This window comes from Coturnix japonica, chromosome 4 (assembly GCF_001577835.2).
Source record: "Coturnix japonica isolate 7356 chromosome 4, Coturnix japonica 2.1, whole genome shotgun sequence".
Lineage (NCBI taxonomy): Eukaryota > Metazoa > Chordata > Aves > Galliformes > Phasianidae > Coturnix > Coturnix japonica.
Window position 1 is genome coordinate 45,508,462 of NC_029519.1, and position 269,235 is coordinate 45,777,696.

The 269,235-nt window shown below is 42.0% G+C and overlaps 1 protein-coding gene and 1 long non-coding RNA gene across 19 annotated transcripts in view; both read right to left on the reverse strand.

The window, feature by feature from the left end:
- LOC107313333 overlaps positions 1-16,057 on the reverse strand; it is a 17,291-nt gene extending 1,234 nt beyond the window's left edge. The window contains exons 1-4 of one of the 2 annotated variants that reach the window (XR_004306927.1): positions 14,767-16,057; positions 5,060-5,197; positions 2,174-3,118; positions 1,353-1,466 (exon numbers count right to left, since the gene is read on the reverse strand). This is a non-coding gene — a long non-coding RNA (uncharacterized LOC107313333). Of the gene's footprint in view, positions 1,467-2,173; positions 3,119-5,059; positions 5,198-14,766 lie in introns of both variants that reach the window. The other variant, XR_004306926.1, reaches the window with a different exon arrangement.
- Positions 16,058-21,201: 5,144 nt separating this feature from the next.
- EPHA5 (EPH receptor A5) lies at positions 21,202-218,767 on the reverse strand. 17 transcript variants are annotated; one of them, XM_015861733.2, is made up of 18 exons: positions 218,558-218,766; positions 204,628-204,692; positions 178,351-179,014; positions 116,560-116,715; positions 109,836-110,171; positions 77,853-77,977; positions 74,687-74,846; positions 70,631-70,733; positions 60,812-60,877; positions 54,290-54,357; positions 52,424-52,549; positions 51,116-51,301; positions 45,513-45,574; positions 44,503-44,712; positions 42,398-42,547; positions 37,544-37,737; positions 34,395-34,550; positions 21,202-25,600 (listed from the first exon to the last, which is right to left on the reverse strand). In XM_015861733.2, the coding sequence occupies exons 1-18, from the start codon at positions 218,664-218,666 to the stop codon at positions 25,495-25,497; spliced, it is 3,042 nt and encodes a 1,013-aa protein (XP_015717219.1). In that variant the 5' UTR covers positions 218,667-218,766; the 3' UTR covers positions 21,202-25,494. The 17 variants fall into 17 exon arrangements, with proteins under 17 accessions (XP_015717219.1, XP_015717218.1, XP_015717224.1 ...); XM_015861732.2 differs by having other exon boundaries at positions 70,631-70,736; XM_015861729.2 differs by lacking the exon at positions 21,202-25,600 and adding an exon at positions 27,561-30,253 and having other exon boundaries at positions 218,558-218,767.
- Positions 218,768-269,235: the final 50,468 nt, after the last annotated feature.

Consider the following 269,235-nt stretch of genomic DNA (forward strand, 5'->3'; position numbering starts at 1 on the left):
ACTTAGTACTCTGAAACTCAGAACAAGGTTCTGTTCAAGCTCCATGTTAGAAGCATAAATTTCCTTTGCTCTCTGAATGGCTTGGGACAACCTTTGAGGGAAAGCACCATAGGAATGTGAATGACAATAAAGAAATGAAGATGATGCATGAAAGTGGAGGAGAAAAACACTGCAAATGATGTCAGGTCCTTATGAATAACTGATTCATCTTCTCATTGGGTTACAGTGGAGATGGACAGGAGAAGGCAGAAAGAAGTAATCTGCCATAGAATGCTACTTAATAGAAAAATAGCTAAAGCAAAGAGATTATATATAAACATAATTGTGAAATATAATCTGATTCCCATCAGCTTTATGCAGTATTTTGTCTTGTGCATGTAAAGGTGAGTAACAACAAGAGGACAAGTACATTTTTAAAGATTACATTTTTCAAATGCTCTTCTTCTTAGTCCTAACTTAACATGACCAACAAGGGATGTTAATTTGCCTGTCCTTTCCTCCACATTTCTTCTATTTATCTGGTCTGTGTTTTGTTTGTGTCTAGAAAATGTTAGAGAAATCCAGCTGTACTAGTCACCCTTTGTTGTCACAGCTGCCAGCAGAAGCCTTTATACTTTATTTTTTTTTTAATTTGAACTGTATGTGTGGTAGAATAATATTACTCAGTGAGAATCACATCCTTTTATTCTGCCATTCAGCAACTAAGCCTAGAGTTTACATGGTGCTGATTGCTTTGCTCACAAGATATAATACCTCATGCCTCTGTCACTGGTATTGGTTTTAGCAGGGTAAGGATTTATTTTTTATGCTGTCACAATCCAGCCCTTTATTTGGAAACATAGCCTGTTTCATGACTAGAGACAAAAAAATCTGAAGCTATGATCTTGACTTGTGTAAATCACTGAGATTCAGAAGTTTTTAATGATGCCAGACCTGCTTACACGAGAATCTGACCTCCAATTTTTAGTTGATTTCAAACTGCCTTTGGCAACTCTCTGGTACAAAAAGAAACATTAAACAAGAGATCTGTCATAGCACTGTATCTTCCAATGTCAAATACAGCAGTGAAATTGAGAAGGGGATCCTGAGTTTTGAGTTTCAGAAAAGGAAATTTTCTAAGCTATTAAGATGACTTTTTTTTTAAATCTTTCAAAACAGAGAAAGTACTATTAAATCATAAATGTAGTTTCAAAGCAACTGGGTAAGTTGGTTGATTTTTCCCCACTTGTACTACCTTCCCTTTTTCCTGCATTCCCATGTCATAGTCAGGATTTATCTCATTTAGCTTAGAAGATTCTCGCAGTGTGGGAGTGTGACATTTGCACCCAAGTGTGCTGCCCTCCAAGCTGTACCTCCACATACTGGATTTGAGCAAGATCTTCTGTGGCATCTCCATATTTCGGATTTTTACCAGCATTAGTACTGAAGGGCTGGTTATTGTCTCCATGATGGGCCCATTCTCAAACCTGTAAAGAAAGGCCAACCATCTGTAAGCAACATTTTGCTTTTGTTTCAGAGCAACCCAGCACTGGTAAAAGCAGGCCGAATAAGGATCATAGGGTAGTATTTGTGGTTTATTTGTAAAACAAGCAAGGTATGCAGTCTGCATTCTGATATCTGGGGAGAATGAGGTGACTACTTAATACCGGAGTTCTCAAGAATTATGTCCTTACTGTCAGGCTGTGTCCTGTAGAAACAGGGTATGACCACATCTTATTAGGACAGTTATACACCCAGAAGTAACTTCAAGCAGCTGGAGATATGAATATCTTGCTATGAAGACTGATTGTTTGTTTGTTTGTTTTTTGGGAGGGAACAGAATTAGGACAGCTGACTTAAACTGGCCATAGGGATATTCCATACCATGTGGCATCATGCAGAAGTAATTTTGAAGTGGATGCTGGTTCATCTCTTCCCTTCTGCTGGTGGGTGTTTGGGGGGGAATAGCCAGGCACTGGTTGGTTGGTGGTGAGCAATTGCTTGTGCATCACTTGTTACATACATTTATATATACATATATATAGTTATAACTATTATCCTTTATCTTAGTTTTATCTCAACTCACAAGTTCTACTTCCCCCCAGCACTCTCCCCCATCCCACTAGGAAGGGGAAGAGTAAGTGAGGAACTGCTTTATACTTGCCACATGCCAGGTTAAACCACAACAATGTACCTGTTCATTGCAGGGGAGCTGGACTAGATGGCCTTTAAGGATCCAACTCAAACGATTCTGTGATTCTATAATCCCCTGCAGAACAAAGAATGATCAAGGCAGTTAGAGCTATGTCTAAAAAAAAGCCAAATAATGAATTCATTTTGCAAAACTGTAATCGAGATGATGAGGAAAATAAACTGTTATGTGTGAGGAACAGGACTGCGCTTTTTTGTTGCCATTTTGATTGGCACATAAAGGAGATAGGAAGATGCTTGTTCACAGATGAAGATACGTACATTCCCTGGAGCAGCCACATTTATTTCATATTTACCCTACCTTCTTATATATCTGCTCTGCAGGACTAGACAGCAGGGAATCATATGCCTCCAATTGAAAGAAAGGGAAAATAATTGCTAGTCATCCTTATCTGCTATTGTTGGTATCATCTTGTAGAAGATATTAGTAGCACTAGATAAGACTGAAAAATATTCTGAGTCTGAAAATGGAAAAAGGCAGTTGAGAAAACTACAGTAGGAAACTTTTGCCAGACACAGTCTTCCTGTTCTTGAAGGTCAGTGGACATGAGATGTTGCAGAAAATGTGAGAAGATCTCTTATGCCACAATTCTTAGCTGAGGCAAATAAATTTACTGACTGCTGCCACATTAGGAAGACTGGTGTTTTATGAAGCTTAGGAACACACAAATAGATAGACACACACACACAGAGATGTAAAGTACCAAGGAAACTTGACTTATCGCCTGGGGTCCAAGAGATAAAGTGGGGAAGTGGGCCAGTCCCTGTCTGGGCAGGGCAGCCAGCTGTTCTACACATGTCCTTTCATAGCTACTTACTGGGGACGAGGTGCACAACCACCAGAGAGCCTCACCAAAAGCTTTCAAATGTTCTGGAATCCCTCGGTGTGCAGATGCAGGGGAGATGCCGCCCTGAGGTCAGACTCTGACTAGAAGCAGAACAAAAGCAGCAATTGAAAGCAGCGGTAGCTCAGCACAGTCTGCAGAATGAGCTGCATGATGCTTTTGAGAGTGATCACAAATTATAGTTAAGAGTTGACAGCTTGTTGCAGGAGGTGGTGAATGACCATGGCAGCCCAGCTAGGGAACAGAATATAGCTAAAAGGGAATTAGCTTGCCACTACCCAATAGAGGAAAAGCAAGGGGGAAAAAAAAGATAGGATGAAATCTCCTTTACAGTTTCACATTATTTAGAGCTTCTGGTTTGTCATTTGTCTGTACAATACTTAGAACAAAAGAGAGTGGTGGCATTCAGAGCAGGATCCATAAGTTTTAAAGGCAATAGAGAATTAGATTTTCTGTACCTGCTAGAAGTATGAGTGAAAACAATTCAGTACTAAGCTGGATATCTTATAACTTTTACATGCTATGCCAGTTTTCAAAGACTTAAACACAGAAGTCTTCTTGGTAAGCAAACAATTTCTAGAGGTTTTCTGAAAGACATTCATCTAGGTCATACAGCCTTATTTTTGACATCTGTGATTTCCAGAAGTGCAGCATCTAAATACATATGTTGGCATTTGTTAGCTGATGGAATGTTGGAGCACACATGTTAGTATGTTTCTTTCTCATATTTTTCTTCCTTTTGTTGTCAGTGGACCACATCAACCTCTTGGGTAATAGTTGGGGTAGATTCAGTAATAATCTTAGCATCAGCTGGGAATGCAGTTTACAGTATAAAATTAGATCCTCACTTGTATCTGTCCTTGCATTCTTGTTTCTGAAACTGGGATGAAGTGAACTGTTCTTGGTAGTGTGTCTTGTTCTTTCTGAGATTGTCCAACCACAGAAAGCAGATGTAAAGGAAGATGTAGAAAATGAACAGTGTAATCTAGGTTTGTGGGACCAGTTCTGGATAAAGACAGCATAAGGACAGATATTTTAGAGTTGTACTACACTTGGTTGACCAATCAGTTTCAGCGTTTCTATTCATACACTCTAATTTGAGTTTACAGGAATGGAGCATCTCTATTCTAATAACAATTAACACCTGGAATTTTTACATAGGTTTTATAAATTTAAGAAGACGTAGAAGAGAGCCAATGCATCTCCTGGTGGGTAAGTGTCTTGGATCACTAGAATGGCTCTACAGCCTCCATGAGTGATTTACAGATAAAGGAACTACATGGCTATAACCAGCACCTATATAAAAATGAGCTACTGTTTGGCTTTGATTCTGCCTCCTATACTGAAGAATTGGTGCCTCATGCTGCAGAACTAGTGCATTAGGCTTAGTCCACTGAAAATTGCCTCACACTTCTGCTAGCAAAGGAATTCATTAGGAGCCAGACTCTGCCTGTTACTTCTGTTTGGGAGCATCTTCCTGCTGGAGGAAGACTCAATGAAACAAGCAGGGCCACTCAAGGTATTGACAGTAATACTAACAACCTTTTTAAAGCCTGGGTCAGCAACAGAGACAAATCCTGTAGCACTCAGAACTAAGACAATTTTGGGAAAACATGTAGCTTCTTTCTACTCTCTGTCTTGTTTTGCAGTAATCATGTGCATCAGAAAGGAGGCATGATTGGCACTTCACAACTGGTTTTCAAACCAGTGTATTTTCTCAGCAGTACTAGGAGAGATTCTCCTTCTTCAAACAAGGATTACAGCCTATTCTGCTGGAGACAGGGCATATCCATTCTTCTTCTAACATAGGATATTATTTTGAGCTTTATAAAACCTTTTTTTTTTTTTTTTTTACTAGACTCAAAGTCCAGGGAGAACAAAGTATAGAGACCTTATAGCATAACTAAAGGTAGACTATGACTGTGTTCTGCACACAAAGAAGTGAAATTGCTTCTGACAGGTTCAAAGCAATACCAGGCAAAAGTATGTCTATAATGACATACAGAAAGAAGAGTCAAACTCACCAAAACAGTGAAGAGGATCTCTGGTGATGCAGCACCCCCTCAGAAAACCACAGGTTCAAGAGATGCTCTCTCTTTAGTAGCTGGCCCTTATATGAGCCCAGAATAGCTCCACCCTGGGGTTTACCCCCTTCTGGTCACCTGGGGAGTACAGGCACAACCAATTTATCTGTGTTCCCTGGGCTCACCACACCCCTTCACCAGGTGCACAATCACCAGTTCAAGCCGCGACCTAACAGTTCTCCAACAGGCTGTTCAGCAAATTCTGTTAAAAAACAGAAGTTTTTTTGGGAAAACCAGTTTTCTAATTTGGTTCAAATGGTTGGAGTTAATAGGGGTAATTCTGAAAGTGTTGAGATATTATTCTGGCAGTTCTAGAGTAATATTATTACTTTGTAGTGGATAGAGCAAGATGTCAGTTCACCTGACTCAATTTTATCAATGCAAATGCAGCATCACGCTCTTCCCCCACCTGAGCTCCACATCAGCACTCAGTTCTCTGGTATAAAATACATCTAAGTGAAAACATCTGCTACAGCCACCCTAGTCTTGACATGCAAAAAGGAAGATATTAAAAGGCTAAATTTGAGACTCTTGCTTACTCTGTACAAATTGATTTATTCCAAGTTATTCCAGTAAAATAAATGTAAGAGTCAGAAAGTAACTTCTCAATGAACAGCCACAACCAAATCTTACTTTTTGTGTGTTTTTATTTTAGAAGTGTACTGTGAGAAATTGAAATGGAGTAGAATAAAGTGGAAATAATAATAAAAGATTTGGAAAGAGGATCTTTCTTGAATTTTTTTTTCCCTCATTTAGATAAAATACCGCTAATATTAATGAAATACAGTTGTTACTTAGCTGTTCAGTTGTATGACTCATAGCAGTGCTTTGTAAAGCACAGTCTGAAATAGAAAGCCATTAGCAAACAGTTTACAAAAGACTAAGGAAAAAAAGGGAAAGAAGTGAAATCTATCTTTTTAGCAAGTCCTGAAACATGTCCTATAGGCTACAGTGCAAATATTTCAAACGTGTAAAGAGTAGGATGGCGTTTCCCGAAGTTAAAGGGAAAAAAGAAATAGCCATCATGGCAATCAAGCTGCAACACATGGGTTTTCATCACTTTGATTTACAGTAGAAGGCTAAGGCTTATTTACTAGAAGTTTGAATCAAAATTTGGAACCTTTGTGCACCTTAATGATGCTTTGCCTCTCACAGAGGAGTAAGACTTGTATTTCTCAACAATGCCCACTGTTCTGTTTATTACAGAACTGATGCCTGAACTAGAAGTTAAAAGGAGCCTAAAACAGATGTCCTGGTTTCAGCTGGGATCTCATTCTATATCCTGTTATTAAACCAATTGTTAAAGAGCTTTAATAGCTAACTTTAAAAAAAAAACAAAACCTTCATAGGTCCTCTGCTTATTGTTACCAGACTTGCACTGATACACAGATCGAAAGATTCATCACTGATGGTAAGCATCATAACATATAGTTTCATTGTTGGTCCGTTATCAAGGACACGGAAGAGATCTTTGGTCTGAGCTAGTCATGCTGTTCTTAATGCCAAAGGAGGTTCCTTTTCCTGAGAATTAATTTTGTAACTTTGGCAAAAAGCAATTTCTTTAAACCATTTTGTGAAGTTTCTTTTATTTCTTCAGCTTTTTTAAGACATCCATATCCTTTTTTCCATCAAAAGTTTCTCTCCTGAGCAGAACAGAAACTGAAAAAGAACAGAGGAGAGCCACAAAAATGATACAAGTGATGGAACACCTACCTTGCAAGGACAGGCTCAGAGAGATGGGGCAGTTCAGTCTGGAGAAGAGATGGCTCTGGGGAGACTTGAGCAGCCTTCCACTATTTAAAGGGGGGGCTATAAGAAAGAAAGAGACAGACTCTTTAGCAGGGTCTGTTGTGATAGAACAAGGGGAAATGGTTTCACACTCAGAGAGGGGAGATTTAGATTGGTTATAAAGGTAACATTTTTTACGATAAGGATAGTGATGCACTGGAATGAATTGCCCAAGAGGTGGTAGAAGCCCCTTCCCCAGAGAAATTCAAGGCTGGATGGGGCTCTGAGCAACCTGATGTAGCTGCTTGTTTACACTTCCCAGGTTGGATACTAGGGGTAATCGAATGAAACTTCAGCACAGGAAGTTCCACATGAACGCGTGCAAGAACTTCTTTATGATGAGGGTGACAGAGCACTGGAACAGGCTGCCCAAGGAGGTGTTGGAGTCTCCTTCTCTGGAGATATTCAAGACCCAACTGGACGCCTACCTGTGCGACATGGTGTAGAGAGCCTGCTTTGGCAGGGGGGTTGGACTCGACAATCTCTAGAGGTCCCTTCCAACCTCTACAATTCTGTGATTCTGTGGATGTGGGAGAGAACTGGAAAAGTAAAAGTGTAAGAACCCGAGGGTTTAGATAAAGTCAGTTTACTAGATAAAGCAAAAGCCACGTACACAAGAAAAGTAAAACTATGAATTGATTCACTGCTTCCCAACAGCAGACAGATGTTCAGCCCCTTCCAGGAAAGCAGGGCACATCATGCATAAGTTTCTTGGAAAAACAAACATCATCACTCAGAACATCCCTCTCTTCCTTTATCTTTCATAACTAATGCCATATGGTATAAAACATCTCTTTTGTCAGTCTGGGTCACCTGTGTCCCCTCCCAGCTTCTTGAGTACCTCCAGCTCCTTGCTGGCAAGACAGCACAAGAAGCAGAAAAAGCCCTTGGCTGTGTGTAAGCGCTGCTCTGTAACAACTAAGAAACAAGTGTGTTATCACCACTATTTTAATCAAAGATCCAAGGTCCTCTATAAAAACAATTAATTCCATCGCAGCCAAAATCACAACATCCTTACCTGAGCCTAAGCATTTCCAGTATAGGCTGGAGCAGGGCAGGAGTTGCTCTAACATATACTCTGTGTTATCACTAACCATCTGAGAACAGGTGAAGGAATGCAACTGGGAATTGGATAAGCTGTCACTTACCTGCAAGCAGAGTAACAGAAGCACACAGCTGTGCTCCCAGCATGCAGGAAACTAAAACCAGAAGAGTAGTAGAACTACACAGGTGCTAAACATCAGCATTATTTGAGGAGTGGTAATGGGAGATGTCTTCAGCTGTTGTCAAAGGAATCCAACACTGTCCACCTCCAGAAAAGCAGCAGCCATGTACCTCAAGGTAGTGGGCTTTTCAAAAGGCCAGTGTTATTTTTTCAGAGTGAATTGGATTAATGATGTTTAGAATTAGGTCATTGACTGCCTAGGGAAATGTACCTTAACCTTTGATAACCCTCATTCTGGGAAGTAAATGTCAATTAGGGCTTATTTAAAGGTGGCTGACCTTTTTAACCTGCACTACAGTACGGAAGATGCAATTGATCTATGGAGAACCTAGGGAAATGTGCTTTGTTTACTTGGAGAAAAAGATTGCAGAGAAATTAACCCTTTTGTTTTCCAAGACTCACATGCCACTGTAAAGCTCAATCAAAAGCTGACTAGACTTTTCTAAGTCATTAGGAAAATCAATAATTGGCATCTTCAGAAGATTGCTAGAATCTAGTTAGGATATGAAACAAAATTTTTTTCTTGAGTTCTTCAGCAGTTTCATTTCTTCATTACACTCACTATTTCCAGTGAGAATTCAAGCATTCATTAGTCTTCTTGCTTTCTATGGAAGCTAAGCATCTTGAGAGTCATAGAACCATAGAACAGCTTGGGTTGGAAGGGACATTAAAGCCCGTTCAGTTCCAACCCCTGCTGTGCACAGGGTTGCCGTCCTCTGGATCAGGCTGCCCAGGGCCCCATGCAGTCTTACTGTGAACAACTCCAGGGATGAGGCATCCGCAGCATCTCTGGGCAACCTGTTCTAGTGCTTCACCGCCCTCTGAGTGAACAACTTCCTGCTAACATCTAATCCATGACTGTCCAAACTTACGTCTTGCCTGGGCTGCATAGAGTAAACAGGAAGTGCCTTGGGTCCCACATAAAATCAATAACAAATATAATGTATTTAGGTAACAAGCTGATTTTTTATGTTTTTGTTTTATGCAACAAAAACATAAAACTAGTGGGATTTTTTTACCTTGTATTTCTGAAACAAATGCATCTGTCTGGTTTGGTGACAGTGGCTGCCATTCTTAGTGAGTTCTCAAGGTGTTCATCAGAGATTTTTGATGAAATATTACTCTTCCTGTGCTTCATCCTTGACAATAATTGTTCACAAATGTACATACTGCCAAAAAGTGATGACATGAATAAGGTGTGACTGTGAAGTGAGGGATATTTTTCTCTGGTAAGAGTGAGTTTGATACAGAGATATGACAAAATCGTTCTATGAGTTGGAGGCCTGATTGCAACTCTATATATTCCATGGGAAAATGTTCAAGTAATATATCTACACTGACTGAAAATGGAGTCATGATTGTCATGAGTACACACACAAATATATATATATATTGAAATCTCGAAGCCTATTCTCAAATTTATTTATCAAAATGGAAAATACGACTGCATATTTTTTCACAGGACTGTGTTAAGCCAATGTATCAAAATACACAAAATTATCTGCCATAACATGAGCTTGCTGCAATTTGAAACAACACAGATAGGGTGATTTTCACCTGAAGATGTATGTTTAACTCATTTAAATGAGTGGTCAAATCCACCAGAAATGCTAAATCTGTGAGTCATTTTTAATCTTCACATTCTGGAACAAATTTTCCTTTTGATTCCATAAAGAACTTGATATCACTTTACAAATCAAAAAGGATTTCCAGCATTTTACCGTGACTTATCCACCTTCCTTCCAAAAAGTAAATAATGACTCTATAATCAACATCCATACTTTTAAGGAACTCCTGGAATTGGTGATGATTCAGTCCCTTGGACTTTATGAAATTCACAGCTTTGATGATGATTTGCATGATATTATCCATCTTTAAAGCTTTTGCACACAGATGCTCTTGCTACCTGATGTGGTGATATTTTGTCAACCATGAGTTACCATTGGTAACTGCATCATCTTCTATTAATTTTCCAAGTACTTCTTTTTTGCCAATTATCACTGGGGCACCACCAGTAGCTACACCAGGCATGCTGTCAAAGGATAAAGAAAATCACTTTAATGTTGTTTTTATTGCTTCATACAAATCAAGAGATTTAGTTTTGTCTTTCAATGGCACCAAAGAAGCCATTTCTTCAGTGACATTATATTTGTTATCAATACCTCTAATGAAAATGGCAAATTGAGCCATATCTGTAACGTCAGCACTTTCATCTATCTCTAAAGCACAGAACTGCAAATCAGCAGCTTTGCCCTCCAAATTTCTTTTGATAGATGTTCCTGTTTCTTCAGTTCTAACAGAGTCCACTTGAGACTCTGGCAATGACTCAGGCAAAGAAACTTGCTGAGTACCCCAGCCTTCTCCATGTCTACTGCAGCTATTTCTCCCTTCTCATTTGTTGGAGAGGAAGTTTCAGAGTAGTTATGTTTTCCTTGTCTTTTCTCTTCTGACCAATGTCCCTGTAAAATGCCTTTTTTTATATCCCATGCAAAGTTTAGTTCCATCTGCCCCTTGGCTTTCCTGATCCCATCCAAGCACCATATAGGATCATCTAAGCAGCTTATATACCTAAGCTTAGGTGAGAAGAGTTGAATGTTTCACTAAAGACTGCTGTGCAATTGTGGACTGAAGAGAAATTATACTGGAGACACTTCTATGCAGTGCAGTGATAGATATGTTCTTGAGAACTTGATATAAAAAAACCATAACCCGTAAGTTCCTAGCACTCCTTTGAACCATCCTTAGGGTGAAACAAGGACAAAGCTTCTTTTATCACTTCTCATTATTAATTCATTAAGATCTCTTAATGCCGGTGGTATGACATTTCAGTCTCTGTGTATCAAGCATGAGTTATTGTAGCCTCAGGAGCTGTTTTCTGCCAGTCTTTGCAGCTATAGTAAATGTTTCCTGTAGGTCAGCTCTGTGATAATATCTTACACCCTTTAGCCCTCATTAATGTATTTGGCAAGGAATGTTTTTCACTTCATTGTATTCTAAAGATTCCTTCTGACTTTAACTCTGTAATCAGACAGTGGAGAAGGAAGGTGCCTCAGAACAGAGTGAAAGATGCAGATAAAAAGTTTCCTTTTAACACATAACCATATTCAATAAAAATCATAAGAAAAGAATTATAAGAAATAGAAGGTAGAAGTAAGACATATTGTTTTGCAAAGTACTGCAGAATTATTTCCCAGAAATAATTTTCCTGCAAATAATTCTGGGAATTAGATAAATTGACTTGTCTAAACCTGACATCTGTCTCCTCCACTTGGGTACCACAATGAGCATTCATTCCCTTTGCCACCAGCTTGAAATTTGGCTGAGTATATTCTTTCATCTACCCCTACCACTGTACCATCTGAGACCTTCAGAGCCATGAGGACTTTTTTCACTGCAAGCCTATTCTGAGCTTGGGAAGGCCTATGAGCTGACTTTTTTTTCCCCCAGATGTTGTACTGAAGCGTGACGGTGAAGTAACAAGCAGATGGAGAGCAGTGGAGTCCTTTTGGTCTGAGTGGAGCTTTGCTGATAAATCAGGGCTGTGAATCCCAAGTTTGTGAATTTTTAAGAGTACCTTAAGTCCCAAGTGGATCAGCTTTACTGCATGGTTTGTTTGTGAAACAAAATAACACAAAATGGGATGATTTCTCCATTGGTCTAAAGGTGCTCTCACTGAGAATTCACGTCTGCACTGCTTTATTCCCTGTGCTGGGAGCACCTTCTGCACTGGGGCTGTTTCTCTTGCAGCTTTCTCACTCCTCTCTCCCAACTGCTCAGGGGCTGTGGACTCCTTGCTAACAAGTGGACAGATCCCAGGGACTTTTGGCAGGGGAATGCTTATTATTTTCTAGATAAAGCCCTTCTCCTACAGGGCAGAAGTGAAAAGGAAGCCCCTCTCTGTGGAAAGGCACACTGGGGAATGCTGAGCTCCAGACAGCCTCTTCACAATTGAACTCAGTTCAGGGGAAAGAGACCCTCTTTATGTTTCCCCAAGGGGTGGGTGATCAGGAAGCCCTGTGAAGGTGCTCTGTGCTTCTCCTGGCAGCTCAAGTGGCCCAATCATTATGGGTTCTTTCCTTCCCACACAGCTTTAGGTGGTTTTAGCCTGTTCATCCTCTTCCATCTCTTGTAGAGCCTCTATTACCTCCTGGGGACCTTGAAAAGACTTCAGATGGTCAACCCCAATGACAAACTTTGTACCATAGCTGCTGCAGTGCCACCACAAGGTAAAGGGAGCTTGCATCTGTGCCACTGGCCCAGGGCAGGGCAAGGTAATGCCAGGCAGGGCACTGATTTGATAATCCCTGTTTTATATGCTGAATTACTGGTGCCTGAAGGGTCAGAATGTGCAGAGGTGGCCATTCTCTGCTGTACTCAGCTGTTGCAGAGAAGCTGGTAGGAGGTGTCTTCATGACACAGTGAACAGCTTTTCTGGGTTGCAGGAGCAAGAGGAGCTTCGCTTCTTGGCTTTCAACCTGTATGTGGCCCTGGCCTTCTCTGCCAAAGGAATGATCATGCTCTTCAGCAAAGAAGTGAGGGAGATGTGGGTCAGCATCTTCCTGCATCTCTGGGACCCCAGAGTGACAGTTTGCAGTGTGCTAGCCCCCATAATTTATCTGCAAACCCACAGAAAGGTGCAGGACTCTGGCTGAGCTGTTCGGCTGCCTCAAACACTCAGGCATGTGCATGCCTGTAACTCTTGCTTGTTTCCCGTGGTCTGTGCGTTAGTGTACGATATGCTCTAATCTTCTCTGCTGAAAATCACACAACTCATCTGGCACGACATTGTGATGCACACAAAATAGTCAGATGCATCTTGTGTTGCAAGTAGTCTGAGGACACTCATTGGTCTAGGCTGCTGTTCTAGCCACCCTCCCATAAGCAGGAAGATACCTGAGGCATCTCCTGGGTTGGATCTGCCCCCAGCTGCGGTGGCTGCACAACTACCTGTGACCTGTATCCTCAGTGAAGAGAGAAACGGGGTGGAAACAGCCACAGTCACTGCCATGTGGTTGAGAGGTGACTGAAGCCTGTGCAGTCAGCATTGCAATGATGCAAGAAGAGGGGGCAAAGAGGGCTCGAGGTTACAAAGCCTTCTTAATATTCAGGAGCATTGCAGGGACTGCTCTGACGTGAATGCAAATGCCAGTAATGCTTCCTCCTCTTCCAGAGCTGACATTTACCGAGCAGAGCTCTCTTCTTTGACCTCTCTCTGTAAACATTGACATTGCATTCACATGGATAATAGATTTCTGTCTGTTTTACCACAGCTGAATGTTTCCACCGGGAATGTTATTGCTTCTTATGGCTGGAAATGCACCTGCACCAGCTGTGAGGCTAAGCATAAAGCCCATGCCAGCCTAAATCCCCAAGTCTCTTAACAGACCGCAGCTGCCTCATTGCCATGAAGCCTCCATTCATCTTGAGATGGCAGGAAAGAAATATTGTCCCAACATTTCCCCTTCTGAGGGAAAAATAATAATAATAATAATAAATTAATTAAAACACACACACACACACAAAAAAAAACCAAAAAACCAAAAAAACAAAAAAACCCCCACCACATTTGCCTGCTTTCCTCTTAAATCACTTCCTCCCTCAGAAGAATGCAGTTCCAAGGCAAGTATCCAGTCTGAAGACAAGCCTTGTCCAGCACCTGGGTATACAACCCATGCTTTCCTCTAAACAGCACTATGGTGGTACCTGAGTGAGCTAGTGCCCCAGGGGAGGAACAGCCTGGGTTGTCCCTTGCCCTGTGATGCTGGTGTGGGGGCACTGCTCCATTTCTTCAATATATCAACATTCCCTTATGGCCAGACTATATCCTCCAAGGGGAATAATCAATGACAACAAACATCCAATTCTAAGACACCTGTCATGCATTTGGGCAGCAGACATGAGGCAAACTGGAATTTCCTCCATTTGGAAAAGTGAACAACAGCATTTGGACCAAATCTGAAGTTTGTCACTTATTATTTTGCATATGAATAGGAATTCAGGCTTTCATCCCTAGTGAGACCATCATTATATGCATTACCAGACAGCTGGTCTTTAGAAAAAGAGGCAAGTAGAAACAAAATAGATGTTTATTCTGTACTTAGGCAAATTCACAGAAGGGGAATCATCTCCCATTCTCATTGCTGCAAACACTTAGCTCTCTATAGGCTCTTTGCACAGCAAATGCATTCACTCATCAAGGCATATTGAGTATCTGCTTATTACCGCAAGTTCAGATCCCTTTCTGCTTCTCTCAGATGTGTTCCAAGCCTTACGAGGCCTGCCAGTTCAAATGGAGAAGGGATTAATTTCCCTTCTCCCCTGCCCCCTTTTAAAGAAAGGCAAAAATTCATCCATTTTTCATCACGTTTCTTGCTGGTGGCCATGCAGGCAGTTAATTGAAATGTATTTGGACATGGCTGTCCAGCAGCCCTCTGACCCACACCGTGACAAAAGGCAATAAGAAAATGAGCAAGCAGTAGTGCCAGCTTTCCTGAAATCCTCTGCAGACAGGCCCATGTGCACAGCCCTTCTGTCATGCTCACTCCCTGACATGTATATGTGTATGTATACATACAAACATATCTATGTACATAAATGTATATATACATACAAACACACATATATATAAACTCACAAATCTACACAGGTGAGAGTCCTCAGTGTGGCAGGCCTGGAAAGATTACGTTGCTTTCTGTTACTCAGGGAAGACCAAGATCACGTTTCTGGAGTTCCAGTTTGATTCAGTGTGGGATCTCCGTTCTGTTGTGCACTTTTACAGCCTCTCCCCATGCTGCCAGTTGTTCCTTCCTGCTGCGGGGGGAGGCTTCAGTGCTGTACTGTAAACATTGCCAGGGAATATAAAAAGGGAACAAATTCAGCCTCATAAAAATAATGTTTCAATATATAATATTTACTGCCTTGTCTTTTAAATATCAGATCGGTTACAGTTGATTCATAGAGCCACTGCACTGACGAACAAAGCCAGATGCCCCGAGGTTTCCTGAAATGAGTTTTCTTTGCAAAGAATTTATTTTGCTCGTCACGCCGCAGTGAGCAAACAAAACCACCCAGCATCCCCAGGATTGATTTCTCTCTGCACTGACTCCCATGGGCCAGTGTCCCCCATAGAAGGGCCAATTCGTTTCCAACATGCTGCTGGGGGTGTTAGCTGGGAAACCCTCCAGTCTGGGCCATGCCGCACCCTTTTGCTGGGTACTATGTGGGACACCTTGTTGCATGGGCTCACAGCACCCATGGGGCAGCTTGGGGCACCCTGCAAGGGTTGCTGAATACCAGAGAGCATCCTCATGCATTCCTGGGCATCCTTCCATCCTGGCCACGTGCAGGAGTCATTGTGCTTCTTTCCAGCCTGCCCAAAGCATCAAGCCATCCGCAAAATAATCACATTGCTTTACAGTTTTGCCAAGGGTCAGTTTCAAACAGGGCTAAAATCAAACCTACCAGTCTGCACAGGCTGAGGGTAACCACAAAACTGTTTGTGATGCAATTCTGGATTTGTTGGCTCATACGGAGCAGCCACTTGATCAGTGGGATGTTTGCATAGCATAAAAATAATCTCCTGGAACTGCTCTGCTTGTAGCACAGTTCCTATATGCATCCTTTCCATATTTCTGGTAGAAAAATTGACTCCTCCCCACCTTGAATAGGCAAATAATGTCGGCACAAAAGGAGATTACACTGGGATAACAATCCTCTGCCATCTCCAGAGAGCAGATGCCCGTACAATGCCGCTGCTAATGGACACATTTCAATTCGACTCTGGCTCGGCGCACTCTTGCATTCAGCACACGGAGCCGGAGAGCCAGCTGTGACACCACGCATGGGGGGCACTGGGTGGCAGCACTGCTCCCCTCTACCAGTCGAAGCAGCCAGGGCACCTGGCGTTTTGTCTGCAAGAAAAATTGGACTTTTGCCTATTTTTTCTTTTTTCTTTTTTTTTTCTTTTCTTCTTCTGGTAATGTTCCCAGAGAAGCCAGGATGCTGCTTGTGGTGCCAGCACCCACAGGCAAAATGTAGGTGCCTCAAAGGGGGAACCATTCAGCTGGCAAAGACATGGGCACTCAGGGTGGGGAAAATGACTGAGCTTCCTGAGATGCCCGATGAATACAAGCAAATATAAAACATGCATAAAGATGGAACAACATTCTGGAAATGGGTCAGTGGGTAGGAGGGGCACCGGGGAGGTCTTGTTCTCTCCCACTCCCACTAAGTTCACGTGCTGTTCTTCAACAGGTCTGCATGTTCTTCACAAGATAGAGATTGGTTCAGAGGAATGCTACCTGTCAAGGCTCACTCCTCCACCTGCTCCTTATCTCCTTAATGTGGCCATCTCCTTTTACTCTTCTACCGAGTGTTTAGGACATTAACTCTTCTGCTTCTCAGTCTCTCACGCGCAGGACTGATATTTTTGGATGTACCTTTTGGGTTTGGAGCTGAAGGTTTGCTGTAAGAAATGCCAAGTCAAAAGGTGATGGAGGGTGGCCATGCCCTTGCCAGCTGCGGGGCCCAACCCTTGGTGTGCATGAAATGTCAGCCCCAGCTCACATCCAGCCTGGCTTGTTGGTTATTTCCATGGAGATCACCAGAGCGCAAATGATGAACCAGCAGGAGGAAGGGCTCTTTTGCATCCTGGTGCCTGCTGTGTCTAAATTCTGTCTCTTAATGCATTCTCTTGCTGTAATTTATTTCTCCATTACATTTCTGACCTGGGCCCCAGCTTTGCAGCTATCACTGTCAGCCTTTTGCCCCTCTAATTATGCTAACAACAGCACCTGAATGCTAATTTGCCATCTCTGCGTTTTGCCTCTGAGTGACAAAGAAACCATCTGATCTCAGTGCATATTAGGGAGGCGCCTGAGGGCTTTGCTCCTTAATGAACACTACTGCCATCGTGGCTGCTTTCCCATCGTGGTGTTGGTGAGCTCTGAATTTGTTGGAGAAGTTCTTTCCATTAGCCCTAAAGCCAGAGACTGCAAATGTTGCCTATTTGTGGGGGGGAACATCTCATGACATTCTTCAGAATAACCTTTTTTTGTCATTCTTTTCTTTGCTGCCTTCCCCACTATTTCTGCTGGCTCTCTCAGGTTTCCTTACCCTCCCTCCCTTTGGCTCCAGCATCATTTTTCAGTGCTGATATACAGGAGAGGTTGTTCCCTTTCTCCCTTTCTTCTTCTTCTTCTTCTTTTTTTTTTTTTTTTTGAAAGGAAGGATCATTTTTACCTTGCATGCCCTTTCATTCAGCAGCTCCATACACTGTATTTCTCAAGGAGTAAATGATTAAACTTTGGAGCTCAAAGTTTCATGTTTAAATGTCAAGCTTGGAACACATCATCTCAGAAGAAAAATCAATAGGATTTCAATTTTCTTGTAATAAATACGGCCTTTATTGGTAGCAAAACAAGAAAATGTCTGTCAACCCATATCACAGTTTTGTTCCCCCTCCCTTATGCAACAGATATATCAGAGAAGTGATTTTCAGTCTCAAATCTCAGTCTCCGCCTGCCATTATTTTGGGGAGGAAAGCAGCCAAGCTCTTATTAGAAAGTTACTTCCCACCTGTTCTCTGCCTGATTATCACATGAAGGGTGTGTGGGCTCCTTCAGCAGGTGCAAAGTGGGCTTTTGCCTTCTATATCCTCTCCTGAAAATCTCTCCAACATTGTCAGCTGACCTAAATCTCCTCCAGCTTTGCATACAACCACCCCGGTTTACCCCCAAAATGTTCCCCTTTCCTTTTTTCTCTCTATCTTCTTTTTTATAGTCAAACAGTCCCCAGGAGAAATAAGTCATCTTCAGGGACACAAATGCATCTGGCACCTACTTATTGGGAAGCTGAAGGAATTTTGTGGTCAAACTCCCTGTTGGCTCTGCTAATAGATTCCAGAAGGGGCACATCAGTGTAGTAAAGCATCTTTTTCACTTTATTTCAGCAATCATGAAAGTTCAACCTGGACAAGGAAAAGATTTTCTGAAAGATGGAAGAGGAAAAAAACAAAAACCAACAAAAATCAGGGAGAGAAAAGAGAGAAATGCTGTTCAGGCAGAATCTGCAGCTACTGAAATCCAGTGGGTCGTGAGGGACATGACCAAAGAACTCCAACTGGAAGTCCTGTCACAGAGGTAATGGGTATCTTTGGGGAGCACTGTGCCACTCATTTCCCCATGGCTTCCCTCAAAGCCCCTACAGCATGAAATACACACACAGTGATGGCTTCAGTGGGAGAAAGTAGGCACCTAAAAGATTCTTTGCACTAAAAAAGCCCCTTTCCTTTCCAAGCCATCTCAATTCACAGCCAGAGACCTCTAAGTGGCCTCCTACATGTGGCTGAACCGAAAGAGGAGCCCTGACTGCCTCCTGGGATCTTGCAGCATGAGCAAGCACTGTTGAGCCTTTGCATGCCCTGAATGCAGCGGCTCCCTTTGGCTTTAAGCATCATTTTACTACTGTGTTGCAATTCGTGTTTGCTTACAGGGGTGCAAAATGAGTGACCAGCAGCTTTCACCAAGAGAGGGAAAAGCCTTTTTCTAGCCATGTGCTCTGGCTCCTGCTTACTCCCTGGTACCGGTATCAGATTGCTCTCCCATTTTCATGTAGATGAGATCTGGCCTCTGGCAGTGGATGTGTTATTAAAAATGCACGCTTGGAAACACACGTGCACCTAATTAGCAGAATGCCATGAGTGCCAGCATAGCGTGAAGCACCAGGAAGGGTGGTGTGCACCACATAAATGCTATTGAAATAGCTTTGGGTTTACAAAGAGCTATTGCAGTTCTTCCCTACTTGCAGAAAGGCACTGTGCTCTCTCCACCCCAAATAACCTCCTCAGCTTACAGAAAAGCAATGTAAATTCCTTTCTTCTTTGTGGCTGCCAAGAGAAATTGCCCACCTTCTCTTTGCAATGGCCATTCACATACCTGAGAGCCCCCACCTCTCACCCCTTATTTCTTTAGGCCCCTGCCCTTTTGTCATCTTCCTCTGCAGAGGCTGTTTTCAGGCAGTGGGTGAGATGCAGTCAGCCTCCTTAGCCTGGTAGAGATCCCTTTCTGCCTCCTCAGTTAGATTTACCATTCAAAACTCAGCATTTGCTACATTACTCATGTAACCCCTAGTGTGGGGTCGGCTGACACCTCTGTGACAGTCACCCTACATCCGTGCACAGCCCTTCCCTCCCAGTTTCTCCTCATTTGTGTGCCATTTCATTTCTCTGATCCCTTGATGCTATTTTGTTTTCTGCATGGCCCGTCAGCGGCATGATAAACTGATTGTGCAATAGTTTGTCCTAGCATCTCCCCAGATACCACGCTGCACCTGAAGAATTGCAGATGAGCAGCCTCTTCCCTCCTACCCATCCATTCTTACAAGCAGGTACTACGTGTGCCCTTCCCCAGTCCTCAGGGTCCAGCTCCATCCTCACGTCGGTGAAGATGAATCACCTTGGGTTCAGGCTGTGCTGTTTGGCTGCTTCTTAATGCACTCAGGGGTGACTTTCATCAGGCCCTGTTGACTTGAATAAATCTCCCTCATTCCTTCATCACTTTTCCCCTTATTCCAGCCTGCTCTCTATTCCCTTTTTTTGTTTAAGTATCTGGTCACAGTTTATGCATTGCATGCTATTTATGCATTTCAGCCCATGAAAAATACATGAAGAGTCCCTTGCTCACTTTCCCCATGGCCTCATAAATCTTGCATTGCTTTCTGCACAATGGCTTGTCTTCACGGGGTGATGGGGAGCAGCCTCCCTGCTGCTCTTGCCCTGGGGCTGGGGCACCCTCTGGGCATGTCAGCGCTATACGCTTGGATCTTGCTGGGCCTGCAGGGAGGGGGATTAATAACCCTCTGGCCCTGCTTTTGGATAGGAAATAAGAGGAAGAAAGTCTTGCAGAAATTGCATAATTCCTTAATTGTCAATGAAAACTGAGCATTCCAGAAGATGTAGATCTCTACAACTACCTGAATGGAGGTTGAAGTGAGGTAGAGGCAGATTCTTCTTCCAAGACAAAAGATAAAGGTCTCAAGTTGAGCCAGGGGGGAGGTTCAGCTTCAGTACTAAGATTCCACCACCATCCCTGGAGTTGTTTAAGAAACACAGAGATGTGGCATTGACAGATATAGCTAGTGGGCATGGTGGAGGTGGTTGGCAGACTGGATGATCTTAGAGGTCTTTTCCAACCTTAGTGATTCTATGGCTTTGCAGACAGATTTCATCCTTAGAAGCAAGGCTTGGTAGCAGTAGTGAGTTTTGTCCATTCACCATTCATTTGAGAATCTCCTACTTGCTCATGTTCGCAGAACTGAATTTGTTGAAATGGGGACAAGAAGTTGTTCTCATGGATGCATCTTCATGGGGGTACCATCCCTATTTCTACAGCAGCTGAAATCAGGAACCTATCAAAACAAAGCCATGTTAAACACACTTGTTCCTCAAAATCTTTGTCTGCCTTATTTCCTTTTTAAATGTAAGCTGCTAGAGGTGGTGAGCAGTTTTATTTTCCCCAAGAGTGCCCAGCCTTGACTGCTTGAAGCCTCCCCATCACCTGCCAAGCTATTTTGCTTTTAGCCTCTTTAAAGAAGTTTCCTATACCTGTGTGTTCCTCTTAGGAGCCCGTCTCAGCCTAGGTGGGCTGGACTACTTAAGAAAACACTGCATTAGGTCGAGACCGACATTTCATCTGGGTTGCTGACAGCATCAGTTTGTTAAAACAACTGACCTGGTGCTCCTTTTAGTATACAAAGTGTTGCTCCCCTGCCATCCCAGCCTACCGCGCCATTTGCCGCCATGAATACCAGGCTTCGGAAGCATCACCCACATCACCCACTGTCTGCTGTGGTTTTCCTACGAGGCCAGGAGAAACCCCACACAGCTCCTGTCCTCCAGCTGTGGTTACCTTGCAGGAGCCAGAAGCTGACAGTTCTCAAGGCCTTCCTTGAGTCCGCCACTGCCTCTGTTGCCTCATTTCCAAGCTGTTCTTCACTGCTGCAAGAGGGAGGAGAACCCAGAGCTTCGTGGCAGGCTCACAAACGGCGTGTGTGATCCACAACTGGATGGAGCCATTTTTCAAAGATTTTTTATTTTTATGAAAAAATATATAAAATTTCATATCTTACACTACTAAAAACATGTACACAAACAAAATGCACAGAGAGCATCCAAGGAGGGGAAAAAGGAGGGGATAAATACAGTGACACTATGGTCTCCTATGAGTTGAAACGGTGATGCAAAGAGCTGAGACAAATGCTGCAGCACCAGTAGCACTGGATATACAAACTCCTGACCTACCCGGCCTAAGGAATTGCAACAAACATTAATAAAGGATCAGAAACTACGTGCTACTCTTAGACTGCTATTGATGTATCACACACGCCTTAATGACTAATTACAAGACTACAGCAGTCCAAGGAGTCACAATTTCTTGACCACGGGGAATTCTACATTTTTATATTCAATACTGAATAGACAACTTATTTATTTATTTTTTACCTTTGCTTTTTGTTCTTCTTGCTGTTAATACGTAGAAGGAATTAAGAAGAAAGAACACATAAAAATTACTTTAAAAAAATCATCTTCCTTTTTAAGGTTAGGTAATTCAGCCAAATGATAAATAAACAATTAATTGGAGGTCAGTCTAAACAAGCCTTGCTTGGGGAGACTTCCTTCTCCAGAGATGAAAAACTGTTTTGAAAAGAGCCTCTTCACCTCGTAAGCCCTTTGAATACCTCCTTACAATTAGCAGCAAAACGTACTGGAAATAACTATTCATTGTAACAACAGCAGCACCAGCGAGTTGAAAAAGCAAACTGCTTTGACTTACCATAGGCAGGAAATCCACCTACAGCTCCAATTTCACTGATTAATGAAAACCACTGCCTTGTCGTGGTGTCCAAGTCCAGCACACAACTGGCAAGGTCAGCTAACTACCATCCTTATCTCCCCCTGTGCTTACAAAGAGCATAACCAAACAAAATACTACTGCCATCTCCTACTGCACACCTATATATACAATCATCCATTCACAATGTCTGATTTCGGGCTATACATTTTCATTTGCCACTCCTTTCGAAGGCAAGTTTTTCTACTTGTGCTTCGTGCTGCCCCGGCTCAGCAGGTGAAAACAGTGGCAGCCCAGCCAAGCCCACAGGCAGAAAGTTTCAAAGGGGTGCTGCCAGATCCCACCCTCAAGCCCTTCAAAAACACCATGTTAGAAAGGGAGCTTTACTTTACAACCCTAAATCTGCATAAGAGGCCCGAATAAATGGTCCGGTTGCCTCATAAGACTGAGTACTTGCAGCTCTCGGTGGTAGCTCCGTTATCAGAACTCTGGAATTTGTGCATGAATGTAGAAGCTGTAACTTTTGGACCATATTTGTTAAAACGTCTTTATTTTTCAGTTCAGAGACAAAGCCTATAGTAAAGAGATCTGTAGCATGAACAGCTCTTGAAATAAATATAAAAGATCATGTATTTATTTATTCAGAAAACTGAGAGTAGGTGCCCTATTTACAGATGCAGTCTGTTCTAAGAACAGTTCATTTTCCATGGGTCCCTCTGAAGAGTATTCTGAAGATTGCTCCACTCCAGTATCAGGCAGCTACTACAGTGTCTCAGGAACATCATTCTCACCTCCATGCGGTGCACCCAGCAGCACTGTGTGTGCCTTTAAAACCCCACAAACGGCGATGGGATTTTCTTGTAGAAGTACACAAAAAAGAACAAACCCAAATCCTTAAACAGAGCCAGCAGTTAATGAACAACCAAAGAAAATAGGCAGAAAGGCTAAGTGCTGAAATTTGCAACTAAAATCTCCCTCGGTGCAGCTGATGGATGCATGTGGAAACCGAACGATACTTCCCAAGGAAACGAGTTGTTCTTTCTGTCTTCCTACGGGTTATTTTACAAAGTGCTACAGGCAGAGAGGCACAAATAATCCCAAGACAGCTCTGCTGACAGCCCTAATAATGTTATTTATTATTTGACAAATCTCTGCTATGTGCCGAAATTGTTATGTCTTGATTCCTTCTCCCCCAGCTTTTGTGGCCTGGTGGCTGACAAAATGAAGCAACAGGATGAGAAATCACACAATCAAGGTTTGTCAGACCTTCCCCTTCTGCCTGGCTGTGTCTCAGTGCACAACTCAGCTCTGTCCCATTTCTTGTGCTGCCAGGCAAGCTCGATGGTCCTATGAGCAGCGAGAGCTGAGGCAGCAGGGTGAGGGGGGCAAGCATGTGCTCCTGCCCTTCCATGCACCTGTTTCTCTCTGCTCTTTTAGACTTTGCCTGTGACTCAGAAAAACAGCAGTTATGAGAGGAGAAATGGACATCACTGAGCATGCAGGCTGTTTCAAAATGGACACATTTTGCAGCAAGAAGCCCTGTGGAAAGCAAGCCTTGCTCCTGAGAAAGAAAAAAAAAACACCACAACAAACCCTCTCCTCCTATACCTTTTCCCACCCCTTTTCTTTAGAAACTGTTAGATTAAATCTCATCAAAGGGGTTTGAGGAAGTTGAAGAAAGACCTTTAAAACCAGCTGAATTGGCGTTCAACACATGGTTTTGCAAGGGGAGAAGGAAAATGGTTGCCTTTTGGCATTAGGTGAGGTGCTCAGGCTCTACTCTGCAGTGCCAGGGGACAAGGGGAAACACAGTAAGTCAATACGTCGATGTTATTATCAAGGAAGATGCTATCCAACACCTCCAAGGAAGCAATATATCTACAGTAAACACTTGCCATCTGCCGAGCAATTCTTTAATCCTTATCTTTACCAAAGCTTCACAAAACAACCTATGAATACTGAATTAACTGCGCTGATTACTCCCACCTACAGCTAAAGGAGAACAGCCCCAAATTATTTCTTGGTGAGATTTCAAGGACTCAATATCTTACTGTGGCCTTTAGGTCCCCCTGAAAACATCATCTTCAAATTGCAGTGTGCACACTGACCCCCAGTTACAACCAAGTGCTGACATACAGTGTCAGATTCAGACAGATCATCTTTACCATGGGGTGCCAACGCCATCACTATATTGGGCTGCTCTCTCTTTTATGCTCCTCTCTGTGCCCTGCCCCACAGTGGCCAGGTCTGTACCCATTTCTGTAAGATGAATCAGTGTTTTGCAGCTGACTTGCCCAACCTTCCCTACGTTGGTTCTCCTGGGCCAGGAAGGGTGCAGGTTCACAGCAAGGAAAGCAAGGGAGCAGGTCAAAGGCTACCTTGTGACAGTACCGGGTTTAAACACTGGTGCAGATACATTCCGTGGGCATCTTCTCTTTCCAGGAAGGGGCACACCAGGTGCAAGTTATGAAACGCACAAAGAAAACAGATGCCGCAACGCTGCTGACGGATGATGAAGGCTGGATGTTTTAACTCCCATTTTACTTTTCCTCTTCGGGATATCCCCAGCCCACAATGGAGAATGGTGTTCTTTATTTAAGCAGACTCCTTCCACCTCATATATATAATCAAAACACCTGAAAGCTTTATATGTTGCTCAAACCAAACAGCAGCAATAATACAAAGCACAGTGGTTAACACAAAAGGAAGACAAAATGAAGCAAAAGAGGAAAAAAGAGCAAAACATTGAGAAAGCCCCGATCTTGTACCTGATGTGTAGCAAACTGTACAGTATATACATCATAACGTATTATCCTCACAGAAGAGCAAACTAAAAGAACTTTGTAACACAGAGAGAAAAAAAATATACACCCTGTATTGTATTTGCCACTGAGCAAGCAACATGTTTATACACTAGTCTCTATAACTTAACGCTGTGTAACAGCATCTTTTAAATTTACAAAACAAAATATCTATCCAGAAATAATCTAATCATATTGCTCTTCAATACACTTCTGTAGACAAGTAAGACTTGAAGTAAACTTCAGTAAACCGCAGCTTGTGTGAGCCCACAAATGGCTGCAAAACTTCTCTAGTCAAGTAAGTCCTTGGAAGTATTAACACGCGCTGCTGCTGTAATTCAGTATATAAAGGTGCTATATATATATATACGCATATATATATATATATATATATCCCACGTATAGACAACATGTGGTGGGAAGGCTTGCTGTTGTCATCGCTGAAGCGCAAGAAATTGGTTAACTTCATGTACAGTAGATCCATTTCCATGTTCCATGCATGTTACATTTACTTCATGAAAATGAGGACACAAATAGGAAGAAAATGAAAACTTCAGTCAAACACTGCTTTATAAATGCTGTGGCAGAAGCCAGCGTCCTTCAGTTACAGAAACCACTGAATTTCCCTTTTTTTCTTCTTTAGTCAAAATATATCTCAGAGCTAGTATACAAAGTGCAGGACCGACCACTTGAGGAAGTGACTTATAAACCGAGTTACAATGGCACCATCCCATTCACCAACTGGACCTTCATCTCTTGAAGGCTGTTCATTATCTTCTTCTGGTGACCAACAAGTGTCACTCCCAGCCGCCTCAAATCCCTGTGGGAGAAAGCAGATGTTGGTTCCAGGGGTCGTTCAGGCACATGCCATCACACACACTACGCATCGCACATGTCGATGCTGCTGCCAGTGCCAACCTCTTACCACCTGTGGCTCCTGAAGCCCTTTATATAAGGAGGCACATTTAATTTTCCCTATTTTTTCAAATGGCTAACAGCATCTCAGAGAGATGACATGACTTCATTTGACCAAGATCACCTTGCTGACTAAGGGGAATAGCTTGACAGCAAAGTGTTAGCACTGGCTTTGGCAAAGGACTCCACTACATGTGTCAAGTCCTATTCCAAGAGAAAACCTGCGTAAGAAAATGTGTGTTGCAGTTTCCTCTTCTCCTGGGAGAGACTGGTATTTGATCTTGGATATGAGCAGCGAGGAGTAAGGTCAATCCATGCTTCCTTCCTCTTTGGATGAGACTAAGCCAAAGATACACAAACCACAGTCCTAAAGCCTGCTCCTAGAGAGAGCTGAATGGCAAAAGCCACAAACACAGCTACCACTGTTACGGCTTCCTAAAGTCAACAGGAATTTGTAGCAGCTCCCTTCTGGGACTTTGCAAATCTTGCTGTAAACCCAGGCTTGACTATTTTGACTATTCTGAAAGATAAAGGCATTTGTGTTGAGTCTGTCTAGTAGGGGTGCCATTACAAGAAAGGTGTAACACACGATTGGGAAGAACAGTTGTCTTCTCAGAAATGTAGCCTTCTAAAATGTAGGTATCTAGATGAAGCTAATGACCAAGTTTCTGTGAGAACTGTGAGAGAAGCACCTCCATGAGATGATTTATCCCATTCAAAGTGTGGGATGAGTTGCTCCCTGGAGATATTACAGCAGGATCTTGGGTGATTAGATTTAATGACAGCTAAAAGCCAGGTGGGGTGCCTCCCACACAGTTGGTTATGGCTGTGCAATTATACTGATTTCATTAAAGAGTGAAAATTGATAACAAGGAAATTGAAGGAGTGACATTTGGAAGAATGATCAAGACAGGTGCCTGTATGTTTCCAACATGAGACACAGATTGTTAGGGAAGCAGTTTGACTTAGAGGAGACGTGATACTTCATCTGAAGACTTCCACCACAGAAATATGAGCTCCTTGTTTTCTACCTCCCAGCTGGACTGAATATAAGATGTTTTCAAAGAAGGGCTCTACTGTTTTGCCAATAAAGATGTGAATCCCAGTGCTGCTGACATTAATTTGTGGAGAGTATGCAGAAACTCGCAAGCCACTTAGGAGAAGGCTCTCCACTGAAAGCTAGTGGGACATAAGATCACCAGACACTCAGAACTGCAGCTCCCTGGTACCACCTGCTGTTCCCAGGAGCCCAGCTGCCACCTGAGACACACTGGAAAAACTGGCCCACAGTGCACAGGTGACTGTAGGTGGATGCATGCGATGAACACCAGAAAGCTATTACGTAATACACAAGAGCTAACCATCAAGGTGTCTCTCTGCAGATATATATTCTGGGCAGAAACTCCTGTGTAAACACAACCATCCACGTCCAAAAATTACACAGACGAACACTTCAGAAAAACACTGTTTCTAATAAAAAGCAATCCCAAGTGAAGTTTGATGTGTTAACACAAAAACCAAGTTGAAGCCAAAAGCTAGATCTGTTCTCCATAGGATTATCACACTTTTCAGCCTTTTGATTTGGAAAATCCCAGATTTTCTGCTCGAGGCTAAACACTACATTCCATCATCACACCCTTTTTCAGTGAAGCATCTCTCTGATGCGTACCGGAAATCACAACACAATGGGTGTGGAGTATCAGAGGTCCATGAGACACATCAGCACACTCCTTACCTGGAAGAAAAGGCTGCAGCATCTACAAAGGTGTCTAACTTCTCGGGGGGGACATACTTTCATTTCTACCTCCACTGAATTGCAAAACTAGTTCAGCAAGCAAGCTTAATAATGAAGGAAAATGTAGTAATACTATTGTTCCATGCAATTTATTTTATGTACACAGCACAGTTGGAAGTTCACACCAAAGATCAAAAAAAAAAACAGTATAGGACCAGATTTTTAGAAGAGCCAACATCCATCTTCCCCCCTGCTGAATGCTGCTCTGCTGGTGCTCTTTGAAAGTTCAGCTATTTTTTTCCAGGTATCTAAAAGTGCAAACTGAGCTCTTTTGAAAATCCAGCACCACACATTTCACATATGTACTGTTTCTGGTAATATCTCTCTGCTCTTGCATGTTATGCAGAAAAGCCAGCCTGAAACTATCAGCAAGGCAATGTATGTATTTGCATTTCATACACAGCTCAGTCAGTCTAGTAAGAAAAGGTCCATGCTCTCTGTATGCAGTAGCAGGCATCCTCATCAAAAGGATCCAAGCACCATTTTCAGGTTTTCAGGGTACTCACTACAGAGCCTTTTTTCCCCATAGCATCCAGCATAACCCAATATCCTTGAGCGGTGCCTCATTGATTTAAGAGAGGCACAGACAGAGAGAAGAAAAACGAGTTTCTAGTTTCAATCCATTAGTTGCTCACCAGGGGATCTAGTCTATTTTTTTGACTATTGAATACTTCTGAATGCGGAGCCATTGGCCAAAAGTGTGGAGACTCCTCAGAGAGGGGAAAAAACTGCTGTGTGGTCTTTTACTTCTGCAAAGACTGACCAAAAGCCTAATCCACACAACAGCTCCTGAGCCAGATGCTCACCTAATAGAAAACTGTCAGCTTTATTCAAAAGCTACCTTGCACTTTGCAAAGCCAGAAACAAAACTTTTGAGGGGAAAAATAAATAAATACATAAATAAAGCCTCAAGAATGCAGGAGCTTTAATTCCCTTTTTCAAGTGCGACTTGCACCATGTTGCAGCCTCCCATACATCCAGCATCAAAGCACTGGGCTTAAAGCAGAGGAAGACAGAAGCCAATTTTAAACAACTAGGTAACAAAACAGCCAGTTTGGGGACAAAATAGATCTCTGTGCTGAAGTGCTGCAACACAATTGTCCTAAAAATTCAGTCCAGAGCTTGTTGTTTCATTTTACCACAGTTAATTGGCAATTTCACTGGGCTCAGCTTCCCAGAGAAGTATGGAAGCATATCCACACGGGCTCTGCAAATGTCTGGGGGATGACAGGAAACATGCAATTCCCTGCAACAAAAGGCACATCTGAGACCTTGCAAATGGCACTTGCAGTCAGCATCCAGGCTACACCTTGCCATGCAAGTGACTCTACCCCAGGTGCTGGGTTTGTGTGTGCTGATGTGGCAGCAGCATGGGCATTTCTTGAGGCTGTGAAAATAAGTGTGCCCAATGTGTCATATGAAGCAGGTTTCCCTCTTCTGGGATAAGTCCCCCCTTCTCATTTCTTTCTTTCACGTAACGTGGAAAACAGAAATGTACAGGAATTGAAATCACATGCTGACACAGTACTACGAGGGCAACTTAAGTTAACCAGAAAGCCAAGGAAATAAAGGGGAAAATAGGTGTCGGCCCATTCCAAACAGCCTGTAAGCAGCTGCACACTTGCCATGCTCTTACCATGGCCTTACATGAAAGCCCAGCTGCAGTGTGCCAGTGACAATACAGTACTCCCTTAAGTGCAATCAATATCCTCCATTTGAGATAGTTGAATTCATGGTCTCCACGTTGTAAGAAATATATTTAAAACATTTTATTTACAAATAGAACTACTTATACACCATGGACCAATTTGTCAAACACAGTGTAGACTAGGACTGGATTGCCACATAAAATACAACACTCCTCACCACTCCATTACTCATGCAAGCAAATGGGCCAGTTTCCTGAAATATCTCCATGGCTGGAAGCCATCAGCCTACCAGAGATTACTTTGCATTTCATCTCCCACCCCAGCCATATTGCAGCACTCTTCTTCACACGGTGCAGTTCTACACTGGCCCATGCAGACTGACACTACTCACAGAGTTAGCTGTCAGTTTGAAAGAGGAGAAAGAATTACCTCAAAGACCTTTAGAAGACACTAGGGAGAGAGGAGTCCACTTGCAAGGGACCTTTGCACGAGATTAGGATCTTTCTTCTTTTAAGAGTTCATCTGCTCTTATTTGTTACTCCCATCCTGTTTCATTATGACGTGAGAATGGGTTTGCTAACAAGCATATGCAGTACCACTATCCAGAACTGAGATTTTAGGTTAAGAATAAGCATCTAGAGCAGGTGAACTCTTAAATGTTCTTCATCCAGTATAACTTTAAATAAATAATTTATTTTATTTTATAAGAAAAAAAATACAATGCAAAGCAACACATCACATATTATTACAAATATTCAGAGTTCTTCATCTAATAACAAACAACAGGGTGTCCTGAGATTCGGTGAGTACAGATCTTTCAAAAGGTGTAAGTATGCAGTCCACATTTTGTTAGTAACTGGTCCAGTCAAGTATCAGACTGAAACTCATGTCATGGATCTATCTATTCTTGAGTATTGTCCTGGTAAAGTTATTCTTGCAGTGGATTGAAAGAGCTCCAGACACACTCAAAGTCACTAGGTGGTCCACAAGCTTAAAGAGCAGGTCTGGTCCACTGGAAAGGTTTCCTTCAAGTCTGATATCCAGTTGGAAAGAGGGGGTGGAGGGTGAGGCTCCACTTTTCACAAGGTGATTCGTCCCTTTGCAAGAATTAGAGCTAAATGTAGAAATCACTCTTTGTTTGAAAACAAACATTTTCAGGTCTTTGCTTAAGCAAGCAGAGCTCAGGACTTGGGGCGATATTATTCACCATTTTTAGCTTTTAAAAGCTTTATCTTCAGTAATTTGTCACTGGCACTACTCTTTTCTGTAACAAATGCATTAAGCATTACTTTGAATGGAAGCAAGGTGGTAACTGGGATTTTGATTTGCCAGCTAGGAGGGATTTTCAAAGAGTGCTGAATATCTACTGTCTCAAACAGGTCCCCTAAAGAGGACACAAGCTGATCGCCCACAGACACCAGTCCTGTCAGAATGCTACGGCCATCCCCTCTCTCACAGCACTAGTAGCTTTAACCAGGAGATTTTAGGAATTCTTTACATTCCTCGTATTTTTTCAGTGTTTTCTGGGGGGTGATTAACCAGTTCTCCTTTCTCCACCTAATTTCCATGTATTTCCTAAGTGGTTTCAATTTGGGGAATATCATTTTGGAAGGTATTTGAAGGCAACCTCTTAAATTGTAAAGCATCTTTTACTTATGTCATTTGGGGAAAGAAAGCTAGTTGCAAATGTTCACATCTTCTTTTCACCTGATCCCCCCAAGTCCCAGCTCTGGAATATATTGAACAGTTGCCTCTATTAAAACAAAACAAAACAAAACAAAACAAAAACCAAAATAAAAAGGAACATTTAGACTGAATTCTCATTTGCAGAGCACAAAATGTTTTGTTGTTTCCTCTTACAGGGAGAAAAATTAAAACCTCCAGAAGCAACAAAACCCCAAATATATTAACCTTTAAAGGACTTCGCTTGTTCCAATGTTTATTTCTTCTCCATAGCATCTCTGCAGAACACATGAAACTTTCATCTGAGCCCCCACAGAAACCAACATTTCTCTCCCTTACTTTGTTGATTTCAAAGGCAACCTGCCAGTTTCCATCAGAGTACACGATTAAGCTCTTCAGTATGGGACAGCGTTCTTCTGATGCCCCTGAAGTTTAAGGTAGTTTCTCCTTTTTTAATGGCTGAGAGTCAGGTCTTCTGCCTTTTTTTTACTATGTCTGAGAGTAATCACAGAGGTCTTGATTTGGATGGCTCGTTAGCTTTTAATGAACCTTCCACAGTTTTCCCCTACATAGATTCTAATGGGGTCAAGACCTCTTCACTAAGCCATAACTGCAATGCAAAGCTGCGTGATGTGTTCAAGAAGCAAGCCTGACTTACGCATCTCAAGGCAGCTGGGGGTAGGGAGGGATATTACTCACTAGCATGGATAACTAGCTAACTGGAGCCAACTCTGAAAACTTGATATAATTACCTTGAAATCAGCAGAACTTATCTGTATTTGCCAGGCAGGAATCTGATGGAGTTATGTAGTGCAGCGATGTATTCAGCTTTTTTTGTACAAGGTGAGGTGCAGCTGCACATGAAAAGAGCTTCCCACGCCATTTTAAGAGCCAAAATAGTAGTTTACGCATGTTCTTCACAGTATGATCAGATAAGGTGGTGATGGCCACACCAACCATCTCGGGCTTTGTTTTCAGCCTTATGAGAATGAACAAATCCAGGCTAAACACTGGGGACCCAATGATGCCTTCCTTGTATTACCTAGCATTAAACTAGCCAGAATACAGCCAGCAGGTGTATACCTGTGGGATACACCTTCATGGACAGTTTTGTTTCCCATAAGACTGCTTCATGCAGCACCTCATCTAGTACGTGAGGTTGGAGCTTTTCAACTTCTTGCCTTTTTCATTTTCAAGAGAAGTGATTCAATGAAATGCAAGACGGATTAATAAGATGCCTACTTTCATCTTCAAAAAAATCCCCCAAGGCTCCCAGACATCAGTTCTTCTGCATCACTCTACCACTGTAAAAGTTGGAAGAAAGCTGAAGCTCAGAACACGTCATTTTCACTGGGGATCAATAAGGGACCAGAGCAGAATGATGTCTGTGCTACAGAGAATATCCTGGGACCCTGTGGAGGTGGGTGAGATGTGGTTTGCAGCTGGTGAGGTTCTGAACATCTCTGACAGCTATAACGCTACTTAAAACAACTTGCCTTTTTTGGCTAGAACTATACAGAAAATGAATTTCTTGACTCCCTGTCAATCTGAAAAACCATTCTGAAATACCTCCGGGGCAGCCTGAAAAGACTTACGGGGGTTACTTTTGAAATGTTTGAAATACCAAACAGTAAATAAAAAGGAATGTTTACGTTTTAAAGTCAAATTAAACAGATCATTTCACAATCTGAAGTACTACATCCAAGAAGAAGGTATGAATCTGGCACAGCTGCAATAGTCCTTTCTATTATTTATCAATCACAGATGTGCAACCCAGGAAATGTCATATCACAATGCACTGCACTTTAAGTGATCTGGGGGAGATACAGTCACTTCCAGAAGGTGAGGCTAGCAATAGTTTTGTCGGTGTGCTAAGAAGAGGGATGCTAAGTCTGTATAAAGCTACACAGGTAGCAAAAATACGCATTGATTTGGAGTTGTACTCAACATTTTCTCTGATGAAACCAAAGCCTTTCACTTTTGATCTGAGCGTTTCTTTTGGAACACTTGTAATTACAGTTTTAAAGAGGAACAAACGGGAAGTTTTTGTGAAACTTAATTTTGTTCTTTGATATAACTAATTCAGCCAAACAGCAAGAAGCCTATGATGTATTTCAGCCATTCTACTAGGACTTCCTTTGATTCTAAGATTAAGGTGTCACATAAGTGAAGAATGCTCCCCTTTTCTCTTATGTTACTGTCTCTTCCTATCCTCATCATCCATCCCCTGGCTAGAATCACCTGTCTGCCTTGGCAATGGACCTCCTCCTTGGTCAAAGTGTGTACACCAGTCCAAATGAAATACCAAATGCATGTAAGAGTCTCAGGAACCCAAAAATGGAACTAAGAAGAAATGTAAGCACCCTGGTTCCTTAGACAGTCTCTAGAACAGACTTTGTTTCTCAGTTGGGGGTTCATGCAAATACCTGAAATTAGGCTGGATTAGTCCAGAAGGGACAAATACTGGTCAAGTGGATGAAGTAAACAAAATCAGAGAAAGTGCAGACGCTCTTGCACTCCATCCACACACGACTTGTCCTCTTAAGCTGAAACTAAACTGTATGAGGGTGTTACCAACCTGCAACACGTGCAAAGGAACTCTCACGCTGAAGGGTGAGCTCCACAGCAAGCCCTGTGGCAGACAGGAAAAATGCTGTGGTTCTGTAGGGCAATAGTATTTTTTGTGTTTTATTCCTAATCCTCTGCACTGATTCTGGCAGTGCACTGTTGATCTGCACGTGGTCAGAGAAGTCACTACCTCTTCCAAAGAAGCACCAAACATGGAGCATAATCTATGCCATTTTGCCCCAATGTCTGCAACAACCTAAGCTCAAGTTAAGGCAGGCTCTGGGGCAAGACTGAGTACATGTCAGGAAGAAACTACAAACAGTTACACAAACAAGACCAGCAATTAAAGGTGAAGCACAGCAAACCAGCAGCCTCGAGGCATTTATCAAATCATTTCAGTGCTGTCACCCTGACCTCAGATATATCCAGGTGCAAAAACCAAGAGCACACACAGGAGGAAGAGTCCTAGCCAGGGAGCCTGTCCCCTAGAGCCGTTAGTTTGTTGATGGTATTCAGTTGGCATCGGCTGTACCTACTCCTATTTCTATTAGAGTAATGTTGAAAATTATTTCCATGCATTACTAGGCTCAACTCTGCAGTTAGCTATGTCTGGATCAACTCTTCAAGCAGCTAATGCAGTGTAATGCTCTCATAGGAACCTCTATCTCCTATACATTTACTAGCATGCTTATTTTTTTATTATTTGTTGATAATCCTGACTAATAAACCGCTGCTATGATGAGAGGACAGCTTGTCAATTATTCAGACTCAAGCATTAATTTCTGTGAGTAAAGATGCCAAAGTACTGGCTGCCAGCATAGTGACGGTAAGTTTTAGTCTTGTCTGCACTTGTTATCATCAATACAGATGCTAAAAGAGAAACTGATGACTGCAAACAAAGGCAAACTGCTCCCTTTCTGCAGTTTCCTCCCTATATATTTTTGAAGCTTGTTTCCCTCCCCAGCTGCAATAGAAGAGGTGAAAATGATCTGGAAACTACTCACTCTAGGGTCACCTGAGCCACAGAATCCATCGAACTGTATCCATTCTCCATGAAAATCTCGGTGTATCGGCCCATTTTGATGGCTTCCAGCCACTCTCCCACTGACCTGTAGGCACCGCTCCCCACTGGACTGTGTTCTACCAACAAATTTGATACTCTAAAGACAAAAGGAGAGACAGAGAAGCAAAAAAAATCAGTATCAAGATGCACCCAACGTGACAAAATTGCTCTTCTGTGGCATTTTAAGTAATTGCTGCATCCCAATTCATCCTTTGCAGCTGTACTTTTTCTGACCCAATGGAAGTTGCTGACTTTACCCTGGAAGTGCAGTGCAACTTAAATAAGAGGGAGAGAACCATATGCTTATTGAGCAGCTCCGTGTGAGATTTCCCAAAGTTTTCAGTTTTATCTCAGTTTTCAGGAAGAATAGCGTAAAAGCTTTCAAAACTACCAACCATCATAGCAGAACAAAAAGATCATGTAGAATCAGTTAGGCAAGGCTTCACAATGTATCATCCACACTGTTTCACTTGTAACCTCACCTGCTTTTGAGTTGCTGCCATTGCTGCTGCACACTGCAAGTGGGAAGTGTCTGCTTCGACAGAGGAGCAGATTAGTGTCCATCCCCGTTACCTCTCACACACAAGCAGGCTCCTTTTCTACAACACTCTCCCTGTCACTCTTACTTCAAGGTCTTCAGTTTCACTCTTCCTGCTCTGTTTTCCTCCTCTTTCTTTAAAGCTCATAATTAACTTAAAACAACCCAGAGACTGGAAACTGAAACCCAAATTACATTTCCCAGCAGCAGCCATCAGAGGCAGGCTGTTGTTAACACTTCAAGGGCTGCTCCCGCAGAGTCAGGCCAGGATTTTGCATGCAGGCAGCATCCAGGAAGCCCTGCAGAGAGCAGCAATGCTCCAACCATGCCTCAGCCTCCTGGCGAGGCTCACGTTTAGTCCTGAAACCAGAGTGAGATTCCTGGCTCCTGTAGCCTCGCTCAGACTTCCGTGCAGCAACTGCTACCTGCTTGGTTATGTCATGCACAGAAAAAGCATTTCAGGCAAATAACAACCCTTCCCCACAGTAAAACCTGGTACAAGTAACCTGTGTTTTGAGCAGGGCCATGAATGATGAGCAGAGCACGAAGAGACTTGTCCAAGGTCATCCAGGAAACCAACCAGATTTCTCCCGTTTTGTAAACCAAGACACACAGCTAACATAAGCCTTGCATAAAGATTAGTACCCACAGGTAAAAACATTTGCTAGGCCAGCCTCTGACTGTGAGAATTATGCTTGAAAGATTTTCAACTCGAAGGAGAGCTGAGATTTTATATTGTTATAGCACTTCAGGAATCTTCATATATTTTATGATCACATTAGTATTATTTGTTTATTTAATAGCAATGCTGAAGGGTCCAATAAAATGTGAATACTTGCAGTACCAAGAGCATAATGGCTTCCCATAACATTTTATACACATGAGGAATTCAAAACTCCTAAGTAATCATAATGAGAAGTGGATTTTTAACACTAATGTCAGGAGGCACCTACTGATATGCATGCACTGTAATGTAGAGAGTGACTTCCTCCCTTATTTGCATTAATGAGAATTTCCATAAAGAATACATTACATATATTAAAAAAAATCCTTTACAGCTGCTGTACTTCGAAATTATGATTCATTTGGAATTACTATGGTCTGGTCATGGCAATCTATGATTATAGAAACAGCCCCAAAGCCTGCCTGTTCACATACTCCATCCACACAGAATATACCCACAGCACCTTTAAAAAGAAGTTGGGAACTGCAAGGGCCTGTCAATGGCATAAAATATCAGCAAAGTGTTTAACAGCCCACGGAGATGGTTTACTGCCTGTTTTAATCATTTCTAGCCTAGCAGGTTGATATAACAGTACATATAGTCATCTAACAGGCCTTGGAAATTACTGTTCTCAACTGAGAATAAAAGAGAAACATCACATTTTGTGCTACCATAAACATGTTCCCGCAGATTTGCCAGGGCTAACATTACAACTGATCACTAATAAGAGTCATTCTTCAATTTCTTCCTCATATGACTCAATGATGCATGTGAAATAGCCGAAACAAACAGAGCTATTCTGTATTTAAAGATGAAACTATGTAAAGTTTTCATGTTTCTTCCCTTCCAGTGCATTAGATGTTACGCACTGGGACATGCCGTCCCTTTTATTTTATCTTTTTACTTTAGTCCTCTGACAATAAGCTTTTCTGATGGGCCTCTTCCAGCATTAATAAGGGAACTCCATAGCCATCAATCAGGGAAGCAGCAATGATTTATATACATCACTCCTGCATGAACGTGTGAGAGACTGAGTGATTAGCAACACAGATGGTGCAGAAGTAATACATGTGCGCTTACAATGAAATCTAGTATGGTGCAGAGACCACTACCAAAACTCACTAAAAACTATTAACCTCTCTGCTTTTTCTCAAGTGGAGCTTTATTTCTTGATTCAGACTTCCCTTATTTGTAGCGGTGCAGCTATTGAAATTCATGCTGAATTGCAGACTGGCTGCTTGGTTCACTTAACATGGTTTTAGCAAATTGCTCGTGCACGACTCTTTGGGAACCACAGAGATCCCCTCACAATTACAAGAACTGTTGGAACTGGAGGTGGCAGCCAGCACACCTGGGAATGCTTGTGGGAAGGTGCACTTAGACATCTATGAGCTTTGTACATCCTAAGTTTTCCCAAGAGACTTCCTCATTCGCATTACAAAGATAAAGTCAACAGGCAGATAATTTGTGCAGTGTTTACTATCTACTTCACAGACTTGATCTTGCTCTCCCTCACCCTCACCTTGGGGTAGAGTGTAGGTAGCTTTATCATAGACCTATAAATACTGCTGAAACTGCAGTTTCTGAAAGGCAGGCCACAGTAATTTTCTTTGCTGGAGTAGTGCTACATTTATAGAGTTAGTGAATTGCTGACTGGCCTGCCAATTTAAACAGAAAAAGTTGGGTTTGGGAAAACTCTCCTGGACATAATGAAGCTGGAGGAACATCCACCTGCAGATGCATGTAGGCTAAAGAGTAATTCAGCACCATGGGTGGGTATCCAGACAAGAATCTTTCTTTGAGAAATGGCTCTGGCCTGATTTTGTACCTGCTCGATGCATTAACCAACGTCTTCAAGCTGCTTGGGTTACGGATGAGCTTGTCCAACATGCTGACAATTTCGTCAAACTTGGGCCTGCTGTTGCGGTCTTTCTGCCAGCAGTCAAGCATCAGCTGGTGAAGAGCAGCTGGGCAGTCCATGGGAGGTGGCAGGCGATAGCCTTCCTCCACGGCTTTAATTACCTATGGGAAGTAAAACACAAAGCTGATGGGTTGCTTTTCTTCCTCTTACCTTTTTCCCTAAATGTGAATCAGTTTAAATAGAGAACTCTGGGTCTAGCAATATGCTCACACACAACCATTCCCCCCAGCCTCTGCATACAGGAGACAAATCAAGTAAACTCCATTATCTTTCACTGCTTCTATGTATGGCATAGGTTGAATGATTGATTTTAGTCACTGCAGAACGAGTCCAGAAATCCAACGTAACCAGAGGGTCAGATCTCAGGTTGCACTTGTTCAAAGCTCAGCCGAGGTCTGTAGGTCACACCAGAAGACTCCTAGAGACTGTTCTTGTCTGCCAACAGCAGCCTATGGGGCTTTCTGGCATTGTCTTGGAGTACTGTGATTTTGTTTATTCAGATGTTGGCTTCTTTTTAAATGAAAAGGCATGTGCTCAACCACAGATTTGTATTACAGTAATAAAAGCCTGACTGTATTTCAAAAGAGACTTTGAATGCTAATTGATGGATGGATTCAAGGCAGAGGCAGAACAACCATCTCATATATCATTCAATACTGTCTGGGTTTAGTCGTTTCATACTGCGTCCATGTTTCTGCCAGGAATTTAAAATGTCAGCCTAAGAGTATGTAAATTAAAAACAGGGGGAGTTTGTTGCACTGATTTCAAATACAAACCATCTATGGTTCTATATCCAAAACAAGTGGCAAGCACATGTGTTGCCTGCACTCTGGAAAGGCAGAAATGAACAAATGAGGGCAGAATTGAATAAAGCAACTTGTTTTCCCTCATTCTGGACAGACTTACAGTAGGGTTCCTAGTCCAGCAGTTCCCATTTTGAACTGTTAACAGCATTCAGGAGAACACAGCTCTCATTTCAGGCCACAAGGGTCTGCGACCATGTCAGCAGAGTCCTAGCAGCCCATCTTTACACCCTCTACTCCCAAGACTTACTGCCCAACAGAAGTTGGAAGCAGCTATTGCTGATGGTGAATACTGTGTAATACCACAATGCTTCACTGCTTGACTCCAAGGACTGCCTCAAATGCCGTTCATTCTAGGCACTCTCTCACTTAAGATTTGAAAACATCTTGTGCTTAAAAAGAATGCTCTATGGTTAGCACTGCACTTCTGGAGGCTCCGAAATTTAGGACCGCATGCATCATTTTCAAATCATCCTCCACCATATCGCTTCTTGCCAGGTGGAATAGTCCCAGGAATGAGCAGGGCTGGCTGAGCAGCACTAGCAGAAACCTGGAACCCTCTAAGGACATATGTAGTAGAGAAGAAATGTCCTGAGGCTCTGCAGTCTTCTCAAAGGTTACTGAGCAGTCTGAAGATCTGGTGTGCAACACCTGCAATCCTTCTGTGCTTTGACAGAGGCTTATCTAAGATTTCATCTGTGGGTGGAGCAGTTGCATTGCTCTCCACCCAACCTTTGTCTATGAAGTGATCTTGTCTACTGCTGGACTACTAAAAGCCAATATGGCTTTTGCTCACAGCATCAAACACCAGGCCCACCACACTGCACTGTCTGCATTGTCTATTCTTCACATCATGCACTTCAGCTGGTCCCTGGCCCCAGATTTACAACTGCCCTATAAAAAGTCTCAGTATGGCACAGCCATGAGAACATTATTTGCTGTATTTATAACAATAATGGATTATCTTCCAGCTGTAGCAGAAAGAAAATAGTAGCAGGACAGGTAGCAGACCATCTGGCACCAGCTCAGAATATCTGAACTACATCTGCAATGGGGTTATGCATGCTTTATATTCCTGGCAGTAACATCACAATCAATAGCATTAACTCAATTTACAGGATGTCATTCATTCTGGTGATACAATGTAAATGGTATCAAAATACTGCAAGGACTAGGAGCTGAAGCACGCTCTTGCATCTGAAGGTGCCTTCAGGGTCTGGCTGTAACAGCAGTAAAAGAATTATGTAATAAAGACTAAGTCACTCGAAGCAACTGCAATGCTTAGGAAAAAGAAAGGCAGATTTGCCATTTTGTTCGTGGGTAAGTACAGCTTTTTTAAGACTTGAAGAGCTAAAACTTGCATAGGTAAAGAGACATGTTTGTTCCTTTACCTCCTCTGGAGAAGCACTATTCACTTAAGGATGGGGTGACCACACTAGGGATTTTTGGAAGATGACAACCTGAGATAGTCTATCCCAGTAAACCTAGTAACGTACATAGCTCCCTGTTTTCACAAAGCAACCACTATGATCATTTAACTTACCATCCTAAAACAGGTCACAGAATTCCCCTCAATTCCTGTGCTGAGCCTTCTCTTGTGGTTCAAAACTTATTTTTAGAAAGCCATGCAGTCATCAGCATGACTTTCAAATGTGGTTTGTAGCACTGAAGTTACAACACTGCCTGCCTTGCGGCACTGCAACCCACTACCACAGGGGAAACCAGCCTGGCTGAAACATGGTGAGAACTGTTTTGCTCACTGCTGACTGCGCCTGCATATAATATACTTTAATTATAAAGCACACAAAAAACTTGTGCAATGGAGTCTCAAATTCACGTGAGCAGAGCTCACCAGACCTCCACCCAACGCTACATCTAACACTGATGATTCTTCTGCCAACACAAGCAGGGGAGGAAAGAAGAAAGACAATGGACCTTTAGGGGATGAAAGAAGGAGGGATAAATACAAGGAGAAATATTTTTCTGCCACAGCACTGAATTAAATTTCCTAGGCTGCCACAACTGAGGCATTTACTATCTGCACATGCTACAGGGAGAAAGCAATGCCTGATCAGGAACTGATGTTCATCAACATCTCACCAGTGTTCTGCTTCCTGCTGTTAAAGAAAGCGTTCCATCCCCCAAACTGTCTCTCCCTGGGTGTGAAATTCACCTTATGCCCAGAGGATGGACAAGGTGGTACTTATTTTAATTCAGCAGTTCTGCAAAGTGTATGTGCTGATGGTGTTACTAAGCTGACAAGGGATTCCCCTGGCCACAGAGTGTTATCTCATTGGCACCAGCCTGAACCTCAGGCTGACATTTACTGAACATCTGTACTACACTGGTACATCAGCATTAGATAGTTAAGAGTGCTTAGTGTGACTGAAAAAGCTTGGCTCTAAATTGCTGCATTCTTCATCCAGGGTACAAAAGAAAGCCTCTGTATTTGATTGAGATAAATGCCTGTGTAGACACATGCTGCTTTACCAAATTCCCTACAAACATGACAACAACAGCATCATAGAAGCAGTGGGGCATTCATGCCAAACAACACACTTGTCCCCCTGGCAAGCAGTGCTGTGTGACCATCTCAAAAGCACCGCTTGTTTTCTTGCCCGTGCTGGAGGTGAGCAGTCAGGATGAGACAGCATGACAGGCAGTCACACTCATCGATGGCAGAGGCACACAGACCAACAGAGGAGAAACGGACAGCTCAGCCAGAGCCTCTGCTGCCAGCAAAACAGCAGAATGTCAAAGGGACACTGCTCAAAACGAATAAAAATACATTTATGTAGGGAAAAAAGGATGAAACATGAGGTGTTGTGCTTGTGACTGAGGAAGCTCGTGGCAGAGCAAAACTGTTTGTCCACTGAGCCAGCGGCAGCACTTCCCCAGGCGGAGGGGATGCAAAATCAAAGCAGGAGTGATGAGGAAGGGCTCTTTGCCATATGCAGAATGGCTGCATTTTCCTCCATCACAGAGTTGCTTTGGGGCCTGGCGTGCCGCATGATGCCCCCTACCTCATGCACTAGATGGCATCCTGAGAGACTTCCAGATCTCGTACTTCTCAGGGATGTGAATAGGAAGAAGCAGCCCAGGAAAATCTGGCAAATTCAGGTTTTCTTTTTTTTTTTTTTTTAGCTTTATACAGACGCTTATGGTGAACTTGGGGTACAGAGAAGTCTTGCAGCAAGAACAGGAGATCCTTACACAGTGTGGGACAAGAGCTACCGTAAGGAGGATGACAGTGTCCCCAGGCATGTTTGGGGCTGCATCTCTGAGTGACTGGGAAGTCAGAGCCTTGAGGGGACACTGGAGCCCAGGAGCAAGGCGATGCACCTTAAGCACAAGTAAATGAGAGCTTGCATTAACACAGATTTATAGACTTTCATAATAAGAGAAAGCAAAGGATGAGAGGAAAAAAAAAAGAAAAAGATGCAGAACCATGTCCTCAAGATCAGTGATGCAAGGATGACTTGAGATGCAGCTCTCTGCACTGCCAGTTTGGACTGCTATCACTTGATCAAACTGTATAGCTTTTGTGCAGCAAAACAAGCCCTTACCATGACTCTCTTGAGTTTCTGTTTTACAAGGCAGCAGGGGTTTGAACACACAATTGAAATGCTGCCAGTTATCAGCATCTATCCCCTGGCAGACCTTTGTCATTAAGCAGAGCAGGGACAGGCTCCAGCTCTAACAGCATTAGTGAAGCTCCAGCAGTCTGCCGGGGGAACCAGGCTTGCCTCGGTGCGGACACATTTCCCTCTGCACACAGACTGCTCTGGGCTGCTGTGAAAAACAGAGCATCAAATGGGAGGACTGCTCAGGTCTGACGTGGGGAGCAAAGACATTTTTGCAGCGGCAGACTTCCTCTGTTCCCATCCCACTTCTCTCTTTGTAGAATAAAGACTAAGCCCTCAAGTCCCCCCACATGGCAGCTCCCACACGTGCTTACATCTTGGTTTGTCATTTCCCAGTAAGGTCTCTCTCCATAGGACATCACTTCCCACATCACAATGCCGTAGCTCCACACATCGCTGGCCGACGTGAATTTGCGGAAGGCAATGGCCTCAGGTGCCGTCCATCGGATGGGGATCTTCCCTCCCTGCAACGAGAAGGGAAAAAAAAAAAAACAGATTGCAGAGGAGGGCAGACAGCATGCAAAAGAGGACAAAACAGCACTCCTTAAAGCACTGAGGGATGTTATTTTCTCTCTGGAAAGAGACATCGAATTTTAAAGTAAATCTGTTTGACAGCATGGGGCCCCTTTCCACATTATCTCAGCCCATAAGCATTTGTAGGCTGCCTACTAATTGGCTGTCCTGAAGGTTTGTTGTTTGAATGCTGTTTGAATGCTGGGACATGTATAGGATCAACATCTCAATTATGTTGCACTGGTTGGTAGGGGAATACAGTTCCTCCATTTCTAAGAGCGAGCGGGGGAGGAACAGACAGCTCTGAAGCCAGGGAAGACTTTGATCTAATGAGAGCTTCATGCAAATTGCTGCGGAAGTAATGCCTTTTTTTTCCCCTCAATGCAGTCCCAATCCTGCAGAGAGATCTGCACAGTGGGCACAGAAATCTGTGCATGCAAGACCTGCCTGCCTGGCCTTGGCTGCAGGACTGAAAACGATGTCACCTCTCAAAGATCACTGTGGTTTATCTTTCGTTGCATCTATTTTACAAATACTATTACTCAGGCACAGGGAGAGCTGTCAAATGCTTTTTGGTATCTCCTTTTCCCCTTTTTGATTTTAGGAATCAAACTTCAGACCAACTCTGAGAGAAGGAAGGGGAAGGGGAGTTTGGAAACGCTTTTCTCATTGGGTTTAAAGATTTGTCTCTCTTGATATATATCAAAATATATCTTACTGTGAAGTCCTTTCCTCTCAGTGCTGAGCTACATGTTGGAAAATCTCCCTGAATGTCCCCTAATGCTGTTTGTTATTAGAAAAAGGTAGAATTTGGAACATGTTTAAAAAGCAAATTAGAAAAGGTCCTTCTTCCAATAATTATTTATTCACAGGCTTATCAGTGCGTGCCTTAAGTGAAGGGCCAGATTCTCAGCAGTGCCAATTAGCACAAAGCAGCACGTTGCAGTCGCAGCAGGGCTGGATGAGAGCCCTCCAGCCCGCAGGGAAGCTCTGGTCCAGCAGTGTTCTGAGCCCTGTTGTGGGGTTGGGGCTGCCAAGAGCTGAAATGCCTCTCCCAAATAGCAAAATCTTTACAAGAATAGGGAATGTGACTCAGGATGCTCCCATTACAATACCCATGGAAAAATGTGTTAATAGGTAACACTGAGGGGTGCCAACCTGAAATACTGTTGGAAGCTTTCTCCAGGGCCTGTGGTGGTGGGGTTGGGTGCTGTCCACCTCTCCCTGTGGCATCGGGGCCACGTGGCCTCACACAGGTGAGCTGATGTCCAGAAGGGATGGATCCTACCACAGGCTGGAGCAGCCCTTTCTCAGGTTTTGGAAAATTACCATTGACGGGGAAGGTGGAGAACACATTTCATTAGCAATAGATATTATGTGCTTGCCAGTTTTCAAAGAGTTAAACTGTCCAGGAGACCACGGCCAAGATCTCTGTATGGGTGCCACTCTTGATCCTTCTGACCTTAGATATTCACCAAAGATGGCAGAATACAGCTGGGTGTGCTGTATTCAAAGTTCAAACAAAGTTCATTATTTGACGCTGGTGCCCAGCACAAGACTTCTAAGTAATGAGGCTGCCATTAAGTTCTGCTTTATTTGGCCATTCTCACTTCTAAGGTATAGACTGATCCAATACTGATTAGCTGATAACATCTGGTCAAACACTCATGCCTTGTTTATGGGCTGTGGATTTGTAGAAACCTCTTTGCCGAACAGCCCGAATACCAAAATGTGTCAGGAAGCACATTTTTCATAGGCTCAGCCCATTCAGTATTCATATATGTCGTGTTTGGGGACATGATATAGTAGTGGGTTGTTAGAATTAGGATAGTACGGTTAGGTTGTGGTTGGACTTGATCATCCTGAGTGTATTTTCCAACCTGAGCAATTCCATGATACAACTCACCCTGGTAGTGTACGCTGCTTCAGGATCATCTTCTAGGACTCTGGAGAGACCAAAGTCGGACACCTTGCAGACTAAGTTGCTGTTGATGAGGATATTCCTGGCAGCAAGGTCTCTGTGTACGTAACCCATGTCAGACAGGTACTTCATCCCTGATGCGATGCCTCGCAGCATCCCGACCAGCTGAATGACCGTGAACTGCCCGTCGTTCTTCTGCAAAGGGAAAGAGACATTTGATCAGATGAAAGTCTCTGCACCCTCAGCATTGCATGTGCACAAATAAAAATGCAAAGGCGAGTCTCTAGGGATAAAAAACAGGAAAATTAATAATTCATTACTCTCATGCTCTGACCATGAAGCTTTTCAAAGTTTCATTGTTTGGATAAGCATCTCTAGAGACAAAGCTAAGGAAATGTAGTTCTTTTAACTGGAGATCAAGCAGCGAGCTATTTCCAATGGTGACTGATGAAAAGATTGCTACAGGGAGGGAACATGTATAAAAACACCAGGGCGGACAATCTCTGAATCAGCCGACTGCATGGCACCAAGTTGCTTATAAATCCTACCTGCAAAAGTCCACGTGTCAATATTTGGGGCAGGGGCTCCCCCCATGCTACCACACTGCATTTCTAAACACTTCCTCTGTCTTTTCAAAGAGGTCTCATGAAAAGCTCTGACACTGCCTGGTTTTTGACACTGCCTGGTTTTTGCCACGATGCAGTATGGATGTATCAAGAAGTTTGGCAGGCTAAATGAGTCCTTTCCACACAGCACTCTGCTCTTTAGAACAAACACAACATTCTACAGCTCACTGTTATCTGCTTGTATCAGTGCATGAACCATGTCCTTCATGAGGCTGGATAAATACAGACGAAGCAGATAACAGATACTTCTGCCTCCAGACTGCACTAATGGCTGGACCAGCACCCAGCAAACATTATTGTTGATATTAACCTTCTGCAAAGAACGCAAAGTTAAATCCAGCCCCCCTCGAACAAGTGTCTAAGCATTACCTTTAAAAATGTATCCAGAGAACCATTTTCCATGTATTCCGTTACTATCATTACAGGTTTGCCTGGAAAAGAAAAACAGCAAACAAGTGTTAGAAGCAATGTATTAAAAACAAACAAACAAACAAACACAAAAATAAAGTCTTTTCATAATGCTTCTGGATGTGAGTGTGTAGCCACTCAATAGTAAATCTAAACTGAGGAGCCACTGGATCTGTAGGATGATCACACTTCTTGCCCACATGTACATAGAGACAGGAGGATCAAGGAAGCCAAGAAAAGGTGACCCTAAAAGGTGATGGGGAGCAAATCCTAGAGTGTTTAGATGGCATTTGTGAAAGAGGTTATGAGCTGAACCCTGACAGCCCTACAGCCCTGACAGCTGCCCCAGCAGAGCCAAAATGCACACGGCAATACTATAGCCTCCCCACTCTGAAGTAACTACATGAGCACAACAGGAGCAACCGGAATGATCTGAAGTATCTATCTGAGTGTGATAACCATCAAGGCCAGGAAAGGATGGGATTACACCCTGTGTAATTCAAGAAATCCCATGTGACCATCCCTGTAAATACCTCTGGAAATATGAAAAGGAATATTAATGCTGCAGGACAAAAGCAAATAAGCATAGAGCGAGTGGCAGTGGAAATTAGGAGGTTTCTATGTACAAGAAGAACAAAGCTGTCAATCAGCCCCCCCAGCATGGGACCAGATGCCATTTCTCCAGCTCCACGCTGACCTCCATACAACCCACTCCTGGTGGATATGCTGGGACACCCACTGCTCCCTGGCGCCGGCATGGAGCTCATGCACCCTCCTTTGGTTACATCCCAGAGCAGAGGGCACAGCATGCTGCAGGGCAGACGTTGGGTTAACACCAGCAGCGGGTCTGCATGCAGGGAGGCACCGGCAGCCTGACTGCAATTACAATTTCAGGAAGCTCTTTGCTGTGCCGATTCCTTTTCACCTTCCCTAAATAATAACCAGATCTCTTCCCAAGATGTGTGCTGTATTGATTCGGTGCAGTAGTTAAAAAAAATAAAAAAGGATCAAAACAAAAGTTCTTAACAAAAGGCCTGGCCTCCCATTGTTGACAGGAATAATAATGTTTTTCAAAATCCATTTGATTAATTTTCATGCCCGAGTCATTTTAATGGTAATTATATATATAGTTTTTGCTCAGTTTTTATATCTAATTTCTCGCTAGCTTGCCACAGTGGCATAGCAATAATTAATGTGGTGTGCTCCAGCCCTTGTAAATTCAATGAAATCTTATAAGAACATGTAAATTATTTTTTATTCAAATCAATTTGCATTAGCTAGCATGAAGCACAGACAAAAGAGGAGCTGTCAATTATTCGTAAAGTGCATTATAAGTGTCTTTTGTCGAAACGATCAACGAGAGCTGCCACATGTCATAACATGCACACGGAGGTAAATGCTCCTAAAATCAGTTCATATTCTACCATTAAGACCGATCTTAATCTTCCCACTTTCCCACTACGTTAACCATTTGCCTAATTTACTGTTTAATTATCTACATAATAAAGATAATTGTGAACTTGTCAATCAGAGCTCTTGCCGTTGTGCAGACCCTACCTATGAAGCAAAAGGGACTTGTGCTGCCTCCATTCTTTCAGCTCTTATCACAGCTATTGTCTGAGCTCAGAGCTCACCACAAGTATTATTTTTGAAATGAGAGCTGCACTCTGGGGCCAGGAATAATAATATCGTGTTCCCCAAACACTGCAAGCCCTGTCTTCAAGGATGGCAAACTTCAGTCTATGCAGAGCTCAGTGCACAGAATGGACCCTGTGCTTGAGGAGGAAAATCCCACGTACACACTCTCTTTTTACACTAAAAAAGCATTCTGGGATTGCATGAATGCAGCATGGTGATGTGTGCAGACAGCAGAGCCAGAGAAGGAAGTGCTGATGCTGGTGCCAGGAGAACAGTTGCAGCTGGCCACAAGGATGTGAACCTTCAAATGCACGTTTTCTTCTTCCACAAAAGTTTACCCCTGCTCTCAGCAGCGCAGATTCCCATCATGTTAATCTTCACAAGTTGCTGGGGTTCTTTTAGTTGTTTTGTTTTCAGTGAGGAAAAACAGAGAAGCAGTGAAGTGAAGCTGCTGCTGTTTGACTGTACATGCACTGGCAAGGTGTTTCTCTGCATCACTGATGAGTGATTTAAGGTAAAACCCAGGTTCTTTACGCCACCTATCATACAATCTCCACAGAGAGCATGCTGCCATTTCTGATGTGCCCAGTCTAACGAGTTGCTGCAAAGCAACTGCGGAATGGGGCCCTTATCTCTAATACATAAAGTCCGCACTGCAGCAAGACTGGCATCTTGTCACCTCAATGCCCCTAGGAACCTCCTGCAGGATCCTGCCTCGGGTTTCCATCTGAGAAAATAAAAGAAGATTTCTGCACTTATGTTTCATTATCTGATGGCTGCAGGTTGACACTAATTGTGAAATAAATTACTCCCATATCCAAGAGCATGGAAATAAGGACACAAACAGATTAACTTTTAACCAAAATAAATTAAAAGTAAAGACTGGCCCTTCTAATGTGCCGGTCTGATGCTCTGACAGCAGGAATCCCTCCTGCTGGTGGTTCAGGGCCACGAAATGTGTGCAGATGTCATTCCTACCCATGTACACATTGTCAGAGCAATGAAATGGAATGCTAATGAAAACAGGACTGTTGCCACTGTAACACAGAAATAGCTAAGGGCTTGTCTGCATGGGCACAATGAAGACAATTAATCCAAATTAACTAAAGGTGGGAATTTGAAGTAATTAGTTAAATGGCACTGAGGCTCCGCATGAATATTCTCATTCAGAATTAAGAACAGATTAATTCGGTTTAACTTAATTTACGTCTGAAGTAAATCATGATGCATCAAAGACATTTTACCCTAAAATTCTGAATCTACAATAGGGCAGTGACTCAACTGCTAAGCAGGAAGAGAAGATAAAAAGTACTCAGAGACAGAATTATAGTCTGGGATTCATGGAGTTGTTTTGGTATGTTCAAACTCCATTTGCTCCAAGTCCAATTTAGAAGTGGATCTGCTCCAGCGAGGAGAAAAAGGGTTTCTGACCTGTTCCCGATAAGCTGCCACAGTTCATATGGAAAACTTCAGTCTATTTTGGAAGAGGGACTGGAGAAGAGGTGGGCTGAGTAACTGCTGAGTCTCCCCTCCTCAGGCTGTGTGTAAAGGAGAACAGCTCCAGAAGCACAGATGAAGACCTACTTGAGATACAAGGTGGGGGCAAAGGACCTCAGGAGGGAGACAGCACTCCCAAACACCCATCCTGGCTCTGGGATTATATCTTTGCAAAGGAAACACCTATAGGCACAGACATGAGAGGGCACCGACCAGAACTTAGAGCACTGAGTTCTCCCCTGCAGGGAGCCAACACCTGGATCCATCCTACCTTGGATACCACAACCTCTGGAAACCTGTGAAATGAAGCACCTCTTCCTTCTCTACACCTTTTTTTTTTTTTTTTTTTTTTTGCCTCATCTTTAAGTAAAGCACCCAAAATCCAGAGCAACCAGTAGAACAACACAACAGCCAGATCATATGGTTGCACTCACTGCTGTCCTCAGCTCCCCTCTGCCATTTATTCCCAGCTTCAGTTCTTAGAACAAATCCAGAGCTTAGGCTATAAAGCCCCCAGCACTCCCAGGGCCTTTGAATCTGATGTCTGCTTTAAGCAAAACCTGCTTGCTGGGGAGCCACATCCTCTCTCTAACTGTGAATCCCACCCATCTTCCGAGGCCCTGCCAGCCAGAAAGACTCACAGCCATGTCAGCAGCAGCTTTTATGGCTGTGTGAACATCACTCACTTCCTGCCCAACAGCCCACATCCCTACAGGGCTAGAAATGGACACTTTCTGTCCAGGAAAGACAGATGTGGTGAGGCTCAGCAATGAACCCTTTCATATTCTCCTAACACAATCAAAAGCTCCAGACCTTAACATGCAACCCTTGTCCCACATACAGGCCTCTCCATTTATTTGGTTCTTTTCACTTGAAGCGCTCAGCTGAGCCTATGGGGTCAGACTCTCATATGCTGCTCTGGTGGGCCTCACAATGGGACATGTCCCTCAGATCAGGACACACAGCGAGGACATACCCCTGGGCAGAACTGTTGCACACAGGCTGTGGCTCTGTGAAAGCACACACACTGTTGCCAAATTCATCCCCTGTTTTTCCTTCCCTGCCTTTATAAAATGTCTTTGTAAGAGAAACCTATGTTTGTCTTTTTTTTTTTTTTCTTAAAAGTTTTGGGAAAATACAATTTCAAGACAAGGCTGTTGACTGCAAACTAAAATCGATTCAGAGTATGACATGATGATATGAACAGGAAAGACAGCCAGCATTTGCATCTTCTTTATTGTAGCTCTGAGAGCTACATACAAGAGATGAATCTGGAGAAGATGGCTCTGGTGAGTGATGGTTGGTACTAACAGCAGCCACGTGGCCCCAGATACCAGCATCTCAAAGGCGGTGGCTAAGTTCCAACATTAACATTACCAGTCATGAAGGCAGAAGGGGTTTCCACCATTCATACCTGTAAGACTTGTGTCTCTCAGGCTAGCTACAAACTTCTCCATACACTTGAAATATATTTGTAAATGAAGGAGTTATTACCCACAAAAACAAAAACAAACTTTGATGCAAATAACTTATCCACACTTATTTCTATCTTGAAAATACTGGGCTGAAAAAAAGCAAACTATGAAATGCTAGAGAGAAACCACAGGTCTGTCTGTGGGAGGACATCCATGCACACTCTCACTCCTCCAGATTCTCTCAGGCTTCCAGTAAGAACAGCAATAACACCTCTGTACCCTTCCTGCACTCTGGCACCTCAGATAACTTCCATTCTTGCTCACATCCCCTGTGAGCAATCATGAGATCCCATGGTTACCCTCTGCCAGCACTTTGCTTCAGTGGTTTCTCAAAATATGATAGCTGGAAATCATTTGGTTTGGCTACCCAGACTTTTGATAGCAAAATTATCTACCTTTCCCTGTCAGGGAAATTGCTTTCTATGTTTTAGCATTTCTTTACTCACATTGGAGCTCACATGGTTCCAAAAGTAAAGGAATAAAGGCAAGAATAGGAAGTGAATCTGCTGTAAGCACTGAGAGGACGGCTCAGTGTCCCAGCATTCAAAATGTTCCTGTGTGGCCTCATTTCAAGTAGAGGGTGCAACCAAATTATCTGGAAGGCAGAAGTCATGCAGTACGCTCTGATGGCCCTCAGGCATCCTAAGCTTACTCCTGTACCCACCATCTACTCCATCTGCACATAGACAGGCATATAATCTCCCATTTCATTAACTTTAGACCTTTGAATGGGGATTTTCTCTTAGCCCACGTGTATTACACCTTAGGAGTTAATATTTCTCATCATTTCTGTTCCCAGACCTACTACATGTGAAATTTCAGGCAAAGGGAGTTTGCTGCTTTTAGAGAAATGATGAAGCGTGCACTGAAAATGTGAGTTACCCAGTGTTTCCTCCCCCACCTCTCCCATCAGTCAGCACTCAAAGACATCAGTCTGCAGCCGGCTGCACCTACTTTTTGTGACAACACCTTCCAGGTGGATGATGTTGGGGTGGTCAAACTGCCCCATGATGCTTGCTTCTCCCAGGAAATCCCTTCTCTGTTTTTCCGTGTAGCCAGCTTTCAGAGTTTTGATGGCCACTGGAAACTCGCGTTTTCCCTGCAGTTTCAGTCGTCCACTGCAGACTTCTCCAAATTCACCTTCAGAGGAAATCAGAAAGGATCACAGTATGCCTAAGGAATGCAGAGCACATATCTGTAGGATGCAGCCTATCTTCTATAGAAAGCTAATCAAAAATACCCAGGGCTGTCCTACGTTTGTGAATATGGAAAGTAGAACATCACAGTGATAAACATCACAAACAGCCAGCACAGCACAAGCCATAGACATAAGAAAACTAGGAAGCTGCAAATCTCAGTCTCTTTAGAAAGATAACCAGAGCTGAATGAAACACTCCTGGCAATGGATTTGATCCCACTCTAAAGGTGAGCTGTTCCAGTATGTAATTTTCCGAAATTTAAAGAGCTATGTTCCAAATTCCATTGTTGGTTCTTTTTTTTTTTTCTCACTTCATGATTCTTTTGCCTACTAGATGAAAGACTCCTGTCATATGCTGTATCATTCTCTGTGTAGACAGCTGTAAAACACAAACCAGTTGCTTCTGAACCCTCCTTTGCTAAGTTGAATAGATGGGATGCTGTTGGCCTCTCACAGCAACATACATTTTTATGGACTGAGCACTCTTTCCAATTTTACAACTACCTTTTTTTAGAGGTAGCCTAAATGTTTATTTTTCCTTGTGAACAGTAAATTATCTTTAAAGACACGGTATCAGAGGGTGACAGATATTCCCGCTGTTAGATGTGAATCCAAACACACAGCTTAACTTGAACAGAAATGGAAACTTAGTCTTTTAACCATGGGAATTAAATGCTTTGGACTTGAGTTTGTGCTTGCATTTGTCCTTCCCCCTTTTTAAAAAATATCAGATGAACTTTCAATCTTTATTTTTGCTTTAATCGACAAGGAGAAAAAGATGAAAGTGGTGCAAAAGAATCTGAACATTAAGTGACTAATTTCCCTTAGCATTCACTCAGCTCAGTCCAAACTTGCCTGTTTTTTGCCATTTTTAACACAGTCACTGAAATTCAAAACTACAGTCAATGGCAGATTTGTCCCAGGCCTCTGCTGGAACAAAGGTATGCTCCACATACCTTGCAAAGTGCCTAACAGCACAAATATTTCACAGCCCTTTTCTGGTTTCTAATGTTATAAACATCAGCCCTCCGCACTGCTAGGGGTCACAAAACACATTTCCATACCGGCTCCGATAACTCTTTCAATGGTAATACACGAAGCTTCTATTTCCTTGGCAAACTCGTGGACAGCTTGATTAGGGTCCTCGTAGGTGTGGGGATCAATGTAGGTTCTTACACCAGGCAGTTTAACTGCAAACACAAATTACGGTGTTAACAGCACATGACACAGCAGATGAGGATGACACCCATTCCTACCCCTTGCACTATCTGCCTTGCCAAAAAACATGGCAGCAGGAAAATCTATTCCTACTGTAAAAACGAACAGATAATGCTTTTTGAGTGCACTCCGAGGATGCCCTGTGCTTTGAGACACCATGCAAGTGAGTGTGTTCAGAAAAGACATTTAGTTTACATGTGACAAACACACATCTTCATCATATTTAGGAAAACCCATGACACTGGTCAGCTGGGAAGACGTGCAGTTTAAAGTTCCTCTTGGTGCTGAGCAACGGGCTGGTCCAGGGTGTGGTGCAAACCTGTGCTGTCGGGAGACCTTGCTTAGTGCAGAGGAATGGTTAGAGAGTGCCTGGGTGACCTTGAGCAGGCAGCTCTGCCTCTGCACACTGTAGTGCCTCATCTGTAATTCTCCCCACTGCAAAGGTTTATAAAGGCTTTGAGGTGTTTGACAGCACTGGAACGAGCCCTGTCAGCCAGTTACAACCCAAATGAGCAGCCCTTCTGCAGGAAGGGGACTCCAGGAAGAAGAGTACAAAATGCAGAATGCTGAGGAACAACTTGCAAAGCAAGTCAGATGGATGGCAGTTGATGGAGAGCTGCAATAAGTTATGCCCTACCACTCATATATTAACTAATCAATCAGCCACATTATTTCAGATGGAGTTACTGAAATTTAAATGAACAGAATATTTGCAGTACAAAGCCTGTGGGTTGTACCAGTGTAAATGTAATCAATACCAGGCTTTCTCTACAGGACTCGAGAGGAAAAAAAGTATTTTCATTATCTTTATTATAAGTTTGTTTTGACAATCATTAAGGCTACTCAGATGAAGAAATGCTCATCAGTCTAATAAGACAGCTACATTACACAGTGGCTCTTAATTGATTTGCTTCCTGCTGCCTTCATTACATAGCACTAATGGAAATCTGACTTTTGCTCACAATACATTTGCCTTTTCCACCCCAAATGGCACTTTACTGTTACAAATCCACAGATCCCACAACATTTTATTAAGGAAGGTTTTTCAGATGCTGGCTTTGGAAGTACCAAAGGATTGAGAGTAATTGCAATATGTACTTCTCAGCATTACCATAGAGGCTCATTTATTCAGACTACCTTACAGTCGTTAAAATGGCATTTCTGGAAGCTTCCTAAGAGTAAGAAGTGAACATTAATTCCTCATGTCTTGCAGAGGCATCCAAGGCAAAGAGTAGCCGGGGGCTCAGTCCCCACAGCTACTTGTGGGCTGGCCTGAGTGGAGCAAAGGTTTACAACAAGTATTCTGGACAGACGCACCCAGAGCACAGACTGAGAGCTGTTAAATGCCAGCCAGGCAAAATTAGAAGCATCTTGAGTAACAGTGCGTATCCCAGTGCCATGAAACAAACCAAAATGGCTTTTTAGGCTGATCCACTGCAAACAGCATTCTGTTTGCTCCATCCTGGATAAAGAATGTGCAGGTGTGAGTAGCTGGGCACAAGTTAGAACTGTTCCGACTCTCAAGTCTGCGCTCAGTCCTCCGTGCAGCTTAGAGCAGGGGCAGATGGGGCTTACTGAACAACAGAATTATCTGGATTCTTTTGTGAATTAACAGCAAAATGAGTTCTGAAAAAAAACACCAACCCTCAGTTGTAATTCTCATTACCAGGCAGGGCAGAAAACACATATATCCATGTTGGATCTTTACTCACTGTGGCCATTATGAAAATGCATCTTTTCTTCTTCTGGGTCTTGTTTAGCCTTGCTGTAGCCACACCGCCTGGGAAAAAAACAAAAACAACAAAAAAGAGTGCTTTTGTCTCTGGAATAGCAGAACCTCCCTCATTACCTCAGCTGGGCAAAGCACAAAAACCCAGAGCAGTGACAAATCCAACCTCTCAAGTGGCCGTATCACTGCTGTCCCAGTTTTAGCTCATCAAACTACTTGCAATTTCCCTAATGGGATTCAGGGCCCAAGGCCCGCTGACTTTCAATTGGACTTGTGCTTCTAAATCCCACAGATGCTTCTGAAAACTCCATTCTGCCATACATCTAATTTAGCTATTATTATAAAGAAAAAAGCAAGAACAGGAAGGACAATGGAAGGGGAATGGGATGGAACATTAGAATTGCAGAAATGGGATCTCCTAGTCCACAGAGCTCAAACCCCAGCTTTTGCAGGTACCGTCTTGTATGTGCTGCACTGTCCCTTTACCCACTGCATTTGCACAGAACTGGAACTTTTTTTGGTATTGTAAAAATAGCCTTATGCCAAAATAACATGCAAAATGATAGGGTTAAAACAAATGTCTACCTGTTGGCTCACTGCCTTCCAGGGTTTGCTGCACACTCCTGGCTCTGACTGGGCTTCCTCCACAACTCCTACCTTAACCAGGGGAGCTACCATTCATGCAATCCCTTCTGACCAGCAGCAAGTCAGATGGAGGGCACACAGTCACTGCCTGACCTATCTTATGCCTGCGTTAGCACCAGGCAGTGCAAGGATGCTGCTGGATCCCACAATAGAGTTGTGAGCAGCCATAAGGGAGTCACATCTCCTCCAGAGAACCTTTCTGTCAGTCTGTGGCTGCCTGCCCTGACTCAGCCCTCAGCCTTTGCACTGGTTCTCTATGGGATGCCACCACGCCAGCAGTAAGTGGCTGCTTCAGTGGCATTTCTGAGACCTGCTTCACATCCATAACCACTTTGGAAGCTACAGGGTAACTTCATGGGCAAGGAAAACCATTGTATACACACACATGTATGTATTTTAAAGTATGGGATGAGGTGTGTAGGATTAAGACGTATCTGTCATTGTTTCCAAGGATCCAATATAATAACTGGATAGAGGAACTGAATAATCCTTAAAGCAAATCACATGGACATGAGATACGGGGACATTGCTTGTATGAGTGAAAAACCCACAAGCAACGCTCAGAAGCCAGCCAGCACACAGCTGGACAGCTGGTGTTACACCTCCATCAGAAAGCCTTGGGTTGCCACTTGAAACTGAGAAACTTGGGAGACTTCTCTTTCATGACCCAGGATTTCGGGACAGGGCATGCACATGCTCCAGAATAACTCACAGCAAGGAAGAGTGTATGATTAGCAGAAACAAAACTGCAATTAGGAGGAGGTGGTAATAGGCATCTGCATGAAACATGCCCTCAGCATGAAGTCCTATTACTGTGAACTGCTGCCTGCCTGGTTGCAAGGGGCTGAGCAGCCTTTTGGCTATAGGATTTTGGCACCAGATCTGTGAAATGATTAAAAAAAAAAGCCCGGTAAGGGGATGCAGGACGGGCTGCTAGGCTGGATCTGGCAGCACAGGGCCCCAGAGGGCTGAGGAGGGCAAAGAAATATGAGCTACGTGGTTACTGCCAGGAGGGCAGCAGGGACGTGGGCTTACCTCTACGAAAGGTGCCAAGGTGAGACAGGAAAACACAGAGGCAAGTAGAGGGCAATGGATTGCTACACGATGCAAAAATAAGGGGGGAGAGACAAGCAATGCAGAGGCACAGGCACAAAGATGACAAGGCCTATACACAGGGAGTAATGAGTAAGCAGCCAGGCTATCCATGCAGGGTGCAATTTCAGCAGCAGTGACAGAACCACAGCCAAGCAGAGACCATTGTGCTCCGAATGCAAAACCGATCATAGAAGCAAAGAGCAGCCCAGAGACACAGCTTGTGGGTTATCCCCACTTTGCTCTTGGCAGTGCTCTTCTCCTGCTTCTAGTAGCAGCAGTACCACTTCCCATGCTGAGACCCTCCCAGTAAGGGTCATTTTAAAGGGTATTTTGGTGCTTATGATCCCTGGGGGAAAATGGATTCTCCTCCTTCATTGTGCCGTCCTCCCCTGAAAGCCTAACAACTAAAGACAGAGGTCTCAATATCAATTCCCCCTTCTGGCAACCCCAACGTTTTAGTTCTGCAGGTTGCCAGAAGTTGAATCAGGTTTCTGCAGAACTAAATTTCAGCACTGGGGTGTGCATGTAAAGGAGAGTGTGGTTTTGCGGTGTATATTTAAAAACTCAAAATTCCTCAATTCATCCTTGCTCTACCTAAAGCACGTACACCAACATTGGCTTATATGAAAAACAATAATTTATTTTCTTCATCTTTTTCAAGCAAATGTCCTATTTCTTCTTCAGACTTAGAGCGCTTCATATAAAACATACCTTTCTACCACTACCCTATATCTTGCTCATCAAGAGGGAGGAGACAAAGACAGGGAATGTGTGACTACCAACATACAGGGTTCAAGCACACCATAATGCAAAGCACTGCTGTACCACACAGGGATACATTTAAAGGACCTGTGCAAACAAGTTGGCTTTGGCTGTACCCTCCATAGAACTACCCAGAGAATCAGGCTATACACATCCTGTCCAGGGCTAAACCTCACTTTTTCCATTCTGGACCTTCAGTTGGTTTGGATACCACACAAGAAATAAGTTTTCTGACTTTCTTCCCTACCTAAATCCCACAAAAACATGCTATTTCACATTAGGAGTCCTGATTCAGTAAGTGAATCTAACTAGTAGATAAAATTACATTAAATTCTGGTTTTCTAATATGTTTCTTTGATAGAAAAAGCTCTCATTTTTTTGGGAAAATAATCTGTTTCTGCCTGCATATTCACTCTTAATTCTTATCGTAAAAGCTGCAAGTTTGAAGTCTCCTGATGAAGATTCATTCTCCAACTTATTGTCATTATACAAAACAGATTTCCTTCATCTTTTCTGTATCACATACAGTGAAAGCACAAAGATCCTGACACTGCCTCCCACTGTGCTGGAGACACTCAGCCAAAAAGTTAATGGAATTGAGCAGCACACCTGGATCTCAGCTCATTTACTCCTGTTGTGGATTTGTCCCAGTTTTTATATCTAGAAAACAGATGTCCTCTTTGCACAGCTCTGTGTATTTCAATAAAGGTATCAGAGGAAAAAAGTGAGACTTCAAATATTCTTCAAGCGTCATGTCTTATTTAAAAACTACTTGCAGATTGGCAGGCAGCTCATAAAATATTTATGGAGCAGATTATTAGAGTGAAGTTGTAAAATGATTCCTTATATAGGTTTATAAAATATAAAACGGATAGGTAGAAAGATGAAGAATCCAGCTGGGAAACCAATGCCCTCTGCCTCGCATGATGCCAACCCACGGAGAAGAATCTTTCCAATGTCAAGAGAGGAGGCAGGAAGATGCTTGCTCTCCCTGGACAGACTGGGATGCTTGCATCTGAACGAGCTCTTCAGAATGCCTTTGCTGGGTGGTGTGTGGCTCCTCAGCTGCCTGGGGCACCCACAAAAGCCACATCATGCCAAAGGGAAGGAGTTTCCACATCCCTGTCTTGGGCCACTACTCTGTTCAAAACCCATGCAAAAGAAAGCCAGGGAACTGTCTCTAAAAGCATAAAAGTATCTGGATCTCAGACATTCAAGCCCTGGGTGGTGATATGGCAGTCTTTATGTAATTATTTTTTTTCTTTTTTTTTTTGTTAACAGTAGAATGCTAAAGCACTTCAGCACATGGCCAAAGTATCACTGAAACATGAGGATAACATTTAGAAGTCTTCAGAGTGGAAAGGGACCTCACTTTGCTAGGTGCAGCCAGTACCATAACACAGTCTGTGTCCTGAAGCAGCATGCAAACTGCTGTCCCATTCCTGCAGAGATTTATATGTGTATTCTGTCCCTTACGGACAAGACAAATGAACCCACTGTACTTATCTGAAACAGAGACGAATCCCCACTTGCTTTTCAGGGGTCAGACCTTCACTCAGAAGCATTTCTTTTACTGTAAGTCTACTTCAAAGAGTGCACCCAACCCACCTCAAGCTGTCATTTTACAAGAGTTTTGCAAGGACCCCAAAGTTGTTGTTTACAAGGGGTTAGTTCTCAGTTCAGGCTATTTTTCTAAGATGTTAAAGCAATAAGGCTGCATACGTGTTGCAGGGCAGGACAGTGTTCCATCCAGAGGAACAAACAAACAGGGCTCTGTACATCTGGCCAAGATCCTGCCTCCTCTGCTTGTGTGAAGACAATAGCTAGTAGGGCAGATAGTTTTATGCTAGATAAATGATGCTGATATCAAGGGCCAAAGGCAAAAAGCCTTCCTACAGTGATGCTGGTCCATGCCCAGCATTAACCTTTGCTGCTTGCAAACTGAGAATGTACTTAGTACCACAAAACCAGAGAATATTCAAGGGACTATTGTAAAATGAACATTTTTTCATACTGAAAGTTGTCTCCTATTTTTCTATCCACTTTCCTCCTGCTTTTTTTCATGAGGTATCTGTAATGAGTTACTTCCATTACACTGGACCAAGCTTTCACCACGAGTAATCTGCAGCAAGACACGTAGCTGGGAATGTGACTCATTCAGCTCCTCCTCTACCTACTCTCAAAGACCTATAATTTAGAGAATGAGATTGAAAGAGCAGTAAAAGACTGTGAGATGGTGAGCTACGACCTTCAGTTCAGGTCAAAGACATTGCAGATGACTGGCCCAAGGGGAACCAGGGCAGGTTCCCTTCCTAAGGGCTGCTTCTCAATTTCTCTCCCCCCTCCACTGTGCAGTCCTGCAGCTGACCTCCAACTAATTTGGACACCTTACAAAGGAAGTTCTGCAGTCCCAGTAGTGGTATTTTTTGTCTTTAGTCTTTCCCTGCCTTTGGACTGAATGACTCTTTGCTTTCCTAAATCAGCACATAAACAATTAAACAAGATACTGCTTCCTCCTCTTGCAGGAAGTGATCTCCATAAATCTCTTTAGAAAGGTTGTCATGCCTTCCTATAGCACAGTTGATGACATCCGTGCCTTGAAGTCACTTCTCCCGTTTCCCCTCCCAGAACAGCAGCTTGTCGCCACATTATTCTCTGCAGCTTAGGAAGAAACTTGTGGAGAGTATTTTCCAGGTCAGCCAACTGTTCCCTGCACATCTCTCTATTCAAAACTGTTCAGTTCATTCCTGTTCTGTTCATGCTCTGTTCCTCTGAGGAGACATTTCCAATACTTCCATTGCAGCCCCTCTCTTCCTGTGGTCCTAGCTGAGGAAATCTGAAGCACAAATCCCAAAAAGGGACCACTTGTGCATTGGTGGCACAGGCATGACAGAAAATAGAAATACCAGGAGGTTTATGGCTGAAAAACACATCAGAACAGCATTTTGCAGTCACACCCTTCAAGCTGAGCAGTTGAGCTTGCTATTGCTGCTCCTAAGCACTCAGTAGTCATGAAAACCAATTTAAAGATACCCCAAAATATTGCACTAAAGGACGCAGAAATGGTCCAATTTGGTGACAGCTATGTTTCACTACCAGAGACCATAAGCCTGCTGACATCATGCAGAGCCTCAGCATCCCCCAGGAAACACAGTAGAACAACTTCACATGTCTCACTCAGCTTTACTGCAAAACCTTCAGAGCTTAACAAGGGAGTAGGGCATCTTGGCACTTCGATGATCTCAAGGAGGTATTCAACAGGGGAGATTTTGCAAGACTCCTAGCAGGCTGAGCTTACAGCTGATTCAGAGATCAAAAACACTTTTCCTTCCAGGGAGCAGCTCAATGCACATCCAGTCAAACCAAGAGAAATTAAACTCACACTTCCTTTGATGAGTTGGAAAAGAGGGGAGAGTATAAAAGAGCAGAAACTGGTGAGGCAGCCTGACAAGAGGTGGTGGCAGAACATGGCAGCATGCAGCACACACACCCAAGCTCCCAGCGCCCGCAGAGATATGCCCAAAGCTGCCAGGACATATCGCTGCAAATTGCACCATGTCATCAGACCAATGACATACAGCTCGTTCCACTGACATGCACATTACATGCCTTTAAATGCCATAACCTGTATATACCCACCTGCCCTTCACCCCTTTTAGGGGACAAATGCCCCACTTTTGGTGACAGAAAGCAGAATTTGATGAATTGTCCAGCACGCATGATGTTAAGCTCTGTTATGACACATAACATCTCCAGTGTGTTGTCTGGATCGATCATGGGATAATGTATCAGATTTTTCCTCTGGGAACCCTGCTCTTGCTGGGGGGAACACACTGCCTTGGGTCATGCTATTTCCAGTTGTTGAGATAGACAAGCTGGATGCAGAGGGCAGATGAGAAAGTGATTTCCAGGGCAATACAAGAAAGGAAGGGAGAGGCAGACTGTGCACAGAAAAATGGAGGTGGGACACAAAATAGGAGCCAGCGCAGGAAGGAACACTGACCATATTAGGCTCGGATAGGCAACAGCACGCAGAGAAGAAGCCCACCCACAGCCATGATCGCAGCAACTGAAAAGCAAACAAAAAGGCCCAGGATAAGGAATAATTCCACTGCCCTGGCAATGCCCAAACACATTAGCAACATTTTTATATGCCCTCCTTCCCGTCTATTTTAATTATTTGGCTCTTAACACTTTGGGCTGCAAGGATTTCATGGCATGGGCTACCTGTGATAAAAATGCCTTGGAAAGATCAGGTAGATCCTAGTCCTGCAAAACAATTAACCACGTGCTTCCCATACCTAAGAACCATCATTACTGTTAATGGGGTCACCCATGTGCTTAAACTTATACCTTGGAGCAGGCAAAGTGACTATTTCCACAAGCATGTGTGCAGTACTCATACTATCACCTTCAAAATACAAAGCAGTAGACGACTGCAAGCCCTGCTTTTGCAGACCGTTATGCACGAGCTCACTCAGTCCTAGTGTTTTGCACGTGCGTTAAGCATCTGCAGGAGCAAAGCCTTATGAGTTGTGTGAGAGCATCCAACCCACATCAAGTCAAAGCATGGTGAGCTGAAAGGCACCGTATGCTCATGGCTCACTTTCAGAGACTGCCAAGCCATTACCTTTATCAGAGTATGTATTTGCCTGGCGTCAGCCTATACTTCAACAACTGCCCTTCAGCCTTGTCAGAGAACGTGCCGTGGACAATATTCAGTTAGTAAGACTATTAAAGTCAAAAAAGGAACATAGGGCAGAAGAAACAACAGGAAGATCTTCAATAGCACACACAGGCACAAGCCCAGCAGTGTAGACAGATAGCCCAGCTAAAGTCAGATGGTGATCTTTTAGTATTTCTCCTATAACCATCACGTGTTCTTGGAAAAATAAAAAATGTGCCATTCTGAGTTTTAAAGTATACCCTACAATGCCTAAACACATTAAAATAACCTATTTAGACAAAATTAACATTCTGCAACTGCAGCATCTTAAATTATGATGCAAAATAACTTCAGGCATGCAATGATTTACAGAATTATATACTGGATTATGTGCTTACTTAAATTAGAACTGGTGAAGAATGTCTCTCTAAGCTCCTTTCACATCAGCACAACAACTTGCCAGCATTTTATAAGCAGAAAATCTTTTTTTTTTTTTTTTTTTTTTAAAAAAAAGCACTATAATTGACAATATTTGGTATTCTCATAATGCCCCACGTTGTGGAGTCATTAATATAGAAGAAGCTCAGCTTTCACTAAATATCTTGATCCAATTTAACCCGGGATGTCCAAGACTCAAAAGCCCCAAAAAGGCCAGAAGGAACCAATGCTTAATTTGTTTTGTGTCAACTCTGCTGTTTCCTGGGTTCGACCACACAAGATCCCAGTGCAGACAAGTCTCTAAAAGATCACTGCAGCTATGATAACTATAACTACTTCCCAGTTAGAATACATTTTAGCATGGAGTCCTTTTCTCCCCTCAGGCATTTTCTAACAGTTGCTGTCACCAGACATTCCCACACTGCTCAGCACAAAAGTGAAGGTTTTTGAAACAACAGTTCAATTAACCTGAAAGCAATGACTTCCATACAGTTAAAAGAGCTCACTAGTTTCTGAAACAAAGAAAACTACCCGAGCACCTCATCAGAAACCGAGCTGCTCTGAAATAAAACCTGCTCCCAGCACTGAACCCAGTATACTTCAAATCTTGCACTCTTCAGAGGCAGAAAAAATGCTCAAGTGCAAGGGAGGTGTGCCTTGATACAACCTTACTCCTGCACTCTGGTCACACAGTGCTGTGGCTGTGTCACTTTGAGTCAAAATACTCTGAAGTATAACATGAGGGAAAATCTAAAGCTATTAGAAACAAACTAAATTGGTTCAGTGAACAACAAAACTCACTTTCCAGTCCCAGGAGCACTTGCAGAGGTAAGTCAATGGAGTACTTAAACCTGACAGCACAAAGCATTCATTACTGCTCATGTTAAAAGGACATCTTGATTTGGCTAAGATAAAGATATGAAAATTCCGAGGGCAACAGAATTGGACATTAAACTCCAGCAAACCCCTCATGCACCGTGCTCTGATGGGCACCCCAGGAGGAGCAACATTTCCTGGTCTGCTCGCACCATGTGGGGATATTTTTAGTTTAGAATCTGAAGATTTGAAAGTAAATGTTTTCCAGACAAGATCAAATGCTGTGACAAGGTAAGAGATCACCATGCAGTGAAACATGTCTGTGCTTCCTCAAGGTTTTAACATCTTTAACCAGCAAGCAGACCTTTATTGGGAAGTGTTCAGACCCAAGGACCTCAAACTACCTGTACATACATATTGTCTCCTCCAGCCTTACTGAACCAACCAGCAAAGCACAAGGAGAGCTTGTGGGGGCTATTCCTCAGCTCCAGCAGATGGCTGGGGTCCCTCAGATTTGCTGAAGGTTAACAGATGATGTTTCTGGAAAACAAGGAACATTATTGAGAGAACACCTGCAGAGTTAAACTCCTTTTCTGTGAAAGAAAGCAGCAGCGTTTACAGGTGTCAGGCTGGCTTTGAATGCTTGGAGCCTTGCTTACTGGGGAATGGCTGCAGATGGTCAGAGACCAGGCTGGGAAACCCAGGCCTGCAACACAGCTCTTAGATCACCGCTGGGAGAGCTGGGTCTGCCAGCATGGCCCAGCTTCTTGGCTCGACCCAACTACCATTTTCAGTGATCCTGGACAGGCAAAACTAACAGTTCTCCAGCTCCAGCAAAGGTGACCCCACTCATGCTCATGTGGTTTGCAAGCCCAAGCGCCCAGAGCATGAACTTTTAATAAACTTGTGCTAGGAGTACTGAACACCCCTGGCACTGTTTCAAATCCTGAGCTATATGTTTTGCTAATGAAATATATAAGATAGGCCCCAACAACTGTGCCTTCAATCAATGTAATTAATTTACCACAGGTCTTCAGATCACCCAGACAGCATTTGGAATTAAACTAAATTTCTAGATGCATCTCAGTGAGACTGCCGTACAGAGCTGAGGCTTAAAAAAGTTATAAGTTGAAGACTTGGAGTCATGATAAATGAAAGCCTCATCTGCTGCTTTTAATAAGTTGCTCTAATGGGATGTTCTTTAGAGGTTTGTGATTAGAAACCACAATATTTGAGGATTTCTGGGAAGATTTTTCTAATCCTTCCTGCAGCCTTGAGCAATGCTCATGATTATTCCCTGCATCTCCAAATCAGAATGCCAGCTCTGCACCAAGCATCTCCACAATCAACGTGCTCGCTTCAGTCACCAGAGAAACATCAATGCTCACTGCCAACTGCAGAGAATATACTTATACTTACCTAGCCCAGACCTATATAACGTTTAAGGAGGCACCTCCTCTTCCTACTGAGTTATTTATAGTTCACATATTAAGGCATGTCTCTTAGTGACAGACAATAACTGAGAATGCAAAAGTCCAAGCAGGCAATATATGCACAATTGCTATGGGAAAAGAGAGCGACACTTCCAGGGAAAGGAAGTACACTTGGAAACATCCCTTGCATTACACTCAGAGGCCACAGAAAGTGCACACACAACCTTTTCAGCAGATAAAAGGCCAAGTGCTGCAACATGATGTGCATCCAGGAGAGATCACACTTCCTACATCTAGTGTCCAAAGGAGAATGGAGTGTTCACATATCCTGTGAAGCAGCGGGACAACAGCCTGATCTTCTTCATCCTCTACCCACTCCACAGCCAAGAGAGACACTGTAAAACTTCAAAACATGCACATACAGGGCTTTCATCAGCATTTGGCAGCAACTTGGAGCTGCCACCACTTGAGTCAAATTGCATTTTCAGCTTGAAAGGCACCCCAGCTCTCTTGCCCAAATGGACAAAGGACTTCCACAATGCCATCAAAAGCATCATCTGGATAAGGAGCTTTTGCTGTACTCTCCCACATTTCTCTGATCAGACAGAGCTCATGCCAATCAGTTTTCTGTTTGTGTTGGTACTTCTGTCATTCCCTCAGCTATTACTGGAATAATTCATACATTCTTGGAGCTTAATTACTGACCAAGCCAAGGTCATCTGAAAGCAGATTAGCTTGGGTCCCTAAGTCCTTCTCTAAACTGCAGCAACTTAGACTGGCTTGCTGTGTGTTTGTACTAACCCCACAGGTGTTCAGAAGGAAAAAGAAATAAGGTATTGGAGCAAGCAAAGTGGCCAAACAGATCAAGGTAGCCCAGAGGCAAGACATTAGATGTAAGGACTATGGGCAGCAGATTTCCACTCCAGCTCTGGGATGGCATCAGCCTGTGGAGAAAGGAAAGGACCCGAGTGCTTCTTTTTTGGAGAGGGATTCTGAGTAACAATGCTGCTAACACTCCTCTCCTGCAAAAGGTGAGAAAAAAGAGCAAAGAAACTCTTAATGTGATGGGGATAGTAAAAATGCTGACCCAAAAGCAGGTGGCACTACACCCTGCCTCCTCTTGGTGGATGGGAATCTTGAATTGGCAAGAGCAATAGTTTCTGCAGCAAAATCCTTCCTGTTTCCAGATGGATTACAGGGGATATTTGGCAACAGGTACTATCAATTAAATGACTACAAATCATGGGAGACAATGTCCTGTAGGAAGAAGGAAGAATAGGCAGGAATGTAGAGATAAAATCCTCTTTAAAGTCACAACTAACAAAAACTGTGACTCACGCCGGAAAAATTCTCTCTATGAAAAATGTTATGTACAACCTGTCTCCTGTTTCCTATGGAAATATTGAAGAAGTGAACTATTTTAAGCCCTGACACATCTTGGAAAAAGACGTGGTGAGTCAGGAGGGGGCTGTGGAAAAATTCATTTTGACCTTCCACATCACAGAAGGCTGCACACGCTGGCTTGGGACCTGCGACATACACCACAGTCCTCTCAACCTCCGTACTCTATGAAAGTCACTTTTTAACAAGATGCACATATTTGTGTCCAGAAACTAGCCCTCTGCCACCACAGGGGCTGATATTTAAAAGTCTAAATCAGCTAAGGTCAAGGATGGATACTCTGGTGCAGAAGCTTCTAATTGCCAATACCCAGGTGGGAAGATTTGTCTTTGCTTTGTCTTTCCAAAGCTAGTTTCTTGCCAGAAGTGTCTTTCTATGTATGCACAGCACAGGGAGATGGGCAATTTTTGCTGCTTCAAATTTATTTCTCTTAAGTTCTATAAAAACCTCTGTCCAGTTCTTTGGGAGATCACTTTCGATTGAAAAGTCAACCACAATGGGTAGCTGGCTATAAATGCAGATGCACAGTACAATTCTTGGTTATTTTGAGCAGCTTTCACAAACATGCTTAGCACTGACCTAATAGCATTCCCATTTTACTCTGTAAAAGCTCATTCCTTTGTTTACTGTTGCAAAGCTCTATTGCCTGGAGGACCACAGGGAGCTGCAGTCTCTGAAGACTGACCCCAATATCCCTTCAGTTTTGTAAACAGCGCCCGAAGGACAACGCAGGGAAAACTGCTCTGGAGCTGTTGGTCTCCCTCCCAGTCTGATGGAAACCTGCTTTGTCTGGGCTGTGCCTCACCTCCTGTCTGGATTTGTAGCATTTGAGGGCTGCACAACAACAGATGCAGCACCTTATTCCCCTTGCAATATGTAGCACGCATCTTAGCTACGGGTGTTGTCTGAAGCAAAAGTCTAACAATTTTAGATAACTATATACTTCAATTAGATACAACAATGCAAGTCGTAATGGATTCAAGCATTGCTAAAAAAGCAAAATTTAGCTCTCCTGTATCTGTAAAATGTATTCTGCTGTTGGGAATAACACATTCCTAAGAAAACAAAGATAGTCACTCTATGTTCTTTAATGTAACACTTGTTTCTGGTTTAATAGATTTTCAATCCACTTTTCTTTTTTTTGCCTAGATGAGCACAGTCTGATTTAGTGAATCTCTTTGATTTGTAGCCCTGATTGTTATATAATTAATATGCCCTTGATGCACAGAGCAGGAGACTTCAACGGTTCCTAGCTATTTTGCTTAGCGGTATTTATGACCTTGGTCAGAGGACGCATTATTTACAGGAAGCGTTTTCTTGAGCATCTGCAAGTACATCAGCTCGGAAATGCAGCTTAATTGTGTAGGGCAAAGCGCATTCAGTTTCAAATTCCCAGGAACCTCCAGCTTCAGAAACAAAGCTCATTTCCACAGATGGACGCTGGCTTGTGGAAATGCCACTGTGACTAACGTTCAGTTGACCTTTGGTTTAGGGCCAGCAGCCAACGGGAAATGCCAAGCTGTTATTTACATTTGTTCAAAAGAAGTGAGAAGCTATAGAGATATTTGAAAGCAAAAAGGGAAGAGGTGTGGAAACTTCTGCCTCCAGGGCCTCTGCAGAAAATAAAAAGCCTGTGGAGCCAGCAAATTCCCGAGGCCTACTGCTAGGAAATTACTTTCTGAATTGCGAGCATGAGGAAGGTTGCTCTCAAGTCCCTACACTCTACTGCCAGTTCCCCAAAGTGCTCTCAGTGCCCTGCCTCCTGAGATGCTTGCTTTTGCCCAGCACGTGGGAGGGCTAGTACAAAGAGATATACCATAAAACATCTTAGAGAGCAATATCCTAATTCTGAGGTGCCTAAGAACTCCCATGGTGCTCAGGAACAGCATGGAGCCAGAGATGAGGTGCTCATTTGCAGTAGTGGCTGGCCTATGTCCTCACTGCAGCAAACTGAGAGGTTTCTCTTGTAGCTTTGCTGTTGGATGGTACCTGCCCTCCCACATTATGCAGAGAAGAGAAAGTGCTTGGACTCTTCACAGCTTGCTTGACATGGAAAGCAGCGTGATTTGAGCTGGAGCAAATCCTGGAGTTCAAAATGTCTGTTTTTCTAAAAGTAATTATAAGAAGGAAATAGAAAAGAAATTTAACTCCCTAGTACTAAGCGCTGGAACACATAACCTCTCTAAAGATAGAGGAAAGTCTTCCAGAAACAAAAACAGGTTAACAGCTTCAGAAAGGGATTATCCTATGACTTGGAATGCATTTATCATCCCTGCAATGTCACAGCATGGGAGTCACTCCACGAATTGTCTTAAAACTGTATCCAAGGCAAAGCTGCATGACTGACACATTTCATTGGCATTTCTGCTTCTTTCATACAGGAGCAAATTTTTTGTTTCGCTTTAATTTCAAATCGGCTGCCAGCTGTCTGGGTTTCTGGGGTTTATTTTTCTGTTTTGAAGAGTTACTCAGCACAGTAGACAGGCTTTAAAATACAAAGGAACTCAAAGTGGCCAAGAACTCCTGCAGTGTTGAAACTAATTTTCTAATGACAGACCAAACTTTGGCACTGGAGGCTCCTCTACCATCTCAAGCAGAGAGACTGGTTTCTTCCCAGTCCAACAGAAGGATTAAAAATCTGAAAATGGACCTAGTTATTCTTTTGTTCCCTGGAGATAGTACAAGGCATGGAGATGTAGTACCTGTAGGTCTGCAATGGCAGTCTCAGGCCAAGGCCTGTGTCAAAGTGGGATGGCAGCTGTTCCAAATTGAGGTTAATCTTCCTTAACCATTTCTTCATCAGGCTCGTTCCCAGGCTGGCCTACCACAAGCCTGCTTTGGTTGGTGCTCCATCCAGGTAACAGAGAAAATGAGTGTAAACCAGTAAACACCTGCAATCCCTGCACTTGCCCCTTCTAGACTCAGCGTGGTACCATGGAGAAGCTCCCAGAAGCCTACAGCTGAGTTTCATGCAGGAAGATTAAGGCAGCAGAGCAGGAGGGGATAAAACTCCAGCCATAGCAGTCAAGGGCTTTACAAATATGTCGAGGGATAAAGAGCGATAAGGAAACACATCCTGGAAAGCCCATCAGGGCAAAGGACAGAAGGCCATAGCTAACTAAAAATGCTGACAAATGGCTCAGTTGCGCAACTTCTTGCTCAGATCTGAGCAGGGTAAGAACAAAAAGGCCAAGCACGAATGCATGTCCTCAACAAAGGGTCCCTACCATGTCTAATGTGTGCCCCGGTGGCGCAGTAGTAGGAATGCCGCCTTGCAACGCCGGGGCCCGGGTGTTTGAATTCCCCCTGTGGTGCAAGTGGTAGAAGTGCTGCTCTGCAGCACAGAGGCTCGAATCCCAGGGGTTGGACTCAATGATCTCTAAGGTCCCTTCCAACCTGCATGAGACTATTACCTATTACCTATTAATGCCTGTGGGAAGAGCCGTAGCCACTAGCTGCCACAGGATACGGCTATAAAGGGACATGTATCCCTCTACCTGAGATTCATGCCTAAAGGCTCCTTTTGCACTTGCAAAGGCTACACCCACAACTTTTCTGCAGTCACACAAATGTCCCTCCTGTCTGTCTAACTGGAACAAGGATCTGACCCAAACCCTCCAGCCTTTAAAGAGGAATATGAACAACAGCTTACAGAGTTTGGAGTCATGTCGTTTTGCCTACAGCTTTTCTGTAGCCACTATGCTGCTGCTTGCTTCTCATGCAAACCAGAGCATTTTTCATATTTTTAAGCCCAACAAGTCTCCCAAAGCAGGTGACAGGAACCTGAATGGCTGAGTTGGAAGTGTTTGTCAGTTTCTGACCTTTACTGGAGAGGAGTCTGACAACCACTTTTACCTGTCAGGACAGGAAATAACTGTGCCTTTCTACAGATGCTATATGACTGGGGACAAAGCTGTTCAGCCTGGCTGGATTTCACTGAGGTGTGATCACTGACAAACACTTCCAATTCCTCTTTGAAACAAGACCCTCAGCTGTTACGTTCAGCATCAGTGCAGCTCCTCTGCCAGTATCTTTTAACTATTACTAACACGATGTCCTGAAACATGTAGTCACCTTGCTAGACCCAAGCTCAAGAAAGCAAGACTGTGAGCTACTTTCAAAGCTGAAGTGTTTATTTTGCACTGAAAACAAATTCAGCATCACCAATAGATACTATGCTGGCAAGGCACTTCAGACTGCTATGCATGAATGATGCTGCACTGTTTGACTGCTGCCATTAAAATAAATGCACTATGTTTTGACAGGTACTGCACTGACTGCGAAGAATACATGTGTAGTATATGAAAAATTGCCTTGTGTGTTGGCTGCTACATAAGTTTAGTGACGCAGTGCAAACTGATCCTGACATAAGCCAGATTTTCCCCCAATACCACAATTCCTTGTTCACCAACAAGTTCCATCAACTCCCATTATAGTTGTCAAAGATTGTATAGTCCAGCCTTTTATCACTTGCCTATGTTTAAGCACATGAGAAGTCTATGAGATTTTTTGATGGCTTAAAGCTGAGCAATTCCCTCCACATGAGGATCTCTCTGCATAACTTATTAGTGCATAGGGAAAATATTAGCATCCTACACATGAAAAATGAAATCCAGACCTGACCAAACTTAGGGCATTCAGCCATTTGGATAGAATTCTTCTCTTTTTCTTCACAAGCGTTTACTGAAGTCACATTTCCTCTGTGAGAAAAGCCTACTGCAAGGTCTGAGTGCAAACATATGGGCTTTAGAATATTTTACCTATTACAACAAGTTCTGCTTATTTTTAAAGTAATAGGAAAACACTCCAGTGAGAATCAAATCTAATAATCAGGGCCAGTCTACACAGAGATGAAAATCATTGAGAAGTGAACTACATCTGTGAGCACACATTCGCGATTCCTGTCTGTCCAAACAGATCAATCAGCCCACCCTCATGCTGCTTTATAGCACTACTGCTTGACAGCTCTGTTCACATGCTGCTCTTGCCTAAATTGTGCTAATCAGCTGGTCAGATAAAAGTTATTAGAGAAGTTGGAGAAGTGTAAATACACAGCTTCTTCTCTTACCTTCCACTGAGAAGGAAACCGATAACAACAGCCAGCAGAATAACTCCCACTGTTACAGACACAACAATTATAGGAATCTGGCTCTGGTCACTGGATGCAGCTACTGCTGAGATGAAAAACAGAAAATGGAGATTAAGGTTAAAATTATAGTCAGCACTTGCATGCGTCTTTCTTGTGAGGCTGTCAATGAGGTTTCAGTCTTACCAGTTCGTTTCTTCTTTTATGGTTTGTGCTTTCCCTCTTTGCTGTCTGTTTCTACTTTGGAAGGGAAATAGGTGGAAAGGAACCAAAACACATACAAAGCCAAGCCAAAACCCAAACTAAATTGCATCTCATCACTGAATTCAGAAACTAAGTGCTAAAACAACTCAGTTTTTGAGAGAGCAAGCTGGAGTTCGTCCTTCCCAGGTCAGCTGCATTGGAAATCACATAGATAAAAGAGAAAATCAAAATAGGCAGAGAAAACATTCTTGGAATGATATTGCTGCAGTTTCTAAATAGGTGATGTGAACAAGATCTGAGACAATTAGCATTATCTGTGCTTCAAGAAGCTATAAACAATTAAATCCTAATTCCTTGTAGCATCTATATCACATGGCCAGAAGGTGCTTGCTGTAAAATAGGAATCTGCTAAGCCACAAACACCGCTTGGTTGTTTTATCTGCTAAGGGAAGTGTAACTGTGCCAGCCCATGCCTTGTAAAAATCCCTCCTGACAAAATGCAGGAGATGAGTCCCATGGTAGAGACACAAGCAGAAAGGTCAGGAAATCTATGTTCAAGAACCAGGTTTTGCCATATGTTAACTATGTTAAGCAAGTAAGTAGATTCTTGAAGCCTGACAAATGGAAATGCTAACAACACCTGTACTGTGCTTATCTGCTTAATACCACAGGGGAAGAGCCCCACCTCTCCCTGAAGCTTTGCACAGTTTCCCAAGCAGAAACCTAAGTCTTCTCACCTTCCTCTCTCCACCACTGGCTACTCAGCTGCACATCCCTGCTCTAGGGTACAGATCTGGCCTCTTCCCTGGCTCACATTTGGCTGTTGTAGGGGTAAAACCTCACTATAGCTGCTGACCAGGCTGGGGAGTGCCTGCCCTGGCGGTAGTCCCAGATGCAACTCCAGCCACTCCAGGGAGAAGCAGAAATTGATTTCTGAGCTGCAGAAGACCTTTAACTGAATGACTGAAATAAAGGGGGTCCTTAACACAGGATTAATTTTATGGAGGCTATAAAATAGCTGAATATAGCCCTATATTAATTGTTAAACGAAAAGAAAGAAGAAAAGGTGAGGCACTGAGCATGCAACGGGTTTCAAGTATCTCTTTATATGGTGCTTGGCTGCAAGTGATGTGGGCTCAGGAACAGTAAATGATTTCAGAACGACTGGCCCAATACATTAAAATTTAATGTTAACAGCTCCAAACCTGTGCCATCATCCAGAGATTTTATTAGCCTCACGAATTTATAGAAGCTCCTTAAGATGATGCTTTATTGCTTTCTTGACAAAATAATTAAAAAGAAAAACATTTAAAGGAGAACATTAAGCTATTACTCTGGAGGTTTTTTGCACAGCTTGAGGGAAGGCAAAGTAAGATACACTTTGCTGTGATATATGGGAGAAGGGGAGCATGAATCTGTAAACCAATCTGGGACCTTGCTGCCATGTGAAGGAGGGGACTTCATTACCTTGCATCTGTGACATGATCCTGCTCCCTCCCGAGTGATCAACTGGACTAATTCACCAATACAGCAGAAAAATAGCTTTGAGCGGTGTTAGTCTGTGGCCAGGTCAGGAGTGAGCTCTGTGGCATTCAGAAAGGGGGGAAGCAGCAAGTGGGCACACCCAGCTACAGCTTCCACCTAAACACAAGCTTCCATTGAAAATTGTAGATCTGGCTTCAACACAGAACTGCACATTCAGGCAAGAGTATGTAAAACAAAGCCAAAGTTTGAAAAAAGAGACAAGTCCAAAAGAAGTTATAGATTTTTTCACCCCGTCCACTTCTCAATGCTTAGATCATGCAGCTGTTAGCAATTGTTGTGATACTTACTCCAAATGTATACAAACAAATTTACAGAAATGCTGTGAACTGGAAACAAAATGTGTTGTTTGGTCCAAACAATTTTGGAAGGTGAGTAGATGCTTCATTCCCCCAACAGTCACTGGAAGGCTTTTGTTTGTGCTGGAATCAAAATTAATTGCTTGGGATCTCCAAAATGTTCTGTTCTGAACTCTAACATCACACTAGGACTTCAGACTGCATTTGCTTTATAAGTGTCTGTTTCTCTGGGATAATGGAACACGGGAAAGCAGTGAAGTGTCTGCTCACTCTTCTGGCACTAAGGATGACTTTGTATAGGGCTTTGGGAAATGAAAAAAATCACCCTTTTTGAGAGGTCTAAAATGTCAAATGGAGCTTCATTTGTGCAAGATACTGAGGCTTACTCTACATTTCACAGTAAGCTTTGATGAATTATCACTATTTTAGGACTAGAATTGCAGGCGATTATGGCAATGGATCAAATGTACATGCATTTAATAAATGATTTCACTAATATTCTGAAATACTATTTGTCGAATTACTCTAAACTAGGAACTTTCCAACTGCTAGCAAACTTTCCTAGTATAAACATGGAATTAATCTTCAGTCTAACATGATTTTGTTGCTACTTACAGGATACGATTAATGCTTAACACAATAAGAAATACATCAAATAGTCCATTTTTATTGCATTACAACTTGCACCATGATGCTATTTGCACTATGTTAGTTCAAGCACTGGCTCCACAGCTGTATCTGTACACATATAGTGATTCCTTTAAACATCTATTATGGCTTCAAAGGTGGCATGCACTGAAATGACAACTTGCTCTCTTTTTCTCAAAGAACTGATGATGAATTTTAAATGAACTGGAATACCAGAAATTGAAGTATTGATGAATTTTAATGTCTACAGAAAACACAGAGCCAATTGGCTCTTTTCCACTGGAATAAATCGAGTATTTGCACTGTAATTTTTCCTCTTCTACACAATTAGTGTAAAAGATTATTAAATGATAGTTGTACAAACCGGAATAGGCATAAAAACTACATATTTTGGAAGTGCATCTTTGACACCTCAGCAAAAATCTGGCAGTCAGGACAAAAAGAGTTCAGCCATGCCTGAACTCATGTGAAAGAATGGCTGGGCATCTGCACACAACCCTCAGCAGCTGGACCCTTGTGCTCTCAGCCCCAGATCTGCTCCAAAACACAGATCCAAGTGATCAGATACACTGAAAGAAAAAACAAATAAATTCAAGCTCCACAAATTTTTAACAGGCTGAGCAAAGTTCTATGCCTGCAATGCACATTTTTATCACTTCTGATCACAAGTCAAATCCCTTGCCTCAAGGCGGTGGCATTGGCAACCATCAGAAGCCATCTTTCAACTTGACAGTAACTTGCACCAGAAGATGTGAATGCTGGCTAAATTCTTTCCCTCACAGAGATGCTCCACTTCAGGAGAAGAATATTTTCCCCCAGACGTAATCAACAGATACTTTATAATAGAGAGCTCACTGTCCTCTGCAGATGGCCACAAAGGGCATGGAGAAGGTTTCAGCCCTTCACCTCCTGCCACCCAGGCCTTTTCCCCCTTGCACAGGTGCTGCATGTTCCTCTCTTCCTATGAGGAGTACAAGAGTGTGGCTGAGAGTATTCTCACCTTCACTTACACACTGGCAAACCAACAGCAACCATTCAACACTAACATCTCTCCCAAATACAGGGCTTTTCTAAGCCAGTTCTAAACTTTTCTAAGGCATTTCTGGAGCATAACAATCTCCTGGAGCCTCAACTCCTGCCCCAACATGTGAAACAAGGCAGTAAGGACAGGTGTGTTAACCCACCCAGTGTACAGTCATGGTGTGCCTGATGCATAATATGGCAGAGGATGAGACCAGAAAGGAGAAGAGCACAAGACCAGCAGAATTCTCTATAAAGATATCAATTGACTCCTTGCTGGTAGCCATTTCAGGGTCATGAACTGACAGTAATTAAAAGGACTTACACACTGGGCTGGTTTCAAACTCAAATCTTCGACTGAAGCCACCGTAGCCAGCAGCCGTCCGGGCTCGGATCTGGAAGACGTATGCTGAGCCTGGTTTCAAGCCATCTGCTGTAATCGTGGTCTCTTTGGATTTGATGATGGTGTAGCTTGTCTCCTGGTCCTTTTCCCAACACCAACAAAAAACACGAGTTCAAACACACAAATACTGGCTCTCATGGAACAGACTTAACATCTCCAACAACAGTGTTACAGAGAATTAATGAAATATGCACTTTTAAGGATCTCTTCCCCTTGAAAAAACCCCCTGAAGGCACTTCCTACAGTACAAAAGGAGAGATCTGATTTTCCCTTGCCTTGCAGCTTTTATAGCCAGTGACTCTAGGAAGTACACGAAGTACTTTCCACCCATAAATAATGACACGCAGGACCAGAACTGGCACTGCAGAGGGGGCAGCCTTCTGTATCTCTGGATGTGCACATCTTAAAAGGCAGTACAGTTGGCACAGAGATGCCTGGGGCAACTAAAAGGTTCAGACTACAAACAAAAATCAGTCCCAAGGCACTGAAAAGTAGAAAACAGCTCCTTTGCCTTAAAGAGGGATTTTGATTTATATCAAATGCTACTTCTCGGTAATGCAATTAGGCCTAAAAGAGAATAATATATTATACATTGTACAACTTTATGCTGGCATTTCTAGACCCACGAATTAGATCTTGGCCAGGAACAGCCAACTAAAACTACAGGAAGACAACTAATTTTGCAGTGTTCTTCTGAAGAAATGAACGTGAAGAAAATTTGCTGAAATAAATCTTAATTTAAATCAGTTTCTAATGTGAAAGAGTTTCAGTTCTTTGATTAAAATTTCACTCAAATGCTTGGTAATTACTCTTAGAATTATTTACTGTAACACATAATCTTGACAAGAGCTCATAAATTAAGGACTACGAATTGGGAAACTGCTTTTTATTCACCATACCCTCTCAAATCTAAATTATTATGAAGTAAACAGGAGTCTGGGGCAATTTCCCACCAAGATTTTTGCATCTCTATTAGGATCTGAACTGATTGTTCTTTTTTCTTTCTCACTTAATGGGCAACTTTCCACAGATAGTAACACATCTGTCTGAGGTCCTGGGAATCTCCAAATGTAGGATCACATATTTTCTCACTGAAGCCTATAGCTAAGCAGGGCTGTATTGGAAGTATTTATGTCTACCTGCCCCCCTTTTTTTTTTCTTGTTAAGGAATGAATTCTCTTAAAGGAATGTGATCTGATGATTCTCCGTTTTCTGAAGCATTCTATATTGATCATTCTCATCCACTGGAAATGAACACTGTGAATTCACTGTTATAAAGGGCTCAAACCCAAGAGAATATAAATGACAGTAACAACAAACAAGAAGGATGAAGGATGACATCCCAAATATAACTGAATGAATAGTTAAAAAGCACTAAGTGAATATTAGTTCACATATTTGCTTTTATGTCAGACCAATTAGATTTTTAATACACTGATGGCTCTGCAAACATTTAAACACTTGAGCTTTCCTACAGAAGACACTAAGCTTTGCTATCAGCCTGAAACAAATAAATCAAGACAGTATAGACTCAGACGGGCTGTAACAATCTCCCCATGAATGACTTGCACTTTAAGAACTATTTACTGAAGCTACCTGTGAATAAATTTTGAATCACAAATACAAGATTCTAAAACCTGATCATTTGTTTGAAAAGAAACTAGACAAAACAAACATATAAATGGACTTTTCTGGCCTTACTTATTTGCTCATCATTAAAGTTTAGAGTCTAATCTTCCTGGGCTACTCCAAGGTAAGGAGACAGTACACCACAACATTCATTCAAAGTCAATAAAAAAGTCTGAAATTCACCAATTCCAGAAAAACCATATCCTGACTCTTCGTGCTTTGTTAGAATCTCCCCGTTTTGCTATAGCAGTTCTGCCAGTACCCCAAGAAATTACATTCAACTGATTTTTTCAAAATATCATATAGAATAATTCAACTGGAAGGAACCATCAAAGATCAGGGAATCCAGCTTCCTGACCACTTCAGAGCTAACAAAAAATTAAAGCATGTTATTGAGGGCATTATCCAAATGCCTCCTGAACACTGACAGGCACGGAGAGCACCAGCCACCTCACCAGGAAGCTTGTTCCAGTGTTTGATCACCCTCATGGTAAAGAAATGTTTCATAAAGCCCAGTCTGTACAGCTCTGTGTCATTCCCACACATCCTAATAAACATGTCAGCCACTCTGCACACAGACCTTTCACACTTCCTCTAACTCTTGCTCTGGAATCTGGTTTCACTCCTCCTTCTCGGTTGGAAAATGAAGGTCACCTCCACCTGTTCTGGTGCCTCTCTACCCTGACTGTAGAAGATTTTTACTTATATCTAACTTAAATCTACCTCTTTTGAGCTTGAAAACATTTTCCCTTATTCTGTCACCACAGACCCTGCTAAAGAGTCTGTCCCCTTCTTTCCTATAGCCCCCCTTTAGATACTTAAAGACTGCTATCACATCACCTTGGTGCCTTCATTTATTGGCATTTCCTTTTAAACTTCACTAATGTTTTTAATAAGAAAAGATGTCACCATTTGAAACAGGGGCAGAGATAGTCAACCTTTGTAGAAAAACTGTTTCTCGTTACACAGAAATCTAGAGTTGGCAAAAAAAAAAAAAAAAAAAAAAAGGCAAGCTTTTAGAAGCCATGATGCCCTTCTTCACAACAGAACAGACAAAGTCTCACTTTAACCCTCCCTCACTTCCTAATACCCTGGACACAAAACCAAGCGAGGAACTGTAATACCAAGTGCAAGGGATAGCCTGATGTTTCTGAGAGGATATATAAGCCTCATCCCCAAACCCTTCTATTTTTAACAACTGAACAGGTTCTACCCTAATGTGATAAGGCTGAGGAGGAATCTGACACAGATTTAATGTATTTGTTCAAGAGAAGCGGCACACTAATGGAAAACAACACCCTCATTTCAAATCTTCCTAATCATTTACTGCAAAATCAATGTGACATTGATTTACGCATAAAACTGCTCCATTCCTTTCCATGACTCAGATAATTATAACCAGAAGAAGAGGACAGGAAAGAGAAGGTACTTGGGATGCTCGGCAATCAGTCCGTCACACCTTTTCAAAATATTTGATTTCGTATTCCAGGATGATGCCGTTGGGTCGATCTGGCTCCTGCCAGGAAAGGGAGATGCTATTTTTAGTTATCTTCCCTTTTTTCACACTACTGACTGGAGAAGGTGCTGCAAGACAGGAGAAAAACAGAACAGACAAAACCATGGTTAGTAAGACAGTCTGCCCCTTCTGAACTCAAACTCATCAGCACGTCATCCTTAGCTACTGCAAATCAGTGGGGCACTCTGGTGGTATTTGGCCATTTTTAACAGCTGGGAATCATGCTGCCTACTGCCACAATTAGAGCAGTAATCATTTACCCCAGGTTAGGGCTTCAGCTGCATGAAGAACTTGTTACAAATGGTGAGCAACCAAGTTGTGCCATTGCTGGCATTTCTGGAAAGCTTTGGATTCCAGTATGTGTTGGTTTAGATAAACCAACAGCTGACAAAATGCAAGGAGAAATGAGATTCAAGAGGATGAGCTTGATCTGAGCAAACCACTTCAGCAGGATCCCAAGAAAGCAGTGGGCTCACACAGATTTTCAGCAGCTGAGGATCTGACTAGCATTGCCCACTTGAGCAAAATAAAGACAGGAACTAATGTTAGTGGCTTGTACCTCAACCTTGTCTTTTCGAGCATTTTTATATTCATCAACCCCACACCTTGTCTATCCAAACACTTTTCCAACTCATCATGGGCCTGTATTACCACAACAGAATTACATGTTGATTACACCTTGCCATCCTTCAGCTGCTTTGCAGATATGCATTTCAGCACATACAGAACACTTTCAGTTATGCAGGCCTCTTAATTTTGCCTTGTGCACTCATTAAAACCAAGGCACCATCCAGCGCCTGTTTCTGGAAGCACTGAACAGGACAGCAGGCCATTATGATCTTTAGAATTCAATTGCTCTCCATAAATATCACCGAGGTGTTGCAGCTTGTATAGTGATGCTAATTCCTTGCAAATGGCAACCATAAGTATTTAAATAGTGATCACCCAGCTGCAATCCCTGCTCACAGTTCAGAAGCTCACACTGCACTTGGGGAAGCCATGGAATACAAACAGCAATACAGCTCTGCTTATTATTATAAGATGCAGCCCTGGAAGGTTATCTGCCCTTCGCAGCAAACATGTGCATGGGAAACAGACTTGCTTCTTTGTTTTCAGTCTGATTCTGCAGAGACTTTTCAAGTTGTGCTGTTTGGGATTTATTATTATTATTTTTTTAAACCAACCCTGCCAGCTCTGTAGGTGAAAGTTGCTGTGGGAAATGCAACCACAAAACCCCAGTTGCTTCATGCCAGAAATGAGGAAAATACAGTCAAATGGAGGAGAAAAAAAAAAAAAAAAAAAAAGAATAAAAAAAGAGTTGGGAAAAATTCACAGAGGAAGAACGAGCAGCTTCCCCTGAGGAAGATCAGCCCATGCCTGGCCAAGAGTTTTGAATCACCCTTTGGACAGGCCAGATCTCAGCAAGGATTGCGCAGGGACTGCGGGGACTGATGGCGAAGTCCCTTGGGGCAATACTGAGAACTGAGTGCAGAGATAAGCAGCAAAGAACACATTTAATCTCCTAGAAGTTATTTGGAAATCACTTCTCCTGAAGACTGGACTGACTGATTTTCATAACCCCTCCCCCCCCCCCCCCCCCCACCAAAAAAATAGAAAAGAAAAAAAAAAGAAAAAAAAAAAAAGCCCCAAACCAATTAAGTAAAATAAAGACAACAAATGAGTTACGTTTGCCAAGTCTGTTTTTCAGCCAAAAAAAGTAGGGGAACTGCTCCAGGCGATTATCCCTGGAAACCCTGAAGGTTAGCAGTGAGCTTTCTTGTTTTAAGCAAGTTCTTGCATCTCAGCCTCTTTTCAATCCCAGTTTTTCTCACTCCTGTTTACTAATCTCTCACTCACTTGGCTCTCAGAGGATACTGAAAGGTGTTGGGCATTTCCATATTGTTTTCTGCTGGAGAGCTGGCATCAGCTGCACAGACATGTTAGCTTCTTAGCAGTGCATATACCACTGTGCTGACAACTGCTCCACTGAGCAAGTAAAAAACACCTTGATTTGAACGATGATCATGTTATTTAGGTAAGCACCACATGGTGCTTTCATCCACAAATGTCACCTTATCCTCCAGCTAACGTCCTTCACAATTTCTTGTACTATGTGAAAGCTAAAACCAACCTAGACTTAACTCCACTAATCTGATATTGGACCTTCCCAAAATTAGTCCAGCTGTCTATACGAGTGTTGTGCAAAAACAGCTGAGTTGTGCGTGTGTGTTCTGTGAGATGTGTTAGCCCAGAGAAGACACAGCAAGCAATGAGCTTGTTAATTAGGATGATCTTCCCACCTCATGTAAAGGAAGTGACACGGTTTTCACACACATCAAAAGTCCCATTTCAGGGTGGGGGTACCAAATAACAGGCATTTCAACTTCAACAGGGGACACCAAGAGCCACATGGAAGCTGCGGGTGATGGAGGCACAAGAGGGCTTGGCAAAATGGGCTTGCAACCCTCCAGGTCTGTTCTCCAATGCCCAGATACTTATAACATCTACCACTGGCTTCCATAGCTGGTGGTAGAATCCACACTCCACTAAGACACAGCTTCCACTTTAAAATGCAGTCTGCTTTGCCATAGGCCTTTGCTTTGCTAGTTAGCAGCTCCATGGACTTAAATCTCTCGCTACATAAGTCTCAAATGCTCAGCTGTGGCTATGCAGAATATTCTACCGGGAAAAGAAGGGAAGATAACAAAATGAGTAACCGAATTCTCAAAGTGAAATAGAAAAGGAGTAACTGTATCCTTTTTGAATCTCCTTCAAAAGAAGCGTTAAAGTGTAACTGTGAGATAAAGGCCAATTAAATAAATTCAATAAATCCCAGTGGTGCTGGGATGATATGGCAACTACTCAGCATCCTCAACACAGGGAAAGTACAATGCTCTGAATCTAGGAAGGAAGGTATAAGTATTTTAGAGTTTTCTTTGTCAAACAAAACGTAATGCAATCTGGGTGACCAGACAAAGCCTGCAATCATTCCATCTTAAAAGCCTGCAACTGGATACTGTGCTATATGATCTCAGGAAAATAAAGGGATTACTTGAAACTTGCTTTTTAAAGGTCACTGCTTCTGCAAGGGCAGCTTCCTTTTAATAGAAAGAAGTCAAGCCACAGAGTAGTTCCATTTGAGTATAACGTTAAAAAAAAACCAAGTTGACGTAAGAGTCAGGATATATAAAGCTGTAATCTCTTATGTTTTTATGCAAACAGACAGAAGTCTTGTTCAAACGTCTGCCTTGATACTACAAAGAGTGGATGTACATAGCAATTGTTTATATGTTGCATTACAAATAATCTGCACATTTGCATTAATTTCAAAGCAAAACATTCAAAATCAAAGAGGGATATTGCATCATTTATGCTTATGTTCACCATTCCTGAGAACAGCCATGCGTGTGATGAAAGCAAACAGAGGATGTAACTAGGTGTGAAATTGGGAATGTACATTTTGCTTTCCAGAGACCAGGATTAATCAGGAAGCAAATAACATCACACAACTGATTTGACAATTTTTAAAATTTCCTTTTCTAACATTTCTTAAGGAGAATAATAAAGGCAAGACTCTGCAGAAGATGCACCCGTAGTTACATCAGAATAACTATAGGAGATGATTTCATGAGGAATAGACCCTTTAGGACATTCTTCCTCGACAACCTTTGATAATGACATTAGCACTGAATTAGCCATCTATGCACCAAACTCAGTATTTACAAAATACTGTTCTGTGTCCCACTAACATCTAATATACAACGATGCTTATGGGAATAAAATGTTAATTATATTTTAAGGGAAACTAATGTTATCAGGTGAATGACCACTGCAGCGAGATAAAACAAATAATCCAGTTTCTACATCTCATGGTCTATCTAATGCTCTCTCCAGCCCAATTATTTTGCCTTGGTATTTTTCACTCTGGCAGAAACAACAGCTAATGGCTCCCCATCTCACCCTTACCTTCACTGAGAGCACGCTTTTCCATTAACTCGTGGGTAAAACCAAGCAAAACCCACCAGCTCACAGCACCCTCGCTACACTATGGATTTTTCATGTCTGTTTTACATGCATTTGCAGTTTCTTTTAACCTGATTACACTCCCTTACATGCAAACATTTGAGGATCTAACACTTCAAACCTCTCATAAGCTCTGGTGTTTCTATATCTGATGCCATGTTTCTTCTGCAGTCTGACAGAAGATTTAAAAGTCAAATGTGCACCTGTGATTAAATCAATACCTTCATTTGTCATCACAGAAACAAATATTTATGTTACCATTAATGCACATGTAAGGCTAGGTTCAATCGAAGAAAATGAAAGCTGTATGCAGCAAAAGAGCAACCACGAGACAAGTAATTGAGGTTCCCCTTCAAAAGTCTGGTTTGATGCAATTTTCACTCAGTTTATAATTAGTAACATTATTCAGTTTTTTCTCAGGGCTTTGGTGACTTTGGAGGAAGGAGTAACACCTGCATTATTCAATTAACCACACTACAGGCATGTGAATCTGCAGAACGCTTCAAAATATGCACACTAATAAAAACACAAATACTCTTTTGAAAAGAAGTGGGAAAAAGGAGGACTTCACTGTACCGTCTTTTTGCATCTCTGTATAGAAACAATATGCTTTTGGAAAAGCTCAAAACCCAACAGCTCCCCAAGGGAACTGCTACTTTGGATATTAGACTTGGGTCAGAACTTGGCATTTAAGTCATAAACTTTTGTGTTCCTTTTGTGTTGTAACTTCTGACATCCAAAGTGAACCACAGTTTTCCCTGTGAGGAAATACAGTAACAGCACCCACCTGGCTACTTAGACAAACAGGACAGATCCCAATTTGCAATTATTTCTAAGCACTTTTGCAAACAGAGTAAAGAAAATGAGAAGTCCTTGGTCTTTGTAAGACTGAACATCATTTCAATCCTACCAGTGATTTTATATGGGATTTCACAGGCCCTATATGCGAGGGCTCTGTTTTTGCCATAGGTTTAATCCAAACAACTTGCAAAATGCAAAGTCAGCCCCGAAACACAATTCAAATACGGAAATCTTCCTCCTGAATGATTTTTCAAGGTATCGCTTGACTAAATAGGGAATTCATGCAGCTTCTTTTCACACTTCAAATATCAAAACAAGAACACAACCTTCAAATTTCCTTCACAATCTTCAAATTTCCTTGACAACAAACATATAGTGTTTATCTACATTTTCTGCCTCCCAAGAACACCACCTGAGGCAAATGCCAGCTTTCTGAACAATTCAGTCTCAGTTACCCACCTCCATTCTGAATACCAAAACCTGAGATGCCATGATGTGTGCCATGAAGTCGCAGAGGTCACGTTGTGTCATGCAGAGAAGTGAACTCTATTCAAGCCCCAGATGGCCATGGGAAAAGGCAGGGCCCCATTTTTGTAATGTGATTCCACAGTAACCCGCAACCAGATTTACCCCATGCAAAAAGGGGGAATCTTCTGGGCGGAAATCATTCCAGCCCCTGAAAGATTAAATGAAGCTCCTTGGGCTTGACAGCAAGACATGACCTAAAGCCTGAGCTGGTCATGGAGTGGAGGTGCTCCCAGACCTCTGTGCCTCCCAGTTGGATGCAGTGTTGGATTTGTGCAATGTGAAAGCCGAGTTGCTGCCCAGTTCTCATTTTGGAGATCACTTTGTCTCTTTGACAAAGCTTTTCTCAGATGATTTCTCTCTATGCTTCTAGTCCTTGTACCTAAGATATTACAAAAGTACCTATGTTACAGGCAAAGAGAGCAGGATGGATGCCGTAGTTTTGCAGGCACTACTAACCTGATGCCTTTAATTGTCAGCAGCCCCGCAACAGAGAAGTGTTCATAGTTAGAAGATACAGAACAGAAAAAAATCCTCCATTTCATGATCACATTAGAGAGATAATACAAGTAATCTGCCTGCAATTTGCATTAGCACAGGGATAAAGGTTAATCTCTTGCTTGTGATCTGTGTAACACTGACTAGATATACCCAGTTGAGACTGAGACTGCAATGAGCCAGTGTTATCTAAGGTTTTTAGATTTTCTGTGCCCAAATATCCTATTTCTTGCTTTAATTCCCCTGCAGCAGAACAACTTGTGCATGCATATACAGGTGCTTGAGAAAGTAAGCAGAGTAGGATAAGACAGAAAAATATATTATACATTATAGATTCATAGAATAATCATTCATAGAATAATCATTCATAGAATAATCTAGTTTGTTCAAGATTTTCAAGATCATCAAGCCCAACCATGAGTTGATCAGCAACCTGATCTAGTGGGTGGCAACTCTGCTTGTATAGCAGGGGTTTGGCACTAGACATTTTTTAAGGTCTCTTCCATCCCAAGCCATTCTATAACTCTGTGATCAACTTATCTACCCATAAAAAACTATTTGCTTCTTGCTACAAATCTGTGTATGAATGCTCGGGCCACGATATGTAGCCAGTCATGTAAACAGTGTTAACAGAACAGACAGCAAGACAGTAGCTATACCACATATACAAAACCACTACTCAAATCCTCATTGTGTTCACTTAAGTAATGAAAATATATCCATAAAATATGTACTGCTATTGAAATTAATTACTGATTATTGGCACTTAGATTGCAAAGACAGTAAAACACACAGCTTTAAAACATTTGCATGCAGCTTTCTCCTACTAATCAAAATATGGCACTAAATATAAAAAAGCAGCACACAACAGCTACTCTTTAAAGGACAGTGGCTGCAGTCAATGCAAGCTTTGCTGTTCACATCAGTGTAACAGGCTATTCAGCTTTCCTTATCGTCAGAGGGAACAGAGCAGATTTAGGGCAGAGCTCACAGCCCAGCTGCTTTTTCCATGCTAACATTTTACTACACTGATTGGCATGAAAGGAGCACTTAGGGACCCGTTCTGGGCTCATGGCTCAGTGGTAATGGGCATGGCACCCATGCAGAACAAAACAGCTTTCTCGCTCTAGTATCCTTGGTTAAGTTTACACCCAGAGACAACACACACATCCCACAGACCAGAGGCTCCTGTGATTTCAGAACTGAAGACAAAACAGTGCCTGAAGGGCCTATCTTCAAGGGAGCTCGACATCCCTACCAAGCCTCTTCTGCAATACAAAAGGCAGCCTGGCTTTTCCCTTACAGAGCCCAAAGATGGCTCCTTACCCAGAGCACACACCAACTCTCTTTGCTGCCTGCAGGCATTTTTCCAAAATCACACTTTTGCATAGAAAAAAAGGAAGCAAATAATGTCTAAAGTTTCTTAATGAAACTAAACCATGACACAGCTACAACACACTGTGATTGTGACAGGATTACTAGCACTGCCTAAGACATCACAGGATTTGGACACTAAATTACAAATCTCTTGGGGTCAGACTTATGTACACACCACCTTCTGTACAAGAGTGAGAATTTTTAATGGAATCTATCATATATCACTGCCACCTCCAAACACTGAATTACCTTGGGTAAGACTGTTAAGAAAGAACAAGAGTTCAAAAAATGAATTGGATTCTTGCCCTTTGCCATCTGTTTACTGAGCAGAATACACATGCTTTCAGTCCCTTACAATCACAGATGCAAGGCATTCTCTTACACAAAAAGTGAAAGCTGTAAAACAAAACTCTGATTTACAAACTTTGTGTAAGTCAAAAATGTACATGCTTTCTTACTGCATTAGCAGCATATGTTAATGAGCACAGTCACCACTGGAAACACGCACTGTTGGAGTATTCAGAAGTTAGAACTCTACTGGCACTTCACTTGTCATGAGAAATTCTCCATTCTGTTGTTCTTTTCAGTTCCTTTGCAATTTCCAAGATGACGTATCACAAACAGTTTTAGAACACTGAATACACTGACCTCAAGGGAGTGAAAGTATTAACTCAGGCTTGATCACTCAACAAGTACATTCAAGGCCTTATCTGGAATTTCAGCTTATGAGAATCTTAAGGATTGACTGGCTATGCAATGAAGGCTACGAAGAGCACGATGTTCTATGACTGTCCAATTTGGTTTGTTGGGTTTTTTTTGCCCCTGAAACCTGAATTTTTGCAAACATCCACATTTTGCAGGGACTCCAAAGCCAGTCAGGCCAAGCAAGACTGGCCATGGCCAAAATTCACCATTTGGAGAACTTATTTCCAACTGCTAGGCTCAGGGCTGATGCTGGTGTAAGTACAAATGAATATATGTCAAGTCCTACAAAGACAGCCCCAAATAGATTGTAATTTGCCTCTTTTTCTGTGTCCAGCCTATAGTGATGATGATTTCTGGTTCAAGGTCATATTCACAACAGGAACTCACCTCGTTACTTTATAAGGCCAGTAGAGCTCCTTGTGCCTGGTATGATGACCTGGAGTGACAGCCGACAGAAAGGCTACATTGAAACCATGCTGAATTGGTGTATCCACCTTCGAACTAATGCTAGATTGGTGTATCCCATGGGGAACCTCTACACACAGGGTACAGATCCACAGGGAGCTGCAATACCTCATCTTTTTTTTTCTTTTTCTAGAGCCTCTAGAAATCAGGATGTTAAGCCCTTCTCAAAGCTGGGGAACAGTTTATGGTTAAGACCAACGTCAGATTCCCTTCATGTCACAGAATAGCTGTAATTTCCCTATATTCCATTAGTGGTTTAGTTGTGAAGCCTTAGAATAAATACTATTGATTCACAACACTTGTTATAAATTCACTCCCAGCAAGGTGATAAGGACTTTAGCTCTGATCCATCAAAGTGCTCTGGGAAAACACTTAACTTTAAGCGCATGAGTACTAACACTGCTGTCAGCACTTTGCTGGATCATAGCCACAGGGCTCAGCATTTTGCAGCAGAATCCTCATTATTGAGTGCATTTATCAGGTTAGCTTCCCGCACACAAAACAGCCCCTCTCCTATCATTAGTAGCCTAATTTCTTATTTGCATTTAAGCAAAAGGTTCCTTTTAAAAATCACAGGTCATTAAAAACAAAACAAAACCATAGCTACTGAATAAAATGCACAAAATGTACATGTTCCTGCTTGCTACCATCAGTCACCTTCTTAATTCCTAGATTGGTTCTTTTTTTCATACAAGTCTTGCTGCATCCTTCTCCCTGCTGCTATGAGACTCTAAATGTGCTAAATTCACCAAAGGCAAGGACCATTTTTAAACTCCGTGGGAAATTTCCTTCTCTGCCAAGCCTGCCACTCTGTATGATACACCAATCAGTCTTGCTGATGAATTCTAATATTAAAGCCAAATTACTGAGCACTCCAGCGGAATCAGGGGCAGCCAAATAAATTCCTTGTGTTTCCACTTGAAGAACAGCTACTGATGAGGTGCAGCAGGTCAGAGGCAAGAATAGAGTAAGTCCTTAACTCCCGTGGTAACATAGTTTTGGACTTCCTGTAGTATTCCTTCTCTGCTATCACAATCCTTCTTCTCCTGTCTTGTATATAAATGCAAGAAAAGCACAAGCTCCACACCTTCGATAGAACCCTGAGCCAGACACAGCTTTGCATAAACATGAACCAGACATTTTCCATAAGCAAGTTACATAAAGAAGAATAAAAGCCTTGAAATTAATAGGTTATGTAAGAACAAAAAACTAGAATAATTAAGTAGTAAAACACCAAAGTGACCGAAGATTTTAAGTTAGAAGGTTTATATACCTCTGATGTACCAATCCACACCCATCCCACCCTTACCCGGCAGGTCTCTGAGCCCTGCCCTGGCTTCAGACTAATGGTGGTTTTCTGAGTCAGGTCAAGTCTATCACTCAGCCCAGTCTATCATTCTTTTTAAAGGAAATGGCAGAGAACAAAATCCAACAGATCTCATTCTGCCTGCCAACCTTGACACCCTGGCCACATCTGGCATTTCAGCATGACCAGGGGTACCTGTTTGCCCTAAAATCTCATGTTCCAAGCACTGAAATGAAGCTAACAAGCAAATTCAGTGTATGTCATATTGTATTACAGGTGCTTGGGAAATAATTCTTGATACTACCAAGGGAAATCTTGGCGCCTCCCACTTCCCAAGAGCTAACTTTTGCAGTGTCTGCAAGAAAATGAAAGGAATAAAACCCACACCAGCTCCTTCTGCTGGAAAGCACTATGCTGCATGGCCTGCCAAATCTGCAACCCCACCAGGTGAGCAGCCGTAGCCACGAATCCTCAGTGGGAGTCCTGCAAGAGATATCTAGCTAGGTTCTTGCTACTCAAGCTAGAATCTATGGCTTCCCAAGAGGAAAGAGCTGATATATCAGATTTTTAGGGAGAAGTGGAAAGTGCTTAATGGATTTGGCAGCTCCCTATTTTGCCACCTTCTGAATGTTCCATGTCAGGAAAAGCACGCTTCATTGTGAGGGAATCCAAGGTGGAATTGGAGGACAAGCAAAAGAAGAGAAAGCATGAGCTATGAGCAGAGACAAAGAAGCAAAACTGCTCAGTCCAGAAGAAAAAGGACTGAAAGAGAACATTAATCTCAAGTAAGTAAAAAAGCAGCTCCCCCTAGAGCAAGACAGCACAGAATTAAATTTAAGACAAGTTTCCAAGGACAAAAATAATGAACCAGAAAAGAAATAATACCACCCCATGAACCTGTGGCATCATTCTTTGAAGGCTTTTAAGTAGATTAGATGAACATATCCTGAGATCTTTCCAGAGAAACAGCCAGGCATCGTAAGGTGAGTGACAAAAATAGCATGGATGTTGAAAGGCAGAAATTTGGGAAGCATGCATTTCATGTCATTTACCAGCCCCCATGTTTGTTCCAGGAGACATAAGGCAAAAATCTGAATTGCTGCAAGTGGTTAGTCATGCAAGGATGGCACCATGATAAACGCATCAGCCCAGAGGAGATAATACCCTGCTTTTTGGCACTGCCAGAGACTTGTAGCATGACCAAGGGTAAGTCATTTCATCTTTCGCTGCTGTTACCTGTGTAACGAAGATAATGATAATTCCTTTATCTATTTTGACTTTAGGTGCAGGAACTAACAATTCAGATGCTGCCAGCACAATCTCTGCTTTGTCCTGCAGGCTCTGCTCTAAGGCAAATAAAGAAAAGAAGGAATACCTGCAAGCATTACTCCTGGCAGCCAGCTTCTTCTATTTAAATCACAAGCAACTTGGCGACACCATGCTGAGCTCAAACGTGGAACAAAAGCCCTACATGAGTGACAAAAAGTAAAATTACAGAGTAATTTGTGTTAAAGGCTTAATTTTCTTAATTTAATAACTCTCCAACTTCTGCCTCCAAGTAGAAGCACTAGTTGAGTGCTTAAAGATGAGCGCTGTGTAAATTGCTTTGCTGAGGTGAAACCGCAGAGATCACAATCAGGCAACACAAAGCACAGGATGAACATCAGTGCTGTGAATGGGATAGGAGCAGCTGTGTATGAAAGCAGGGCTCTTGACTCCCCCACTCTGCAGAGACATTAGCTTCCTGCATGTTACAAGCACAAGCTCTCTTCCGACAAAACATGGCAGGCTTTTTCAGTCCGGTTGGTTTCTGAAGGCGTTGAAAAGGATTTAAAGACAAACTCAAGAATGCTCCAGGAACAGCTTCAAATCAAAGCGCTGTTGATGTAAAAATCCAGTTGCTGACTGCATGGGGACTCTGCTTTGATTTTTCCTACTTTTGCTGACAGGTTATGTCCTAAACACCTCTACTCAGCCATGTCATCACAGACTCCGCAGTTCAGAGCAATGCTCCAGGAACAGGAAAACATTCCAAGCACCTGACTTCAGGATTCTCATGGTCCCAACAGATTTCAAATGCTTTAAATTCTAGCCGTGCATGTGATAAATAAATGGGCCTATCTTTAACTTTCCTCTAGTGTTAGCAAAACTGTGGTCAACAAAACGGCTTCCACCTGTAACACACTTAATGTGATCTATATTAGTTGGCTTGAACTGGTGTCCTCCTGCTGCAGTATTTTTTTCTGCTTTGCTGGATATATCAGATCAAATATTAAGCAAGATATCTGCACATGGAATAGCACAGCAAGGATTTTACTCCTGCTTTGGCTTGCATTTTGGATAGTGCTTCTCTCAAAAGCATTAGAGAAAAAATAAGCCATGAATTCACATTCTAGATCTGTTCACTTCCCAGCTGTGGAATGCCAACTACTGGCTTACTACTTGCAGAAATGGCTAGATAGAAGCTTGTAGGAACCATGTAACCTAATGCTCCAGATTAATCATTTGTGAAGCTGCATTCCCAAATATATCTTGAGGCTTTGATGATCTCTTCTTATCCAGCACTGCCACAAACTCATTATGAAAAGATGAAGGTGAGACAAGTCTCCTTGCATACCAATTCATAGAATATCCCAAGTTGGAAGGGACCCACAAAATTCACATATTCCATCCCCTGGCTCCACACAGCACCACCCAAACCCCAAACTCTATGTCTGAGAGCACTGTACAAGCACTCCTTGACTCAGCAGCTCAGAGTTGTACCCACCACCACTATCAGCCTTTTCATAATTCCCATGTGAACACGATACAGCTCCATGCTGTTCTCTTGGGCCCTGTTGCTGTCACAGAGAGCAGAGGTCAGAGCTGCCCCTCCACTCCCTGTGAGGAGCTGCAGCTGCCATGAGGTCTCCCCTCAGCTTCTCTGCTCTGGGCTGAACAAACCCAGAGACCTCAGCCACTCTTCATACGTCCTGCACTCTACACCTTCAACCAGCCCTTCCTGGGACACTCTCCAATAGTTTAATTCTTTCTTATATTGTGTTGCTCAAACCCACACCCAGAGTTTGAGGTGAGGTCTCACAGCAGAGGGGACAACCTTCCCATAGGGCTGTTCTCCAGCCTCTTGTCCCATAGTCTGTGTTAGACATCCCATCTCTACCACAGAGAAAGTCTCAACTTGAGACAAAAGGCTGAGCCAGAGGAAGGACAGATTCAACCAGGTACAGGCATGAGCTGCGATGTGTAGCCAATGCCTCTTCAGCTCTGAAGCATGTAACTTGTTAGTGACCACTGCAATGAGTTGCTGACCTGCTTTTGGAAATGCTGCAGTCCTATTTTTCAGTCACATCCTCTCAGCTCTGTAATTGCAAAAATCCTGACTGGGAGATTCTCCTTCAGAGATGTTGCTTGTCTCCTTGTCTGATTTGGAGCAGAGGAACAACCCTAAGCAAATGTCCCACTCCTTCCAACACTCATCATCCCTATTCACAGATTCAGAGTGTGGACTAAACTATCCTAAACCTCAGTGAGAAAATATCAATGCTTATACATGCCTGTTTCCATATAAGAAACACAAAAACACTTCCCTTTTTGGTATTATCCTGCACATTTACAATTTTACCTTCACTAACCTTCATACTATAAGTGCTCACTTCATCCACTGGCTGGCTGAAATTGTGCACTGAAGATGCCAGCGCAGATCGTGACAGGATGCAGTGGCTGCTAGTGCATATTGCACAAATATCAGCTGCTGAGAGGCATTTGCCTTTTCCTCCTTCACAGGTCTGTCATGTTGTCAGCTCCCACTTGCTTTTGGAAAAAAACATATTTTACAGGGTTTGGTTTTTTGTTTGTTTGTTTTTTGTTAGTTTTTTTTACCACTGAGGGCTACCCACTTAGATACATGTGGGAATTCATAAAGACTCTTCAGACAGTGTCTTTAGTCATCCACAGGACTGTCATCTCAAGATCAAACATGTCAACTGTTTATCTTCATGGGGCCAGAGCTCAAGATACTTGGACTGAAGGGCGAGAAACTGAGCCCTACTGGTTTATCACTATTCTATATTCTACAGGACACTGCCTATCAGGATGACTCTCATCTCCTTAAATATGCCCTTTATAAATGTGAGTTAACAGTAAATGGCATTAAAAATGTGAATGATGAATGTTATGCATCCAGCAGGATGATTAAATAACGAAGTGTAGATACTGGGATATATTCACTTCTCTGCCTTCTGACACAATAATTGATTAACACTAAGCTATGGCGGAAACAAAACAGAGATTAGCTTCTCTCACAATTCAGCTTCTATTCTCCTTTATTTACTCCTCCTTTTATACAGGGAAAACAATCATTAACTAGTTCTATCTGTTCCTAATTCAGCAGTATTGAAAACCGGATTCAACAATGCAGGTAATTGATCCTATTTTTACAGGACTGCCTTCCAAGCAGTAGCAAGGGTAAAGCATTCAGGTTACTAAAGTCTCTGCAGTGAATGCAAGAATAAAGAAGACTTGGGTTTAAATCAAGATTCAATTACAGTGAAATATTCAAATGTTGCTACTTCCCCTTAAAACTGAGAAGTAACCTTACCTTAAGAGAGCTAACGATAGCCAAGCAGGCTTCTCAAAGAGTAATATTTAAAACAGTTTAGTTAAAACAGTACAGATAATCTGATTTCAACCAGAACTTGTTTTATGTTCACTTATAATGAATTAGCAAGCTTATAGGTAGCAGGTAAAGCAAACTAATCAATTTTAAATCAACATCTCTAAATATTACGGCCAGAAGAAATAATTTAGCCCTTCCACAAAACACCGCTGAGTTTTCATCTTCTTTTCAATCAATAACAATTCATCCCTGGGGGTATATTATCAGACATCACCACACTGTAACTATTGCCCATCTTGCTCTATGCTGTTAATTACAAAAAAACCCCAACATTTATACCTAATAGTGCTGTCTGCTTAGGCTCCATGGACTACCCTCTCATGGGCCTTCTTCTACTGGTGATTAATTTATTAAAGAAAACTAGAAATGTTTTGGGTTTGGTTGTTTTTTGTTTGTTTCTTTATTTGTTTTTCAGTGTTATCATTCATTGAAAATGCTATGTAGCCAGAAAAAAAATCCCATGCAGCCATACAGCTGCTGAACAACTGTTTGCAAGGGCATGTATTACCTCACATGGTACGCAATCGTTTTATTTACTGTGCACCAACCAAAATTACTTAAGCCATTAATGGCTGTCAAACTCCTTGTGTACTACTCTGATAAGAGATTTGTATTGCTTACCTCTTTCTCCTGTTAAATGAAAGGCACTCTGACCGCATAGGCACATCTTACCTTGTATCTCAAGAAAGATATTGCTATCGCCCTTTCATGGTTTCCAGTGGCCACTTAAGGATTGCATCTGCTGCATACATATGGACTGGAAGTTCCTACCTGCATCATTTGGGTGCTGCTTTCATTTTGAAGCTGCTGGAGATAGCTGCTGTCTTATTTTGTTTATTTGGAATATAGCCTTTAAAGCCTGGATGTGACTTTTAAAAGGGCCATTAAATGCCCATACCCTCTCTTGATCATAAATCTTGTCAAACACAGCAGTATATTATTATCTCAGTGATCTAATTCTTAAGATCATCTCCTTACTGTCAAGAGCAGGACGGTCATTATGACAAGCTCTAGGAACCCAAAAATATCTCACTCACTGACCCAATAATAAACCCGATCCTCTCTACTTCATCTTTTCCTCAGTAAGGTACGTCAGATCATATACTATGTCTACATACTAAACGACTTGGCAAAAGGATTCTCAGAAAATTGTGGCAAAGGTCAGCAAGACATTACATTGTTAAAAGAATGAATAACAAGATTATTATACTTTCATGCACTGAAGATCTTGTGTTCTCGGCATCCTGGAGGACAGAAAACCAAAAAAAGACTTTTAGAATAGAAATTCCAAGGCTGACCTCAAACAGAAATGCAAGCTGTGGCTGCACACATTTTCAGAAGAATTAAGTAGGAAGACTCAAATCTACCCAAGTCATCAGGTCAAACCTTACTTTCCTCTACACAAAAGGTTACTCTCATCAGCACCTTCAGAAATAGCTCCTGTGCAACTAAGACTTGAACTTGATTCACCAAGGAATAGGGAAACGTAGTATAATGTAGTCCACTAGACACTGAACTAGCCAAAGTAACAAATGAAACATGCCCCAAAAAACTGCCTGAACCTATGACCAGCTTCAAATTAACATAGAAAAATACAATCATTCCACTTTGGAAGCAATCACTTGCATGGTCTTGAACTGTTCATCAGCCTTTGTTGGGAAGGACTCAGATAACTCTGTGTTCATGTGCTGAGCACTAAAAGGTAGATAAGAAACACGGAGGGGAAAAGAAGAGGACACAAAGGAACTGTTAGGCTCACGGCATAACCCCGACTTCAGTGGAATGCACTGCCACCAGACCCTGCTTGCTTGTGGTCTCTTCCCAGTCCTGCTGTGTGATCTTGGCAAATCCCTCTTGCCACCTGTAAAATCTGTGGGAAGGACATTCATGCTCTTTGCAGAGTATGGTGACATTCACAGTTAGCGTGTTCAGCCTCCTCTTTGGTGGTAGCTTTTCTGTGACAGAAAATATCTCTCCCCCAAGACTCTCATTGTCCATTCCTTCCCAAACACATTTAATTAAAAAGCCCACAGTGCTGCTGAGCTGCTAATGATGATCTTTTATTGAAAAGCCTCCCTTCCTGGCAAGTTGTTTCTGTCTTAGCCTAGCCATGATTTCCAGCCTTATTTCCATAACAAGTTGCTTCTAACTACACATTGGTGGCCTGACAAGAAAACATGCTTATACCCTAACAACAATTTTTCTCACTGAATGCAGCACAGCTCTGTGCCTTCAATTATTTCCTAGGCATGTCTCTTCCACATTCCCTGGAGCCCAAGCACCTCTCCTCCAATGCTGGCACTCAGAAATACCTGCAAGACAGAACTCACACTGAAATGAACCTATTCCCTCCTGTCCCTCACTTTTTTTTCCATTGTGTGTGTGCGGACAAAACACAGTGGTGTATACTGCTGCTGGCAATGAGGAAGCCTCCTGAAAGGCATAAGTATCAAGGGTCTGCAACATGATTGTACCAGGGAAGCATCTGTTGCCTTTCTGAGCTCCTATCACTTGACTGTACAACTGCTTGGATGACAAGAGTGTCTCTCTGACAGGCTCTTAAGTATTCTAAACTAGATTAATCTCTGAGCAGAATGCAGCAAGGCTATAGATGCTTCCTAATGGTTTGAAGTGCCAGCTCCCATGATAAATATACACCTCCTACATGCAATTATGCCTGTTTCTTAATAGCATTAAGATGGCTCCAAGATACTAATTACCAAATAAGAACTCTGTGATTATACTCCATCATACCTTACTCCTGACATAGATTCTTTTAAATAAACAAGGATTATGGTTTGACAGCACCAAATAAAAGGGAGTTTCTCCTTTGATCTGCTTAACTTTGAGTGTGACCATGGTATTACAGAAGAGTAAAAATTCCCATTCACTGGGAAGTACTGACAGGGATTCATTGCAGCCATTTCACCACTCTTAAGAACAGTTGTTAGTCCTTTTACTAATCAGTGGGAGGACTGATGCTATCTGAAGTGAAAGCAATCTCACTAGCCGATTCCTGCTGCTAGAGTTTCACTGTTTGGCATGAACCGTTTGCAGACTTACTTTTACTTAACAAGATTCGAGGTATTCCCCATATCTTACACAACATCATCAGATAAGATAAACCTCCTACCTACATTCGTTGTTGGCATGTTACTGGCAAACACCTTACACTCATAAATAAAAAGTACAGAAATGCTTACTTTCAAGGCACAAGAGAGGGCTATCAGAAGACAGATGTGTCAAAGCTGTCCAAACTCAGAGGTATTACCTTTCCAGCAAACTAAACAGCAAAATCCCCAGCTGCCTTCAATAGGAAGAGAATTAAGCCAGTGTTGAGCAATTTTTAGAGATCTTCTTTCAGTGCTCCCTCCTGACATTAAAATGCATAATCAGACCATTACAGTCACCTGAGAAAGAAGCCACCTGGGTGAGATTATAACCTGGGTAATCCCAAAGAGTGGGAATCTGTAGCATTAAACACAATGTGAAAGGATGCACTAATGATAGCAATATTTTTACACCGTTCATGCAAGCACAGAGACAAATGTTGCAATCTGTCTCTGTCTGCCTTTCTAGAGTGCTGTTTTACGACACAGTTAATGATTTGGCAAAAAGTAATAGCCTTGTAGTGCAGCAATTGCAAATGATCTTTCCCTTGCTTCTTTGAAGATGAATAACGGAAGCCTGCGTTTGACCCCTTTATGAGCATTTTGCTTGTGGTGGGAGGAGGGAGGGAGGAGGAATAAACACCTAAAAATAGAAGTGTGAGAGTGATGCTATGATATACAGCTACCTTGTTTACCATTATCCTTAGCCATAGATTTATCACCTTGCTCTTAAGCTGTACATCTTTCCTTGTTTTTTCTTTTTTCTCTTCCCTTCTAATTGGAACTCAGTCTGCAAAATGTAATTAAAGCTCTCATAAATACCGCCAGCGTGTACCTTTTTTCTTCCAAGTAACTACCAGCATCTTCCAGAAGACCTCATCAACCCCTCACAGAATACAGACTAATATATCTTCACACAGGCCGTTCAGGATTGGGAGGCCAATCTTCCCACCTTCCACATAATTAAAGTCACCCACATTATGCTTTTCCTTTGCCACTCCCTCCCCTTCTAGAAACACATGTATCACCCTGTCATCGGCTCCTTCCTTTCATCTGATTTATTCAGTTTCTAATCACTGAGCAAAATCCAGCGCTTTTACAAAAAGCTGATGCGGTCCTAAGCAGACCTTGGCACGAGGCTTCCTTTTTCTCGCCTCCTCACATCTTATATTAAAAGAAGGTGCTTTTAACTCTCCTCTAAGGGGGATTATTTCCTGCAATCTAGAGAGTTTATTCATGCCTGCAGTGAAAAAAATACCCTTTTCTATTCAGGGTAAATGACTGAGACATTAACAATGAAATTCAATGGTACTTCAAAGACTCCTCTGGGCCCTAAAGGTTGTGAAGGGCTGCCCAGGGACTGAATGAAGACCAGTTAACCGAACAGGTGGCTTCATTTGGCATGTGAAAAATAGCCTCTGCTTCTCTTGGAAAGGAAAACACTCCCAACTGGGCCAAATGCCTGCTACAAAAACGTCTGACCTGAGGCACCTCCGAGGTTTTCAAGCACCCACCAGGCAAACTGACAAAGCAGCTGCTATGTGTAGCCTGAGCACTGCTCCAGGAGACATAGCCCCAGATCTCTCCTTCCTCAGAAGAGACAGGTGACAATTGCGCAACTGACCTTACAGAGCCGATGTTTTAGGATTGACAGTGTGCATCCCATCCCTATGAATACAGCTCTACTCATATGAGGCAGAGCAGCTGTAGCAGCAGACGTGAGCAGATGAGACAGCAATACGGTTCAGATATTTGGATATTCTCCTAAACCACTGGCTGAGCCCCTGAAGCACATGCCTGACCTCAAACATAGGGCCGGGGAGCAATAACTGTGTGACCCCCCCTGGCTGCAGCCTCCCAGTAGAGGACATCCCAACAGCCCTGTGTGAGATGCAGGAGGCAGCCTCAACTCCAGCCCCCGGCAGACACTGTCCCAGGAGCCGGGTTCAAAAGTTAAGAGACAGAGAAAACAGGAGGAGCCGCTGAAACCTTCTCTCAGCTCTCAAGAGGATAAACCAAGTGTCAGTGTCTTTAGCACTTCATTACTGCTATGGCTTGATTTTGTTAAGTGCTTTTTTTGGACCCTCCTCAATGAATAGTTGCCAAGATACTCTAAATACTATTACTGCTAAAGGCCAAATAAAACCAAACCTATTTACTGAAGAGGTAGCAATTGCTGTCCCCCTGGATAGAAAGTCAAAGGGATCAGGATTTTAGTTACACTGAATTTCAATAGCACTGGAATTTGCAAGCACTTGCAATGAACAGACATATTATTAATGGTTCTGTTTTTAGCAGACAAAGCACAGTTCACCATCCAAATGTATTCCAGTCAATACCCTGCACTCAGCCAGGAAGGGCAGCTGGACCTGGATCAAAGATTGTCTTTCCTGGTTGACAGTGTACATGAAGGAAAAAGGAAAGTGTCACTATTGCAGAAAATATTTGGGAACAAATGCATCCCATGCCACACTCTTCCCTCCAAGCCCTTCAGCACTATTAGCTCACCACACTCCAGATGGAAAAACGGGTACTTTGCATATCCTTTCGCAAAGGCAGACCAAGCTACAACCATGTTTGAAGTCTTCTGCATGTGGTGCTGCAGGGAGAAGAAACTTGGCCCAGGGGGGGCTGGGAATCAGCCCCCTTCATGTCACTGCCAGGGAACCAGCTTCTTGCTGCAACTACAACAGCATGAGGTTTTCACTTTAAATGCAGCAGCAATCTTGAAACCATACCATCTAGAAAGCAATTCAGAAAACAAACAAACACCACTGAGCCCATTTTCAGTTGAGCTGCTCCTCGGCTCACCTCCAGTCATCTGTGACTGGAATCTCTTATCTGCTCTTGAAGTCGGCTTTGGCAAACTGGCTAGAAAGCATCTTCAGTGCAGCTCAGGGCTCCAGCAGGCTTCCAGCCCGTGTACGCCCTCTTTTCACACCACACCTTGTGCCTCTGTTTCTCCATCTGCAAAAATGATGCCCGAAGAGCCTCCCTGATGAGAGGTGATGCACAAGTAGCAGGCAACGAGAACCACAAGAGCAATATAGTGACAAGAGACATTCCTTCCCACACATAATGAGCACATGGCACAGACAGGCATCCCCCAAAAATGTATCTGAATCTGCCACTACAAACTGTCACTGGGCCAGACCTGCTGTGTTAAACCTCCCCTGGCCTTTGCTAGAAATGGCATGTGCTGTGTGGATCAGGTTTGGATACAAGAAAGCTGAGCCAACTGGAATTTATTTACTGCACTAATTTGCATAATGACCATGTATTTTCCTTTCATATTTCGTCCCAAATAAAGAAGCAGAAATTGCACAAGCAGAATTTAAAATAGCAGTCATCAGTCAATCACTACTATTAGAGGCTACAGGAACAGTGTGAGGCCAGTATAGATGCACAGTCATTATTTGAGCACAAGAAATACTTCTCAATTACTCGACTACTTCTCGGAGCTCTTTTTGTTTCGTAGAGGTGCTCTGAAGAGGTTGCACATAGCACCTGGGGCCCTACAAAGCTATCTGACTGGCAGAAGTTCCTCCTGAAGCCTCAGCCAACACACAGCAGTGAGTTTAGTGCATCATCTCCACAGAGAGCACAGGGCATTTTGTCCTTCACGCACATCCAGCTTTGCTAGTTGTTGTGTGCAATTTTGGAAAAGGTGAAGATGGGTATGTGCCCTCATGTGCATCCTGCCCAGTCATCCTCCAGCTCCCCTAGACCTCCTTGCAGTAACTGAGTCACACCTGGTACCAAGAGATATACAATAAATTAAATAACCTGGTAATTTCTGCAGCAACGGCCTTCCAGCTTACTGAACTGGGTGAGAGCATCTCTCTGTGGAAACTGCCCTTGCATGGCCAGGCATTTAGAGGCTCACACTGTAAGTCTTTGCCAAGGTCAGCGAGTGATTTCATGCTTAGTGCTACCCTTTGCCTCTGAATGAGGCAGAACCTCAGAGCAGAGTGTTTTGATGATTCAAGGCAGGAACCCACTGCTAGGAGGGCAGAGCCCTGGGGGTGACAGGACAATGGTCACAAAGGCCTATACTCAGTAACAAGCCACACCAATGCAGAACTGTATGACAGTCAACTCAAGGAATACTGCAATTAATAATTTACTTGGCTGAGAAATGGTTTCTCTCCTCAGTTTGAGGCATACTGCAGAAAAGATGGGAAGAAGCTTTGAAGACCCTGAGCTGCACACAGGGTCCTGTAAACCTTTCTGAAGTGAAAGAGAGAAGGGAAACACACTGTTATTGCTACTATCTGATTCAACCTTGTTTCCTTTCATCTCATTTAGGGCACAAAGCAAAGAAGCACACCTTACCTCAGCCACTAATGCCAGTTTAAAAGGAGACATAATTCCAAAGACTTTTTGTTTCAAGGGTACTGTCACAAGGATTTAGGTAACTGCATGTCAAACAAACCTAGCAGAAACAAAGAAAGCACATACAAAAAGTTTCATACGGCAGGGTGCAGAAGCATGGTGGGCGATTTCTATGCATGCCCTCTGGAAGGCAGCGAGCAGGTGCAGGCATTTTCCACCTAATTCTACCAGGTTGCTTTTGAGGCACCTTTGGCTCTCTCTGCCAAACACCCTGCAGTGCTCAGCACTGTGCAGAAATTAAAGCACAGCCTGCTTGGTGCATAGTCCTTGTGGCTCACACTGGAGCTGCCTGGCTTTGGATGTGCAGGGAGAGCAGGAAGCAGAGTTGTGCAGAGCCTCTGGCTGCCATCCAGGATGGCTGACAGAGCTCCAGCACTGTTTCTGCCCTATGACATACTTGTCCACCCTGTGGCTGCCATCCCTGGGATGCCTCCAAACTCAATGGGCATGCAGGTTTGCTTTTGGAAATATGGCCATGTATAAGCTGAGCTCTGGGCCTTTTCCAACCATTTGACCTGTCCTCAGACCATAAATACACAGGGTAGATTTTGCCAGGTGCTTAACATTTTGTGGTTTACTTCCCATCCATTGTCATGAGGCAGTTCTCCCTTAAAGGCTTGTTCAAGCTGAAGCACTTACTCCATGGGGCCAGCATGCTCTGTGCTTCTCACAGAGAAGCACGTTGGCCTGGCTTGCTGCATTGCAGCACAAAAATCCCTCGCCTGGTGCCTGCTCACTGCAGGCCTGGACCAGTACCACTGCAGCACTGGGTGTTGTGCAGCAGTTTGGACAGGGCCTTTTGATCAGACCCCATATTTATAAAATTATCAATCTTGAAGAAGGTGGCAAGTAAATAAATAATGCTGCTTTCCTTCTGGTGATTTCTATTGTACTGATCTAACCAGAAATCCCATTAGTTACTTGCTTTGATCAGAACTATTCCTCCAGGATCAGGAGATGCAGAAAGCATTCCACCATGCCAGCAAATGAGTACATCTGAAGCGTGCTTTAATTAAAGCCTTCAAACCCTGAGCTTTTTGCAGTATTTGCATGTACCTGAACTTTGGCCCAGCTGCTCTCAGGGAAATAGAGTTTATTGTTCAGATGCCTGTCACCTTGGAACTGCTCTCAGCTCTCTCGATAGAGCTCTGCAGCCTCAAAGGAGGAGAGAGTGCAGGTTGGAATAAAGCACAACCAGCCTAGGCACTGCTATTACATTAACCCTTAGCAAGAAATTTCAGTGCTAGAAGTAGCATTTCAGATGTTTTTCCAGCAACAAGCAAGGGGCAATTAGCTTTTGAAGTGTACTGTACCAACAACCACAAAAGGAGATCTGGAAAAATCTTTACGCCCTTGCTGAATTTCACTTCTCCAATAACAAGCAATTCAGGAGAGAAAAGCATTTCAACCTATGCAATGCTGTAAAATCCTGAGCAGGAGGCTGTAATTCATTCACATTGCAAGCTGGAGCTCAGGTTGGATACAGTGAGATCCTTCCTAAGATGCATGAGCCAGCCCGCTCCAGGGGAGGGGGGGCAGACACCAGATGAATCAGCAACAAGAGGAAGCAAACAAGAGGAAAACCCCAGTCATGTGAACAAATAAATAGATAAATTACAACCTGAATATTAAAGTGACCCACCTTGATAAGACATGCTGCAGGATTGGAAGCCCTCTTTGGACGCAGGACCTGCTAGCATGCTGCTGTGTGCTTTCTTACAGCTTCACATTCGTTTGCATTCTTATCATCACTAGAGTTTCACAGGAAAGAAAAGAAGTACTGTGCAGTTGCTACACCGTGAATGGCATTCCTGTACCACAGCTCACTCAGTGCATAAGGACTGAAACTCATATGCTTCCAACTACTCTGACTTCTGCACTGTCATATTTAACTTTTGAGGAAGATTACTATAAAGAGCTTACGTGGTATGTTAAAGATACTGAGGCCAGAGAGCAAATGGGACATCTATTAAATACCTACTAGTCCCCTGCTATTTATTTAGCAGCTCTGAAAATATTTTTACAGTCTTTTTTTTTGGCTATTTTTGAGCCTTGGTATCATAAAAGCACTTTGAGAAATGTCATCTATGCAGGCTGCTAAAATTGTGAAATTACTTTTAGTGCTAAAATCAGAGAATTAACGTATCACACAAAGGAATTATCAGCTTGCAGATGGAGACTAAAGAGCTGAATAGGATCTTATTAGCAGTAAAATTCAGAAGCTGCATTCAAAAAAAAATCTATACATTGATGTCATCTGGGCAGCAAAATCATTTTGGATGCTTTACTTTTGCTCTCTGCCAAGTACTGTGCTCAGCGCAACACAAAGAACTCCTTGGCCCCTAAGACTGCGTTTTAAGGTGATTAGAATTAGATTAATATAAGATTACTTGGTAATTCTTTAAAAGAATGCCAGCAAAATGGGAAATAAAATTTTAAAGCAGCTTTCTCACTCATGCAATATAACATCAAGGGTGCTCTGCAAAAACATGAGCTTCATATGGCTCTGACCTTGTGAAGCTTTCATGCTCAGCTTTTAGTGTGGGAAAAGAATATCTAATTTCAGCACAGGCTGCTCTGTGCTCTTTCAAAACTCCCAGCATTTGAACCTGATGCACTGCTAACAACCCAGACTGGGGATGCCCAGCCTCTGCTATGGCTGCCCAGGTCTAAGGTTTCACTGCTGATGGCTCTGGAGTGTTAGGTGGGAAATAGTGTCAGCCCTGTTGGCTGCAGAACCTCCAGTTGAGTATGTGGCTCTGGGCAGCCTGGTCTAGTGGTTAGCAACCCTGCACATAGCAGGGCGCTTGAAACTAGATGACCATCATGGTCCTTTTCAACCCAGGCCATTCCATGATTCTATGATTTTGGGCAGCTCTCCTTCCCTTATACTCAGCTGTGTGGCACTACTTGGGTGCATCCCACACATGAAGTTTCCTCATGTGTAACCAGGCGTTTGTTTTTTGTAGCTCATGTGACTGTCTCACAAGTGGCATGCTTTGAAGGGAACCCTAACTGCTTTCCTATAAAGATACGCAGTGAGATGAATGAAAAACATATCACATAACATGCAATAAGCAACACTGCCTGAAGTTAATCAGCAGTGTCAAATTTGGGGATTGAGAACTTCAGTGCATTTCTGCCCTTCTTTTAGGGAGAGGGTGGACAACCATTACTTACTATTTTTATTTCCGGCTATATGTAATTCAGTGTCAAGAATGGAATGTCTGTCTGCAGATGCAGGAAAATGTTTTTATTTCTTCTTTTAATGTCCTAATATATCAACAGGATTAGTATACTTTTAAGAATAAAAATAATCTTTGAAATTACTCAGAATTAGGTGGGGTTTTTTTGTTGTTTGTTTGTTTTTAAATTTCAATTAATTCCTTCAATGTTCAGGTATGTGTTTCTCATATTCTAAGTATAATAAAAATGCTTACACCAAACTATGAGAAAGTGGCAATTACCACCTGGGGAGTTACACATAAAGCTATAAAATATTCAATTGATCCATAATTCATTTGGTAGCAGACACCCAGCCATCTGGGCTGAGGTGAACTTGCAACTCTGGAATAGGATAGTGACTGAAAAAGATTTTGCATTCAGAATGAATGCAGCCACTAAAAAACAAAAGCAAAAAAGACAAAAAACAACCCACAGACCTTTTGTGCATCACCGGTTTTCAGGCTTTACTTTGCTCTAACTACCTACAATTGCTATAACTACATGCAACCATGCTTCAAAGATAAAGTAAATTCAATGAAGGACAGCCTGGTTGTCACAAAACTGCCACTGATTGCCTCTGCTGGTGTTACGTGCACTTATCTTCTTACACTATTTAGGTTTCTACCTACATAAAATACTTGATGGATAGCATACAGGATAGGATTCCACAAATGAAATTATTTTCCTTGCTCAATCACTCGCTGTAAGCTTGATACATAGCAAAACAGCAAAGCTCCCCAGTGGGCTTGAGATTCAGCTGGAGATAAAAAGTCGAAGAGCATAAAAGGCAGACTTCTCAAGAACACCCAGACTTTGAAGCCATAGTGGGCATTTTTTCCCACTGCAATCAGTGGGAAAAACTCCAGCAATTTCAAGAGATGAAGCAAGGGCTGGGCTGAGAACCACTCAAAATTTCTCTGCGGACTTAACTGCCATATGAAAGGATGGATGGAAGATCCTTCCTCTCAGAGAATAAAGCCCGAACACCTGTTTTCCAACACAGAAACCCTCCCAACAAGGCAGAAGGTGGTCTCCAAGGCAGTACCCATTATGCTTCTATTTATTAAAATATCCCTGTATCAGTCCATAGTGGTTTGCAAGACAACGTTTTGCTTTCAGGAGTGTGCAATTTAAGTTAAATGGCGAGTTCTTAATACCTGCGTTAATACAGTGGAAGCTAGTGCAGCATCTCTAAATGACAGTGATTTCCAAATAAGCGTCTAATTGCAAGTCTTAAACCTTCTATTTTTGCCACTAAAAGCTCATCTCTGACCAACATGAATTTAAAGCACAGCTTAAACTATCAGACATACCAAATTCATATTGAATTGCCTGCAGCTGCTAAAATTTTCTTGGAGTTCATAAAATGATTAGACAAATTCATGGAAGAAAAATCCATTAAGGGCTATAAAGTACAAAGAGAGTCTCCCAAGAGGTTTGGGAGCACACTATGGAAACATTAGTGTGCCTTGTGCTCACACCTTCTTTATGGCATCCACTGTCCAGAAGATGATGCAGCTCAATGGATCGAGTACTGTTACAACTGACATTTACAGCTGAGCTCTGCTCAGCAGCCTGGCTGTGGAAAAGGACTTTCAGAGAAATAAGCATGCATTTAAGCTTTTGCAGGCCCTAGGCTTTAAGTTCTGGTTACAAAGCAGAGTTGCAAAATGAGTCTTGCTTCCTGTGTGAGACAGTCACATACAATATGCTGCACTTACTGGAAAATCCTCTTGGAAATGTTTTGTTTTTCCTAAAGAAAATAAGCAAGCTGCTCCCCTCTGCGGGACAAACCAAGCAAGCTGGTGAGACATGCAATTTGTCAGAATGAGACCCTGAACCTTATAGGTGTTGAACTGGACCTTTCCCAAAGGCAATTTCAGAGAACACAGCTTCCCAGTGCATTGAGTACTGCCATCTACTTGCCTCATTTTCTGGTATGTTCTTCTCAGGGTGTGAGGAGCTGCAGTCTGACTCTTTCAAGAGCATGCAGTTGTTGACCTAAGATTGTAACAAACCCTACACTGTAGGTTTCCTTTTCCAAACTGCACCTTGCTGCTTTTCAAAGGCTCGTTCATCCTGAGTGCTAAGGAAAATCTCTTCTCTTTTGCTCCTTGCAACTGCAGTGTCACAGTCTGCATAGTCAGAGTGAGGGTCATGGCTCTCAGTGCACCTCTCTGCTCCTGACAGCTTTCTAGCTGCTCCAAGCATTTACCATTTTCTTTTGGTCAAGGAAGAACCTGGCACGGCTTCCCAGGCAGCAGCATGGGTTGTCAGGTCCCGTCCTCCAACATCTTTGCTTAAAGATCACTGCAGCACCACAGGACACAACTTGTATCTCTGTTTTGGCCTCAGGCATGCAGGTTTCTTGAAGCATTAGACACACAAACTCCTCCAAGCACATCCAGACCTTTCTTCCCCCTTTTCCCCAAAAGGCGTGAAAATACCATACAGGTCACAGAGTTGGACTGAATGCTGATTTCCAGCTTTTGAAGTAGAAAACAGGGGCTTATCTGAAAACACACACACACAGAAAAAAGGTCTTCAAATATAAAGTGTCCATGGCATGTGAGGAATCAGCAAAAGAACTGCCCCAATCCTGGGCCCCCCACCTCTTGCCCATGTCCAGCATGGATGATGCTAGAAATGAAAGGCAAAAAAACCTGCTCCGCTGTTTAGGTTGGCTACAACTGGTTTTAAGCCCAGAAGGGTTTTTAATGCTGTGCCTTCCCACTGTGTGTGTGGATGATGATACAATGGGCAAACAGGCAACCATGAATCACAACCACTTGCTCCCTACAGGGCCATTACAAGATACACATCCCTGAGCGAGAATTCATGGTAGGTGCCTTCTGTGCACAGGGCAGATAAGATGAAAGACCTCAGGGGAGATGCACATCTTTGTCTAGAATGATAGCATTACTTAATCACCCAGCTTGGTGAAATCTCTAAGAATAAACATCATACATTGTCATGTGAAAAGCCAACTTCAGTATTAGCAGCACCGGCAGACTGCTCTCTGGAAATAGTGTAGAAATGGTCATTAGGTGGCAATTTCAAAAAGATAAGAATTTGAGTAAAACCACCAACATGAAAAGGAAGGCTAACTTAATCCTGTTGTTGCCAGTTATGAATTATTCACTGGGTTCCAGCCCATGTGCATGAGGCACACTTTCTAATGCATTCAGACCACATTACAGATGGCTCCGTGCCATCTGTGCCGAGAACTCCCATGTGTGCTTATTTTACAGCTGTCCCAGTGGGGACAACCATGCTCTGGCCAATCCACAAAAGGTTTCTTGACTCTTGAATCCAAGAAATGCCCTCTACTTGCACTATCAGAAATAGATGGTCTAACTGCATGGCGGGCAGGGACAGAGTACTTAGACCTGAGGAGGGACCTGCACCAGATATTTAGGAGGTGTGGGAAGAGAAAGGAGAGGCATAAAGAGGAAGGTCCTCTTTTTTGCCTCCTGCAGCTTTGAGGTGTCATGGTGGAGGCCAGTGCAGTTTCCACCTTTCCTGACTGGCTGCATTGTTCAACCATTCCAGATCCATGAAGGTATCTAGTAGAAAACACCTGCAAACTCACAGAGAAATAACAGAGGCTTGGGGATTAGCAAGGAAAAGCAGGTTGTGACAGGGGAATCACTACTCGGATGGAGGACACTGAATCCAATATAGACTGATCCCATCCCAGATACCATCACATCCCTGGGGAAGTGTGCTCATCTGCCTCATTTGTGCATAAAGATTATTTCTCTCTTACTTCTAAACTTGATTTCAAAAGTTTGGAGGAAAATTACATCAGACTGTGAATGCCAGACTGACTGCCAGTGCCAGTTCTTTTTATCGTTATTTCAAATTGGGGACAGAAGGAAGGGGAACAAATTAGTTTGGAGAGGAACACATTTTCCTCAGGAAGCAATCCCTTCAAGAACCCAAATCAGACACAGTTTCTACTGCCAAAAGCTCCCATGCATTGAAGACACAGCACAGCCAACATCCTGCTGCTTGCACATTCTCTGCAGTCCTGAAATTAGCATGTTTTTTCTTGGTGGCCAAAGCCAAAACAGCAAAATAAATCCTGGCATTTCCCTACAGAACTGGGTTAGTGTCTACCAGCCAGCAGGCCTCAAACAGCTAGACCTAACCCATGGCAGAAATGTTTTCATTTTCCACAGCATGCAGTTCTTGTTCTCCTATTGCTGCAGTTGGCCCTGTAACACTACCTGTTCTTTAGTGACTTTCTACTTAATCATACCAGCCTTCATAGAAATGTAATCACACAGGCAGAAAATCTGTGTGAGAGAAAGAATGGGTCCACAGAGCAGCATCTCTTGGTGCTGGTTTCCTGTGGAGATGAGGCTGCTGAGACCCTGCTGAAGCCCCATGTGCTGTGCCTGCTTTGATTTGAGAGAACAGCTAAAGATGAGGCTCTTTCAGAGATATCTAGCACCTCTGGTTATGGCCAACCATAGACCACTCCGCCTGCACACCTCCATTACTAACACCAAAGGACATTTTTCAGAGGAACCTATATAAAACAGATAGCCACTTTCCACACTTGCATATAATTTGCCCAATCCTTGTCTATAGCCGCTTTGTTTCTGGCACAAAGTGACTGTCATCCCAGGGAGTGCCCAGAGAGCAGAGAGCAAGGAAGATTATTGAGAAACATGTTTGATGCACAAATTGTACAGCTCAAACAAACAAGCCTGGCTTCTTTTTATAATGAACTGGGTGGGACCAGCTCCAGCAACAACAAAATCCCCTACACAATCTCTGTGGATGATGGGTGGACTCTGCAAGCACCTCCTATTGACTCAAACACAAGAGTATACAGATGCCATTTGAATGCTACGCAGCTCATTAAACACTTGTGGCTTGATCCATTAGTACTACTCCTGCCTATGTCTCCCCTAGTTGCATTGCACCTCTGCAAGGGTAGCACAGAGACTAAACCAGAAGCTAAACTTACCCACTGTCTTTAACAGGAGTTGTATTTATCACATGAAACCAACAGGTCTACAGTTTCCTAAAATTGATCTTCCAGTACAAAGCTGTGGGCAATACCTGTGCAAGGGAGGCTTGAGACACAAGAAGCCAGCTATGCAGATAAATCTAGCTGCAACTATCAGGAATTTGGCACGTAACTCAGAACAGAGCCATGTCCTCCCAGACAGAAGTGGTCAGCAATGTAACATCTTCTCTCATAAAGCTACATTTACAGAGGGTTATGTGCATTTAATTCCATATATCAGGGAAAAAGTAACACCAGCAATGAAATGCTAATACAAGCCCACTAACAAGAAAATACTTTTTTTTTTTTTTTTTTTTTTTTTTTTCCAGCAGTAGTTACTGGCAGCAACCTTCCCAGTAGGAGGACAACAGTAAACAGCATTAGGACCAAGATTCCCACTGATCTGCACTAAACAGGTGCCTCCAACAGGTGTCATACTGCCATCCACTGAAGCTCCTCTGGAAGATTCCTTGCTATATCCATTAGCAGTAAGCAGTAACCCCAGCACGCCTTTATCTGCTCTCCCTGAAATATATCTGAACAATTTGTCCAACATTTTGACAATTCAGTCTAATTATCTGGGCAGGTATCTGAGAAAGTCCAATACAATCACATTCTCACTGCTGGCAGCCAAGCCCACACATGTATACCTGAGCAGCAGGAATGAAATGCAGTCCTGCTCCAGCTAACTCGTTTCTGCTTCACAGTGAGGATCTGCCAATCTCCATCTAGCTGTTACTCTGCATATCACACCACATTTCCTGGCTAAATCTTTGTAAGAAGAAGGCAAGCACTGGCTCCTCTGATCAGGCAGCACAGTCTAAAAGGTCTCAAATTCTACTAATTCAGGCTCCTTGGTGGGGTCCACAGCAGGCAAGTGCCACTGGGGGCCTTAATTTAAGTAGCGGGAAGCAAAATAAGTAGGCAGTAGGAAAGAACTTAAAACACAGAGCATACAAGAGACTAAAAGAGAATGGAAATGTATGTGTATGGGCAGGTTCTCTGGGTCTTAGAGAAGTTATGTGATGTGCCTGATGTGTTGATGTGCACAGAAAAAGTAATAATGTTTTTCTCTCCGATCACACCTCCAAATGACAAGTGACAATGTCAACTCCACGCCTGCCTGTGTTCAAGGCACAGGGCTCTGAAGCACCAAAGCAGCTTGCCCCAAACACAGCAGTTTTTTTCTCTCTCTAGGCTTCCAAAGGGATGGCAGGCAAATCTGAGCTCTAGACAAAGGAACAAACCGATATATTAGATCTGTCTGCACAGTACAAAGCCAATGACACAGTATGCAATGACATCTCAGTCCTACCTCATTGGAGATGCAGTGACACTGCACTGTATGTCACAATGCAGGAGAGGAACTGATTTTCCTAAAGTCGCTCAAGACTATTTTCTTAGGGTAAGCATAAAGTTTGGTTGTTTTAGGCCACTGACATGTGGAGTCAAAATGAACTCTTAGGGATTGCCCTTTCCCGACAAGAGAGGTAATTATATTCCCTCTGTTTTAGTGAGCAGATACATAGAACTGCAAAGTGGTGGGAACTCCAAGTTGCTACGTAGTATAACAGAAAAAAGCCACAGATGCTAAATGTGTCCTGCTGAAAGTAAACACGATGAAGACTACGGTATAGCCTGCAAGACACAACCACCCCACCACCCAACATATTCAAAAGGTCCACAGTCCAGCCCTACATGTGGGGGATTTCCACCCATTTCAAGCAGAAGCCCTCAATGGGTCTGACTGGCTCAGGCTCCCACCCCGGACATTTTCCCAGGTTGAAGATCCACTTACCTGCCTGGTTTGTGGTTACATTTACAGACACAAACTGTCGGGCTCCAGGGTTCTGGTCGGACACTCCATTCACTGCCTCAATTTCAAAGGTATAGTTTGTATGAGCAAGCAGATCCACCATCATGACAGAGGTGTTTTTCAGGCCGGTTTGCTGGGGGAGGTACCTGACATGACTGCCACATGCCTCGCACAGACCTGAGTGTGAGTTGCACTTCTTGCATGCAATATAATAAGACACATCTTTCCTTCCACCAGTATCAGCAGGGGGAATCCATTCCAGAAAGACACTAGTCTCGTTAACATTTGAGATGGCACTCCGGGGAGCAGAGGGGGGTCCTGGTTTGCAAAGTGAGAAAAACACATGGTAAAAACAGTATTATCAGTCATCCTGCTCTCTACTACTCTTTGGTTGAAAAGAGATGCTGTGTTGCTCGTGTGCCAAAAAGCACACAGACACTTTGCAGCAACAGCTAAAGAAGACAGAAGATGGGGATTCAAGCTTTCCCACCTTACCTTAAGGGGTTTGTGTTGGGACACAGCCATCTCTAAGTGAGGGCAAGACACGGGTCTGGCTCAAAAATAATAAGGACAGCACATTTCATACTGGGGCATTGCACCTGGTATTCTCTTTGTCCTGCTTGCTAAGGGAGCTGCAAATCTTTGCTCTGTCCAAGTCAATTTTGCCTTACCTGGGAGGCAAGGTTCCCCATTCTTGCCCCAGTGCCCCTGTGTTACTAGCCTTAAAAAAGCCTTAAAAAAGATACATACTGGTGTATTCCCACTACTCTGTCAATTCAGACACTGAATTCTATCCATCCACCCACCTCTGCCAATTAGCTCTTTGGCAACAGTAAAACCTAGGTCTGGGCATCCAAATCATACCTAAGCAAGCCACTCTATGTACCTCAAAGCAGATGGTAATCTACACAGGCCACTGGAAACACAGCCATATCTTGGCTACTCAACAGCAGCCTTCGTGGTCCCTGCCAAGCTCTCAGCACTAGCACGGTTGGTTAGTCACACTGTGCTTGCTTATTTTGCCAAGCCTCCACACTCAGTATATGTCAGTATGGCACTGGCAATGCTATCTAAGGAGGAACAGCTGTTGTGGAACTATCAGAGCTCCTGCAGATGTGGTCTGGTTTTCCTTCATCCTGCTGGGAGAGGCTGTGGCTGGGCAAAGAAAGCTGCATTACATGCTCAGGTCGCAATTTCCAAAAGTAGTTCCCAATTCAGCAGGTGGCTGTGCTGCCCATCTGAAGACATCCTCAATACCACTTACATGCTGAAGGTGCTGACATGCACCTTTCCAAAAGTCAGAGGCAACTGACAGTGTGCATTATCAACAGTTAGTCCTGCAACCCCTGGCACTGCTCTGTAGGTGTCTCCCAGTGAGATGAGCAGGACAGCCCAGGCAGGTCTCTCAGCTCAGAGGCCACAGCCAACTTGAAATGCTCACACTTCACCCAATCTAACCATCTGGCAAGGAAAAGGGATACAGTGCCCAGAAAATATTTTGAGAAACTTTTTGTTTTAATAGACTTGGAGATGAAGGGCAAGCTGACGATACGCCCTAAAGACAATGTGAAAGGATAGCAAGAATCTCATGCAAGAGACTAGCATGGAGAAACTGATCAAAGAAATGAGGGACGGGTTTTAGTGGCAGCATTACCAGAAGCTATAGAGCTAAGACTGGGATTTTTCCAAGAAGGCAGACAACTGAAGGCAACAGCCTCCTGCACAATTTGAATGAAGTCATCAAAACCCATGAGCGACTCCTTGAAAAGAGCCTGTCAGCTGGTTTTATCAGCCAGAAACCCATACAAATTTAACAGCCTGTCTTAGTCTGTCGTCTTCTAGTTTTGTCGTGATGATTGAATTCAATTTGTTATTTAAAACGGGAAATGTTGCAAAAACAAAGCTACCTTCGGTTTTTCACTATTTTCCCTCCCTATTCCCCTTTTTAAGTCTATAAATTGGTAGCGCTTATGAAACGCTGCAATGATCTCAACTCAAGCTATTCTGATTCAACAAGAAACTCAATGCCAGAGGGAAATAAATATTCCTGATTTATTTATTTATTTATTTCCATCTGAGAAAAAGAGTCAAAGACCAAAGCTAGGTTAGTTAAGGAAATGGCAGCTCAGCTTTGTCAGAGATACACTGCATTTTCTGACCTATGCATGAAAACTGTTTGCTTATGTGGAAAGTAAGCAGGTTGCTAGCTTTGGTCCATATCCCTTTGGGTAGGGCTGGAAGGAGATCACCTCCCAGGGAGATGGATGCGGTGAGGAGATGCAGTGAGTGCCCTGGCTGCCAGCTATCTGTGCACACTGAATTAAAGCTGAGGGCCTACTTGCTGCCATGGCCCAGGTGAAGCACGGACTCAGGTCTGAGGAGCAGAAGCTTAACAGCAGACATGCCAGCAACTCCCAGTGAAGCCAGGATGTTCCTCTGTAAGAGGACCACAACAACAGCTTCACATTGCTATAAATGGGGAAGAAGTACCCCCTCCCTGGGCAAAAGGCAGCTGAGGGAGCTGATGCGTACTGGTGGCAGAGCTGGTCCTGCCCAGGCTGAGCATTTCTACAAGTCGCCTCTTGCCAGTAGCACCACGGGGGGACAGTGCTGGTTAGCTAATGACACCGCAGGACAGCAGCAGGCAGAACTATTTTCTGGCCTCTCATCCTCATACTGATATAATGGGAGCTATGAAATCCATCTCAAGAGCTGTGTGGAGTTATATCCACTGCACTCAGGGTTTTTTTTACTGGTTAAATTGGCCGATCTTTCCTTCTGCTGGATGAATGCACTTTCACTGCTACCAGTACTCTAAGAGAAAAATAAAAGAACTCAGACACAATCCCCCCCCCCAAAAAAAAAACCCAACCCACAAAAAACATTTACTGGACAACATGCCTTTAACAGGGGATAAATAATCACTTTTGTAAAGGCAGCGGAAGTTTGTACTTGCTTTGCACAGAAGAGTCAACTGCTCTTCTTGATGACTTAAAAACACACTTTGAAGCTAGTGGGAATGGGTAACCTGTAAAATTAGCATTCTCAGAGGGGCTCTCAGAAAGGTCTTTAGCTGTCTGCACATATCTAACAGGACCTGCCTGAAGAATCCTGAAGCTGCACATGAGTAAAGCTTTGGAAAATCTCAGCTGGGAGAACAAACCAGTGTTTTAGCTTCTGAAAAGGCGGGGCCCTAGATCTGTTAAGAAGCTCTGTTTTCATTTATAACTTCCCTTCGTTGAAGAAGAACATATTCGTTTTTGCCTTTTTTTTTTCTTTTAATTTGTTGAAGATATGATTTTCCTTGATGGCCAGCTAACCTGTTGTTTGCTGATATGCATACTTTTAAAAAATAACTCGAGAGAGAAATTTCCCCTAAGACACAAATATGTATTTTATATACATATGTGTGTGTACACAGAGTTAACCATATCCTTTGAGAACAGAATGTTACACCAAACACTACAAAAACATCAGTGCATCCCATAAATCACACTCCTCCTTCTATGTTTTTTGTGCCATTCACCTTCACTCATACTTTCTCTGTATACTTTGAACTACAATAGGATTAATCATCAGAGATGGGAGAGGGGAAAATGAGTGCAAAATTGTATGTTTTCATTTTAAACTGTTCTTCTGCAAGAACTGAATTTAGGACTACTTATCAAGAAGAAATCGAGCTCAAAAACTTTGTGGGAGATACATATAACAATACTAAGAATTCTCAAAAGCCTGTCAGGACCAAATATTTTTTGTTTGATGGTAACATCTCTTTTGGACCGCATCACAGCTCTATAAATTTAAAAACTGCCAAGCATTACTTATAAAACATGCTTAAGGAACTGGTATGTATTGGTGTTGCGTCCCCTACCTTATGCTTATCTGAACAGTTGACAGTGGTCTAGCAGTTTTCTTTTGCAATGGTGGTAGTGGGGGAGAGACTCTTGGTATCTTGAATGCAAAAGGCATTAACTTTAAATTAAGAAAATGTGATTTTATAGCTACACCAACTGGCATGGGGACCTTGCAGGTGTAGAGCTGGAAACAAACATTGATGTGTTCTCTAAAATTAACTAGATTTCAAGTTGAGGGAATTCTATGAATATTATTAACTTCTGCTGTAATAAATAATAGAAACATTCACAAAACTTAACAGTGTTTTCCTGTCCATCATGACTTCAGTCCGTCTTGCTTGTGTTTCAGTTCATGACAATCCTGCAAATCTTTACAGGATTGGGTTCAAAATGTTAGTGTTCCTACCTACTCTTTACTATCCCTGTCAAAATTTACTTTGTCTGCAACTGAGCTGGGGTAATGCACAGGCTCTCCTTACCACCTCTAGCACAGACACAGCTGGATTAGCACAAAATCCCAAGAAAAAATGTGTAGGACAAGGGAGGGTGACTTAGCACACAGACAGGGCTCAGATGATGCACTCAGCTTTTGGGAGTAGTAAGTATAAATCTCACCAGAGATGCTTCAATACCTTATACTAATGTACCAGTTCACTCTATATGTGGCATAACAGCATCCTCTCAAAGAGTGGGCTAGAAAAGCTAAGCAGTGCCTGGGTCAGCATTAAAACTCTCATTTGCCTCAGAAGCACTCGGTATCCTGCCAAGTCACATCCAAATACAGCTTCACACACCACTGCCTGGACTTTAAACAAGCTTATAGTAAGCTTTCAAAATAATCAATCAAAAATGAAACAATAAAACCCTCAAACAGCAACAAACAAACAAAATCCCAAACTAATCATCAATAACAAAAAACAAACTACCAACAACAAAATAAAACCCAAGTAAACAAAATAAGTAAAAGGAATACCAACCCTACACTATTTATGGCATCATAAATTACAGTCTTTACTTACAGGATTCAGACTGTGCCAGAAACCTCTATGCTCAGGTCATGGGCTTCCATAAATCTCTTCTTCAGGGTTGGTTGCTTCTTCTCTGTGCTAACTCACCAACAGGACTGTGTGGCATTACTCTGCATTGGCTTTGGTTTTGTCTGCTGAAAAGAAGCTGCTTTTGTGTGCCTTTTCAGAGTTCTCCTCTCTTCCCATTTCCCAGTAGCACCAATACTGGTCTTTTCTCTCATTTATCAAAGTTTTTAAAGACATGTTTCAAGGTTAAAATAGCCATCAGGGAGTCCTGTTCTCAGCTTCTCATGCTGTAGCCCATCCTAGCCACCACTTTGATGGTACAGTACTGGCCACTGTCACACTGCCTGAGGCTGTCTTCTTCCCTGTAGCACAACTTCAACAGCCATGTGCTTCAAGTTCCTTAACTGGTAAAAGGTAAATATTGAGATCAACGGCCTTGTTTCTCCTGTGTTTCCTCTGCCAAGTGACTAATCCAGGTGGGAAGAGATCTGCTGAGAGCAGGCAGTCCTCCTATGTGAAGAGACTCTCCAATGGGAAGAGCCTTTTTCCTTCTCTTTTTTGAAGTGCCAATTTAAGAAGCTAGAAAAGACAGCTTTATTCAACAGGATGAAGGCACAGTAAGTGCCACATCCAACCCCAGTTTTCATGTCTGTCTCTGCAGTTCTTTGCTCTCTGCTCTTTTCCATTCTGCTTATAAATCTCTCCTCAACCCTGCAGGGAGGACAGCCAGGAGAAAAGCCCTGTGACACGATGCACACTAATGTGCCACTGACACAACTTTAAGGGGATCTAGCATCTATTCAGCTGTGAACTTCCCATTCCTGGAAAGGATGATGCAAAAGAAACAGGATGGAAGTCATCTCTATATCATTCCCAGGTGGCTCTGAGCAAGCATGTGAACTGAACTTACACATTTGCTTTTTACCTATTCCTGATGTCCCCTGGAAGCTCTGCCTGCTCCTACCCCAGTAATTCAGCTCCTCTTCAGTCCCTTCTAATCACTTTTGCTTGCAAAATTACCTTTGGATCCTGACAGACCTGGACCCACAAAAACCCATGGCCTGTGCAATACACAGGGATACTAGGTGGGGGTACAGAAACTGATGCCCTACGTACTTAAAATACAAAACAAACAGAACAACCAGCCTTCAAGCTATAGATGAAAGAATAAGTGGACAAGGGTAAAACTAGTGATTCTGATTTCACCAATTCAACTACTCCTAACACCCCAATTTGCTTGTTATACAACCCTCCCCACAACAGGAGATAAGCTCTTTGATTTTTTTTATACTGGTTTGGAGAAGGATTTTCTCCTTGCAAGTTTTGAGACAACCTTGAAGAATAACAATCTCCAGGTAGCTTGGAAAGGCAAGGCTCTCTCCCTCACTATCTACTGAAAATGAGTTGAGAAATGATGCTAAGAAGGCCCATATATACTCCACTTATAGCTAGAGCAGACAATAACTACCCATAGTTTCCTACACACATGTGCCTGACCCAGGTACCCGTGCACACACTTGAGTGCAGTGCTGTTGGCTGAGAACATCTTTGGATGCTTGAAGAGCAAACTGCAAGAGATGGAGCTTCTGTTTGTTACTTAAGTGCCCCTCAAGCTAAACAGCAGCTTTCCAAATGAAAGGCCTGAGTCTCCTCATGTAACTGGAGGTATGATGGACAAAGCTAGTGACATTAAGACTGTGTCAGACTAGCTCAGACTGAAGCCCAGAGCCTGTAAAAGCACATTAGGATCATAATGTCTAGTCACAGTACAGGAATAGCTCAAAAGGATTAAAAACAACCCTATAAGCACATGCTTACTTGTACAGGCCATTGTAGGTGGGTCTGATTCCCTCCTAAAATAGTGCTCTTCACACAGGCAAGATGTGGATGCTTCATCAAGCGTGTAGCTGTGAGGGGGACATTTGCTGCAGGATGGACTGTGGGGTGAAGCTTTGAAGAACCCAGGTCTGCATACTGTAAAAAGAAGAACCACAGACTAAGCTCTCCCATCATAAAATTAGTGTCTTCACATTTCCTTTTAAAAACACGTCTTCAGCTACAAAGAAAACAGACAAACACTCACAAGCTATTTGGTTTGTATATTTCAAAACAAGTCTACTCCACCAGTGTACAAGCATCCTTAAATACCTGCGTGAAAAGAGAATGAGAATCTGTTGACTGTATTTCCCCCCTAGCATCTGCCTTCGCTGAGTATTTATTTTCTGTGTTGAATGCATGAGGTAACATCTTTTCTTTCTGCTTTAGAAAACATTATTGAGTTTGGGACTTTCTTCATTCAGTTTTAGAAAAGCACGTAAAATACATCTTGTGGTTTTTGTTTAAGACGTTCTATACCCAGAAATCAATGTCTCGGTAAACAGTAACAATACAGTGGTGGAGGGGATCTTGAGATCGAAAGCTTTAAGACATTGTGATAAGGCTACTTCCCTAGGGCTTCTTACTCTGAAAACCTATGATGAATTTTAAAGTACTCTATATAAGACAGATTGCTCTGGGTATAGCCTGAATCAAGCATGCTTGCCATGCAGGGTGCTCCTTCTGGCTCCAATATATATGCACGATAAAGCACAAAGGCTCTATATAAGAAATTCTTGTGTTCTCACAAATGTAATATATTGGTTAAGGGTAGCTTGGTTTTTTCTTTATTTTTATTTCTTTTATCAGAATTTGAACTCAGTACAGTAATACTTTGTTTCCAAGCTTGTGGAACAAGCACTGTTTCACCTAAGCAATGATGTCTGCATTCATTCACCTTTGTGTGCATGCAGCACAAGCAGTGACAATCACAGGTTTCCGTGTTTCCACCTTGCCTTTAGAAAAAAGCCAAGTGGACCTGTAATCATATAGTTGGTATGCAGAACTACAAGCCCACAGTTAGCATGAAGAAAAACAAAGCACAGATAAAACCTGTGCAAAACCTGATTTGCTGGTCACCTCAAAAAGCAAAGATATGTAAACACGTTGCCTGACTCCAAAAAGCTGCCACATTTTTCCCTTCAGAGATGCTCTTATGTCCAGTATAGTATCAATGATGGACAAGCCTTGCCATAAAGACTTAATGAAGTTACCTGGAAATCCCAGAACCTTTCCATCTGCACTCAAACGTCCCCAGCTGAAAAGAAAACGAGCTCACAGCAGAAGCATTTATATTAGCCCACCATCAATGTCCCAGTCAAACACAGCATGAAGGTCATGCACTAAAAACTCAGCCAAAAGATGTGATGACTGAGTTCAACTTTCCTGCAGATTAAGTGTAATTTTTTTTATCATTAATCCCTTTTTCTTTGAAGGACCAAGTAGGACAACTGGCGCTAAAGTTGACTCTGCTTCCTGTAGTACCAGAGAAACTCTCTTGACATCTTCCCTTTTACATCACAAACTTTTTCACCGAAGGTGAGACTCTTGCACACCAACCCATATCAAAAACATACGGTATTTTATTTGGTATGGCAGCTATTCTGATATCAGCTCTCTACAATACAGGGAAAAAATCCCTTGGAATCAACCAGCAAGTGTTTGCTGATGGAGGCCACCCATGCAGCAAAAGGGATGGCAATCCAGGAGCAAACCATACACCTCCACAGGCTCCACCTCCAGTTTTGCCTGGACCTTGCAAGCAATTTCCAAAATTGCTCAGCATTCAATTATTTTTCCATATTTAGGCTGCGAGTACTGGAGCACACAGTCCTCATCTTGCATCCAAGCATGGAGCACAGTGAACATACCTATGGCCAAACTTATTCTAGATAATTGCTAATGGGGTTGCCGCAAGCTGCCCTGATATCTGATGGCACATCCCTCAGTTTCTAACACTTTATTTACTTCACAGCTATCTTCAGATGCTGCCCTATCTGTACAGCAGGAATTGTTACAAATTCTCTGGAGGGTCTTCAGGTAGAGGAGACCATGACATGGCTCCTTGCTAGCCTCTGATTTGTATTTCAAAGACAGATCAAAACTCACTTGCATACCCAGACAACAGAGATAGCAAAATGAAAACACAAACAAACACAAAGTATAAAGAGTGCAGCCCACGTCTAGTGTGTACTCGAAGTAATTAGCCTTCAGAAAAGGACTTGAATTTATCTCATTATGACCCATCAAGACAGACAGAAAATCATTAAATCATTATGGCACGAGAGTTTACTGTGCTTCTATTGTGTGCAAAGCAGCCAATGCAACGTAAATCAGTTTTCCTCGACATATTTTCAACGAGGTGCAGTTTGTTAACGACGGTATGATACATAGCTCAGCTTGAAGGGAATGTTTTGTTTTCATGAGTAAATGTACTGCCAACAGATTCACAACACCAATAACCCTTCTTTTTAATGAGGGATGTGAAATGAAACTAAATCAGACCAATTTTTGTGTCATCTGAAGCTCCCCTGGGCCAGACAGGTCCCTCCTCTGCCCAAGACAGGTCCCTCTGTCATGATAGCGTGAGGAGCACAGTCCTGGACAAGCTCAACAGCCAAAAAGCAAGGGCTAGCATATTATTTTTCTGCCTTTGCTGGCAAACAGTTGGATATTTATCCCTGTTCACTGTGGGACAGTTGGACTAAGTAGTCTTCAGAGGTCTCTTCCAACTCTAAGGATTCTATGATTCTATGATTTTGTGATCTGGATTTCCAGCAAAACAGAGCCATAAGCAGCCTGTGCCTTATAAGCATATACCTTGGGTTTTAGTCTGTTGTCCTACCGTTCCTCTTCTGACAGTCAACCTTAAAATCTTCTCATGAAGTATACATGATTTTATTTAAAATTACATGGGAGTCTGGAGATTAATTTCTAATTAAATCCTATTTTAGTCTTATATTTTTATCTCAGTATTTCTAATTCAATGGTTCTTCAAAGGATATGTAGAATTAGCACAGTAGAGCCGTTCATTTAATGGTATTATCTCTCTTTGAAAGAGGGTGGAAAAAGGCGGAGAAATAAGATGAGCCTAAGATTCCTCATAATCTGCTGCAAGCCAGCTGAACAGAAATGAAATGGTTATAAGTTGTCAATGACACCTACTTCTTTCTTTCTAATATTAAAACTGATAACTCCTTAACTGATTAACAGCCACTGATGTGTGAAAACAGTCTTTAAATGAAATTAGTTGCTGGAAAAAAAAAAAAAAAAAGAGTATTTTTAGATAGAGAAAATATGCCATAAGCAACCTGCGGGTGTTAGGGAGGATGTGTTTCTGTTAGCAGCACATCCATTACCAGCAAATTAGTTTCACTTTTTTATTTTCAGTAGCAACCACAAAAAGTCACAGGCACAGAGCTTTAGCAGCCGTGCAGCCTCTTGATGCCAGTGCTTTGGGCCAGGCTGGCACAAGATCACTGCAGTGAGTGATGGCAGCCAGAGCTTCTCAGGACAACACCAGCACAATCTGATCCCTCCAGCTGGCAGTCAGATTAGAACCTGGCTTCGTATCTTATAGATGGGATCCCCCAAGAGCCACACTACTAGGACATTAGGTCTTATAATGCATGTAAACAAAGGAGGAATCATTGGGACTCTTACAATATAAATTGGCCTCCTCAAATGCCGTGCTGAACTTTCATGTGCTCTATCAGTACTAAAGACAGAGAGCACCAGTGAGTGGAAAAAGTAGGCAGAACAAGCCAGTAACATCAAATAGCTGTGACTACTTGAGGTTATTTTCTGCAAGCCTTACCATCAAATGATTTGTAGCCACAGCTCTGTAACCATACCCGAACTTCAGCTGAAGGCTGCATCCACTGCACAGACCTCCTCCCTGGCTACGATGCACACTGGCCCAGGCAGCACCCAGCAAGTTGCACAGGCATGTGTGCTGGGAATAAGGACCTCCTCTCAGCCTCCCCACCTGACCAAGAACCAAACCCATGTACATAGCCACAGCAGTAAAAGCATCCATCATCTGCAACGCAGGAAGCACTTGGCTATCATGACATCAAATTAATATTGGTCTGAATCTAGACCTTGTCCCCGTGGAGAGAAGAGCCAGGGAGCATGACCTTATAAAGCCTTGAAAGCCCAGGGGAGATGAGAAAGGTCCAACCTTTCACACTCTTGTAATTCTGGGAGGATAAGCCTGGAGTACTTAAATGCTTAGTATCAGCAATGCAACCTTTTGTATATCCCAGAAAATAAAGCTCAAATAGGAATTACACCATCTTCCTTGCAGAGTACCAAATTAGTCTCCACAGTAATCAGAAACTACAAATATAGCTCATAAGGTAGCGTTGCTAATCCATAAAGCTAAGGAATGAAAACAAAAATTAATGAGGATAAGAACATCTACTCTAGACAGAACACAGGTTATCCAACTGAAACCTGCTTCCTTCCCAGACTACATCTTGCCCAGGAGCAAACCACAGACTATTTTTGTTCCTCCTTCTCATGCTTTAGACTGATTAGCCTTTTCAAACTGCAAACTTCTTCAGGCAGGGACTGTCAAATTACCACGGCTTTTAGGAGCAACCACAGCATAAACACGCAGAAAACTCTGCCCCATGGATATATCTGAGCTCTGTAATCCACACCAAGCTGCCTCTCAGATGAAACCCAAGTAGGATGTGTTATGTGTATTCAGCAGAAAGGAGAGCAGCTCTGTAGCTCATCAACTCTGCCTTCATTAGCACATCACTCCAGCGCAGGGAATATGCCTTGTGAGTTGAAGGATTTGAGCAAAAACAAGCTACAAATAAACTAACCCCTGTTCTAGTCTCTGGAGCTGCCATGCCTTGAAGCGCTTGCACCAAGAAGAGAGAGCTGCTGCCTCTTAGATGTGCCCAAAACCTAAAGAAAAAGGGTTTAGTGAGGTACAATCTTTACAATGTGGAATCAATTAAACTGCTGAGAGGCTCCAACCCTCAGCTTGTGCTCCTAACATGCACTTTTACTTACAAGACAAAACAAAACAAAAACACAGCAGACTGTCTTCATGTCTCCCAACGAATATAAACAGATGATCTCTGTGCTCTTTTGAAAGCAACCAGGAATTATGCTGGGGAAAAAAAAAAAAGAAAAAAAAAAAAGAAGAAGAAAAAAAAGAAACAGCCCACAATTGAGTTTCTTCCTGCAGAATTTACAAGTAGGCTCCCAAGAGCTAATCCTGCCCATCCTAACAGCATTCCTTGAGCTGCAGGCTGACACTGAAATTGCTGCCAAAGCTATAAAGCTATAGAAAATGTGTAAAATGCCCTGATTATATCTCCTTTAGGGTCAGCCATTCTATCTGCAGTAGCACTCTGTTGCTTCCTGCAGCACGCCTTAGGGATTTGAAGGAAATTAAATAAATATCCACTAATAAAACTCTGTAATTCAAAGCTGCCAGTTTGCCCAAATCCTGCAGACTTGCCAGCAACCTTCAGCAACTCCATCACCCGATGCTGCCACAATGAGACTTGCTAAAAGTCTTTTAGAGCATCCTAGAGCTGGATGAATAAGCAAGTTTTTGGAGGGCTTCACATCTTGAAGACAGACTCAAGACCTTACCCTGAAGGAAAGATGATTCACACATCCCAAGCAGGAAGAAGTCTTGAACTTTTTTGCTCTAAGAAAATCACCATGTATCTGGGCTATTACAGGATAGCAAAGCACTGGCACAGGTTGGCCAGAGAGGTGGTGGATGCCCCATTCCTGGAGACACTCAAGGTCAGGCTCAACTGTGCTCTGAGCACCTGATGTGTAGCTGTAGGTGTCCCTGTTCTCTGCAGGGGAGTTGGACTAGATGGCATTTTAAGGTCCCTTCCAACTCAAAGGAATCTGTGATTCTATGAAAATATTGTGTCTTTTGCTACTGTTCTGACCAAGCCTATGCTAAATCAGGCTAAATTACTGCCACTACGCATTGAAATGTACTCCAGCTCTCAATACCAAAACAACCTTGAAAACCAGAATATAAATAAATTAGTACTTTCACTTCTTCCCCTTGCAAACACCACTTTTTCCCCCACGTGACTCACTAAATTGTCACACAGAAATTTATGACATGAGCATAGTTGCTGGAAAACTAAGAATTAACTGCTACTAATGACATTAATGTGTTTCTTCTAAATGGTATAAAACTTCATCACATGGCATTGCTCTGAAAAATTCATCCAATTCCCAAGTCAGCCACATTTGCAAGCCATAAAGATAACTTGAACACAATACATTTGAAAATGCTTGCGATTATGTTAAGGCCTTAATGGACTATATTTCTGTACATTTTGACTTTGCTCCAAAGTAGATTTTGGAATGATTAGTAAGACAAAACCTCTGAGTGAAGCCTAAACTCTCAGCAGTGTGATAAAGGAGCAAGGAAGGAGATTTATCCTCACATACATACAAAAACAATGCTATCATTTGGGTTTGATTTCACAGAAGGAAAGCAAGCTATGGAAAATAAATGCTCTGAGGGGAAACAAAGTATTTTTCAGAAGCACTCAGAACTGTACGAGGATGCTCCTCCTGGTTTTGCTGGAAGCAGGGTTAATACCAAGTAATCTTCAAATTACTCACCTTTGCAATCCAGACTCAACTTTTACTCAGGTAGATAGTGATAGGACAACAAGGAATGGTTTAAAATTAAAGGAGGAAAGATTTTGATTAGATGTCAGGGGGAAATGTTCCACTGAGAGGGCAGTGAGACACTGGCACAGGCTGCCCGGAGAGCCTGTGCTGTAGATTGTAGATATCCATGGAGGTGTTCAAGTCCAGGTTGGATGGGACTCCGGGCAGCCTGACCTAGTGCTTCAACTAGTGGCTGGCAACCCTGTGGCAGGAAAGTTGGAACTTGGTGATCCTTTAGGTCCCTTCCAACCCAAGCCATTCTATGACTCAATTCTTTTCTGTACTTTGACTTCCTGACACTCACTGCAAACACAGGTTTTGCCACAAAAAAAAACCCCATGAAATTATGTTTATCTTTCCTTATACTACATGGACATGCACTCACAAGTCTCCTTAGCAGAGGAATGCCACATGCTTTACTTTTCTTTTTCTCCAAAAAACCTGTTCAAAACAAACTAGGAGAAAGTTGTACATTCCAAATGAAAGCAGTTTCCCTGCAGAAATGGAATTTCTGTGACCAGCAAGTATGTGCTCTTGCAAGCCATCCATATGCACAAGGACTTTGTCACTCTCACAAGAAGCACAAGCTGATTTGATGCAAAGCACCTTTTTACATCACTTCTGTCCTCCATTTACATTTTTGATGGGGCTGGAAGGGTGACAGCAGGTCCAGATGATGACACAAACATTAAAAAACCTGACCTCTCCAACATGCAGTTTCACTTTGTTTCCCCAGGTGGCTTCACCACCTTGGCCTGCAGGCTGGTAGTGCCAACTGGCTCACCCCAGATGCTCTCATATCAGTGTCTGAGCTGGGTCATGGCTTCATGGACATCGTGCTCCTTCCCTGTGATGTGCCAGTGCCCTTTAGGCAGCCCAGGTTGTGTCTGCAGCCCTTACACCTCTGGTGACAAAGTGCGACCTAGGACAGCCTCAGAAAGCCCCAGCTATCTATCTCATAACAATGAAAGGCAGTCTGCATCCTCTTGCTATTATAGCTATAAAATATCTATCTCCACGAATCTACACATCTATAAAATCTTTGCATCTTTTCTTTGTTTCCTGAGGTGTGAGACCAAGATGCACTTAAATTATGCTTAAATTACCATCTCTCTTTTTTAATGATGACAAACTGAAATCATTTTGCTAACTTAAACAGAAGAAGCGATGATTTACAATGCTGCACCAAGGGGAAAAATACAGTTTAAGATACAGAGGAAGGCAGACAGATTTGTTTCTTCGTGCTTGTAAACATAACTTGAGATGCCTAGCTCTTGAGTAATCCGAGAGGAACAAGACTGTTTTGAGGGCTCTGCACACAAACAGACACAGCCTAGTGCATCCTTTGTTATGTGAATGGTAACTTAAACATTCAAGCTGCATTGTGTGCTAAGCCAGGGGAGGATTGATGGACAGGCCGCAGGACTCCCCTGAGTTCAATAGCAGTGCTGACTGAATAGCAATAACAACCATCATCTCTAGTGGCAACAGTGGGACAGGATCAAACTTGAAAATGATCCAGCCCAAATCTCCCTGTGTACGTCTGTATACGCATATTACAGAGAGCAGTGCAAAGACCAGTCAGTAAAATCTCCTGGAAAATAGAGTTCTTCAAAGCCACATGTTTGCTGGCATACCTCTGCAAAAAGGTTTTTAGTTTTCTGAGTCAGTCAGCCATACAGAGTTGGAGCCTGGCCAAAGAAAGAAAGATTCTCTAATTATGCTGTGGTTTGGACAATTGCAACCAATTGTGGTTAAGAAATATGACATTTGGGAGGATTTATTTTGATGATTTATGTCATCTGTGTTTACTCTACCAACATTTAAAGGATTTAGCTTCAACTAGTAAGCTGAACATGTGAAAACAGTAGGAAGAATGAAAACGCTTGAAGTATTTCCTTCTGGCTGACTATCTTGCACAACTTCACTTGCATAGACCAGAATTTCAGGTGGTATAAAAAACACCTTTTCTTCTGGTGACTTCACTTAGCACTTCAGTCTAAATGGGCAGTGCATCCAATCTATGGAGATGCCGGTACCTCAATAAAGGCTCTTTTCAGAGCCTGTCACAAATCTTTAAGGGCTTGTTTGCTTCTAGCTTTATGATCATCTGTCTCAGGAGGTAAATTTGGTAGGATTGGCCGTAGACAATTTATTCTAAAATTGTTTCCCTAATATTTATGGCTGGGCATATGTCACTCCAGACACATCTATTCAAATTCCATCAGAGGGCGACGTAGATGGATCTTTTACAGTCCTTATGACAAAATGCAGGAAGGGTTTATCCAGAGTTGCCTGAACTAAGTGTGTTAAATTGGGTTCATGCACGTAAAAGTGACTCTTGGGAAGTGTATTTACAAATGTAAAGCAAAGGCGATGCTAAGCAGTGCTGCCAGAGGAGCAGGAGGCTGAAAGTCACAAATGCAGTTGAGACTCCTGGGGAATGTTTCCCCTCAGTTGTGTCTCCTCCCTCAGAAACTGGTGGGTTTTTTTGGATAAGAGCATGCAAAACAGAGTTAAAGAGATGGGGTTGTCACCAAGCTAAATTCTTATGCTTTGGTTAGGCTGCATGAAATTGAAGGGGATGTGCAGGAGGATAAGGCAAGTATTAATCGCTCTTGAGACCAATGTTCTTTAGCATTTATAAATGACACAGACAGTGGGATCAAGTGCACAGTCAGCAAGTTTGCTGATGACACCAAGCTGAGCAGTACAGCTGATATAACAGAAGGAAGGGATGCCATCTAAGGGGACACGGACAAGGTTGAAAAGAGGGTTCACAAGAATCTTAAGAGATTCAACAAAGCAAAGTGCAACATGTTGCACTTGGTTTAGGGCAGTCCCAGATATGTGTATACAAACTGGGAAAAGGACTTATTGGGAGTAACCATATGGGGAAGGACTCGGGGGGTCCTGGTAGGCAAAGAGCTACAGGAAAAGACATGGAGCTCCTGGAGTGGGTCCTGAAGAGGGTATGAAGATGATCAAAATGCTGAAGCACCTTTCCTACAAAGAAAGGCCAAGGCCGCTGGGCTTGTTCACCCTGGAGAAGGGACAGCTCCAGGCAGAAAGACCAGGCATGCCTTTCAGTAGATAAAGAAAGCTTAAAAGCAAGAGGGAGTCTGATGTGTTACAAAGGTAGATAGTGATAGGACAAGGGGGAACAGCTTTAAACTAAAAGAGAGAGATTCAGATTATACGTTAGGAGGAAATATTTCACTAAGAGGGTGGTGATGTTCTAGCACAGGCTGCTCAGATAACCCCATCCCTGAAGATGTTCGTGTTCAGGCTGGAGCCTGGGCAGCCTGATTCAGTGGGTGGCAACTATCCCATTGCAGGAGTCTAAAGCTGGATGGTCCCATCCAACCCAAGCCATTCTGTGATTATATGATTAATGTTCAGAGAAATTTAACTAGGAAAGCTGAACATAGCACTTCATTCCACACGTGCTACAAAGTCAGTACTGAAACATCAACCACTAACCTAACTGTATGCAAATACAGCACTCTGTGACTTCAGTTTAATTGACCGGACACCAAAATACTGAAACTATTTGTTAAGTTGACTAAACTACTCCTCTGGGTCAAATAAAAAAGTATCCACAGTTCATTTGCCTACCCAAATACCTCTGCTGAATAGCTCCTCTTTAGAAACAAGCACTGCAGAGCACAATCTGAGGCTTAGCCAGCTCTGGCCACAACAATATTCAGAGCAATTCTTTGAGCTCTAGTCCTGCAGCAACAAGAGAATTTCCAACTTAATTAAGAACTCTCCCATTCTGAAGGAGAACTTGCTGCATGTGAGCATAACAGCTCAGATCCAAATTCAATCAATACAACTTGACACTTTAAACTTCTTGGTTTTGCAGCCAATTGCAGTACTCTTTGGATGGGCTGCCTCATGGCTTTTGGATGCTGGAGCTGGATCATTCTTGACATTAAGTAGAACTTAAGAACTGTTGTGAACCTTGCCCAGAGAGAAAAACATCGAAACTCCTGAACTCCTGACACAAATAACATGCAGTTATATCCCAAGAAAGTATTTTCTTTTCCAGACTATAAACAGTATTATTCTGAGAAAAAAGCATACACATTCAAGCATTCTACTCTTGGGAGCCGGGTGTCCCTGTTCACAGTCTCACAGTCTTGGTTCTTTCCCCCCAAATAGCTGTTGGACATAACTGGCTGCAACAAAAATTAAGATGTGAAGTAAAAGGAAGGCAAAGCAAATGCTACCTTCCTGCTTGCTACATGTACCCTTACTCAAATCTCTCCTCAATAAACCTATTTCTCCCTAACCGATTAGAAAATAACACGAACGCTATCTTGATGTAAAATTTGCAGCTGTGATACTGGTCATTCTCACAGTCTGAATTTGAGCTTCCAAGGCTTGATTTATGGAGATTTTATTCTCAAATTATTGTATGGAGATACTGTTCCTTAACTGGCTCTCTAGCTACAACCAGAGAAATAAGCACTGCCTGCATGAATCTGTTTACTCTGGAAATCAGCACTGTATTTGAAATTCCTGTTGTGTCCCTACACTTTCTGTCAACTGAAACAGTCTTCCTAAGACTGGTTGAGAAAAAAAAGCAAGAACCCTGCATTGCAGAAGACATCCACAGTTGATTTGTTCAAGGAAAGACTTGAAGACAACAAGAGGGGAGGAAGGTGAGCAGCGTTGGCACGAATTTTGCCCTAGATTCAGCATGCTGGAAGCCAGCTGGGAGTTTTGGTAAACCAATACCTTGCAAGAGAAGACTGCAACTTGTCTCATACAAGACCACTCCTAACAATTTTCCATCCCACAGGTCATCTTCCATATCTTTTTGTTAAGACTTACCAAATACTGAGATACATATCTTGTGTTAGGTAGGAATGTCCTGTGAAGACACTCTCTCTTCTCCTATCAGAAGCCCTGAGACCTAGAGATTCCATGAGAATCTGAAGAATCAGTCTTGTGCAAAAGAGAGAATGGGCTTCTTGTCTTTTTGAGAAGAAAGCTGGAAAACCAACACCAACAGTAGGAGGCAGACAAAGAGCCCAGTATGTATCCTCTAATTGAAGTGGTACACTGTAAGACAAATTAGGCATTTCTTGACCTAAGTAAGGATTGGTTATATTTTGTTTCACTGTCTTCTCTCAATCTCCACCCAACAATGATTACATACAGATGTACTTCTGGATTTTGGTGGTTATTTCTGCTGTTGGTGCTTTGGTTATTTTTTTCCCTAGATGCACTAGAGAGGAGCCAGGTACTTCTGTGGCTCTGACAATTTGCTGAAATAGTATTCTTTTTTTTTTTTTTTTTTTTTTAATAGAAGCTGTGCAAGTGGCAGAAACCCAGGGTTCATTATTCTGCAAAGAAATTCTCCTGTCAACCAGGCAAATTTAAAAATAAATAGTTGCAATTAAATGTGCTGCTACATTATTTATGTAGATGCATTTAATTTGCAAAAAGCTGCTATAAAATATTCTCCTTCAACACAGGGGAAATTTATTGCACTCTTATTGTATACTTTCTTCTCCCTGCTCAAATGTATGTTGCTCCCTACCTATTTTTTTCCTCTGTGTTACTTAACACATCGTTTTCCAACCTCTGTTTTTGCTACTTCTGCCTTGAAAGAATGAGAGATGCAACCCAAATCCAACTGTTTCTTTTCATATTGATTATAAGCAAATAGGCTGCTGAATGATTATTAAATAGATAATTCCGCTATTTCCCTCGCAATGGAGGACCCCTCCTCTGCATTTTGCTCTTACAGCTGCTGGGTAAATGATACGCGCCAAGACTGCCCAAGGCTTCAGAGTGCATATTAATTCTGCCAGGAACTACAGACACACTGAAGAATTGCTAATTTAACAACAGACTGTGAAATTATTTTTTTCTTTATTAATTGCTCTGCTGTTTGAAAGTGGCTTCCCTGACCTGATTGTCTATCCATATGAAGAACAGGGGGCATTCCATCCTGTCATCAAATAATTGAAAGCTTTCCTTGTATTTTTATCCAAATATAAATATGTGAAACAAGCACTAATAAAAATAGGTTAACTCGCTGCAGGTGTTCCTCTGTCAATTTATCCAGGTGATATTAGCAAAATCTGACAGGGAAGCATAGTGATATATCTCACATGTGCCTTGACATTTTGATTCTGTTTGTTAGAGTATGTGCACGGATCTGGCTTTTACTCCAAGACCTCTATAGCTGTCAGTCTGTGCAAACAGTATTTGACAGGATGTCCATTTAGCAGGATGGGAGGGCAAAGGGAAAAAAAAAATGATTGCCGGAGAGACCAGGTATCTCTGGGTAAAACTGCACTGCAGTGCAGAAATGGATGCTCTTCACATACTGAACAACTTGAAAAAAAAGAGCAGCTTGATATGCAGGATCTGAAGCGGTTTGCATCCTTTAATCAATAGCTCCTTCAAGAAAGGTGGCCAAGGATAATATAAAGTGGAGGAGAGAAAAGACAAAAGGTCAGCAATGGGGAAGACATCAAGAGCACTGCACATTCATTCACAGGAAGATTTTTTGGCTCGTCTCACTTCTTTTCTTTTTAAAGAGAAGGAGAAAAAAAAAAGAGAGAGAGAGAAGAAAAAAAATAAAAAAAGAAAGCTTTCCTTTGCTCCCATGAAATTGGATTTAAAATGAAATCCAAATAGGAATTTTGCTTTCCAGGTCTGCCCTTCTCCCGCTTGCAGAAAGGATTCAGAATGCAATGAAGCTGTCTTCTCAAGAAATAATGTAGGAATTTGCTCTACTTACAGTCCCAAATTTAGAAACCTTCAGCTTGTCTCCCCTCTGCAAAGAGCTTGCTTTGTATCAGAAGCACTTGGGCTACAATAAAATACAGTAAGAATGAGCAAAAATGAAAGCATATAAAATGAACAAAGCATTTAGACAGTAATAAGTTTAGTGATTTATGATAACCAGATGGTGAATAAAGGTAACAAACGAATTCTGATAGCTGAATAATTCCTGCACCTCTGCAAGATTGTGATAAAGACAGATTTAAGAACAGGAGTAAATACATAACTCACTTTAGAATCTAGAATTAAGCAAGGTGTTGAACAACAGGGTTTTAACCTGACCTCACCCTTCAGGAAACACAAAGTCACTACAGGGCCTCCATGCAGGATCAGCCACATCAGTGCTGCCTCCAGCCAACATGGCCAGGAAAAACGAAGGCTTACCTTCACCTTCTCTGGGCCGCATGATGCTTAATCATGCCTCCCCATTGCTTGCTCACGCCTTCCTATTGCTCACACAGCCACACCAGCTGTGAATCTTCTCCCTGCCATCTCCTTTCAAAGATCCTGCAAACCAGTATGAAGTTTGCAGGCCAAACCACACAAGAGGAGAAATCACAATTCTTTCCTCACGTGCTGCAGCCCTGCAGCTCACATGGGACCACTAAGGTGTCACTCGGCACACTGAAGGACAAGAGTCAGCCACACAAGAGACATATTGGTACTTAAGCAGAACAGGAAGCCCTACAGCTCCGAGTGGGAGCTCTGCTAAAGCCAAGAACCCAGGTTGAGCTCTCCCATGTCATCATAATTCTTCCACAACCAGGTAACCTATACTGTCCCGAGTGCCATTCCTCTCACTCACCCACCATTGCATACACACGCTGCAGCGCACTCTGGTGTACAGCATGCTGAGAGAGGGCATGTGGCTTCAGAAACACTCTCTGCAAGCCCAAGAGTTGGATCAGCCATCAACTAAGTCAACAAACCCAGTTCTAGCTACCTGGTAGGTTTGCAAATGAATTGCCAGCCTGAAAAAGGGAAGACTGGGAAATCTGGGGTAAAGCATGTAGAAAAAAGATGAATGATGGGGCATCTTGGATCAGCTGCACACCTGCATCATATTCCTAGACCACAGCTCTGACATGAAGCAATGAGGGGAAAACTCAAGCCTAACAGAGGCTGCCCTCTTTCATTCACCATTTCACCACAGAAAGTATGCATTACCTAAGCCTTCAAGTGCTTACAATTACTGCCCCAAACCCAGTAATCTCCTCCGATGTAGGTAAATTGCTGACCCCTCTATCACTGTTATTCGTGATGCAAAAAACCTTGGGTTTTCTCTGCAGCTTAATAAAACCTGTGGGGAATCAGTGTAAGGCTTTCATTCATTACCGCTAGCCTTTAATGTTGAAGTCTGGATTTCCTGGAGGGGAACTGAGTAGTTTAGAATAATTAGTGATTTACATATAGAGTTGTCAACAAAGATGCACGGTATTAAGTTACCAAGATGAAGGGCTCTACATTCTTGTTGGCTACTTTTGATTTGATTTTTTTTTTTTTTTCAAAACTCTGACACATCTGTATTTTAATTCTGCTCACATTCTGCTATCGCTAGTAAAGTGGCCTGAAGCGGACAGCAAGAAGAGAGCACTAAATCGAACGCTTAAATCACTTCTTCCTCAGTTCCCTGGCAGATTTAAAGAGCAGCCTGGCACTAACGCATTCAAATAATATACTGTTGGACCTGACACAGCAGAGAAACTCTGCTTCAAATCACACAATAGTCCAGGTGACTGCACAATTACAATTAACCTCCTGCCCGCTGTGCCTAATGACAAATGATCATGTGAATGATAGGCTCAGAAAAGGACCCAGGTATCAAGAAAATGATTTCTGATTCTTACATATTTAAAAAGCCATTTTCAGTTAGGAAAAAGCCAAGGGACACTAATTTTAGTTTTGCATCCAAAAGAAATTAATAACCCTTGCTAATACACATGCAGACATAAGCATACGCTGTCAGCTTTCTAGCAGCAAGAGGCATGCATCTAAGTCTCCCACTGCCACAGAGCTGTAATCGGAAAAGTACTAATATCCTGCACTGCCATAAATCTCAGCACAGACCAGAGAACATGAATTTTCTCTGTGTTGGATTAAAAAGAGGTAATATTACCTCAAAATAGAATGCAGTATTTTTTGGCAAGTTCATTGGGCCTGTGGGGTTCCCATTACAAAGTCACTAGCTAGGAAGGTATCCCATATCATTTCATAGTTTTTTGTGCTTTTCCCACTTTATGCCCCTCATCATCTACTTAGCCTGTAAGCGTTCTTTACCAGGAAATATCCCCCTCTTTCTGTTCCCCCCACACATTTAGGAGTAAACAGAATTACTTTTCAGCTTGCTTCCTTTAAAAATAGGGAAGCTGAAGCACTTTCGAGTCCCAGGACGAGCTAAGAGCATGTTTTCTTTTCCATGCCTAGCTCTAATATGCACAAGGCAAAGAGTACTGACCCTCCTCACCTGCTTATTTTCACCCTCAGCTCTGCTCACCTGCTTAATGCCCAGCATACCTGGTGACAGCTTGCTGTAGGCACAGGAGAGATATCGACCCCAAGCAAAGTGGAGAGAACAATCCACCATGCTCCTTCAGATACTGCAGCTTGCAAATGGCCTACAATCTACTGTAAGCTAGAGTACTGAAGATGAAAGAACCCACTGTTGTGCAGTAGCATCTGCTCCTTGAGAAAGGCTGCCTCCATAGATCAGCATGACATCACAAGAGCCTCCAAAAACATGCAAAAGCAAGAAAGCCATATAAATGCTCATTCTCTATAAACATCACTGCCATGATGTACTGAGCAGCCATTCAAAGCATCACAGATGAAAATCTGGGTACACAATTGATGTATATATAATTAAATTCATATATATATAGTACATGATCATGCAAATTCTCTTTCTGGAAGCCAGGCATTTTCTAATGCAGATGTGTCTCCTGAGAACAACAGGTGCAATATTACAAACATGTCCTCCCAGCTGTCACCACTTGTGTCTGAAAGCAGCAAGTTACTCCCATGTTGCCAAAATCTCTTTCAAAGCAAAGCAAAACTTTACATCCTACTTACTCTGGAGCAAAAGCTGGCAGCAGTGAGATACACGGGCCAGATCCTGGACAAAGGGAAATGGACGGCAAGCAGTGCTGCATTTTGATAAGCACACAAGTCTTTGGATCACATTTGCTAAAAAGCTGAACCCATATGTGACTCTGGGAAGAAATCCGTTACCGTGAGGTGGTGAGACAATGGAACAGGTTGTCCAGTGAGGCTGTGGATAATCCTTCCCTGGAGGCGTTCAAGGCCAGGCTGGATGGGGCTTTGAGCAGCCTGGTCTACTGGGAGGTGTTCCTGCCTATAGCAGATGAGTTGGAATTAAATGACCCTAAAGGTCCCTCCCAACTTAAACCATTCCATGATTCCATTTTACAATAGCTAATCACAGACATAACAACAATCAGTAGTTAAGCCTGATAATGCGGAATATGATATGAAAGAGTCTCATATTTTATATAACACTTTTTACAGCCTACCTTCACACAGGCACAGTCTACTTAAATAAAAGTAATAAAGACAAACATACTGTATTCAGGCAATTTAGAGTGATGGCTGATTAGGGAAACATTGCTTCATGAATTCTAAGCCATGACATTTCCACTAATCTTTCCATTTCAACAGCAGGAAAAGAAATGGCTTTCATATCTCCATGCTTATCATTTTCAAGCTGAGTATATTATCTGCTAGTCTCTGGATTTACCCGATAGCTCTTAAAAGCCAAAATATACCGCCACGGTCTATGAAACTTATGTGTGGCTGACTCTGAGAGCTGTATGTCATTCTGAAGATGAACAAATGTAGAAACTAGCTCTCATCTTTTTTAAAGTATGTCAAATAAATAAATAACCAGATTGCTATCTGTTATTTCCCTTCAATGAGATTGCTGCTTAAAAGGTTATAAACGATGACGTTTTTGCTGTTGCAGAAGGCTATGCATTAAACTTCTCATATCTCCTTGTAGGGATCAAATATAATCTGTTTGTTGTCAGGTTTCTTGAACCTGTACTTCTGCAAAGCCTCCAAATGTAATAGCTACTACTTCCCTACATGGTGTTTTGGCCCCAAGAGACCTTACCATGCAAGTGTCTTGCCTTCTAACCCCCAATCCTACAGACATTTTAACACCAAAAATGAATAGTCATGAGATCCTCTGCTGCAGTTTCTAAGTTATTTAATTTTGCATTAACTTTGAGTTTCTTGTGGCTCAGTTCTCCAGTTGGTGTGACTTTATGTGGAAAAATTTGTTGTCAACTACAGCCACACCTTGGTCTGCTCCCTAATGTCTGTGTATTAAACATGACAGCTTGCACACCCCTAGGACACAACCTGCTGAGGTCTTACAGTGAAGTGAGAAATACCCTGTCAGAGTTCTGGTTATGAACCAAAATCCCAGGTATCATCAGAAAAATAGAATGCTAGTCCATAAAGCTTTCCCCATAGCTCTGAACAAAAAGCTTCATGCCTAGCCTCATCTTGTTTCAAGTCCTCCTTTCTCACAGAGAACTCCATTTCAAACAAGACTTGAATTTATGTAAAATAGTTTATCTTCTCCGTATTGACATAGAATCATAGATACCTCCACATCAATGTCAAGAGGAAAAATAAAGGCTTCCTAAATCCTTCTCAGAGGAGAGAAATGGAATCAGATAATGGCTTAGGTTAGAAGGACCTAAAAGATCACATAGTTCCAGACCCTGTGCCAGGGGCAGGGACATCTGCCACTGGATCAGGCTGCTAGGGCCCCATCTAGCCTGGCTGTGAACATCTCCAGGGATGGGACATTCACAGCTTCTCTGGGCAGCCTGAACCAGTGCCTCACCGCATTCACAATGAAGAACTTCTTTCTCGTATCATATAAAATTACCTTCGTTTAAAGCCGTTACTCCTTGTCCTATCACTACGCTCCTTGATAAAGAGTCCCTCTCCAGTTTTCCCACAGGCCCCTTTAGGTACTAGAAGACCACAGAGAGTTTTTCCTGGAGTCACCAGGCTGAACAACCCCAACTCTCTCCGTCTGTCTTCATAGCAAAGGTGCTCTGGCCCTCTTGATCATCATCGTGGCCTCCTCTGGTTCTCTTCCAACACAGCCCTGGACCTATCGGCTGCACTTCCTCCTATGCAGTCCAAGGTACAGCTGTCTTTCTCAGATGCAAACACAACTTGCTGGCTTGCGATGAGTTCTAGATCAACCAGTACCCCTGAGCGCTTCTCCTCATAACTGTTCTCAATCCATTCTTTGCCTGGTCAGCATTTCTGCTTGGGGCTGCCCTAAGCCAGATGCAGGACCTTACACTTGCACATGTTGTTTGGCACAACTTTTGTACAGGCCCACGTCTCAAGCCCATCCAGTACCCCCAGGATGGTATCCCTTCCCTGCAGCATGCTGACTACCCCATTCAGCTGGCTGGACATCCTGATAATGCACTCAAGCCCACTGTAAATGCAGCCAACAAAGATATTAAATAGTACTGATACCAATCCCTGACGAACACCATCCATCTGCTTTTATTGCCTCTTTGCAGTGTCCATACTTTTGTTTGCTAAAGGTGTCACCTTTGACTGACCCACTACCTGAACAGTAAACTAACAACGGTATTTTGAAAGCCCACTCCTGCAACACTAATGTATTTCAGAAAAGAGCAAAATGAAGACAGCCATGGTTTGCCAGACAAAAGACACCTTGTTTACAGGTACAGGGTTGGAAAAAAAGAGAAATCTAAGTACATTTTCACAGTATTTTCCATTGCATGTTCGGCTCAGGAGTGTTTCTGAGCTAAATCTCTTGATTATTTCATTTTACTGTGCTTTAGCATGCAATACTGAACATACACAGCAGCCTTGGGGGGAGAAGAAGCAACCCAAGGGTGTACCCTGGGAGTGCACTTTCCATGTTCAACAGCTCTGGGGTTTTCCAAAGTACCAGGCCAGAGCCAAAGCAAGAGCCCTGCAAGAAGTACGAGGCTACTACTGCAGCTTCTTAACTCTATAGACCTATTCCCAGTGCATCACCTCACTTACTAATGCTGATATAGGCTCTAGTATCATTAAATGAACTAAAACTGTTCTGCTACCGCTTCTTGTTCTGTCATAACACACACATACAGCAGCCTATACATGATAATATATTCAGATTCAACCTGTCTCTGGAATTTGCTTTCCCAATAGCTGTCATGCTTGAACACTTGTCAGTTGTCTCAGATAACTGTATATTACTCTGATGTTCGCAGCATAACCTAGAAATTCCCTACACAAACTACAGGGAATTCCGCCAATTCTGAGCTAAATTAACTGCTTATCAAAGGCAAAACTGACAAGGGTTTTGTGGGCTTTTTGTTTTGTTTTTTTTTTTTTTATTTGTTTTTTATTGGTTGGGTTTGTTTTTTTTTGCATGAATCCATGGCTTACTGCTTCCCAGCCCTGTAATGCTACTTAGCTTCTTCATGATCCATGCATGAAGACCTTTAGATATATCATTTCAACTTAATAACAACACAATTACAAGCACTTAATGGGTTTAAGGGAACAGCCCTAGCTTTATTTCCAGTAGAAGCAAGAAGCTGCATGCTGTGCTAGAAAGGCGTAAACAATCAGCCTACAGTCAGTCCCTCATTTATCTGCTTATGAAGAAACTCCCTGTACACCAGCACAAGCAGGAGAATTAGCCCCCACTCAATCTCCTCATAGCAAAGCCCATGGGGCTTCTTTTTGAGTCCAGCTGTGGTTCCTCCCTTGCCCACAACTGGATCAATGCCACCACAGCAGTGGTGCCTGAAATTACTGAGCTTCTTTTCTCGGTGGAGTGAAACCAGCCCTCTGGGTCACATGTTAGGAGTTATCTTCCAAGAGATACAAATTCTTCTCCATAAACCACAGCTCAGACATGCTGCTGTTAGAGCCCTGACAAAAGCTAACACAACATGTGCCTCCTAGAATCTTACCCCTTTGTGTGCATCTCAGATTTTGTCTTTGAAGTTGTGGGCTGCTCTTAACAACAGTCACAAAATCAAGATAGGTAGTAGCGCATGGCATCCCAAGCCAGAGCATCCTCAGTATTTAAATGCCAAAGCAGTTTGGCTTCTGTACTTTTAGCATCCTCCACACAGAAGTAAGGAAGCCAAATCCTTTAGGTCAGAAGGATGCAAATGGCTACCAGAGAGTCAGCAACACCAGCACTATCCATGAGGCAGCCCAAGCTCAGAGAAGCCAACATCCCACTACAGACAACCAAAGAACAGCTCTCACAAAGCATTTGCTTGTCAGCTAATTCCCATTAATTTCAGGAGGGGGGAGGAGGGAGAAAAAAAAAAAGAAGTATAATGTTCTGAAGCATTCAATAAAAGGTTGGCATATTTTGGTGCCACAGTAGAGCAGAATTGATGCTGCCCACACAACCTGGAGTTTGGATGTAATGTATTTATAGAAGTACATTAAGACCAATTTAGAAAAGGTTGATTAGATAAAGTAATGCTCATTCAGGCAAGCCTAAACAATTTTCTTATTTCATTGAATCAGCAATAATGTACTCTTACAAATGCAATAAATATATATCCAATCACCTCCTCCTTCAGTGATTCTCCCCTTGTTCCTTTCAGCGCGCAGCGTTTGGTTTGTTTTCAGAAAGGAAAAAAGCAGTAACTCGTTTATAAAACTTCTTCCCGGTAATTTTATTTTGTCTCTGTAGCATAAGGAAATCTAGGAGAAGCAAACATTGTTTACTTGTTAATACCAAGCCAGAACTCTTAGTGAGAGCCAATGAGACCTCAGAGGAAAACTGTTGTTTTCTTTGTTATTCTGTTGGAAGATGTATAGTAATATGTCAGACACTGGTAGAACCTATTGGGGAAAATACAAATAGTTGCTCTCTTTTCATCCATATGCATGGGAAATTGTGCTGGTCTACATGCACCAGAAGAATTTGTGCTGTCACCTCAGCTACCTATTCTCACATTATAACAGCACCACAATTTGTAATTCAGAAGCAAAGTGTTTATAAAACCTTGACTGCATTAAAACCACAGCATTCCAGCTCCTGGATGAGACCCACTGGCTCTCAGAGTGAGGATCCAAGCAAGGCTCCCAGGCCACACACCTACAAAAGCCTGTTTTAACGGGTGAATGCAGTGATGTTTGTTACTGGGACACTGGGTGTTTACCTTTGGGTTTCATCAAAGTGTGACTAGTTGTGATCTGAGAGTGCCTACAGCTGAACCCCTTACTGTGCAGGTATTCGGATCACAGACTTCCTCCTGAACGCCTCCTTCTATTTTCTGTCTCCATTACTTAGCTTTACAAGCAACTAGTATTTCTTAAGAAAAGAGTAACCTAAAGGGAGAATTGTATCTGCCATCTCCTTTCTGTGCGAGCACTTGCTGCTGAGGTATGAATGCAGGTAAATACTGCTGCGAGGATTTCACAAGAGAGACATGGGGAAAATTGCTGCTGCTTGCCACGGGACTGATTGCGGCATCTGTGCCTAAGCTGAATTCCCAGACATACACTCCATCTAAAACCTTCATCAAGCACTACTGCAGAGAATTGATAATTACAAGCATATCCCTTCGCAGTGAGGCATTTTTTCATCCCATGCTACAAATTCTAATTTAATAAGGATACTGCTTAAGCAGACTTTTATTTTTTCCATAAGTGAGTCCAGCATATTTCTCTAGTTGACTTTGGATTCTGCAAAAAGATGCTTTTGAGTCACAACCAGACCATACTCCCTTCTGGACTTTAATAACCAAAAAGCACCAATATAACAAAGGCTTAGCATACTTAGCACCCTCTACAGAAATTCATTTACAACATTTACAACAACTTTTGGGTGAACACTTTCCAAGTAGAATCAGACTTTCAGAAACCCTGCATATCTGATCGTGAAATACATAAATGCATTTGGAAGACCAACATTGATTGATTTGACAAGCTAAGATAAAATCACTTGCAGCAATATTGGTTGCTTCAAAAAGCTCTATAATAGCACAAGAAATTAGATTATTATTTTTATAAAGTAAGTGTCAGTGCCCAGGCTCTCCTAGTGACTTAAACCCCTACAGAAAAACAGGAGTGACCATTAGCTACCAGAGGACCGAGCTTTTAATCCATGCATTTCACTTATACATCTACATACAGGCCTAGATTGCTTCCCTTGGAAATCTCACTCTAAAAAACTGGAACAACCAAGAAGGACTTAAGTTAGGAAACCAAAATTAGCTGGTTTTGTGTAACTACATGCCAACACACACAGTTGAATGGGTATTTCTAAGAAGTCAGCAGGAAAGACTGGAAGAGGATTTGCTGGTTTAGGATTTGCACTATAATTTCGTTAGATCAATGATTAACTCTTCAAAACTGCACTGAAAACAAGAAAGCATTCACATTCTTAGCATTACAAACACCACCCTAAGCAGGGAGAGTGTTTGCTTACCTCATATACAGCTTGGTACAGATACAGCTCAGTAACCTCACTTGCTGCACCTTGGCATTCAGGGACCAAAGGAAGTGTGTCTTCTTGGCCTCCACCAATGGTAAAAGCAGAGAAGCAAACAAACTACCAATAAGAGATCCAGTCAGCAAAAGTTTCAGCTGAACCTGCAGCTCCAACCTCAACCATGAGGATCTTTCCAAATGACATTATTTCCCATACAGAATTGCAGTGTTATTCTGGATGTTCCCTACTGAGCTTTGCTCAATCACATACTCTTAGCATCCCTGCAGACATAGTCTTTTGCAGATGTTTGGTTTTTTTACCCCTGCAGCATCACTCTGGGCTCAGTAACATGGATCAGCATCACCTCCCTTGATGGGACAGAGCAAAAGTCAAGTTTGGTGCCACCTCACATGCAAGACAAAGAAGGAAAGCACAAAATTCATATGAGAGAATGAAGGCTGAGATGGAAAGGGTACACAAAACACAGATTGCATGGAAAAAGCCAGGGAAAAAGACTTAAAGGGAAAAGAAATGAAACTTGCTGGCGTGGATTAATACAGCAGTGTTGCTCTCTGTGGGGTTGTACTGACCTTGCCAGAGAAATTAACTTTTTTTCCTTGCTTGCTACCTATTTTCTTTTTCTTTTTTTTCTTTTTTTTGTTTCCCTGCTTAAATCCTGCTAAAGATTTTATGATACAGTAATAAGCCCACAATACCTTGAAGCACTGACTCACACATGCGTGCACAGATTAAGTGTAATATAATGCACTTCCCATTACCGTGTGAAGGTGCAGGTGCACCTGCTCCACATCGCTCCAGGCAGACAATTGCCCTGTCCTAACCCCTTCTGCAGCCAACACAGCAAGCAATTTATCACCATCATCTGACTTCATTCACTTTCCTGGCTGACTGACAGCCATCAAAAGTCCCTCATATTGGCCTGTTTTAGGTGGCAAAGCAATCACATCACCTAACAAGGTCTTAAAGAGGAGAGAAACTTCCTAAATCCCATTACATGAAGGCTCTGCCTCCCTTAAGGGGGAGATTTGCTTGTGTTTGCACGGGAAACGTCAAATGTATTTCTGACCTTTTTTAATAACTGCCAACCTTACTTCTAGGTGAGTTAAGTAGCCAAGTCCTCCTGTAGATTCACAGATTTGCTTGGCGAATTTTAATACCACCAACAGGTGAATTTGCTAGACGCTTTTAATGCAAATCCACTTCAAGCTGTGCAGTGAACTACCCCTGGTGACTGGCACGTGGCTGTGTGTTTCTCTATGGCACAGGAAGGCCACTTCTACACTGTATATCATCCAAGCTTAGCACTGGAAGCAAAAAGTCTTCAAAATTTACCTTTTTCCTCATTTCTGGCAAGTGGAATGGAAGAGGACAGTCAAGGGAACAGGAATCACAAAGTCTGAGGGATGAGTCAGGACAACCATGGTAACAAGCAGTGGAGCAGCAGACAATGTGCTGTACCTTGGTGCTCAGCCTGTATCTCTGGAGAGCAAGCAGACACTGCTGATGACAGCTGACCACAAACCAGTTTGCGTTCACTGTATGGCTTAACCCTGGAGAGAGCCCCTACAGCTCAGCTCCACTCTGAAAGTCAATCTGCAGACCGCTCTGTACCACATATACAGTGAATAGCAGCCTACTGAGCATTCTGGGCCTACCAGCAATTACAGCACAAATACTCTAAAACAAAACTCTGCCTTCAAGATAAGCACATTTACCATTCAACAGCTAGCAAACAAGCCCAAGTCTCAAGGCAAGCTGGAGCTTATGCATGTCCTGCGTGTCTCTGAGCCTCAGGACTAAAACTCCACTTATTGTCATAACCCTGAGGCTCTTTCGATGTTGTTCATATCTAGGAAGAGGTTAGTGACTGCCCCAATGAATGCGAATAAGGAATGAAAGTAGCTATTGCTTCCCACTGCAGACAAGAAAGTGCTTCTTTTGTAACACCAGAAATGTGCATCATGTCTATTTGGAATCTGTGCTGCTGAAACATTTCCACGTGGAGATTGTGGAAGATATCTGATTGTTTTATTTTATTTCTTGAGTTTTGGAGTATAGGAGTCAGGCAAAAAATCAGTTTTGTTTATCTTTAATGCTCAATTTGCCTTCAGGATTCCTTTATTTAGTATGAGAGTACCTATAAGCACTTGTAAGTGTACATATAAGAACATGTGTGTATGTTAAAATATATTTACTGTCATTTCTTTCCTGTCAAGGTCTTAGTCTTGGTTTTGGGTGTCTGGTCACACCATTAAGAGGGCTTTCTCTCTGCCACTGGTTTGGCATGACAGCAAAGACGCAACTATTCATAATGAAATACATCGAAAATATAAAAATAACACAGAAGGGATCTTCCAGTAGGGAAAAGATGTGTATAAAAGGTCTGTCTGTCTGTAAAATGCGAGACTTTTAATACAAAAATACTACAATCTGTGAAATTCAGTAGGAAAGAAGAGTGCTGGGCACTGGGGGAGAACTCAGGCACATTCCTGCTACTCATCATCTGGATCCTGTCAGAGCAAAGTACTGAGACACACCTATAATTATGGTTACTCAAAACTTTTCATTGGAAACTATTTCTAAATGATCTTTCCTCTAAGAATTGCTAGATAGTTCATGCATTTAAATAATTCCCATCGGTTCTCCATAACCCAAACGCTTTCACTCCGCAAAGAGGTTATCTTAGCCAAAGTTACAGGAAGAATGTAAAAGCTTTTTTTTTATATTCAGAAGCATTCATGGTAAACACTCGGTTCCTACTGTCATAACCATGTCCATAGCAATGAGCTTTCTTGATGACTCACATACTTCATGCACCCTCAAAATGTTTAGCTACATTCTTTTCACACAGTACCACGGCTGCTCATTTAGGTTAATTTATAGCAGCCTCTAGAGTCAAAAACCCCCACAGGAACAGATCAGAATGTTGTCAGATGGGCTTACAGACACAGCCAAGAGATCAGAACACACACAGTATGGGAATCCACCACATCATGAACTAAGGTCTGAAGCCCCCATGAACACAGTACTGACCTGTCTTGGTAGACAGACCACTGCTGTGCAGTACCTGCTTGTCAGCCCAATACACATACACAAACTGTATCAGACAGTTTCCTATACGCCAGCACTCCTAAGCACACACCCATCTGCAACCCAAGAAGGTGTCTTTTTATACAAGGGTTTATTTTTGCTTTTTAAAAAACCAAACAGTCCCTTGCCTGGTCACTCCATCCATTTGAGAAAGTCAGAGAAGAGCCAATGCAACTACCCTGCACAAAGACTGCTCAGGGACTGTTCTAAACGTAAGATCAACTGCTTCCAGAACAAAATCTCCATAAAGGAATAACTGGGAACCAGGCTTTGATCTGAAAGCGATGTGCAGTGAAGGACACTCGAAAGGACCCATCGTACCATTTTTCGAATTTTTCTCCTTAAGACATCCTTTGTTTTAGAATACTCACATTTCAGCATGTGCCAAATGGGACTCTTTCTTTCTTTTTTCTTTCTTTTTTTTTCTTTCCCCCTTAAATCACACTATTTTAAGTACAGATCATTTCTCCAGAGGAGTCAGTTTTTATCATCAGTGGACTTCTTAATTAATGTTCACCCTGTCTTTTTCTGTTGCTATATTGAATTTGAGTGCATATGGCTTAATAGACACACCAGATGCTGCTTCCCTAGGTGGTTTAGGAGCTAATGCTTCATCATTTGAAGGGTTTTTTGGGTGTTTTTTTTTTTTTTTTTTTTTGTTAGAAAAAGAGGCTCATTATTTAGTGGATTAGCCACCTGTTCAGAAGTGAAGACAACCTGGAGGAACTGACTTGCCTGGCTGTAAACCAAAGTCCAGAGACTCTGGAGGAGCTGTGCTTAATGCAAAATGGAAGCCAGGCAGCAGGTAGCAATGGGATACAATTTGTACTTCACTGGATTTTGGGCAATCTGCTAAAACTGTATGTCAGTGCAGGCAGCACAAAGGCCCTCCTTGTTATCAACAGCCTCCATTTCTCTGTTCACCAGTGTCATGCAAAGAAAGATTGACTTTGGGACAGAGAAATCACCTCTAAGTGCCCCTTGCAGACTTATGAAATCCTCTTTCATCTTGTGCCTGTCTCTGTACCCTTTTCTACAGGAAGCATCTCTACTGATGGTGGCATGGAGACCCAGTGCTATAGCACTAGCAGCCAGGCTGCTGCGGGGCAAAGCTACAACAGTGCTGGGCACTTGACAGCATAAGCTCCCTGTTGTTAAAGGGAGGAACTGCAAGTTTGCAATGGGAAACTCAAAGCAGAAGAGAAACCACGTGGGTCTTTATCCACCCAGGAAGAACAAACAGCCTTGTCATCCCCACCTCAATCACACCTTCTTTTGTGTCAAATAACATAAAACAGCTGCTCTCCACGTGTCTTAATTCAATGAAACATACTCAGGGCATGCAGCACACCTTGGAGAGCAGACCTGGCACATTACTCAAGGCTTACTGGTCTTCCCTGGGGAAGAAGGGGTGCACAGATTCACCACTTCAATACACAGCTGCCAGGGAATGCAACAGAAGGTACAAGCAGGAAGCAGTCAGTCTGGGCTCCTTCCTTTTTTCAAAGCATCTATCAGAAAAACAACAGCAAAATTATGTCTTACAAAAACAGCCTTATTTTTTCCATCCTCCATGAGTGCAGGCAGGGACTGAACTCAAAGCACTCTGCTTTCTTCTGAGGCTTCCCAGCCAGCTCTCTTCCTGATCCTGAGGTCTGCTCCTCATTCCACCCTTCCCTAGGGTTCAGAAAGCAGACTGTGATACAAAAACACAGGTTAACACACATTAGCCTCTAACAGCTGCCTCTGCCACCCGCAGAGATACCAGCGGTCAGCCAGCAGTGGAATCTCTGACTCAGCCATGTGACAGACTGAGTCATTGAGCATAGTGAGAGCCTGGTGACAGTCTGCCTCACCTCTCCCCCACCACCCAAAACAGTTAGATAGAAAGGAAGCAATCCTTGCTCTCTGTTACTGATAAACCCCAAAATACCTACCACGTGTCACTGAGAACTTAAAAAGTCACACCAGCTCATTTAGGAGGCAGAAAGAATTCCAGATACCTCTTGCTGTAAGAAACTCCAACAATACAATGAAATAAGTGATAAAAGGGTTAAAGTATGTAAAATGCATTCTAAAGACAATTATGTAGGTAAATACTTATTATACACTCTGGGCATCAGAAAAACGCTTGCAATACATGCCAGTGGATGTGGTTTTAAGTACTCATACAAGCCCATCATATTTTTGAGGCCAAACCCGCTGAAACAGCCTTTCTCCTGTCCTTAGACTGAGCCAGTCCTAGACAGATTCCTCATTTAAGTAGATACATGTGAACATCTGACAAATCTATGTCCACAATTGCCATAGATTACAACTACAATGCAGCCTGATTGCAAATAGATTCTTTCTTCTGCTGATGCTAAACATAAAAACAACAACAAACAACAACAAAACAACAACAAAATAAAAAAACAACAAAGAAACAACCCAACCAGAGCCTGATGCCACGCCACACCAGAGCTGGTGGCAGCAGGATGCTACTGCTCCCACATTCAGAAGCTCCTCAGACAGCTCCCCAACAAAGGTAGCTTTTTGCAGACACTCCCAGCGTTCCCAGACCCTCTGGAGGAGCTAGAAGGAATGGACTACCCCCCAAAAAATCCTAGCGGACTGCTTTATTTTCCTGTTTCATGCAGGTAGCACAACCCCTAAGAACAGAGGTGTAAGCACTGCACAGAGTTCCTCTGAAAGCAAAACAGAAAGAGCAACTAATGATCTTTAATCTAAGCGAGTCAGCTCTGAGTCCTTGCTGCCAAGCTAAGCAGCAATTGCAGAAGGCTGTGCTGAAGCATCCACTTGCTTCCCAGCCACCTAAGCAAGGGTTTTGCCTGCCCAAATGCTCCTCACCCTACATCAGGCAGCCCACAGTACAAGGCGGTGCAGGGTGCAGACGTCTGCTTGCATCATCCTTCAAACAAAAGAACTTGTTCCTCACCGGGCTCCAGGAGGCAGTATTAAATGTAAGCTGCTTTAGACTTCTCACGGCTGAGAAGGCATGACACTGACATCAGCACGAGGTGAGAGAAGAAATCTCTGCAGAAATAGCTCATTGCCGTCCAACCAGCAACTGACACATTTTGCCTCTCTAGTGCTATCACACAAGAAGCTTCATTTTTAAAAGGTGAGAGTTAAAACTTGCCAGGGAGAAAAGACACACAAAGTCTGCAAGGTTTTCAATGTTAGAAACACAGCACAAAAAATTTCTTGACAATGAAATCTTCATGTAAAAATTACACTGCCCTTGAAGAGTTCCCTGTCTGTGCTTCACACAGACCAGGACAGACTTTTCAACAGCATGTTATAATTATGCTGATAGATCAATAAGACTTTATTCCCTCCCTGAGTCCAAGAGCAGCAGGGGTAATTTCCCCAGCCTCGGTGTAATGTCAGCTGATCAAGCGCCATGACCTTAACTAACAGCCACCTACAGCTTGGTCCCCACAGCCTCATTTAGGCACACAAATGACCTCAGCTACAAGGACACCGACACTGGATCAGCCATGAGGATGCTTATTCTGAGGTACTGCGTGCTCACAGGAAGAGTTATTACAGACATCAGTTCTGGCTATCCACCTAACGTAAATCTCAACTTCTAACCTAGTGCCTTCTGCAGTAGCCACCCCTTTGATATACAAACTAAACTCACCAAGTATCTCATTTGGCAGATGATTCTCTGAAGTAGTTTGCTACTTCTTGCACAAACCAGCTTGCAGATAAGTTCAGAAACACGAATGTGTGCTTGCTCTGAATCTGCTCCTTGAGCACCTTCCCAATATGCACTGTCTAATGCAGGTCTGAGAGGGGAAAAAAAAATAGGACAGGGCTCAAAAAATATATAAACTTTTAAATGAAGCTACTTATTTCTTTCCTCTTTCAGGCTTGCATGGCACAGGCTTATACTTAATACACCATCGTATCAAGCCAACAACCCCCATTTCATGCAGTGCTGGTGCTTTTTTCTTTTTCTTTTTTCTTTTTTTTAATTTTCAGAGAAAAAAACCACATGTGTCTTTAATGAAGCTGTTCAGCCTTATGTCTGAACAGCAAAAGCAAGAGCCGACCACATCGGTGTTTAAGAGTTACAGGGGCCGAGAGCATTTTCGCGCCGAGTGATTCCAGCTCTTTGAACCAATTGCCACAGATTCCAGGAGCTTGCCCACACTACAATTTTCACACTTAGCAACTGTAAAATTGTTAAAGCGATATCTTTCCGCACGGTTGCTCTGTTATTAGTGCTTAGTTTGGCATGCCACCTTAGTTACGGGCTTTAAATGCCACTTTCAGCACTTCCCGGGGTAACCTTGGCCATGAAATCGGAAAATCAGATCATTTTCTGGTCTGTTTTCTTCTTTTTCTCTGGATGAGATTAGATTTTGCTACGCTTGACTGACAAACCTCATTTGGGATTCCAGTGGAGGCCGAAGCCCTGACCTCCTTAAGGAGTGGGAGGCAAAGATGTCTCAAGATATGATGAGGAAGAAAGAACTAATATCAACACACCACATAACAGGCAATTAGTAATTAATTTGTACTGAGAGAAAAACACACTCGCAAAACATTCGGCAAGTCTCCCTGGAAAGTCAGAGCCTTTTATTTCTCTAAAACAATGCTAAAACATAAGTTTGTCCTCTTCCTCTTTTGTTATCTATTTCTGTGATATTTATCTTAAGAAAGCAGAATGATGGGAGTTTTTGTTTGTTGTGTTTAAAAACATTTTAGCTGTGTCCAATGACGAAGCAGCCAAACAAGGTTTTCAAGAATAATTTTTATCCATGTTCAAGTGATTATTTGACCTTTCGTTGCTATAATCTTTCAACAGCTCATTATGTTCCAAGCATGTTATCCATGCTGGATGCAGAGTTACTTAAAAAGGACGCCAAACTGCTCACCAGCTGTAATGAACGACAGACAAATGTCAAAAAAATTTAATTTTTAATGTTTAGTCATGCCCTTGTTGAAAGTTAACACCACATTAAATAATATCGTGGAATATTATTCAAGATGACAGGGCAAAACCTCAGCTGCCCCATTAAGTAATACAGTTTAAATTGCAAGATGTCAAGGCTCGGCCCATAGAGCCGCATTAAGTGGTGATACAGGACCACCCGCTGACACCCTGGGACTTGCAGCTGATTAACCAGGAATACAAAACAGATCAAAGCAGCTGAAATGTCCAGCACTAACGTTTGCATTTCAGTAATTATATTTTTCCTCACTTTAAACATCAGGAATGAAAAAAGAGAAATCAATCAATACGAAGAGCCTGAGAATATTACAGATTAGGAAGACTACAATACAAGGCACCCTAGAGAGTTTATAATCTGCCTGACATTATACTTGAAGCCATATCTCTGGCTAGAAAGACAGCAGTACAGCAAATACAGCCAAAGGCTTATTCCCCTTTGGAAAACTTTATGCACTGGATCTCCACAGAACTATAAGTTTCATATCAGAAACAAACTGAGGAACCACGTTCAAAATGCACGCGTATGGACTTATTTCACTGCTATAAACCCAAGAAGGCTTGCGCCCTGCCAGCCTTCTGAACAGAAAGCTGTCTGTAGAGCTGTGAAAAAGGGATGGTCAGAGATCAGTTATGGGAAAGGAAGCTTTTCCCAGCAAAAATGATCCCTAGAACCCTACCTCTGCTCAAAGCTGACCTGCAGTGTGATGGCAGGAGCCCATTTTGCGCTTCCACGACCTTGCTGACACAGGCAGGCTGCTAACTTTTCCATTGTTGCCAATTATCCCCAGGCATTTATGAGGCAGGGTAAATGAAGCACACAGACAAGTGACAGTAATCGATTTTTCAGCGTGCATTTTTATATTTAGACAGGGAGTGCCAAGCTAATGAAATGAACTAGGAAAGTACAAAAGTGGATTACAGCATGTCAAGTAACATGGGGAGACGGTCTGTGACAAACAGTCGTCTGAATGTCAGTCAGCCTTCTGCCCTGTGCAGGTTGCCTGGCCAGGACAGGGCCATGCACTGCTGGCAATGGGACTGCTAGGGGCAGTACACAGCAGTGGCCTCTGTGAGTGCCTGAGGGGAAACCCCTCAGATACATAATAGACAGACAAACATGGTAAGGTTGCTTCAGCAATGGTTTGGCCAATGTTAAAGGCCAGAAACCACAGCAGCCACAGTGCCTCTTACTTCGCATCATCAATATTCAACTCACAAATTGCAATATGCTGGGTATTCACCTGTAAAACCCATGTTTTTTGCTTTCTTTTGTCCTGCATTCGTGGACATAAAAGCAGCCACGCCCTGCTCAGAGGCACCAAAATCTACCCCAGTGTTGGCATTCAAATTGGGATACAATAGTATATATAGCTATATCACAATTTAGCAGCTGTTTGGACCATTCAGGAGCTGAGTCTCACACACAAGCCACACAGAGTGCAACCTCTCTTGGATAACATTTATGGATGAGACAGAGTGAGCCCTCTGTGAACCTTGACTAGACATAACCCTGCTCCCCATGAGCTGCAGCAGGACAGGAGGCCAAGAGGCCACATTCCTGTAGCATGCTTCTTAAAAAGCAAAAGGCTCATCCATCTGTTATCTCACTTAAGAAATAGGATAAATGACTTTCTGTACTCGGCATTGGTGAGTCCTCACCTCAAATGCTATGTGAAGTATTGGACATTACAATGTAAGGAGGACATAAAACTATTAGATGGTGAAGGGCTTGTAGTGAAACTTGTGAGCAGCCCCTGTACTCGGCATTGGTGAGGCCTCACCTTGAACACTGTGTTCAGTTTGGAGCACCTTAGTACAGACAGGACATTGAGGTGCTGGAGCAGGTCCTAAGAAGGGCAACAAGGCTTGTGAAGGGCATGGAGAATATGCCCTATGAGGAGAGGCTGAGGGAACTAGGGCTGTTTAGTCTGAGGAAAAGGAGGCTGAGGGGAGACCTTGTTGCTCTCTTCCTCTATCTGAAAGATGCTTACAGTGAGAGTAGGGCAAGTCCCTTCTCACAGGTAACAGGATGAGGGGAAACGGCCTCAAGTTGAACCAGGGTAAGTATACAGTAGGATCCAGACTACTTGGGCAGATCAGTCCCTCCAAACCCAATGCTCTTCCTACATCTTTTCCCTCCCATCCTTGCCTCCCTGCAAAAACTTCCCCCTTCTGTTACAACTATGATTGAATATTAATGTCTGAAATTTCCTTTTTCATGTTACAAGTTCTTTATCTGTTGCTAGTCTTGTATTTGATCCTCATCTTTTCTGCTTATCCTATGTTTTTTGTTATGAATAAAATAAAAATTAAAAAGAGTAAGGTAATAAAATAAAATGAGATCATATAATGAATATCTTTGACATTACAGATAGAAGGAAATTAGAAAAAGATCCATAGAGCTGCATTTTTTATTCAACAGGATATTAACACACATATGTCTTCAAATCCCAAATCAGAGCCTCACCTTATCACTTGCAATGACACAGGGACAGGCAGGAAAAAGAAGGATGCGGATGGTCCTATAAATAAACTGCTCAGATCCTCCAGTGATGGAGCACAAAACCAGGTAAGTAATAGATACAAACTGGATTTGTATCTCATCTTACTTTGCTGAGGCCCACACAAAGATGGAAAGCAAAAGAGGCTCTGGTACTGACACACAACTACTGCTGTCCCATGGCAGCATGAAACAAAACTGTGGCAACCCACAGATTGGAGCAATCTTACTCCAAAGGACCCTGAAAATAAATCAGGAGAGTTTTCAAATGTAACTATCAGACCTGGAAATCAAAGAGATGTCACTCTAGTATGGCAGGATACCATATATCCTATTATATGGAGGTTCATCTCCCTCACAGGGCAGCACAACAAGCACTCAGAGCTGGCTGTGCTGCTGTGTTCTCTCTTTTGTTCCTCAGTTTGATCCAGGGACACTTGCAACACAGACAGCACAACTGCAATCTATTCCTATTGCTGGCACTTAGTCCTCACGAGGACGACAAATCTCAAAGGACTGAATCAAACTAAGCATCGCTATGTACTAAATGAATTTGTTCGAGCTCATCTTTCCCTGTTAGTACCGGAAAATTCTCCAACTAAAAGGAAAACTGATTTATTTGTATTCCTCATTGCACATAGCACAGTGCCTTCTTCTGGGAATCACACACCACTCTGGCAAGCAGAGACCGGGAAGGCCATGTCCTTCAGCTCCTCCTCTACAGCAAGGCCACCGTTTCTCCTGAGATCTGCAATGTCATTTGGCTCATTTCTGGAACCTCAAGCAATTCAGCAATTCATCACAACCAGAGCTGCCCTCCTTTTTGTTGTTGTTACTGTTGTTTTAAATTGTTTTGTACAGAAGTGTAGCAGATCATCTTCAACTTTTCCTGCTCCCATAAGAAATTCCACAGCCCTGCCATGGCTGGCACTTATGCTTTCAAAACCCTCCTTCACAGCTATTACTCTTACAGCAAACAGGGAAGGTAGTGTTATTAGTCACACACCTTTCCAGCAGAAGCCTAAAGGAATCCAATAGGTAATAAAGGCTATTTTCTAATATTAAAGATTACACATTTGTAAAAATTTTGGAATCTATAAAGCTTAGAAAGGCCTAAATTATTGCAATCCATCACCCAGAGAGTGTGTGTGTGGGGGGAGGTCTTGAGGGAAAGAGGGTGATTCTCTTCTCAGGAGCAACTTAATAAGAACACTTTGCAAATTAATAATAACAAACGGATTCACTGTGGACGCAGCATCTTTATCTTCAAAGGGACTCTAAAAAATGAACCTAGTTGCATGTAACCTTTTTATCTATTGAAGAATTTAAACTTAACATTAATAAAATTAGAAAGAAAATTATGTGCTGCCTGTAGCACGGCACTGTATTTTCTTAGAATAATAAACAACTGTTTTACAAGCTACATAATTCATGTATATGATAAACCCAGCAGAGAAAGCTTACTATGATTAATAAGTTTAACATTTTTACTTAGGTCACGCAGTTACTTTCCAAAGACATGAATAAAATGCTTTAGAGTTAAATAACAAATCAGTCGGTGACAAGATAAATCACTGTAATGGGCAACTACTTTCCAATTACACTTCATTTTTACAGAAGTCATTTTGGGGAAACTGCATTAATTGCCTTTTGGAGTTGATAGGGCATTACCACTCAACAGCAAGCGGAACAGCGAAACGTCTCAGGTTCAGAACTGAGAATGTCCTGTGTGATGCCAGCATGACATTTAAGTAGAAAATAAAGCTGAAATTAAGATAGCAGGGAGCCTCCCTCCCGTAATCCCCCAACAGATGACCTAAATAAACAAGAAACAGGGAGAGTTTTGAAAAAGGTAAAAACTGCCTAGGAGGGAAAAAATCCAAAAAAACACAACCAAACAAGCAAAAAGAAACAACTGTTCTTCCATCTTAGTGGTACTGAGCTGCAAATATCCAAAAGGTATTCGTTACCTGGAACCTGTTTTATTGATGCAGCCTTTTTACAAGGACGAGCAAAAATCAAAGGAAACACACTCAACACCTCCTGTAGAGTTGCCAGAGGGTAAAAAAGCTGAACAAATTTCTCCCCCCACAAAATATCTCTCATGTCAAAATTACAAAGGAAAAAAGTTCAGATTGGTAAAGCAGACTTGCTTTAAAAGATACTAAAACTATCCACAGTTCTGACATTTCCCACAAGCTCATGATTTGGGATGACTTGCCATTTACCTCAAGTGCAGCAGCAGCACAGGAGAGAGAAGATCTAAGGAATGAACCTAATTCAAACCAATCCAGTTTAAAGAGGTAAGAAACCCCAGGATATTAAGGAGATAAATACAATTAGAGAAGGCAAATTCTCTCAATTGTGCCCCAAAGCAGCACCCAGGTATGTAACATACATTTCTCCAAGCAGGAATAACTCTAGGGGCGCCAGATTTTTTCTATCTGAGTTGGAGGCACCAAAAAAGGTCTGGCACCTCGTGGGTGTAACACTGCTTCACAGAGTCCTTGGGGAAGGCATATGGGATTTCAAGCTCCAGAAAACCACCTGAACTGCTTTTCAGATGTTGGCCTCCAGGGAGCACAACGGAATGTGGGTGCCTTTCAAAAGTTGTTTCTAAGGTGCTTGTCTTTACTCTTCAGGTAGTTGATGGCTGGACTTATCCCTTTGAGATGCTCAGGTCTGACAACTGCTTTTATTACAAAAAGCCTTAGATTCCCAGCTCAGGTCCTGTTAGAGTTACAATATGCCCCATTGTAAAGTAATACTTTTAATGTCTATGTCTATCTTTAACTTTTACATTATTGAACCAGTGTTAATTTCTGGACTGCATTAATCTAAAACCGGTACCAATCCTTCTTTCCTCTCTAGTTTTCATCTATAAATATAGCAAAATTCAGGATCGAGGCCAGACAGACAGTGAATTAATGCATAGTAACGGGGCTTTCCGTAATGCAGCAAGCTATCAACTCACCAATTCAGCATTGTTGGGAAGCATTTGAAAGTCCTATTGTAAAAACTCCAAGGGAAGCACTTAGCTTGTCAGCTCAATCCTGCTGTAACACAAGCAACAAGCACAGTGGATTCTTCTGTGTGGGTAGCGCCGAGGGCACACTCCACAAACGAGCTGACTGCTCTTTAGTGGTGTATTGCTCATTTCCAAAGAAGCGTCTGTGATGTCTCGTCCCAACAGCTGCCCCCAGGTCTCTCTGCAGCCTTTCCACAATGCAGTGTTTTCACAGTGATTTCACAGGCTGTTCATTTTCAATAAATATTAGCCATCCGGCTGCCGATGCCGCACCCTGGTGCTTGCGTGCTGCTGTGTGGCAAGCGCATGCCTGGCCCCAAGAGCTTTAGCAAATTCCAGGCTTGGTTGATCAACCCATAGACTTGACCCATTGCTAATAACAAATATCTCATTTTCCTACTGCTCAACACCTCTTAGTGTTAATACCTTAGTGGATGTAAACGGCCAGGATAAAGCAGAAGCGCTCTTGGACTCTCAAATGATAGCTAGCATTATTGAGGGCAAACAGATGGGTACACAAAAACTGAGTGCCAAGCACACTGTTAGATGTGACTGAGAAGCACCAATTATGCCCCATATAAGGTCAGGAAGTCTGTGCCATTGGATGTACTTCACCCTGAAAGACAGTATAACCAGGCTGATCTGAAAAAAAGTGGGAAACAGGCAGAAAAAGAGACTTGCACAAGGTCAAAAGCAGTACTTTAAATATCCTAGGCTCCACTCTTTATTTATGGAGAGATGGATATGCTCACAGCAGGCTGCAATGCCTTCTCCAGATTTTGATAAATTCCCTGAACTTCCTATTAAGCTTTCAGAAATCAGGATGTACTTCTTAAACATGCACCTGCAGTAAAACATCAAGTCTCAAACATCTGAATTTTCAGAGGGAGAATGAAATCCTGCCTCCAAAATGGCCTTTTTTAAAAGGCTCACTTAAAATTACCCTTCCTAATCATTATTTGGACACCTGCAGAAACCACCTAATTAGAAAAAGCTTTCACTACTCTGTCACCTTCTACTTACTCTGACTCAAAGCCTGACTGCCAGCATAATTGCACAGGAGCCCAAGCATAGACTTAGGTGATTCAGAGGACCTATTTTTTCATAGTTTGTTCTCATTTTGCACATAAGTTTCTCCTGAATACTTGAGCTATTTCTCCAGTACTTCGTCATGATGGTGAGAGAACAGAATTTTTACTTTCTGGAAGCAGTACTACTTCATTTTTTTCATTTTTCTTGGAATATTATCTGTATTTCAGCACATGGAAACACTGTGCAAGGAAACATGGGAGAAGGGAACAGCTTTCTATATTAATCAAACTTTGCTCTAATCACTTGGCAGGAAACAAGGTGGGTTAAATTCCCTTTTCTGAAGGGTGAGAGCACCCTCACTTTTACTTAGTGTGGCAGGTGAGACAAGGCTCTCCAGTTACCCCAGCATCACTGGGGTCAAGATGTTCCATTGGCCAGTGTGCAAAGGGATGAGCAGCATGTACCAAAAAAAGCTCTCCATCTCCAGAAGCATTAAAAGCTACTGAAAGTTTCTAAAACCTGTCTTCTGATGGGGAAATACATTCCCTTCCTGCCCTTTTGGATGCAGGGAGAAGGAATGATTCCTACTGTTGAATCTGCATACGTAATTTCTAGCCAGAAAATAATCTATGAAAAAACACTTTATGAGATAATTGGTGGAAAAGGTAGATTTGCAAGAGCTTGTAACTACATATTTTAGAAGCCAACACAAATACCTGAAAGAAGGCCTAATTTTTAGAAAGTCACCCACAGAAATGCTGGCCTTAAGACTGCGAGATGAGAAAGAAGAAAACAATGGCCACAGTCCCCCGCTGTTTGCAAGATCGATTTAATGCAATTACCAGCTCCTCCTTTTGAACAAAATCATGACAGACAGCACAGCGCTGCTCCAAATTAATTCACAGCAGTGGAGGAACAGAAAGGAAAGCCCATGGCACAGAAGCATTCAGGAGCATCTGTTGGTTGACCATACCCACTCCTTTAAGTTCTGCAGCCCCCACATGGCCCATGCCACGAGCAGGGCTTCCCCATCACCATCTGCAATGAGATTGCAGACTGACTGATGCCAAGAACCAGCATGCCAGGCCTCAGGCTGCTTCTGCACATCAGCAAACCCTGCATGCTTCTCATTTCACCTCCTTCATCCCACTGGGATACTTAAACAAAACCTGCTGGGTTGCTATTAGAAACATAACCTAACTGCATGGCACCTCACTAGGTTGCATTGCAGCAAGTCTCAAAATAGTCATCCTGATGTGGATAGCCTCCAAAGGAGGCCCAACATCCTCCTTAGAGAATGACATCATCTGAAACACACACTATGTAGTACACAGAGTCCAGAGAAAAAGGTTATTGAAGTCATGAACATTCCAATAAACATTCTTGCTTTAATCAGGACAAGTGTTTCTTTGTCACAGGGAGCTCTCTTTTAAAATATTCTTTACACAGACATCATCTTCCAGCCACAGTCTACTCTGGAATAATTTTGACTACCTCAAAAGCTTTTGGACTTGTATGAACAGTGTTATGGCAGCAAACAAGGATTCACCTGTACTAAAGAACATCAAAACCTTTGCTTCAAGTTTTTATTCCTCCCATCTTCAACAGTGCCAATTTAATACTAAATCCATTGGGCATCAGCATCTTCAGGACTTCAAGTAGGCTGTGGGCCTATTTAAGCATGAGAACAGACTACCTTATGTGCAATTTTTGAGCAAAATTTGAAAGCAACTTTCACCAAAGGAAATAATGTGGTGAAAGACAGGATTTCAAGCTAATGCGGTACCTGCAGTTCATCGGCAGTATAGTGGCATTGTTGATGGTGTAGGAAGAGACCGTGCTGCAGCCATCCTGCACAATCTGCAATTCAAAGTTTACGCTAGGTGACCTATGATTTGCCATTCCCCTTGACAAGGGGTCAATGTCACATTGTCATGTCATGTGAAAATGTCCATTGTCTCCCCAGATTAATGAGATGTTTAGAGCATTATCATTTTAGGAAATGGAAAAACACATAAAACAAGGCTAAACCAGCTAATGTGTAAATGATGTATGCCACGTTATAATTTAAATAGGTACACTGACTGTTCGCAGATTAACATCAACAGTATCTTCAAAATACATAAAATATAACTCAATATGTATATTATGCATATATAATAATACAGCTAAGAAGTAGTCCTCAGTTTTTCCTTAGAAGCTTCTATCCTGGACCAAGTTTGCATCTCATATAGACACAACAACTGGGTAGCTAATAAATATTAATCACAATAACTAAAATCCTCCTTCTAGGCATGTCAGCACACTGCCTCCTCCTCAAAAACGTATTAAGCATGTACTCATCCTGAAGGAGGCACGAGCACCTGTTCAGAACAATTCTGTTTCTCCCCCTTGTGTTTAAAGTGTAACACTTGATTCTGCACTTTGGCCATCTGCTACTGTCATTAAGCTGGACAAGAGAAAAAAGCATCACTCTCACATCTCTCTACATCTTATGTGCGACTTAGCCTGCGCTAACCTTGCAATCCCACATTTCACACTCAAACATCCACTTTAGTTTATCTTTCATGGCTAGTTGCCTGGCCCCAGTGAAAAAATTGCTGTTTTCATGAGGCAGCACTGGCTGACAAAATAATTGACTCCTGAGAGCTGCACAGCTACAACTACCCACACTAATGTATTACTAGGTATGATGTCATCTGTGAGGCACAATATAATGACTCTTTATCATGCATGCAACACTTCATTTGGAAACACACTGTATAATATTTCATCTTAAACATACTGGACAAGATAAGAACTTGCCAAGTGTACTGATCTTAAATTATTTACTAGAGCACAGATAATATCTTAATTTGCTGGGAAAGAAAAGTGACAGAATGGCAGCTCTGAGGAGTAACATTCTTTTCAATGAAGAATTCATATAGCTCAGGTAAGAGCAGCACATATTCCCTAAACTCACCTCTATTATTTCAAGTCCTCTTAGCAATTATTACTGATGTGGACAGCAAGGTTGATTTTCATATGCGTACAGTTGTTTGCCTCTGATGAAGAAGACATTAACTGCAAGCACTGAAACGTTAAAGCCAAGTAGGTTTTATTATGCTAATCTAGTCTTACCTATGAGCAAATTCAGGCCAGAAAAAACATCCCAGTTATTCTTGGAACACACGTCCCCATTGGAGAGTTGTGCTACCAGTTGTCAGCTGCAAAATGTTTATGTTTTGTTGCCACTCTTGCCAGGTCTCTTATTTTCATTACAGCAGGTATTTTTAATTAAATGACCCATTAGAATCACAACCTCCATCCTTTTTCCAGTTATGTTTGCAGGCTTTACAAAATCTGGGAGGCAAATCAAAGAATTTGACATAAAAGTAGGATTTAGAATTAATGCCTGTTAAGCAAACCACACAATTTCTGCACGTGTACATTTGTAATACTGTGATACTGACAACTGCAAGAGGCAAAAACACTTTGCCAATACCCATTTCCTCTCCTTTCCCTCTTTTCCCACACTCAAATAACTATTTTTATATAGTCACCGTACGGTAATTATATCTGGTCACTCTTGGCTTGAGACAAACTGGGACCTATCAATTGGAAATGAATATCCAATCCCCTAAAACCATTCTCTTTCCTAAACACCATTCTGCAAAGCAAACAAAAGGTCAGATGAGAGAAAACCACACAAGTTCCTAAATCTCAGAGCTTCTTCCTTCCCCTCCACACCCCCCCCCCCCCAATAAACTAATCAATATCACAGTCTGAAGCTTACTCTATTCAAAAACCCGCCTGTACTAACATTTGGCCTATGCCAATGAGGTTGTATGATAGCAGTACAGCTGAGTTACATTTCTCTAAAGTTTGGATGTTGCTAAAACACCTCCTCCTTCAGGCTGCTCAGTCACCAGCCCTTACCCAGCCACCCACAACTCCCATCAACCTTCAGCAGAGAGAGCAGGAAGAACTCAATAAATGTTCACCAACTGCTTTTGACAAATTCTGTTTTCAAACAATGAACTATTTTTGTTATACTCAGCACATTACGCACTTGTAGGAATGCCAACATCTTCCCCTCCCACCAACATCCATTCCATCGCAAATGAGAGAGAGAGTCAAAGGATGGGTTAACAGGAAAGCTGTGAGCTATAAGCAACTCTGGCTCACAACATCTTCAGCATAAATTCTTTATGTCCCTAGTTAACAGGGTAGAAGCTTTCCCGAAACAAATCAGCTTGTGCTCAGTTCATTACTTCCCATGAAAACAAAGGGAAAAGAAAATCACCCCTTTTCGAGAAAGGCCAGAAAAATCTGATTCTCAGCAGCTTCTGAAGAAGATAAACTGAGGTATTTGTAAATAATGATGTGGCACACCTAGCTGATCCTCCCAGTTTGCACCACTCATGCCTCAATCTTTATTCTTCTATATTTACATCTTATCTCACCTCCAGCAAGATCCCTCAGTTGTGTATTATTCAAAACAGTATCATGACTGTTTTCAGTGTACTAGGCACATCTGGTTATTTTTGCTCGACTCTTATTTCTGCACAGACGTGCAACCATTATGGATAGCAGAATCTCCCAGGTGAGCTTTCCAAGCCCTGTTAGCAAATCAAATATTCTCTTCGCTTTCCACAACCTTACCAAGAAATTAAGAAAGCAGTTTCTACTTCAAGGCTCTTACCAATTCCATTATAGTTCAGAGTGAAAATATTTGTGTATTTCTTCCATGGTGAGCATCTCTTGCCAATGCTGTGAAAGAACCGATTAAAAAGTAAAGAACGCACACAGCAAGCCTGCTTTCTCTCCACAAAGGCTGGCCTTGCTGACCGTGTATCAGCAGGCAGCAAGACACCCTGGAGGGGAGCAGTTTCTCTTAACATCTCGCAACACAGTCATCTTGCCTGAAGCTAAGGCACCAAAAATAGTTTCCTCCAAAATTACAAGGACTTTTCCAAAGATACAGATACTCAGCTCTGGATAAGGAGGTTAAATATCACAGAGAGCCTCCATGGAAAAATACTTACAGGCTCTGAGTGCAAATGGCCCAAAATTATAAATAGGTGGTTTAGAAACCATTTTTCGTGGTTACCAGTTTGAAACCAGTCTTGGGACAGCATGAGCAGGTCTGCAGGATGCGGCAGTGAGCTCTCCCACACTGGGGAACAATGGGAGGGAGAGGAGGGCAGGAAGCACCAGCAACAAGCAGGGTGGTTTGCAGGGAAAGCAACACCCAGCACAAGGTACCAGAGGGTGAGTGGGAGAGGATGAGAGTAGATGTGTACTTGATAATTATAGCTGCATTTCAAGCAGCTCCAGCTAAATGTCTTGGCGTATGCTATGGCAGAGAGAGGAGCCAAACACTCTGAGGAAGTGAGATTTTGCTCTGCCTTGGATCTCACTGGAGACAAAAGCAAGATGCTGACAGAGAAGCCAAGGGAAGCAGCGAACACCAGGAACCCTATTTCTGTGCCTTGGGAGGAGTTGGGGCTAACTGACAAACTCAGTGCTGCACTCCTTGCTCCCATCTGGGGAAGGAGCCTCTGCTCCCTCCATCACTGTCACTAGTGGCAGAAATCCTCTGTGCTGCAGCCCCCAGCTACATCCACCCCTGTGCCTCAGCATCCTCAACTCCAACAGAACCACAGCACACTGCAGCTGCTTTCCCCTTGCCCTTCTTCTTTCCCATAGCAGCTTCTACCACAGAAGCTACGAGCAGATGATGTGCCAGTTGATAGAAGCCAAGTGCCATGAGGCAGCGAGACATTTGCCACACATAATTTATCAGAGCTGCGTAGTGGCACTGCCGGCAGAACACCCCCATGCTACCTTTGTAGTCTCTATCTTTTGATTATTAAAAGGATCAATTAGCGCATAAATTGAGCTGTGAATACTGAGGGATTTGGAAAGAGTAATAATTAAAGAGCAGGACAGTGCTTGGGCTCACGAGGTGCCCCTCGCCTTCCCCAGCTTGCTTGCTAAGTAGCTCACACATAGATGGAGAAAAGCAGCACTCATTAACCACATGTCAGTACCAAGGAGCCCCTGTGCCCTGCCAGCCCTGGGCTAGCAAACATATAGCCTCCCTGCCCCCCACAGTGAGGGGTAGAGGATGTTCTCAACCTTCTCTTAGCCTCGCACAACACTCAGTCCCCAAAGAAACCCTCTTTTCCCCGCTCCACAAATGAGGAGATACCTGCCGAATCCCCCTCCCCAACCAACAGTGGGACACCAAACCCCAGAAAGGGAAGGGCTGACTCAGTGAGGGAAGGAAAAGAGCCAAAGCTCAGCACCCAACCCTCCTTGCACTGCGCCAGCCGCTGCCTAATGAGGAATATCTGATGGCAAACGATGTTCTCAGACCTTAAGCTGCTCCCCAAGGAAACCAGAGGCATCTTTTATTTACAGACTGACAAAATCCCCAGGGAAAGCAATGCTGACTCTTACGTGGAGCATGGGAAACATATATCCTTTTAATCACTGCAGCACCGATTCATCTTTAAGGCTGGTACAGTTTCCGCTCTTTGTTGCTCAGAAGTGACTGCAGTGATTCAGCTCCCCTGTGAATACCACCACCTCTCAACTGCAATATTTACTATTAGGATAGCTAAATACCCTCAGTGCTATGCAGGCAGTTCCATTTTAACCTACAAAGCAAGATTTTCTCAGCTATTCCTTGCCTCACACAAGGAAACGGTGCAGAAGGGAATTAATCTGGACTCACTTTATGCTGGCATAAACGATGACAAGGTCCTCAGAAGTAAGAAGTTTGCTTGAATGAACATAAGCTTAATGAAAAGGCCATAAAGATTTACACAGGAAGGAATACCAATGCTGTGCCTGTTTTGTTTTTTTTAGTCTCTAAACAAAAACAAAACCCAAATAATACACTCCATTCCTCATGTGAAATGTACCAATCTGATGATTTGTTTAGTTAAAAATGGGGAAAATAAAATGTTAAAGGAAAAAAAGAAAAAGGAGCTTATTTAGGAATAAAGCATTGCAAATGTAATCACAAAAACAATAGCATATTTCTACTCCATTTAGCACTGCACGAGACCTTCATGTGCCAGGCTGAGGCAGCTACACGGCTTGACAGAGCTCCAGCTCCCACTCTTGTGCAGCCAGCAACACCAACGCAGTGGTACTGATTTGTCTCAGTTTACATCACCAAAAGCAGAATGGAGGCCAGAGAAAGCAACTCACCTGTCAAGCTAAGAATGCAGTACAATATAAGCCTGTAATCTCTTTCAAACAGGCTTGACTTCAGTATGGTATCTGGGATATAACTCCTGACCAGAACCCTTCCGCAGTACTTCACAAAAATAAATAAATAAATATATATAGGACAATTAATACTATATATAGACTCCACCACTTCAGCTTCCTGGTCAGCTCTGATGTTAACAACTTCTAACAATAAAAGTTATAGACCATCAAATTCATGCAGGCAGTAAACAGCTTTGAAATTAGTGTGAGCCAAGTTCCCTTGGAAAGAGGCACATGCTTGAGAGAGAATTACAGAGGAGTGGAGCAGATTTATATCAGCTGTTTTAGCATTAAATCTCTTCAGAGTATTTAAAAACATTAAATTGAGACCTTATTAAAAAACTAGACATTTTTATTTCACCAGATTAATGACGCTTACGTTGCTAAATTCAATCTGTAGTTTCAAACAACAACAACACGGCTCTAAGTGTAATTAAAGAACTAGTCATCATTTTGAGGAAAATATCTGGAGGCACACCAGCGAGCCTGATAAATTCAAGGAATTCACCAGCGCATGGGAATTCTGGCACATACATTTTATTATTCCCCTGCCTTCCTGCGTACAATGAAATATCCTGGTAACACAACGTTATAAAATGGTTCAGCTGAAGGTACTGAAAGCTCACAGCAGGCTTCCCTCTAAACACTATTTAATCATCATTTATTGGTAACTTTGCACTTGTGGTATATTTTGGCTCGCTAATCTTTTGACTGCAAAAGCTGCAAGTCTGAGGGATTTCATCTCAACAGCAGATAGCCAGCTTTGTGTGAAGCGGAAACAAAGCCATTGTTTTCATTTCCATGTGAGAAGAAAAGTGCCACGGGATGTAAAACAGAAGCATATTGCTTTGTAAGGCACTGATCTGCTTTCACTCTCTTTAAAGAGATAATTAAGTATGTGGAAACACCATTCTCAGTGAAATGCTATTTTAAAGCAAATGCTGCAGCATATCTAGGGTCCAGTGCTTCAGCAAAAGGAAAGAGGCTGCAAATCATTCTTACAATTCGGCATAGAGCGAAATACTTAATCCATCCTCTTGTTAAACTTGATGATACAGATACCTCAGTAATACCACATACCTTTAGATGAACTGCTATGAAATGTTAAACAACTCCTATTTCTCCATAGCTTAAAATATTAGAAACAAAATACTCACACAATAAATGTATGTTGTTCTCTTGTCTCTAGCTTTCCCAACCTCACTGAAATATCTTGGAGCTACAGTGGAAATCCGGACCCAGGTAAACAGCAAAAGAATAAAACAAAAAAAATTCCTCCACTCTAAACTAACAAATTTCATTACATGAACTGCAGGGTACTCACTTGAGAGCAGCTAAAATTTATCGCATGTATCAGTACAGGCTGGGGAAGTCCTGCTGGAGAGGAGCTCTGCAGAGAAAGACCTGGGTGTTCTGGTGGACAACAGGTTGGCCATGAGCCAGCAGTGTGCCCTTGTGGCCAAGAAGGCCAATGGTATCCCAGGCTGCATTAAAAAGAGTGTGGCCAGCAGATCAAGAAAGGTGACTCTCCCCCTCTACTCTGCCCTGGTGAGGCCAAATTCAGACTTTTGTTTCCAATTCTGGGCTCCCCAGTTCAAAAAAGATGGGGATCTCCTGGAAGGAGTCCAGCAGTGAACCACAAACATTATTATGGGCCTGGAGGAAGGTTGGGGGCGGGGACCCAATTAATATTTATAAATATTTAAAGGGAGGTAGGATGAACAGATGAGGCTCTTCTCTGTGGTGCATAGCAATAGGGCAAGGAATAATAGTCTAAAAATTCAACACAGGAAGTTCCATACAAGCATGTGGAAGAACTTTATCGTAAGAGTGACAGAGCACTGGAACAGGTTGCCCAGAGAGGTTGTTAAATCTCCTTCTGTGGAGATACTCGAGACCCATCTGAATGCCTACCTGCGTGACCTATTGTAGCGTACTGGCTTTAGCAGGTAGTTCATGATCTCTTAAGGTCCCTTCCACGCCCTTCAATTTGGAGATTCTGTAAAATACAGTAGATACACATCTATGCACACTAACAGGAACAGTCACTGTACCTCCATGGACGTGCAGCCTAGTAAGCTAATGTCCAAAGCCTAGAAGTCTGTCTCCATTAAATGGTATGTGATCATGGCAACTCCCATCTTCACTGCTTCCTTATAGAATCATAGAATCACCAAGGTTGGAAAAGACCTAAAAGATCATCCAGTCCAACCGTTCACCTATTACCAATAGCTCCCACTAAACCATGTCCCTCAACACAACAACCACTCGTTCCTTGAATACCTCCAAGGTCGGTGACTCCATCACCTCCCTGGACAGTCCATTCCAGTGCCTGACCACCCTTTCTGAGAAGTAATACTTCCTAATGTCCAGCTTGAATCTCCCCTGCCATAGCTTGAAACCATTCCCTCTGGTCCTATCACTAATGACACGAGAGAAGAGGCTGACCCCCAGCTCACTACAACCTCCCTTCAGGAAGTTATAGAGAGCAATAAGGTCTCCCCTGAGCCTTCTCTTCTCCAGGCTGAACATTCCCAGTTAAAATGAAGGCAAGGAGATAAAATATCTTACACAAGTCATGATATGAAAAAAGATCCTGAGAGTTCCAATCCAAAGGTATACCAAATTAGCTGAGGCTGAGTGTTCAACTTCTCATTATCACTGCAGAACCTTCATGGCTTTGGAAAGGCTACATCAGACACATGTCAGCACTACTAACTTTTCATTGTTGCTGTGTAAAAGCCCAGGAAATTACATATTTTTCAATACATCTGAATGAGCTATTTAAAGTAGAAGCTGATTCTTCTCCAAAAATCAAGATCAGAAACATGTAGAAATGTGGTGATTTTTAAACTATCTAGGTGATTTTGATCTCCTAGCATTGAAAGAAAAGTCAAAGCGGAGTCCAAAATTCTGCACTGCAATAAATAAGTAAATAAATAAATAAACCAGAGTTTTAGGGATCACTCTCCAGGAAACCATGGGTCAGACCCATGCAGAGTTAGCACCATATCCTTCTTGAGTAAATGTACCTAAAACGTGCATGGAATAGAAGTAAAAAGAAAGCCAAACACAGAGTCCCCAAGCATTTTGCTCCCTATACTGTGCTCAGTCCTGTCTCTATGTTGAGAGGCCACTCTTTGAGACAGACCTGCCAGCCAGGAGCACACATCTTTGCCCCAGGCAGTGGTGAATACTCCCCACTGCTGGAGCAGCACCATCAGATGTAGGTAGTGCTTGTACTTGTAGGCCACGTCTGAGCAGAGCATCAGAGTCTGCTCTCTACTCAGCCTGGGAACACACAGCTCCTCCTTGTGCTGTTTCAGCTTCAGGTACACAAAGAAAATCTTCCCAGCAAAGGAATGACAAAGCCTCACCACATCTGATAGTTGCTTCCCTCCTTTAGACTCAGGAGATCCATAGTCTGACTGCTTCAAAATCAAAACGTGACGGCAGAAATATAACTTTCTTCTAGGATAACAATGGTGGTTGTTATATTCTGGCGTAGACAAAAACATACTACTTTTTCCAAGCAGTGCTTCATCTCATGTAAAACTAAGAAAAGGAAGAGGAGAGGGAGTGAAGCTATTCTATTATTTATTAGCCACACAGTCTAGTTTTGCCCCCAAGAGCTATTTCAGAGATGTATGGACACAGCATCTGCACAAGATTCTCTCATTAATGCTTCCTACCATGCTGATCTACAACACTAAATTCACAAGCCACCGATTGCTGAGAGTTTTTTTTCTTTATTTTGTCCCCAAGAATACTTAAGAAAAATTAAAATTTCTTTGCCTTTATGTCATTATACCATGCAACAAAGTAGCATACAAGCACTGCGCATTTACTGAAGCTCATAAGTTATTGATGAAACTCTTAAGGACTAAGCTGACAAAGCCATTCTACTTTTGGTGATTTACATAATTATAATTTAGGCACAATTTACTTATTATTCTGCTGCCTATAATCAACTTTTAAGCAAACACTCTGTTCTCATCCTTAGATTTTAACCTGAAGCAATTCAAGTTAATTCACAAACGCAGTTTTCTGCAATCCTGAAGGCAGCGATCAGCTGAAAGGCATCTCAATAATTGTTTTAAGTGCTGCGTAACAATTGGGGGAAGACTATTACTGATCATCACCTCTTCATTTCTATGATTATTTCTACCATAGCAGCACCTAAATCAAAGGCCCAGAGACATTTGCTCGTTGTTTCATACAGAAGTGCAATAGGGCAGTTTATCCACCAATAGACTGTTGCTGAGAATCTGTTCCCCAAATGCACCAGAAAACCCTCAGACACATCAGGCTGCTCGCTTTCAAAATGCATATTCTACACCCATCTGCAAAAAATCACACCCCTGAAATTCCTCTTTCCTAGCCAAGAGGAGGCAAGCAGGAGAGCAGCCACAGAAACGGATTACTCTATTTCTATTGAAGGAAAACTCAGGAAGGGAAAATAAAGCACACACAAAACAAGAAGGGCAGAAAGGAAATGAGTCAGATTTGCTGGAAAATATTTACTTGCATTTCTAACACAAAGGAATCTCAAGCATTCATCACCAGCACGTCAGCAAGGTTGGCATAATATGGTAGATTCGTTGCCATGGGCTACTTAAAGCCAAAATCTGCCATTTGTATCCTCCAGTGACATCAGTGCAAGTTCCTCCCAAAGGCCCAGATAGCACTGCATTGCTCTGCAAGGAATGCTGGCCTGTGCAAGGAGGCTGGGCCATATTAGATAGGAAAGCAAGAACATGCCTGCCTACATCCTTCTCAAAAGCAAGAGATGGGAAGAACTGAGAGAGATCTTGATGTAAGAGTGGTAGAAGCTGGAAAAGCCTACTGACTATGCAGTCAGGAGGGTTTATGCACCCCCAGCAAGTCACCCAGCCTTCTGTACCTTCACTTCTCTCAATCTGCTTCTTGAAAATATAAACTCCTTGCTTCCAGAGGCAGCTTCACTTAGCTGGATACGTTGCACAAACTGATCTTAGCTGGGGTCCAACATTATCTACATCAACAGTAATTCCAACTAGCCAGCATCCCATCTACACACTTAATGCATGTATGTACAGCTGACTGGGAAGGCTGCAGTTGCAAAACTCATCCAGAAGGCAGCCTGAGCCACATATCGAAAACAGTTAGAAAGCAGCAGTGAAAGACCTCCCAAAGATACTTAAAGAATAATATTAATTCTTTGAGTAAACACTATAGCAGAGAGGGCCCACTATAGCTCACCATATTTTCCAAGTGCTGACCCAGGAAGTGTAGGCACCTGACACCTGCACCACCACGATCTTGGGCTGTAGGAGTGATTCAGCCTCCTGAACACAGCACAAGTGAAGGCAGCAGGATTGCAGAGGTGAAAGCATCTTACCTTTAGGGAAAGGAAGAATCATATTAATCAGCACTGAGCAGCTCCCCCTACTGTATTACCTTGTCTCAGGTGGACTTGTTACATGCAGTAGATGAAGTAATGGTGGCTTTTATTTTTGTCCCTGAACTAAGAAGGGAAGGCAGACAAATCCACTTAACAGCGAGCAGGCTGTGCAAGGGAAAGCCACAGCTTTCCTACAAGCATGTTGGCCAGCATTTCCTCTGCTGATAGCTGCAGCCTGAATGGGATGCTGTAGCTGGCAGAACCGCTGGCACAGGCTGCTACCAAAGATGCCTTGTATTCAGCCCCAGTGCTTGGAGGAGCCCTTTCCCCAGCTACAACCCTTGGGAGGGAAGGGAGACACAGCAGAAGTCTGTGCTGAGGTACTGCAGGCAGCCATGTGCAGGAGCAACGTGATTTCAGCAGCTCAAGCCTACAGTGAGATATGGTTGATCATTAGCAGCAAAAACACTACTGATCTAAAACAACATAGATCTACTGACATCACTATCTCCAGTTCAGGCCAGACTGAAAATAGGCATTAACAAAATCATCTTCTGTTTCCTATTGTCCTGGAGGTTGCCCAAACCAGCTAAACAAGCCCAGAGTTAAACGTAAAAATTATAGTCTTTTTTGACATCTGAAATGTTTTCCATCAGCATCAGAGTGCCCACATAATTTATATATCACAAAAATCATTTGGCAGGATTAAATATGAAAATAATATATCATGGATTTGTTATTGGAAGGGAAACAATTTGCCGCACACGACAGCCCAACAGAAGAAAAGCCTGATTGCTGTGATGAATAATGCATACTGCCTATAGTACTAATTAACCTTGTACTCCAGTAAGATATTACGGAACAATAAGGCTAATTTGAATGTGGCCCAACTCTTTTCCCAGTGGCATCTGGAAATCAGCCTTTGGAACATGTAAAATATGAATTTGTTAAACCAAAAGCCTTTGCTCAATAAATAAACTGAGAGGTTGTTTTTGTTTCTCTGTGTACTTGTAGCACACGTTGCTTGCATGAGTGTACACCATGCAAAACACAAAGGGACTCAACATACATGCAGCACTGCTGTGACATGGCCTTGGCTTCCCCTGATCAGAGTGGAAAAAAGCTTCCAGCAGCAGCTCACTGAAAACGAACACTAGCTTCAAGCTGAGACATTTTTACTTCTGACCTCAAAGCAAATGTCTCCATCTGAAAGCACCAAGTCTGGTTTTGTCTGACCTTGTGCTTCCTGTGATGTATTCATGTTCCTGTTAGCCCAGAGCTGTATGTGGCATTAAGGACATGGGTGGCTGTAAGAACCAGCATGTTCTCAACCATTCACGGTGCACACAGTGCAGCCAAGGATTTGCACAGCCAAAGACTTGGCTTAGTTGTGGCTGGGCAAGTTTTCAGTGACATGCACGGAAGGCATCGCAAGCAGAAACCCTGATAAATATCTTCCCTAACAGCACACATTCAACCTCAAGTTTTCAGTCAGAGGATCAGATTTTCAGGTGGCGCTGGCCAACTGCTAAATGTGCCAAGGTCAGATCTTTCTCCATCTTTTCTTCTTGGCAAGAGACCAGCAAAACAGACTTTTTGGCTTCCTCCAAGCACTTCTCAAATCACTGGGAGATCACCAAACAAAACAGCACCCTACAACATTGTTCAAGAACAGGCAGGGGCCACTGCCCCCCCTCCTACCACCAATGCATTTAACACACTGCATTTCAGAGTCAATGCACGACTGGCTGCCCTCACCACCAGGATAACACAGCTCCTGTCAATGCCATTAGCCATTCTCAGAGCTCAGTCAATAACAGTAACATACAATCATTTTGCTTGTCCCAAAGCACCAGATTTCCATCTGGCAGCCATCCCACACAGCAGAGAGTGAACTCCCTCACCCAGAACACACCAGTAAAAAAAACCACCAGAAGATGCCTGACCTGAGTGCAGAGGATTTACCATCAATGTGTCCAGGAGGCAGGTGCCCAAAGGTGGCAGTGTTGAGGATGCCATGTGTAGAGCAGAAGTCAGATAAGCTCACAGCATTGAAGCAGCAGCTTAGAGAAGGCTTTCTGCCACGCACCAAGTCCTGCAAGCAGGACCGTAAGGCTGATGTGTTATTTTAAGGCACAGTAGAGCAAAGAATGACTTCTTTGCTTTGCAAAACTTCTTACTTAGAGTACACTGGAGAGAAACTTATGGATGAACTTAAGCCTGTGTCACTGACCATGAGGAAGAGACAGCATCTCTCTAAATACTCAGGAGGTTCAGAAGAGATCAGGACCCTATCATTATTTGATCTTGGCTATGTCTATTACTATAAGCTTAATAACTATTTTATAGGCTGTGCTCTTCTGGCAGTCAGTGCAACACTCAAGATCTAAGCCAGGAAATCATCTTAGTTGTTAAGAATGGGATTATCATCTCCTTCCTAACAAAATCAATGGTAAAATTCCCACTGACCGCAGAAAGTACAACACCACATGGCAATTCACTTCTTTCAGGCAAACTGTACCCACGTGAATCAGTTCAGAGGCACTACTCTGAAGTAAGAACTCCCTATGCTATTCCTGAGGCTCCACAAGCATGGGCATCAACTGGACAGTTTTTCTTTCTTCCTCATGTACTAGCTAGAATCCCAGTCTGGGCCAAAATTTCTTTTCACATGAACGATTTATTAAATCTCTCAAGCATAAGCTTGTCTCTGCATGTATGTATATATGTGTGGGCCCATGCTGCTCTGACCCAAGAAGCATCTATGGGCATCACTGGAGGCTAAATTCCCTATTGCCAGCTTTGCTAGAGGAAGCGACCGCTGTCACAACACAAGAGCAAGTCCTCACTACTGTGACACTTCATTTGTCTGGGCAGCAGCATGCCTGGAAAGATGACTGCCCTGCTTTAGTGGAAGTATGCAAGACAATCAAGGCCAGCTAAGCAAACCAGTTTTGACATATTAAATCATGCTTGAACTGTGAGAGCAAAGCAAAATAATGTAAAAGCTCTACTAAAAAATGTCTTTAAAAATAAATGGATAATGCTGGCTGGCTTTGTCTGTAGAAAGAAGAGAAAGCCTTTTATCTGAGCATCCCGGTAATTAACACAAACAATGGTCTTGGATTTGTAGGAGCACAGTGAGGGACCCTGTCCCAAGATGCCAGCACTGCTAGCATTTCTTGAACTGACATAGCAATGAAGCAATGAAGCCCACGGTGCTGGCTGTGCAGCTGCCTGGGCAGCAGACAGTCTACAAAGCAGCTCGGAGCTAGGAAGCTGCAACCCAGAGGCTGCTTCTGCCGAATACCAAATTAGCACATTCCCCATGCTCATAGGGAGCTGCTTTTCCTCTTGTTCTGCAGTAATTAAAAAAGCTTCCTTCTCAGACAGCTTTCCAAGGCAGAGGCTGTGACCTCCATCACTGCTGGAATGGGATGACAGACTGTCCAACCACGTGCAAGACATCTAATGCATGATTTGGGGAATTAGTACTGCAGCAGGATGACCCCTGTGAACCACGCAGGAGGCAGCCGTTTCACTTGGCAGGCAGCAACCACGACTCTGGAGTTCAATATAGATGATGCTGGCTCCTCAGGCGGGCTCACTTTGTCCAAGTGATACCAGTCACACATGTGGAGGGACAGATGAATCTGCTGATGCAAGGGATGCTTTAGACGTAGGGGGTCTGGTGCTCAGTTACCACACAGCTTTGGCAGCAAAACGGACTTTCAGGCTGACACAGACTCCCTGGCACAGCTTTCATCCCAGGCAGAAGCTTGAGCTGCTGCGAGATCCTCCTTCAGAATACATATCTCCAGGCCAAACATTTTTTGAAGGGAAGTACCTAATTTTGAGGTACGAAAACAAACAGTCTAGAACTGCCGAGCATCCACTGGCTTCAGCAAATGCTAACGAGTGCCTGAAAAGAAAGTTTTAGGTCCCAAAGTAATGATTTAATAACCTAATTTTAAGCACAGCTTTCAATGAAGGAAAAACAAAACAAAACAAAACACCTTTACACAACATAATGTATTTAAAGAAACAAACAAAAAAATTCAGAGCTTGGAAAATATTTTGCAAAGGACAACTTCTGTTTCAACAGCAACTGCAACCTCCTTTGTAAAGCAGATCCTTTGAGATCCTGAGAAGAGCCTTCTGTATAAACTGCAAATACTGTCATGGTCTGTATCAAGTACTTCTTTCCTTGTAAAGAAACCCAAGTGCCACTGAATCTTCTCACAAGCCACTCAAAGCCCACCATGAAAACAGGCCACACTAGGATGGGCCAGCTTCCAGGCCAGCGCTGTCTCCTGTGCCCCCACAGGAGACAGTGGGATTTTGACTGCTGAACACAGCACAGGAGCAGAGCATGAGTCCATCTCCATCATCTGGGCTGCATAAGGATGTCAAGCTACAAAGCAAGGCAGCAGAGCAGCAGGTGCATATCCTCTCCCATCAGTCTTTTCAGGGAATGTAACCTGAAGCAGAACAGGGCAGTGATGGCCTTGTTTCCTCCCCAGTCAGTGGATGTGAGCTGCAGCTTTTAGAGCTTAAACTTTACAAGGAAAACATCTTTCTTGGCCTTAACCAGATTTGCTGTCATTTACAGTGAGGAGAAAGTTGTCATCTGAAAGCTCAATGCTTTAAACTACAACAGTTTAAGGACCTATATTTATAAAGGTAGGACAAGCATATGAAAGCAAGAAGGGACTTCCACAGACCCAGCAGCATCTTCTCTTTTGCCTTTTCTTTCTTTAATCTGTTTTGGATATACGGTTGGGTTTTATAAAACACCCAGCCTTTGTCTCTGAGTTCACTCCAGCATTAAAAATTTTATCACCGTCCTGAGAGATATAAAAAATGGTGGCATATCAGTACTAAGCTCAATGCAACCTTAACCATGTGTTCTCTGTGGACACCACAGTGTCTATGTTAGATTAAATCCAGTGATAAAAGGGAGCAAGCTTTCAGAATAATACACAGCCATCCCTGTTTAGATGAAAACCAGACACCTCTCTGTGCAGACATCTGTGTTGCAGTCTCCTCCCTCTCTCTGCATTCTACTAAAACCTTACCTTATACAAGAGACATTTATGAAGCTTAAAAAAAAAAAAAAAAGGTAAATTGCAACTACCTCATTTTGTCAGACAAGACAAAATTCACCCTTCTTTTCTGAAACCTACATTTCAACCTCAGTGTTAACTCAAAGCAAGTTAAAATGGTCAAGAAATAAAGCATGCACTGAGAAAAGCTTATAATTGAAATGTCAACACATCATTAACTACTGCTAAGTGATTCTAAATGAATAAGACAAAAGTGAAAACCTACTGTATAAAGAAAATATGCAATAGCACATCTTCATTTTAACACTCAATATAAATTCTGTGGAATGAGGGTTCTGACAGACAAGCACTGGTGGATCTATGGCAATTTGACAGCTCGCAGCCACCCTTTTGCTAAAGATTACCAGCAGTTTTCTACCAGTGAAATTCTATGCATTGCCAACCACTACTTGTATACTTTATGTCCTGTTAGCGCATAGTGGCCACAGTGGAAGGAATAGGAAAGTTAAGTTAGGAAAAGTAACAGCCTAAAAGCACTGCTGGAGAATGAAGAAAGATCTTCAGAATCACAAGGGGTTCCAAGCATGCAAGGTAGTGCAGAAGGTGAAAACTCATTATCAAAGTACAATATATTGCCTTAAAGTACAAACCATGCCTCCCATGAAGGCAAAGAGACATGTAAAATGAAACAAGTAATATTATACAAACAGTACTGCTGCAAAAGTTTTGATCTCTAGCTAACACCCCCTTGCTCTCAAATATGTCAGCTGCAGAACAAGACCACCTAAATATATATACATGCATACACCTCTGCAGAATAAAACCATTCACCCTCCACTAAGAACTACGCTTTTCTGCCATGTAGCAGTCAAGTGATTTACTTTAAATTTGTAAAAATAATACAAACTGTATAGCCAAAAACTCAGCTATTTTGATGCTGGTTGGTTTTGTGCCTAATTAAAATTAACTAGGCGCTTCAGCTCATAATTATATAAACACCTACTACGTTATACTCCCAGCCAATTTTGTTTTAATCAGAAAAATGCAGAAGGATGAATGATGGGCAAAGAACTCCCAGGAGGGGCAACAGTATTTCCAAATTCAGTATTTTCCATATACTGAACATTTCCATCAATGTTTTTCTTGCCATGTAATCACCTCCCAGTAGAACAATTAAGAAGAGATTTTTTGTTATTCCCAGACTTGGCTTGCATTCTACTCTACCATGAGGGTGAAAGTGTGCTCGCCTTGCTCACCGAGTCCCATTGGGAAAGGCCCCGAGAAGACAGGCAGGATTTAGTAACACGCTGCCTTTCTGGTATCCATAACAAGGAATCTGGAGTGAGAATTCAGCCAGCCCTAGGAACAGAAGAAAGCTGGGGAGAGGGCAGAAGAAAAGTTGCCCATGTTCTGCATCTACATCATGTGTACAACCAGTAACCCAGGCCTGCTTCAGAGTCAAACCCCAACTCCAAAGTTACCTGTGCAGCAACACATTTCCATCCCCTAGAAATGAGGGGATGGAGAAGTCAACTGCAGCAACTGCCTCCTGGGAAAAACCACACACACTGAACATTACCTGTTTGTTTTTCTGCAAAATAGGAAGATGAGTAACTCCGCTTCAATTCTGACCAGTTACCAACAAAATGACCCAAGCATCAATTTGGCAGGAAAATTTCTGATCTGCATAAGCTAGCAACCCTTGTCAACTGATTTTAATTATATCCAGAGTAAAACATTTCTGCCAACAGCATTTATTTCTGCAGTCTTTGTTTCATGTAGGAAATTCTTATTTCTCTTGGCAAGAGCTGGGCTGAACTTCAACACAATTAACGAACAATCATCAAATTAAATATTGGTTGTAAAAGCACAGTGATATTTAGCAAAGTTGATTAGAGAAAGAATAATCAAACAACAAATACCAGCGCTGAAGAAAGCAGAAGAACTTGAATCTTGTAGAGCTGTTTTACAAACATAATCCAACGATTTCCTCTGGCATCAGATCCTTACTAGAAAGAAAAAGCCATATGCTGACCCATATCTGCCCACCCCTCAGTTTCAAAGTTCTTTCCTCAGACAGCAGTTAAGAAAAACTTCAGCCAAGTTTCCCTCTGTTATTTTGTCCATCTCTGCTACATCTGTAATCTTGTCCATACCTTGAAGCTGGTTAAAACTAACTGCACTCCTTTGATGTCTCCTCAAGCAGCAGTACACACTGACCCTTGGACAGGAGAACCTGGTGACCCACCTGAAATCATTACTTGCTTTTTCAGCTTGGCTCTCTTTCAACGCAGTTGTTCATGGGTTTGGGGTGTTTTTATTAGTTTGGTTTTGTTTGGTTTTAACTCAAATATTTTATTAATTTGTGACTTGGCTCTGAAAGGCAGCTGAAAAAATATCAGGCTCTGCTAACTAATTAAATCTGCTGTGGCTCCATGTGACTACCGGAACCTCACCGCTGAAACAAATTGTGTGTATTTGGGTCTCTCCTGATCAACAGGTCAGCATCACTTTCTTTCCAGGAGGATGGGCACCAGAGGCTCTAAAGGGATAAAAACAAGCACTTCTTGGTTCTGAGTAAGAAAACACTGGGCTGTGTTCAGTGAGGATGAAAAACACAAACCCCAAATGGTAAGCAACTAAACCTGAATTTACAACTAGACTTGCCTCTGACAAAGCAGAAAAGATGGAATGGGAAAAGCAGAGCTGATATATTTCTTTGTCCAAAACCCTAAATGGGTGAAGACCTCACAGACTTCAGTGGCACCACACCGGTTTTACAGCATTTTAGGGTCCGGCCTTTGTGAACATACTGCCTGCTAACAGGGCGACCACCACCAGGCATTTTCAAGCAACCAAAAATGCTCAGGAGCACTGCTAAAGGATCCATTCAGACAGTACCAGGTGAACTACGGTAAAGCCAATCACCATAAGTCCTTCAGCTGCACCAAATCATTGCTCTGTAAGACTGCATAGAAATTCAGAACAATTGCTTTCAGTTTTTATTGTAAACTAGTACCATAATTTATTCTTGTGAATAATGAACCTCAGAACTGGTTCTTTATAAATGTGTCCCAAAACAGTCACCATTTACCTCCAGTTGTCTCATTGTTTCTAATAGTTGCCAGAGGAGGTGTAAAATACAAGTAGTTTGGGTTCTTTACAGTAAATACAGCCCAGTTGCCATTATTAATTGAGAGAGCGAACGCATTATATAAGGAGATTAGGCCATGTCATATTTACAACCTCAGTGTCCCCAGCGAGAGAAACTGCTCAGCTGTTACTGTCAGTGCCTTCTTCAAACAGGAACCCTGCTGACAAGATGATGAATTCAGAACATCGTTGCCAATTAATGATTTGTAGGCAGAAGGGATTTCAATAGTTCCCATATGTCTGTGAGGGTGACTGGGATTTACATCGTCTCTTATTAGACTGTAGTCTGCTTTGTCCAGACATGACACTAGAGCTTGGAAAATGTCATCTTTGCACAAGAAATTTTAATAAACAAAGCCAGGCTCTTCAGGGTTGAAAATGTTTCCCAAAGCAGTAATAACCTCCTTAACTGTAAAAGAAAGCAAAAGGGGAGACCACTTGCAATAGATTTACAAACCAGAGGTCAGAAGTTACTTAGGTGTTTGTCAGATCTACAAAACACACTGCCAAGACTACCATTATGTCTGCTAGGAGCATAGCGTGCATTTCCTAAGCATGAGTCGGGCTGTGAAAGAATCACCAGTATCAAAGCAAAACTGGCATTGCACCTTCCTAATTGTAAGTTACCCTACTGACGGGCTGCAGATTTCCTTTACTCTCCTATAAAAAACCTCATCCTTGTAAATATAGCAACATCCCAACCAGAAAATGTTTCAGTCACAAACAACATCAGCGCGTACTCTGAACTCAGTGAATGCAGACATTCTGGACAACCTAAGGCTGATGTCTTCTATCATCTGAAGACCTTTGTGTGACAACCATCGGGAGACATTTGGCACTGTGACCTGGGTTAAACACGGGACATCTAAATGGGGCCCTCAAACTGACTTTGCCATAGGCACTTAGAATCACAGAATGTCTTAGATTGAAAGAGACCTCAAAGATCATCAAATTCCAACCCTTCTCTGCCACAAGCAGGGTTGCCATCAGCTAGATCCAGTTCTAGATCAGGTTACCCAGAGCCCCATCCAGCCTGGCCTTGAACACTTCCAGGGATGGATAATCTAGAACTTTTCTGGGCAACCTGTTCCAACACCTCACCACTCTCTCAATGAAAAACTTCCTCCTAACAACTAATCTAAATCCAAAGTTGATTTCTATCAAGTTTAAGTTCTCTTTAAATACTGGAAGGCCATAATGAGGTCTCCCTGCAGCCTTCTCTTCTCCAGACTGAATAAGCCCAGCTCCTTCAGCCTGTCTTTGTAGGGGAAGTGCTCCAGCCCATGGATCACCTTCTTGGTCCTCCTTTGGACCCACTCCAACAGCTCTACATCTTTCCTGTAATGGGGGTCCCAGGCCTGGATGCAGTACTCAAAGTGGGGCCTCACAAGGGCAGAACTGAGGGGGACAATCACCTCCCTCTCCCTGCTGGCCACCCCTCTTCTCATTCAGCCCAGGATAACATTGGCCTTCTGGGCTGCAAGTACGCACTTCTGGCTCATATTAACTTTTTCATCTACCAGGACCCCAAGACCTTCTCAGCCAGGCTACTCCCAAGGAGTTCTCTCAGTCTGTATATGTATCTGGGTTTATTCCAACCCAAGTGCAAAACACTGCATTCTGCTTTGTTGATCCTCATTAGGCTCACATAGGTCCGCCTTTTGAGATTACCAAGGTCCCTCTGAATGGCATCTCTTCCTTCTGTCATATCAACTACACCACTCAGCGTGGTGTCATCAGCAAACCTGCATGTGTGTGCGGGGAAGGATACTCAATCCCAACATCTATGCCACTGATAAAGATGTTAAAGACTACTGGTCTCAAGACAGATCCCTGGAGGGCAGTGCTTATCACTGGCCGCTACCTGAACATAAGCCATTGACCACAACCCTACGGCTGCAAACTTCCAACCAATTCCTTATCCACACAATAGTCCACCCTCCAAATCATCTCTCTATAGTTTAGAGATAAGGATGTGGTGTGTGACCACGTGGCCACGTCAAAGGCATGTTACTTCAGTATGCAGTAATTTCAGCCATAATGAGGCAGATTCTTGCTGAAATATCTGGCACATCTCCTTCATCTGCAACAGTCTATATTTCCTCAACTTGAGCCAGTGTTCACCTTTGGTACCCCTTTGTGCAGTGTCAAACAGCAAAAGCCAGATGTCTTCACCCACATATGGGAGAAATACCTCTATTGGCACATGAAAGCAAAAAAACCTCATTTTGCAATGCTGACTGCAGAAAAAGGAGATTCTCCTAGTCAAAAGAAAGTTTACCAGTTAATTAACTCTTAGGAAAAATTGAGATACAATAGACTTGTACTAAGCTGACAACTACAGGATCTTGGCCACAGGTCACTTCAGATAGGCATATATCCATCCTATGAATCAACAGTAAGTGCCAAAGATAACTTTCCGAACCAAGGTGAAGACAAAACACAACACTGCCTTCAGCTGGAAGTGAATACTTCGTCTGTCTCCACAGGTTCCCTCTAAGTGGCCACAAGCAGAAGGTAAGAAGATAGGAGATGCAAATGATGATGAAAATGTAAGTTTTGCAAAAGGAAGTCTGTGCCTAACTTTTCCCCTTCTCTCCAAAACAGATTTTCTTTTAAACAGTTACACATCTACAACAGAAGGACAAATTTTACAAACAAATGTGCAATACAAAACACCATACTTTCTGTACCACCTCACTGTATGTTGCACTTTTCAAAAAGTATTCAAGTTTTAAGCTTCAAGACACCCTAGATCACTTCCTCAAGGCCCCAGTTCAGGAGACCTATACTGAACAGCAACCCAGAAACCTCAGCCAGCCGCTTCTGTGCAAACTTGAGCATATATGAGAGCATTGTTACCAGTGGGGCTTCACATTTAACTCCAAGCAGCTTTATATTAAATATTTACCAGAGAAGAAAATACCAAACCTTCCCCGCTCTACCATCTCCGCCCTCACCTCAAAGAGCAATAGGAAAAAAAAAAAGGTCTTTTACATGCAAATGAAAAACACATCTCATAGTGGGAAATAAATTTCAAAGCACTGGAGAGACCTGTACATAAGTATGGAGTCCCATTACATCCATCCAAGGCCTCTTCACTGCCACAGCCATTCAAAGGAGCTCAGTGGAAGAGGGAATCCAACCTGCCACAGTCACCTCAACCAGACACAATGAAAGGAAGAGAAAAAAAGCCAAGGCTGCACATCACCGTGGCCACTTCAGCACAGCATCCCCCTGCAAACCCTTACCTTGGCAGGTATTGTTCTTTTCCTCGTACCCTGCCTTGCACAAACACTTCCCGATGGGCACCAGCCATTCTCCCTCTGCGCTGCAGTGCATCTTTGGTGCCTCATCAGTCACTGAGTGGTTGACACAGACGCCTGATACTTCTAGCAGCTGCGAGGAATCTGCTCCTGTGATGGTATCTGGAAAGCGTGCCAGGTTGCGGATCACTGATGGGCATTTCTTGTAGTATACACGCACAGAGACCAGGGCGATGCAGGCACCCACATCCTGGAAAGCAAGGTAAAATCCTTTTTTTGTTAGAGGCCCAACATCTCTCACTTCTGTGTTTAACTTCAAGATTCTGTCGCCGAGGTCTAACTCTGTGAAGCTCTCATCAGCAGCAATGGTATCTATTTTGATGTACTGATTCTCTCTGATGTTCCTCCCATCTTCATCATCTGACTCAAAGTAGTACATGTTAAAAGTCTCTTTGCAAGTCCCAAGTCCTCCTGGAAGGCTGTTGCAGTCCCTCAGGGTAAATTTGAGTTCAATGAAGATACGGGAAGCCCCTTCATTAGAGATCCAGCTGGTCAGAAGCCAGTTGTTCTGATTCTGTTCCATTACCTTGCATACTTGGTATGTGTGTATCGGAGCATAGTTTTCATCCACCTCACCAATTTCTTCCCACTGTGTAAAGAGAAGAAATATCACTTTTTTAAAAGTTACAATTTCCCCAAATATTAGTTTTCCCATTGAAGATCACCTTGAGATTCAGAGGTTTATAGCAGGATGCTTAATAGAGAAAAAAAAATGTTTTATATGACAGCGTTTTCCATACTGGAAGCTTGATACATACTCAATAATAAATGTACTAGATAAAACACCCTTTAGAAATATAAAAAGATGCTAATTAAAACCTTCTGGTTCAGACTTTTCAGAAGTGAGAAAACATACCACCAGGTCTCTCCACTAGCACTCCAAATGGCAAAACAAAAGCAGATGGGGCCATGGGTTGGCCTTTTCCTATCATACACACAGGTGAAAAGCCATTTACAGTCCATCTGTCCCTGCTTCCCTAGGTTCCTTTCTAACACATCCTCAAATTGCTGCCTTGCACAACAAAGACAAGCACATTTCTCCAGCTGATCTCTCCAGATGAACAGTTTGCCATAAAATCAGCAGTGGTGCATGAAGTAAATGTGTCCCTGCTTCCCAAGAGTGCTAGTGACTGGAGTTTCTGCTCATGGAAAGAGCAGAATAGTTTCAACGGGACAGGTGACAGGAACACAAAAAGCTTGGTCTGTTTTGAACATGCAAGGAAAGTTTTCAAGATCACTTCTCCCAGCTGTTTATGGCAACTGTAGCAACTGCTTTGTTGCTTTAATTTTGGTCACATACTAGACTGAATCACTTGGAAAGAACACTTTTTCCTGGTTCAGCACTGCAACAATGCCTACAATAGGAACACACAACATTAACATTTCCTTTCTGCTTTTGACAAGTGCAGTATCACATTAAGAGATTAGATTAACCCACAAGCAGTAAAAGAAGCCAGGAGAACTAGTGATATCAGTTATGTTCCTCTCTCCTACTTCTGAACTGTTCATCTATAAGAACTTAATTCCCAAAGACTCTGCTCCACGCTGCTGCCTGCTTCTAATCACCGCTGTGGACAGAGAAGGTAATTTAAAGGTGCTTTGATACAAGGTAATAGCTATATTCCAAGCTGAACATTTTCCAAGGCCAAAGGCCAAGATTTTATTGGAAACACTGCCTGAGATGAAGTCGAGAGCCTTCTCAACCCAGATATCATTGCTGCAGAGCTGACAGGGAACACCCTTAGAGCCAATATGATGACATTTTTTTCAGGGAAACACTTTTCTTGAATTTTCTATGAATATGACAGCAACAAGTGGCATGAAGGTGTCCTGCAATGCTACAGTCCCACATAAGTTATAATTACCATCAGCAATCAATAATTTCTTCTCCCATGTGTACCCCTTTCTCCCTGACCTGAGAGATAAGAGTGTGGACTTGAGCAGTTTTACCCAAAGACACACCTTCTGCGATGTGCAGAGCTCACAGGTACCATCCATCTTATAAGAGAGGAACCTCACCTGGGGAAATTTTTCTCATCTTTATTTCAAAATCCTCCACACATCTCTGCTTGAACAGGCTATGATGAACCCTGCTGTCACGTTATCCTTCTGGCAGTACCACATATTTAGCTGGGGAGATGCCTATGGCTAAAGCAAAGCAAACCTGGGCAGGATTCATGCCTAACTTTGCGAAGAAGGAGTTTCTTTCGATATGAAACCATAGAAATGCAATGTCTTATTTTGATCTAGCTGGAGATTCCTTTTGAGAAGGAGGAGTGTTTCACTCTTCCACTTCTCCCAGCTGAGGTGTAGGTCCCTGCTGCAACGACCCCAGTAAGTTTTGCTCTTTCCAGCTGAAGGTTTGAGTGATCCTCTGCCATCTTCCCATCAAACCAGCAGGCAGGGGAAGTGCTCAGTGAAAAAAGTTTGAGACAGGAACTGCTGAGGCCAAACTGCTCTAGTAAGTGGAGACATTTATAGAAGGCCACAGAATACAGTACAACTCTATATGACATTTAGAGGGTATCTAATGGGCATTTCTTTTGGAGAACTGATGTTTGCAGAGACTGTGATGTTGCAATCATATCATTAATGATTTAGCTTGACAGCATACCAAATATCCTCAGAAAAAACACTTCTTTAATTTAAATCAATTTTCAAAGGCAACCTTTATGCTCTTCACTCACAAAATTAAGCACATTTCCAAGAGTTAAGCTCAGCTCCAAGGGTTGTGTTAGTGGTAGTAGAAGAAAGTTCCTTTGTTCAACAATCAAATCCAGTGGTACTAATGGTTGCTTTCATTCCTTGAGAGCAATTAATGATGAGGAGGAAGAACAAAGTATTGAGCTGAGGTCTCATTTCAATTTCAACAAATGCCACATCCTCTAACATCTCAGGCTTCAGGCCATGCTGCCCTTCCAGTAGGGAATCCCAAATCCAAGCAATCCTGCCATCACCACCTGCCATCAGACCTAAAGCAGCCATAAGAGCAAGAGGAAAGGGAAATGCTAATGACTTAAGGCTGCTTATTTTATGTGTAATTATCAAGGGAGAACCAAGTAGATTGTATCAGAGCCATCTAATCCCATCTCACTCCTTCCTATCTGCATGTGAGAGTGTGCCATTTCTTTCTCTTCCAGTTAGCATAGCTGGGTATGCCTCACCCATGAGACTGCAGGCAGCCTGCCACAGCTCTGCTTTTTCATCCCTCTTTTTAGAGGGGACAAGGGAAGAGAGCCTTGGCACCTTCTGCCTGGTTGCAGCTTCCCAATTATTGCAGACCCCAGACAACTCCTCCAAACAATAAAGGAATACAAACTATCTAGAAACAGTGCAGGATGAAATGTTGCACCGTAATGGTTAATGAAAAGGAAAACACAGCACATTAAAATGACAGCATCTAGCTGAAAATATTTGCACGAAAAAATATTAAGTACAACTAAACAAAACGTGTAACATTTTAATTCCTCTCTGCAGCACATATTTTTGAAATATAAATCAACCCCATCTGCAGGATTAAAACAAAAATGCAACATTAATTTGGTGCTAAATGTTTTCTCTAAGTCTTTAATAGCTGTAAGAAGGAAAACACAAATGCATTTCAATGGCCTGATGTTAAATCATTCATAGAAGACCTATTTCTGAATCAGAAATTTCCAGTACGCCACTGCTGGCAAGTTAACAGGTGCTCGAGATGCACTCGGCTTCATCAATAGGAAGCAAGTAATTCATGCACATCGTCTGCCTATGGAAAGGCCAAAGATATCACACGTCCAACTAATACACATATAAGGGCTAAAAAGCATTCAGTGGAGCAGCCTTGGGTTAAATGGACAATTCTAAAACATTCACCATCTGTCCGCTGGTCAGGCGTATTTCTGATCTCTGGGATTCCAGGACTGCAATGTGCTACTGCAGCACAGCAAAAGCTGCTGCCCCAAAAACAAATACTGACACAGGAAATGAAGATTTCAAAGCTCTTATTTGGCCTCTGGTGATTTATTTATTTATTTTTATTTTAAGGGAAATTTCTGTTACTCGTCTCCATCTGAAGCAGCCACCAAAGTTGGCACACACATTCCAAACCCAATTTCACACATTTTAGGGCTGCTAAAAACAATTAGGCATTTAACTAAATCCTAGGAGTCATAAGAGGGCAGGGAAGCTTAAGAGCATTAGACAAAAGGGTTCCCAGGACTGCCCAGAAACCCCTACAGCACTTCCTTCATTCTACATGAGGACTGTGCAAGCTGCTTCTGCTACCACTGCTTACTTCATAGGTTTCTGGGTACAAGATGCCTCACTTCCTCCCTATTAGTCCTCTCCCATTTTTCTATACAGAACTGCGCAACTTAAGCTGGATAACTATGCAAGCTGCTGAATCATAGATGTAAAATTCAAAGAAGTTGTACATATTTTCATCCTTTTTCCTCCAGAGAAAAATGATTAAGTTTCCTGTTGCACATCATCCTCCCCCATATCTCCTTTTTCCCCTTCACACTCTCCAATATAACCAACTCTCTGCCTCTTGTCTCTTAACATGACATCTCTATAGCAGCTCTGGTCTCTTTCACCTGCACTTGCCCACAAGCTCCATACCATTACGTAACTTGCCTTTTCCTACCCTTTTCTTTGACTGCTCCTTCCTACATTGTGCAAAGAACTTGAACTCCGTGTACCTCAAGCATAGAGAAGAGCATGGCATTACCCAGAGAAACCCGCTGCCCTTCCAGAAGGACAGGATGGCACAGTGCTCAGCTCTGTGCAATTCCCTCTGCCTTCCATCCCAGCGATATCTGGGCAGGCTCTTCAATTACCTTTCATTAAGCTGATGTTCAGACCTGGCTGCAAATCGATAGTCCCCAGCCCCGCTACCACACGCATGTTTTCGCTTCTCCCAGCCAGCTCCTTCCATCGGTTTGTTGCTCTCCCTCATCCCAAAGCCCCACAATTTCAGGCTTTTTTTTTTATTTTTTATTTTTTTAAGCTGCTCACCAGCTTTCCCCCTGCTATCATTTTCCAGCATTAAAGCAAATAAGTGCACCTGAGCAGGCTCTCCTCTGCATGGCTTCACTTCAGCAATGTTGTGTAAGGCTAAATCTCTAGTGAAAGCCAGGCAGAGCTCTGCACATCATTTTCTGCAGGGTTGGAAGTTTCGTAGCACTGTGCTAGCTATAAAGTGATCATGACTGCATCACCATATTGCGTGTTACAAAACATCACTTAAACACAATTGGCCAAATTTTAACGTTTTCAAAGCCTACCACCAATATTGCTGGTTTTATCCTACATCCTATGATCCACTGCCATTGTGCCCATTTTCAGCTTTTTGGAGCCATAGGATTTGATGGCAGGCTGGTTTTCACTGAGGGCATTTCAGTTTTCAATGAAAGAAAAACAAGGATACAGCAAGCAGCTGAAAACAAGCGTGCCACTGCACACCACCTCCATATACACAGCTAAATGGCTCTGCCCAACTCCCCTCCACCACTGTTGGGTCACTGGGGCCCACTTTAAGCAGTAGTCAGATGAAAATTCTGAAGCATTTATGCCAATATAAGGACTCAGGCTTAAGACCAAGTGCTGCTTTGGGGCACTACCCTCAATTAGGGTATTTGCTCACTCTCCCACAAGCCAGACAGTGGAAGGACACCAACCATAGCTTTCCAGGTAATTATAGATTCCAAACAACAGCAGAAATCAGAAGACCAAAACCACTCATGAACACAGAGAAAACTGAGAAACGAAGTGAAAAAACAGTAAAGAGGAAAACAAGTGATCTTGATAACCTCCCCAGGCAGGTATTTGGCATCTTCTCAGCCTGTTTAAATGAGGAAAAGTAGGTGGTAGACAAAACAAATACTGTAGAGTTGTAGAGTAGTTGTAGAGACTGCTGTAGAGTAACCCAAACTTTTTCTTCCACCTCAAATATACTTCTTAAATTTCAGCTTCCAAAACAAAAGAGGTATTACTTGTACAGACTTCTGTTTCACATCAGCATCCCTTCCTACAATGAAAGATGAAGAGACAGCTACACAGCCTCTGCTTTTTGGAGCTCCCTTCAGGACAGGAGCCAGTAACAAAAGGAGAATTCTGTGATCAATGAAAATGGTATTTGGCCTCATGTTCATTAAAACTTTTAAATATCAAGAGCAATCCTAACCACCAGGGATCCTGGCATTTCCGTAAGTACAATATTCCCTCAAACTTCATTTGGATGGCATTTTTAAACTAAAGCATTTATACATACATAGAGATACATAACTCCATTGACAACAGCTACTTGTCAAGCACAAATCCTGATAGAGAACAAACACAGAGAACTGAAAAAATATGATCAATCTCCCTGCTCAAACGAAAGTCTATTCTAATAAAATTGATTTAGAAAGCAAAGCTCCCAAAGAAGGAACTGAGGATTTTCTCATGGTTTGGAACATTTTCCTCAGTTTGTCACCTCAGAAAATGCACAAATAACAATACCAAAACTTTTAAGCTGCATTTTTCACCCTTACCTACTGGACAGCAGTCCTCTCTTTCTCTCAGCACCACTCTTCTTTGGCCCCCAAGCTGAACAGTCTGGCTAACTTCTGAATATCTTGGGACCAGGTTCTACATTATCCAAAGTAAATGCAAGTTTCCCCACTTACTACAGTCAATTTTCTAGGCAGGAGCTAGGGAATCATTTTTCATAAACAGAAGCTGGGAAGAAGATGCCAACTGCAAAGTGGAAAGTTATGAACTGGAAATCTAAAATGTCTCTGAGACATGCTTCATTTGACTAGCAAACTTTTTTCTCTCCATTTTTGTTATTAACCAGCGAGCACTCACATATTCCCCATTCCACAGGTGATGATAGCTGCCTAGCAGAGACCAGACTTCTCTAAATCATGTTTTCACTGCCCCCACAAAACTCAAAGGCAAATTCTCACTGCAGCCACTTTAAAGGAACAGCCAGACATAAGCTTTTGACAGATTATTTCTAATATGTGGTCAGCAAAGTGTTAAGAACAGAAAAAAAAGAGTCCTAATCCATGCTACGGGCTACTTACCATTGTATCCAGATTTACCAAGTCTCAATTTCAATTGGTTTTATGTACTGCTTGCCACACAGTCAAGGTCAGGAGAAGAATTAATAAAGACAGGGTAATTATTAATGTCAGATTTCCATTACGAAAGAGAACTAGATAAATGAGTTTGGTGAAAGTTAAGTGCCATCATGCCCCATCCCAACTCCATTGCTGCCAACCAAACAAAAAAATAACACAGTTCCTAGGATTTAAGTCACAGGGTGCATATTTTGGTCTCTTATGGCATTTTGAATTTTTTAAGTCAAGCAGGGTAAAGATTTTAAGGTCCCATGCACAGTCATGGATGCTAGAAGTGATATAAGCTGGTTTTCCCAGATTTTTCCAATGACAAAACTGTTCCTCTTCTTCCCAAAGTAATACAAAGAAGAGTTCCCACACAGGTTGCTCAGAGGCATAAGGAAACGCAAGAAATAGGAAAGACTCATGCTGAAACTGTGAAACTAAGCAAGACTGCACCTAACAGGAAGTGCTTAACATGAAGACACAGCTGAAGTGACCTGAAGTTGCATGGAGAACTTCATAGAATCATGGAATCACTCAGGTTGTAAAAGACCTCAAAGATCATCAAGTCCAACCGCAGCCTAACCATAGTACCCTAACTCTAACAACCCTCTGCTAAAATCATAGAGGAGCTTGGGTTGGAAGGGAACTCAAAGCTCATCCAGTTGCCACCCACTGGACCAAGCTGTCCAGGGCCTCACCCAATCTGGCCTTTAACACCTCCAGGAACGGGGAACACACAGCTTCTCTGGACATCCCATGACAGGGCCTCACCATTCTCTATGATTTAAACATTTAATCTTGCTACCTGAATGATTCTCCCAAGTTCCCTTGTATCCATAACATGCACAGCTTGCTGCCACACCTCTTTCTTTCATTTCTGCCATGGGTACTGCTGAAGACTCCTTACTGTAATACAACACAAAGGTTTTGGTAACTCTTCAGTTGCTCCACACTGCTTACAAGATGAATACCAGTGCAGGCATCTGCAAAGTTGAGATAATATCACAAAACATTCATGGTAATTTGCTAAAGCAAATCCCATCCTGAAAGTCTGTAAGAAAGGAGAGCAATTAAAATGTTAAAAATGTTCTGCAGAACATGCTTGTGATGAAATATATTATCTGTTTCAAGACCTGCACAACTGAAGTTGTTTAATGTAACACCAGGACAAAGTCACCTAGACTTCAGTGCTGCACTGTAACATGTAACAGGAAAATGAAAATGGGACAGAAGTTTTGCTCAGACTTTGATCATTTGCATGATCAATGAAAGATGTCAGGACTGAAATCCAAATGGAAGGAGAACCCAGCTGGAGGTTACAGCAGCTGAAATAAAAAGGAGCATCAGCCCCACTCCAGCATGCCTAATCAGCAGCTGCTCTGACCTGTTCCCAGAACAAAGCACTGTGTTCCTCACCAGACACCCCTCCCTCCCCCCCTCCTTTTTTCCTTTTCATTTATTTATTTTTTTAATTAATGTTTAAAATTCTTCATGCATCTGAATCAGATGCACATTTCACACTGCTGTCCAGCATCTGATGCTAAGACAATGGAGACGAGCATGAAAGTGGCAATGGAGAAACACAATACCATTAAATCATTTTTCACTGCTTAATGTAACAGTCATTGCAGAACAATTTAACAAGAGCTGCAGCAAAGAGCAGTGGCAGCACAGTTTAACACCGGAAGACTGACGGAGGCAGATTTTCAGAAGGGCTCAGCACAGTGTGACATACGTTTTAGATTTATCACCAAAAGCTTCCATTTTCAAAGCTTTCAGGACAGTGCTTCTCATCTGACGATACCAAGCAGCTTGTGGTACAACTTTCAAAAGGATTAGATGAGAAAGGAAGCCTTCCCTCTTACTGTTTGTCCCAACATATAGAAAAACAAAAATTTATGTGGGGCTTCTCATGGCCTACAACTGGGATGGCAATACATTTGGCCTGTTTTTAATGCCTGCAACACGGTAGGGGAAGAGAAGGAACAAGTACTTTCTGCAAAACACAGTACTGAGTCATTCATCTTTATCATGGCCATCAGCTACTTATCATTTCCTAGGAGTGAGATTTTACATGTTTTAAAAAATATTTTGGAGTAAAAGAAGAAAAACTAAAGCACATTTAGTGGAAGTAAAATAGTTTTCTGAAATGCTTCAAAGCAATACAATTATGCATGCACTAAGCAGGAAGAGCCCAACCTCTCAGGCATACGCCAGATTTGACTACATTATAGACAACCCTCACACCGTATCACACCCTCCAGCAAATGCGCTATTTTAGCCCCGCTCCCTGGTCTCTCATCCACCCAAAGCTTTTCATAGAGATAATATTACATTCATGGCTCAGGTCCTGACAAGTGCACCCATAAATCAATGTCAAATTTTGCATTAATCATCTTTCTGTCATCAGTGGCTATTCAGCACAAATTTACATCTCATTTATGTTGGCCAAACAGCCACATTAGAGCTTTGAAGCTTATTCAGGCTTAAATGATTATATTCCCCTAATAAACACTGAAGCCCTCTCAGTCCGGTCACCGTGAGCAGCATTAATGATGTGCCATGGTGGCAGGGCCATCTGAAGTCATCCCCGACACCGAGCAGACTTTGCATTTCCAATGCACCCCGACAGAAGAAATGCAAAGGCTGGCCTGTCTGTGCAGATCCTCTTATGGGAATTGCCCTGCACAGCAGGCAAACACACCATGCAATTTATTGTAACTCCTCCTAACAACTCCATTTGCCAACTCTTTAATACATGAGGCTACTTGTAAGAAAACTGAAAGCCAGATTTTCTGAAGAGCTGTTTCCTAGAAAGGCAGCTCAGCTCTATTTCCTAAGTGCTGAGCACCTTACAACTGTCACCAAAAACAAAGAAAGCTGCTGGAAGCCGAACCCTGTAGAAAATCCGCTTTTCCTATTTGTTAGACAGCTATAACTTTGTTCACCACACCATCAAATTGGGCCTTAACACACTTTTCTTTGATCAGCTGCAAATTAGTCATTGCATTTTTAGTATTTGACTACATTTTTTCCAGGTTTTTGCACTGCTTTCACTTATATGCACAACAAAGTCTATGCGCAGATTACAGTAAGTAGCTAAAACGTGATCAGTTCAGGGTGGATTTTGCACGTTCCTCCCGACAATCCCTATACTGAGGCAATCTATTCATATTGAACAAAGAATAATTATTTAATTAAAAGACCCTCAGCAGTTCTATGTTATTAAACCAGCATAAAAAGCCTCAGATTGATTGTATAGTCACTTTTAGTTATGGTCTGAATCAGTATGCTAAGATCTAAAAATGAATGAACAGAATGCGTTTATTATGACTGTTAAGTACTTACCCACTATAGGCAATAAATTATACATGTGGTTGCTTGACATGCTTATTTTACAACATAATGTAACTTTTAGTTACTTTTTATTCCATGGGATTTAATCCCCACTACAACAGACTTGTTACTTCTTAAATAGAGAACTGGAATTACAGGGATGTCAACATACAAGACTGAGGTACCATCTGCCCTCAGTGTGGCCTTAAATGTGGAAATGAAAAAACAGATACATAGTATCATTAAGGTTGAAAAAGACCTCTAAGATCATCCAGCCCAACTCCCAGACCATCCCCACTGACCACGTCCCTCAGTGCCACATATGCACATTTCTTGAACATCTATCTCCAGGGATAGCAATTCCGCCACTGCCTTGGGCAGCTTGTGCCATTACATCACCACTGTTGCTGAGAAGAAATGGATGTGGTGGTAGTTTCTGCATTTGTTTTTAGGGGGCAAGGGGTTGTTAAATGATAGATGTCTTATGTCCAAAACATCTCAGAGAAGACACGTTCCCAAAGAGGTTCTATACTTCATCAGTCATTTTTCCTGACCCACAACCTGACACCAACTCCCATCTGCTCTTCCCAGGTTTCTGACATCCTCTGAAAAAAAAAACCAAAAAATCCAACAATTGAGTATCAACATGCCACAGCCAGGAACACAAATACAACAACCTGCTAAATACTGAGCTGAGAAGTCTGCATTTCAAACATAAATGCTGCTTCAGCAAACAGCTGTGATACTGCAAAATAGGGGAAAACTGTTTTAGAAGTTAAAAACTTCTGAAGAAGGTAAGGGAGAGCTTTGTCATTTCATGTGCTGAGGACAGACAACCACATGGAGAACCTGCCACAGGAGTTGAACCCTTACTTGAAACCTTCAAAGGGAGATCTGGAAAAGCTGCATTTCAGCACTACTTCTCTTGGGCTCACCAAGGGCCACTCAAAACTGCAAGCAAGGACTTCCTTGGATACATGCAAGAGACATCTGGGCAGCCAGCACACTGTTGAATGCACTCAGCTCTCAGATTTGTGCACTGTGCAGATGTAACACAGCTGAATCACAGCAACAGCATCTTACTGCCAGGCAAGATAATCCTCATCTGTAGCCTGAAGATTATTTAAAACAGTTTGTTTCACCAGAATTTCAGGGGTCCCCTGGAGGAAAGGCACTACTCAGCACACAAACAAGATGATTATTTATTCCTATTCTACAGCTTGCTGTCACAACAGAAAGAACAGATTGACCACTTCACACAAACATGAAATTACAAACCCAGATTCATTATTATTTAGCAGTTAAACCATGAAATCAATCCCCTTTCAATCTTTGTCTCTTCAGCTTCAGACTTGTTCCTCTAACTAGAACTGGATGCGTTTCACAGAGAGTTGAAATTTGAAAGGGAGGAGATGAACGAATGCACTCTAAAAATAAACAAAAAGTTCAATTCTCAAGGGAAGAATTAATTAGCATAGGAAACAGCACTTCTCCAGGTTACATGGTTAACTGACATGATTCTGACTGAAACACACATCCACAGAAAGTTACAACACTAAAAATATGGCACTCAGATGTTGAGAAGTTGTCCCCATATTGCACAATGTCTAAAGCTTTTTATAATGAGCGCCCTTGCCCATAAGTTGTGGTGCACAAAGAAATTTCAAGCACTACGCTGCGAAAGAAACTTTATGCTAAAAGAACACACATTTTAGGGGAAAGATTAAAAAAAACAACCAAACAAAAAACCTACTGTTGCATCTTTACAGCTGTCTTCTCCCATTCTGTCTCCTTATCACAAACATTTTAAAGCTATCACCTGTCCCTCTACAGTATGTGCCACATGGGTGTTCACACCAAGTGTATGCATGGGCTGCACAAATTTATTTTGCTCAGGAACATGGTGTCCCAAGGAACCGCACAGGGTTTGGCTTTGAAGGCATGAAGCCTTTACCTGCACTAAGGCTGTGCTGAGCCAAGGACTGAACCCCACCACACAGTGATCAATGAACTTGCACCCCTCCTCCAAAATAACAAGTGTCCAGCTGATAAGCAGAAGCTTCAGCACAGCTCCTGGTCATAGACACATATGGTACCATACTCCAGCTCCTCTGTCACAGCACCCATCTGAACAACCACTGAAATACTGCTTGCTTTCTACTTGGCACCCAGCTCAGGGGTGATTTTCTTCAGCACTTGATCCGTTTGCCTTACAGAGCAAACAAGAAGATAATGCAATGCTTTACTAAGGCCACTGTTGGAAAGCTGCTCTCACTTCAAATGGCAACACTTCAAAAAGGATGCAATAGATTGTAAAGGGCCCAGGAAAGAATGTCTACAACTACTCTAGAGATCAAAAGCCTGCCTTTACAGCTGAAGAAATCTGTAAAACAAACAAGCAAACAAGAGATCTGCTTGTGGCCTCTAATTGCCTGAAAAGGGCAAGGGGAAGAGGAGAAGAAAAATAACAAGAAGGCATTTGTAAAGTTAGCAGGAGAAGGCAGTGAGAACTGAAATTGGACTAATTCAGGATATAAATATTTGTTTTGTAACAAGAGCATCTTGCTGTTGGCATAAGATGCAAAGGAACAGGGCATACTCCCCACAAGAAGTCTTTAATCAAAGCAGAAATCAATCTCCAAAAGATATGATGTAGGTCAAAGCAAAGTTGCAGACCTGTTGCAAGGACCCCTGTGCAAGTTTCCACACTGTGCGTGCCACAGGAGATCAACCAACGTAACTGCAATAGCCCCAGTGGCCTTAAATCCAATGAAACCACCATTATCTTCAGTTCACTCATTCATACATCTCTTATTCCTAAATGAAAACTAGCTAATACTGTGATAGTGTTTTTAATTGATTGTTTTACTTCACAAGCAAGGAAACTGTAAGTCAGTAAGAAACAGCATGAGTAGAATGTCAATAGTTTGCAATTAGCATATTTGAACAGCGGGGAGTTGCCTAACTTACTTTCCTATTTTTATTTTGATTACTTATATATTTATTCTGTAAGATAGGAGAATAGTAGTGTGGTTCTCTGATTCAAATCCATATGTAGAGCACAGAAAGGAAACCTGCCAAGCAGTGTTTTTTTATGGTCAGAGCATTGTCTGTGGAAAAAGATTTGTTTTCATTATTTTCTGTTCTCTGCTTTATTTTTGAATAGGCAAAACAAAGATCATAAAGTGGGAAGCAGACCCATGTGTTTTGTTTGCTTGCTTTTTTAGATGAAGCCTTCTAGGCTCTGCCAACCTAGACCCTCTCTTAAGAAGAGAACCCAAGAGGGGCCTATGGCACAAACACCTAACTTGGGCCTCAGTTGTTCACTCTGTTCTTGCTCAACAGGAACACTAAGCATACTACTGCAGGGAGAAAAGCGCCACAGAATTCATAAGGGAAAAACCTCTCACCCAAAAAGCTCATCTCGGAGATTCTTGCCTCTGCTGAAGACTGTGTGATGCCTACAGAGATGCACAGGGACTCACTCCCTGCGTGTCAGAGAGCCCTGTCCTTGCAGAGCTGTGGGGAAGATGTCCCAGGTTAGGTGGGGAAGAGCTGGGCCCAGAAGTGGGAGAGCTCAAAAGCAAACACAAGGGGAGCCTGAAGGGCTTGTGTAGGCAACAGAACAGCTTTGCAAATACCAAGCAAGGGCTGCTTAGGATTCCCTGCTTACTCTCCAACTCTTCACAGAAGAAGCCTTTTACAAACATTATACAGGCAGCATCATAACCAAATCCCCTGGAGGCTAAAGACATTTGCCAGTTCAATACACTTGCACAGCTCTGAGAAACAGGCTCTGCCAGACTGCATTACTGTGACTCCAAGGGACACAGTAGCTTCCGCCTATCCACACCAAGACCACCCCTCTACATTAAGTATACCAGGCCCTGAATAAGTAACATTTTAAAACTGAATATACAGGGCTTAGAAAGCTTGGAGCTGAGCTGTACAGTCTGTGTAATGGGCACTGATACTCAATTATCATTAAAATTAATAAGTAGGGAAACAACCAAATCCCCTGGTAGGCTTTGATTATCTCAATCTGGGCATTTATCAGAATTGCTCCAACACCCAGAGTCACTGTGCTCTGCCCGACTGGCACAAGCTGCTCCTCATCCCACTCACACTTTCTTTGCACGGGAAACAGGATGTGTAACACGCTGGTTGAAAAAATAAAAGGTACCACACCAAAAAGGAGATTAATATCTGAAACTGCAGGGGAAGGCTTGATCAGGTCTGAAATCTGTTTCCAAGTGACCTATTTGTTCCACTCTTGTTCAGCAGTTCAAATCAGACATGCTGTAATTCCGCAGCAACCACTGACCTGCTCCCAGCCACCAGGTATCAATGGCTGCAAGTCATTTATTTTCTCATCATCTGACAAAACATCTATTGTGATAGGCATGAAAGCCAGCAATTCTTTTCTAAAACTTCTTTTACCATTTTAGGTTGATTTTCACACCACTAGAACTGAAATCATCACGTTAAAAAAACCATCACAATTAGCAGGGAATACAAAAGAAATCAAAATTGGCTCCCACTAAAGTTAACTACAGAGGAGCACTCAGTTATTCAATCTGGCATCAAAACAACACAAACAGTACACCAGAAGGAGACTGTAATGAAGTGACTATCTCACAGGATTATACTTGTGGTTATGATTTTAATTGTGTAGTCTAGAAGGATTTGCAATAAACAAAATAATCTTATGTTATTGTAATGATTTTTAATCACAACACTTGCTATGATTTACAGGCTTACTATACATTTGCATTGCAATCAACAAGATCAGTCAGTGCGTGCCCCACAACACCTAACAGCACTTAAAATGATGTCTTGCATAGAGCTTCAACAGCTGCCCAACCATAAACAGCTGGGAGGTTTGAAACCAAGGCAAAGCATGCTGAAGTACACATATTTCTACTTCTGGGGGAAAATAAAGCTAATGAAACAAAACTGAACACCCCAAGGTTTCTGAACACACCAGGGGCCACATTTTGTTGTCCATTTCTGCTGATTGAACAAGGAGCAAGCGATGCGAAATGGATGTCATACACAGCCATATTGTTTTGACAGTCCTCTAAAATTCTAATGGCTAACTTCAGGAATACCTCCAAGGCTACAACAAGAAGCCAGGACAACCACAGTATCAGTATCAGGATTTTGTAGACTGAGCATACAAGGGTAGCTCAAAAAAGCTAGCAAAAAAAGCAAGGCCCCACTGGAGTACTGATAGACAGTCAACTGAATATGAGCCAGCAGTGTGCCCAGGTGGCCAAGAAGGCCAATGGCATCCTGGCTTATATCAGGAATGGTGTGGTGAGCAGGACTAGGGAAGTCATCCTGCCCCTGTACTCGGCATTGGTGAAGCCTCACCTTGAGTACTGTGTTCAGTTTTGGGCACCTCAGTATAAAAAGGACAGGGAGGTACCAGAGCATGTCCAGAAAAGGGCAACAAGGCTTGTGAAGGGCTTGGAAAATCAGCCCTGTAAGGAGAGGTTGAGGGAGCTGGAGCTGTTTAGTCTGGGGATAACTAGGCTGAGGAGAGACCTTATCACTCTCCTCCAGTATCTGAAATGTGCTTACAGTGAGAGCGAGGCAAGTCTCTTCTCACTGGTGACAGGATGAGGGGAAATGGCCTCAAGTTTAGGTTGGACATTAGGAAACACTTCTTTACAGAAAGGGTAGTTAAACACTGGAATAGGCTGCCCAGGGAGGTGTTTGAGTCACTGTCCCTGGATGTGTTTAAGAGCCATTTGGATGTGGTGCTCAGAGATACGATTTAGCAGAGGGTTGTTAGAGTTAGGGTACTATGGTTAGGCTGCGGTTGGACTTGATGATCTTTGATGTTTTTTCCAACCTTAGTAATTCTATGATTCCATCCTGGGGTTCTCACTCATGTATTGTTCATGTAGCACACAGCCAAAGGCAAGGCAGGAGAGCAGCCAAGCATGCAGCTATTCCTCACCACTGGAAAATGACTGCAAACAGATTAACAGTGTACACCAGTGTCTCAAACAACATTAGAAAATACTACATTATCTTCTGCCAACTGGATCTTCTGCACAACATTATGGAACTGTCAATACTACAAGTAAATAATACTACAGGAAGACGTTGGAAGATGAGGGACAGGTCACTGACCCCCAGAAATTTTTGCTGAAGTCAAATCAGAACTTGTACAGCACAAGGGTTCAATTCTTCCCCTGCTTCAAAACCAAGAGTTTCTTCCTTTGATGCTGTGAAACAGCATCCCAAGGAGGGTAATTATCCTCAGAAAGCACACAGCTTCACAAGCTTCTGGTTCATCTTACTTCGGCACAGTAACAAATCTACAGGACACTATTTGATGTGTTCCAACACATAGGTAGCCCATTTACCCCAAAAGTCAATAAGATGCACTCTCCTGAAGTGAAACTAGCTTTAAAATTGGATAGCTTCTCTTACAAATTAAACATCTCTTCTCATAATACAATGAACAATTTGATTTTCTCTACCAGTCATTTTATTAAATCAGAACTCAATATAATCAAAGCAGTGGCCTGGCATTTGCTGGCATAATCAAAACAGAAGATAAATAAGCAAGAAAGTGCAAGTCAAATGCTCATCAGAGAATTTTGGCAAGAACCAAGTAGCCATTCTCACTTCACTTCTTGAAATGCATCAGAAGGTGAACCCAGAGCTGCACTGAGTCACTTTCAGCCTAGTCTGATATATTCAGTTTTCAGAATAACATGAGTAGTCTTTGCTTCTCACCAATGCTGCCCCAGAGGTAACCTGTTCAGCCCCTCCACTGGGGCACTGAAACAACAGGGAGCACCAGGCACTACTCTTGTGCAGGGCCAGCTTCCAACCAGCCCCGGGGTCTGATCCTGCCTGCAGCTATCTGGGAACTTGTTCATAGATTGTTCCTTACAATTCCTGCGCAGTATTCAGAGGTAGCTCTGAACAGGCAGTGATGGAGCCTGGTATTATGCAAGTCTTACTCCCAGCTCTAAATCTTCACTACATCACTGACGTGATTCCAATGATAAAGTAAAATAAAAATCAGCAACGTTTGTTTCCCATCATGCATGGGAAAAATAACTGTTCTCTCTCCTAAGTTTTCACAATGCCTCATAGGACAACAAGGCCTCTTTTTTCTCCAAACCCTCTGTCAAGACAGGTGAAGCAGCACTGAAATGAACTCCAGAATCCGATCATGTTCTGCAATTCTTTTATACTCACTATTCAGTCTGTGGGATGCAAGCAATCGATCACATCAGTGAGGCAGTGCACAACATCACAGGGGTAGAACAGAGATGACTGATAGCTGGGTGTCACTCACATTCCCTTTAACAGCATTTCATCATTTGTGTTGAGAAGAGCCTAAAAGGCGGTTAGAAATCTACCACTTTTCTTTGGAAAAGAGCTAGGACACAATCCCTGGAAGTATGTACTTACATCCATGTGTACCCTGGTACTTAATCTCACATCTGTTTTGCCACAGTACTGTCAACATTAAAACTGACAGATCTCATGAATACTGACTGCTTTAGTGAAGCACACTAAATAATAGATTGTAGCATGCTTCTTCTCCCGCTATCAAAACATCTAAGATAAATCAGACTGTAGGAAACAAAAATATTTTGAGGTAAAAAGATTCTAACTAAAAGACCAGCATTTTATTTGTCTGCCTAAAGACCCAGTCCCAGCCCTCCTATTTTGTATGCGCGTGCATTTGCTTCAGTAACTGAAAAGACAGCCTGCTTCTGCCACACAGACCAACAAGCAGGGCTCAGGACAGCTGCCATTTTCTACCTCTGAGAATTCTGATCATTCCCATTAAAGAGCTTGAAAACAAATCGAGGTCTGCTTGCGCAGCCTGAGACATTTGGCTGCTAAACTATTTCTTGTATAGCCACATAACAGGAGTTTGCACTGATCAGAAGTCAGTCAAAAAGCTTTCCTTATTGGCTGTAAGGTAGCTAATAGGTCTTCAGAAGGACTTCCTAACTTTTACTCTCATTTTTTTTTTTCCCCTGTCCAATACACAAGGCAGCCACAAACAAAAGCAGCTTCTGTTTTTACATGCTATTTTCAGGCAACCTGCATTTTAAGATATTCACCTTCTAGACTAAAACTTACCATGTCTGTTTGTTTTCTCCCCTTCAAGTTAGCACTCATTTTCTTTCATGCTTTCTGATCTGGCTTTCCTGAATGAGTACCGTAAAAAGAAAAACAACTGTCCTCATTATAAAAAGAACACTAAATAAATCAAACACAAGACTGCAGCTTTGAATTTATTTACCCCAAAAAGCTATTAATCCGAATAAAAATATACGCCGTCAAAGGGGGCAAGACCAAGGCCAGTGCATTTTCAGTCATATAAACAGATTATGTGATTATACTGTAAGTACTCCAGTGATTTATATATATATATTAGGATATGAAGTAGTAAGTAGCATAAGTAACGTAGTACAAATCCATCAACATAAACTATAAAATCCTAATGCGTATTTTATAAACCCTGGGCTGTGGCACACATATACAATAACGATAACTTCTTATTCTGCAAAATTTCAGACTCTTCATGATAGCACTATGCTTATGCATTTTAATTGTACGGTTCCTAACTGTTGACACCAATATTTCTGGAGCTGGCACAAAAGTAACAGAGAAAACAATGGTTTTAGAAGATAAAGCTCTTCAAAGCCCTTTTATCCCCAAACGTAATTCTTAGACACTGGAGAAAAAAGACTTTTTAGCATGAAAGGAGATTATTGTTTGCCCAATGAGCCTGTGCAGAGGAACCTAATGCCGACAACTGTATTTACAAAAAGATATACTGAAGGATCAGCCTTCAATTCTTCTGTGGTGGATTTTCAAGACCAAGACTGTAGTGTATAATTCTACTAATGCAGCTCTAACAGAGATAAAGATTTGCTTTATTCTTAATCTCGCTAGTATTAATTTATCTTCACAGTATTTCAGAGTATTCCAGGCATTTTTGATCTCTTTTAATAAGACCTATGCCTTGCCAGATGCTGCTATCCAGTAAAGGCTTGATTCACACCAACAGCACAGAAACCAAACAGCAGGTAGATACGAGTCCAAAACAAAAAAAATTAAGAGTATGCACAAGTGGAGAAGATTTAACTTCAGATAGTAAAGAAGACATGGGAAAGGACATGCATAGAATAGCGAGGCAGTTCAATGAAAGCTGTTCTACAGCATGAGGTATTCTAATCTAAAAGAAGTTACATACCATTGGCAATATGTTCCAGACATTAAAAAAGCTGGTCTTAAATACAGGGTGTTGGATGAGTGAAGGTGCTTTATAAGCAGGGAAAGGAGAAAAACAACATTTGAAAGACAGAGATCTTGTTCTGGATGTGTGCTTTCAATCTATTGCCATTTGTATATAGAGCTGGAAGAGGTCAAAAAAGATCATCCATCTGTTCCTCCAGAAGGGATGAATACTGCTTGTCCAAAGTAACAGACAGCAGCCTGATCTGCTATCAGAGACCTCCTGGGAAGGAAATGCCTTATCTGCCTCAAAGCTGGAGCAGGACAAAGTACTTTCCATCAAATTTCACCTGAATCAGCTTAGCTGAAATAAATCCTGCTTTTCTTGTCCTACCCACTGCAAACCTGAGCAACAGCACATTCCCTTCCTCAAGACTGTTATGAGCCAGTCCAACACTCACTGCTGCACCCACCTCCGTCATCCTCACCACACAATAGGAACCTCTCATTTCTCCCACTAAACCTGAGCATCTTTTAGATTTTGATTGGTATATTCGAGCTCTGTGAAACAAAAGTAGCTGAAATAGCACTGCCAGTGCTTCTAACACAATAGGCAAACCTACAGATTCTACCAGCAGTCAGCTGGCTGAACTCAGCTCTCAGGGTCACCTTTCCCCTTTAACTCTAGCAACTTTGAGAGCTTTCAGTGTTTGAAACATGACCTCAAACGTAATTTAGTTCAATTATCACAAAGGTTCTACATTATTAACTTGCTGCCTTTTCTGACTCAAAGCTCAAGTTCTTTTGTTACAATTATGCTATACAATGCATCTATCACACTGATATACTAAAAGAGGAAGAAAACACCACTGCGGGATATGAGATGACTATATAGGAACAAAAGAAACAAGGGGAATGTTCAAAGAAGACAGAAGGTAAGATATATATAGATTTACATTTTACCATAAGGAAACTTAAGGGAAAACAATGCCCTCACGTGTATATTATCTCTCAATATCATCCCAGAAATTCCTTATGTAAAAATGATTTATCTTGTATATAATGAAAAACGCCCAGTACAGCTTTGGTTTGGATTACTTGAGCTTGCTTCAAATAATTTGCAGATGTGGACTATGCTTCTTTCTAATGTCTATGTGAGCAAACATATGTGCAAATAAACAGCCAAACACCAGGTTTTTCAGGAATCATTAAAATATTTTTTCACCTGCTTGAGTATTACTTTAATCTCCAGCACACTCCCTGCTGCAGCAAGAAATGTATTCTTGCCATAGTACGTATCCCTCTGCTTCCTCTGCTGCACTGGTCACAGCCGAGCAGCAGCATTTGCAAGAGAAAACATGAGCTGCCAAAAAGTACTGCCCTGAAAATGCCAGTTGTAATCATAGCTACATGACACAGCTCAATGGTGCCAAGAATTCTCCTCCTCCTCTCATTCCCCCTATTCCTCCCCTTTATTTTATTTCTAACCCCGAGGGCAAATGCTGCTTCCAATCCAGGATTTCTGTATAAAATCTCTATCTGAACCGAGATCGACAGAAAAAACATGAATGTATTCGCAAACCATGCTGAGTAATCTAAACTGCCATTATTTTTAACTTCAAAGAGGCACCCTAGGGTACCTGTCCTCAAAAGAATGAGCCAGAAATGCTGCTCACCACCCCCTCCAAAATAAAAGTAAAATAATAAAAGAAAGCTTACTGAAATCCTACACATAAATAACAAGCAACTCACACAATCTGTGGCTGAATTTACTCCCCCTGCTTTCATTATTTGGCCCTATTGACCACCAAAAGCAGGGCAACTGCTGTTCCTCTTGCAGTAAGTCAGCTATCGCTCTCATTTTCTGCAGTGAATAAAGAATTATGAGCGATCCCAGCATCCTTTAACATCTCCACAGGATAAGATTCCTTAGTGCATGTTTATTTTCCTGTCTGAGCCTAGAAAACCCCTGAACATGAGCTGTGCAATGAGCCGCAGCACATAGCCAATACTCCAAGGACCACAGAGCCTTCCTGTTCTGAGCTACAGGAAGTTCAAGGAAATCAATGGGAGGTGGAAGACGCATAAGTGAAGCAGGTGTGCTCCAATTTGGCAAGAAAAGAGTAAGGGAAAAAAAAAAAAAAAAAGAAAAAAAAAACTTTTAAAAATAAATCCTGAAGGGGGGGATGATCTGAAGCAAGTAAATCAGCACTGTCACAGCCACTGAAATAAATCAGGCATAACTGATGAATAAGTCAAGCCATCTAAAAAGCGCCAATTTGAATCAGTAACTTTTGCAATTGCGTGGTTACTGCTAAAGTGGTTGTTTTTACATGGTCAGACCAAGGCCAAACAGCAGAGATTTACCTGGAACTCTCTGTAACTTCCACCCAAGCATTGGCTTTGCGGGGAGCCAAAATGCATCCTGCAGAGCCTCCTGCTAAGTCAAAGGAGAAGAGGCAGCAATACAGCCTACAAACACTGTCCGATCTGACCCAGCTGTTTCTCACAGTACTTCCTGTTGTTCCTTCTACTGGGAGTCTCCATTTGATAAAAAACTATACTTAGCACAGGCAAGTACAGGCAGTTTCTGTAAGTCCGAGTAGGTCGGCATCACAGCCTCATATAATGCACACAAATTCCTGATATGCCCAGTTTTGGTAACTTTCCAATTTAGTTTGGAGGTAAAAGAGGTACTGGATGCTTGCTACAGAAGCATATATTTTAATAAAGAGGGAGCCAAACATTTGTGATATTTCTGATATCACCTCCAGTAATCCCAGCAACATTCTCCAGATTAAGGTAAACTTACACCGCAGAACAAAGTGGGAATTGACCCAATGGCATGTAGTAACATGATACATTCTCAACACACAAGCTACAAAAGGAACAGTATTTCCACAATGATTATGCACCACAGACAGAGAGAAGGTCCCCTTTCTGAGATCCATCACCATGCAGACCCCATGCGGGCCTTGCTCATGCTTCAACAAATAGAACAACAGGCTTAAGAGTCACATATGACTGCTGCAAGTTGCCAAACACTGCACTGCCAGGGAAGCCCTCCTGGGGTAGCAAGAAAGCCATGCTATCAGAATTCATTAATTTAGAGCAAAGCAGCAGAAAAAAAGCATCTCCTTCTGTACAACATCTGGTTCCTCACACCAAGTACATTTGGCCACATCACGTTGCATTTCTGCTGGTTTCTCAATGCTTCATATACATACAAATTGTAGCACAATAGAAGCACAGCAATGACAGCAGAGTAGCAAGGTCCTAGGCTGCAACAAGTGAGAGTTTGCTCAAATGCAACAGCCATGGGTGCAGAAATAAAGGAAAGAAGATGCTTACCTTCAGGAGGACTCAGATACGCAGGGATCTCTAACAAGATAGCCCTGCCTCCATTGCCAACACTTAAATGTTGTCTGGGAAGGGGTGGATTCTAGCACCACCCTTTCTGATCACTCAGGTACATTACACCTGCCAGAGCTCCTCTGGGTTGGCCCTGCCTTCCCACCAGCTGCTCAATCACTGTTTCAAACCGTGACCTCCCATTTCCACTACAGAAGGACACCTGTGTGTGTCTGTACATGGAGATTTTTCTTGCCTTCCACAACCAGAGGCAAAATGAAACCCAGCAAGCATTAAAAAAATACCAGACACTGCCAAAACCTGGACCAAACAAGCACCTCGCTAGGCAGAGTGCTGCTGAGGCAACCCTAAAGTGCTTCTCTTCTTTTCCCCAAAGCCTGTTATTCCAAAGGTTACCTGATGCATGCTATTTTGCAGCAAACCAAATTCTTCTGATCATACAGGGACTAAAGCAGAAAACGTGCTTTATTTGGAATTACAGCTATGAAACTGAAGTAGTTCTAAGCCTAATTTGTCTCCAGATGGGCCAGTCAGTCTCCTCCCCCCATGGCTACCTTCATTTCCCAGAGCAGAGTGCATTTTTTCCATTGTGTTCAGCAAACATGAGGTAAGTAGCAGGCTAAGTGAGTGTAGCTTGATCTCTATGGAGCATGGAAGGAAAGACGTACAGCTTCAATACACAAAGAACACCATGGTATAAATCTGAAACAAATCTAGAATATGACAGTTACCATAAAGGATCTGCCAGAAGCAAGTTCTTTTCATATGACTGAACCTCTTACCCCACTGCTTTCTTTTGTTGCCTCTTTTTTTCCCCAAGAATAAACACAGAAGTTCTCAAAACTTCTCCCCTTAAGCCCTTGTGATGCATTTATGACTTCTCCCAGGCAATCCTACAAAACTACAAAGTCTAAATTGCTTGCTTTCTTTGCATGAGGAACTCTGCTGCCAATATCCTCCTACTTCTAGTAGATGTGGTTCTAAGAAAAATACTGATTTCCTTAAGATTCACAATAAAAAACAATTGGAGAATTATCAAAACAGAGTTGAAGGTTGCTTCAAAAGGAGATATATCTGTAGCTGGAACTACATCACCACTGAAATTGTTACCGAACAGTTTAAGTTACTAAACTCACATACATACGACACTATCAGATTTCTGCTCCTTTCCTTGATTGGAAACTGTGCAGGTACTTCAAATATTTCTAGATGTCCTGAGAAAAATTAGGATGAGAATACCTCAAACAAACTTGCCTACATTATCTCTGTCATGGTTTAATAATTAATCTACCTCTATGTAAATTCAAATAGTGAAGTAAGACTTAAAATCTTTACACAAGGTAAACTTTAAATATATGTGTATATATGTGTGTGTGTGTGTGTATTTCTAAATCAAGCCAAGGAATATGACTGCAGAACAGCTGACTGAGAGCGGATAAAGGAGTTAAAGAATTAGGTCTGGAAAGATTTTTTTTTCCCAGTATTTATAAAACATTGCAAATATATTAGGCCAAAGGAAACAACTGGGCTAAGCTCATGGATTTTTATAGTCCCATGAAAACAAAGAAGATTAACAAGAGATTTCTGAAAATTCAAAAACCAACTGTCTGATTCATTTATTATTTGCATTAGTTAAATCAAGGAAAAAAAATCTCCCAATTGAGGCAGTAACCATTAACTTGGCATTCATAAGTGCACTTCCAGGTGCTGGTGGGAACCTCAGCTTGTAAGTATAAAAAAGTTTATTTAAATAATGAAAAAGTAACTGAGCCTTATACATAGAATATGTAGCTTTTCATTTACTCATCTACACACACAGATCTGGATACATTCTGAACACTTCGGGCCTAGTTATTTCTCTACTGACATTCCTACAAGGACACAAGATTATACAGCCACTGCTTTATAGTCTGGGGAGAATACTGACAAAGTGGACATTAAGATGTAGACATCAGAATCTTTGTAGTTTGACCAACATAATGACCTGCCTGCACATCTGGAACTAGTTATTCTGGTGCCCACATATGCAAGGGGAGCAAGTTCAGTTCTCATCTCTAAATCAAGAGAAAAAGTATATTGCTATCGACTTTGACAACAACAACGTGATGTAGCTCTGGAACTGGCTTTAGGACACACTAAGCTCCCTGTGTGTTTTTACATTTCTGCCATGACCAGGGCTTGCAAGCAGACAACTTGTCTTAGTGAGGCTGCCATTTCTACTGCCTTTTATCTGCACAAAATATGGAAAGCCAGACTGTAAATCAGTCTATAGAATATATGCACAGGGTTAGCTCACTGTATAAACATTACCACCCTGTTTTATGGCAGTCAAACTGGAGTGCAAGATAATTCTGCAGCCCATTACACCTGATATCTAAAACTCTAGAATACCACATTCCTGAAAGCTGCTTTATCAGGGAGCACAGCTATGCAGTATTTCTATCTCAGGATACATCAGATGTTGCTTTTGTACCCCAGGAACTGACAGGAATACTTAACAGTGTGCAAGGCTATCAAAGTTCTCTGTTACAGTACAGAATCAAGGGTGCTTCAGCCACACCAATTCTTGTGAATTTTGGTCATATGACTCAGTCAGGCCAAGTGGGCACACTGATGAGTATTAATGTACCTGGACTGGTTTTAAATTAGGAAGCCAGGTTCCTTCAGCCCTCAAAACTGTTAATGGAAGGAACACAGACTTTTCAACATGCTTAAAGCTCACCTCATGTTCCAGAGTTATCAGCTGCCAAAATTTTATCTGGACCCTGAACAGTCCTCTTCATTTAAAGTTAACAGTAATGTTCCAAACCCTGTGTTTCAAAAGAAAATTTGCAGAGAACTGTTGTACATTTACCCCTACATGCTCAAGTAAAGAACCAGAATTCATCACTTAAGTTTATATAATCTCATGGTTTTGTTGGTAAGGAGACAAGTGAGGGGATTAACTCAGTTTTTTCTATTATTAAGATATTTGTGGCTGGATCTACTGCATAAATAAATCAATCCCCCAGCTACACAGCTCCATTTTTCCAGTCCCAGCACGTTGTTTTATGTATTTTTCCTTCCATTGCAGACAAATCACTCCAGGGAGTTTTAAAACCCAGTAGTCTACTTTCCGAATGGAAACGATTAGTGTAATTTGAGAGTGAAAAAGCAAACAACAACAGAGACTTACCCCATTTTTTGGGTAGGCTATCCATCCTAGATCCCCCATTACTGTGCGTGAGTCCAGTAAATTCACTGAAAGTAAGAAAAAAAAAATAAAATAAAATTGGTAAGATATATGTATTATAAATTTCAGTAAATATGTCATGATTTGGGTGGCTATGGTAAATAGGCTGTTTATAATTAACCAAGGAAGCTGAGTTTCTGTAAGACAAAACAACAATGCAGTAATTCCTCTCACAATGAGGTCATACTCTATGGGATCTGCAACTGAAAGTTGCACATGCTCTAAATTTCTACAAGATCCAGACTCTTGCTTTAAGTTCTTTGGGTCTGCACTTTTTGGGAGTGAAGTAACTACATACACTCTCTATAAGACATACAGCAGATACCGGTGTTTCTTCTATATTGGTATGGTCTTTAGCATAATCAAGCCTTCAAGACAAACACAAAACAAGAAACAACATGGAGAGTTCTCTGGTTACTGTGGATTCAAGTTTTGAAGTACTCTACATAGAAGTATGACATTATTACAGTTATCGGGTATCTATTCTTTTCTCTCCCTTGCATGCTGTTCCAAGACTCAACAACTTCATTATAACACATCCAAGGGATTGACTTCTCCCCTCCCAAAGATACAAAGATACAGCGAGTCTGTTAAGTCAGAGCAATTAACAAACAATTTACATTAAAGAGCAATAAAAATTATCCTCAAGCTTACAATATTTCCCCTCATATTTCCTGAAATATTGAGTACAGAGCATGAAATAATTAAAAAAATATATCTACACTCGGTTAATTCAGCTGAGGAAAATTACAGTAGCTTTTGGTGCTGAGCTTTCCAGTGTCATCTCCTGTACTTGGGATTTTCAGTCTCCCAGACTAACAATTAGCCTCCAAATCAATAGCTGTTACACAGAAATTCAGTCTAAGAGGAATCTACTTTACAAAGCACAAAAATCCTTCAAACTATAATTCTTGCTTTCCACAGTACATTTATCTGCATAGCACAACCTCATTTTCACATCCATGTTCAGCCTGAAAAGGAACCAATCTCCCCAAGTCTTCAATTCATGGTCTCCAATGTCTGCATCATTTAGAAATCCCACAGGAAGTCAAACTTCAAGACTTTCAGGCTGAAGATGAGTTAACCCAAGAACAAGATGGAAATAAGAGGAGGATACATGCCCAGTCCTTTAGAAAGAAGCCCATTTAAGTACTTAAAAATCGGTAGAGAAAAGAAATAGCACGTACACAGAAGCAGAAAGAATGGGAATATCAATTCTCAGCCCTAGTACTTATCTGAGGTTCATTTTCCATCTCTGCACAAACACACCAGTGCAAACCCAATCAAAGCAGCAGGGTGACCTGTGCTGCACCATCAACAAAATTAAAACACTGCCAACTGATTACCCCAGACATCACAAATACAGTATTTAGAGAGCACAAGAAGACAAGAAAAAGACTCCCCAAGTTCCTGTATGTGGCATTCCATTTCAGAGTGTCTATTTTTCCCTAAAGAGTCAATGACCTAATTGTACAGAAGCTCAAGAACTTAACAGCAAGCTGTATTATGTACACAGAGACACAAATAATAAAATTGGACATACCTTACACTAAAATAGAAGTCAACTTCCTTTGAAATTTTAAGGAAGCCAGACGCCTAAAGGAGATTCATCTATGTGGATATCTGCAGTGTATGCAATCATTAGTCCAGCATGCTATCACAGAACTCAAGAGATTTTCTGCCTCGTCTAGGTGTTGTTTCTAAAACATAAACCATGCTTGGGTGCTCAGAATGCTACCAAATCAGAGGTCATTCATCAGAAACAAAATTGAGGGATTTTACTGAATGTTCATAAAAAAGAAGCAAAATGAGGTGGCTTTCCATGCCACAGCCTATGTAAAATAAACATATTGCTTTCATCCACCCTTACAGATGCCACCCAATAACAGCCAGCTTTTGCCCTCCTGATGTGTCTTCATGTTATCTTCTATTCCTAGTTCAGCTGAAGTCAAAGATCAGTACCCAAGCGCTCCTAATCCTATTGCATATTCTCATCGAGATCACAAAGGTGATCTTAAAATATTCTTCAAAACAGGACATGTAACAAACACGTTCTATATTACAGACGTAAATCATTTCAAAAAAGAGGAGAAACCTGCCAACAAAATGGCAGGTTATCCAAATTCCTCCTATTACAATCACTGTAATTAAACTGTGCAGAAGAGCATATTCCTGTCGTAAAATGCAATGGATGCAAAACAAGTATTGATCTACACTGTACAACTTAATTAAAACTTGTCCCAAAGATGCTACTAATGAATGTAATTAGATGGCATGTTTGATGCCACAAAGTTCTTCATGACGTGCTAATTAAGCAAAAAGCAGGAAAAGTGCTTTTATTCAAACATCAGATCATAAAAAGAACACGATAAAAATAAATATTATATTATCCAACAATGACAATTTTTAAATTGCTGTTATTAACTTCAATTTCAAAATAATTTTCTGCATATGAAAAGATAATACAATCCATTCCACTCTAACTCAAGTCAGTGGGAATTTTTCTATCGGTAAATCAGCCAGCAGAGATGAATACTAAATCTCCAGTTAGGAAAAAAAAAAAAACACAAAAAAAAAACCAAAAGACATTTCCTCTTTCTTCAATTGGATTCTAAACAGAGCAAAATAAATAGGAAGGGATGAGATGCACCTTTAGACAGGCACAGTGCAGTAACCTGAAATTCATGCCAAGAGAACAAAAGCCACCAGTGACGTGAAGCTCTAGGTTGCTCTGGATGGAGACTCGAAAAGCTCCCTGCATGATGGGGCCTTCGCGGTCACAGCGTGCCCCATGGGCTTCTGCACAGAACTGCCTTTGCAGTATATCTTCTAAAATACTGCACTGTATTGATTTGCTGAGGAATGTATTCAGCCAGTAGTTGCGCTAAATTGCCTGCTAAGACGGAAATGTTTTGCTTTCAGAATCCCAGAAATCCCTACATAAACAGAAATTACACCACTCCACCCAGACACAAGGCTTCTGCATTTTCCCCATCAGCACCCACCCAGCCATCTTCAGGAAATGCATTTATATAAACTGCCAGCACCCAAACGCACCCTGATCCTGCCCCAGAGCAGGCTGGAGCCCTGCGGCCACATCCCAGGGAGGATCCTGCAAGGTCTCAGCTGCAGGAGCGCCTGCACAGGGTGACAGCGTCACCTTCCCCTCCTTCCCAACCCCAGCAGCAATGTTATTTTTGTTGAAATGGCTTTTGTTAAGAAACTGCAGATTGCTGAAACAGCTTTTAAGCAGATTGGCCAGGCTGGGAGAAAAACAGTGGGCAAATGGCAGGTAAAGTACATAGCTACAGTGTGTAAATTCTCTGCTAAAACAGTTTGGCTTTTTTTTTTGGTTTTTTTTTTTGTTTTTTTTTTCCCCAAAGAGCTGGTGCCATCCTAATGAGATGCTTTCACCACTCATCATGTGAAGCTATTCTGCACCTGAACAAAAATAACTGAAAGTCCCTCTGGTTTGACCCACAACAGGATTAAAAAAAAAGACTACAGATCTTCTCAGGAGCAGCGGAAACAGTTGAAGCAGTTCCTCCCCATCAAACCTGTGCCAATCAGCAGCAGGCATTTCAGCCACTGCTGTCTAATTACCAAATGCTCTGTTGATAGGGAGATGGTAATTCAGGAAAATCTCTCATCCTTCAGGAGGGTCAATGTCAGCTCCTGTACAGTTTGGGAGCCCTGGGCATAGCCCAGCCCCGCACTCAGCAGCCCTTGGGATGCAGGGGACCTCATCCCACTGAAAAAAGACTCTCCAGAAATTGCTAGCAACTCTGCTTAACCCACCACCTCAAAAACTTCCAAAGGAACAGAACTCATTTATTCCCACTTCCTTTCTCTTCAGCATCAGCCTGATGTGTCTCAACAAGCAAGAAACCTCAGAGCCAATAAGTACACACTTAGCACCTGTATCTTTGCCAGAGAACTTGGAAGAGCCACATACATTGATTCAAAAGTGTGTTTTGCTCATCTCCACCAGCAGTGCATCCATCCCACAAGCCCTAATTATTTCTAATGCTCAGTCAAGGGGAACACAAAACCACACAGATCTATATCATCATTAACTTCCATGCCTTCAGGGTAGGATAAATGATGATTAAGTCTAAAGTCATACCACAGCCTTTTTTCCTTTTTTTTTTTTTTTTTTTTTAATACAGAATAATAGCCGAGGGAATTTGCATACATTCTTGTTCTCAGATAGACTGCTTACTACGGGTGAGCAATCAAGTTGGAACAAAACCAGAAGTGAACTAAACCTCTGCCCTGAACTCTAGCTGGTGAATTACTGCTGTCCTTTCACTCATGAATCTCTAATGGGAGACTGGGTCTCACTTTTCATTCAGATGTCCTCATCATGTTCATCCAATAGGCATTTAGCAGCTTCACCATGACTACGCTGGAATTGTAGCTAGAAGGAAGCACAGAAATGCTGAGAGCATTCAACGCTGACCTAAGCCAACGCACCTGCCCACACAGCAGAGCATCCCATCTGATGCAGCCACCTAGTACACAGTGCTGTGCGGCAGCATCAGATGGCACAACTGAAAGCAGGGCAGTGCTATCACAATAGCACAAGGTCTGAGGTTGAAGCCAGCAACTCACGACTTTAGTCACTCCACCCAAGTGAGATGGTTTCTCTAGCTCTAGTCTGCAGCAGAATCAGCTGAAGCAATTTCAATTGCTCTGATCCAGTTTCAGAAGGGGAAAGAAAGCTACCTGAAAAACAGAAATCCCCCACGAGCAGGATAAAACACTGAGTGCTTCTCAACTTGCCAGCCACATGTCCTCCTGCCATTTTAACATCCAAGGATCTACCAGAAGAACGTTCATGGCTCCCGTAGAAATATGAAAGACTTGACTATTCTGGGCTGCAATTGTCTTTGAGCCCATTACTCCTTAGATACCACAGACTCTCACCACTTGAAGGCAAAGGATTTACCGCATGGCGCAGCCTAATGATCTTATTAATGAGAAATCACTCTGGAACAGGCAAAACAGTCAGGATATCACGAACTGACAGTTTATACCACAAAGCTGTAAAGTCATATCAATCTGCTTTTATTATTTCGCTGAAATACAACTAAAGCAGGAAAGAAAAATATCCTCTTTGACCAAATCAATATCCCATCACAACATGAGCAAGAGTAAAGAAACCTCCACTTAAAGCCCACATGAATATTTCAAAACATCACGATTTCCTAAGTAGGACATTTTTAAAGAAAAGCATTTGAAAGAAAGTGGTTTAAAAAAAAAAAAAAAAAAAAAAAAAAAAAAAAAAAAACTGAAACAGAACAACGCTTTAATACATTTCTTATGAATTCCACAGGAATCTGAGCACTGTTTTCAGTAACCCAAGTCTGAACTCCCATATGAAAAAAGGTGCAAATCCAGTAAGTGCTCCTACATCCTCAAGGCTCCTCCCGCAGCTCCTGGCCTCCTCTGCACTGTACTCCACGGGATGTAACCATCCACAGAAAGGTCAGAGCTAAATCAAGGTAGCCCCAGCTCTGACCCAACATTCGGAGCTTGTGGGAGCAACTCCATTTAAAACAGTCGTGAGAAAATTCCCATGAGAATATTCACACACTATAAATTAAACATGAGGTGAAATGCTCTGCTGGATGGGGGTCGAGGTGCATGACAAGACCTCATCAGGAGGTCTCCTGAATAGCATCTCAAGCTCTCCACCAAACCTTGCACCTCCACACTCCACCCCTTTCCCCCAGCCCAAGGCAGGGGGTAGAGCTGCCAAACTCATCACCATTAGCAGAGCTGGTTTCTCCTTACACTGCAAACCTCCCCATCCTTCCTCCTGCACACCTGGAGTTCACAGCACCACTAGGATGCACTGACTGCAGAGGACTCTTCATCATCGTGAGTGGAAGTTTTTCTGCTTCATAAATCTTTGCTTGTTTTATTGCAGTATCGTTACCATTTGTTTTCCAACTGTTTTCCCAGTTCTGCCAAATATTTCCTCAAAAAGTATAAATCCAAGGCGCTCCAATGACTGACAGTCAAAAATAATCCAAGATAGCAAAAACAAATGAAAAAAAATAAACTCCTGAAAGAAATCAAAGTCACCAGGGAGCAGATGTTTTGTATTAATTAGCTACACTGAATTTGGACAAAAACAAGCAGGAAAAAACCTCAGAGATATTTCCAGCAGTGAAAACCAGCTACAGCAGAGTGCAAGCTGTAGCAGTACCTATTATTTATAGCCCACTGGAGGAAGAAAAAAATACACTACTTAATGAACTTGCAAACTAATATTAACTGCAGATTTATATTTTATTACATTGGCTTTGTTCTGCTCTTAGCTTTCTAATGATTCCATTTTATAGCAAGTGCCAAAATGCTAGAATCTACATCACGGATTCATAGGTTTGGAAGGCAGGTGGACAACAGCGATCATAACAATGGCCAGAAAGTGTTACAGACATAATGCAAAAAACACCAGATAATTGCTGTTTGAACACACTGTTTAAAGGAGTGTGATCCTGCCCTTTGTCCAAGTTATTTGGGTTAGCCATGTTTTTTCCACAGGCACAGCACTGGCCATAGCACTTGGGACTGGGACAATGAGCTCACTTCAGCTTTACTGAACAAGCAGGAAAAAAAACAAATAGGAAACCACAGGTTTTTCCTCCTTCCAAGGATTTGCACTCAAGGCAAGAGGCAGCCATTTGCACACTTATTAACTTGACATCAAAGAACCTGGAAACTTAATTTTCAGTATGGTTTCCTTTTTTTTTTTTAATGGCAAACTTTTACTCCCACCAAAACCGCTATTTAATTTAAATATACATATATATTAAGGGTGAGGGAAGAGAGAAAGTTGGTAAAATGTTCCCTAGCCCCACTTGTAAGACTGACTGGAAACAATACCATGCCAACACAACAGCATCTCTCCAGACTGAGACTGGTTGTGGCAAACAGTACTGGAGGAAATTACTAACACCCTGCTATTGGCAACCAGAAAGAAGCTTCCACTGAGAAGGCACAACAGCCAGTAAGAACCACAGAAGTCTAAGCAGAACAAGAAAACACCAGCACGGCCTGCAGACCCAGTGTCTCCAACCACTACCAAGGTCTCTGCAAGTGGCTGAAGGACAGAGGCAATTTCTTTGAGACGCTACTTAAATCAAGCACCTCATTAAGCACACACACAAGTGAAGCCCTAAAATCCCAGCAGATTCCCAATGCAATCAAACCACCTGCTGGCAGTGTTGAAATGAAATCTCACATTTTGCCCTCATTCAGAACATTGCCAACTACAAGCAACTCGATCCCTGTTCTGAAAACAGGTCTTCAAAGACATTGGCATCAAATTCTGTTGTGCACATAACTAGATGCAACAGGAAGAAAGAAACTCACCAGACACATCCAGAACTGTCAAGGCTGTCAGCTTTCACTACCAGTGGACTTGCAAGACCTCACTGTCCAGCACCAATAAAGCCTTCCTGTTGACAATAATGACTACTCTGCTGCCACTGAGTTCACTCGAGTAGAAAAAAAAGAACTGACATAATGCTTAGATAGCATTTGGGAGCAAAAAATTGTTTAAGATGATCTACTGGCTTTTCAGGGGGTTGACAGCTTATCCCTTCTATTTCAGAAGGAAGAAAGTGGAAGTTGCTAGTGGAAAGAGCAGACTGCCAACACGTTTTAGGAAGACACTATGTATGAACATGAGACGGATAATAGAATGACCGGATTTTGGAGATACTAACAGAAGGCCCATATGAAGCTAATTTCAACTAATTTCGCTGTTTTGACAGTGAAACAGAAATTGATACAAATCCACTCAGAAACATCATGGAATGCACATTATCAATTCTGAATAATTAAGAAGTTTCTCTGTCCCTTCAGACAATCACAAAGTCCAAACCAGTTGCTCCAAATCCTTCCTTACAGTAAATGATTCAAATTAGAGAACCAAGGAGCAGATACCTTTGCAAAACAGTTTAAGTACTGCCCGCTATGCTGCAATGAAGCAGTTGGCACAGAAGCATGCAATTCCAGTGTCCTACTCTCTCTTCTAAATGCTCTCTGGGTGACTTGGAGTAAATCACAAGGGATTGACATGCCTGAATTCCAAATAGCACATCTGAAAATACCTGCTTGGGTAGCTTTGATGTCCAGAAAGAAAACCATTTCCTCTCCACATGCACCCTACTTGGGAGCTTGCCAGGAGAAAGAAAAGGGACAATAACTGCCCTGTCCTTCAGGCTGGCAGATGTTCTCACAGATGTATTCCCCAACCTGCCATGACAGCAAATGCTACATCACCTTCTTCAAGAGATCTCTCTCATCCAGCCAACTAACGGTCACCAGAGAAGCTCAAACTGGCCAAAGACTCCTTAAATATCTCCTGCACATCTCAAATACCAAGGAGGGGGAAAAAAGGTAGTGTTTCCCACCAGTGTCTCAACCCAAGCAAGCCTGTTACAGTACGTGCTGAAAACTTCAATACTTCTGGCCAAAAGCATCTTACTGTTATTTGTAAGGAGAGGAAGGCTGTACCCATATGCATAGCGCAGGGCAGCCTGCCCACACCTCCTGAACCCAGAAGCCACACACTGCAAGGCTGCATTTGGCAGTGCTCCTCTCCCTTCCCCATCAGCCTCCCCACAGAAGATAGGGATAATTGCTTTCTACCTCCAGGAGGATAAGTGCCTTAAACCTTTGGAGAGACTCAGATACTGCACTGACCAAAGCCAGTGCAAATACCAGAACTGAGACTGAAAGTGATAATAACAGGTCAGAAAGATGACTAAAAGGGTAATAAATCCCTACAGAGACCTAAGCTACTGAGACTCAGTGCTCAAGTCTGTCAATATAGTCAGCCACGAGAGCTGTTGGGGCATCAAACACTCAAAATCTGTCACCTCCACATCCAGCCAGAGAGCAAGGTGAGGGAACAAGCACCATATGAGCAGAGGACTTTTCATCTCTCCATTCCATTTGTCCCATAAAATACACAGACATGTCAAATACAAAATGTATTTTCAAAGAAAAAGCACTTCTGGTTTAAAATACGTAGCAACTTTACAGAACAGATCAAAGAAAATGACTTTAGTAAGGACTAAGCTACTTTAAAAATGGTTCATTCTGATACAATCATTAAAGTAGTATTTCTATGTATTTTTCTAACATTGTCTGGGTAAGGAAAAATACTTAGTGTAAGACCACAGTGGTTGAAATCAGGCCCCATAGCTCACTAACCTTTATGGCAGTGAGAATGATACACTTGTGGCAGGATTTACTGGACTGCTAAAAACTTACTTGCAACCCCAGGTCAGAAATACTTGGGGCCTGCCAGCCCACTTCTAAGTGAGACCTGAAACACAGCAGGACCCAACACCATGGCTCAACTACTCTCCCTCAGGTTGAGAAAGCTGCATGTTGGGAACAAGGGACAGAAATCCTCAGAACAATAAAGCTTAAACCCAGTGAGACTGGAGAACAAGGCATCATGTAGTAAACTGTCCTGGCCTTCCAATTTCTGAAGCAACTCATGAAATCCTGCTCCCACCTTCCCTCCCATTGTTTGCTACAAAATGTTTATTTCTATATTTACTAGAAAGAATAAACACACATTTATTGGTGAGATTCAGTTTCCTTATTTCACAGCAACAGCAGAGCAGATAAGGAGGTGGATGAGGAGGTGGTGGGGCCAAAACATGAGGTAACTGTGGGAGTGGGAAGGGAGGAGGAAGAAACTGCCAGATGAGCCCACTGACTATTCCTGCTCCCCCATAGTACCTGTCAGTTTATCCACCTGTAAATTGATCTGCAAATAGCTGCTTTATGTTTCAAATTATGGTGTCAACATTTATGATGTGGTAAGCTGACGGCCTGTCAGCGGTTCTGTTTAAGATAGTTTGCCAGTTTTCCACTATTTATTCCAATTTTTAAAATATACCTCAAAAGCAAACAGGTATTGTACTGCAGTCAATTTTACTTATTGCTGATTTCCTTTTATTATTATTATTATTAAATAAAACATGTGTCATTAGGCAGTAATGCTTTTAGTCATATACTTGAAAGTGCTGCGTTTCAAATGCCGTTTTACTGTCAAAAGGATAGCAGTTTCCATTATAAAATCATGACTGAGTCATTCTAAACCTCTTGAAAAGCCATACATCACATCAGGCTGATCCCAAAAAGACCATTAGACATGAGTTGTCCCTCCTCATTCCAGTAATTCCACCGCAGTAAATTTTCAAGTTAATGGGATCGTTCCTATAACTAAAATAAATGTACAGCGCCGAGGCTACGTGGTGCTGTTACAGAAAGCACATAAGGAGCTGTTCCAGTACACAAAAAGAATAAATTCCTCTCAGAACTCTGCTGAGCAGTGCCATGTGCCCAGGATTGCCCATCCTGCACACACAAAGCACGCACACGCTACCTGCACCTACAACACTGCAAAAAAAATGCAATAGCCATGTGAACGTGCAACAGATGAAGCTAAGTTATACAGAGCAATATATGCAAAACAAAAAGTTCACGTGTCTATTTTTACCCAAAGCATTTGACTAATAGAAATGGGTGGATGAGAAATAAGAGGATTTTCACACTTGCTTCTACAAAACACGTTGAAAAAGAACTGCATTCAATGGTTAATGATAAACACTGTGATGTTACACCTAAATATTCATTTAGCCAGTGCTCCACGACAGAAATTATACGTCAGTATGGAGCAAAACACACTCAAGTCAAGTCATTTAGAACAGGTAGGCTCATTCCGGGCTCTGTCATGAATAATCTGCAAATTACCACCTTCCGCTATTTTTGCCTCTACCAGACCCGCCCCTTTAATTGCACTCACATTCATTTATTCAAATCAAAAAACGATACATCAAGAGAAACTGTGCTTCAAAAATCCCCACTAGATTTCAGAGGGGGAGGATCAAACTCAGGACTTTAGGACTAGAAGGTGGTTCTTCAGCTTAAATCCCTAAAACCAGTGCAACACATACCACACGTCATAGACACTTTGCCTTCTTCACCTTCCCTCTAAGTCAGTATCCGTTATTGAAACTGCATTTCTTCTCATCTGCTTTAAAGTAACCCACTGTGATAGCACCTCCTTCTCAGCGCTGGCTTATGCTGAAAAGCCCTTGAAGTGAAATACACCTTCTATTTAAGGACAATTATGCTTGCAAGTTGTTGAGTTACTTTGTTCCAAGCATGCAGAAGATCCCAGGTACTCCATTCTTTTGGGACTTGGCGTACGTGGTACTTTTTGAGATCATCTGGGTGAAGACCTGCAAACCAACTCCAACCCGCAGGCTATGTGTAACAAACCATGAAATTTGGGGTGACGGGAGGCATGGGGTGCATGTCTCCAAGTATTTCCTTTGTTTGTTCTATCTTTTCCATAAATAATTTATAAAAGCCACTTCCCAAGCACCAGAATGATTTAAAACATGCATTTCTAAACCAAAGGAGGTACAGGGAACCCATCTGTCCATTGCAGGGCTGCCTCTGGTGCCTGGGACAGGTCACAAGGTGCTGCCAGTGGGGGAAAAAAAATAAGAAAGAAAGAAAGAAAAAAGACTCAATCCACACAGCAAATCTATTCAGGTTCACACAGACCACTGCTTCAAAAGTGCAAGGCTACCGTAAATATATAATCCAAGTAATTACAGTATCAACACCTTTTCACCCCCTCCCAGGCTGAAGCAATGTGTTTCTGATTGCTATCACAATAGCAAACGTATTTTATTTCTGTGGAAAGCCCTAAGTTCATTCAAGCACAATGGTAACTTGAGGGCAGCAGCTCCCTGCACATTTTCATAGGCAATGCATCTGAAAGCAGTCAGCTACTTGTGAAATACCCACGTTTCCAAATTATATGTAATATTGTCACAGCGCTCTTTGGAATATTTGCATTGTAACAGGTTTCTGAATTTGTAAAAGCAGTCAAAGGGAGGAGGGAAACCTCTAATTGTAACGAATGAACTCTGTTAACAGCTAGACAATACCCGGGATGTGAAATAGCATTGAGCCCTCATCCTTCACAGCACGTCTGGCTTTTAATACACAGCTTGAGAAAAGAGCAGCCGAAATACAAATTGCTTTTATTTCTTCTTCAGAAGAAAACAGGGCAGAAATTTAATTCAGTTTCCCCAATATTCACTCTGCAACCTGTAACTGAAGATACCTAATGGGCATTAACAATACTTCCACACACAAAAAAACATATGTCGGGAGCTGCTGAAACTCAGCTGCACTTTCCAAAAGCTATTTTCAGCCTATGGATCCCAAACAACTCATTCTTTTCTCCCTCCAAATCTTAGCATAGATTACTAAAGAGCTTTCCCCATAGTCTCTGTGTGCTAGAGGGTAAGACAGGAACAAGGAGTTGCCAACTGTACGTATCTTGTCCTGCAACGCCACTGTGTATCACAGTAAGCTTTAGTAAAACAGAAAACGTGGAGTTTGCGAACACAGCAATTACATAGTTGCACAGAGGATGGGAAATGTTCATACATGTTATATACAAAGACTGCTAGTTGTTTTTTAACCACGCTGAGCAGAACGATGGATAACAGCAAGACCCACGACGACCAATGCAAACAACTTCCTAAAACGTTCTCAGCTCTGAGACAGCCACCTCCACCCCAGCAAAGGCAAAACCTCCCACCAGCTGGGCAGGACAGCCAGTCCCAGGGGAGGGGCTCTCTGCAGAACCCGTAAGCAGCCAAAGCCAACTTTTCAAACCCAAATCGACGTCAAGTGTGAGCACACCCGGACAGGCAGGTGAACCCATCCCAGGAGAGGGGTTGTTCGGCAGCAGTCGGCTGACAGCAGCCAGAGCAGCGCGGGGCTGCAGGATGGGGCCCATTGCTGTCCCACTCGGGGAGAGACAAAGCCGTTTCAAGAATGCCCGAAGCAACGCATATCCTGGACGCTAAACACACGACCACTAAGGCTGGGGAAAAAAGCCTCTAAGATCATCCAGCCCAACCAGCGACCCATCCCACCGTGCCCACCGACCGCGTCCGTCAGCGCCACATCGCTACAGCTCTTGAACACCTCTGGGGACAGTGACGTCCCTGGGCAGCCTGTGCCCACACCTCACTCCTCTGAGATTTGCCCTAATATTGAACATGAAACATCCATGCACTTAAAAGAGCAGCGTTTTCCCCTCCCTCTGTACTTCTCGTTCGAGTCGCGATTGGCATTATTTGCACCCTGCCACAACAAATTACAGCTCGCCGGCCACCTCGGGCCGCGTCTTTGACATGCTGCCGATTGCTCTCCTCGCCGCCCCCCGCATCCCTCCTCCCACCAAAGGACTTTCGCAAATGACTGCGAATTGCAGTTACTGCGCATCACAAAAGCAGCCTGCATCCCCCTCCGGGATGCTCAAGTTCCCCATCCCCTGCTTTACCACCTCAGCCTGCATAAGGATGCCAAAAAATAATGAAAAAGGGGGGGAAGGAGGGAAGGGGAAAAAAAACTAAGGAATAAAAAAGAAAAGCATGGAAGCGCCCCGCTGGACAGGAGAGCTCAACGTGTATTTAAGGCTGCCGGCTTCCCGGGGATTTCAGACGCCCCAAAGCAGCGCAGCTCGGCGATGCGGCGCTGCGGGCTGAGCGTGGCTGCGTTCCGAGGCACGAAGTCAGCGCGCTGCGGGGAGCGGGAGCCCCGCGGACACCCCGAGCTGCGTGAGCTCCTCGCCCGTTCACCTGTGCAACTCCCCGGCTGCACGCTCACCTGTGCAAGCCGCCCGCACCCGGCAGAACGCGTTCGCTCGCTTTCCCCGCTCGCCCCCGTAAAATGCTACGACATCGAATAAAAGCAACCCGACGCGGGGCTCTGCCCCGACCACCCCGTCCCCGCTCACCCTCGCTGCCCGGGCTGGCCAGCAGGCTCCGGAGCGCGGCGCACAGCAGCAGGCACGTCCAGCCGGGAGCCGGCCCCCCGGCACGGCCGCCACCGCCCCGCAGCCCCATCCCGCCGCCCCTCAGCGCATGGGTCGGGGTCGGGACGGGGCGGGCAGGCAGCGCGCCGCGGCTCCGCTCCGCTCCCGTCCAGCCGCCGGCGCGACTGGGGAGCCGGGAGGCGGGGACGAGGGAGGCGGCCCCGTGCCACAGCCGAGGAGACGCCCCTGACGGGGCGGACCCGGCGTTGCCGCCCCGTGCGGGAACGGAGCTCCCCGCGGCGGGGGGCGCCCCGGCGGCCGGCCCGAAAATAGCGGTCCCGGGGTCGGCTGTGGGTGCCTGCGGGGTGGCCCCGTGTTGTGCGCGCGCCCCCAGCCACGGCTTCACTCTCAGCTCATCCCACCCACATCTCTGAGCAAACCTCAGAGAAAGGGTGGTCGCCATCCATTAAAACAAAAATACCGCAAGAACAGCACAAGCCGGCGTACAGCTAGGTGCGCTTCTGGCAGGTGGGATGCTGTTTCTCAGCTATGTTCCACCTTTCTGCCGGCAGGGCACAGTTTTGTTTCCTCTGGTGAAAGTTCTGACTTTTGGTCAAGACAAGGCCCTAATTGCCACTGCTTGCTGAAAATCAAACGAACAACGGCAACAAAACCACCAACAACTCCCATATACACCAAAACTTACTCGTTGGAGGTTTCCTCACCTGCAGCCTGTAGCCCTGCCTCGGGACAACTAAATAACAAAACTGAGCCTGGTAGGTGCACCCGCAGCAGAGGTGATGGGTGACCTTGCGGTGCCTCCTTTGTGCCACTGCTCTGTGGGGAGACCCTTCAGCCTCCTCAGCTCCAGATGAGGCTGACAGCCACGTTGCAGGATTAGCTAAATCATAACGCTGTAAGGCCCTATAAACTATACTTTGCGTTTCCCCATTGCCAAGATTCTGGCCTGTTCATGTTAGAAAAAGTACTGAAGACTGAGTACTTGCAAATGCAAGGCTGTCTCTCCAAAGGGCACGTTTCAGGTTCAGAGCTTCAAGCAAATTGCAAGTTACATCACAAAGTCCCAGCATTAAGAGGAGATCCAGATGGCCAGTTTTCTATGCATTCAGTCTTTAACCAGGAATTTCTGATTATGCAGGCTCTCTACAGTGGCATCACTCATTCTTTACTCAAACAGAAGCTAGACAGTGTGTTTCTTTGCACCCTCGTACCACATGTGAACCATCTGGGCTATCACCAAAACATATACGTAATCCTGAACTGTATTGTTTTCAGAAGCATTTGCTCGTGATGCAAGAGGATGCTGTACCTCACGAGCAATCCAACATTTTTACTGCCACCAGGAGGACAAGGAAGGGGCTTTGCTTTACAGCACGAAGTACATAACTTAAGTAACGAGTAAATGAAAGGCATGACACGCATCTGTTTATGGCAGTGGGTCAGATCTTCACTACTCAAATCACCTCCTCATCTGTAGCTCAGAAGGAGCTAAGGTTTGCCATCAGAACCATCCCCATTGTGTAGCTGCTTGAACAGATAAATTGTCGTGTCTGAGCATATCGATCACGATGCAGCCCTGCATGAGATTTATAGTGGTAATAGCCCCATGTGGTATACTTATGCCAACGCTTTTCCACTAAGCACCATAGGTTTTGCCCCCAGAAATCAAGGCAAAGCACAAAAATGATCTCAGAAACAGCACCTTGCTGGTATATTGAAAGGGGTAGCATGACAAAGAACAAGTAAAATGCCAAGCTCCATGGGAGCTTCTGCCAGCTGAGGGGCAAGACAGGTCTCTTATCACAATCTCATGTCACAAACTTGTTTGCTCCCCTTTTTCAGCTGCTATTTGACAGTCACTAGCTATTGTTTGGACTGGCAGGCTTGTAATTTAGGGGCATTTCAAATGATACATTAGCGACATCTTAATTTTCTGGGAAACACTGAGATGAGCTTCACGTGACTCATAACCTATTTAAGAGCAGCCGCCATGCTCTAGGTTGCATTACAGCATCCCAAACTGATTTCCCAAGTTGTCATTGAGTACCATTAAAAATAGTAATAAATTCAGCATTATAAAATGCTTCTGCAACTTCATGTACTTATGGGTTCTGTTGGCTCAGTCTTCTACAGCTCCTGGTTTTGCCTTTTTTGGTGCCTGCAGCAGACAACCCCTCCTGCCTTTTGCTTCTTCAGTGCATGCAGTTGGCCCCTCAGGAGAAGACAGAAAGATTAGCACGGTGCTGCAACATTCCTGGTAGCCTTCTCTCAACAGCAAAGGCATCCTACACTGAGCACATGCCCCATCTGCCTAGCTCAGCAACAGCAGCCAAGAAGAGAGACGCTGAAATGCTGCTGTTCAGAAGCATCTCCCTCCGCAGCACCTGAGCGGTAGGAAGTTGTCCAGCATTCACCAGCACTCATGCATCAGAAAAGGTGAGTAATCGAAAAGAAGCTGGATACTCTTCTGGGATCCCTTCCCATCTCCCACCAAAGAGTATGCCATGGATTTGAATAGAATTATCATTTTAAAAAGTCACAATCTAGGGGGTCTCAAACTATTCAGCCATCTCAGGCTCATGCCGCTTGTCCCCAGATGACTGTATTCTATAATCTGTCCAAGTTATTCTTTTTGCATCTTGTTAATTCCTTTCTGCCCCTGACATTTAAGCCTTTTCACTTCTGCAAACGGTGTAGCCTCTTAATCACTGCTTAGCTAAGGTCTTGTATTTCATCCTTTAAATTTTTCTCATGAGTCATTTCTAGGGTTATACTGTACTGTTATACTCCAAACCCCCTCCAGTTTTCCCAACATCTCATAATAGTTTGCCCAGAAGTGTAATCATACTAAAGCCATAATAAGCAACTAGCTCTAAAATGCTTTTGCTTATGGTATCAGAAAATGACAGCTTTGCCCAACATACCTTGCCACTTCATATCTAATTTGCTGTTCAATATTAGACAACACAAACTATTTTTTAAACCAGAGTTAGTGCATTTCTGATTATTTCCCACAGATACACAAAAGCTCAGTTTTACAAGTTCAGTTTCATTTCTCTCCCACATACTGTGCATCATTTCTGTGTCCTGACCATCTTCTGATTCTGCATTGCCATTTCATTGGTGTACTGCTTATCCTATCATCAGCGGAACACACTGAAACAATAGAAGAGGTTATCCTTCAGATTATTTCAGGAACCCCAAACTGCCAACTAATACATGCCCTATATCCTTATCTTTGCTAAAGCATAGGGGGATCATATTTAGTGCATCCCCATATTCAATAGGACCACTGTCTGAGAAAAGGTTCAGTTTCATACTATAAATGTAAACAGTCCCACTGAAACCACGTCTTCATTACATTAATGGAATAGAAGCCCCACTGTAATACAACCAATTGTTTAATTAGGCATATAAGCCTTTCCATTTTACTTTGAAAGGTCTTCCCCCAACCCCCCCTCCTCAAAGAGCCAGAGAAAATTACACCTTTAAGGAATACCCTCACAAAACTTAGTAATTACTGTTCAGCCCCCACCCCCCCCCAGTCCCCTTGAAATAGGAGGACTGCCTTTTATTAAGAAAAAAAAACAACAACAACAAATCCACAGCAAACAAATGCATATTAAAAGCAAAAGGAGTCTGGGAGCAGTAAGCAGCTTTGCGTAGCAGATAGATGCATTCTGATCTGTAACACGACTGCAAGTACAGTTTAACACAAAATGGCTGTGTTCAAGCAACTCCACAGCAGCCTGTGTAGGAATGCAGAAAGCAGCAGCAAGCCACAGCAGACAATAGAAAGCTCAGTACCGGGGATCAGCACGGACAGGAATGTTGGACAAGTGCAGGTGGGCCACCCCTTGGCCAAATGAGGTATGTCAGTGATTGTGCCCCTCAGGCACTACTGAAATCTTCGTATTCCAGCAAGAGAAAGGTGTTAACCAACAAACCAGTATTTGCATGAAGAAAAATGAGCAAGTGGTAAATAAAGCACTGCCCATGCAAGTTCAAAATCGCAACATTTGTATGGCCCCAAAACCACATTTCTTCCCCCACCCCCACAAAAAAAAAGCAACAAAGAACCACAGCAGCTTCTGGAAACTGAGTGCCTTAAATCTGTTCATTTCATTTACAGCCTGAAATTAGATCCAAAGCTGTGAAAATCCATGGGAAAAGTATGTGAATATTGGTTTCAGACAGAAAAGGCTTAGAGAAAGCCTGACATTTCAGCCTGGCATTTTATTTTGGAGTGCTTCATCACCAGCCTTTGGTCCTGGTAAAACACCCTCAACCTGGCAGTACTCATTTGCAAATGCTGTGTCACCGCTCCCTTCTATCACTGCACTGTAATGACCCCCCATGGAGCCAGATCCTAGGTGTTAAAATCACACTGTCCATCTGTGAGCAAAGGCCCAGAGGGCTCAGCATGTATCATCGCATGTGTTAATCTCGATTAGACTGATCAGCAAAATGATCCAAGTTGCACTCCTGAGCACCAGGCATAGCAGCAGATACAGCTGTTAGCGCTTGCAGCCCACTCACTACTTACCAAGTATTTAGGTGTTTCTTTGCATCACACCAGGAGAGCATTAAAGGGAACAAATGAAATAGCTTTGAAGAGATTTATGAAGATACTCTAATGTAGAGAGTGGAGCACAGGAGAAAGTGCAAAGGCTAATTTGATTACATTGTTAGACCTGTATAAATTTAATAACAGACTCACTTCCACATTTCTCATCATAAGCTATTTGTATTCACTAACAGCAAAAGCTCAGCACCTCATGCTCTTGAATCCATCTTCCCAACCTACCTCTGTTAGGGAGTGCAGCGTTACCGCTCCTGTACAGATAGATAGAAGCAGAAGAGACGTTAAAGATGCAGATAAAGATTGCTGAATTGATTACTGCTCTTCTAGATCAAGGACAACATCCTTACAATATTAATGAAATGATCTTTTTCTTGTATCAATAAGAATCAGCAGATCTGAAGAGGAACTGGCTTATCTCCTCGAGACACTCGGTCAGGAGCTTTAGTAGTCACTGCACACACTTGGGCAAGTGACTTGGATATTCTTGCAGGCACTAGAGTGCTTTGTGATAACCTAGCTCTTGAATAACTTACTCAAGGTCATACAGAAGGTGTGTGACAGACCTGAACTGAGCTCAAAAGCCATTAAAGCATCCATTTGCTCTTCATTCTCACTTTTCCTTTTCCAGCATGTCATTTTGGATCAGGATCTATGCTAGCAGGTATAGACATTACTAGAGTTCAAGGGTTCACATTCAGCACTTCACTCATTAAATGAACATTTGTTCAAGGTACAAACACAATAATGGATATAATGATGAAAATCACTGTATTAATGTATCATTTAATAGTGAAGTACATTAATCTCCTGCATACAGTGCTGTCCAGAACTCTGTTTCTTCCTGAACTGTATTTCGTAAGGTCAATGCCACCTTCTTTAATCTCTAAGGGTAATCTGGATGGCTACTCTGAATTTCTTTGATCATGGGCAGACCAGTTTTTTTAACTCAAGCTACTGCCCTGTATTCCACACTAAGGCCAACTGCATCTATCCTTTGATCATCTGGGGAAAGCAAATCCATTTCATCATGCACCACTCCTCCAAGCAGAGCTGTTTGATACTCACTTCTCTATTTCAACCTACCCCTAATGATTTCTCAAATAAATCACATCATTGTCAGTCACTTCATATCTCAAATATTTGCAAATGCTCAGCAATTTCAGCTGCCAACACATTCATTTAAGTTCTTATGAGATGGCATCTGGATCACAGCTATAGTCTTTGAGTCCCTTCCATCAGCTAATTGCAACTGTTTTCAAAGCACAGGAACATATTTATTTCCTCTCATTTCTATGCGGTGTTCGAGTTGGGCCATTAATAAGCCTTGAGTTCCAAACTCAGAAATATCTCACTTGCAAAACTCTAGCATCTCCTCATGGAGAAGTCCTTCAGCAAGTGTAAATATATTTAATTTACATGTGCATTTTTTAATAGTTTTAGATAACACAGGGACAAGGTGGGACTGGTCCCAGTCATCCGTGACAAACTGTCTTGAGGAATTCTGGCAGAAATAATGACATAGTGCATGTGTATGCATTGGCATTCAACTTTAAGAATGAAAAAGGGAAAATCTGAAAGCTGTAAACAAAATCTATTACTAAACAGCTTATCTGTGTTCAATCTGGGAGGGAAAAAAGCAAAAAGCCCTAAGCCTTTTACACACAGCCACCCAGCTTGAGGGTCCCATTGCAATAAAGAGGCAAGCCTTCCAGCCAGCATTTTGTTTACAGCTAGAAAAATCTTCTTCATTAATGAAGGTGCTGAACAGAATCAGTCTCAGTACTGATCCTCCAGGAACAGCTCAACAAAACTTTGTGCTGCTGATGTCTGCATCTGGGGACTGGACATTCAGCCAGCTTTTAATCCACCTCACTGTCAACTCACAAAGCTGATACTTGTAACAGCTTCTCAGGAGGATCTAATGGGAATGAGTACCAAGAGTCTCACTGAAAATCTGAGTAGACAGCATCCATTGCTCTCTCCTTTTATACCCAGCCAGTCATTTCATTCTAAGTTTATCAGGCTGGTCAAGCACAATCTCCCATCGGTGAGTCCATGCTGACTATTCCTGATGACCATCATGTACCTGGAAGCATGCCCAGGATTAATTAATTGCTCAGTCACTTTTCCAGGGATCAAGATGAAGCTAACCAGCCTGCAGTTTCCTAGATTCCCATCTTGTAGATATGACTGACAGAGTAACATACACATACACTTCCCTCCAGTTCTTGGGCATTGCTGATCACCGTCATCATTCAAAGACAGAGCAGCCTCAGCAAACATGGATGCATCCTATTGGGGCCCATGAACTTAAATGCAAATTCAATTATCTTAACTATTTCCTGACCTGATCCTCTCGTACCAAGGGCACTTCCTCCTTGCTCTACACTTCCACTCAGTCTCTAGGGCCTGGGATTCCTGAAGTCCATTCTTACTAATAAAGAGTGAGCCCGGAAAGGCACTCAGTACCTCAGCCTTCCCTCTGTCCTGTGTCACCAAATGCCCTGACTCATTCAGCTGCAGGTCCACATTTTCCTCTGGTCTTCCTCTTGTCACCCATTTCCTTCAGAAAATCCTTTTAATGTTTGACATCCTTTGCAAGACCCAATTCCAGCTGGACTTCTGCTTCCTAACCTCAACCCTGAGTCAGTTTCTCTGCATTTCTTCCAGTTCTCTCTGAAGTATTGCCCAGTGTACTGGACAGTACTGCAGTATAAACACCATCAGCATCATGAGATGGCTATAAATAAGAATTGGCTTCTCATTACAAATTATTTCTCCTTTTATAGCTTCTTCTTTTTATTCTCTCAACTTCATTCCCTTTTCTGCCGCTTCTGAGATCATCTGAGCTTTAGCACCTTTGCTTTAATCCCAGTTCATCCTCTTGTAGATTCTACCTTCCCACATGCAAACTCCCAGACACTTCTGGCTCCTGTTTTCTGTCTTTAATTCTGCCCACAGCTAAACAGAAGAGTAGGTGATTACAATTCCATTCAGTTAGGAGTTGAAAGACATGGGGCACATGCAGAGAAAGCAGAAAAAGGAGTGGCAATCAGATTACAGCTGTAGCCTAGAGCAGAATATTTCATAATGTGAACTCGTAATGGGTCTCTGGTCCAGGGCACAAAATAGACATTTTACCCAGAGCGCAATAGTCACCCAAAGACATTAACTTCAGGAAATACTAAGCCTGTTATAAACATTTAAACTTTAATAAAACCATTACATATGCACTGATTGCATAGCTCCTTTATACAGCAAAACTACATACAGCAGCAAATAATGAAAAGAGCAGGCTGAACAGAAGTCATTATCAAGCCATTTACATGAAGTCTTACTGAATGCTCATCCTTACTACAGCTTCTGGTCAATGCATTATTGCAGTTCAGAGCCTAGTCACTGAACAAGAACCATCACAAGATGTATCCCATCTTAGCAATGCACCATACAATGATGGTAAGCCTAGTTAAATCAAACAGCATTCACACACTCTCACTTCATATTTCACAGTACCTAAGCCCCTTAAATATCAAACATTTTTTTTGCAGGTCTGCAGTGTTTATGCACATACTTATAACCACTTCAACACAAACAAGCAAGTTCACTTGTCATATTTATAGCAACAAATATGACTCTTCCCCACATAGTAATGAAATACTAAAAAACGCATTTACAAGGGAGGGAAGAATCATATCAGGAGATACAAATCTACTTCTGTCTTGCTGGCAATCACTTAGCCAGCTCATCAGGAATTTGCATGTTTGTTCTTTCTCCCTCAAATAAGATGCAATTATTCTGCTGCAAGCTCTGTGTTTCAAGGGAAGCACAGAATTCACCATCCCTTCTTTCTCAAGAAGTCCCCTAAGCAAAAAGGGATCAAAAATAAGATAAGCAGGGCTCATCTCAGAGATGTAGATCAGCATCCACAAGATACATAGTATTATCACCTGGCCAGGAAAACTATCTGCACCAAGGATAAGCATTTTAGTAAGTACTGTGATAATCACCCAGAGTATGCTTTGTTGGTGGTAGATACTGTGAAGCTATTTCCTCCACACCAAGCTCTTTATTTCATTTACAAGAACCTTGGGCCTACTAACATTCCTCACAGTTGCCACTGCTGGATCTGGACACCTGCAAATCAGGTAGCTCCTCTGGGTCTGAGCCCCTAATCTGGAAGAAGGGAACATCTTCACATCCATGGAGAAGAGGCCACTGCCAGTCTGCCCACACCTCCAGGAAAGCAGAATGTGCTCAATTTTTATATCAGCAACTTTCTCAGTATTTTTTTCCTCCCACTGGAGGCAGAGAAACATACTGAGTAGGAAAGAAATCCTAATTTTCACAGGAGAGCAGCAACAGCCATGAAATCTCACTTGGGCATGGTGCAACACAGGAGTAAAGGCTCCTACTTCCTAGTCCATATTTATGAAGTAATGTAGATCCCTCCAGTCTGCAACTGACTTCTTTTTTTTTTCTAGCACGAATCCAAGACCTCATATGAACTTTTAAAGCCAAAAAGTCTCAACACTTCCCAGTAAAACTAAAAAGCAAACTTCTACCACTGCTTTCTTTCCCATCTCTCTTCTTCAAGGAAATCTGACAGTGACATACACCGCATACACTAGGCATTCCAAGCAAGTATGTTTATGATAGACATGAATGAAGGAGCATGAGGAAACTTTATGGTACTAGCTCACTATATACTTATTAAAATTCAACTAAGTTTTCTTGCATAAATCTGTTATTTCATTGGCCTGGCTTAAAAAAAAAATCTAGACTGTGTGATACTGCCACTGATTAGCTCTCATCTCATCCATTGAGAAGAAAAGTTTAACTCTAAATGTATACCTACCTCTTCATACAGGTCTCCAGATGGACTGGAGAATGATCTTTTCTGATGTCCATATCCATCTATTACATTTGGGCCTTAACTTTCCTGCTAGCCAGTCAATTCTGTCTGTCAAATTTTGTTCACACAAAAAATTCATCTTTTATTTATATAGCAGCCCATTGTTCTGATCACCTTCACGCATTTTCAAACTTTTCATTAAGAAAAGGTCAGTTTGCTCAACCAGTGAGCAGGGATGGACACTACAGAGAGACTGAAAGCCATTTAGAAATCTGTTCTTGAATAGACTCAAGCATTCAATTTCTAGAGATCCAGTTCCAGGAGAAGGTCTGAGCCTCTTACTCTGCTCCCAGTTTGCAAAACACCTCCTTTCAGAAGAGAGCTTTATCACTCCTTCTCCAGCACCATGCAAGTTCTAGGGTAAGGGCAATATGCAGCAGAACAGATGCTGCAGCAGGAGTGTGTTTACATGAAGCTGCTGACAGCAGATGCCAGCTTGTAAAATTAGCCAATAAAAATACCAGCATCACTGTTTACAATTACTCTGAGCAAGATGGGCTGCCAGCAAACTGGAAATCACATTGCACTGGCATGCCAGATTAGAGATGCAGCATTTGGCAAAGGATCATAATTTTTAGGCTGTAAGTGGGGAAACTCATTCAAGTAGAAGAGAGGCAACCAAGAACTGCCCAACAGTCTCAGTCCTGCTTGTTTTACCTTCCAAAAGAATTCTGTTTAGTGTTGAAACATAGGGCAACTGAAACAATAAAGAACCAAAAGCCTCTAACTAAAAAACTATTAGGTATCTAAATTCTACTGTCCTGACTATGGGAAATCACAGCCTGATCCTCTGATTAATCAGCTGAGGCAAGTGTCAGGTCAGCTGTGGGAGCACAGGTGAGAGTAATTTAGCTGTGCTCCCAGAAGGGGTGGAGCTCAACTCCACCTCCTCTATGACCTCATTTAAGGGCTGACCACCACTGAGGCAGCATCTCTTGGAGACTGCTTCCCAGTGGAGACTATTTCAGTTTTCCAGTCAAGATATTGATGTTGGTGAGTTTTCCTTTGCTAATAACCTTTGAATATCTACCATCATCTTTGTTGATGTCTTTACATTAGCTACCCTTACACCTGACAAAGCTAGAAATTGAACAACTTGTTTTCATAGAGCAGGAAGCTGCTACTCAAAGTATCTCCATTACTTTTTCCAATCAGAAATGTAATTAAGTTTTATTTTAATGCAAGTTGCTGTTTACAGCTTACCTATAGTGATAGAAGGATGTTCAGAAAGACTCTTCCAGAAGGTCAGGAGAGCACTGAAATTCTGCCTCATTAATTATAATTAGAAAATCTGAACCACTCAGAGTATTACTGGTAGCAGTATGTAAACTAAAGAAATGTTAATACCACATGCAGTTAAACAGAACTGAAAACCTTTAAGAAAAATAGATCAAAATTTTATTTTTAAACATAACTCCAATTATAGTCAGAGCAACAACCTTACATTGTGCCAGCTAAGCAAAGTTTAGAAGTCTATTTGCCTGTTCCTTTCTTTATTTCCCTTTGTTAGGAAATATCAGCCCTTATTAAAACATCTTAATTAACAACTTCTATAGCATTCTGAACTAGGAAAAACAAAAACCAACAAGAAATAGAAAATAAAATGTTAAAAAAACTGATAAAACTCAAAGAATATAAAGTTGCCATGTGGAAGCGTTCCTGCCATTTTGTCTGTTAGCATAGTAAGAGGGGGTTGTGCTCCCAGGGAGTTATTATGAGCATCAGGAAGATAAGGATGCTTTATTCATTAAATGGAGTGGTTATTCTGGTGTTTAGTTTTGTTTTTGTTGTTTGTTTTTTGGTAAGTGAGATTGCTGCTGTTTAGCTTCTTGTGAGGGACTAAGGTGTAGTGAGCTACAAGCCTTTAAAACCTCTGAGTTGTGACTGTTTCATTATTGGGGTATAGGTTTTGAGGTGTTTAAAAACTTTTATAGGTCATCTTCACTTGATAAACTCTTCAGTTTCTTTTCTTGTAAGCAACATTTTGTGGGCTTTTTTCTTAAGCAGTTGCTGTATAGGAGTAGGCTGGAGCTATTCAGGTGTGCTGGTGAACACTGGTTTTCAGTTACATATATGTTTAATGTTAGATAACAAAGACAGGGTTTCTAGGCTTTAGGATGTAGAGGAAGCTTTTCTTCAATGTGGTAATAAATAACCTCTTCTGTTTTCTCTCTGAAATAATTTAGTCACCCTTTCTTTGTGTTCCTCTTCTACTTCCATATTTCATATGAATAGTGATTTTCTTCCTATAAGATGCTTTTCCTAGGGAGTAAAAAGCCTGATTGTTTCAGCTGAGTTAGTTAAGCTTTGCCTGCTACGTACAGGTGAAAACACTCTGTGTGATTCAGTGCACCATACTCAGCTGTGTATGCATTGATCTGGTTTTGCTTCTCTGCTGAAGTATATGCTGAACTTAATATTGTGGCTAATTTTGCTAGTGTGCCTGAAGAAGTTTCAGGTGTATGAAACTAGGCATATGCAAGAAACTATGGGAAAATGTCTTGGTCCTACAATAGGAAGTTGTATGTGCTTGTACATAATATGCTGAATGGGTTATTTAAGTCCTTAATGGTCTTATGTTAACTGTCCCTCTCCTGGTTAAGATTCTTGTGTATTAAACAAGGACTGCCAAACAGATTTCATATATGGTCTTTACTAAATAAAAATGCAAATAGCTTCTCTTACAATTGCACAGTACCAAACATCTTTATTCATGCTACTAGTATGCTTTTAGAAGTCTGTTAATAGCATTTAACTCTTTCACTTCACTTTGTTCTATTAATCTGCATATCTTGGGTTTACAGTCTAGAATGCATATGGTGATATTTGGTTTTGTGAAACTTACAGAAATTGATACCCTACTCTTTCTATGCAGCATAAGAGACTTTCTTACTGGACTCCTGTATGGGAAACTGTTGATCACAGCCTGAATCTCTGATTAACCACCTGAGGCAATCAATGAGTCAGCTGTGAGAGCACAGATGAAGGTAATTCAGCTGTGTTCCCAGAAGGAGTGGAGCTTGGTTCCACCTCTCCTATATCTTATTTAAGGGCTGACCACCACTAAAGCAGGATTTCTTTCTGGAGATTGTTCCTGTGTGGAGTTTTGTAGTGAGCCTTGGCATCAGTGAGCACCCATCCTTACTGCAGGTCTCAACATTGGTGAGCGTTTGTTATTTATCTTCTTTTCTATATAACCTCTGGTTATCTGTCAACTTTACACTTGTACAATTGCAACTGTACAGCTCCCTAAGGGCTTTTGCCATGTTAACAGTGAGTGTAAGGTGCCCTTCTTGTTCCATCAGTTGTATACTACTAGGGGAGAGGCAAGGGCTATATACGTGGGAAGAATGGAACAGCCCAGCCTGAGGAGCCCAGGCAGCCATCCCTGCCTTTCAGTTTTTGAGTGTTTGTGATGCCTCATCAGGAAAGTTCTTTGGCAAAATCCAGGGTATGCAAAGTTGGTTGCTTATCTCTCCATTGCTATAATAGGATATATGGTAGTACTGCAGTAGCGGTGGACTTGCTTCCCCAACTTTGTTAGTGTTCAGTGGAGAAGATGGGTGCAGGAAATATCCTTAAGGCCCTTCTGGAAAGCAACTGCTTTACTGCTAAGTTTAGAGTATAAGTTATCCGAATGGAAAATTGTGGAATACTTGCAAAAAGCTGTAGTATGGATGCATACCTGAAAGCAATATGTAAGATCTGCACAGGTGATTTTTGGCACCTTTAACCTGTGTAATGTGCAGTATGTATGGGAATCTTTGCTAGAAGTGCTTGTTCCCCTTGGTAGGTTTAACTTGATGTAATTCCTGACTTCATCCTTGACAATTTCACTTTTCTTTCTGGTGATATTTCCATGGTTTTTATTTCAAAAGGACTATTTCACATTCTAATTTATAGAAGTTACTGTAGTGGAAAAAGTAATTGATGGGTTACTTTTCCTTCAACATACAGCTGCCATGGCCAGTTGATTTTGAGGGCTTTTCTGTTTTGTATGTTTTCTTCCACATGCTTGTGCTGTATCTGATAGTAAATGTGGATTAACAGCAGATGTTACTAAAAATCAACTTCTGGTAGCAAGCTGTTAAGACTGGACTTGTATTTTAAGTAAGAAATACGGATCATAGAGTTGGCTTATGATATGCCAGACATGGCAAAGACTCTGGAAAATGGCTCATGGCTTATGAGTATAAAGTCTGAGGCTTGTTGCAGATCACCACCAACTCTTCCCTTCTACTTAGAGCTGGGCATATTAAAGCCATTAGAAAAGAGCATGACTCTTGTCTCTTTAGATGACTAGTAAAAAAAATCAGGTAATACTTGTCAAGTAAACTATGCATTATGTAGATGGGGATGATAAGGGTTTTTTTTTTTAGCCAAAGTTCTGATTCTTATTTTAATGCCTGTCTGGCTCTACCTGCCAACATTATGTTTAACTGTCCACTGGGGACCAGAGTAGTATGAGGGCAACTCAGACGAGATCAGGTAGTTGTTTTGGTGCATGTGAATATATATGACAGAGGTGTTCCCACTTTCTGGAAGTGTGATTGTTATGTGGCTGTTTCTTGGTTCTTTGCTTTACAGGTGAGAAAAATATAAGTTGTCTTCATGGTGTTTATGCTGTACTGGGTCCTTCATAAAATAATTACTTGCAAGTATTTCTTCCTGTTAAGCTTCTGATTTCCTCTTGTTTTCATAGCATTTTGCAGTCTAGCCTCAGGGCAAAATATTCATTAAGCTGCATTTCAGATAGTATGAATGCTCATGGGTTTTCCTCAAACTATTCTCCATTTTGAGAAACACTGCAGAGCTAGTGGTAACTGCACAGCATGCTTCTCGGTGAAGTAAGAAGCTGTTGGCCTTGGTTGAAGAGGTTTGCCTGAGGAAGATGTTGCTTTGGCAGCCCATTGGACTAACATTCTTAATCCAGTTGTTCACTGGTTGATCAAAACATCCATTCTCTGAAATGGAAATGCTTGAAGTAAAACATTTGACTTAACCAGAAGTTAAGATGTATCCCCAGACAAGCTTAAAATCTCTTGTTTTCAGTCTGTAGGATTTTTTTTTTTAATTGATGTTTCAAGCCTAACCTGCAATAACAAATGTGGACCATAAACATACTGTTGTCAGTAGATCAAGACTTACCCAAGTTCAGGAACTGAGTTCTTTAGATTACATAGCAGGCTGCTTTGAAGATGGGAGATATCCAGTCTTCCATACTGATGTTTTTGCACTTCTAATCTCTTGTAGAAGAGACTAGAACTTAAGTTTTTCATTTATCTGAGCTATTTGAACAAGAGGTAACTTCTGTCTAGTGATTAATGCATAAGATAGCTTATACATGTCCTGAAAACAACATGTGGCTAAATACTCAATGCGAACTTAACGGCATTTGAATGAGGCCCCATCAATACCACTCAAGGGTTGCTGACTTCCTGCAGTGTACAGAAGAATAAGTTGCAGCTCAGAGCTGAAGTTTAGCTAATCTCATTAATGGACTGCAAAATAGCATGAGAAAGTTGACTTAGTAAGTCAAAGGCAAATAATTAAATTAATATAAACAGGGGTTCTTGATGCCACAAAGTAGAAGTTGACTGAAGATGGAGATAGAGAAGATAGAATTATTTCATATATTTCACTTGGTTATGCTGTCTGGTATTCCTGACCTATCTATACATATATCTGGAGAACAGTTATAGATTTTTCAAAATGTTTGCTGTGTACAGTTAAGGCTCGAAAAGGAGTCCAATGTAGTGCCTTCTTGAATTATACTTGTTCTTCTGAAATCTTCAGCAAGAGTTTAGCTGCCAGTTTCTTTTCTGATGTATCTTGTTTGCTGCTTGGAGCAACGAAGGACTTGCTTCTTCTTGTGAGGTTTTTTAACATGGAAAGTTAGTAACTTTTCTTGCTATTACAAAGCATGGGCTTAAAATGGACAACTTATTGTCTGTGCAGTATTAATGTAGTAAATTCTAATGGCTGTGTCAAATGTATTGGCACTTGAATCAAAGGCTTGACATTTATTTAGTGAATTGACTTGATGGATGGTAACTGGTGATACATGTGGAGTTGACCTGTGTGGTGATAGGGAAGGAGTGTAAATTCAAAGTGCTCCTGTTTTGGAGATGCTGAGCTCTTGGTCTTGTGAACATACAGTAGCACCTTTGTCTTCCTATGGCTCATAGTATGTTCTGTGACTCCACTTTATTTGATTTTGATGTATGTGCCATGAATTAAGATGTTGAATTTTTGACAATGGTTCTCTTGGTTATGTGGATGAGGGGATAGAGATGGTGTGCTCTTAATATTCAATCCTGTGCTCTCTTTTGCAGAGCGGCAGTAGCCTGCAAACAGATACTGCATATAGTGAAAAATAGCTAGAGACTCCAAAGTGAAATGGAAATGAACATTCTGTCTTGCTATGCAGTTCATACAAACTTTGGACATAGGTGATTTAAGGTGCAGGGATCTAGCCCTTGGTGGAGCACTATGGGAAGCAGTTAAACCTTGATGTGAGAAGCTGCTTTGTGGGTTGACAAGGATAAATGGCTTGTACAGCGCAGGCAAGCTTCCAGTAGCCTGGTGGCTGCCACAGTCTGGTGTGCAAGTGCAACTGCAGGACAGAATTGTTAAAATGAAATGCTTCCTATGCTCTTCCTCTTAAAGATAGATGCTACTCCTTGAAATCTTACTGACCTATCAGATGTTGGATGCTGTACATAGGTAGAACAAAATGCATTGAATTCCTTGTTAGCTGTGAATACACAACCCAGCAGCACTGCTGGTTTTACTCCAAGACAACAGGGTTCTGAAACTTGAGAAAGCTTGTGTTGTATTAGTAACAATCTTGTGCCTTGTCTTACACATATTGGAGATATCGATAATATGATAGAACAGACTGTGACCCTCTCAATTTGAATGGAATTCTCACAAAATCAGGTTCTAGCCAGGGGCTTGTAGTAGTGTTCTTAGCAGTAATGTATATTTATCCATGATCATGCTGTGTAGAGGAAGATTGTGCCCAATATATAATTTCCTTCAAATGTATGACTATATCATCATCAGCTGGTAATGTGGGTTTTTAATTGTAGGCAGAGAGAAATCTTGCCTACTCGTCTCCCTACTAGTTTCCTTTGTCTGCTGAAAATGGATCTTGACATATCTGCTTCATTGGAAAATACTACTGAACTGACAGTTGAAGAAATACAGGTAGATGTGAAAGTTACATGCCTCAGGCAAATGATAGCTTAATTTGCTCTTTCATGAGTGAATAGGTCTGTCTTGCAGGAATGTATATTTATCTACTATCTTTGGTAGTAGATTGAGGCAAGATAATTCATCTTCATTCATTAAATCAATGTGAGAATATATTCAGAATAGGCTGGCATGTCATCTGTTGTACTCAGGGTGGTTTGACTCATAGTGGAATAATGTTGATCATAGTACAGCTGGGCTCTGATGTTAATGCATGCAACTTATCTCAGTGAATTTAGCAATTTGTCACATAAGTGGTAAAATAGAGACCTGTGTCAAAGGCACACCACAGAAATTTTGCATCCTTGTGAAGCTTATGCTTCCACCTACCTGTGGAGACTGACATCAGAACAATTGTGAACAACAACCCAGCACCTGGAGCTGAGGTGTTTTCCCAAAGCTTTTACCTCCTAGGCAAGTATGTGGAAGCCTGAGCTTTACCAGAAGGCTGAGCACAAAAATGTTTTGTCCTCTACAGAGGGATTTTAGGGAAGCCTACACCTTTGGACCCAATTGTGCAGCTCCTAAAGAGGGTAAATAATCCTTTAAGTACTTAAATCTGTTTTTCTATGATAAGCTACAGTTCATTGACTGCTGAAAGTTGGAAGCAAAGGTCACAAGGTGATGTCTGAATGATCTTTGCAGTATGGTGACTTTTCTTTCCAAGGCTTTGGCTTAAAAAGAAGTTGTGTTTTCAGGCATGAGATGGGCCTACTTGAGGCTTAGGGATAGGTAAATGGCATCTTTGTACAGAACAAGATGCATCTCCTACAGGATTCACAGCAATGTTGAAACTGCCTGAAATGTCTTGCAGAACCGGACTCAAATGTTCCATCTGCTTCTGTGTGTTCCATTTTACTGGGGGTGCCAGGTAACTGTATTGGCTGAAATCATGTGAAGTAATTCCTGGACAGTTTGAGGTTTTATCACTTGTGGTGTTTTTTTTTCTATAGAATGGTAGAAAATGACCATAACTCATCCTCTGGCAGTGTGGGTTGATATCTTTGAGTAAATGTAAGTTGTCAGTCATGTTGTCCTATTCTTGATTTCATAGAATATCCTGAGCTGAAAGAAAGGAACACACAAGGGTTACTGAGATCACCTAGGATCTCTTGGGTCCTATTGAGAAGACATAGGTGCTTTTTGAGCAACATCAGAAGCTGGAAGTAGTAGGGAAGGAAGCCAAATACCTGGGGAAATGTGCTTTGCTTTTCCGAGAGGACTGCAGTTAAGGCTGCCTGGCAGCTTTCATTTGTCCAATTTTGTATATGAAGAATCAACAGGTGTCTAAATACTAGCTGACTTTTTTTTTTTTTGCCACAAGCCCCTACTTTTGTTATGATATGGAATGAACTTTCTCTGTGGCTCTGTCAAGGGAAGACAGCTGCAAGGACCTTTGCTTCAGTGGCCTGAATACAGATTACTCACTTGACATATGTCTGTTGGAGACATGACTTTCAGAAGTGATGAGTTTTCAAAGCTGAGGCTGAAGTCAATAGGAGCTCTCTTAATTAGACTATATCATAATATGTATACACAGTGCTTGCTTTTGTGATTCTATACATCTTGCTAGTTTTCTGAAAGCACACCAGATGGCCTCAATTGCATTATTTTGATGTGTGGCTTTTGGTCAAGCTGAACTTCCTTGTGGCTGCACCAGCTGCTCATCCATCTCCTGCTTAGAAATATGTTGTCCATGTTATGGCTTCACCTTGGGGAAGAGATAGAGGTTTGGCTTGGCTGAAGGCTTGCAGAGAAGCTTAGGGACAGCAGGGGAAGGGCAACTTGATATCTTGTTTCAGACCCAGACCCTGAAAGGATGTATTTTTCCTGTGGTCCACAATTTGACTCCTGGTGTGATCACACCAGATGACATGGCCAAGCTCTTCTGTGTCCTTACCAGTCCTTTTGCTTGCTGGTTGGTCCTGTCCTTGCTGACAGGCAGCTACTCTAACACCACATGCTACTGCACAGAGGCTTCTTAGTTCAGGTCCAGCCTATTTGCCAATTTTGCACTGTCTGATTTAAAACTATTTTCAGCCTGTAATTACTACAATGAAAATACAAAAGAAATTGATTCCTTATATTCCTCACATTATATTACTCTGGATTTCTGTCTTAGTGCCAAGGGGTTAAATATGATTCATGTAATCTACTTTCTCACTAATCATTTATTCAATTACCTATTAGAACTTGAGCAAGAAAGACCAAAAAAGGAAAGAGGAGGCCATCCCACAGTGTATGTTCAATAAAATGCTACAATCAACATCCAATCATTAATTATCTAATCAGTATTCTCTAAGTATTTTAGCCATAATCTTATTGCCTGTAATTAATTGCAAGAATCATTTTGTAAACAGCACAATAAAAGTATATGCAACATAACAGCACCAAAATTAAATCTAAATCCTAGAATGAACAACAGAGAAATCTGGAAGAAATTACTAAGAGGGTGTCATTAAATAAGATCATATTTTAATGTCAAGATCTGGTGGGCTACTTGTACTATGGGAGTAAATCAATAGCATTGCACTGGAAAGACTGGGCCAAATCCACTTTAGTGCAATTAATCACAACCCCATTAAAGCTCTGAGGGGTGGAGGAGACTTCTTAGATAGTAAAAAATGAATCTTGTAGTTTGTGGGGCTGGCAAAGCTTCTCCAGTACACTAACTTTTTTGCATCTAATAGTTAAGGCTGTTCAAGTGCCTAATGCTATAGGAGAGCTAGTCCTTATGCTCTTAGTGGTGGAGTTGTGCTTGAAGGCTTTTGCATATTGTCGAACATCGTTGTGTCAGGCCAAATTTTTTGCAGCCCTTCTCTTCTGGTAATGATAGTTCTGCTTTACTTTTTTTTTTTTCAGCTGCTTCTATAATAAATAATCAAATGATGCATCCAAATCCCCACAAATACCTGCTGGGCTTACAGTAAAGGTATTTTATGACATTATCAGGGTTCTACATATAATATTCTAGCAGCGTGATGGTACTATCTTTGCCCTTAACAGCCATTTGACTGCCACAAGTATTTTGTCTTCTTTTTTTCCCCCCTTCTTTTCATTTATTGTTGTTAATTTTTTTTAAGGATCAATGTCAGGATTCATTTAAAAGCTATAACGCTATATATAAAGAGCCCCAACAACCATAGGGTTTGTTGTGCCATTGATTCTTTTTGGGAAGAATTCCCTGCTGACTGCAGTAGGGAGTTGCTCAAAGATATTGATAGCTTGCGTCCCTCTATAGAGAACTTAGATTAAAAACACAATACCTGTTAGTCAAAAAGGTCTATGTGGAGTGCATTAACTTGAGGAAAAGAACAGGATTGTATAAAAAATACACACACAAAGCAGGCAGACTGAAAACAACCCCTGCTAGAGAAAAATGAAATTCAGATGGATACTGTAACAAATGCTTCCCACCTCTCCCTTCTGGGATTGGCAGAGTACTGGCTAAACGGAGCTCCTTGGGGGGGGGGGGGTGGCAAAAAAGAAGTATATCTGCTGGTAGCCAGCATGGGGAAGCTCTTATGTTTGGCACTAGAAGCAGTATTTAGTATACCTGGATTTACTGGCCAAGGTCTAGATTTCTAAAGGATGACTTCCAAGCCTGATCTTGCATTGTACTTAGTGTGGTACTATGCCAGTATGGGTCAGGATGTGCACTGGAAGGCTTGCTATGACATTCAATGTATTTATTGAGTTCCTGAATCCAGAGCATCCTTTAAATTCTCTGTCAAAGGAAGCTCTACAGAGGAAATGCAGAATGCCTTGTTAATTCAGTTTTTAATGATGAATACCCTGTGGCTTTCTCTTTGATAATCACAGTTTGCCTCCATGAGTAGGTCATACCTTTTTTAGCTCACTATGCCCCTTAATAAGATTGCAAATGCCTCAGGTAAAACTGAATGTTAGCCAACTCTGTAGATGAGAGGAAGAACTCGGAATACAAAAATGGAGCTTTGGTCAGTGCCTGTTTTCCAGGTGTACAAAGTGTGGAAAATGCATCTGGGCTGGAGAACTATGTTTTATTGCAACCACGTGAAGATGTTTTAAGTCACTGACTAATTTTCTTTAAAAAGATCTAAATGTTCTTCAAGTGTGTTTGTCTTGGAAGGGCAATTGTGATGTTTTATAGTCAGCCTCATGCTTAAATTAATTTGTCTTCAACAATGCCCTACTACATTTAGCAAGTATATTTAAATACCAGGGTTAAATTGAACTCCTTTTCTTTCTAGTGAAAAATAGTGTTCTAACTGTATGAATTAGTAACTTCCAAAGTAATAAATATTGTCAACTTATTCTAAGACACTAGCATAATATTTTTCTGGGTTTGGATCATTAGGTGATTTTTACATATGCTGTATTTGTTATGCTGCAGAGATGGCATGGAGGTGCCTAAAGCTATTGTACCAATCACTTGATTTATACTACGCATCATTGTGCCCAGGTGGCATGTGTTTATTTCTCAGGCTGAGTGAGGATGCCACGACTCTTCACAGGACCTATGCATTGCTCTGCTTGAGAAGTCCTTGGGGAGGCTAAAGGGGAAAAGGCTACTTGGTTTCTTCTGCCAGGGGAGCTTTGGTATGTGCAGAAGCTCTTCAGTCACTCTGGAGTTTTGTTAGGGTAGGCACCTGTGCCCTGCTCTGCATACCAGGGCACTCAGTTTTGAAGGAGAGAGAGAATGATCTTCCCACAGGCCATTTGCTGGCTTGGAGTATGTGGTATGGAAAGCAACCGTTGTCATACCGAACTGCTTGCTTCTCTGCTGTGTCTGGCATTAGGTGATTTTTAAGGTTTGGGTGCTTAGGAAGGGTTTGCAAAACGTTAGCTGTCATAAAATGTAGTGTTTTATATTGGAAATGGGTATTACCTTCCAGGTAGCAGTAATAGCTATTTTTTTTTCTCTCAGTGAATTACATGGCACTTTCCATTGGCTTTAATCCTGACCCTCAAAGAATAGATTTTTACCATCTGCATAATAACTGAATTTAGGAAATAAGCTTCGGAGAGAATAGTAGATGCATCATCTGTCCACACGGGATTATTAAACTGAAACAGCTATGTGGTATTTTGTCAGTTGGCTCCCATCTTCAATTTGAAATCCGGACAGCTCAGTTTCTCCATTTACAGCTTTGAATATACTCAGGGAACTAATAAACTGAAATGACAGATGCAGAGGGATTACAGGATATCAAGCAATATTTTCCAAATGGGGTAACAACTGCTATGAAAAAACATTCTGTTGTAATAATGAAAGTTATCTTTTTACATCTTGTGCTTGCTGGACTTGAATCACCAAAGAGATGAGAATTTCTCCTGCAGATAAAACACTCAGTAAACCTGCTGTGGGGTGTTTGCCAGTAGTTTGCACTCTGGATAACAAATGTAAATAAGCCCTTCACTATTGCATTGGGAAATAATGGCTATAACACCTTGCTGCTTAGTCAGACTTCAATCTTTTGCCTCTGTGGAACTTTACCCTTTTACTGTAGCTGTGTGAAACTAATGAGGTTTTGGTCAGTCTTTGAGGCACTCTGGGGCTGTGATGGAGCTGCTGAATTGTCTGTCTGTACTCTTTCACTGGTCCCTCTGAAGCACGGGCTGCAATTAGAGAACAATTGGGTGTGTAGGGCAGTCACTTCAGAAGCCCCCATAGGATTTAGGACTCGGGAAACCCAGCTGCAAACAAATGAAGGCTGAGGCTTGGGCCATCCAGGTAGAATTCTTGTAAGTCAGAGGTGCCACAAAAGTCATTTAGAAGTAGCCCTGTAGCAAATGTGTACAGAGGAAGAGCATCTTAGCACTGAATTATTTTGGGTAGAAAGTACTCTAAATTTGTACTAGAAGCCCTTCCTTCTAGGCTATTTTAATCTTGGAGCAATGTTAATCTTAAGATCTCAAGACAAGAATACTGATTTACTTTCATTTGCTATTTGAAAAGCATTGCTATTTGAAGAAAAACTTTCAGGCATAATTTTAAGTACTTAATAGCATTGTGTTAATGGTCGTTATGAAGAAAGATGACCCCCAAATACATCGTGTATTTTCCTCAGTGTCTGATTCTCAGCCAGTGAAAAATTTTCTTAATACAGCTTAGTGATATTGCATAAAGGGATTTAGGGGCACTTGACAGAATATGCAAAAATTGTATGGTTAGATGTGATGTGTAATATAGCGCAGAATTTTGCAAGCCTCATTGATACAGTGTCTTTTTTCTCCAAGATTTACTTGTCTGGCAGTTTTGAAGTTGTATTTCTCTGTGTAATGGCTGCAGGTGTCTCTGCCAAAGGGGAAGGTGAACAGGCTCTAGGGTCAGCTTGGACAATTTGCATCGCTTTCTGGTGTGTATGGTGTGCTGTCCCAGAGTTTTCAGGGTGCTTGTGCCTATTTATTTTTCTCCAGAGAAAATATCCATCTTTTGGATGTAGAGAAACTCAGTGTTCATACAGCAGGAATAATAGGCAGGCAAAGCTGTGACTTGATGAAACAAATGGTTTTTGATATATAGTTGATTTCCAAATACTTGGTCATTATTTAGGATTCTGTAGGTATTCCTCTGATTTAGACCATTTCACCTTCTGTGAGTAATTCTGCTTATGCAGGTAATGTGGAAAGAAACCTGGGGCATTTCTCAGATATCTGGGTCTCACCTGCTGCAATCATGTGTGCCAGTCATAGCCTTGCCTGTGTGTGAACTGACCAAGTGAGCATCGCAGGTGGGGTGGGGCAGCTTGGACCTCTATCATGCTGTTCAGGTAGTGTATATTGTGTGCTTGAAGTGCCATTTTGTGTAGAGATGTGCAAATACTCTGTTAACCTGGCCATATATTAGGCTTTTCAACAAACAAGTATACTGTAGTCTTGTTATTCTGCCATAAGTATCATTCACTCATTTAAAAGTCAAATTTAGAGACCTGTTTGGCTCTTAGAATGAAAATAAATTGTTTGCCCTGCAGTAGTGGATATATAATATACTCTTTAACTTGTTTCTGTTCTTCTTGAGGATGTTTTTCTGGTGAAAATCCCCTCTTTCTGCCCTCTTAAGAGCTTCATCAGCTAAAGCACTTTAGATTTTTTTCTTTTCAGTTTCAGTCTCATCTGGGGATCGCACTTTAGACTTGGTCACAGGTGTAGTGTGTGGATGGTGAGTATCTTAATTGAGATGAAGGCATAACTGAATATATCGCTACTATATGTTTTTGTTCCATCCCGTTAAGCTTTCTACACATGTGGACAGGTAGTGTTGGTGCAAGATCACAAGTCGGGCTTACTGAGCTTTGGTCCACACCATTAAAGGTGAGATGGCTGCCTACTCAGCCAGTGAATAGTGGGATTCTTAGAGTGTCTGACAAACATGCAGCAGTTGGTGAACTTGGGAGAAGTGGCTTTTTCTGTTTCCAAACAGTTGGAAAAATGTGAAGGCTAGTTCATCAAACTCTTAAAGCTGAGTTGTGGTTCATGAGTCATAATTTTCCAAGGTACTGGTGACAAGAGAACTACAAGGGAATCTGTACAAGGTTTGCTGTTGAACTCCTCTATCTATCCTTTGTACAAAGGGATGGAACATGCTGGCAGCAGTCTTGACCCCAAGTTGGTGGGATGAGTAATATGCCCATGTGCAAGGCTGTCATGTAGTAGGCCCAATGCAGGATGGGGTGTCTGCCAGGGACCTTATGTAATTCAGCCAGCATGAATGTCAAGTCCTGTCCAGCAGAGGATGAGTCAGTACAATGTGAATGTGGCTAGGTTTTTGTGCAGCAAGGTTTCAAGTTGTTTGTAGTAATGAATATCTCAAATTCATAGGGCAATAGTAAGAGCTGTGCATGATCTCTGAGGGGATCTTTCAGCCAGAAAGGACCTCAGGGTGCTAGGTGTGAGCCACTCTTGTGCTCTGGCAGTGGAAAGAGACTGCTGACATCTTGGACTGTGTAAGAGCACAGGCAGCAGGTGGGAGGAGCTGACAGCCTCCCCTCCTCCCTACCTGATGGGTTATGGAACCTCCTGGGAGGAGATTATTAGGGGCTTCCCTCTTTTGCTAAAACTACTTCATATTTTGCTGTGATAACAATGTGCTCAGAGGCACTCAGTCCTGGAGAAAATAATTTACTCCTGGGTCAGTCCACTGACTCGTTTCTGCTGCAGTCTTTAAATTAATCCTTTCAGGGATGCATATAACAAACTGAAGAACTAGTATTTTATTGCACTTGTGGCCAGTACTTGAATTTGTTTTCTAACTTGGGTTTCTCGTCTCAAACACCACCAGTGTAAAGTTAAAGCTGTCTCTGCCTTTTGGCTTTAATCTGTACTTGCAGTAAAGCTTTTAAGAGCACAGTGTCATTGAATCTGGTGGCCACTCAGACATCTCTATCCATCACTTTTCTTTAGAAGCATGGCACAGAATCTGTTATACAATGCATGTAACAAATAAAGACCAATTTAATCTCTGCTGTGGCAATGCTTTTCCTAAACAAGGTCTGTAGCCTGTTAATGTTAAATATTAAATGCAAATATGGGGGAAAAAATTGCTTTTTCTATTGAAGATTATTAATTTCTTGGCTCCAAATATTAGGTAAGACTTTCTCACACATGAATTTGAAGTTTTTGTATTGCAGAGAAGCTTGCAATCCTTAACACCCTCTCCATTCCCTGCAAACATTTAGAACAGCTATTTTCTCTTTCGGATGACAATTTTCATTTCAAGCAGGCTACAAGAGGTCATTTAGCTAATTTATGTGGAGATGAGGGAGGGCTGGTTGCACAGGCTTGAGAAATCAGGGAGATATGTAGCAAATAAGACTGCAAAAATAGTTGATGAAGTGCCATTGCTGTCAGCATTTGCAACTGTAGATTAAGGTGTTCACATCCTAATTTAGCCTTGTGCTTGAGGCACACCATTAACCTCCTGACAGCTAGCAAAGTGCATGCACTCTGGATCACCTGATCATTTTTTCCCCAAAATGTTGACTGTTAAAGTGCTGTGGAAGTGTTAAGGCTCTCTGGCCATAGGCTCCAGTTCTAATCTTAAACTAAACTGATTACATGGAGACACAGAACTGATGCTATTGAAAAGGACAGCGTGTTGTCTGTGAAATACCGACAACATTCTCAACTATTGTCACACACATCAGCAGCCTGGCTTCTTCTCTCCAAGCTGCATTTCAGCAAATTCCAGAATAATAAAAATTCAGACCATGTTATCTTCTGTGAGTAATTCTCTTGCTTATGCTGTGTTATTCCTGGAACTGTGCTCTGCCAGAGCCAACACTTGGCACAGATTTTGCTCCAACTCTTGCCCCGCTTTTAAGCACATTTTAACTATCACATGTGGGAGATCATGGTGTGTGGGATATTTGTTTTTCTGTGACAGTTCTGTGTTGACTTTGATATTTGATTGAGCTCTTGTTATAAACTTCACTTGCATTCATCTTGATATGGGGTGAATAATAATGGAATGCTTTTCTGATGCTGTCCATCAGTACAGTTTACACAGGCTCCCTGATATGTTTTATTTAAATAGTTTATATTCAGGCAGTAAAATGTTTTTGTACAAGCTAGGCTAAGTCCTAGGATTTGACAGGCAGTCTGAAAGTGGGATCGTATCCACAGCTCAGTAAGGTGTGAAGGAGAAATAGTGGTTCTGTGGCCTTCTGTACCCAGGCAACTATGGCTGCACCTTGCTTCCTCCTCAGCTTGTTGCAAGTTGATCCCAGGATAGATTTTATTTAAAATAAGATAAAATGCTTCCAGTGGGATCTGCCATCTGAGCAGTGTAGCTGAAACTATTTCTGGATTTTCTCGTTCTCCGCTCTGAGATGCAGGGATTTGCAGAATGCTTTGCTTGATCCTGTCGTCTTTTTTTTTTTTTTTTTTTTCCTGGGAGGAATATCACCTTGTTCTCAGAACTCTCTGAACTTGCAGGAGGTTTCAGCTCTCCTGCTGTGGAGAAGGCTTTTTGCAGGGGTGCAAGCCAGAATAGATCTGATAACTGTAACATTTTTTCCTGCTCCTGTGGCAGCCTTTTATCCTGAGCTATGACACAATGAATGTCAGCAAGCGCACAGAAGTTCTCACCTCCATCAGTGTTCTGTTTTAATATGAAAACTAGTTATTTTCATGAGAAATGATGAGGTGTGCTCCAGTCTGTGTTGCTTCTTTAAAAAAACAAAAATACAAACTTGAAATGTGTTTGATCTGGGTGCAGCTGCTGATGCTTGCCTTGTAGTTTGAGATCTGTGAGGGAGTTGTATCCATCTGCCTTCCATGATTCACCCTTATATTTGGGTGAGTCACCTCCTTCTTCCCCATGCTGGGGAGATGATTTCCCATTTAATGTCCAGCATTGCCTCGGGGTATGTGTGTTTCTTTGTAGTGGTTTTTTGGGTCAGATGAATCCAGGAAGGCTCATTGCAATTGTAAGCCTGGTTTTCACTGCCCCCAGCAAGGGCTCCTGAGGCTGAACTGCAGAGGCATCAGGGCAACATTAGGGAAGATGTGTCCCATGCTCAGAGGGTGGTGCTTCCAGCAGGGTGAGGTGTTCTGTGGTTGCTATTGATGGTGTGGCAGTAGTAATAAACTTGGGAGAAAATGAAACATAAATGCATGGTCATGATAATCCTAGCTTTGAGTATTACTGGCTTATTTAGTGCATCATGAATCAGTCTTGGTTTTCAATGCTGCACTTCTGCCCTGGAGAGACAGGGGAGAGCCCACTGCTGGCCTAACCAGTCCTGCATGTGAATCCTGAGAGCCAGTAGCTCCTCAAATGAGAGAACAAACTGTCTCTGCAGCACAGTTTAGGAGTGACAATCAGCTGATAGGAGCGGAGGTGATTTGGAGGTAGACTGGGTGAGTGACAGCTGGCAGAGAAGCTTGTATTTTTAGTGCTGCTGTAATAAAGGCTTAGGAAATTGATATTTTTATTAAAGATATGAATGTAAAAACACAAGCATGACTCTGTGCAACACTATGTCACTGACTCCTAGGTGCTCTGATGGGAGAGTGGTTGTCATATTCTGCAACAGTGCTAAATGACAGCCTTAGCGTAAATGCAAATTTTGTGTAAAAATGTTAACACATGAAATGGATTGTACTAGTGATTACTTAGGTTTATTTCAGGTTGTTGCCTTACAGGTCAGATACGTGCTTTGTATTGTACATGTGGAGGAGTTAAGTGCTCATTTATTGATAATGTCATGTTTACAAAAAGTAGAAATTGTTTTTCAGTAGTTCATTGTGGAATACATGCTTTTCTTTTCACAGTATCCTAGGCCTTCATGGGGGGAATGGTCCTAAGAGTAGATAGCTTCTGGATTAGCACTCTGAATGTGGCTTTCACTGAACCCTTTAAGGGGATCCTTGGGTTGAGCTCTGTTGTGAGTGATGCTGTGAGCTTCCATTGTTGTTCCAGAGTAACACTAACCTACAGCAGGAGATATTTAATAAAAAGGCAGCATATTCAAATGCTGCAAGGAGCAGAAATCCTTTCCTGCCCTCAACAAGCAGGAACATGTGAGTTCCAAAGGGGAGAGCTGCTTCTTGCTGCAGAATGCCTGTGCTGTCTGCACTGTTGGTAAACTCTATGTATTATCTATGAAGAACTGCACCATTCTCTACCATTACTATTTTGTAGCAAGCTAATGAAACCCTTGCTTAAATCCCCATCTAGGTAAGAATCTTGGTAGAAAGTAGTTATTACGGAGCCTGACTTTTTCTTTAGAGGTATTTCAGCATTTAGTGTGTGCTTGTATTGATTCTGAGGCTGTATTCTCTTCTGTGGGCCAGTTGTCTTTTTTTGTGTGTGTGAGCTTTGATGGTGTTAGAGCCCACTTTACTTTGTACAGTGCTGGGAAAATGAGCTTACCTTTTCAGTGATGTGGCATGTTGTGCATTTCACGTAATGTATTTGATGTAGGCACTAGGGCCTGGCTTCACCTGCTTCCTCTGCATTATTAATGGCAGAGTGTGTAGGTGATATAGAAGCAAACCCAATAGGAGAGGTGTCTGGCAAGGAAGGAAGATGGGGAAGGATCCATGAAAAACCTATAAATACAATTCTCATGAAAGTATGGTCATAGCTCAGATTCTGGCCTAGAAGATAGCAATATTTCCCAAAGGAGAAAAAATGGATCCTATCTGAAATAACAGATGTCTATTCTTCTAATGTGCTATGTTTCTGTTATAATAGAATCTTCAACCATAAAGAAATTCTACTTTGAGTTGCTCTGTTCATGGATTTTGTCTGCTTTTATGGAGCACCATTAGAGGCATTTACTCAGGGGTCATGATAGGAATTCCTCAGCTGTAGTGTCAGGTAACAGTTACTATAGTGATTTTTAAACCACAGTCCACGATGTTTCTTCTGATTGCTAAGGCAATTGGAAGGTTAAAAATGAGTTCAGTACAACAAGAAACCTTGTACAAAAACCTAGCAATGTTCAAGTTTTGCATGTTGGCGATTATCTCATAAATTCTTAGGGATAATGAGCCTGGCACTTGTACCATTTAACTTACATCAGTGTCTACTTAAAGCCCCTCCATTCTGCTTCTGGCATTACTGTGCAGCACTGCATCTTTCAGGCTTTCAAGGTTTCATTACGAGGCAGAGCAGAAACATGGTTTCCTTATAGTAATTTTCTCCCACCTACGTGGCACAAAGCAGCATTTCTCATTTGCTGCTATATGCTGCTATACTTCTATGTAATGCCTTCCTGATGCACTTTTCAGCACCCTTGTAGGTCTGTAACTGAGTATTCCTTTTTTTTTTTTTCCTCCTGAAATGCCTCTAACAGTGTTTTGCAATTTATTAAGGTGTTAACCCACTAGTCTCCAATAAGATGACGCCCCACTGAAACAAATACTGTGGCAATGCATAGTAGAAGTATCTGCTTTGATAAGTTTACAGTATAAACCCTGTTCTTTTGATCAACAATTCACACTGGTCTGCTGTGCTAATCTTTGTTCCTTCTGAAGCTGTAAGGTTTCTCATTTATCCTCTATTCGATCCTGTAAATTGCAGAATTAAGTCCCTAGATTGACAAGATGGTTTAGGTGGGATTAAAAAACTGGAGATTAAAAAAAAAGTGAGGCCATTTCTGAGTAATATCTAAAAAACCATAGAGAAGTGACTGTGATGGTATGACAGGTCTGTAGTCATGTGATGTAGAGAATGGAAGATAGGGATAGGAGATTGCCCCAAGCATGGGTCTTGGACATGCAGTTATTTCAGGAATTCTTCACTTGTAATATTTATGCCCTAATCATGTGGAAGCCCTCCTGTGCAATGTACTCAGTGCACGGTTCTGGTTTGCTGGGTCAGTTTGCAATATTTGTTGTGCTTGAAATATCTATAGGTTTCCCCCCAGTTCTGTGGAGAGATCACAGAGTGTCTCCATGGAGCTGTTTTAACTTGGAGAGTTGCCATGCTTGTAGTTTGTTCTGAATCCATGTATCTTGGGCAAGTTAAACAGATATTTAACAGCTTCCTCCACTGTATGAGTGTAAGTGTAACTCAGGTTTTCCATGATATAAGTACATGTAAAGTGCACTTAAGTGTATCCTGCATACTCTTTATCTTTTCCTCTTTGAGATTCAGTGAGGTAACTTTGAGCCATGTTACCTACGGAGACAGTGCAATCATCGCAGCTGTCAGTAAAGCCTACATTAATGTGTCTTGAAAGTGATTAATGGGTTTTGACAATATCAGTGCATTTCATATTTAATCAGATTATGCATTTGTTAGGAATGGTGCACTCCTAACATCTGCAGTCAGAACCAATGATCTGCATCCAGATCATCAGTTTGGCAGAAGCATGCAATGTGGTATACAGCAGGTCTTTCACAAGCTAAAGCTGTGTGCTGCTCATGGTGTTTGTAACATCACAAGTGTTCACTTACGACCTACATGTGCATTTCTATGCTTATTATCTCCTGTTTGAAAAACCTACAGTGGCAAAGCTTATGGCTTCAAGATGAAACTGAGTATTTTACTGAAGTAAAGGCTAGCATGATCTAGTGTACATAAACATCAGTTTATACATGCCTACTGTTTGCTCACTTCCTAGCTCTGCGAAGTGAGTTTTGTGTTGCTTCAGTCCGGTTGCCTGAAGATGAGCCTGTGGGCTTGCCCCAGCTTCCTCTATGTCTCATGTCCCTGTCTGGTTTAGTAGTGCACTACTACAGTGCTGTGGGAGGACGGGGACAATGGCAAGTGCTTCATTAGCAGAGGTTTATCTGTATAATAGAAATTAGAAGGCTGTGACTTGAAGATGATCATGAACGTATTCAGACATATCTTCAAGTGGGAGTCACTACTTGGAAATACCAGAAACTAAATGGATGTACTTCAGCTAAAGGTTGTTTCAATACATCTTTTAGAATATTTCAGCTTTGAGGTCATTGTTGTGAAAAGAAATGGTCAGCATTAATGGTCTTTTGTTTTGTGTCAGCCATTGAGACACTCCTCAAACAGAGACTAAACATAGTATCACAAATGCACATAGGTCGAAAATTCAGTGGAGAATTTCTTTCTCTGGTATGTACAGCATGAAGGACCTCCTGAAAAGCTGCTGAGGATTTTATTCTTGGGTTCTACTACTATGCTACACAGTGGCTGTATGAGAAAGTCTTTGCAGAGAGGGTGCAGACAGAGAAAGGCGGTAGAGCTGAAAATAGTTTGCACAGCACAGTGCACACAAAGATTTTTTTCTAGGCACCCAACAGGGAACACTCATTGGGGCAGCTCCTCCTAAAAGCAGGTTGGAGGGATATGGCAGAGGATAAGCTGCTCTATAGAGTGAAATAAGTTACTGGTGGCATCCCACAGTGAGGAGCAATTGTGGCTCTGAGCAGCCCTATTCTCTCATCTTTCCTCATGTCTCAAGCACTTAAAAGCAGACTTAAAAAAAAGAAAGAAAGAAACAACAAAACTTGTGACTTTATTCTAGTTGTGCAGTCTCCCTAGATTTGTTGGGTTGCCACCATTGTTAGATGAAAGCTAGCCTCTGCTACCCTACTGAACCACCTCCACCCCCATGGGATCTGGAAGCAGAGTTTGGAAGTGAGCTGCAGGTTTCATGGGGAAAGGATGATTTCTAATTTCTCCTTACTTGTTTCTTGCTGTCAGTGGCTTTATGATATGCAGGGGCTTAAGCAATCTCACACTTCTTTTGGAAGATGATGTTCCTGCTTTGACAGACTGAGAAGAATTAATTTTCCATTTAAATACCAGCTGTCACCCCAGACTGGTTGCATGACCATCTAACGTCTGCGGGGCAATTTTCTTTTCAGAAAAACAAGTCATCTTATTTGCTCTGTGAATCTTTAAAATGGAGGATTATTGTTTTTAAATAAACAATAAGTAGTTAAAAGACATTCCAGACGACAAGAATAGAATAACAACCTATAATTCCCTTGTCGTGACTATTGTGAAAGGCAGTATGTTATTGAACAGGCTTCTCAAGGCAAATAGACAGAAAGAGATGACAGAAGTGTCAAAATGTGTCCAAATGTCCAAGAACAGATCCAGGGAGATGCTTTGAGAAATTATACGCTGGTACAGTGTAAAGATTACAGTGATTCATAATTTGCTTAGATCAATCATTAGTCCTGATATCAGAGAAAGGGATAAATTCTCTTGTTCAACATCTTCTCCAAAGTGTTCTGAGACTATTTTGGGTTTCAGTTGTTTGTTTTACACCTTTCTTACACTGATGTTGGAGCCCTGTTGTGAGATACCATGTCTTTATCCAGCGTGGGAGAAAATGGTCCATCCTGATGTTAGAATAGTCAAAAGCTGTGAAAAGAATAAAAAAAGTGAGATGTGACTAAAGATAGGAACAGGGTGAGACTCCCTGATTCAAAGGAAACACCCCTCTTCAGGAAAGATTGTGAATGTGCTTCTGAGCAAAGAGCATTGTAAGTGCTAACAAATGCTTTATCAAGAAAAAGCATCTGTGGTAACTTCTCTGGGATGGGTCAGTTTGGGGCCTGTTTCCATCATGTTGTGGTATAGCTTGGATATAATAAATAAGTTGATGAAAATCTTTAGAAGAGCTTGACTGCATTTGGAGCAGAGTATATGACACTGTCTTAAAAAGCCAGGTAAATGTTGACTTAATGAAGACTCTTGGTTGATAAACTCTTTCCCTGTGCTCATTTTTGTTTGTGTTTGTTTGCCACCTGGGAAACCTGTCCTTGTGAGCTAGCCTGAATTTTAACTTTTGAGCACTGGAACTTAGTGTAAGAACAATGTCTGGAGGGCGTTCAGTGTGTCTCTTGCATATTATTGAAGAATTGGGGGTGGATTTGTTTTCCTTGAGCACCACACTTCGGTACTGAAATTTTTTTTTTTAAATAATCCCAACTTTTAAAGGTGAGAAAAATCATAACTGTCAAGACTTAATGAGTTTAAGAACTTGAGAGTTGGTATAACAACTGGCACAGGCTTCATTAAAATTGTGCTTTGTCCATTAACCTCTGGACTGAGTTTGCTGTGGTTCACCACTAAAAGCAGAAGTCCTGTGCCTTTGACACAAAGACTTTTTTGTCTGCCCTGTAGTTACCCAGCATCTCACAGAATAAATCAACTTCAGATTTTGAAAAGCACCTGGAGATGGGAATTTCCGAGTCAGTAGTCAGCTCATCAAAATGGGGACTTCTGTGGTCAGGTCTTTGGCTGAAACTCTGTATGCTTTTATGTGTATTTGTAGACTTCCATGTCTAAGCCTATCAGATCAATGCTTACACCCTGATATTTGAACTAGGTGCCAAAGAAACATACCTATGCACACATACTTGATGCCCACTGTGAAATGAGTATTTGTCATGCACCTGGCTCTGGCAGTGCATGCTCATGATAACTGAGACTTTATGCTGTGAGTTTCTATGTTATATGCATTTAAACATTTCTCCTCTGCTCTCCTTGTTAGTTTACCTCCCTCAGGATTCGGTCTAACACTGCAAACAGCTTTAAATACCGTGAGATAAAAGCAATATGAAGAGTAGCACTTTGCTTGACGTGTTAGGCTATGCTTCTTCCAGTCACCAAGCTCAAATTTATAATTTCGCTTAAAAATAGTGTGCTCCAAGACTTGGGCCATGTAGAGTCCTGGTGCAGGGATAAGTGCAATATGATATTCTCAGAAACAGCAGAATCTCACTGCCACTGGGAGGCAACATCTGTCATGTCCCACTACAATAAACGGTGGTTCTTACTTCTCTAGCATCCTGCAGTGCTACTGAAGGTTTACGTTTTCAGAGAATTACTCTGAATTTTTTTCTCCTCTTTTTTTGAGTTTGGACTGATTGTCCTGAGAGCCCATCTGTTATGGCAAAAGTTTGAAATATAAAAGAAAAATAAAAGGCCAATGAAAAAGAGTAGAAGAATCTTTTCAATAAAATTGTTTATTCTACTGTAGAGCAAGATGGAATCAAGCAGCACCGAACTGCTTACCTGAATTATTAGTAGCTGTGCACAAGTGCTTATTTAAGAAAATCAGATTCTGTATGCATTTAATTTCAGTGGTATTTAGTGCTGGCTCACTCAGGCTTTTCTGAAGATTGCAGCCGAAGTCTGAGAGTTGACAGTGTTCCTTCCATAGCACATGAAGTCTTTGCAGGTAATTTTGTATCCCTTGTGAGCTTGGATAGTCTTTAGAGAAGAGAATTGGATTTGTACTCTAAAATTTGTGCTTCCAATATGTAGCCAAACATACTAAACTCATCTTCCACTATTTCTGATGTGATTTTAAGCCTTCTGGTTTGTCATTTATTAGAGTAGGAGCCATACTTGAAACTAATCCTGATATTTAGCAATTAATATTCCTGAGCTGTCCTTTGGTCCTGTCAAGTCTATCAATTACTGTTCTACTCATCTCTAAGGTTTAGCAAAGCACTTGTATTGAGAGGATACAATTCCCAAGTTTGCTGCACTCAGGTGTCTTTTGATTTAATTCATTTTCTCTGAGCATTACAAATATATGTATATAAACATTTTGGAAATGGCAGTTGCAAGGTGTACAAGGCTCCTGTGAAAACCAATGAGTGTACTGAAGTGCACTACAAAAGCTGAAATTCATAACAGGGATTTTCTTTTTGATGGAAGTTTTCCATAAAATAAGAGTTTGTTCTTATTATGCTGCTACAGTACTTGCACTGGAAAACTTTGAAAAAGAATACAGAATGTATTTGACCTTAGAAAGGAGCATGATAAATTAGACTTGCTTAAGAATTCAAATTAGATTTGCAAACTGCTTAGCTTGATTCTGAGCCAAGATCTTGTAAAGAACAGGGAAGATGACAGTGGCAGGCTAGACACTTGACCATTAAATCCTACAGAAGGTCCTTTTTACTTTGTCCAGCTTTTCCCTGCTGTTTTATTTACAAATTAGCAAACACTGGTAAGTGACATCCTTCTACTCTGTAAATGTGGGAATTTTAATCTCTTAACAGAACTTCCTCTGAATGGTTTTGTCTTTCCTTACTGAGACTCTTCAACATGTTGAACTGGGGTTGCATGAAATATTTCATCTTTTCTAAGGGCTACAGAAAGTGAATACTGTTTTTCTGATGAAGTATTAAGAGAAGGCAAAGGAGTCAGCTAACTTCTAGGTACAATGCAGAAGGACTGAGGAGAAAGGCTTTGCCCTTCTAATTCACTGAGCATCTGGTGTGACACATCAGGATCAAGAACACTTCTCAAATAGTGGGTGGCATTGTAGGATAGACAGCTCCTGCAACGATTCATTCTTCAGAGGCCAATCTGCTTTCCAGTCTTTCCCAGATTACCAGTAGAATGTTGAGCTTGGTCCTCATGGTTGGGTCTCTTACCAGAGACAGAAGGAAAAAATATGTAGTGCATAAAAACAAATGGAAAACAAGATGTTCCTAAAACTGCATTTTTGCTTATACAGATCCATGAATTTTTTTTTTTACGTATTTGCTTTTTTTGTTGCAAGGCGCTGAGCAAAGCAGGAGTACTGGGATGAGGTGAGAGAAGGAATTAGAGTGAACGATTCAGCAGCTGAAAAAAAAACCTCGATATGTTTGATTTGTTTCTGAGGGCTGAAGTGTGGCAGGAGGTGGAACCTTCTTCAAAGTCAGGAATACAGATTTTTTTGCCAAAATGACAAAATGGTTTGCCTTCATCCCATTGCCTCTCAGTATTCATGGTGACTCTGCATTCCTTCCATTTATTGAGGAGGAAAGGGTTAGAGGATAAGAAGAATCAGATTAGGTAGGGAGCGTGTGGACTGTGCTGTTCTGATTGTCACAATGGTACCCCAAGAGAAGGCAGAGCTTGCCCTTGATGTCTCATTGAAGGAGTAGAAGACAACTCCTGCAGCTTTGTGTGGGTCTTGGTAACTGGGTTTAAGGCCAGGGCCACCTGCTTGCTTGCCTTCTGTCTATGCTGTTCAATGTGTCCAGCATCCCCTGTCAAGCTGCTTGAAGCTCAGCTCTAGCTGGATCTCTCTGCCAGGGCTTTTACAGCTGGAAGCATAGAAGCAGGAGGCTTTCTGGATTTAAAGTGTGATGTATTTTCAGCAGTTGTTCAACTCCTCCTGCTTATGCTTAAAACTCTGGCTTTTTTGTGTTGTCTTTAGGGGCAGTTAAATGAAAAAGGATTTTCTGGGGGAAGTCCTTCAGTTAGCTTGTGCTTGTGAATACCATAAGGTCCCTGCTTTCCCAGGCACTTGGGTTCTTGATCTGGGGTAGATGCTCCTCTGAAAAATCCAGTGCATCTGCAGCATGTTTTTGAACAGTGCAAGCGTATGTCTTCCAATCTTGAGGCAGCCATAAACCAAAATGCAAAACATTCACAGCTATAAGGCACACAGAGCAGGTTATGTCATTCCTTTTCATGTCTCCAGCTTCCAGAAGCTATGGAGTGGCCACTCCATGCTGCTTGCCCCATGCACTATCATGGAACAGTGGACAGTCTTGGGTTCTGAGAGCTCTGGTGTAGCCCTGGCACAGTGTGTCACATAGCAACTGTGGAGAGTGATCTGGTTCCTGTGCTCTGGATGAGTTAATTTCATGCCTTTCTCTGACATGTAAGATGGGAACTCTGGGAAGATGATGATCACAGAGGAAAAGACCTTGAAGTCTCTTGGCTGCCCCCATGGGGCCTGTGAATTGCTTCAGTTATTTCTGTAGATATAACAGCATTTTCTCAGTGCTGCTTTTCCACATCTTTCACCAACCATATCTCTACCAGCTTCTTCCATTGTTGTTGTTATCCTCAGCAGCTTTGCTGCTCCCATGTACTCTACTCCTCCCATGGACTGCTGATCAGCAACTGCTCATGCACTCTGTGAGCTGGGAAATTCTGTTTGTATGGATAAATACTTGCCTGAGTGTTGTTCTGGCTAAAAACAGCATAGGCAGTTTGGCACCTGATTTTTCACGTTTGTTTTGCACAAGGAGTAAATTTTAATTAAAACTGACTCAGTGTGTTTTCTGTATGAGAGTGTTAGTTACTACTGGCTGCTTTTGTGAAGGAGGGCAGAAAAACAAGATGTCTACTCTTGAGTGCTCTGTATGTGTAGTTGCAAATCAAGGGCAGGCAGAGATGCATAAAACAAAGGTTATGTTGATAGAAAGTGAACCTGAGATATTTTATTCTAAATATTTGAATAAGGCTCTTGGATTATTTGCTGTGAATCAGTTTGACTGGATCAACCTCATACCCCAGCAAAGTCTGTCCACAGTGGTGACCAGTACTGGGGGGAGCTGTAAACATTCTACAGTGCAGTATGTTTTCTATAAAGAAAGTTTTCTTCACTGTTTAAATAGTACAAGTTGATTCAACTCAGAAAGTAACTTTATTTCATACTTTTCCTTACCACTGATAGCATTCTATATATTGAAACAAATGCGTCTGTTTCAAATGCTTTTGAGGCATCTTCTGTTGGAATCTTGTGGTGGAATTCTGCAGATTAGCATTGGGAAGTCGTTTTATCTATACTGCATCTGGCATTTTTCATTTTCACACAGGCCACCAGTCAGACTCGGAATGTGAACAATAACTCTTGGAGGAGCTGGTTCATACAGTTATTCTTGATGTAGCTGTTGTACAGATACCACACTTTTGTATAGTTGAAATATTCTTATAACAAAAAACATTTCTTTGGTGCATTTTCTTGAATTTTTACTTACAAAATCTCTGGAGTTTTATTGGAGTTTAATATGAATAATTTCTTGAAGATGACACTGCCTTTAAAAATTGTGTAATACAGCCAAGAATGCTGGCAGCTGCACTCAGTTCAGACTCAAGTGTCTAAAGATTAACTATAACAGTGCAGTATTTCCTCTGCTTGCTTTGTATTCGCCTATTCTGGAGAACCTATTTCTGAGATGCCTGAAACCCATGATGATTTGAGAAGCTGCATTGTAGGAACAAAATGAGGTGTATCCTGTATATAGTGATATTCAGGCACAAAGTGCCTAACTGAACTAAAGCACTTCCCTTGAAATAACAGCACTGGAAAAAGAGTACTGATTACAACCCTCCATGGAAAATTAAATCCACAGATAATGTGTCATTTGTAACTAGCCAACTACATGTTCATGAGTAGTGTGGGGGAATAAAATCCCTCATTAATACAAGTTAGTGTATATATTTTTTCAGAATGTTGAGGAATATCAGGTTATGTGAGTTCCTGTGTGCAAAGTCTTCTTGATTGTGGAAGTGATTTGTATGAAATGCTTTTTCAGTTGCTAGGACACATTCTGCTGTAAGGCTTTATATATGTGAGAGGAATGGAATTGCTAACACTTAAAGGTAGGATAATATTTTGCTGTTCACTTGCAAAGGTAGTGTACCCTTACAAGGGAATCTGCACTTGTAACCTAAGGATGAGCCTTCAGATCAAGTGGAACCATACAATATCCTGAGTTGGAAAGGACCAACTTTTAAGAGTCTAACTCTTAATGCCATGTGGATCAGTCTGAGAGTTGAACCGTATCTCCAGAAGAACTCGTTCTGTATGTTCCTTTTGTATCATTCAAATTGCTGTTGAGCTGGAGTTCAAAAGATCATATTGTAAGACCCTGTAGTGTTTTGAATAGCAATTCAGTCCTGATTAACATCTGTATATAAAATAGTAGGATGGAATTAATGCGATTGGTGTTAAAAATGATCAGTTCTTATCTAGTTATCTAGCTGTCTTGAAGTGAGACTGTAACTTTGCCTCAATCTGGTAGTAGTTATATATTTAATAGCACAGGAATGTTTAAAATTGGCCCAGACCTGTTTCTCCTGAAGCAAGTGGTAAAATTCCAATTTCTTTAAATAGAAGAAGGATTAGATAAATGCTGACTGCTTGTAAAGTCCCATCTGTTAACATTCAACTTGATTAGAAATTTTCCATACATTCTATTTTCAAGACTAGATGACTATATGTTCACTAATTAGAAGCACTGGTAAAATATTTACTATCTGAACTCTTTCAAAAACATGAAAAGATTAATGAATTCCACTTTGTTTATTTTTTTCCTTCAGGTTTCCTTAAAGAAAGTCTCTACTTTGGTAACTGACAACCATAAATATCTTAATACTTGTTCCTTAAAGTCCTGAATGGCTATAAAGAACCTCCCCTCACCTGAATCTCTGCATACTTACAGGGACTTTCATGTATTCAATATTAAGGGATCTTGTGCTTGTTTAGTGACCTGCAGTAGGTGGAAAAAAGCTCCTGAATCCAGGGCCATAAGCCCTAGTGTTGGTTGATATGTCTTTCAAGTTCTAACTCTTGTCTGATTGAGGGAGCTTGGGCTCTGGAGCTGGTTCCTTTGAACTGCTCACAGGATGACTTTACAGTCTCTGCACACCTCATCCTGTGTAGCCAAGCAGGTGCCTGTAAGGTTATTGACTGGGCCCTCAGTCTCTGAACTTGCTGGGCTATAGACAGAAAAAGCAATAAAAATGCAAATAATAATAATAATTTTGATCTTGAAGCTCCTCTACAGTGCTGAAATATCATTTGTTTCTCACTTTAATGCACATGATATTTGTTGAGGTTGTTTGTAAATTACATTCTTCCTGAGCAGCAAATGCACCGACAGCAGCCAGATGGTTAGCAGAAATGCATGGTGTATTAAGACTGTGACAACTTGGTGCCACAGTTCTGAAGCTCGTTGTCAACTGAAACAACTTTTTGTTTTTTCAAGTTCAACATTCAAGTGTAGTGGGAAAACAAAAATGCAGTTGCTTTTGAAATAATAATGTTATTGTATTTAGCTGTCTTCACCCATACCTGTCCTGGTTACTACTTCATCTAATAGCTGAGGTGAAAAAATACATAGCAATACAAGTTACTAAATCATATCACAATCTAGTAGTCTAAATCTCCTTTGTCTGAGGAGAGGCCTGGCTTGTGCCCATAACCATTGTTTAAAAAAAAATAATAAATAAAATCTAAGAAATCATATGTTCCTGGAAGTTTTTCAATGAACTGAAGCCAGAAAGCTCAATAATTGTTTACTTGGTCCAGAGAAGAAACCAATGTCAGGATAAATATCAGTATTTTCCCTATGATGGGACAGGTTAACCATATGAAAAGGCTGTTGTTCTTTTCTGTAAGATCCCTAATCACGCTCTACTGAAAGCTGTTCTCTGGGTGGAATTACCTTTTGCATGTCTCAGGGGTGACTCATCGTGGTGTGAAGCAGGTGAATATCTGGCCCAGGGTGTCAGAGGACACATCCCAATTCACAGGCTCTGGATCTGACTCACAGCTTTTAAATGTTTTGTTAACACTAGGTGGTAGACAAGACAGTAAAAGCATTGGCTGGGTAGCTGACTACCATGTTAAACAACGGGGGTTTTGCTAAGTATCTGTCATTCACCTGTTGCAGCATCTTTAAGAAAAAAAACAAAAATATACATATGAAAAAACTCATAGTTAAGTCCCATTGTGAGATGGTGCTTCAAAGAAATAATTTAAAGTGATTCATTGCAGAGACTTAAACTGATGCCTTTGAACTTTGTGAGGAAGCTAAGAAGAAATGAAGTATTACAAAAAATAACCAAGGTGTTTAAATAATTCAGACACCTCGGACACCTGCTGTGAGTGCTATGAAGTCTTATAAAGAAAGCTTGAGTAATGAATGAACTCCTGTGGGAATCCTGGTATTTTGATAGAGGGGGGCAAATTTCACAGGGTGTGACAGGACTAAGTGGAGTCTAAGCTTAAGGGAATCAGATTTCAGGCTATGTAATGGTTGTATCACTATCATATGAAGTCCTGCATACAAACCCTGACAGAAGTCAGAGTCTTGTCACACTACATGCAGTATGAATAGCCTGGAATGAAGAGCCACTTCCTCTAAGAGCTTGCTGTGCAATTAAGCAACAAAAAGGATAAGAAGTTTAGTTTGCTCAAAGCTTTACAGTTGTGGCGATGAATCCTGAAGCGGCCTACTGATCCTCAACTCAAGGCTGTTCTGCTATGTCATAATAAAATGAAGATTTGGGCTCAGGTTTGTTCATGCGAATAGTTGTACATCCATGCAACTACAGTGAAATTCTAGTTACAGAGGAACTGTATTTGAACAAGGAAATTAGAGCAGTAACTGGTCACCTGGGGTTTCCTCCATTGTTGAATTTTCAGCCAATCATTGGATAAGGTTTGCTTTGCTCTTCTGTAGTAAGCCTTTAGGGTAAAACATAAAATGCATTTGCTTTATTTATTTTTTTTAATAGTAGAGGGCATTGAATAAGGGTTAATATTTCTAAGGTGACTTGGCTATGGGTGACTGTTTTTTCTTGACATGTGTAATATAGACAATCTTGATTCACATCTGTATATACCATTAATTGGACTGATATGTAAATGCTTGTTGTATGCTACTTGTTACTGGGAAGCGTCTTAGATACTTATCAGACTGCTGCAAAGCAGCCTTAAGGAGAATTTTTTTCAGGAAACTTTGGTGCCAAACTCCCTTCAAGCATTTCAGTTTGTAGGAAATCTACTCAGCAGCTCTTACATTACTAAAATTCATCCAGGCAGTGGAAAAAATGTAGGGCTTGAATGCAGCTAGTAATACTCAGACTGGAATCAGAATGTTGGAGTGCTGGGAATTCAGCAATCAAAAAAATCTCCATATCGTTGCAGATCTGACATATCCATCAATCTTTGAGCAGCAAAGTATTTAAGCCTTGCTGAACTCTTAAGTACATGCAGATGATTTTATGCTAATCCAAAAGAGGAATCTAATTATGCTTTCTGCTGCTATCATTTAGAGATTGTCTTTATGGAATCCCTTCCATTTGTCCAAATTCAATATCCAAATGTTGGATACAAGGAAAAGCATTTCAAAAGGTTTGTTTTGCTGATACTGGATTAGAGTGAGGGGCATGTGATTAAAAACATGTTGTGATACATAGAGTACTTGGATCCCACAATGTATGTGAATATGTTACTTAACTGTGTATGGTGAATTCATAAAGCAGTGCAATAGCTGCTAAACAGGGCATGAATATGTTCTTTATGTTCTTCTTGTATTTAAGTAATTGAAAGTTGTTCCACGCTGGAATTTAGGAAAAGAAGATGTATAACAGCAGTGGATACCTGCCAGAATTTACTATCTCAGTGTAAGGAACCACCCCTTCCCTTGAAGCAGATGTTTCTTACTACAGAATGAGGCATTATTAAAGGTTAACCTGCTGGTGAAGGGCCATAATATAGGGGTATGTCTTGCTGGGGGATTTGCCTGGTCAGTGGGCTCTTGTTCTGGCTATATGTTCAGGAACCTGAGGCAATGAAGTAGAAAATATGCATCTCTAAGTTTGACAAATGTGTTAATTGTTGTTCTTAATGCTTTTAGTGAAGTCATTGTATAAGGTTTTGTCCCAAGAGGAAACGAAGCAGTCCTTTACATAAAAACAAACAAGAAAACCAGCCTTCCTTCATGTAGATGTCACTACAGGATTGCCAAAATCAGATTTTTGTTTGTCAGCTTGGTAGCTTCCTCAAAGGAAAACTCTGTGAGGACCTCATTTCTAGATGGTGCTTTGGCTATGGGATGGGAGGAAGGAGGTGAGCTGTTATTCAAATGAGCACAGGATAATTAGGGACTTAATATCCCTAAAATATTTGTTTCTATGTCATGGGATCTGGTTGAGGGTAGCAGTGGTCCCCCATGCAGACATTTTGGTATCAGAACACATGACCCCCGGTGTCACAAGATGTTGCAATAGTAGGTAGTGTCCTCACTTAGTGAGAAAGTAATCTCTAGGTAACAGAAGCATTTCTTCATAAAGATGTGCAGTTTTAATTAGAACTTATGTAGTTAACAAGGCCCAATATTTTGTTGCAATACTTAAATTCCTGTTAAGTACTATTAAAATCTGAGCCCTCTTTCTATCTGCCTTCCATTCTCAGCTGCTACTTCATTACATCATTCTCCATTAGTTAAATGGGGAAAAATACCTTCAAAATCCAGAACTTCATTAAGCTACTCGTGCTCCACTCTCAACTTTCTTTAGTAACTTAATTGGAGTGCACTAATTTAAGTTTCTTGATGCAGAGGTTTCTTCTTCCGCAAACTATGGTCATGGTGAAACTGCCTTCTCTCTAACTTTCCAGCACCTTTTCAGAAAACAAAAAAAAATTACTGTTTGTGCTATTTTAGCAGTGGTGTCAGACATGTCCTAATGAACGCTTTTCTCAGATACCAAGATGTAGAACTATGCAACAGCTTTATGGCAAATAATTTAAGGCATGGCATATGTAAAACACATTTCAAGAATCCTTTGAAGACCCAGAATTGGATCCCTCCTTAAGTACTTGCTTTGCCACAGTACATGGCCCATATGCAAACCTGCTGTTTGGGTGCTGTTGTTGTGACTGACTTTCTGCAAGGATAAGCTTTACCCTTTCCAGAAATTGCAATGTGCAGAGTGTGCTCTGTAGGCTCCTAATGTGTTTGCCAAAGTGAGAGGCCAGGAAAAGACAACTTTGTTCTGGCTGAGTTTTATTTGTTGTGAAAAGCATTAAAACACGGATGCCTTGGAGAGCTTTCTTAGAAAGTGGATGCTTCAGAATAGCAAGGGATGCCAAGGTGAGATCTAGGAATGTACTCTGAGGGAATTTATCAGAAAAAAAAAAAAAGTAACTGTTTTAGAGGTGTCTTGTTTTCTTTAATATCCTTCCAGAGCTCATCCTTGTATCCTAACTTTATAGCTCTTTTGGAAGTTTGGCAAGAATTCTCTTCTTTCCCGTAGTGAATTGGGCTGTGTTGTCATTTTGGCTAATAATTTATACTACAGAGATGCACCAGTGTGACTTCCCACTGCAATGCTGCTTCCAGTGACAAAGTCTTTTGAGTATTTAGGGCCTGTATTAATACTGGGCAGTTTTCCCAGTGGCTGCCAAAGGATTTAGAAGTGCCAGGGATGCAATTTTTCAGTGGCATTTGTGCTGCTAACTTCTTTGAATGTTTTTTCAGAGTTCTGCATCAACTAAGACCTATCATGGCACAAGAGCAATCCACTGAAAGTAAGACAGAATCCATCCTCTTGTCTTTGTACAAAACAAACATGAAAACTTGAGAATGTTTGGACATTCCCAAGCAAAGAAAAAGGCTTGTCACACTGGGCAAGGTGCCTGTTCCTTGAGACACTCTCAGTCTTAAAAAGCTTCTGGTTTTTCTGTTGTTGTTGTTCTTTTCTGGCATGCTATGCAAGCCACAGGAGACAATACAATCATGGAATCATGCTGCAGCACTGCTTGCAGAGTCTCTACAGTTCTCCATTGCCACTTGACAATGTCTCTGGGAGTGTGGTTTGGGTTGAGCTTTAGAGTCTCAGAATGGCATCCCTGGAAACAGTCCTTTCAGGGAGAAGAAACACAATCCAGCTCTGCATCACTGTAGCAGCTTTTCTTATTTAAACAATTTAAAATCTCTGAATCATTAGAATAATTAAGGTTAGAATTGATAAGGTTAGAAAAGACCACTAAGGTATTGTAATCAAATTGTTGGCTCATCCCCACCATGCCCACTAGCCATGTCCCTTTGTGCCATATCTATGTGATTCTTGAAAATCTCCAGGGACTTCGATGTTAAGATGGTTTTTATTACTGCTCATTTATTTCTTTCTGGCCTTTAATATAAAGTGGATTGTGAATGCTTCCACCTGTCCCAGTAGAGGGGCTGATGCAGTATGTTTATCCCATTAGTCAATGACATCTCCAACGGCCTGCACAGCTTGCACTATTTATTTTGCTGCCATGAGGAAAAGGGCAGATCTTTGAATAGAATGATCCCCCTGTTTGGGGCATGATGTGTTTTCAGTTTAGGTAGCTGATGGGGCAAGAAACCAGGCATGTATCATTGTGGTTCATTAAGGGTGGAATTTGACCTCTGAGGAGGTAGTATTCCATTATTCCATTCATGAATTTCTTCCCTCTTGGTGATACGCAAACACAGCCTAAGGATGCTTCTCCTGTGTCCTGAGAAGGAAGTCAATTACATTGAATGTTGTTACCTGTTTCTTCTAATTGCATCCAAAGAATCTCTGCCCTGAATTTTCAGACATGTAAAATGAATCCACCTTCCCCTTGTAGCCTGACTTCTCATCTGTTTATGGATTTTCTTCACAGTGTGTGGTCATTTTCTTTTGTCCAGGTCATCCTTTGCTACTCCCAGAACTGCCCTGGTTCTCCAACATTGAATATTCTCTGCAGAATTCCTTGAAAAGAATTGCACTGCATATTATTCTTCATTGTATCATATGCTCTGAAATTCACACCCAGCTGACATACATGAAAGAGAGAAATCTGCTATTGAGTGAGAGCATGGATTGAGAGCTTTGGCACTAAGCGCTGTGAAGTAATTACCAGCATGAGGCAAAGAAGCTTGCTCATGCTACCTCCATGCAAGCATACACCTGCAAATACAGAGTTGACACACACACACACATAGAAACAATGGCACCTTATCGATGCAGAGCAAATTGCTCCAAATGGCATGCACAATCTGTGTATGTCTGAAACCAGGCTTACTGAAAAAGATGAATTATGTAAGTGACTTTCAGCTATTTGAGTGTGCATTCCAGCTTGAGAACTCATTAGCAGATCATAGAGTGCAATTTGCATGTAGTAACACAGCCAGGAGTTACCCAAGAAAGCTAGGGAGAATGACACTGCAAAAGGAAACTTCTTGGTTCAATGACATCTTACTATGGATGGCTTGAAGCCAGAATATGTAAAGCCACCTAATGTACTGCAGAAATCTGCTGCTGTTTTGAAAAGGTAGGGAAGAGAACTAAACAAATCCACTTATTCATACGTGTTTGAAATTTTTCAAGGTAATATGTAGATTGCAGCATACTGCCTGCTACTGGTAATGACAGTATCAATGAAGAGCTTGGTCAAAGCAATGGTACATCTTTTTTTGTGGGGCACAGCTCCCCGCTAAAACAGAAGAAATGCAGAGGTTCCCTATAATATGCCCACTCATCTAACAGGTTACAAAGCACCAGAAGGAAAAAAAACAAAACCTGGGAAGAGATTTCCTTGCAGGCACCATTAGGACCCACAGCTATGCCACCTGTTTGCCTGCCTTGGCCTCATTGCCATGTGTGAAGTGTGGCTTGTGGTCAATGTGCTGCACGAAATCCTGTGGTACTACTGGTATTTCTTTTTTTTTTTTTTTCCACAAAGAGGAAGACCTTACTTCTCATGATAACTTCCCATTCTTTCATATGGCCAGAGGAGACGTATGTTTTTGTTCTCTCTGCTCAAAGAGCCCTGAAACCTAAATTTTGCATAATTAGAAAACATGTAATTGTGGGATGATGACCTCTTCTGCAGAAGATGGAGGTATCCCTCCCCCTCTGTGTAAGCAGTGTATGGATTAACTGAGATTCACTGGGTATCAAAGGGGCAGAGAAAGTTCACGTGCCTATTGGAAGTATGCCTCTTTGGTCTAGGGAGTGGGACATTGCCTGGGGAGTAGGAACAAGGATTAGCTATAGGATTTAAATGCAATCATATGCTGTGACCCTAACTACTGAATTGCGCTTCCCCTCAAGCAGATGCTTCTCCTATAGTTAGAGCCAGCCTGGACTTTTTAGTCATGCTACAATTCACCACCACTGAGCTGATCAAATTATCACAGTGTCTGGTTTACAATATCACTGATTAAGTCACAGAGGAGGAAGCTAATTATAGAGGAGCATGCTATTTGCACACAGAGATGCTGCATCAAGCGCTGTAGGAGGCAGATGGAAGTATTTTAAAAGAAGAAAGGGCATATGACAGCAAAACACAACTTTGATGGGAATTCTACAGCCTTTTCTACTTTGGAGGCATTCTTGAATATGGCGATCCGACGAGCTCTCAAAGCACTAGAGTACAGCGCCAAGAGGTCTGATTAATTTTATTACTTGGGTATGTGATCATTACTGACAAGAATAGCTCAAAGTTGCCTTGAATGTCAACCTATCAGTGTATTCGGCCTTGAACAAGCATTACATAATTACACTGAATCACAAAATCAGAATTTATGGGATTGTTTGGGGAGGAGTTATCTTAAGACAGAATGATCTAATTTGTATCAATCTTTCTATAACATGTTTAAGGACAAGTGTACTTAGGACCCAACCACATCATAAAAACAAGGTCTGGAGTCAAATGAGCACAACCACAGCGTGGGTACTTAGAAAAGTCATTGAAGCAAATAGGGCTATCTTCAGTGTGCTTGAATTGAAATCTTTTAAATGCAAAACAATTTAATATTGCTTACATTTGACATTATTTTCTACAACAATCAAGGGTTCCATTGCCTTCCAGCTTTACAATGGGAAGTGCAAGTTCTGGAAGATGAACTTGACATTGCCTTAATTTGTCTCATGTGTGATAGTTTACAAAGGGAATATAACAAAGAACTGCTGATGCAACAGCTTTTACACACATTTAGCATGAGTGTTAAGGCCAGAGAAAGATACAGGGCCAATTAAGGCTCACCTGCCTTATAAATCCTCTGGTATAAAGCTTTCTCACTTGTCACTATATTAAAAAAATAAAAATCTGTAGGTAAAAAATTCATGGAAATGCTGCTTTGGCTGTACGGGAAGCCTGAAGTGGAATATAAAGCTGCCTTGGCAGGATGGCTGGCAAGCAGATGCTGTACACAAGCTGAACTTTTTCCAGTGGTGAAGTGAGCCAGTCCTGGCCCTTGCTAAAGCTGGCAGACAGGAGCTGAGTGTGTGAACTATAATACACTATTTCTCTAATAGGAGCTTAAAAGGATGGGAGATCTGAAGAGAGTTTTCTATATGAACCTCCTATAGTCAGATCTTTAAGCCCCCATTAGGTCAGCATTAGTGCAGATAATACAAGCAGAAGATGAAATTGGATTACCCTGCTTTGGCTGGTTCTTGAAAGGCATTTAGCATACTATTTTCAGCTTGATGTTACCAGATAGCACAGTAGGAAGAGGGAAAGGCCATCACTTCCTTCTCATGTGAATAACTATGGAGAAACCAGGTGGCAGAAGAAGCACTGACTTCCTGAGACTAGTATTGAAATGGGGGTTATTTATTTTGTTTCTGTTTATAGAAAGTCTAAACAGCAGACAGTTGGATTTTGAGATTTGCTGCCCATAGTGTGACAAGTAATTTTTTTTGGAAAGGAAATGGGATGGAAGATTAGGAGATGCTGTTTGAACAGCCTCTATCTGGGGTATCAGTGATATCACCTCTTCCACATCATCATTAAAAAAGCAGAACAATCAGCAGACAGTTGCTGCTTGCAGTCCAACAACCATCTTTGGGATGCTGAAGCTTAGACAGGAGAGAGACAGGCTGTCGGTGCATGTTCACACAGAGGAAGGAACAAGCTGCTTGAAAAACATATCTGAGATGAGAGCTATTTTTCTTCAGCTGGCACAACCTTAGCTCCATATGGAGCCATGTGCAATGTGGAAACACTTGATGGGAGCATCACAGAGCCAGGCTAGCCTCTGGTTCTTGATGAGAAGATGAACAGCTGCAGTCTAAACTGGGAAAAGCCTCCCTCTCACAAAAGAAAATAAAGTCTCACATTTGGAAAGACAAGGAGCAGTGACCTGGTGTATGGAAGCACAAAGTCTATATGCTAAACAACGTCTCAAAAAATACTGTATTGTCTTATGAAAATAGGTTGCTAAGTCCTGTGGTAAAAGCACCTATTATTGCCATAAGTAGAGTCAGTATATGTTTCCTCCAGAAAAGGAAAAAGTGAAATATCAACTTTTAGCTTCATAAAAGTAGAATTCCTCTCTAGGTATCTCCTTTAGCTGGCCTCCTAAATTCTTAGGAGTCAGCATTAGCCAATACAGTACTAATTTTCAGCTTGAGTTCTCCGTAAGTTGTAAGACAGCAGTAACGTAAGCTTGGAAGGAAATAAGTCATTTCAGATAATTGAGTGTCCTAGTATTTACTTTCTGAACTGGTCTAAGGAGGATGTTTTAATGCTGTGGACAAGCTTGCTCAAATGTTTATGAAGGTCTAAGTAAAAAATCCTAATGAGCGGTAATCTGTCTCTAATTTCTCTAAAGTAGTCACTAGCCTGAAAAATACTGCTTGTATTACTTTCTATGAAATGCATTTACCTCCTGCAATTTATGTAATTCTTTTTTAGTTTATCTTTGGCTGGTTTTGTTTTATACCTAATAGTATCTCTATCTAAGCACAGATGCATTGCATTACTTTTTTTTTTTTTTTTTTTTTTTTTTAATAGCAGTTTTAAATAGTACTGGAATAAGATTCTTCTCGCTGCAGCTATAATAACACCTCTAATGTTTAACAAGCCACAAGAACTGGAAGAATAGAATAATTTACTTGGCACATAAAAGAGCAGAAGTAGTTACATAAAATGAATATATCAGTCTGCTATTATTCCTATTCCACACAGTTCCCTGTAGCTTATTTCATTTTAGGCTCTTCTTTTTTTGGAAGAAAATTAATTCAATGATGATACACTTTCTTCTGGGTCAGAGAGACCAGGTTAGCCAGAAAGAAATGACTTCTCAGAAATTGAAAGATATTATGCTTCCTGCCTTTCAACTCTGTTACTAGGACAATAAATGGATATATATTTCAACAAATACAAAATAAGCCCAATTGGAGAGCTGCTCCAGAGGGACTCTGAAATGAGACAAAAACAAATGGGTTTATAGAATTGAAAAACAAAATACTGCATTACTTACATCACTTTTCTTGAAGGCATAAAAAGATATTAAAAAATCATTAGCCATGCTAGCTTAGTCACCTGAGAATCTTTGGGAATGACACTTCAATTCCGCTTTCTTAATGACCATTTGGGTTTGTGGAAGTGGAAAGATAACAGAATTAATTCTTCTGGAGAAGCTTCTGTGCAAGGAAGATGACAAAGCATCCCTAACAACTTTGAGAGGAACTTTGCTTAAAACACACCGTTCAGATCAGGTCCTATGTCGACTCTGGTCATTGTGGCTAATACATTGGCCCATGCTGTCTGCAGAGGGAGTTGTGGCAGCTTGAAGTTGTAAATGAGTGCTCACCAACTTCTACAGAAGTTTTACTAGTTATCTAGCAACCTTCTCAGTTGTCCTCTAGTTTTTTGTCTTATAAGACTGTGTGATCATCCTGAATTGTAGAGTTTTTGTGGGAATAGCATAACTTTGGGGGCAGGATTAAACCTACCTCTATTTGGCTGACATTCTCATCTGGCAGTCATGGAGCTATCTTCCCAGGAAGGGTGACTTGCAACCCCCTTCATGAAAAAGCAGGGGGCCGGATTTTCCTCTGCTTACAAAATATATATACTGCATTACTGAGCCCAGTACTGAAATGCTAAGGGCTCTCATCCCCCTTTTTTGGTGTTTTTTTTGTTTTTTTTTGGTTGGTTGGTTTTTTTTTTT

Bases quoted from the DNA above. Each gene is read 5' to 3' on its own strand.
- EPHA5 (XM_015861728.2), bottom strand. From the start codon at position 218,666: ATGGGGCTGCGGGGCGGTGGCGGCCGTGCCGGGGGGCCGGCTCCCGGC. The intron at 54,358-60,811 runs GTCAGTGTTCCT...TTTTTTTCCCAG, and splicing joins GCCTATCCGAGCCTAATATG to GCGGTGTGGCTACAGCAAGG. The intron at 52,550-54,289 runs GTGAGTAAAGAT...TTGTGTTTGCAG, and splicing joins GCATTTTCATAATGGCCACA to TTAAACTGCCTGGTGTAAGA.